Genomic DNA, 256,717 nt, shown 5'->3' with positions numbered 1-256,717 from the left:
CAAGGAAGTGCCAACTCTGTGTAGATTATTCTACTTTTACTGAAATGTCTCCATGATTACTATTTAAACTGGATGGGACAAGGTAATGCTGATTACATGTTCTCATCTCCATCCTCCTCGACTCAACATTTAAACTTTGTCTCGCACAAATACATTCCCAGCAAAAAAAAAAAAAAGATCAGCTTGTGTTGTGACCTTTAGCAAAACAGCAGTTCAGAAAAGGCAATAATTCTGTGAGGCAGAACTATATTTGACACATTCATATTTAAGCATTTTTGAGCATCACCAGTCTGCAGAATAGACAACTCTTTATTTTACACATGCGCCATGGACTTCGTAAGGAAAAGGACAAAAGGTTTGAGGCATTTGAGATGTTGGACCTAAAAACTTCCCAACAACTTTACAAGAATGCAAAAACATTTTAAGACTTTACAAACGGCCTCAGTTAGTCAGATGTAAGCCACGTTCCCTGCGTTGTGATGCATGACTCGGCACTTTACAGTTAAAACAACGAGCAAATGTGAAATGTGAGCCAGACTGAGGGGCAGGTTGAGTATTAACAGTGAGACCTGACCACATTATGTCTGCGACAAGGTCGGGGTTCAATACAATTTCATCTTATCCAAATCTTTTTAAATCTCTTCGTGAATCCATTTAACCTGGAAATAGTATATATACCCTACCGTGGCCGCCGCCACCTTAGCGCGGTCGCTGCCGCCGCCACCTTAGCGCGGTCGCTGCCGCCGCTAACGCGCCACCCCCCAATGTAAGGTGCTTTTTTTCCTCAGCCTGGCTCCCAGGCCAGCTCGAAGGCCAGGAACTGGGAATCTCAGATAACCTGTGACACATCTTTCTTTGACAGGTGGAGGAGCAGACCTGGCTCATGCTGGTCTGGGTCCTTTGGGTGGCGAAATAAGTATGAAATCAAGTATATACTCTGTAAAAATAATTTACATTGTTCGAGTGTTTAAAGAAAATGTTCATTAGACACTTGTGGTGGTTGGAGCCTCATGCCAACCTGAAAATCACGACAGTATATTAACTCTCGGGATGCGCACTGCTGACCTGATATGGACTGCTCAGCTCTGGACTGAACACTTCATGTTTCTGTGCGTCACTTATCTAAAAAAAAAAAAAACTAATTCTGTTCCTTGTAATTAGCCACTGAAGAGTCTATGAAAATGAAGACAAATCAAACATTTTAACTGTAATCTAATACACATTGTTATACTGCTGTATTATATTGTTATGTATGTATTTACTGTGTCTATGAAACGCATGTTATGAAAATCAGTTAAAAAACAATTCATTCTTGAATAAATGATTTCTTTGTTTGATCTACTTTGACTTAGGCATTTTAAATCTTCCATACATTTCCACTCCACACGTTTCCACTCTAAATAAGTACCGTATTTTCCGCACTATAAGGCGCACTTAAAAGCCTTTCATTTTCTCAAAAAACGACAGTGCGCCTTGTAATCCGGAGCGCCTTATATATGGATCAATTGGTTAATTGGTTGATCCATACTGGTTGTACACGGCGCTCTGTCAAAATGTTTCAGTACGACTGGTAAACTACAAAGCCGCACCGCGGTAAACACCGGTACTGTGCTTACTCCTAGTCCAACACCACTTGTGTGTATAAAGACCCCAAAATGGCACCTTTCAAGAGACACGCTTACGACGCTATTCTATTCTATGCGCCTTATAATCCGGTGCGCCCTATATATAAAAACAGTTCTAAAATAGGCCATTCATTGAAGGTGCGCCTTATAATCCGGTGCGCTTTATAGTGCGGAAAATACGGTAAATGTGTATGCATGAGTCAGAACATGCCACATTTTATGAGAATTTACATTTCTGAGGAGGTTATAAAACATTTGTGTGACTAATATTGCACCAACCGTTGCATAACTAATCAAAATAAGGGTGCTAATTCTCTCCGAATGTGGTTAAAATACACGCCAGGTTTGGGTTTTTGCGGTTTGAAGCAGCCAAATTTCCCCCAAATCTACTGAGCTTCTGCTCTATTTGAATCACGACAAATAATTGGAGCGACAAAAACTTAACTCTGCTGATTGAAAGCTTTACTTGACTCTGAAATGTTTGGCTGCTAAAGATGAAAACTCTGGCTGAACTCTTGCGTCCTGGTAGATCAGTGGATTCAAATATATGACGCGTGTGTTCAAATCTGCCTCTCGCTTTGTGCTGCATTTCAATTCAGTGGAGAAAAAAACATAATATCCTTAAATATAAAAAAAAATGAAATATATCGATATGAAATTAAGGGATTTAGTGTTTTCCAATACAATGATATATGTGGCATAGCAGAGATGGATTTGATGCAGCGTTTAGAGACGGTGTTTTTGTTCTCAAAATTTATTTACATTTTTTTTAAAGTTTGTCTAAAAATTATCAGATGGGCAGCACTGGGGTTGATTTACACATTTATAATTCTTGGCTACGCCCCTGTTTAAATGTTTTTTTTTATGGATAGCAAGCAAATTATACATGATATAAAGTCACATGAAGGTACAACATAGACAGAGAAATCCAATTCTCAAGGGACTAGTGGTGAAACATTTATTCCATTAATCAATTAAACAATTCTGATGATCAATTAATCAATCAAAAGGCTTCTCAGTCTAGTTATCTTAGTGTACTATGACCGTCTCTAGGGTTTCAGATTGTTGGTTGGACAAAACAAGCTGTTGGTCTTGAAGAATATTTTACCATCTTTTTACATGAAGACAAATCAACACTAAAAAGAATTGTTTGTTGCAGCTTTAGAAGAGACAGACAACAGTTTCCTCAAAGACAAGCAGGTGTTTTGAGTATTTAGTTGTCAATAACTGAATTAACGTTAAAGCCTGTAGTCTTAAAACACGTCCAAAACATTTTGACACTGGTCTGCACCTCGCAGTGTGAGTGTTGTCAACTCTGGAAAGTGTTCCTGTCAAACGTCATTCTTGGAAACGTAGGAAGACATTAACTGAAGTAGCCCAGTGAGCACTAACCCGGATTTCAACGTTGATTTCTGGTTGAAAAAGCGTTGATATGGGGTCTGAACGTCTTAGACGTATTTTAACCGTCTTTTGAACCGGCTAAATTACGGTTACAATATCAACGTGTCACAAACACCAATTTGTTTTAAAATATTGATGATTTGTTAAGTTGTAGGTTGAAAGAGACGCGATTTTGGTTACTTTAAACGTATTTCTCCAAAATCATATTATGCTGGCTGTTATATGTGGTCTACACGAAGACGTTATTTTAACGCATTCAATGTCTCATATAAAACGTCGTAAATATGGAACTATAGACTGTGTGCTGTCAACAAGAAGCTCCCAGGACATCATAATGAGAGCAGAGCACATTCTGTCTGTATGTTGATGTAAAATACAACTCTTGTGTTTACTGCTGGAACACACATGCGCACGCACTCTGTGCATTTTTCTAAGTTACCCAGTGAGCACTAACCCGGATTTCAACGTTGATTTCTGGTTGAAAACACGTTGAAATGGAGCCTGAACGTCTTAGACTTATTTTCAACGTGTTTTCAACGGTCTAAATTACGGTTACAATATCAACGTGTCACAAAACACCAATTTGTTTTAAAATATTGATGGTTTGTTCAGTTGTAGGTTGAAAGAGACGTGATTTTGGTTACTTTAAACGTATTTCTCCAAAATCATATTACGCTGGCCGTTATATGTGGTCTACACGAAGACGTGATTTCAACGCATTTAATGTTTCATATAAAACGTCATCAATATGGAACTATATTGACTGTTTGCTGCCAACAAGACACTCCCAGGACATCGCAATGAGAGCAGAGCACATTCTGTCTGTATGTTCACGTAAAATACAACTCTGTATTTACTGCTGGAACACGCAAGCGCACGGACTCTGTACATTTTTAACAGACGGCTGGAAACACGGCACGGTTTGAGCTAGCACTTACTGAGTTGATGAGCGAAGTGAACGAGCTGACAGAATAAACGAGGCTTCACGCTAACGACATACTCTGTAAGTAATTTAACTACTTTATTCCAATATTGCAAACCGAAATATCATTACCATACCATTAATATCATGTTATGCGGGCGATGCTGCCAGCATGTTAGCTTGTAGCTTTAGCATGTTTCGAAGAGTAAACACTAGACATGTGTGTTAGTTAATGTTGGAGACACTTTCTTTGTGGACTGTCCCTGTAGCCCAACGTTATAAAATAGAGTATTTAGGACATTTCACATGTAAAATACATGGCGGACAGCGAGTGGGGCTGTACACAATTTAAATGAGGACGTGAGTAAATGTACTGCTAAACAAATGCCTGTAAATACCGTTAGCATATTTCTACAGTACTAATAAGGTCAAATACGGTCAAAACATTGTTGTTTGGGTTATAGCAACAGACAATATAAACAATATACTGTGTAATATCCAGGTCAGCATCGTTCCGTTGAAAACACGTTTAAAAGACGTCTATGGTCTCCGGTGAAGAGAGGTTCAAAACTGGTCTAAAAGTGAATATGTTTTTCTAATACTTGTTTTATATACAGATCTCCACGTTGAAAATATGGCAGATCTCCTGAAACCGGCTCATGTGTGGCTTTGAAAACGACATTTAAAGAAGGAAAAGGAGATTATGGTTTTATATAAAGAACATTGTTTATATTTATATTGTGATCATTAAATACAAATTAACTGTTGCCTGTGTCACTTGGTCTTTTGTCCAGTAAGTGGAAACTGTTGATGTGTTACTCACATTAAGTATTTAGTTGCTGCATTTTGACGGAAAACACTGACGTTGAAAATACGTGAGAACACGTTGAAAAGTGAAAGTTTTTTAACCGACTATTTGAAGACGTTGATTCAATGTTCACGTTTAGACCAGATTTCAACGTGATTTCTAATACTGGCTTTCAACTGATAAATGTGGATGTGGTTTCTTAGTAAGCCTCTAAATCAGGGGTATTCAATTAAAATTCCAAAAGGTCCAGATTGAGAAAATCTCCTCCAAGAAGCTCCCAGGACATTATAATGAGAGCAGATCACATTCTGTCTGTATGGTCACGTAAAATACAACCTCTGTGTTTACTGCTGGAATACGCATGCACACGGACTCATTTTTCTAAGGTAGAGGCGATGGCTGGAAACACGGCACTATTTGAGCTAACGTTAGCTAGCTAGCGCTTACTGAATTGATGAGCGAAGTGAACGAGCTGACGGAATAAATGAGGCTTCATGCTAACGACACACTCTGTAAGTACTTGAACTACTTTATTCCAGTATTGCAAACCGAAATATCATTACCATACCACTAATATCATGTTATGCTCACCATGCGGGCGAGGCTGCTAGCTTGTAGTGTTAGCATGTTACGAACAGTAAACATAGACATGTGTGTTAGTTAATGTTGGAGACACTTTCTTTGTGGACTGTCCCAGTTGCCCAACGTAATAAAATAGAGTATTTAGGACATTTCACATGTAAAATACACAGCGGACAGCGAGTGGGGCTGTACCAGTGGCGGCTGGTCAATAGAGGGCCATGGGGCCTGGCCCCACCTTGAGCCACACAAAAAATAAAAAATAAAATAAAATAAAATAATAATAATAATAAATTATACAATTGTCAATATTTGTGTGTTGGAACTATGGAATGTACCCAGTAATATGTGTAAAATATGATATCTGCGCAAAATATATGCTTTTCCTGCTCGTCCTCTCTGCCTGTGTGCTCGTCTGCTCGTGCTCTCTGCCTGTGTGCACGACACGTCTGAGAATGCGCAGCTAGGGGGGGCAAATCATTTTGGCCCAAAAGAGGCGGGTCTGTGAAGCAGTTTAGCCAATTGCTGATTAAAGATATAAATGAGTGACATGCAATTTAGTCAATCAGCGCCCTCAATACTTGTTTACAGATGTCCAGCTTGAAAATATGGCAGATCTCCTGAAACCGGCTCCTGTGTGGCTTTGAAAACGACATTTAAAGGAGAAGGAGATTATGGTTTTATATAAAGAACATTGTTTATATTTATATTGTGCTTTAATAAATACAAATAAACTGTTGCCTGTGTCACTTGGTCTTTTGTCACTTGGTCTTTTGTCCCTTGGTCTTTTGTCAGGGAGTCCGCGGAGGTACTGCAGGGGGTCCGCGAAATTTTTGGTTGATTAGACAATTACATTTTTTTATTTATTTTTTTCTAAACATGAATGTGTCCATTATTTTAATAGTTCAGTATTGTATGAAAGATAACAGGTATCTTTATGCATGGCAGTGGCACTAATAGGCCATCACTCATTTTTCGTTTCCACGTTTAAAATTAAAACATCAATTTGAATAGCTTGTTTGCATGATTATCATGCAATTGACAGACAATGTTGATATTGGCATTGGTATCAGCTGACAAGGTGTGTTTATAAATGGCAGTGGCACAGCCACCCTACTCATTGTACCTTGCACGTTTAAAATAAAAACATGAATATATGAACCTGTGTATTATTTGAATAGCTTAGTATTGAATGCACAATAAAGAGGTATACACGGTACTAGGCCCATTTAATATAAAACACATTCTAAGCGTGAACGTTGAATCAACGTCTACAAATAGTCGGTGAAAAAACTTTCACTTTTGAACCAATTCTGAACGTCTTTTCAACGTTGGGCGTAGACATCTTTTAAACGTCTATTCAACGGAAAAAATGCTCACTGGGACAGATACGAGAGAGACTTCAAGGCGAACGGGTCCTTATTGCAAAGGCAAGGTGCAGGCTCCCCGTGGCCGACTATCACCTGAAACACATCGAGTGAATATTACAACAAGGAGTACCACCGCTGCTACATGCAAACCATTCCTTCTTAATACTCAGAATACCAACATTTTATTACACATATTGACATGCTAAATATAAATATGTCATTTACAATAACGGAGATGAGCACTTTTATCCTATGGATCTTGTTTCCCAGAATGTTGAACTGAACTATTTCAAAGATGGATCACAATTCAACACTCGTTAATTATTAAATACCATATAAAAAAATCTGGCAGCAGCAGGTACTACCAAACTGTATTGTAAGTAACTAAGGAGACGTAAATTAAGAAAATGCACACAGTATGTACACGTTTAACGATAAAAGAATATTAAAACAAGTTAGAATGAGTCGATCAGTCATAAAAAAAGTGATGTCTCCATTGAATTGCACTAACTTGTATAAAAGGCGCTATACAAGTAAAGTTTGTTTAATTGATGTTTTGTTCAGTCTATCACCAGGACACAGTGGCTCTGACCATGCAAGTTGTTTTGGTGCCGTTGGTGGCTCCGGATAATATATCAGGTAGCCAAACCTGCATCTCATTAAAGATGTGGTGATGACTCATCAGACTTGTAATGTGCCAGCTGTGAACAATTCATCTTTTTATCTATTATTTATTAACTATCTTGAGAAGGTAATCTGCTTGTCATGGTCCCTTTATCATAAACATCTTTAAAAAGTTACAAACAAGATTAATGCGAGATCAATGACAGTTAGATTCTCATTTTATCTCTTTTTATGCGTATCTTTGTTGAGGAACAGCACTGTCCCCCTGTTCAGTTTCTTTGGTGAAATGGTTGAATAGAGAGCTGGGCCGTGGCCTCACTCATTACCAACTGGCTCCGTTAGTATTTACAGCATCATGGCAGGTCGACCTCACAGTATTCATATAGCTTCACACCTCAGACCCATTCACTGTTAGAAACAAACACAGGCTGCATTGGCCCCCAATAAAGAACCGCTTCCTCTGAAAAGATACAGAAGGTTGTGTGGCTTGACTCATCTTTTCTGTTGGTGTGTTGCAACAATGTGGGATGCAGCAGAATCCAAACGCTAATTGGGAAATGAGGAACATCGCCTTTCCCATGTTGAATGCTCTTTCGGGCATCTTTTTATTTCTGATCGGTCAACCATGCACAATCATCCACCTGCTACCTCTAAATGATGGACTTTTTTCTTTTCAAAGATTCTTATTAAAAGAATTCAAAAGGTTTTTTTTGAAAGATGTGCACTTTGTGCCCAACAGCTCGGAAAGCACTGCGAGGCCACTGGGGTGCTGGATTGTTGTGTTTGGCGGCCTATAAAAAATGTAAACACTTTAGGGAATGCTCTTTAATACAGAGTTGCTTTGATATGAAAAAGATCACAATTTAAATAAGTCTAGGCAATTTAGCAAGTGATACAGAACATGGAACAAATGCAACATTATGCTTGACGTCTAACATTTGAAAGTAATCCATGTAGCGCTGTGATTAAAGTATCTTGTTACTAAAGAATCCCAAAAATGTGTAATTCAACGAATTAAAAAAGAATCTGAATTTAAAAATAGTCTCAATATAGCACGCTACATTTAATCATAATGGAAATATTTCAGTTGATTTATGGCTGTACTGAGAACTAAATTAATTCTGATGCTCTCTGAGCCTCAAACCAAACTTCTCTACAAGCTTCAACCTACATTTTCTACAAACTATGAAGCACAACTCTGGAGGAGAGACTAAGTGAGAAGACACCTGTGTGATGAGCAGGTGATGGCGCTTCATTTAAAACAGTTGTTGACGCACTCCACTCCACTCCACTGCTTGAAGCTGAGGTTAAAGCCAAAGAAGAAAGCAAAGATTAGACTACCTTTGTGTCGAGCAGCATTAAACATATTTATCTTTTGCTGTTCATTTGACTGTGAAATCTTTGGAATCACTGTTTCTAAAGACCAATGAGTGAGGCTTGTCATTCAACCCGCCTCACGGAAAGTTTACCGACATTTGGAGTTCCGAATAAGTGGCAAAATCGCAGCCCGGCTTATTATGAGTTATGTTCAGATGAGCGCACTGAAGTTGACCTGTGTACCAAGTGTAAGCCTGCACCGGGCTGTTTAAAAACTCCGCTTTCATTCCACTCCCTTGATGTCATTATATCTCCAGTGGGCCATGTGCCTTTAGTTGACAGCCTCCTGGTTTGTCGACATTATTTCTTTTTCTAAGCCATTCATCGGTGAAAGCGTCCCCAAATTGGCTGCATTTGTGAAATGGCACATTTGTGATCTGGCAACAAATTAGGCCATTCATAAATTTGGAACAATGACAAGAATTCCTGTGTTTGGACTATAACTTTCAATGGCCTGTTTCAGTGAAAGGGCGCAGACATAAATGACTGTGTATGAAACAGTTTAGATTGCTATTACAATCTGTAAAAACAAACCTTGTTACATGTCTTATACTCTTTATAAACGGAGTCTGCATTCGCAGGCAATGCAACAAGGTTTTGGTATTAGAAGCATTCTGGTTTCCAAGTAGTATTGACCAACTCGAGCAGGCTTTGGTTGAATGCAGGTAAACAGTCCGTGTGAAGAGCAACAGAGGCCGAATGCATTGTCCGAAATTTAATCTGGGAAACCACTAGCTATTGTCTGACGATGATTTAGCTCCTTATTGGTTTAAAATGTAAACTGGCACTTTTTAAAACAATCTGGTCGTACACATCGTCTCTCAACTCCAACTCTAGTCTCGCATCTCAAGTTGCTAATTGGACTGTAAACCTCGAGGAGTGCACGGAAACGGTTCAGAGTTTGCACGTCTTATAATGTTTTTCTTATTCTTTTAATGTTCAATTAAGATGCTATTGGTGTTCAATAGTGAGCCACAATAACTGTCTGTCTAACTCCAGTCTATCATATCAATCACCTGATCATATGGACAGCTGTTGCACCTCATCAACACAACGGGGTCCTCTTTCATTAGAGAACAAAAAACTGATCCAGCTCCCAAAAAATAAAGGAAACATGTACGGAACGACAGATACCAAGTATAGTGGAAGCACTGGCTTGCAGACAGAGGTTGCACCTGTGATAATTAAAACTGTTGACATCTCATTATTCTAATGGGCATGTATAGAAATGCCAAACACTCTCAGCTACTGTTATTTATCGCTACCGTGGCCTAAATAAGAGAAGACAGACGCTTGCCTAGAATATTTGGCAGGAGCTTCAGAGACAAAGATGAAACATTTTCTGGTTTTATAAGACATTATGATGGCATGTGTTGAAGTGAAGGATATCATCTCATTGTCAAATTACAAATATACTGTATATTACTTAAAATCAATATTTCAGTTAAAAATGCATAAAAATAACAAATGCAGCTCTGAATCAGCTGCCTGAATGTGTCAACCTGGCCTCAGAGTTTATTCTCAGGCCAAAATAATTCAACATTTTCACATTTTTCACAGATAGTTTGCTTTGCTCATGTTGCAGGAAATAAAACTATTATCACATATAATCACTTTCACTATAGACCAGAGAACCGTATGCTGAATGGCCAAAGATTTGTCCTGTTTTTTTCCCATCTCAAACTTTCACTAATACCAATTTAGCTGTTAAGTGCAGGAGGTATAATGTATTGTGGTTCACACATTGACCGAATCCCTCTTTGCCAGGTGTTTCATGCCTTAACAAATAAGCCACAGAACATATATACATTTATATTCATAACTCCAGTAGCTGAGGTTTACATACACTCACAGATTATCTTAAATACCAACGATTCAAGACAGATCTTTCATTGCATCAAGACATGTACAGTACTCTACTCAAAATTCCGTGGGACTCTTAAATATTGTGTATTCCATATGACTAACATATGTAAACTCTTTTCCTATTATCAGATAAATGTATAAACCCTCCACACTAAATCAAATTATACTACTAGATGAATAGACAAGCACAGTATGTTAGGCCTACTTATACTGAAAAAAACAAAACGGCAACAGTGTAGGCTACTCAAATGTCTTACATTTTTAAATGACGTGTTGTCATCCTGCAGTTCCCTGTGTGTCCACTGGGCTTCACAATTGTGCCAGGGACACTTCTCACAACATGATATTCCTAAATTCATCTCTAATTGTTTTGGATGTGTATGAGCTGTCCATTATTGTTTAATCCATGTTGTCATTAATATCCAGGTGACTGTAGAGAAATAAACATTTGAGCATCTTATGTCTTCATTCTACAAGAACACTTTGAATTGTATTGTTACATTTCGTTGAGTTGGTCCACTGGCACCAAATGACTGACGAGAATTGTGTAATGAGTGAATATTATTTGAGATATTACCCCAAATTACTGCTATTTTGATACAATATGTTTTGCTTACAATTGTTTATCCGTAAATGTACCCATATAGTACATTTCAAATGTGTTGGAGTTTTTGTTATAGTTTCCTTGGAGTTATTCCAATCTTCACTATCAATAAAGCTTAATGATTCGTCTCAAATTAGTGACATCTTCACTACAGGCTGTCCTTCTGCTGCTCATCTCAGTGAGAAACTTATTTACAGTAAAAATTGCTCAAATTAAAACGTGGCTGTACATAACAATAAAAAAACATCTTGTGAAGCTAATTTACGGTGTATTCTCCCTTTAATTCCAAGAGCGAAAGAGGTGCACGCTGCGCGCCCCCGCTTAACGTGCACGCAGCCGATGTCCAATACGCGACCGTTAGCTGGGGCGATACGCGGTTCACACGTCTTTGGTGTGACACACGGCCATTGCGACCCGCCAGTCAAACACCCTTCTTAATCAAGAATAAGAAGTTGTCCGACTATGGTAAACAGGTGAGTGAATTTATCAATTCCTATTGTTACTAAAAGTTAAATGTGATATTTGTTGTTTTGTTTCCTTTGAATTTAATTTTGTATTTAAGTATCTGCCATACCAGTTGGTGGCGGTAATACACTAATTCATTGTTTGCCAACCGCCAATAAATCTTGAACAAGAAGAAGAAGAAAGTTAAATGTCTGTAAGCAGTAGTCTGTAAACTATAAAGAACGAGTGTTTAGCTTTGTTTTAAACATTGGGTTTAACTTGCTAACTAGCTAGCTAGCATGCTAACGTAACTGTGGAACCATTGGTTGGTGTACTGTCGAACTTCGAGAGTACACCAACGGCTGTTTTACTCGCCAGTTGGGTTTAATTAGTCAAAATCCGAGATCGCAAATGAGATCCATGTGCGCGCGAAAATCAAACAGCCACGCACCTTTGACGAGCGCTTTTACGTCACTCCGCGAGCAAAATTCACTCTCGCGCGAGCAAAATTCACTCTCGGGCGAGCAGAATTCACTCTCGCGCGAGCAGAATTCACTCTCGAAGCCCGCGAAACTTCAGCCAAATATCCCAGAATGCATTTTGCACCAGTAACAGGAAACAATGGCGGAGGAGAAATCACACAACTGGAAGTTGAAACTTCTAAATACTACTGTTGTTAAGTCACAGAAAGTAATTTTAGGATGTTTTGAGGCGAGAAGTTAGTTGTTTAAGCATCAAATCTGTGGTCGGTTTGTCAAGATTCAGCCGATGTTAAAATCTGCTCTGACGATTGAGATGTGAGGTGTTGCTAGCGGGACCGGTGTTACGGCCCTACTGGTTTCCCTTCTGTGCGTGTTTTGTGTTCCCTTAACAGCTGCAGCGGTTGTCTGCCTCTGTCGCCTGATTCGTCACACATTCACAAACACATTGCTCGAGATCTAAAAGACACATCTCATATCAATTGCAGGGATTACGATTGTATAAGTGAGCACTGCATCACAGCCACGTATGAAGAAATACATAGAAGAAGATACATTTATGCAAAGATCGCAACAACCTGGATTCAAACTCTGTCCAGCAAAACAGTAAAACTCCCTAAGGCGGTCGCGCTACGCACTCCGCCACTCGTGCGTGGTAATTTAACAGACATTCAGTAATTTATTCACCAAGTCATACCTCATCAGTGTCCAGGAAACGTTTTGGTTTAGGCTGAACTGAAACAACTGGTTCCCTGGGGCGTATCTTCGAACACTTACAAACCTTTTTATCAATGCTTTTTCGCGAGGCTTTGCCCATACACCACCGTCACATTTTGACAAAAACAAATGTACTTTTGTGACGGTTATACAGTGACGATCGTACTTTGAAAATACACTAAATAATTGCGAACCCTTGTTTGGTCATGTCACTACTTCAGCTCTCTTAGTTCTTAGAGACTTCTAGCCACTTTGCAGTGTATTTGAATGACATAACCTGACAGGAAGTAAACATAGACCCAAGTTGTTGCCGAGCAGTTCAGTTCAGTTGAAACAGTGGAAGCTAGCTCACTGGCTGTTTCTTTCTTTCAGTATTGATCAAAGGACGAGGATATCAACATACCTCATGTTGCACTTAAACTTAACAGAATTGAATATTCTTTAATGTTTTATTTTTATTTATTTATGATATTTGTGATCCGTTGCACCCCTAATATATATAGAATTGTGTGTGTGGATCAGATCCGGATTGCTGTATGCTTTGCCGACCAGGAAAACGCTACAGAGACCTCAATACTAGCGGCAAGTTTCAAAAAGACTCGCCGAGATCAGGCTGTATTTGACTCTCTGTCTCTTTCTTCCCTCACTATACTATATCTCCTGTCTCTCACTTATTCTCAGACGGGTCAGAGATCGCCGGCTGTCGGTAAATAAGTGAACTGAACTCTTTTCACAGTCTCATGTAACATGTGTGAAGCTATTATATTATACACAAGTCTTTTCTGTCTCTCCTATAAAACAATTGCTGTTTGTCCTTCAGAGGCCACCAGCCGAGGGGATTAGAGCACGTGGCCCCTCCCTCTCCCCACCCGGCTCCCCCTGCCCCCCACCCGTCCGCCGTCGGCACGCGGCCGCCATGCTGCTGCAGCCCCCGCTGCTGCTGGCCCCCCCCCGCTGCTGCTGTGTTTACTTGTATTGTCAGAAGAAGAAGACGAAGAGACAGAGACAGAGAGAGAGTTAGATGAATCAATGACTATTGTACTGAAGTTAAACAACACATTTAATGGGCTTTTATGTGACGTTAACTGATTTAGCGATAACGATTATCCAATTAAAATAAATTGTTAGCTAGCATGCTAATGTTAACTGCCGTAACGGCAAGTAAAACGTCCGTTGGTGGACTGTCAACTACCGTCTCGTCAGTGGCGGTTGGTGGAAAAAAGGTAAGGCCATCCTATCAATTTCAGCTAAATCTATTTGAGGGCGCTGATTGGCTAAATTGTATATATCTTTAAACAGCAATTGGCTAAACTGCTTCATAGACCCGCCTCTTTTGGGCCAAAACGATTTGGCCCCCTTATGCCGTCTCATGTTGTTAGTGTGGTGGAGTCTCTTTTTAAATTGTGTCATACATGTGTAGCTAGCTAACCTTAGCTAACATAGATGCCTCAGCTGCATGTAACGTTAGCCCACAGTGGGGCTAAATGTGGTGGACAGTTTCTAGGTTAATCGGGAGGAGAGTTTGTGTTCTCTAATCAATAATGAAGTCATAAGAAGATTCAAATATATATATATATATATATATAGGAAAACGCTACAGAGACCTCAATACTACAAATACCAGCAGCAAGTTTCAAAAAGACTCGCCGAGATCAGGCTGTATTTGACTCTGTCTCTTTCTATCTCCTGTCTCTCACTTATTCTCAGGCCAATCAGAGACCGCCGGCTCTCGGTAAATAAGTGAACTGAACTCTTTTCACAGTTTCATGTAACATGTGTGAAGCTATTATATTATACACAAGTCTTTTCTGTCTCTCCTATAAAACAATTGCTGTTTGTCCTTCAGAGGCCACCAGCAGAGGGGACACGAGGGAAGTCCCTCTCCACCTCCCCACCCGGCTCCCCCTGCCCCCCACCCGTCCGCCGCCGCTGCAGCCCCCGCTGCTGCTGCCCCGCCACCCCCAAACGTAAGGTGCTTTTTTTACGCAGCCTGGCTCCCAGGCCAGCTCGAAGGCCAGGAACTGCGAATCTCAGATAACCTGTGACACATCTTTCTTTGACAGGTGGAGGAGCAGAGAGCCACATGGGGTAAATTCGTCATTTATCTACAACTATAGTGTATGTGGAAAAGAGGCATCCGAGTCTCCAGTTAACCCGTTTGTACTGCAAGCCCAACATAACGTTGGTGATTGTCCGGTCGAGAGAGAAAGTGTGTGTGTGTGTGTGTGTGTACAGTTTATTAGTTGGTGAATAAATACTACAACTCCTTAAGACCCAAGCCAAGCTCCTTTGTGTAATACACTAGACTGTGGTGTCATTGTAAAATGAACCTCATCAAATCTTCTTTTCCTTTCTCCAGGAGTGGTCGGCTGAGTCGTCGTCAGCGTCCTCGTCGGCGTTGGCGTCGTCGTCGGCACTTACTCCCTCCTGCTCCTCCTGCTGGCCTGGATGATTCGGGAGAGACTCAGTTTGTGAGTAACTTGTTCACTCACAGCAAAATGCAAAATGAGTTTCCTTGAGTTTCAATGTTCAGCTCGTGAGACATCATGAAGGCATAAGTGAACCAGTTATTTCTGTTGTAAGATATTTCTAAATATAATCTAATTTAATTTGCCAAAGGCTCATATTTATTTTGAACTAAATTAGCCCTGTCTAATTGGCTGTTCCAGAGTGACGTAGAACGGCCTGTATTATCTGTACCTGTATTCTTGCTGAGGCTGTGTATGAATTAATGTTTATTGTGGCTTTGAAGGTTTTGACGATGTAGTACATATGTAGTCTATGCATGTAAAGCAAAGGGGGGAGTTAATACCACATAGCTGCCAGACGCAGGTAAACCATGGTTGAAGGTTTGCGTCCCTTTTTCAGACATTAATACATTATTATATTTTACCTTAGACTTGAGATGTGAATGCTTTTTTTGTCAACTTGCCACGAGGTTTACTTTTTCAGATCTGTTGTTACATTTATGACACCACCTTATAGATAGTTCCTCAATTAATAATTTAAAAAAATACCCCCCCCCAACTCAAACACAGAAATTAAAATGAAGGCCTGTACGTGTAAGCTGTTCCTGCTGCTCATTCACAGCTTTTTGTCTAAATGGTCTTCTCTGAACTGTGCCAGTAGCATTTATTTGCGTAGTTTAGTCTAAGAAATGTGATATATATATATATATATATATATATATATAGTACTAAATCGTCATACCAAGACTCATTCAAACACAAATATATATCAATAAACATTACAATAATTAGTCTATTAATATCTCATACTCATTGCCAGGTGAGAAGGCGGCGGCGGCGGCGCAACATTATTACCAACATTATTAAAAATAAATATATAACAAAACTAACTATAGTATTGTGTGGTCTTTGACTGATACACTAATTTGAACACAGGTCCTGCATGATACCCGACAGGAGGATTTAAAACATTATAGCAACTAAGTTCATGAGATATTGCAAAATTCAATTGAGGCAGATGTGATTGGACAATATGGCCAAAAAGGGCTGCACTGGTGAATTATCTTCATTCATTCACACAGTTTTTCTTTTCAGCTGTCACTTGTCTCTTTCACATCTGGCTCCATGGGCTACATTATTATTAGTATTAGTATTCTATCTGACTCATTGTTAAGTCTTGTTAACATTCATTGACATTATCCCTGTGTTGGAATTAAAAAACTATAATATTGTACTGCTGCTGAGGGAAACTGATACTGGTGTGCATGATGCCATCCTCTGGCTGCTGTGGTGAACTGCAGGAGTTAACTCGTGTCAATGTGCAGAGTGGTATTTGTATGTTTTTAGCAGGTTTGTTGCAAATAACAAGCAGTGCATTATTGTGCTATTCGTTTTCTAATCTGATTTGTTTGCAACATAATTAAAGAAAACCACTGCAAACGTCTGTTGCTGAAACATTGTTATCCAAGCTGTGAGTTACAGAAATCCTGTTCAACATTACAACAGTTTTTAGACAGATTTTATTACACGAGGTGACACATTGACGTTAAACATTATTTTGACGTATTTGAAGCGCTACAAGTTTCCACCATTTTACTTACAGACTTATGATTCACCAAAAACTAATAATATGCTTATTCAATCTGTGTGAATATGTATATCTATCTAAATAATTTCTACATTCAAGGAAAGGGGACATGCAGTCAGATGTTTCCTATGTAGTGCAAAACAGGTCATAAATTCCTCATATATTGATCAATGTAAATACATACCTTATTTATTTATGTGGATGTTTTACACTGCAATAACAGCAATATTAAAACTTTAAAATGTACAAATGTCCTGCTGCTCAACAACACTGCCTCTTACTCCATATTTTATTCTTAAACTGTATCATTGATGCTGGATATTTCCAGGTTTGACCTTTATCACAACACATTTTCTCATTTCTGCTCAGGTTTTACCAGGCTTTCAACGGCACTAAATACCGTGGCAATATTCCATGTTTGTTTTTAAATGGCTGATTATACCCCAAAACCTTTTCGTTCAAGACCTTCAAACACAACCAGACACAACTAATGTAAGTGGTTTACATGACTCCTCCGCCACCAAACGGGCCTGGAACAAGTGTATGATGCTCTTGTGGATTTAAGTTTTTTTACATTTGCACTTTATATGAACAAGAAACTCTACATTTTGCCAGGTTAATGTATTTGTTGATGTTTTTCTTTTTGTTCATTATTCTTTTAATGGTATATTCACCTTTGCTTGTAGTGTTACCACTACTGTCGGCCTTGTTAATCCTTCATAATGTTGAACAATAATTTAATCTATAAGTGCGTGGGGGCATTTCTGCTTGGGCATCTCAAAAAGCCTTGGGCAGGCTCTGAAAACATCTCATATTGCACACACAAAATGGAACTTTAAAACTCGCTGGTCAAACCTCAAATGATGATAATAATGATAATATTTGTAGGGATAGTTGGTTGCTTGACCTTTGTACATAGATCCCAACTACAGGAAGCTTTTCCCTGTTTCATTGCTATGCGAGTGCCTCCCTGTATCCACTGAGCTACACAGGGCATAGAGCCAATAACTGGCCTGTTGAATTCAGTGCTCTCCCCACTGAGCTTGTGTCCACAGCAGTAGACTCAGGCGACCTGCCACACCGACCACAGCGTGCCCAGTGTGATGCTGTAGGCCACCACGGCCACCAAGTAAACTCTGAATAGCAGCACGTCCAGCACGTAGCCAACCTGCAGCCACTCCTTGGCAACTTCCCGGCACCTGTCCCTCTTTTCCAGGAAGTGGCGTATCGCTGTCACTTCGTGCAGGATGTTGTCCATGACAGGCGGGTTGGGGTCCCTGGATGGGGGCAGACCCAGTCCGATCAGTCTGCCTTCTCTGTCATGGTGGCTGAGCCTTCGGCCTATCTCACAGGTGTGGTGGAGGGGGCACTGGGCTGCAGGATGGGACAAGGACAGGCTTCATATTGCTTAATGTTGTAGTTTTTCATTGGTCAAACATTGACCTCTAAGTTTTTTGATTAGATTACAAATCTGAATACACTTTTGCTTAATGGCACAAGAGTGAAAACCACTGTTGTAGGCTACTGCACATGCGTTCACCTGCACCTTACCAGTCCCATAGTTGTTGTCCTTGTAGTGCTCCAGGTCGGTGCCCTGGGAGGACAGTGTGGGGCAGAGGCTGTGCTTCTTGTGGATGCAGAAGAGGACCGGAGCTCTTTCCAGCACCAAGTACTTCACCCAGTGGGGCACAGGGGGCTGCAGGTCCTGCTTGTGGACCAGACGCACAATCAGGACGGTTTCTGTCAGGCTGATCACCAGCAGGGCCATGCAGACCACGAAGTACACACCTAGAGCACAGGTAAAATGAGACAAGGTGTTTGATGATTACAGATCACAGATATTCCATAAAAGCAGATAGCAGTAGAATAATGCTCCATACTTTAATGACTGCGTTTCAGTAGGTTGCAGGTTGGAGCCCAGGCTTTTTGGAGATGTTATCTTGAAGTTTGCGTGTGCGTGTTATACTGTTAAAGACCTACGGTAACTTTTGTGGGGATGTGTCCCTGCCTTCCACCTAATTCATGCTGCGATAGTCTCCAGCCCTCCAAAATCCTGAAATCGGTGCTTGAATTTAGCCTGAGTGCACTCTCAGAACTTGTTTTGCCCTCACCAATCTGTCTCTGCATGACTTGCAGAGTACTTTTTTTTTAATTTTCACATTAATTTAGAGGTCAAATTAGATATTTTAAAATCATACGCTGGCATTCCTTGCAGAAATCATGTTCTGAATTCAAACTGCTGATACGCAGTAATACATCCCGGTCACCTATCAGAGGGGTTCCTATGGCAGTGGCAGGCAGAGTGTCAGATACAATGATGAGGAAGACAGAGTAGCCCAGCAGCAAGGTGATCTTGAAGGAAACCCTCTCTCCACTGTCTGGTGGCAGATAGAATCCCACAATGTCCATCACCATCAAGAAGATACTGGGCAGCAGCAGGTTCACAGTGTAGAACAACGGCCGCCGCCGGATCACCACCTGGGAAATGTAGGTTAATGTCAAGTCAAAATGTCTGTTGTAAAAGAAGGCAGGACATGGTTAGCTTAGCAGCATAGCATAAAAAAAACGGGAAAAAGCTAACATGGCTCTGTCCTACGTATGTCGATAATTAACATGTTGTATCTTGTTGGTTTAATCCATACAAACTACACCGTAAAAATACAAATTTAAATAAAATAGTGGATAATGCCACAGATGAATGAGGTTAAATAAAATAAAAACACAGAATATACCTTTGGTTTGGACTTTTATTGGTGATTATTAGTGGTCGGTCAGTGATCCCTGTTGTGATTGGCAGAAGGTGAGGAAGCGAAACAGAGCAGGCGGACCAGAACACAAACGAGCGAAGCAAAACGAGGGTCCGGGTCAAATAAATGTATATGTAAGTGTAGGAAAAACAGTAGAAGTAGGTTAAGTCTCAAACACGCATTTTGCTCTAAATAATTTCAGTTTGTTAGCTTGAACGTTCGTGTTTGTGTGTTTGTTTGTGCGCGCCTGAATTATGTGATCAACGCTGGCTAATTGAAATCTCACAGCAGTTAGCCGCTGAGCTAGCAGGGTAACGATGCTAACTGCTCAGTTAGTATATTTTAAATTTATATAAGTTTAGTCTAGGTTCATTTTAAGTCAGTGACAGTGGACCTGTCGTTGGAGTCAAAGGTCAGAGAGACCCTTCGTTGACCAGAAAAGCTGCGTGGGTCATCTGATGAGTACACCTGTTGGACCTGTTAAGACCGCATGTGTTCTTCACGTTTCAGTTGTTAAACTCTTGCCATTGCCGGGTCATCTGTCAACGCATTTGACCTTTGAGTGTATAATAGTGTTTCCCTGATTTTTTTCTTTTACAAGAGGGGAGCGACGAGAGGAGAGGGCTCCTATACTTATCTTTTTAGAAACTAAGGTTTTATTATTTTTGGCTTCATACCAAGGTTAATTCACACCCCTGTGAGTAAAGCGTATAAACCAGGTCACCGTGACGCATGAAAGCTGTCGATCTCTAAGACAATTGCCAGATTCCATCGCAGAGATATTTACGTTACATATTATTTGGATAGGATTTCCCTTAAAGAAACGTCATAAATGTTTGTTATTTTGTCATTAAAAATGCCATTACATTTAAATACATTAACACTGTTTTACATTGTGGTGATGCATGTTAATTTAAGTTCAATGAAAGTGTATTTCCTAAATCTTGTGACACCTCGTATGTAAGCTAGACAGACATTTCACCTGCTCATTACTGTGCACGAATTAACTGTAGCTATGTATTTAGGCCTCAAGAGCCCTGGTGCTGGCACACATACAGTAGAAACCTTCCAGCAGGGCGTGCTTTGCAAGCGCACAAAAATCTTTGTGTGCTCCTTCATTTTAGGGGAAACACTTAAATATGTTTATATATATATATATATATAATTTGGAAAATTGTTTGTTAAGAAAGAGAAAGAAGACGATCATAATGAATGTCTAGTAACAGCAGACTGGCATGTCTTGAGGTCAGGCCACCTAAAGACAAAACCTTTGATGCAACACCCCACTTTTTTGCCTTGCATATAACACACACACACACACACACACACACATACATCTTAAAATCATTATTTCAAATACTTACATGGAACTTCATCTCAGCATAATAGTCGTCATTGTCAACACTGAAGATCTTGTAGTTGGACAGTATGTGGAGCAGCTCCCACTCTCCTTGGTTCATGAAGACGCTCTTGTCCTCCCTGAGCTCCTCGGGGCTTCGCATCAGGGTGATGTTGATGTCATCAACTACAGATCGAACACAATGTCGGGAGCAGCGTGAAACGGCCATGGCAACAAGTTACCTTTCGCCCTCCACTCTGTTCTCTCAGCGCATGTCACAGCGGGGGAGAGTTCACAGATGCACAGAACAGAGCGGTTGTTTCACTCAAGTCTTAATGAGAAGAGTTGAAGACAGAGGCAGCTGTTGTTGTCTGATGCCGGTGAATGTTTTTCAATAGGCATGCACCGATCAGTGTTTGTATGCCTTACTGTGTGACTGGGATCTTTCTTTATTGTGTCAGGAAACAGCAGGCTTGATTTAAACACTGCTATCCTAACTTTGTAAAACAAGAAAGAAGTACATCGATGTAAATTTACTGAATTGTTATTTTTCATTAAAATAATTAATCAGCAACTTGATTAAAAGAAAGTTGCTGGTGTAAACCTTTTTAATGTGGCAACAAATTGGTCAAAAGTTACACAGGAATTACATTCCAGAATATAAAGTATGTAGCATATAAACTACAAACTAAACGAAAAGTATCTCAACATAGAATTGAATTGAATAGATCGGCCCCATTATCACCCATATCAATCGAGCTATTGTAGTCAGTATGGTCACGATATTGGTGCATCCCTATTTTTCACCATTTTGCCAGAATTAAATCAAAAGTAGCATAATGGCAGATTATTTGTGTCACTGAGAGGGCTGCAGAGGAATGTGGATAATGTGAAGTACCTGTAAATACTCCAAAAATGTTAGAAATCTGAAATACAAGCTCTAGAATGGGGAATGTACTGAGAGCCTATTCTATCATAGTTTTAGTTTGGTAAAGGGTTTTAGTATAAATATTTGCGAAAAGACTGCTATTATATTGTCTATATTGTCTGAAATATTTTTTTCTTAGTAATTGAAAACATTACCCAAGTTGTAATGAGCTGTGATAGTCCTTTAATGCAGGTTTAAGTCATTGATGTAGATATGTTTCTAAAGGAAGTCGGTTCCATTCTGTGCTCATTTTGAAGTTAAAACAAAATAAATGTTCAATCACATCGTAAATGAGGGTGAGAGAAAGTGATGAATGTCTTACTGGTATGTAGCCAGCTCTGGAAGGTGAGGCTGCATTTCTGGACATCAAATGGAAAGTTGTAGATGTTGAGAGTGCAGGCCGTGACCACCTGGATGGGCTTGTAGTTGCGCACCAGTCCGTCATGTGTCACGTAGACGTAAGGTATGTCTGGAGACTTCCCCACATCTACGCTGCAAGTCAGAGACAAACATGTCAACAACAACTTGTTGAGAAGCAAAGACGGATGCTGATGGAATATTAGAAGGAGCAGAAGCGATGGTGTCAACAGAAGCAGTTCTTACAACTCATTGATGAGGATGTCAGGCACCCACACATTAGTAGTAGGTATAGAAACCTGTTTGACTTCATCAAAGTCTTCTGGGTTCCACACCAGGAATTCATCCGTCCATGACTAAAGTATTGTCGACAGGAAGAAGCTAAATTAGTGATGATTTGATATGGATTTTTGCAGGATAGAGTGTAAACACATATAACAATAGTGTTTCAGCAACAGATGTTATATTTAGACTGTAAAGACAGCTGGTTTTGAAGAGGAATAAGAAACACAAATATCGCACAGTTAAAACCTTACAAATTTACAAATGTAATCAGAAATTACACTGAGTTTGCTATTATAATTATAAGACATTAGTTTAATGGATCAAATATTTGATAGTGTAATAATGCAGTAAATAAAAGTAGCTGTGTTCCTGATGTAGCGTCTATGGGGCAACTTACAGTACATGTTGTGATGTTTGGAAATTCTTTTGTCTTACCTGTCTGTACCACACATACGTTGTTAACACCTGGTTCTTCTCATCCTGTAGTGGAATAGAAGACATCAGAGTTTTAGAAAAATCATTTTAAAATTGTATTTGAATACATCAATTTATTTTATATTGTGCTGATTGCATATTTAAAGAACATTTAAATGTAACACCCACACGCCAATCGGATTATTTTTTAATAAAGCTTCAAATGAATAGTTCAAGAATATGCTCTGATGTATTAGAAACACTTAATAGTTGGGATGCATCAATACTAACGTTGGATATTGTGCCGAAATACAGACTCAAATGCTGGATTCCATATTGGTGACAATGGAGCAGATCTATTCAATTCAAGTGTTTGTTTACATACTATATTCATTTTATACTGGAATTTTAATTCCTGTATACATTTTGACCAATTAGTTGCTACATTTATCGTTACAGATTCAACCCCACCATAAAACGCTGATTAATATACCGTACGCCTTTCAAAGACCAGCCGACAGGCCTGAAAAACAACAACCAATTTTTTCCACAGGGACCGTAGGAGGTTAATCCATTCGTTCTGCTGTTTTAATATAAGTGCTACTAATCAAATATAAACCTCTACAGCCTCAATCAGGTTTGTACGTTTGTATGTGTAATGCAAATAATTATGCAGATGGAATATAGAACAATAATTAAAGGAGTCCCGGTATGCACAGTAGATGATATACATAAAACTGCATAGTAGTTCACTGTTGGCAGGTTAGGGTAACATTCAGGAAGTGTGTAACTCACCACATTGAGGATGGAGTAAACCATGAGGTCTATGGCCACTATAGTGGACGTCCTCCAGTCTTTCACTGGTCTCACTCCCTTCTTATAACCCGCATTCAAAAACTCAGATAGCCGCACTAATGTGGCATTGGCAAATCTTCCTGGGCTGCTGCCCAGTTTCTTCACTGAAAACGTATAAAATATTAAATCATGCTATGTGCACTATTGTCAGCGAGAGATATAAGACAACATCTTGGTTTTAATATAATAATGTCAAATTAACTAAAATGTTTCCGTCTTGTAAACTATGATTCGAACAATTTTTCTAATATGTGAGTAATATTTAAGCAATTACCTCTAATATTGCAGTCAGACCACAGAGTCAAAATAATATATATTAATTTATATATATATATAATATATTAACCTTTTCTCAGACATTTAAAGGGCTTATGACTCAAATTTTGCTGGCAAGTAAGAGTTAAGGGACTTTGTCATGATATGCCAACAGTCAAGTATTTGAAAGCATATATTGTAGTAAAACAGAAGCTGCTGTACCTGTGCAGGCTCTCGATGCTCCTTGAATAAGAAGGAAAATGAGTGCAGTCCAGGCTGATGACAGTCTCATGGTGCCAGTTCACCTGTGTTTTCTTCCCCCGCTGTGGAAGTCTGACTGCCGCTCTGATGAAAGGCCACGGGATGCCTCACACCCATATCCTCCATATCCATCCACTTTATCCATAACTTCGTTCGCATCCACTTTCAAAACCTTGTTAGCGTCACTCAGCTCCTGAGGGTGTAGCCATCTGAGCTGACGCCACTCCTCCGTGTTCAATAAAGCACCCGCTCTCAGAGATAAATGGAGCTGAAAGACTGCAGAAATGAAAGCTAGTGACCGGATCGTATGTCACGTCTGAGTGATCATCTAATTAAGTAGTATGCCAACATCAGGCCAGTATGTTATAGTGATTTAGCACAATTAAGAGACTGTTAGGCAAGAGTGTCAACTAACTTACTGACAGCAAAGTTTCAGCGTTTAATGTCCTCTATCACTTAAAACATAGTTTCCTGCCTTACTTTACTTAATGCTGAGATCCCAAATATTGAAGGTTGCCATTATTGAAAGGAAATTATTTGATCAAATGAGATTTAGTTTGCCAGTTGTGTGCTCACCAACAACATTTGAATAAAAGAACTCCACTGACAAATACACAACCTGGCCAAAAGTATGTGGACGCCTGAACATCCCTGCCATATCTGACAGCTGAACATGTATTCTATGGGCATTCATATGCTGCAATAACAGCCTCCCCTCTTTGAGGAAGGCTTTCCACAAGACTTTGGAACCTGGTTGTAGAGAGTTGCTACCACTCAGTTGCTAGAGCATCAGTGAGGTCGGCCGATAAGACCTGATTTGCAGTCAGCTTCTTGTTTATTTGAGTAATGGCAGCAGTTTCCACTCTTGTTTTACTCACTATCAAAGGATACCAGTATGAGGGAATTTGCACTTGTTTATCTAGAGGGTTGTTTTACACCTGACCATGCTTTCTTTGGATTTGTTTGTGCCTGGCTGAATAGCTAATGTACAGAAACATCCCAGAAGAACTGAGAATCATCCCCCCATATACCGTCCATTCCGTCTGTAAAGCTCCGATGCCAAAATTTTCATACAGATGTATTTGGTGGCCTACTTTTTCAGCTTCCCACAGTGCAATTGACATGAACGTGAACACTGCAGCCTCTGAGGGCTCATAGCTGTCTTCCAAAATGTTTATACAGATCGTTTTATCATGACTTGGTGTAAATCAGAAATATGAATAGGCAGGTTTCTGGTTGGTTTGACTTTGTGAGGCTTTTATTGTCACTTCTGTTCTGTATTATCTTCACCAAACAATACATTTACGGGATTGTCTTTTATTTCTAAAGAACAGATGCAGTCATATTGAGATGAAAGTCACATTCACAACAATGTAAATACACAAAGCTTTGAACTTAATATACAGCCATTTGTTACCTCATACAGACAGCAACAGAGTACTGACTAAACATTTATCTTCAGCTTAGTTGCATAACATCATGTAACCAGATCCACTGGAAGAAGAGGTTCGCAGATACTGTGAAAATTGCATTAATATGGATCTTTCCATCGGCAAGTTTGCTATGACGCACGTTTGATATTCTAGTCATGACTATTAGGAAACCAACAGGGAATGGAGACACAGCAGCTGAGCTCTGAATGGGTTTTATTGATCTATTTCGTGGCAGTGGGATGGAGATTAAAGTGTGAATACAGTATCATAGCATCACACTGGCACACTGGAGGATTTTCTCCAGAGAGCTGCTTTATTATACGGTATCTTTGAGTCAATCTTCACTGTCGGGAATTCATGATAACCGATAAGAAACAATCATGTCTCAAACTATAATGTTGCTCTACAGCGGCAATGCAATATCTGGAGGTTAGGCGAGCAGTATATATAAAGGATAGGTCTATTTTCAGACAACTTGAATTGTATTGTTGTAGTTTTGGCAATCAGTATTGGTTATAGTCCAATGGCTGAGATTTGGGAAACATGATGACATTGCAAAAAAAAGGTGAGAAGGCACGAAACATGATCAGATAAGACATATGCCAAACATTTATTTAAAAGATCAATTAAAGGCAAACAGTAAAGTGATTACCCAAATTATCCATTGTACACATTCATCATAGTTTACAGGTGGATTTCATGCTTCAACTTTGACCTGCTGTAATCATCAGTCTTGAATGTTCAATGACATGAGAAGGAAGTTGGGGTGTTGGAGGGATTTGCACAACAATCAACATTTGCATTAGAGAATCAGAAGAGTAATAGACCTGGTTTATAAAGGCCACCTAAAACTTGTATTAATATGATACAATGGTAGTTACAAAATGCATGTGCAACGTAGGTGCTCTGCCTGAACTTCATTTATATTCTGGTTTGTTTACAACCTGATCAATATTCTGATTGCTTGTGTTTCTCACACCTTCTCTTTTGATTAGCGCAAAGTTACCACTACTACAAAACACACAAAAATAAGAGCTTAATTGTAATGAAACAGTATATTTTAAAGGCATTGGTTAAATATTGGCACACAATATAAAGTGTATCCTGTTCTATGTAATTCTAATTAATAACCTTTGTGGAAGGGAAATTAATTATGACCAAAATACACTTGTCTGCAATAATAATTCTCCATCCCTTTCTTTGCATTGAAACATACTTAGGCTTCTCCAAATCACTGTAAAAAAACATCATAAGCCAGAAGTTCTTTCACAGTATTCAAATAATCATTAAGTCTCTGATAATGCGGTCAGGCAAAGCTCCAACTGGCCCAGAGCATCAGCAGCGTACTGGCATACGAGGCCAGAACCAAGAGGTAGAAGCGGAAGAGGAAGCAGTCGAGCTTCGAGCAAAGGGCCAGCCATTCAGCCTGAACCGAAGACTCACTGTCCTCCTGGGATAAAGCCAGGTGGAGGGAAACCAGCTCCTGGAGAAGCCACTCCAGCCCAGATGGAGCATCCTGGATCTCATTCAGGGACAGCAGATCTTCCTCCAGTGAGGGTTCAAACTCATAATCTGGTTTGAAATGTCAACAATATGAATATAGATGCAGGCAGGTTCTCTAATTACATTTGTAAGCAATTGAAAGCAATCATTATGGGACAGTATTAATATTCCTGACATCAATATTGTGATCCTTTCCAAAAGGCTTTCACCAGACTGGACGAAAAACAGCTCCCCCCCCCCCCCCAATATTAAGCACAGAACTGTGGTTGCACAGCTTCATATGACCAAACAGTTCCAAGACTGCGGTATTATTTATTTTGCCTTCATATTCAAGGTTAGAAATCATTCCAAGTTTGAACTTTCTAAAATGCCTCGGCTGTGTTCTTTCACTCTTCAAACTGTGTTTTTTGCAAACAGACCTTTTGATTTGGTGAAGCATTAAGCAAAAACACACTGTGCTATCACTGTGCTAGCACTGTGTCAGCGGGACTTCTGCAACATCAAACGTCTTTGAGCTCGTAGCTTACCTCCGGAGGGGTTGATGTGATCGAGGGTCCTAATGGAGGTTAAAGCGCTCTCTGTGAAGCCATGAGCAGCTGAGCCGTACTTGTCCAGCAGGCAGGCAGACACTGACATTTGCCTGACCTCCTTCTCACTGTGGTGGAGCAGCTTCACCACCAGAATAGACTTGATCAGGCTGAGCATCAGCATGGCCATGCACACGGCGAAGAACACGCCTGGGTGGAGATGGGAGGGAAAACAGAAAACGCTTGTTGCACAATAGCTAGATTACGGCATTTGGGAATTTGAACAATCGCCTTTCTGGTTGCAATAACTGTCAAATGTACAGAAGCAGTAAAAAATGTACTGTCCATTTAATGTTGTACATGTATACCAAACAATTGAGTCTACAACAAAGCAAAATGAATATAAGGATTAAACTGAAATGATCTAAGCAGCAAACACCACCTATGAGTGGAGTATTGACCGCTGTGGCGGGCAGTTCATCTGTCAGGTTGACTCGGAAGAGGGTGTAGCCCAGGAGTATGCTGATCTTAAAGGCTATGCGGGTACCGCTGCTTAGAGGCAGGTAGAAGCTGATCACATCTACCAGCATGAGGAAGATGCTGGGGATGAGCAGACCCACCACATACAGCAGGGGGCGCCGGCGGATCAACACCTGAATGAAAGATGAGGGCAAAGAGGCAGTAATCTGATAAAGACACTATAGCAGAAATAATATTATTTATTCAATCTAATGTTCCCTCTTGTTGTCTAGCCATGCAGATAGTGTTGCTTTCATTTGTCTTGGTTTTGATCTTTCTTCAAACAGATCTTTCTTGAGTTCAGTTAAAATCAACATTTCTTTATGATCTGGAATGGAACAAAAGCATTTTCCATCAGAAACCCCTTTCATATGACATGTCTATCCTTTAGCACCAAAACTGCCACAACGTAACAATAACCCAGTGAGCCATGAAATGCTCCATTATCAGACAGCCTTTCGCTCTTTCAGCTGAATAAATAGCAGCCATCCCTGCTCTCCACCTGCAATGGGCAATGGGGCCATTTCCCTCACCACTAACAAGAAGTCCATTGATCAGGCAGCCACTGAGACAGTCTCATTATGGTTGCTCACCCTCCCCTGTCTATCAGCCTCCCTCTCTATCTGTCTCTTTACTTGCCACAAACAGCCTCCCTCCCATCATTTGGCAATAGCCCACTAGCCCGATCCATGAAGGTCTCGGCCAATTGCTTTACACTTTACAATTCCGCCGCACAGCGTGGAGGGGGGCAACCCACAGAGCGGCTACAGTTTAGAGCTCGCCATCGATAAGCAATCACAGTGCAGACACACTCTCTGACATTACTTTAACCCCCTTATTCAAATCCATTCCCCCTGCGTTAATGTGCTGAATGCGCACGATTGAGACATTGAGGCACATACGTTGAACTGGATGTGGGCGTAGTCGGTGTCGTCTTGGTGGATTTGCCAGTAGCTTGAAGGAATGGACAACAGTTCCCATTCTCCGTCATTCATAAACTCCCTCTTGTCATTAGCAATGGCCTCTGCACTCCTCCACAGCGCCAGGTCTATTTCCTTCACTGCAAGAGAGAGAGAGATAATGAAGGATGAAAAGGAAAGCAGTAAATATATTTTATCATCAGCACACAGATGGTGTGTTTGTATGGATTTCTTCCTGGTACTTCAGTTTTCCCTACCCTGTCCAATAACATGCAAACAAGGTGAATTGGAAATTGTATCTATTTCATTAAGTTGGAAAGTGCTTTCTGAGGGCGAGGTAAAGTGGCTTTTTTTGCCACCTAAAATAAAATCGGTATCAGTGAAAGTGTATGCTATATTTAGAATATTTTCATCATTTTAACTTTCTGTCAGACAGCCATTTGTGAAGGGCTTGAGAAATTAGCATTTTGATGGGAAAACATATGTACTAGGCCCAGAATTTGAATTTGAATACGGAACGCCACTGGGAAGCTACAGAATGATATAAAAACCTCAATAAAATAAAAAAAACATGTACCTGCCCTTTAAGGTGTTGAAGAACAGCCAGGCATATAGAGGAGTCTTACTGGAAAGCTACTGGTGGGCCCTTGATTATACAACTGATCTAGCTCCATTCTCTGATGAAGACTGTTGAAAGCTCTGGAAAAAGCTATTAACACTGACTAAAATGTGTTTTTCCTATCTCCCCTAAGGTTTGGGAGGTTCTTAGATCAGGTAGTTGCACCATATTCCTCATGGGTAGCGCAGGTGTAAACCTCTACTCTGCAAATACAAATTGTATTGAATTGGCTTACAGACCACCACCTGATCACAGGCAGCAAACACACCTGAGTGAAGCCAGCTGCGGAAGGTGAGGCTGCAGTTTTGCTTGTCGAATGGAAAGGCGTACATCTCCAGGCTGCAGGCCAGCACCACCTGCATGGGTCGGTAGTACTTCACTGAGCCAGAGGAGTTGACGTATACATAGGGGATCGGTAGGGACTTCCCCTCGTCCACACTGGGAACACACATAGAGGAGGGGGGGACAACAGGACATAGACCGGTCAGGCTGTAGTGGCCATTTGGAGGGCCAAGTGCTATGAATGATCACATGTGTATGGCCTCTGTGGAAGTTTACTTTCAATTAGATTTAATGAGAAGTGAATTATAATTATCACAAATACGTAGGACAGAAGCAGGAGAATATCAATAAGAGGGACGATTACACAATTTCATATATAACCATTTTAATCCACGTCCAATAGTTAGCCATGTTATGGGACCAGAATGTGTTTTTTGGCCGTTTTAGACCATTTACTATAAATCATGCGGACAACGTAACATTATTGCTGAATATTTTTCAATGCATTCTGAAGTGTTTTTCTTTTCCGTGGTTGAAGGCATTATGTTTTCAGGCTGTCCCCCCCCCCCCCCCCTGTCCATTTCATCCTCGTGAACTCAGTACGTCAGCAACGCCTGGAGAGAATGTCTTTAAATCTGGCACAGACGTCCACTTGGACTCAACTGATTAGACTGATTAAAATTTGGTGGGAAAATGTCACAGTGACCTAATAAAACACACTTTTGGCCATAACTCAATAATTAATTTGCAATGAATGTAAATTTCATCTTATCTTATAGAAGGACATTGTGAAGTGATGACATTTTGGACAGAGATGGTTATGAATTTAAACTGCAACTTCACTGGTTGGAAGAGGCAAATAGCCGCAAGGCGGCAATTCTAGTTTATATATGTTAGACTGTCTATGTTATTTAACAACTTGTAGATATACTTTTTAAAATCTCTATGGGGAGCAAGTAAGGCATTTTTAAATTCTACTCGTATTTGCTTTAATTTAAGGGTTCAAAGCTTAGGGTTGGGCATTAGACCAGGGTCTCTGCAAGTGGAATTTTTTTAGTTAGCTGGAATCAGTGGAAGTCAATAGCTACTTGAAAGGTTGGAAAACACATTCCTTTAGACCCGGGGTCACCAACCTTTTTTAAACTGAGAGCTACTTCAAGGGTACCGAGTAGGACGAAGGGCTACTTATTTGATACGAACTTCCTGAATAACAAAATTGCACAGATCACCTTAATAATAATAATAATAATATATGTGAAGAGACTGTTTGATCACGTCAGTTAATTATTCCTCACAATAATTATTAATAATGATTTCCACAACAATGATGGTATAGCTACACATACATATTTAAACATGCAACTTTTATTTCTGTTAATCTGTTTCAACATTTGAAAGTCAGAGGTATCACATCTCTGATATTTTTGTATCATCACATGATCAAAGCCGGTTACTTTTGCACATAGCGCCTACTGGTGAATGATCCAGTGGTAATGTAGACATTTTGCGAAGTCTGGGTCACCATTGCGCAATGAAGCCTGCATGCCGGCCCGTCATCGCGGGAGCCCCGTCTGTAGTCACCGACACCAGCTTTTCCAATGGTACATCAGTTACTTTATAAGTGACTTAATTTTTTTAGTTACTTTATAAGTGACTTAATTTTTTTAGTTACTTTATAAGTGACTTAATTTTTTTAGTTACTTTATAAGTGACTTAATTTTTTTAGTTACTTTATAAGTGACTTAATTTTTTTAGTTACTTTATAAGTGACTTAATTTTTTTAGTTACTTTATAAGTTACTTAATTTTTGAAGTTACTTTATAAGTTACTTTATTTTTTAAGTGACTTTATAAGTTACTTTATTTGTAAAGTTACTTTATAAGTTACTTTATATTTTTAGTTACTTTTTAAGTTACTTTATTTTTATAGTAACTTTTTAAGTTACTTTATTATTATAGTTACTTTTTAAGTAACTTTATTTTTGTAGTTACTTTTGAAGTTACTTTATATTTGTAGTTACTTTTTAAGTTACTTTATTTTTTTAGTTACTTTTTAAGTGACTTTATTTTTTTAGTTACTTTTTAAGTGACTATTTTTTGTTACTTTTTAAGTGACTTTATTTTTTTAGTTACTTTTTAAGTGACTTTATTTTTTGAGTTACTTTTTAAGTTACTTTATTTTTTGAGTTACTTTTTAAGTTACTTTATTTTTTGAGTTACTTTTTAAGTTACTTAATTATTGTAGTTACTTTTTAAGTAACTTTATATTTTTAGTTACTTTTTAAGTTACTATATTATTTTAGTTACTTTTTAAGTAACTTTATTTTTTTAGTTACTTTTTAAGTGACTTTATTTTTTTAGTTACTTTTTAAGTAACTTTATTTTTTTAGTTACTTTTTAAGTAACTTTATTTTTGTAGTTACTTTTTAAGTTACTTTATTTTTCTAGTTACTTTTTAAGTTACTTTATATTTTTAGTTACTTTTTAAGTTACTTTATTTTTTTAGTTACTTTTGAAGTTACTTTATTTTTTTAGTAACTTTTTAAGTTACTTAATTTTTTTAGTTACTTTTTAAGTTACTTTATTTTTCTAGTAACTTTTTAAGTTACTTTATATTTTTAGTTACTTTTTAAGTTACTATATTATTTTAGTTACTTTTTAAGTTACTTTATTTATTTAGTTACTTTTTAAGTTACTTTATTTTTTTAGTTACTTTTTAAGTAACTTTATTTTTTTAGTTACTTTTTAAGTTACTTTATATATTTAGTTACTTTTTAAGTTACTTTATTTTTCTAGTTACTTTTTAAGTTACTTTATATTTTTAGTTACTTTTTAAGTTACTTTATTTATTTAGTTACTTTTTAAGTTACTTTATTTTTTTAGTTACTTTTTAAGTTACTTAATTTTTTTTGTTACTTTTTAAGTTACTTTATATTTTTAGTTACTTTTGAAGTTACTTAATTTTTTTAGTTACTTTTTAAGTTACTTTATTTTTGTAGTTACTTTTTAAGTTACTTAATTTTTTTAGTTACTTTTTAAGTTACTTTATTTTTTTAGTTACTTTTTAAGTTACTTTATATTTTTAGTTACTTTTTAAGTTACTTTATTTTAGTTTTCCCTACCCTGTCCAATAACATGCAAACAAGGTGAATTGGAAATTTTATCTATTTCATTAAGTTGGAAAGTGCTTTCTGAGGGCGAGGTAAAGTGGCTTTTTTTGCCACCTAAAATAAAATCGGTATCAGTGAAAGTGTATGCTATATTTAGAATATTTTCATCATTTTAACTTTCTGTCAGACAGCCATTTGTGAAGGGCTTGAGAAATTAGCATTTTGATGGGAAAACATATGTACTAGGCCCAGAATTTGAATTTGAATACGGAACGCCACTGGGAAGCTACAGAATGATATAAAAACCTCAATAAAATAAAAAAAACATGTACCTGCCCTTTAAGGTGTTGAAGAACAGCCAGGCATATAGAGGAGTCTTACTGGAAAGCTACTGGTGGGCCCTTGATTATACAACTGATCAGTAACTTTTTAAGTTACTTTATTTTTTTAGTTACTTTTTAAGTTACTTAATTTTTTTAGTTACTTTTTAAGTTACTTTATATTTTTAGTTACTTTTGAAGTTACTTAATTTTTTTAGTTACTTTTTAAGTTACTTTATTTTTGTAGTTACTTTTTAAGTTACTTAATTTTTTTAGTTACTTTTTAAGTTACTTTATTTTTTTAGTTACTTTTTAAGTTACTTTATATTTTTAGTTGCTTTTGAAGTTACTTTATTTTTTTAGTTACTTTTTAAGTTACTTTATTTTTTTAGTTACTTTTTAAGTTACTTTATATTTTTAGTTACTTTTGAAGTTACTTTATTTTTTTAGTTACTTTTTAAGTTACTTTATATTTTTTGTTACTTTATTTTTAAAGGTAAAATCAGCATGTCGAAAAAAGTCAAAAACGGTCAGTATAGTTTTTGACTTTTCGACATGCTCTACTACAGGGGTCACCAACCTTTTTTAAACTGAGAGCTACTTCAAGGGTACCGAGTAGGACGAAGGGCTACTTATTTGATCCGAACTTCCTGAATAACAAAATTGCACAGATCACCTTAATAATAATAATAATAATATATGTGAAGAGACTGTTTGATCACATGTCAGTTAATTATTCCTCACAATAATTATTAATAATGATTTCCACAACAATGATGGTATAGCTACACATACATATTTAAACATGCAACTTTTATTTCTGTTAATCTGTTTCAACATTTGAAAGTCAGAGGTATCACATCTCTGATATTTTTGTATCATCACATGATCAAAGCCGGTTACTTTTGCACATAGCGCCTGCTGGTGAATGATCCAGTGGTAATGTAGACATTTTGCGAAGTCTGGGTCACCTTTGCATTGCGCAATGAAGCCTGCATGCCGGCCCGTCATCGCGGGAGCCCCGTCTGTAGTCACCGACACCAGCTTTTCCAATGGTACCCTTTTCTCAACGAAGAAACTAGTAACCAGTCTTGTCTATAGCCGAGCGGGGGATCCAACCCTCCGAGGCGCGCGAGCGTCTTCGGGCGCCCGCGTTCAAACCTCTAGTCTGGGCCTTTTCGGTCGGATTGCGTTGCCTCGCCTCTACCCCCGCCACCCCTGAGTTGTTGCCCCGCGGCCTGTTCCGAGGAATTACGGACCTGACGACGGGGTGCGCTCGCGGCGCGCGTCTGGCACCAACGGGATGCGCCCGCCATTCAGAACCTGAAAACCTAGTGCGGTGCAGCAGCCTCGTCCTGGCTGTCCGCCTTGCGCCTCCGGGTACCCAACTCTCTTAACTCTCTGCAAGCGTTTTTGATTAAAAAAGAACAGCAACTACAATTTTAGACGGAGCTCCATAATGACTAGTGCTATTTTTAGAACATGTCTTGCGGGCGACTCACGTGGTCCCTGCGGGCGACAGGGTGCCCGCGGGCACCGTGTTGGCTACCTCTGCTCTACTATGACGTTTATAACTGCAGCAACTCCCTTCATTAACACCACGACCAGTGGCTGGACTCCAGCGGGATTATGCCTTATCTGACCTCAGCATCATCAGCCCTCGATTGCCTTCCTTCAGGATGGAGTCCAATCGTCAAAGACGTTGCATTATTCAAAATAGTACAATGTGTAATAAATGATAGTGAAATTCTAATGAAGTTGCTCCTGATTGAATTGCTTTTTTCGACATGCTATACTGAGACTGTTTTTGACTTTTTTCAATTAGTTACTTTATTTTTAAAGTTGCTTTTTAAGTTACTTTATTTTTTAAGTTGCTTTTTAAGTAACTTTATTTTTTAAGTTACTTTTTAAGTAACTGTATTTTTTAAGTTACTTTTTAAGTTACTTTATTTTTTAAGTTACTTTTTAAGTTACTTTATATATTAAGTTACATTTTAAGTTACTTAATTTTTTAAGTTACTTTTTAAGTGACTTTATTTTTGAAGTAACTTTTTAAGTTACTTTATTTTTGAAGTTACTTTTTAAGTGACTTTATTTTTGAAGTTACTTTTTAAGTTACTTTATTTTTGAAGTTACTTTATTTTTTAAGTTACTTTTTAAGTTACTATATTTTTGAAGTTACTTTTTAAGTTACTTTATTTTTGAAGTTACTTTTGAAGTTACTTTATTTTTGAAGTTACTTTTTAAGTTAATTTATTTTTGAAGTTACTTTTTAAGTTACTTTATTTTTTTAGTTACTTTTTAAGTTACTTTATTTTTTTAGTTACTTTTTAAGTTACTTTATTTTTGTAGTTACTTTTTAAGTTACTTTATTTTTTTAGTTACTTTTTAAGTTACTTTATATTTTTTGTTACTTTTTAAGTTACTTTATATTTTTTGTTACTTTTTAAGTTACTTTATTTTTTTAGTTACTTTTTAAGTTACTTTATTTTTTTAGTTACTTTTTAAGTTACTTTATTTTTTTAGTTACTTCATTTTTAAAGGTAAAATCAGCATGTCGAAAAAAGTCAAAAACGGTCAGTATAGTTTTTGACTTTTCGACATGCTCTACTACAGGGGTCACCAACCTTTTTTAAACTGAGAGCTACTTCAAGGGTACCGAGTATGACGAAGGGCTACTTATTTGATACGAACTTCCTGAATAACAAAATTGCACAGATCACCTTAATAATAATAATAATATATGTGAAGAGACTGTTTGATCACATGTCAGTTAATTATTCCTCACAATAATTATTAACAATGATTTCCACAACAATGATGGTATAGCTACACATACATATTTAAACATGCAACTTTTATTTCTGTTAATCTGTTTCAACATTTGAAAGTCAGAGGTATCACATCTCTGATATTTTTGTATCATCACATGATCAAAGCCGGTTACTTTTGCACATAGCGCCTGCTGGTGAATGATCCAGTGGTAATGTAGACATTTTGCGAAGTCTGGGTCACCTTTGCATTGCGCAATGAAGCCTGCATGCCGGCCCGTCATCGCGGGAGCCCCGTCTGTAGTCACCGACACCAGCTTTTCCAATGGTACCTTTTTCTCAACGAAGAAACTAGTAACCAATCTTGTCTATAGCCGAGACCCTCTCGGCGCGAGCGTCTTCGGGCGCCCGCGTTCAAACCTCTAGTCTGGGCCTTTTCGGTCGAATTGCGTTGCCTCGCCTCTACCCCCGCCACCCCTGAGTTGTTGCCTGTTCCGAGGAATTACGGACCTGACGCTATTGCTATTTTTAGAACATGTCTTGCGGGCGACTCACGTGGTCCCTGCGGGCGACAGGGTGCCCGCGGGCACCGTGTTGGCTACCTCTGCTTTAGACCTTGGATATACTGAAAGACACTGTAGACTGACACTAAAATATTTTTGAAGGGATCGTTTCAGTAATTTCTTACAATTCACTAACGATAACGTCAGGGATCCAGATGGCATCAGATGACAGTGAGATCTCATTGATGCCATCAAACTCCTCTGGGTCCCAAACCAGGAACTCATCTGTCCAGATCTGAAAGCAGAGCAGGATGTGTGTGTTAAAATTATATAGTTTAGGAATTTCAATGGAAAATCAAATATTTACAAAATAATTTAAAGCAAAAATTTAACTTTAGTGCTTGATTTTTTTGTAATCATGAAGCGTAATCCAATCGATACGACATAATTCACACGTGTGTAGAGAGTTATTGTAAATTCACAAGATTTGCAGCATATAGTCAAGAAATGTTTCATTGAAAACCCACTGTGTTGCATAAGTTGTTTAAAGCTTAAGGTAGAAGTCAGTCACTGAGGAGGTAGATAATCACAGCTGTTTTCATTTTAAATATGTGGTTTTTAAGGAGAAGGAAAAGGCTTGTTTCCTGAAGCTTTACAATAAGAAGTCAAAAGGAAACTGAGACGCCACCCACCTGTCTTTGCCAAATACTGGTAGTTATGCTCTGGGTCTTTCCATCCTGCAGAAAGGAGAAAACCGTAATGATACCTAATAGATGATTTTAAATTGAGGCTACTGTGTGGACTTTGATTATATCGGATCTCTAACCGGTGGAGTAAAAAAAGCAGAATTTTATCAGCAGTGTGAGCAGAGTGCTTTCACAGCATGCATACCACATTAAGGATGGACTGCAGGATGAGGTCTATGTAGACAGTGGTAGGAGTGGTCCAGTTGTGAACAGGTCGAACTCCGCAGTCATATTTCCTGAGGAGGGTCCTGGTCAGCTGGTTCAGAGCTGATCTCTTTGGCTTCTCCGGCACACATTCAGCCAGATGAGCTGAAAGACAAAGATAACCACCCAGACCAGCTCCAGTTCACTGTGTGGCAATGTGCTTGTGGTAATTTGATTAATTGCTAATTTGTTTAGTGATGAAGCACGAAACTGTAATGTGGGGGTCTCAGGGTCTCTTACCCAATTAGTCCAGCTTTGCTAAAAGGTTTTGGGATGCATCAGTTGCTCTATTTAATATGTTACAGTGCATACTGGTGGTAAATGTGTTGTTAATGATTGAACGTTTATCACATTTTTACATTGACAGGCCTAATAGAAATTAAGTTTGTTTTTATCAGTCAGAATATTTTTTTAAGGCCAAACACTTTACATGTGGGCTTTGTATAGCTTTACAATTCTGAAACGTTTTATACAATAATATGTATTTGCTTACAAATGGTGGTTGTGGTGCTTCAAATGCAATGTTTTAAAACAGTACGGTTTGGAAATTGAGAAATTACTAAAACTGAATCTGTGAGAGAACGGATCAAATATAAGTAAAATAAGCAATGAGTCATAGAGCTGCCACACTAAAAAGAGAGCAAACTATTTTGTTCTAACTATCTAAAAACTTTATAGCCAGCTTTATTTTAATGGGAAATTTTACAAAGCAGAAATGGTTGCAACACACACATGCAGGCTATTTTAAACTTACAAGTGAATACCTCATACTATTCATGGTAATGTCTTGTATCTTTAGCCAAAAGGAGCAGCTTACCTGAGAGCAACAGAGTCAGCCAAATGAGAGACATCAAGTTAACAGAAATCAGCCTTCCAAAAGACAGATGTTATCCAGATGTCACATCAAAACATCTCCTCTGTCAACACAAAAATATCCACAGTTTCAAGAGTAGCGGTACTCGGTGTAGGGGAAGAACAATGAACAGGGTAGTGCAGACATTTTGGTGGCGCTGGTATTGATTTTCCACTGCCCGGGTAAGGTGATACATATAATAATGACTCCCTGAAGGGTTGTTTAGTGCCAGTGTATTGCTTCATTACAGAGGAGCATAAACACTTAGGTATCTGTTATTTTAAAGCTGTTTTAACCCAGCTGAACACACCAAATGGAGGAAGTCATGATGCAATCTAAACTTCCAATTAACTAGTTGTTCCATCTCCTTTCCTTCTTGTGAAGTTTGTCGTATTTACAGTTCTCCCTTAACTTCCCTAACACCTTTATTCAAAATCAAAGATCACAAAGCTTCTAAAGATAACAAAAGTGAGAGTAATGTGTTTGGAATTATGCACAAGACATATAGACTGCATTCAAAATCTTACTTTAGTAAAAGTAAAAAGTATTAGCAGCAGAATATACTAAAACTACCAAAAGTATTATTATTGGAGTATAAATAGTGATGCATTTATGTGTTCATCACCTTAATCTTGCAGCTGGTAAAGGTGGGGTTCATTTGAGTTATTACTTTAAATACTGCTGCCTAGCATAACCTATAGCCTAATAACACATCATCATTGATTAGTTAATTTACAATGTATATTAATGATAGGTAGGCCTAACTACATTTGTTAAATAAATGTAGTGGAGTAAAATGTTTAATATTTGCTGCTGAATTGGAGTGTAGTAAGTAGGATAAAATGAAAATACTTAAGTAAAGTACAAGTGGGCAGTTATTGAGTTAAAGAGTTATACCCCACCACAAATCATCCGGGTATTAAGGAAGTCTGTCACTGCATTGCATTAAGAACTGTCCTGTCACGTTAATTGTGTAAGAGAGGGCGCGTGCTTTAGCGATCGCTCTCGCCCACGCGCATGTCCTAACAGGTGAGCGCGCGCGCAGCTAGTCGCTCTCTGAGATTGTGACAGATGGAGCTGGTTTGACGCGGAGTCGGGATTTGAAAGCGTTTGGTGAAAACAGGAAGAAATCCACGTCTTTTCTTTTTTCATCTGCAATGAGAGGTGAACAGACTGAAGATGGAGAGAACTCAGCGAACTCGGTGAGCCCAAAGGATGACAGAACCAACATAACAAAGTGACATTTGCATCGGAATGCACGAGGAACTAACGTTAACACTAACCCCAATGATGTGCGAAGGCCAAAGCTGTACTAAAAATCTGGAATTTTAAAGTTACTTTTAACATCGTTTTTATTTAAACACTAGGTAGAAAAAAAAATAAAAAAGATTAACATAATATTTAGAAAAGAAAGAAAATACACCAAGAAGCTCGTATTCTAGTCAAATTTGAATTTTGGAAATTAATTTCTTAAGCTGCGTATTTACATGCTAAATTACTGGCATTTTGGTTTAAAGGCAAATTCAGCCAATATGACAAACAAATGTCTGATAAATAAAATGTTCACATTTTATGTCTGATGTCCTCAGTTGCTAGTCTCATAGGACACATGATTTATCAGTACATATTCCATTAAATAACGACATCATTCTGGAGTGTAACACTTCATTTAATCAGTAGGCTCTGTAGCCATTAAAGCAGCCTTCAGCTCTATCCATCGGCATTTCTAATTAACCATTCCAGCAGACAGTCATTGAGCCAAGCTTCTAATTATGTTATGTACTAAAGGTTAGGGTTTACATACAGTAGAACTTCCGTTATACTCTTTGTTTGCCTCATTTTTCTATTTGGTATTGACATAGGTGTGTGTGTGAGAGAGAGACCCAGTGCCTTAGTCACTCTGGTCTGGTGGCATGGTGAGTGGAATGATAAACAGAAGCCTGTGCTATCCATGTCAGCAACCTAAAATAGAGGCTAACTAAGAGGGTCTCAGATAGCCCCGGGGCTCCATATAAGTCTGGTCAGCCTGCTCTTGGCATCCTGTGTGTGTGTGTGTGTGTGTGTGTGTGTGTGTGCGTGTGTGTGTGTGTGAGTGAGTGATACCCTGACATGTCCACCTGCTGTTGGGTTAGCAGGCTTTATATAGCGCCGCTCACTCAGCAGGCTTATGTTATTACTTTCCAATACTTTATGTCTATGAGGTCTAAACATATGACGGCTTTTGAGAGTTTGTGTTTACAAATGTCGATGACCTGTACAAAGGTGGATGATGGGATGTTGCCATGTTGGGTAGCATTTGGTTTCCCCCCACCACATTTATTATAGTTTAAGTTTAGTTTAAAGGAAATGATTAGGCTGATATAGATTATTTAACATGTCACCCTTACCAAGAATACCCTTGTAAAACACAAAAAGCCTTTTTTTTATAATTTTCAATAAGAAAAATACACTTATTTGTCAGTGCAGTAAATATTAAGCTACCACGAGCAGCCAGTTAGCTAAGCTTGGCTGGAAACTGGGGGAAACAGCTAGTCTGGCTTTGTCCAAAACACGGTCCGCCTACCAGCATCTCTGACGTGTAAAAATTACAATTTGCCATTTTATGAGGGGGTTATGTGCTTGACTATTTGGTGGCTGAAACTAGTGTCTTCCTAGAGGAATCGGTCCATCATCAATCCTCTCTAACGCTCGGTAAGAAAGCGACTATAAGCATATTTCAAAAAATGTGTTCAATGCTGCTTACTGAAGCCGCTGAGTTTGGCTCTGTTTCATTAAGCCATTGTCATGACCCAGCTGACATGTGGACCTCATATAGGCATGACGATGTTGACATTTGGACATTTGTCCTTCAGCTCCATATAGACCCCATGTGTGTCTGCACACTGGGTCACAGGCTATAAGTGAGGCCCACGCATATCCTCAGGTGTTCCCAAGAATAGCATGTGGGACAAGGTGGACTGCAAGTGGGACTTTCTTGGGCAAAAAGTGGGATATCTGCTTGTTACCTCAAGGGGTTAGCCCACTTGTGGCCCAGTTTTGTCCATTTGGTCAGCCCAAATGGGAGTCAAATGCCAGTCCATCACTAACCCAAACTATGTGAGTACCACAAAGGACTTGTTGGCTGGAACGCTCCAAGTATCTCAAGCTTGACAATCGTTTCCCTTTTGTCCAATCCTTTCACTCAGCAGAGCAAAATCCTGATGAACCAGCTGAGGGAGATCACTGGCATCCAGGACCCTCAGATCCTCTACAAAGCTTTGAATGTAAGACCTAAGAACTCATCGTCAGCTTTTAGGAGACAATGGATGGTGGCTCCCTTGTGTGTACTATGTTATTTTGCTACAATGCAAGCAAGTGAATGGCCTTTCTGTGTAACTTAATCGAAGCACATAATAAGACATAGGCAACTGTTTCATTACAGATTCCAGTTGACCAAAAGGCATTTTTGTTAGATCTGTTGAGCTAAACAAATTTGCAATTCCTACAGTATGCTGTAAGACCACTTATGACTAAGATAACTTACTGATTAACATTACTATCCAACTCCTCTTTAGTTTAATTTAGTTGACAGTAATCACACTTATCCTCAACCCCCCCTATGACATGGGGGACATTTCAGAAATGATGTTACAGCCAAAATCCCAAATTCAAGTATTTGAGCCTTAGCAGTTGTGGTGTATTAAATATAAACATTAGCCGGAGGATGGTGTGAGAGAACAGGGTCTTTGGTGACCAGTGGTGTTTATTATGTTGTGAGCGTAAACGTGTTAAGAGATGTGTTAAGACAGACCATCCTGTGGAGAACATGAAAGTCTATTCTAAATGTCATGGGAATCCATCCCTAGAGCCATACTGCTAGTTGGCTAAAAAAACATAGCCCTTGCTGTTATTGTGTAATTAATGTTAAAGGAACACTCTTTGATTACATTAAAAGCACCCCCTGGGCGCCTAGTTTCCACCCAAGCACACCGCTTATGTTTTGAAACACAACTGCAAATGAAAAAATCCCTAGGAGCTTGAGTTAATAGGAGCCTCATAAAAGAGATAATTGACAAGCAGTACAATAAACAGTCTGGCTGACTGTTGTTCAGGCATCATCCAACCTGTTGCACCAGGGGCAGACAGAGAAACAGCAGGAGCTCACAGGTTCGGGAGGGGCACGTGCTCTCAGAGTTCTATACAAAATTAGAAATGGTTGTCTACTGCTGGTTTCCAACACAAAAAGGGTGTTCCCTTAATTAGGCTAGTTAACTGTATCTAAGTACATGCTTGTATTATTTTAATTACTCGGTGGTTGCTATATTTGTATTTGCATGCATTTCTTATTTGCTTATTTTGCTCTTGTGATGTATTGTATTGCTACATCTTCTGCAGATTAATGATATCTAGATATGTCGGGCCTTATCTTTTCCTTGTCCCCTCTCTTTAAGGACAGTCAGGGGGACATTGGAAATGCTGTTGGACTGCTGACAACCCAGTCTGCAGAGGTTCAGGATCCTGGAGAACCACAGGAGTTGGGGACCTCTGCGGAGGCCTGGGAGGGCCAGAAAGGTACATTGGGACAAAACAAGCGTGCACAAAATTCTGACTACATTTACTTGTTAGGATCATTTGTAGGCCTTTTCAGATATTGAATCTGAAACACTCATTTGTTCATTTATGTGTTAAAGTTTATGTAATCTGTTCTGCCCTATTGAAACAGTTTTTACTAGAATTGTGAGATCTTGCTGACACACTGCTGTCTGTTTTGTCAGGACTCCCTAAGGATGAACTGCAGACGGCCATAGAACTCAGCCTGCAGGAGTCCCACAATGCCCAGGAAGAGGAGAGAGAATTTAATAGGTACAAGAGAACCGGCTTTTCATGCAATGCTTCTTTGTTACTGGTGACTGTGATTTTTCAATTTTTTATTTACTGCTGACGTATCAAAATGGAGACAGTAGATTTTCCACTGGAAACAACAGAAGGGAATATGAAAGACTCAGCTGTTTCATATTCTCTGTACGTGTATAAATCAACCTGAAGCCTTGTCGAGCAGAGGTTGAAACAAATGGGCTGAAAGGCTAAAACAGATGCATTTACTTTGTAGCCACACTAGTGGAGTGGTTCTGGGGTTGGCAATGACGGTGAGTGGGTCGGTCGCTCCACCACTTTTGGCAAAGACAGAAATATCTCAATACCGTAATAACATTTTGTACAGACATTCATAAGCTTGTTATTGATGATCAGCTGACTTTTCATCAAGTCACACTTGCAGATCAAAGTTTTTAGTCATCCATTGGCTCAAAATGTGATGCAGTCATTAATAATTTACACACAATGAATAATAATGACTTATGTGAACCCCTGATTCTGTGTCGAGCGCAACCATCATTCTTTGGTTAATGACCAAATACCTGCATAAATCATGACATTCTTATCAGCTGTACTTTGTGTTTTGTGCTAAAATAGAAATGCATTCATGATAATCCTCACCTGCTAAACATCAGCATGGTAATAATTTAGCATGCATTTGTCCCTGTCTCACGACACAGTTTGTGTTTTCCTGAGAGATTTAGTCTTCTTATTCAACCTCTGCACAGGACAGGGAGTCTTGACTAAGTCCACCTGTGTTTAATACAGTTGTCAGTTCAGTGCTTTGAAATGGGTAATTTGATGTACTGCAGGGTTCTGGAGGCCAGTGTAGAGGAGAATGCAGCGAGAATGAAGAGGAAGAGATGCGAAGCCCAGAGTGATATGTGCAACCCTGCAGAGTGGATCCGTCAGGACGACTGGCCCGTGGGCATTCGCAATGTTGGCAACACCTGCTGGTTCAGTGCCGTCATCCAGGTGAGAATAAGTGTGAAAGATTGGTTACATCAAAGTGATGGGGATGTACTCTGCTTTGACACATGTCAGATACAGTCCCATATGTTTCCTTTTTGTTTTCTCTAACCTCTGTACATAACATTAGTAGTGCCTTGTAATATATATATAGTAAATATATTATAACACATAGCATATAGTCTGTTAAGCGCACTAGTGTCCTAGTGTTCTAACAGTGTCTCATATCCTGTTGCTGCTAAAACTTAAAATAGCTCTCAAACATTTATAGACTTGGAGTTTCCCTTCCAAGATATCTAACTTTAGTCTGTCAGAGGCGTCGCACCCACAGACTGTATAAAATGTGGACGAAGTCTCCGTGACGTCACCGATAGGTTTCTGAAGAGCCAAAGTGAAGCTCAAAGTGAGTGTTTTTTCGAACCAGAAGTGACCATATTTGGGCGAGAGGGTGGACCTGCGGAAGATCAGGCTCGATGAGGGCAGGTCTCGTTAGCAAAACAAATGCTAAGTTAGCACCATTTAGCTAGCTTTTGTTAGCCAGGTGCATCGTGAACAACTGTGATATTAATTGGGATGTCTTGTTTATACCTACCGGAAAAACAAACAAACAGCTGACTCCTTAAAGTGTCTAGTAGTACAACCAGTTCAGCTAACAAGCCAGGTATGGTGAGCGTAGACAGTACTGATACCTGCTAATTGAATAATACTAGAATTTCACTCTCTGAACAAACTGGAGCACAGACTCGTTCAACCAATCAATTTATTTGTCATATAAAATCATACAAGGTACAATTCCACTGAACACAACTGTGCATTATTCACCATAAAGCACAGCCTCCTGCAATTTTTCTTGCATAACTAAGCCTCACTTTTCTGTCTCATCTCTTCACTTACTAATGCTAATAGAGTTATTAGAAACATCAGGAAGAAAGGAAGAAGGTGTGGGGATATTTCTGCAAAATGAGAACATTTCTCTGAGCTGCTAATTCTATTACAACTCCATTCCAAACTGAATCGGGTCGTTCGGCAGAAACTGGAGCCCCCCCATTGAGATGCACAGGCTGTGTGGATAATTTAATAGCGAGTGATGTGATGATGGAGCGAGCAGTGGACATCCTGGAATGGACAGAGAGGAGACACTGATTGTTTGTCTTTGTTGAACTCAGATTTGCCACGACATTGATTTAGAAGTCAAACCACCAAAGGACAGGGTTTATTATCTGGGAATAGAAAAGGGGAAATGAGGCAGTGTTTGAATACAAATGGTGTTGAAATGATAGCCTTTTGTTTTTGTTTTTGTTTTCTGGTGTCGACACTGTTTGTTACAATTGAACTGGTTGTTGTAGATTCAACAGAGCCCGACTCTTGATAAAGCAGTCTCCCTTTAAAAAGTAATTATGCTATCAGATTGAGGCTGAGTGACCACATCATTCAGTTGTCAGCTCATATTCCCTCTGTTATCCTTTGTGGTATACATTACAGTAAAATGGAGATAAGCCATAATTGAATTTCCTACTTAAATGGAAATTTATATATCAAGATATTCATAAGTGCTCAGTAGCTTCGCTCACCACCACCACACATACTCTTATGTGTCATGAGAGGATCTGACTGCTATTAATGTATTTAGTTTATCACGAGTAACAGAAGCAGCTCATAACTAATTGACATGGTTGATGTGTCTGAGCATTATGTGTGAAATGAAATAAGAATACCATCAAATTCAGGATTGATTTTTTCAAAATATGTTCTCCAACAGTTACTAGTATAATAGTAAGACACTAGTATCCTTTAAGGTTAAGGAAATATTCTATTCTATAATAATATAAACTATGATTTTATTAAAACTACTAGAAAATAGAAATTTGCACCTCATTCATTTGATTGAAGAATCAATCTGATGAACTAAAAAACCTTATTTTTGATAAGAAGTTGTGCTGTATACAACCAGGGAAATGCTGTTCTTAGCCCAACATCAATGCTGAGTGCTTGCAATCTAACGCCACTACCTACTCTCATGCTTTTTGCCTCAAAGTCAGAGTACATTTCCCGTACGCCTTGTTTCCCAAAACCATCTGAAAACTGAGATGATAGTAAATCCTTGTGAAGCTTATTAAAAGGTTTCTCCCGAAGGCATCGTAACAGTATAGAAGAGATTACAGATTAATGAGTGCGTCCTACCCACTCGTAGAAGGTTTGGAGCATCTTAAGAAGCTCTGTGTCTTGCAGGAAGGACCGCAAACTACATGTTTCATTAAAGTCAGAAAACCACTTTTTACTTATTGGTAATTTCCCATTTTATTGTCATCTAAATCTGTTAAAACTCCCATGTAGTATCTGGTGAAACATATCAATGTAAGGCTAAATATCATTGACTGTGTTGTTCGAGGAACAAGTTTCTTCCTTGATCTTTCTAAGTTATACCACCACTGCAATGCATGACCACTGTTATCATGATTTGCCAACATCTGACCTTAACCGGTCCTTGTTTTGTTGTCTTGTTGCAGTCACTGTTCCACCTGCCCGTGTTCAGGAGGCTGGTTCTCAGCTACCATCTGTCTGAGCGAATACTGGAGAAGTGTAAGAGCCATTCTGTGAGTAAACTCATGCACAACAGTTGGTTACTCTGCCACTGCCGTTTTCACAGGAGATTTGTTTGAATAATTTCATGTTAAAACGTCTAATTCATACACATAAACATAAGAGGTGATCAAGCTGTGGAGATATTCTGTTATTATGAACATGTGTTAGTGTAACAGGGGTGAAGTTTGACTCTGAACTTGTGTTAACAGGACAAGAGGAACATAGCTTTCATGCAGGAGCTGCGCTGTCTATTTGCTCTCATGGTGGGCTCCACCCGCAGGTTTGTGGATCCTTCTGCTGCTGTGGAGTTACTGCGAGACGCCTTCAGGACCACCGAGGCCCAACAGGTACAGCACTTAACTTAAGGAGAGCTTAAAGTGTAGACAGGCTGCATCCTGTGATGGGAGGCCCCGTGTCTTAACTGCCTTCCCAGAGTGCGCACTGATGAGGTGAGAAGTGGGCAATGTTCTTAGCCAGATGTTGAGATGAGGTTGAAGCCCTTAGGAACATTTTTTTTTTTGTTAAGCTACTGTTTCCAAGATCAAGAATCAACTCATGTGACTTTATTAATTCTTTGACCCTGACTTAATCCTTTCCTATTACAACTTCACATCTCATCTTATCTCTTGTCTTCATTTCAGGATGTCAGTGAGTTTTCCCACAAACTGCTTGACTGGCTAGAGGATGCATTTCAGCTGGCTGCCAATGAGTAAGTTATATGTTGATGTCATCCACATTATTCTCTCTTTGTGTGCTGAATTACAATAATATAATGTCATGTTTTGCTTTCAGTAAGGTAGAAGACAAACAGAAAAACCCCATGGTCCAGCTTTTCTATGGTACCTTCGTGACAGAAAGAAGACATGAGGGTATGAGTTTTATATTAGTGTTTGTCACAGTGACATCAATATGACTTCTGTTCTCAGTCACTCACATCTATGTGACTCTGCTTAGGTAAGACGTTGTGTAATATCGAGCAGTTTGGCCAGTACCCCCTGCAAGTCAACGGCTTCAATAACCTGGATGAATGCCTGGAAGGTGCTATGGTCGAGAAAGAGATCGAGTCTCTGCATTCAGATCCCGGCGTCACATCTGGCCGTGAGGTAAACAATTTCAACAACCGACTAACAATAGAAGTTCTACGTATGTGGTATTTTCTGATGCTTATCTGGTGTCATATTTTCTCTTGGTTGTAGAGATGGTTCAAAACGTTACCACCAGTCTTGACATTTGAACTGTCTAGATTTGAATTCAACACCCAGCTGGGTCGTCCTGAAAAGATACACAAGAAACTGGAGTTCCCACAAATCATTTATATGGACAGGTGAGCTTTGTACAGATATCACAATCATACATGTGTACATTCCTACAGTTTCCCTTGTTTCTACGGGGCAAAAGGAGCTTCCACAGTATATAACTTTAAAGGACGCATGCCTGCACCACTTTTCACTAGGATTATCTCACAAACTTATGCCATCATAGGGCTGAGTGTATTACAAATGTATCGGAAAAAAATCAAGGTTGTTGCTTGTCTATTCAGATGTTACAACAAATCTTTCACACATGTACTGATCAGTTTTGGGAATTGCCTGATTTTTCTATGTACAGATATCTTCACAATAACATAGAACAGACCCATGAGAGGAGAGGAGAAGTGAAAAAACTCAAGGATCAACTAGCTGCCCTTCAACAGAAACTCGAGTGGTAAGTTACCTCTTAAAGCTGAGATGTGACTTTTAAACCTCTCTGCGTTTTGGAAACAAATCTTGTACAAATCGTGTCCTGTCTTTATTAACAGCTACAAAAACTATGGCTCTGGACCTACCAAGTATCCTCTGGCTGACATGCTGCAGTTTGTGCTGGAGTTCGCTTCCACCAAGCCCACAAGTGTTTCCCCGGCTGAAGATCTGAGACCAGCTTCTCCGACTCCTGCAAGCCACCCCTTTAGTGAAGTCATCTCCAAAGACAACAGGTTGAATACACAGAGGACCAGAGAACTGTACGAGCCAAGGCAATGGCCCCTGAATAAATGACTGTCGACAGACTTTTACTAGCACAGCATAAACAGACCAAAGTTCCTTCTTTACGAAACTTACATTACACCGAAACGTTCTCATTCTCATTTCCCAGTGAACCAGAAGACACAGATTCATTGGACGGTCCGGTTTCCAGTGTTGCCAGTTGTCAGCGGACCCCCATATACAAGCCCTTCACCCAGTGCAGACTCCCGGTTGACTGCCCACCACACCCAGCCCCCCACAGCGTCACTGAAGAAGAGCTGCTCTTTGTGAAGACCTGCCTGCAGCGTTGGAGGACAGAAGTAGAGAATGACATAAATGGTATGCTTCTATTACAGTGTACATGCTAACATTTCTTTTAAATAAAGGTCTATAGAAGATAGTCTTGATGTTCTTTAGCTATCTTAGCAGCATGGGCTCTGTTTTTGGGCTCTTTAGCTGCGAAATGCTTTTCCCAGGAAATAGATTATATGTCAATTGTCAAGCCCTGCTCTCCCAAACTGTCCTTTTATGAGGAAAATATTGGGTAAAAGAAATAAAAAAACCTAAAAGAAATTGATTTCCCCATCGCTATATGTGTACTTAATTTCTGTGGTTTCTTTCTGTGTTTTGTTTTTGTGTGTACGTGTGTCAGCGCTAAAGGCCAGTATTGACAGGCTCACTCAGACGCTGGAGGGCATGTACATAGACAACTGTCTCTGCCAGGTAAGACTTACACTCGCCTCATTCACTCTGACAAACAGCAATTCAATCACATGTTTTACAACTGGAGCTGCAGAAAGTGCATCGACGGAGATTCGATGAAACTGTATTGATCTCCGTGGAGGAACAGAAAATAATGTAACGTAAACAAGTCAACAGAATACAAATAAGATACAAGCAGATCTGATGAATGTTATACTGCAGTGAATACAGAGCTGCACAGTCACATCTCAGTAGTCTATATTGATCCCAATGCTGTAGGTGTTTTGTACAGTGGCGATTCAACGCTGTCTCCCACTGTCCTAATATTTAGGCACCCTACAGACTCCATGCAGTGCTCGTCCATGAAGGCCAGGCATCAGCAGGCCATTACTGGGCCTACATTTATGACCATGCCAACAAGCGCTGGATGAAGTACAATGATGTAAGCATCACCGAGTCATCATGGGAGGAGCTGGAGCGAGACTCCTTTGGTGGAATGACCAACGCCAGTGCCTACTGCCTGATGTACATTGATGACAGGTTACCCAACCTTGTCACAGGTACATCTCTGTGTGCTTATCAGTTATATGATTTGATTTTATCAGATTAGATTCATTTTTGAATAATCCTAGATTGAATGTCGGATGTGTGTTTTTGTCCATGTTTTTGTCCATGTTTGTCAGAAAGCATTCATAAATAATGTTCTTCCTTGCAAGCAAGAAACAGGATTATGTGTGCAAGGGAGTAAAAACAACACACAATCATGTAAAAAAGAGTGCTTATCAATTATAGAAGTTAAAAGAATACTTACATATTTTTAATGTAGCTCTGACTCAGCTAACCTCATGTTTAAAGGCTATTCCATAATGTTAGAAACTATAACAGTACAAGCTCAGTCCCTGTCTGTAATAAAAATGTAACTAATTATGTATTATGAACAGTGGCATATGGAAAAATGCCATCGTGTGTAATAACAATTAACTAATTCTCCTGTCATTTCTTAAGTACTTACTGTCAGCATGTGGATTTTATTGTGTAAGTCTATTACTGACACTACCCCACATCCACCTAGAAGACACAGATGATGAGACCGGCCAGGTGCTGCATGGCATGGACTCCCTGCCATCCGTCCTCAGACGCTACGTCCATGAAGACAACCGCTGGTTCCAGCAGGAGCTCAGTGAATGGGAGGAGCAGTTCTGCCAGACCGCCACCCCACAGGGAGAGTCTACAGCCTCTGCAGAGCCCCCAAACCCCAGTCCAGTCAATGTACACCAAACACCAGTTGAGCCAGCACCCCAGTCAGGACCAACCACTGAGGAGCCGGAGCAGGGAGCTTCTTCAGAGCCAGAACCAGACACAGAAGCGGCGAAAGACCCAGAGCCGGATCCCAGAGAGAAGCCTGAAGGTCTGTAGTGGTGGCTAGAGAAAAGGGAATGGGGCAAGGTTTTTATAGCCACTGTACAAGTAAAACTGACTACTGAACAGTACATTTTATCAGTCATGTGTGCGCTCTCACAGTCTCTCTCCTGTCTCTTTTTTTGACCCCAAAAGAATCTGAATTAACGCCACCACCATTACCCCAGAGCCCCGGCTGCCAGCCAGACGATACCAGCAGTGCGGCAGTCACTGACACCACGGGGCCCAGCCAGGGCTGCACCTCGGCTGAGAGAGAGCTTCAGTGTCAGGTGGGCAAGTCTGTGACTCCCCTGGGCAAGTTCTGCTATGCCCCCTGTAGAATATGGGTCAGTAATTCTAGGCCACAAAAATAAAGTGTGTACATCTGGGTCAAGGATATCATTTCACCACTTAGCATAGCAATGGAGGTCCAGGCTTAATGTCAGGCAGGGTGTAGAGAGTAATGCACAGATAAACTAAAGGTTAGGAGTGATTACTGCTATCAGCGGCTTTATTTGACAGTCAGTAGCTTGTTCAGAGGCATATCATATAATTTACACTTCATCACTTTTAGTTTCCGTTGTGGGAAAATATTCAGAAACACCAGTGCAGTTCAATACAACCTTGCATAGTCTATCCATAATTATTATTTTTTATTTTTTTTAACCTACAATGGCCCTATTTACACCATTGAATGAATCAGCACTTCTGTCAACAGAACATGATTATAAGCCTCATAAATATAAGATTTATTGTAAGCTGTTTCATTAGATGGCATTAAATAAAGTGGTAAACTACTTCATTACCACTTGTGTCCTGTCGACATATCGGGAGCTCCATTTGACACATTGATTTATCACATGCAAATGAATATTACTCCCTAAGTGTATTTCCAAATGTATTCAGCTGCAGACTGTCTGCTGACCCACCTGACTTTATATAATAAGATCAACCTTTCACTGGATACAAGGAGCTATTTTCAATTTCCTCAGCCAATTTGTTCCTCAGCCAATTTGTTCACCTGTTCACCGTTAAAATAGAAACACGTGCTCCACAACATTTTCCAGACTTTGCTTCACAGGTGTTTAAAATGCATACAGATGTGTAGATGAGGGTGGGTGTATTTCTACATGGAGGCACACTATGCAAAGCCCTGAAGAGGATTAGCGGATATATAGATAATGTATGGATGGAAGCCATAGTAATGTGCGTCTTGTTTCTCTGTCAAGACTTCTGGCCCTGAAGCAGAGCTCAGTAACCCGACACCATCTGACCTCCAAGTGAAGAAGGACGACACACAGGCAGCAGGCCTTGGCCCTCAAGCTGAAAGCGAGCCAGAGGCTTCCAGAGAGGCACCTGAACATGAAGCGAAGCAGCAGGAGGAGGAGAAGGAGGCGCAGGAGGTCCCGGCCAGACAGCGACAGACTGAGGACGAGGTCTCAGAAGTGGAGATCCCCAACGTGGGCAGGATCATGGTCAGAGCTGATGCTGATGGATACAATGAAGAGGTCAGAATGTGTTATCATGAATAAATAAATACAATAGAAGAAAGGATTTGTCTATTCCGAGTCTTCCGGGATGCAGATATTTTTTTTTTTACTCCTTTAATACATTATTATATTTTACCTTAGACTTGAGATGTGAATGCTTTTTTGTCAACTTGCCACGAGGTTTACTTTTTCAGATCTGATGTTACATTTATGACACCACCTTATAGATAGTTCCTCAATTAATAATTTAAAAAAATACCCCCCCAACTCAAACACAGAAATTAAAATGAAGGCCTGTACGTGTAAGCTGTTCCTGCTGCTCATTCACAGCTTTTTGTCTAAATGTTGCTGTTTTACAGTTTTAGCTTCTGACTTTAAGGATGTTTTCCATCTCTGACACGACCACCACCAGAGTCCTATTTGAGCAAAAATATATACAATACGTTTGCAACATCCCAGAATGTGGACATGTGGTGCAGCCCTCAACAGTTCAGGGTCTTTACACAGACATAATGAGCAGCTTTCATTCTCAAACGGTTTGCTGCCCAGCTGGTGTTATAATCTCATCTTCCCAGATGATGCTGACTCCAGCTATGCAGGGCGTCATTCTAGCCATAGCCAAGGCCAGGCAAACCTTCGATAAGGAAGGCCCTGAGGCTGGCCTCATCAAGGTATGTATTGCATCTCACATTCAAATCTACATTTCACAAAATAATTAAATAATCATGTTTTCTGAAATAGTTTTGCCACATTGCTACATTAAACTGCTTCCTTTACATTTAAGAGCAATCTTTCCTCTCTATATAGTTTTGAATAGTTATTTTTGTCCCACATATTTATTAGAATTAAGAACAGAAAAACATTCAGATGTAATGAGGTTAATTCATTCATTCATCAACACAGAACAGAACGTGTACTGTATTGAATAACATTAAGCAGCGCTTATAAGAGGATAAAAGGGCTGCTAAAGAAAAGCAGATATTAAATTAACTGTTCCAGATGTAAGAAGGTCAACGTCAATAACAAGATGAGCGTTTTAACCTCGTCTTTGAGCATTTTAGACTCATGAAATCCAAAATCCCTCACAAATGAATGACGGCACAGAAAATACTCAGAAACACAGAAAACATTGCAAATAGTGTACTAGGGTCTTAGTTATGGGTTAGTTATGGGATACAGGGTCATTGTATCTCATGACGAGATACTTGGGTTGTTACTTGAAGGCCAAAGGGAAATAAATGACTTGTTTATAAGTATTTCTGATGAGATTTCCAACTTTAGTAACCCATTATAAATGAAGAATGTATTAGCACCAAAACTGTTGTTGTATGATTCATTCAGAGGTCGATCAGTCACTGTTAGGTTGCATCAAATTAAATCCATCCATCTACCTTTTTATAGTTTTCCCACCATGAGCATATTGACAAATTGATCCATCTGTTCCCTCAGGCCTTCCACGAGGAGTATTCCCGCTTGTTTGAGCTCTCCCAGGAGGAGACCACACCCCAGGAGGATGCTCGTCTGCAGCACGCTCTGGTCTACTTCTTTCAGAACAAGGCACCCAATCGCATTATTGAGAGGACGCTGTTGGAGCAGTTTACCGACCGCAACCTGAGCTTCGATGAAAGGTACACACAGATACAGACAAATGGCTCATTGACGAGTCTCAGACATTATTATTTACATTGGGTAATGTTTTTAAAACTTCAAAACATGAGAATACAGATAAGCTATTGTCACAATCTAGGTGAGCTGACATTATAAAAGAAAGTGGATGAAAAACCCCAAAATCCAGAGAAACCTCTAAATTCTAAGACGTAATCATTTCCAAAATTCACAACATGTTTTTATGTGACAAAATATTCGACTTCAATCCGTATTTGTTGGTGTTAAGCCTTTCAAAAACAACGTATTCACTGCTGTCAAAAGACTCTTTGCTCTCCCACTCGCCGCACATAAAGGAAGGCACGCACTCCCATTAACTGGGAGGTCTAACAGCGGGTGATGATGACACAAAACACCACTACAGACATCCAAATCTTTATTCAAAAGCCTCAATAGAAGCTTCGAATGTTAAAAAAAAAAGACATTTGGTGCAGACCTTTTTCTGTTACATTATATATAAACAGGTTATGAGGCTAAAAGCATTAGGAGCCGTGATGAATTGATTTGAAAACATTTAATGTTCGAGAGTTTTCTATCTGGTTGTTTACAATGTTTACACATAGCAGGAGTAGGTGAGTAAATAATGTAACATGTGGCTTCACTCAGAGCAGCAGCACATCATAAGACTTAGAAAAACAGTCCTAGAGCATTCAGCATGCTTATACCGCCATCTAGTGTCCAGAGCAGAGAACTGCATCACAGTGTGACTGTTCCTGTACCAATCCTTTTGTAAATTAAAAGCATCCATGATGTCCTTTCTGTACATGCAGGGCCATCAGTATCAAGAGGGAAGCTCGAACCAAGCTGCGCCTCATCAAGCCAGATGACATGGATATGGATGAGTACTTGGTGGGCTGACCTCTGCCATTTTGGATATTGACAGATACACTGTTCTTTGGGGATTTTTCTGTCCCATTTTTTGTACTAATTTCGCTGGAAATGATTCTGTCTCTGCTGCCGTCTTTGATTGCTTTAAGTTCAAGAAAAGTATACAAATCATCGAAATGTAGACATAGACAGTAAATGTAAATTTGAGACAGACATTTGTCAAAAAAATATCGTCAATCAATCTTGCTACATACAGTATATGGCAGTGTACTGAAACAGCAAAGATATACGTTAGAGACATAAAATGAGGGACAGGCATCTGTTCAGTACAACTTCATGCCTATTGGACCAAAGGTTGACACACTTGAATGTAATACAAACTGAACATCAGATATGTCACTTATTAAAAGGATACATCTGTTGCTTTCTTGTTATTAGATTTGTTGACAGTAATACGAATACAGAATATCGCCAGCCTTGTCCTTTAAGAGAGGAGTGAAATGGAATAAATTACTGCCTCGCTGAGTGACAGAAACATGTGATCAGAAAATTGAGAAAACAGCGCAAATAACAAATGGAGTTTTTTGTCCTGTGTGCTCTTTCACAGCAGTGGCATGATGACTACAGGCTGTTCAGAACGGTGTTTGTCTACCAGCTGACTGGACTGGAGCACTACCAGCATGGGAGGTAGGTGTCGAATGTAAACCACCACTACACCGCCCGGCCAGCATGTGTCGGTTCAGATCAATAAATTGCAGATAATGACATGATGACCGTTGCTGTGTGTGTGTGTGTGTGTGTGTGTGTGTGTGTGTGTGTGTGTGTGTGTGTGTGTGTGTGTGTGTGTGTGTGTGTGTGTGTGTGTGCTGCAGGATGCGGGAGGCACTGATCTTCCTGGCTCATGCGTACGAGACCAACGCCACCCTGCTGAAGAATGGAGAGAAACGTGGCGTGGACAAGTCTCTTATTGCCGTTTACAGGAGGAAATGCCTCACTGTGAGTAAGGCGTGTGTGTGTGACTGCAGTACATTATTGTGAAGCATAACATCACTGAGCTCAATCCTTCTTCATAAAGGTTAGAATAACAATAAAGAGGTTGTTTGAATAAAAGTTGCAATATGAAAATGTAACTTTGATGATGGCCTGCTGCATTATGGGACATTTCAGGAGTCATCAGAATCATAGCAGTCGTCCTCTGGAAACTATCGGTGTCCATGTGACATTTCATGAAATTTAGCCAATCGTTACTGACATATCTTGCTCTGGAACAAACAGACTGGAGGACAAACAGACCAACATTGCTATATTTAGACTGTGTCACTAGCAGGACAAAGGTTTTAGATAAGAAGCACTTGGCTTAGTGTCCTACTTACAGTCTCAGTAGTTCATACAATGCAGTCAGCATTGCGGACATTTTTGTTTTGTTATATTTGAAAAAGTGACGATGAAGTTGAAGTTCAAAGTTCATCATTGACCCTGGAACCAGAAGTTGAGATAAAAACCTCACTTCAAATCCTGTTTAGTATCTGTTCTGGAGCTTCCGATCATATGGCATAAACATTTTTTAATTTCTCATTATCTCATGCTTGATTAGGGATGTAACTTTGCTACTCCGAGTCCTCCTTACTGTGCTCATTATCCCAGCCAATCTGCACCGCCCGATATGCTACAATAAGCATTAATGAACCACTAAACCCGACCCAAACTGCAAACTTTATGCATTATAGTAGCCCAATTGTCAGAACTGAAGACTGAGACAAGCTGAGTGAGCGCCACTGCCAAGGAGTGCAGTGTGAGTGTGTTTGAGAGAGAGAAAGAGAGTGACAGAGGGAAAGAGAAGAATGAAGGTGAAGAAAAACAATGCATATTAAGCTCTTTATTCATAGAATAATTAAGGTGATGGAGAATATCAGGTTTTGATCATTAACTTGCAAATGTATATATCAAGAGGCACCAACACGTAACCATAATATCTACTCAATATCAGGCAACTCATCTGATTATGCAATGTTCTTATAAACCGATCACACAACATGGTATGGTAAATACAGAGGAAATCCTCGTGACAATAACTTTTACTCTCTCCTCCATCCTCCTCCTCCCCCTCCTCCTCCTCCTCCACCATGCAGGCATTGAATGAAAGTGCATCCCGGTTGTTTTGCAGCGGTGAGGAGACCAATGTGGAGGAGGGCATCGCCATCATGGACGAGGCCGTCATCCCCTGCCTTCACCTGATGAGCCGAGACTCGGCTTTATCCCAGGAAGACAGCAACGCCATGGAGAGCATCCGCAGCCACTGGTGCTGCTGCCTGGGCCAGGACATGGATGGTAAGATCAGTTGAATTGACACATTGGTAGCTATTATTACAACATTATCAGGACACAGGAATGAAGATGAGGAGGTGTAACTTCTTCTCTGAACTGTGCCAGTAGCATTTATTTGCGTAGTTTAGTCTACGAAATGTGATATATATAGTACTAAATCGTCACACCAAGACTCATTCAAACACAAATATATATCAATAAACATTACAATAATTAGTCTAACAGAAACAGTAAGCTAGGGTTACATATGAATGAGCATATTACTCCTAAGAGAAAGTAAGTAGCTTCACATATGTGTCATAGACCAGGTCACAAGTGCGATGGCGACACCCTGTGGTTAGACAACGGCACTACATTTGAAACATATGAGTGTCACATTACATTACATTTACTTATTACTTCATCCAGTCAATTACAGCCTGAGCATTGTGACAATACTGGAAATACCCCTCATCACACTGGGCACATACAGACGTGTGGTTAAACGTACGAGATTCAAACATGACAACAAGCAATCGGCTCTTACTTTCTAGTATCAGAATCACAATCTGGACCACAGGAAGAAAGACAAGTGACTCCAAACTACAATGGAGTGCCAGTGCACGCTGATCTTGAGAACTCACTCTGTTCACACACAGAATCTGCTTATCAGCACCGGTAAAGCCCACCAATCAACACGTTCTGTATCATTGCTTTGATCTCTACACAAAAAAAGATTAGCGAGGTACATTCGTCATCTGTTATGCCTACAGAGCATCTTATTAAAGTGATATGCACACAGAAGAGTCCATGCCTTTTATACACCGATACTAACACTAACAAACATTAAACCAAAATGAAAAAGAAACAAAGCATTGTTACTGCTCTCCCTTTGTTTTCAGACTCATTGCAGGTGAAGCTGGGTGAGTTTCTGCCCCGGGTTCTGGACGGTTCAGCTGAGACAGTAGTTCTTAAAGACCCACCCAAAGTCCATGTCAACCAGCAGGCCCACGACCTGTGCAGTCGCCTGGCCGCTATCATCGAGTCCATCCACAGCACCTCGATAGTCAGCGTTAAATAAAGTCCCGAATGAATCCCCCAACAACCTCCTTGAGCCGTGCGTCCGACCTGCAAGCAACTTGGCCGATGATCCATCCTGTGCTGACAGACTGTGGGGTTGAGACAGCGTGTCGTTTTCAACGAGCCAAATCATGTATTTCATTTTATCTGCTGGTTTAGCATTGCGCATGCATATCATTGATGGTTTATCATAGTAAACTGTAAGCACTTTTTAGGGGTAGATAGAGGATGAGGCAGTGTTGTTACCACGTGATTGCTGGAAAAACCCTCCACAGGATGCACAGGTCTCGACATGATCATGAATCCTCTGTATTCTTCAGTGTATGCCTTCTGCCTGCTCAGCACCATCAGAAACCCCCAGTGTGCTAAAAATACAGTACGCTGTTTGTGTACTTTTTAAGTATACTTAAAAAATCATAATGGCCTTGAAGTAGCAGCAGGTTATGCAGAAAAGGCCCATATGGTAGCAACTCACTGTAATTGTTTTTTCTCCAACGCCCCGTCAGACATCATTTAACTTCTGAAATCATGTTTTAGACCTTCTGTGTCCAACTCTCTTTGACTATGAATACATCCTCTTAGTACCCACTCCACCCACCTTCTGTCATGGACAGTTTTGATAGTAGGCCTACGTGGTGACTCTTTTTCCGAACAACTGCAGAGAGAACTGTAAAGGTTAATATCACCGTAATCAGCTTCTCCTCGTAAAGGTCTTTGTGAAATCAAGCTGCCGAAGAAATAAGATGTCATCAGTAAACAAACACGGAAGCTTGAGACTGATTGGCACTCTGAATGTTTTAGTGGCTGGCAAACTTGTTAAATTTAAATACTGGCGACAACTGAACAGTTGTCACTGAATATTGTCACTTGATTGGTAGGATTTATTGTGTTGCTAAGCAGTGTGAATGCACAATAAGGCCTTTAATTAAACAGGGCTTTAAAAGAAAAACACTAGATTTGTACTCCACAGCAACAAATTTTTTTAAAATATATGTTTTATATTACTTTGTATTTTTCCAAAACAGGAAATTTTACTTGTAGGTGAAGCTAGTAAAGAAATATATCCACAGTAACTATGACGCATAAATATATGAAGGGCATATATGAAGGGCAGGGCATCCTGTACAACTTTCAAAGAGAGCTGCTCCACGCTCAGATGTGCTGATCGCAGTAGATCTGTGCACTCTAACTATCAGTCTGTGGAAACTCTTCTGTGTTTAGGTCTGACGGTGCCCTGTTGGACATGCACTTTGCTCAACAGATTTTTGTGTAAACTATGTAAACCCTCTGAAAGGAAAGATAACAGACAAGAGAGGAAATCCTTTTTTTTTTTTTTCTGGTGTCCCAGATGCAATGCAGTATCGCAAATGAATCCTCTGATTGAGGGTTTTCAGCCCTGCAACATGGAGCCAATTCTGGCTGCTGATTTCACGCTGCTTTGTTACTTGTACTCTGTGATGATACTCATTAAATGTTTTAAATACTCTGTGTACCCCATTATCATTGACTGCTTTCGCTTGAGTAAGATTTGCTAAAACTGCCCAGCTGTTGTGAGGAATAGAAGTGAAAATAGAAATGTATTTGTGAGCCATTTTTAGAGATTTACACCTTCAGTAGGAACTAATGGAAAGGTCAGGGGAGCTAAGTAGTATTGTGAGAGACCGACTAATGCGCTGTTGGTTTTGGTCTTTTAATGTGATTCAGTGACATTAAGAGAAATATAAAATACTTTCAGGCTTATCAGTTAACATATATAACTGTTTCCTGACCCCCAGCCATTTAATCTTTAATAATTATTAGGTCATGAGTGATTTTATTGCCACTGGCTTATTTTTTTCTCCCTCATGCACAGATGTGGTCCTTGCATGGCCAGCTGCAGTGACATTGCTTGTTCTACCTCTCAATCTGCCCGCCCCATGTCTTATCTTAAGTGCTGGAATTCACTGTTATTTTCATGGCTTTGGATGGCAATTGCACACATAATCTTTCCAAATTCTCATAAGCCCCTTCTATCTGTTGTGTAATACTTTACTACAACAGTGTGCTGTTTTTCAATCAAAGATGCAATTATACTAAGATCAAGATGATAGCAGTGAGTCAGGGTCAGTGCTGGGGTAGATTAAGCTCGGATTGTCACTAGTCTTTGTTCTTTATAACGCCTCTGTTGCAGGATGCGTGTCTATAGCTGCCCTAAAGTGACAGGACATGCATTGTTATTATTCCACCTGAAAGTCCATCATTTGAGGAATGTGGTGACATAAAAGTCCAACATTTCCTTTATTACATTTTGCAAAAATAGTAGTAATATGGTCTTACAGCTCATTTGCACTCAACACATTGGTAGCTCACTATTCTTTTCACACAAAATGAAATAGTCATTGTCGTCATCACGAGTATGGGAGCATGACCAGTATTATCCTGAGGATGTTTCAACATGTTGGCTAAGACATCAGCCAGCTAGAGGAAAAACCGATATGTTGCAGAGTGTCTGGCATCAACATGGACTCTGGACCCTTTATACAAATAGGATATATCCACATTTCAGAAATGGAGATGCCTTAAATAATATTGGACAGCAATGAATGGACTGTACACTGTTGTACAGTTTGTGTGCTGCAGATCAGAGAGGTTTAAATGCATGTGTTTTGCATTAACAGTGAAATGGGCTGTAAGCAGTGTCCACTGTGAGTGGCTGCAACATTGAATAATGCAGCCTAAAAAAAAGCCTGTATTGTACTTAAGTAAAGTACTTGAGTAGTTGCATTCCACCACTGCCTGAATAGTGTCTTTACATTGCACGATTTGACACTTTTCTCAATGTGAATCGTTTATGCTTTTATTTTGAAATGCAACACGCCCAACCGGAAACGTTCTTTTAACGACTGTAGTTATCCTCACCTGCCTCGGGTCTCCACCGCAAACATCCCGTGGAAGAAGAAAAAAAGAAAGAAACCCGATGCCTGGCGAACTTACCTAACAGCGAGAGCAAAGCCAGCTCCCAGGTACGTTAAATATGGCGGCGTTTGAGTAACGTTTAGTGGCTCGACTGCTTGAGGGCTGAACGAAGACGTTGTTGATAAGCGGAAGTTCGTTCAAGCAAAACACACACACACGGTGCGGTCAAGACGGTGTCAATTGTATTGTCTTGTGCAGTGTGGAGAGAAGACCGACTTGGAGTTTAGGAGTTAGAAATAAATCAAAAGGCACGTCGACAAACAGGTAAGATGAAAAAACAACGTAGTCGTAATTGCACAACAGATGAGCGAATTGATGAGCAATCCCGTTGATTAGTTAGCTCACTAAATGTGCTAAGCTACAGGAGTCGCTGTCTGCCGTTTAATAGTGTTACACTTTTTAGTAATGTTACTACTTATAACCATGACAAGTGGAGTTGGTGTCATGCCTCGTTCATGCACCAGAATATTTTTACTTTAATGTTTGCAGTTTTCTCTTCCGGCTTGCTCGAGACTGGGAGTAAAATAACCACAAAGTAGCTTTCTGTATCAGCTGAACTCGGTAAACGGATCCTGCAAAATTAACGTTACCAGTGTTTCTAAATATACATAGAGGGGTGAAGTGGTACCCCTGCAAAAAGGGGATCACAGGAGGACTCGGTGCCCTGCACTCCCAAGTTGGATCAGTGTATGTCTTGTATTTTCTGGGGGCATAATGCATCACTCTAAACTTTGCATTTAGATTCACAGCTCTGCATTTGAAGCTGTGACCAACAGCTACATTTGCACTTCGAGTTTATTATGGAAGCTGCCTTAATAATAACAGTTCCCAGACTGTGTATTAAATCTTTCCTGTTTGGCTCGCTGTCTCTGTTACCTTCATGGCCAAGTTGTTTCTAGAAACTCGGAAAACCAGTGGGTCGTGTTTGCATGACGTTGTTGTGGTTAGTAGAGATGAGCTGACATGTTAGAGCTACACATACAGTAGCTAGTGGTCAAAGGTATATGGACATTATAAGCTTTATTCCCTTCTTGTGCTCATTGCTGAGTATTGCTGAGAAAAGAAATAAGTATATTTATGGACCTTGGTTTGAAACAGGAAATGACCCTCTTCAAAATGTTGCCTCGAAGTTGAAAGCATGCTATTGTCTATTGTAAAGTACGATTTCCCTTCATTGGAGCTCAGGGACCCAAACCATGAAAAACAGACCAGCGGTACATAAAAGTGGGCCGGTGTGTCCATATATCTTTGGTCATGCGGTTTATATTGAAAGGCTGATGAGCTGGAGCCAAATTTGTATTTTTTTCTTCAGTATTTAAAAATAGCTTTGACTCAATTTTCACAACATAGTCACAGAATCACACGTTGCATGGACAATGACAACAACTAAATCAAGTGAGGTTATGCACCGTGTGTCACAACCTTACTGTATGTTCATCCAGGGCTGGGTGATGAGGAGAAAAATCAAATAAATGTGAAATAAAAATTATGCAAAGTAAGACAACTGTCTGCATTTTCTTTGCCATCAGCCTCCCATATGATCCCAGTTTTATTGTTTTTATCACCTGTTCACTGATGAGCTCTGAGATCAAATCATGGGACTGTTAACTAGTGTTTATTAAAGGAGGGCCAAGTAGTTAAACATATACACAGTAATGTTTAAAGAATAATGCAGAGAGAGCAAAGCATAAACTACAGCATAACACAATAGATCAAAATATAAACCTTTTCTTTCTGTCGGTTATTGGGGTTTATGTATGATTTCTAACTTTAAGGCGTTTTACTGAAAATATTTGATGTTAAACGATATTTTCTATTCTGCTAGGTACTAAATTATTGTGAGGAAAAATAAACTGGCAGTACAGTTTGTGCTATTTTTAAAACTCCCTTCATTTGTATTCATACGTTATCGTGTTCCCCATAATAGTTCTTTCCTCCTACTGCTCCCACTCACACACATGCAGTGAGAGTTGCTGCTCTCGACAACTCTTCTGGCTTTGCCAACAGCATGTTTGAGCAAACATTATTGTGACAGACGGACGTCCCTCCCCCCCTCCAAAACAGGTTTACTGTAGGCGGTTGGAATATTTTTGGTTTCCCTGAAAACGGGGGAGTTTGTTGTTGAACGTGAACAGAGAGCGATTGATGGGTCAGAGGAAACACAATGTTTTAATTGCAGTTGTTCCTTCTCCCATTTCTACCCACCAGGTGCTATGAGCAGTGAGCTGAACGTGCCCATGGGGTCCCCGGCCCCGGGGGTCTCGGAGCGATGCCCGGGTGGCGGCGGAATGGACTACAGGGACTGGGTGCGGCGCAGTTACCTGGAGCTGGTGAGCTCCAACCACCACTCGGTGCAGGCCCTGTCCTGGAGGAAGCTCTACCTGAGCCGGGCCAAGCTGAAGGCCTCCAGCAGGACCTCTGCACTGCTTTCCGGCTTCGCAATGGTCAGTCATACTCAGCGCAACACAACCTCTTAAAGGAATGCTTGTTCTGTATGCTTCATCCAATGAAATGTTTTCAGGTTCTTTGCTGCTGTCCTGGCAGCACATGGTTTCACTTCCTTTCAATACCATAAGAGATATTAAAAAAACAAACATAGATAATCCACCACAGTGACGTGTGGAAACACAGCTGTGGGCAGGAACTGGTTCTAAACTTCCTGTTTGTGTATTCAAGATTACAGTGTTGTGCTGCTGAACAGCAACCGTTATGCTTATATATTTTGTTCTGGATTTAATTTTCTGTTAAATCATCATGACATTGAACAGTGCCTGTTTGGGGCGTGGCCATTCATAGCGTGTGCCCGTTCGGAACGACTTCTTGGCTCCTAGTAGTGCCGCTTGCAGCGAAGTCGGGGGGGTGTTGCCGTTAGGAGCACGTACCTAGTCTTTCGGGATGTGTCCCCACTCGTAGCGGGCGGATTTCTTGGCCCCCCTGGAATTCCTGCTCATTGCTTGTTGACTGTAGGGAAGTGAAGAAGAGTTTGTTTGTAACGTTGGTGTATCCAGCATCCGTGAGGCGTGGCCTGTAAAGGGCCTGCTGCGGACGACACGCTGGACTCCGTGAAGCCCCGCCCCCGCTGCTGCACAGACCGCCATTTGCTTGTTTATTAAAAGTTAATTGAACTTTCCAAATTGCACCAACTTTGACTCAAATTTGAGCATTCGCAGCTTGTGACTGTTGTATGTTCTGTGTCCGTGTTAGTGTGGTAGATTGCTCTAAATACTACGATACCCATGAGCCTCAGACACTTTTGCTATGGAGAACAGAGATGGGATAGCTGTTGTAAATTCAGAGCACTTAATCTAGCATCTGACTTTTCCTTTCGGGGCACTCAGTTAGAACAGGTTTCCGTACATGCACAGTGTTTTGATGTGAGCCTTCTCCGGTAGTGACGTACACATGGACAGATAGTAACCTGGTTATCCATGTCTCTTTTTAAACATAGGTGGCCATGGTGGAGGTGCAGCTGGAGATGCATTACAATTACCCTCCTGCGCTCCTCATTGCCTTTAGCGTGTGCACCACCGTGCTGGTGGCGGTGCACCTCTTCGCCCTGCTGATCAGCACCTGCATCCTTCCCAACGTGGAGGCCGTGAGCAACATCCACAACCTCAACTCCGTCAGCGAGTCGCCCCACGAGCGCATGCACTACTACATCGAGCTGGCCTGGGGCTTCTCCACAGCCCTGGGCATCCTGCTGTTTTTAGCAGAGGTGGTTCTCCTTTGCTGGATCAAATTCCTGCCTGTAGACTCCAGCGGGGGCCAAAAGGTGACCAGCTGCTGCGCCACAACGGCCACCGCCGCGACGAAGCCCACACCACCCCCACATGTGCGGCAGGACAGCGGTTGGCAGGCTGCTCTGGCCTCCACCATCATCATGGTCCCAGTGGGGGTGATTTTTGTGGTGTTCACCATTCACTTCTATCGCACTCTGGTGCACCACAAGACGGAGCGCCACCACCAGGAGATCGAGGAACTGCATAAGATTAAGATACAGCTCGACGGCCACGAGAGAGGCCTGCTGACTGTGTGATATCAATGACTGCAGCTTTAAAAGGACTTCCCTTCGTGTCTCATATTTATCTCTTTTCTGACATTTGTTTTGGTCATCGTTACCGCCTCGCTTGGTTGCGTTGTAGGACCTTGTCTGTGTTTTACATCTGTTACATCTGTTGGTCAAGGATGATGTAAATAGTTTACAGAAAACCCTATTTGGAAAGAGCTGCCTTCACTTTCGCCAGAGAAAATGTGGTAAACGCCATAAGTTACTTGCCAAAATGACTTGTTTGATTATTGTGCTCTCTGTCAGCTGGTTTCTGTGCTCAGCCAAAGATTGTTTGTTAGCGAAAGAAGATGAACCACTCTGACAGCAATCCAGGATCAAAAGCTGCTAACAGATACTTTGAGTTTCACTTATTTTCTAAATCTATTTCCAGGTTAAATGGATTCACGAAGAGATTTAAAAAGATTTGGATAAGATGAAATTGTATTGAACCCCGACCTTGTCGCAGACATAATGTGGTCAGGTCTCACTGTTAATACTCAACCTGCCCCTCAGTCTGGCTCACATTTCACATTTGCTCGTTGTTTTAACTGTAAAGTGCCGAGTCATGCATCACAACGCAGGGAACGTGGCTTACGTCTGACTAACTGAGGCCGTTTGTAAAGTCTTAAAATGTTTTTGCATTCTTGTAAAGTTGTTGGGAAGTTTTTAGGTCCAACATCTCAAATGCCTCAAACCTTTTGTCCTTTTCCTTACGAAGTCCATGGCGCATGTGTAAAATAAAGAGTTGTCTATTCTGCAGACTGGTGATGCTCAAAAATGAATGTGTCAAATATAGTTCTGCCTCACAGAATTATTGCCTTTTCTGAACTGCTGTTTTGCTAAAGGTCACAACACAAGCTGATCTTTTTTTTTTTTTTGCTGGGAATGTATTTGTGCGAGACAAAGTTTAAATGTTGAGTCGAAGAGGATGGAGATGAGAACATGTTGTAATCAGCATTACCTTGTCCCATCCAGTTTAAATAGTAATCATGGAGACATTTCAGTAAAAGTAAAATAATCTACACAGAGTTGGCACTTCCTTGGATGAGGTCAGATTATGTTACTGCGTTTAAAAAAACAATAAAAACTAGAAAATGCATTTCCTGCTGAAAATGCGTTGGAATGCTGAAAGCTGAAATTAATCTCAAAAACATTGCTGAAAATAGATATCCAATTAAAAAAAAATTGCAAAAAGTTGAAAGATTACAAATATGAAGTCATATGTAGCTGAAAGTATGAGAAGATGAAGGCTTTGAAAGTTGAAGAAGTTTAACAGGATTTGAAGATTTTCTCCATAGAGATCCCATTCAAAAGAAAATTGCAAATAGCTTAATATTTCAAAGAATTTAAAGATTACAAATATGAAAATTCATTTCACCCCTCTCCTGAAAGAGCTGAACATTTTTGATATTTGAACGGTTTCTGTGGCTTAAAAAATGTCAGCAGTAGTGATATTTGTAGTAGTAGTACTTGTAGTAGAAGTATTATTAGTAGTAGAAGTATTAGTAGCATTAGAATAAGTAGTAGCAGTAGTGATATTTGTAATAGTAGTAATAGAAGTTGTAGTTGTAGTAGAAGTATCATTAGTAGTAGAAGTATTATTAATTAGAAGTAGTAGTATCAGTAGTCGTAGTATTTAATATAACAGTAGTAGTAGTAGTAGTAATAGTAATGGCAGTATTTGAAGTAGCAGTATTAGTAGTACTAGTAGCAGTCGTACTAATAGCTGTAGTAATATTAGTACTGGTAGTAGCATGAATAGCAGTTGTAGTACAAGTAATAGTAGTAGTGGTAGTGGTAGTAATAGCAGTGGTAGTAATAATATTGATGGTAGCAGTAATAGCAGTAGTAGTAGTAATAGTAGCAACAGCAAAAGTTGTAGTAGTAGTAATACTAGAAATATTAGCAGCAGTAGTAGTAATTGTCGCAGTATTAGTAAGAGCATTCATTATTTCAACAAAAAAGCCTAATTCTGAGCTTAATGTTTAAATACAGTTAATCCATGGGGCTTTTATTTTGAAAGGGTGGGGCTGGGTGGGGGAGAGAGAAGGAGGAGACAGAATCAGAAAGTTTGAAACACAAACAGGTTATTAAATGACAGGCTTCATCACAAGCATTTCAGGTAGAGTTCACTCTCTGGGGCTTTTATTTTGAAATGGGGTGGGGGGGGGGGGGGGAAGGGGAGAGGAGATGGACTCATAATGTTAGATAAACACAAACAGGTTATTAAATGTCAGGCTTCATCAAAAGCATTTCAGTTAGAAATCATTCTGTGGGGCTTTTATTTTAAAATGGGGTGTGTGTGTGTGTGGGGGGGGATCCTCTAAAGATCTCTAAGAACCTGAATGACTGTATGAGAGAGAGAGGAGTGTGTGTGTCTGTGAGTCTGTGTGTTTATCAACATCACTAATGAGCTTAATCAGAAACACCTGTGTCCTTGCAGCCTTTTCATGGAGATGAAACAGGGAAACACCTCTCAAACAAATCCTCAAAACTCCCATAACCGTAGCTCCTATTGCTCCGATATTAATAAATGAGAGGAAGGATGAGTTGAAGAACAGATCCTGTAAAAATTGTGTCTGTAGTGTAAAAAATGTGGCTGAACTGGCGATCTAGAAATGGGGTACCGTGTTCTGTGGAAGATGTTTTTGAAGTAAAATTTAACATTGGTCTCTATGGAGCAGAAAGTTGGTTTTCCGCTCAACTACAGGCTTCTGTGCCAAATGTGTAAATCTGTGGGATTCCACAGTAATTTGTCTACGACAAGGACAAGATTAGCTACTTCTACATCCAGAAATTATGCATGAACAGTGAAGATTGTGGACACAGTGGCAAAAGACATGTTTTTTTCACAAGAATCTCAAGCTGCTCTTCACTCTAGCGGTGACATCACGCACTCTAAGCTCCGCAATACACACCCATTATAAAGTCAGAAAAGGGCTGAAAAAATCATAAAAGTTAAATTGCTGCAGTTCAAAAAGTTTAAAAGATATCAGAAAGCTGAATTATGCGGCAATAGTTCAGGGTTTTCTCAACATTTGAAAGTTGAAATGGTGTCTGTAGCTGAAAGTATGAGGAAGTTGAATTATTTGAAAGTTGAAGAAGTTTAAGAGGATTTGAAAATATTCTCCATAGACATCCCATTCAAAATAAAGTTGCAAAAAGCTTAATAATTCAAAAAGTTGAAAATAGAAATATGAAAAGATATAGCAGACATGAGCTGAAAGAGCTGAACATTTTGATAGTTGAATGGTTTCTGTAGCTTAAAAAATTAAGAAGCAGAAGAGTTTCAAAAAACAGGGGACGGAAGAAATATAATAAGAGGAACTAGAAAATGCATTTCCTGCTGAAAATGCGTTGGAATGCTGAAAGCTGAAATGAATCTCAAAAACATTGCTGAAAATAGATATCCAATTTTTAAAAAAATTGCAAAAAGCTTAATAATTCAAAAAGTTGAAAGATTATAAATATGAAGTCATATGTAGCTGAAAGTATGAAGAAGGCTTTGAAAGTTGAAGAAGTTAACAGGATTTTAAGATTTTCTCCATAGAGATCCCATTCAAAAGAAAATTGCAAATAGCTTAATATTTCAAAGAATTTAAAGATTACAAATATGAAAATTCTGTGGCTTAAAAAATGTCAACAGTAGTGATATTTGTAGTAGTACTAGAAGTTGTAGTTGTAGTAGAAGTATTATTAGTAGTAGAAGTATTACTGGCATTAGAATAAGTACTAGTTAACGTTTAAATACAGTTAATCCATAGGGCTTTTATTTTGAAAGGGTGGGGCTGGGTGGGGGAGAGAGGAGGAGGAGACAGAATCAGAAAGTATGAAACACATACAGAGGTTATTAAATGACAGGCTTCATCACAAGCATTTCAGTTAGAATTCACTCTGTGGGGCTTTTATTTTAAAATGGAGTGGGGGGAGGGGAGTCCTGTAAAAAGCTGTCAGACCTGAATGACTGTATGAGAGACACACAGAGAGAGAGAGACATACAGAGATAGAGGGAGAGAGACATACACAGAGAGAGAGAGAGAGGAGTGTGTGTGTCTGTGAGTCTGTGTGTTTATCAACATCACTAATGAGCTTAATCAGAAACACCTGTGTCCTTGCAGCCTTTTCATGGAGATTAAACAGGGAAACACCTCTCAAACAAATCCTCAAAACTCCCATAACCGTAGCTCCTATTGCTCCGATATTAATAAATGAGAGGAAGGATGAGTTGAAGAACAGATCCTGTAAAAATTGTATCTGTAGTGTAAAAAATGTGGCTGAACTGGCGATTTAGAAATGGGGTACCGTGTTCTGTGGAAGATGTTTTTGAAGCAAAATTTAACATTGGTCTCTATGGAGCAGAAAGTTGGTTTTCCTCTCAATTACAGGCTTCTGTGCCAAATGTGTAAATCTGTGGGATTCCACAGTCATTTGTCTACGACAAGGACAAGATTAGCTACTTCTACATCCAGAAATTATGCATGAAGAGTGAAGATTGTGGACACAGTGGCAAAAGACAAATGTTTTTTTCACAAGAATCTCAAGCTGCTCTTCACTCTAGCGGTGACATCACGCACTCTAAGCTGCGCAATACACACCCATTATAAAGTCAGAAAAGGACTGAAAAAATCATAAAAGTTAAACTGCTGCAGTTCAAAAAGTATAAAAGATATCAAAAAGCTGAATAATGCGGCAATAGATCAGGGTTTTCTCAACATTTTAAAGTTGAAATGGTGTCTGTAGCTGAAAGTATGAGGAAGTAGAAGGATTTGAAAGTTGAAGAGGATTTGAACATTTTCTCCATAGAAACCCATTCAAAAAAAAAATTGCAAAAAGCTTAATAATTCATAAAGTTTAAAGGTTAGAAATATGAAAAGTCATAGCACCCCTCTGCTGAAAGAGCTGAACATTTTGATAGTTGAACGGTTTCTGTAGCTTAAAATATGAAGGAGCAGAAGAGTTTCAAAAAGCGTACGGAAGAAATATAATTATTATAAAAATAAGAAGAAGTATAAAGATTTGAAGAACAATAGTTGGAATGCTTAACAGCATTCCAACAATAAAGAATAGGATTAACAGCATTCCAACAAAGATTCGAAGAACAATAGTTGGAATGCTTAACAGCATTCCAACAATAAAGAATAGGATTAACAGCATTCCAACAAAGATTCGAAGAACAATAGTTGGAATGCTTAACAGCATTCCAACAATAAACTGTTATCACATTCCAAATAAGATGACTGACCAAAGTGCTGCTCAGTTTGTTTCTGAGAAGACACAGAAGTGCTCTTGTAGTTTAGTTGTACAGTGAGTGAGAGAATATCTTGCTTTGTCTCGTGTTTTGAGCTTCTTAAAGGAATACTGCAGAGGTCAGGGAGACCTGTGTTGACGAAGATGAAATCCACAGCCAGACGTCAAAAAATAAAAACGATATTAAAGTTTTCATTGTCTCCTGTGTGTGTGTCTATGACCAATCTATGACTTTTTTGACGTACTGTACCAACGTTTTTTGTCTAATTTTACACAATGTGCATCTGTTTTTATTTATTTACATATTATTCCTTAAATAGCGGCAAGACTCTTGTGACAACAGTAACTTCCCCTTCCTGACAAGTCGTTCAAGTGAGAGACCACAGATGTGATACTTTCATATTTTACAAACTATGAAAATTCAACAGATTAAGATCACACTCAAAGTTCCAACCAAGTACAATTTAATGCCTATACAGAGTCACAGAGAAGACAACCGAAAAAATCTTTTGAAACCAATTTCAGTCTTGGAGCCAAAACCCTCCATGACAGCACGTTTAGTCAGTAACATGACTCCAATATTTGATGATGAAATTATCTTTTGCTGTTGAGTCTCACTTCTATTTGCAAAAATTACAAAATCAGAAACCAGGAAAATAGAAATGACCTGATGTGTTGTACACACTCTTCCCCTTCTAAAACTAAAACTATACACTGCACACACCCAACTCTATCCAAACCCAAAGAATAGTTTAGAGTCTGCCTGCACTTTCTTTTCAGTCCAGCAGAGGGCAGACAGGATTTTCATGCTACAGTCTGGCAGCCAAATTGAAAATTTACAAACCACCATCAACATTTTACCAGCAACAATTTTGAATAAAAGAAAATCTCAGAATGATGGTAAAATCTTAATGTCTGAAAAAGGGACGCAAACCTTCAACCATGGTTTACCTGCGTCTGGCAGCTATGTGGTATTAACTCCCCCCTTTGCTTTACATGCATAGACTACATATGTACTACATCGTCAAAACCTTCAAAGCCACAATAAACATTAATTCATACACAGCCTCAGCAAGAATACAGGTACAGATAATACAGGCCGTTCTACGTCACTCTGGAACAGCCAATTAGACAGGGCTAATTTAGTTCAAAATAAATATGAGCCTTTGACAAATTAAATTAGATTATATTTAGAAATATCTTACAACAGAAATAACTGGTTCACTTATGCCTTCATGATGTCTCACGAGCTGAACATTGAAACTCAAGGAAACTCATTTTGCATTTTGTTGTGAGTGCAAATCCAAGTGAACAAGTTACTGAATTTGTAAGATAACATTTATAGGTTTGAAATGGCAAAAAAGTGTCACATTTTCCCATTAGGTAGACTATCCAATTTCTAAAGCTTTCATAGCTTTAAAATAAAATGTTGGTTTACAAAGTTCATAAATTTCCCATCTTATTCATTCACAATTTCCTTTCTGACAAAAATGACAGAATAAGCGAATATTGTGAAAAATACTCCAAACAGATAAATTGTGATAAAAGTGAAAATTCTGGTTGATCTGTTGCATGACAACCGGTGCCCACCGTGGAATGTTCAACAAAATGTGAGGAGTGCTCGAGGTGGTTATCTAAATTGCATGACCTCCTTTTCAGTCATTTTCTGAACGGCATCATTTGACTCGTACAACTCAAACTGGAAACTCAGAACGGCCGGGGGTGTGCTAATCAATTATTTTCAGATCACAACTTAAATATTTTGTCATTTTGTTTGAGAGCAATCTGTACGTCTTCAGGTTGAGAGGAATGACTGAAACAGACTTGGATAGAGCGTGGATAGATGATGACATGGCTCAGGTAACATAATGTGAAATAAAGATATGGTGTCTTAAGCTATTATCATAGTTAAGTTGTGATCTGGAGTAAATGCACTAATGACTAGAAACCGTAGCTTATCTGAACTTCCATTTTTTTTTCCAAGTCGACCTATCTTGAAATGTGTTCTTATACAAAAATATTTTCAAAAAGACAGCAAACTCAAACCACTGACACACTTTCTAAAAAAAAAACACATCTATAGTCAGACAAAATTGAAAAAAAAGGACAATATTTGAGAACACTTATGTGGTATATTGTTACTTTGTTAAAATAAAGTCAAAAGCTGCTGTGATAGGCGCAAGTGTTGAGCGGGAAATCCAAACAATAGACAGTGTGCATCTGTGTGAACCAATAAAGGCAACAAAAGAGAAAACAAGAAAAGTCGGCATGCGGATGAAGGACTAGCATCACACAGTAAGGCAACTGAACACCTCGGTTGGCTTCCCCGTCTAAAAACTCCACAAAATGACTCCTGGACAAAGATGCTCATTGTGAATGCAAGACAGAAATCTGTTAGGGAGATTTTGCTGTTTTATTTTATTCTGTTTTGTCAAGAGTTAAGGATTACAGCACATGCTGAGGACACTTAAGTTGTTCTTGTGCACTGCTGTTTTCCCTTATAGACCTTTGATTTAGATAGAAACAACTGATAATGTACTGGAAGGTCCTGTACCAGTTATTCAAACTATGTTGATCATCACGGAACATGCTCTGTGTACTTTGGGGAGATTTTGACAGGGTTGCTGGAGTGTCTCAGAAGTTTCATTTGAAACATTTAATCATCAAAACGTCTGCACTTATTTTGAGGCTATGCGACAAGTAACTTCAAAGTGAGCTTCTTTAAAACTGAAGCTCTTTTTCCTTTCCTTCCTTCCTTCCACATTGACATCCATGTCCACTACCATGCACAGTTTGTCCCGATAACCTTCAACATTCACTTGCCACAGGGTACAAAACACAAAGGAAAAACAAAATATTATCAACTTGAGAGCTAACATAGCTTATAATCAGTCTAAGGCAAAACAAAAAGAGAACAAGTAGTGAGTTGGTGAATTTAGGAGGTTTCTGACAAAATACTGTGTGTAGACTATCACTTTGTGGACCAAAGTCCTGTAGTTCATGCCAGCTTTCCTGATGGGGGAACCCTCTGTACTCCTGCAAGGCCCGATTCCTTGTTTGGGTTCTACAAGGACGACTAACGGGGCGCTTTACACTCTGAAGCTCTCTCCTTTGCCGTCTATGTGGCGCAGACGCAGGTAGACGTCGGTGCCGATGCCCTGCATAGACTGCACAGACAGAGAGCCGCCCAGGTACTCGGCATAGGCCCTGGACGTGGGCAAGCCGAAACCAAACCTGCATGGCACAAAGACACAGACAGTGGGGTTAACGTGACAGTGAGGCACAGTGGTTGAAAATGATCTGTTGTCTGTAAAACATGAACCCGAGCGTGGATGAAGTGGAGGGCAGGTTCTGTGCAGAACTGTGAAATGCCACCTGCAGGTAAATACCGGTGGCTATAACATACAGGAAGTCCCTGCAAAAGCCTCCTGGAGGCATAATAAGGTGGCTTGGATGTCATGATGACTTCGACCATGTTGACACCAATGTGAGTACACATAATACACGACCGTTCAAAAGTTTAGAATCAGCTGTTATAGTGACATTTTTCTTATTCTTTCATTCAATAATGTTTATTTTAGTAACAAAGGTATTATTCAGACATCCTTTTAAAAACATCCAAATCTGAGTTGCAATCATTAACCCCAGTAACGTTCCACCAATCTTGTTCATTGGCAATAAACTTAAGAAATTCTGCAAAGGAAGAAACGAGTACGAGCCAATCAGGGGCAGAGTAGGGCGGGCCTTCAGTGCACGTCGAAGGGTGAAACCATCAATCAAACTACCGTAAGTAACCAGACACTTATCCAGACACTTACATGCAGCCTGAGGTGTGATCATCAGGTTGTTGACATATTAACAAGCCAACACTAACACAGATGTGTTACAAAGGAAGGATTGGCTTAGATTCTCAGTGATTTGTTGCGTTTCTCCATTCATTTAGTCAGGTTTTTCCATTAGGTTGTCACCTGTCTGTAAATGCCTCGTCAACTGATCATTTGATTCTTTTTCTATTTGTTTTTTTGTGTGCCAGACTCAACTGTGTAAATGGCAGAACTTGTGGTACTGCTTTTGTTAGAGTAGACATGAGCTAAATCTAACAAAACCTCTTCATCTCAATTGTCACACAAGGCAGGTATTAAGTGCTATTTCGTCAACATTTCCTGAACAAGGACATTCGGTACTTTCATATTCTCACCCATGCATAGGGCTGGACTGGTTTCCACTGTTGGTAATGTTGTTGAAGAAGTTGCTCATTCGGGGGTCCTGTGCACTCTCCTCAGCCGTGCTGAAGTGGTAGTCCATCACCTTGTCTATAATAGTGTGAGGTATGCCGCCACCACGGTCTGAAATCCTTCAAAAGGAAAAAAGGGAAAGTTATTTTTGGAAGCTTTTAGCAACAGTAGTTGGCTCCTGTAAAATCCTTGCTGTTGTTCCTGTTTCTGACAAGAGTGGATGAAGCTGGATTTAATACTTGAGGGAAGGCATCAATGGCAGCGTTGGATCTTTTTTTATGCAGTCCTTTCCTTCTTTTAAACCAGTAGCTATTGAACAGATATCTAGCCACTCACCTGATGACAAAATCAATGTCGTTATTGGCAATGGTGACGACCACATCGGGCACATTGTACGGGGTGTCCAGGTGGCTTTCCATGGTTGCCCTGAAGAGACAATAGATGAATGTCATGTGGAGTAGATGCAAAGGACGCTCTTATCTCGGGTTGGCTTGTGGACATTGCTATGCTGAATTTAACCACTAGGTGACTTGACTGAACAACTGCTCTAGAGTGGAACTGACTCTTTCTTTTGGTTTTTCGACTAACCTCTTTTGTCTGCTTCAGTCCGTTTATAAACAAACATAATATTCTGTAAATCACATTATTGTATTACTTATTACAAGTGTGCTACAAGTGGGACTCAGCTCTGTGACACCGTCGGCACAATTTGCTGATGTGGGCTACTTGAGTGAGCAGATGTTTTTGTAGATAACAGAGAAGACATCATTTAAAGAAGACTCAAGCCAAAACATGTTCTACAGTCTTAACAAACCTGCGTTTGAATGAATGCGTCTCTACTTGAGCCACACATGGCTGTGTGGACTCTTACATGCAGTCTCACCAAACAAGACCTCACTTTAAAGTACTTTAACTTTGCAGTTCAACAAAGTGTGAAATGGACTGTCCTGACAGCCTGTGATGTATTTTGTGTTATTGGGCGGCTGTGGACCAGCATCACCACACTCAAGTGCCTCTCATAGAGATTCCACTAAAGGCTATTTTAGTGTCACTCTCTCGTTTGCGACCACTCAGATCATGGCTCGTGTCCATGATATTAACCGTGCAGTCCTGCATGTGCGACAGCAAAATGTGCGTGTATGTATGAAGTAAGGTTACCTCATGGCGTTCTTGAGGAGCTCGGGCAGGATGTAATCCAGAGGCAGAGGGATGAAGGGGAAGCGAGCTGCAACGTGTCCGTTGATCCTCACTCTGGGAGAGTTACCGTACTGGTGCTCACACAGACGCCTGGTGGACGTGAGGAACCGTTAATGTTTACCATGGCCACCGTCCTGGTTTAGTGTGTTAGCGTGCCAACGCTTGCTAATTAGCAGTAAACACAGAGTACAGCTGAGGCTGATGGGAATTAGTTTTGCAGGTCATATTGCCCAAATTATGATGATTATGCTAGATTAAAAAGTAAGGTAAATAACATATTGTCATTTTCAAGCAGATTATTGGCCCACAAACTGAATGAACTTCTTTTGAACTCGGTAAAAATTCTAAAAAGAAGGTCATTAGATTAGATTAGAGAAGGTAAACAAAGACGATTGCTCATATCTCTTTCACAGCTCCAGGCACTAAAAAGCGTACGCTCCGGGGAGTTTATCAGCTGAACTCTGACTTCTCTCAGTCAACAGAGTTCATACAGAAGCAGAAAAGTCATCTAAAGGTGATAAATACACAAAGCCGTGTGACCGAACGCTTACCTGGCAAAGTCCACCCACTTCTCCACTATCTTTTTGGGGGAGAGACGTCTGCATATCATCCCAACGAAATCAGCCTGAAACATGAACAGAAACAACTCACATTTTACTCAAATCAAAGACAGAAACTAAATATAAATAAAACATTTTTTGAATTGTATATCGACTAGTTATCTCAGTCCATGGTTTTAATGTCTGGGATTTTTCTTTCTCCTGCTGTATACTGTAGATCATGCTATTTAATCAATGAACTCAGTTACACATGCTTCCTTATCACTGAAAGCATTCCCCATCATGAACTAATGTTTGATAAAAAAAACACAATGACAAGCTGTTTTGGGAAATTACTGAGCTTTAAAAAAAGGTTTGAAAATAATTTGAATCACAGAAACACTCAGACGTACATTGTCTTCGTGAAGGGCGAGATGATGCGTGGCCAACATTCGGATTCCCAGACGAGAGCACAGTGTCGTATCCAGGAAGCTGCGTATGATCGCCTCGTCCTGCAATGGCAGGCAAAACAATACACACACAAGCTATTAATTATTACAAAATCATTAGAGGGGAAATACATTCCAACATTGGTGTTCATACCTGGATGTGTCTGCGACACTCTCTGAAGCCCTGGGCCATCATGGTGACCACGTCTTTGTGGTCGTCCAGCAGCTGCTGCACCAGCTTACAGAAACGAGCCTCCGCGTCCTGATCCTTGATCTGTAGATAGTGCGGCACACTTCAAATCAGCCCACTAAAAAGCTCTATTTTATTGACTTGCAAGTATACATTGTATATATTTGACTAAGAGGCTTCCTTGTTCTCTGATGTGTACATATTCATTTGATATCAATGCAAACACAACACTTCCTCCATGTTAGCCTGTCTCGATAAATTCAGCATGGTATATTGTGTCTACGCTGCTGTTTAAACAAGAACAGAAATATTTACATTTATACTCAAACCGTCCATGAAACTCTACATTTCCTGCACAAAGGCCTTCCAGCTGATCAAAGGGCATCTCCCATTATGTAACATGAATAAAAACAATATAATTCACCATGTCAGCTATCACAGAACAGGAAACTCCGCCCCCTTTCAATGTGGTTTTCACAAAATGCCTCTTTTCCTGTTCATCACAGACCAGAACTTTTCAGATCACAATGATAAGTCTAAACGTAGGAACCAATGTGAGCCTGTGTGTCTACCATGCAGAACAGAAAACATGTTCAGCCGGTCTGTCACCACCTGCATTCATGTGCTGCCACAGGACCACATGGACACACTTGTCATATTTACTGTCAACCAAGAAATAACTGAAGAGGACCGACCCACATTCCACACTGTGCATGTTTACTGAAACTGACCCCTGAAACTAAGATTGCACAAGCGGTCGTCTTTTGTTTGGAGGCGGTCCTCCATCATGATATAGCAGACCCTTGAATTTAACCAAATCTAAACTGTGTAAGAACTTAAATGGCACAACTATCCTTTTTTCTGAGTGCTACTGGGAATCGTTTGTAGAAGAATAAAATAAACAAATAGCTTGTCAAAGATGTGGGTTTGCATCTTTTCTCTGATAATTCATAACTGTAAATCAAACCTCTATTTAGGGAATTTGTATCAGACCAAATCAGGAATTTGCAGATGTTCCTTTTATTCATTAGATTTAATGAAAAACATGCTGAAAATAAAGAGTTGGGGCGGCTGCATTCGGATTGACTAAGAGCTGAACACATTGACCAATCCTTGAATTGCTACGTGCAGGCAGACGAATAGTCTTGACAACAAAATGTTCACACTTCCTGTTTACAGTCAGAAGTAAAACCGCTTCCAGATAAATGAAGAAATTGAACTTGTGACTCTGTGTGTGTGTGTTTCCTGTGTCTGTGTGTGAGAGACTCACCTGGGGGAAGTCAATGAGCATGTGGTAGGCTCTGATATACAGTTCATGCTGCAAGAGAAGACAGGAGAGGCTGTAGTTAGACTTTGATCATCCATCCAACCATGAAGCATCAGACCCCCAGCACCAGCCCCCTGACATGTCCACATGTGGCTAACATTACAGAACATTTCAACACGTAGATGTTTCTACCTGTTACCAACAGAGTTGAACTCCTTCCCAGAAAAAAGAAAAGAAAAAAAAGAGCTTTGTTCCTCAGTTAAATTAAAGTTCAGATAACAGGACTATATCAAACTTTCAGTCATAGTCTGGATGTGTATCTTTTGAAACTCAACCTCTATTGTTTTCTTTAGACAGATAAGGCGAGTCGAGCCGCCCTGGCCTACATTGCAACTGGTGGCGTACAAAAGGAGCTGCACATTATGTAATCCGCACAGAGGAGCTCCGGAGAGGAGGGAATCTGGGTGAAAGTTCATCATCAACAAGAAATGCAGAGACGGTGAATATCCGACCGCAGGGAAAAACACTGTTCCCGCACGGAGGACCAGGAGACAAACCAGAAACATGACACGTGTTGATCCAAAATCTGATAAAATTTCCCTGTTTGTGGATTGGATTAGATTAGATTAGATTAGATATATACTTGATTCATCCCCAAGGGGAAATGTGTCTAAATGGATCTGGATTGGATCTGAGTTTCATTAGCTGAAGACATCTGTGTGTGAGGCTTGCGCCAGCCACCACCTCTGCACATGGGGGTTTAGAAGGAATTTTGTTTGTCCAAAATGGCATTTGAAAACTTCCAACAGCAATGTGTCTTTCTAAGAAATGTGTCCTGGTGTTCCTATAGATATTCAACACACTTCAGTGTGGACATTTTTCTTTGAGGTGACCTCCTCCTGAAGAACAGCGTTAAGTAGAAACGTTCATAGTCAAAAAAAACATATTTAAAAAAAGGGTTGTATGGAGCACTGGTTCACATTATATTCATTATATGAATCACATTTGTGATTTTGGCTAACTACACACAGCATATTATCTTAAGTCTCTTGTTATCTAAGGTTAGTGTAAAAAAAAAAAAGTTAAAACAACAAGAAGCATTTTTGTGGATTCAGCAAACTGACCCTTAAAATAGGACTAGGCGATATGGCCAAAATCTTCTATCTATAATGATATCACGATACAGCACGTTTTCTAGTAATTCAATGAATAAATAATCTATATGAAATAACCACAAGGTTTTTATATACTCGTCTGAATCAAATACTAGAACTTACTCTGTTCCCTGCTCTTATAAAATAAGAGCCTTCCTTATCGGTGATGGGTCATATTGACCCAAAAAGTGAATACTGAAGGTTACGTCTGCTGCCAGTGCACAAAGGACAACTTCTGAAGAGGTCAAAACGTACCATATCACAGTAACATATCAAATGTGTCTAATCTGTGCTACGTGCTTTTAGACAAAGAGCCCTGTGTCTGCAGCCCAGCTACATTAAAGTCCCTTATGTTTTATGGCCGACAACAGAATTTAAATCTGCCACCAAAGCTGCCGACGATCTACATTTCTAAGAATAAGCAACCGTTAACTCACTGCGCAGCTTTCATAGAGCAAATTGCAGCTTTGCATAAAGAGAATGTATTGACTCAAACTGAACAATCAAACGTTGAAGCCGGCGGTGCTCCCAGGCCATTTTTTGTGTTGATAAATATTTTCACTTGCTCGTGAATCGGGGGACAGGAGGACACTGTGTGAAAGCACTTTGAGACAGCATTACCCTCCTTACGTTCAAAGTTAAGCCATGATACTCCTGTGCAGTGCCACATTTATCACTTTCTTATTATAGAATCTGCAGCATGGCCCGGCGCTCTCGCACGTCATGGTATAGAGCTGCAACGCCGCAGCAAAGGAGCGGAGCTGGCTGTGTCGTGTTCTTACCACTTGCAGAATGGTGGGGTTGCAGCCGATGATGAAGGGCAAGCTGCGGAAGCCCTTGATGCGATGGGCGATTCGTACAGGCAGCTCCTTGTGTAGGTACTTGGCACTGCTCTGAGATCAGACACACACACACAGGTGACAGTGGAAAGAAAGTCAGTGAGGAGTCACACAGATCAAAGAGCTTGTCAATAAAAAAAAAGGTAAACCTGGCGGTTCTCTCTCAATGTGGCGGAAATATTTACCAGGATGTGGTGCCCATCGGGAGACTTCCCAGAATACAGCAGGGTGGCTAAGGTCAGTCGCACCGAGGCCTGTGGAGACATTAACACGTGCGATCACATACACATTTAGAGTCAGGACTGCAGGTCATGTGGCACTGTGGGACCCATAAAGACTCTCCGCCATGAGCAATAACTACAAAAGAAACAGCTGTAAAACATTTTTCCTGACCAACACACATTCATAAATAACCAGGGATGGCTATTAATGGGTTAAATGTATCAGTACTAGTGCTTAAACTATACCAAAGTTTCAGTACCAAGACCAGAAATATAAATTTTTTATACTTTTTCTATTTAACAAAAGAAGCCAACAATATTTAAATATTACCATTTAAACACAAGCAGATGTACAAAAGCTTTGCTTAACTGGAAAATGTTAGTCTGAATTTAAAGGAAAAGTATGTTTAATTCTGTTCCATAAGAGCAAAACATTAATTTAATAGAATAAGCCTACACAAATGTAACCGTAGTCAGATCTACTTGTGCTCTAGATGGGGCAGTGATATTATAAGCCTGGTAATTTACAGATTCACACAGTCTGTGATTTATTGCCTGGATGAATCATGGCCATGTCCCCCAGTAAGAAGTGAACCTGAGGTTACCTCACTAACCCCAAAATCCTGCTTCCTACTACAGGCTTCGGGCGTAAATGGGGCCTAGCTGGAACGCCTCAGTCCAACAGTTATTCATTTTGGACGCTGCATCTGTGTTTACTCTGCTGTGACAGTGGGAAAAGATTTGCTCGTTGCAGAACTGGAAAGTACAAGATCCATGAACAACCACAGCAACGTCCATCTTTTGTTTTTCCACCCTTTTTTAAAATCCCTTTAATCATCTTGTGACCTCCTCCGGAGCCCTTTGCTGTGAACCACTACACCAGCTTTATGTGTGGCTGTAAGTTAGATGATCAAAAACTGCAGCTGACTATTATCGGCTACAATTGTGTTCTTGGAGATCAGTGCCTAAAGGCACTTAAATTAACAACTTTATCTGCACTTGACATGTAATAGTCGTATTACTTTGCACAACTACATTTTACATATTTGCAGCTGATGACCATGTTGGAGTAGGGTGGTGCAAATTCCTTCCTCATTTAACTGTGAAGAAACACTTGCTCTGTGTGTTTTGCTCTAAAAGCTGTTATTCAACAGACAGCTGGAAGTCATATGACTTTGACAAAATAGAAAGAAAGAAAGTGTGTTGTCTGCAGTTATGGCAAAATAGCCATAACATTTCCTTGAATACATAACGCCATATAAGTGCTGACTTTATCATGAACTGAGTCAACTTGACCTCCATCGCAGAAACTTAACACCAGATTAAACCGGATTTCTATTAAACATATTTTCTAGTACTGTCAACACCAGAGACATCATTTATTAAAAATGATGGCGTCACTTTGTCAGCGATTAACGAAGGTCGCGAGCTAAAAACATAATGTTCTCACAAAGACCCGTGCGATGCATTCAGGGCCTCCGGGGGGAAATCGATTAAATAACGGTAGAGCTAACGTAACGGGATTAGCAACTTTTGAGTTACAATAAATATGTATTATAATTGTACACATAATCATAAACAATGCATTGTCCTGGAAATCAAACAGTAGCTACTTATGTTTTAGTTTGATATAACGCTAAGCTGGACTTTCCAATTTGTTTTATTTCAAATAAAGAAATTCTGTAAATTAATCACATATTTTATAGGTGAGAGCTTTCTCCAGATTGGAGGAAGGCATATACTTTAAATCGGGTCCCAAGTATTAACGTAATTTTGCGAGTTAGCTGTAAATTACGAAGTGACTTCGTATTCGTTGCCTTTTCAGTGTCCGTGAACGCATCACAAACCTAGCTAGCAGCTAGCAGTACCATCGAGCTACAGCCGGCTACAGCTAGCTTACTCCCTCGTAGTGGCAGCAACGTTTCGGAAGAGTGCACCGGCCAACATGTCACATTCTTACCTTTTCTGCGGAAACGTCAATGGCAGACTGGTTGTAAAACGACGTGACAGTCTTCGACCGCTCTCTTGACATCTCTGAGAATCCCTGCATCGAGGACGTGGAGCGAAATCTGCGGCTCCCCATGCCTGACATCGGCGGCACTGTTTTGGAGAGGCTGGCCAGCAGGAGGCTGCCGAGCCTCGGCCTGGCACCGCAGGTAGCACCGCTCAGCATCTCCGCCGCTATACTCGCCAGGCCCGGACGCATATTTTGGAGACGAGCCGTGTGAGTGAACAGGGCTGCCCTGTTCCCGTACTAGCACTAAATGGTTAAGAGGGTCGCTACGGGGCCATTTGGGTTTGCGTCGAACTGGTGCACAAAGGCACGTATCTGGATACAGTAGAGAGGGTACAGGAAGGGCTTTGCGCGCATTGGCCAGAGAGGGGAAATCTGGGGGCGACACCATGACAGCTGAACCAATCAGTCAGTCAGAGGCGGAGCGAACTGAACCGAAAGGAACAGCCGGACCCGGCCGATAAACAACAAGTATTCTAGCCTGTGAGTCTGGCTGAGCTCAAGTGGACAGGGTCCACACTTAATCCGTGTTTAAAAATCCTGATTACTTAGCTGGTTTTATCCCCAAACTCTAATCTGTACTGCAAACTAGAACTTTATTTGGTCCTTACTGGTGGTAGAAGAAATATTCTGGTTCATTTTAATTACTTTATATACTGCTGAGTAGCTTAACCTTTAGTAATATATTATGTATACGTTTTTTTTCTCGATTACTTATTTAAATCTAAAAGTACAATAGTTTCCTACAAAAATGAGTGGAGTAGAAGTGTAGAGTAGCATAGAATGGAAATACTCAAGTACAGTACAAGTACCTAGAGTACTTGAGTAAATGTACTTAGTTGCTTTCCACCACTGGGCCATGCTTCATTGTTCACGTTAACAGAAACATTTGCGACACGGCCAGATGAACCTGATACAGAGCCCCACTTTATTAGTTATATGTATGTAGCTGCAGAACAAGCAATGCAGGACAGATGTCACACAACAGAATTCATAGTTGTCTATTTCAGTCACACAAAAGAAAAAAATAATCAGTTTTAGTCTACGCTATACGACACAAACTCCTTTGACAAACAGTAATTTTAGCCCGGAGAACACCGGAGTTGCTACTGCTGCCTCGACCGGTTAGTTTGAGTTTTATTGTTTGACTTTGGTTTTTAAAAGCGGGCGTTTGGACTCACCAAAGTCACACAATAATACAAACAAACTCACCAATCGAGGCAGTGGTTCTGTCAAAGCAGACTTGCAGCTTTGAAGAGCGTATAGATAACGGCTTCACTTCCGCGTTGGAAAGGGATGTCTGATGGCGAGGTAAATATAAATAAAAAGTACACGTAAAACTGATATTGATGCACACACAATAATGAAATAAGTCTTAAAAATGCAATAATTTGATTTATTAAATCAAGATATTTGTACAACTTCACATAAAAACACGGCGAGTTGCACACAGGAACGTACAGTAGAAGTACTGTAGGATTAGAAACACTTTACTGTATTTACTATCTCAGCAGTCAGTAACCAGGCTGCCTCTGTACTCCTCACAGCAGTGTTGACTGTTTGCATTATCAGGACATTACATAAAGTTACTTTGAACAGCAAGGTCCAAAGACTGACCTAAAAAAACAGATGAGGTTCATTCGCGTACAATTATTCACTTTAAATATGTATATTTGAAAGTGACATTTATGACAAATCAGTCTTAACTTACCCAAAACTCTTCTTCGACGTTATTTTCAGTTTCTAGCGACACATACTTCTGCCCATAAATTTCCAGTAAGTCATCACATTGAATAATTGACCTATTATTGGTGAATCTAACGCCATGTTTTATGGTTGGACCGGACATTTTTATATGCCGCTTCTTTTACAGCTACAATCTCAAAGATTCTCATTTTGTTCTCTTTGGCGGCACGTATGGCGATAAGCGGTAAACGCAGGTGAGTTTTTTTAGCATCTCACTTCCCAGAGATCCTAACAGGGTCGGGAATTCCCGGGAACGTCACCACAGCCAATCAGTAATACTGCATATGCATGGGCTTTCATCAGTGGGCCATATGCTTAATCACCATTGTGTTTACTCATTCAGGGATGATGACTTTACATTTATTTAAATCAAAATCTGTCACATAGTGACAATTGACAAATCTCTTCTGTTGGCTACTATTCCCAACAGCAGCAACATTTATGTATATCAGCATAAAATTCTGCAAATTAAAAAGGTTAAAACGGATTTCACTGTTGATGTCACATCAACATAAAAGTCACTTTCCCCAAACAAATGAAGAAAACAAGTGAAAAATGTGACACAGGATCCCTGCAGTCTGTCTCTGTTGCCTGAGACAGAGCAGCATGTTGGTGTTACAGTAAACAAACCATAGCTCACAATTACCAAAAGTCTTCCCCACCTAAGGATTTGTAACACCTGACTTCCGATCGTGAGTTGCAGTCACACAGCCCGTGTTGCTCAGGAGGACACCTCTCTCTTCCACACGATCACCATATTCTTGTCACTGAGGGCCACCAGGAAGTGGAGCTCAGGGTCCATTGCTACGCTATTGATGGAGGGGCCCTCCACCTGGCCGTGGTCCTTGCTTACCGGGGTCGGCCACTCCAACACCTGCCAAAACAAAAGAGATCTCTGGTAAACACAAGATCTACAGTGACATATTTAGAGGGTTCCCCTACAATATTGTGTGAAAGCAGAGTAGTATAGTTAACAGGACATTTAGAGGAGATGGATACCTCAGTGGGAAGGATGGGTTTCCCTGTGTGGAGACTGTTTTTGTGCAAGCTGGAGACGTGGTATGTCCATAGCCTGCCTTTGTCATCACCACACACTACGTAGGCTTGGCCTAAGGGAGAGGGAGTGAACACACACAGTATAATATCAGCATGACTTCAAAATCCGGTTTTTCTCCTCTGATACTGAAACACAAAGCTTAGTATAAACCGTAAACTGCTCCGGCCACAAACTGAGACTGAAGTGGAATAAACAGATAAACTGGAAATGCAGCTAGAGGAGCACCAGTGTTATACACATCAGTACTGACAAAAGCATGTTCAGAATTATTTTCGCAGGTGTGTTGAAGGATTATTAGAAAATGAAAACAAAATGAAAAATGCAGCTTCACTGATCAGATGACTTGGGACTTACCTGGGCAGGTGTTGAGAGCCAGGTAGGGAATCTCCGTGTTGGCCCACTGCAGCTCAGCCAGAACCACAGCACAAACTGTCCTGTCCTTCCTGTCAGGCCGCTGGGCCTTGGTCCGGCTCCAGCTCCACAAATAAATGGAACAATGCATGTAGTTCTTGGAGGCTAGATGATGACAAAAAAGGAGAAAATTTAAGCAAACGTATGGACAGAAACGAGGGATTTCTGGGGGCAGGGTTTTTGCAGATCTTAGAATTTAAATTGAAGACATTCTTAATGTTGATATGGTGCTGAAATTAAGAAAGCACAGCTGGTAAACTTGACCTAATTGTGACTGATTAGACCTAAAGTTAAAAAGCATACCAAGCAAGCAACAACACAGATCTTTTATAGCTGGGTTGTATATACTAAATACATGGTTAGGTGTAAAGACAGACATGAGGTCCATTGGAAGTCATGGTCTTACAAGACAGGGACTAACAAAAACTAAAGTATAGCGCCATCTAGTGGTGACCAAACAAATAATTAGTGAGGATATTTGTTTACAGAGGAAATCAGCATAGTTGACCAACTTCCATATTTAGTGTTAGGTACATAAAACACAATGTAAATAGGAATAAGTCATTAGCTGGTCCTCATATATCTGCCTCTGACTTGTTTGGTTGCCAGAGTGCACGGCTAAAATACCTAATAACATTCAGTATGAGTATTACTTGTTGAGGGTCAGTACTTTGTTTGTAATAGCGGTATACTGTAAGAGCCTCACTTACCCACTATGTCATCCGTGAGAAAACTAAGGCCATCAATGGTGTGGTAGTCGTGGTCTTTGTCTTCCTTCTTATAGACAGGGAAAGTTATCTCCATCTCTTCAGTCCTACAGAGAACAAAAAACACACAAAGTGTTGCAGGCTGGTCCAGTGTATGATTTTATACACATTGTTTGACTAAAACTCCAATCAACAGAGATGGACAAAAATCATATATGACTATTACCAGTATAATGTACTCTCTTTCTGTTGTCAGAATTTAATTGGAGTAAATTAACTCACATTGTCACACTTTCAACCGTAAAAGCAAAAACATTTACTGAAGTTTGCTTCTTTGTGATCTGTGTTTCTCAGAAAAGTCTGCTATCCCAAAATATGTGGTGCCAGAGGCTGACAGGGTGGTATTGTTGTTGACACCTCAAGTTCCCCTTTTTGTAAGAAATGTCTGCACTCTAAAGCTCCTGGGAGCAAACTGACACTTCAATGGATACAAGAAGACAAACGCATGCACACCGTGGATGCCTTTACCTCTTTGTGGTGTTGTTGGTGCCGAGGAGCGTGTTGTAGCAGTGCAGGCCGTCCTCACAGGCAGTCAGCAGGTGTGAGCTGGGGGAAGTGGGGGGGAGGCAGATGTGCAGAGGGGTGGTGCTGATCTCCAACACAAGCAGCTGACTGGAGGGACAGAAATATTCTCAGCATCACAAACACAAACCTGCTGGAGCCATTACAAATGTAAATGTAAAACTGAGGGTTTAACTGTCTATTAAATGTATGGCGTATGTAGATTTGTTTCCAGTCAAACGGTGTGAAAAAAAGAATCTCCACAAGACATTTGATTTCCTAAAAAAGAAACGTATAGACTGGTGCAAAAATGTTGTTGCTAGACATAAAAGTGGCTTTCTTCAGCATAAATACTCACACAACTTTGTAGTTGTACTGGCTGTCCACTCCACCGATGTCCCACAGCACTATCTTTTTATCGTATGAGCCGGCTGCAAGAGAGAAACTGGTGTCAGTGAAGTTGTCACACTAGTACAAAAAGGAAAACAAAATATAACGCATGGATAAATTTACCAGTCACCTAACTTGTCTCTTACAAATATAATACTGCAATGTGCCTCACTGTTTGTCCACCACCAGATATTGCTCAAATATGAAGTATTTATTAGGCAGAATGATTCTCTAATCTGTCTGATGATGCCGGACCTCTAAACCGGGTGACTGTCAGATACAGAGAGGTCATACTGCTAGCTCTTAATCTAGAAACAGTAACCATGGCTCACTGAAGAGGAAGTTTCCCTGGTGGTGGTTGAAGCGGAGAACCGACAGCGCCTTGCGGCTGGCGCGGAACTCCCCGTAGGCCACGTTGTTTCTGGGGTGGATCAGTTTGACCAGTCCCCTCTTCCCACCAGCTGCCAGAATGCTGCAGTGTTGAGCCGAGGCCCCGCCTCCTCTGGACATCAACACCGTGGACCAGGAGAGGGAGAAGAACTCCTGTGGCGGGGAACCGACAGATGCAAAACGTCAGATCGATACTGACAATTGCAATAATACATCTTAAAAACCAATATATGAAGTGCTTTAATGTCTGCAAAATGTCAGCTTCAAATCAAAACAATACGGTGTAACTTCCAAAATGTCTCTAGTTGTACTGTGAATGTAGAAATCTACCATTTAGAACAATGCTATAAGATGATTAATGGAGCGAACCTCTCCAGGAACTTTGTACTTCTTCATCACCATCCCGGTCTCACAGTCAATGACACAGAGAGAGTCTCCACCACAGGTAGCAACCAAACGGCTTCCTCCTCCAGCGCCTGTTAATACAGGAAAAAGATCATTTCTATAGTCCTCTGGTAAACAAAGCCTTTCATTCTGATAATCTCAGCCTTGTTTTAAAAAGGCCCTGATAAATCTGAGGGAACCATCTTTCTTAATCTGTGGAGCCGTACCCGTGGAATCTGGCAGCGGCTGGAAAGCACAGGCCCACAGCTGGGTGGAGAAGTCCTCCGAGCTGTCCTGTTTACTGTGGCACTGGAGGACGTGGAGAGGCTTCAAACACACCGGCTGCCGGAGGAACGGAAACATGACACAAAGGGAGGAGATTATAGCAGAGTGGTGGGCAAAAAATGGGACTTTAATGACCTGACATTCTGACAATACCAAGAGCTGGGCATTTCAATATTGCAGATACAATCTGTCTATCTGTACATTACCTGTGTCTTGCTGCAGCTCTTCAGAGACGACAGCAAGTCAGCGTCTCTCTGCAGCTCCATTCGGCTCCTCTGTTTTATCCGAGCTTCGTCGTCCTCTTTGGCTTGTCGCACTTTAGGTCCTCTCCTGGGCGCCTCTGCCCTCGCCGGACCTCGGGTGGGGGTGGAGGGAGGCTGACTCGTCTTGCGGGGGCTCATCCTGACGGCGCTGGTCTGGGTCGGCGTCTGAAGTTTGCGGCTGAGGCAGGATTTGCGAGGACTTGCTTCTACTGGGGAGACCGGGAGATCCGAGCGCGGTTTCTTGCGAGGCGTCAGGCTTATGCTGGTGTCCACTAATACCGGTTGTTTCCTCTTTGTAGGCGTTGAGACAGCCTGAAAAAAGGGAACACACGACAAGCTTTTAATCAAATCATTCACACAACATTTCCTTTACAATCCCTAGAATATATCACCCAAACTACTCCCATTACTTTCGAAAGTCACTGTACGGTTTCAGAATCACAACGACAGAGAGTTTGGTGGAGATAACGTGTGAAAGCAGGTCCTCCTATGAGATCTTACACAGTTCTCTTTGGTGTCTGGAGACCCCTTGCTCTCCGGTTCTTCCTTTGGTTCCGTCAGAGAGCGCAGATACTCCTTAGCAATAATCTCCACCTAAGAAGCAGAGGACACAAGGAGACAAGACGGTGACTGAAAATTAAAAAAGGGCAACGCAAAAATAGAAAAAGGTGCCAGAATTTCTCCAGCATCATGAACTTACCCTCCATTTGGTGAAGTCACTGACTGAATTGGGTCCATATTTAACCTGCTGACGGGCAGTTTTGACAAAGTTTTTCTCCAAAGCAGACAATTTCTCTGCTGTGATGGGATCCGGGAGAGAGAAGCTCTTCTCCCACACTGCAATTATCTAAAAAAAACAAAAACAAAGACAGTGCTTATGCAATCAAACTGTGCAGGAATATTTCCCTTTCAAACACTACAAATACTTTGTAACCACACCAGCAGTGTGACATCATACCTAGTATAGAGGACAATACTGGACTACTGGCACACAACAGTCTCAATCATATACTGAAAGAAAGCAAAAGATAAGCAACCAGTTCCATACCCTGGTCCTCAGGTTCTCACTGTAGACGAAGCGCAAATGGTTGGCATTAGTGCTGACATCTTTCCCGTTGTGAATCCTCAGGTTGGGCAACAACACCATCAGCTTGTAATTATCACTCACCTGAGGAAGAGAAGCAAGATTATCAGTCAAAGTCAGAGTGCTGGGGGGCAGAATCCCCCTCCCAGTTCACAAAAGTACAAAAGTTGGGGAACAACCTAATCAGTCTCTCACAGAGCACACATATAAGACAACCATTCACACCTACAGGCAACTGGTCCAGTAAACACAATCTGCATGGCTTCCAACTGTGGGAGGAAACCCACTCAGACACAGTCAGAATATGCAAACTAGACGATTGCAATCAAATCCTGAGACTTCTTGCTGTGAGGAGACAACCACAGAGTCCTAGGGTGGCTTAACACAGGGAAACGTTCACGCAAGTAGTTGTGGGTTGCAAATTGCATGCAACATAATCTCCATGCAACTTGGCAGTTACTCAAAGCCATTCAAAAAAGTGTATTTCGCTACAATTAGCTGGCTTGATTGGTCATTGGTCAAGGCTGTGGGTGAAAGACTGGCTACTCAAAAGAGAACAATGGATCATTTCACACTCTATTCAAGGAGCTTGATCCACCTAAACTCCGACTAGACAAAGCTGCGTGAAAGTTTCACAATGTAAAGCCAGTCGTGGAAATGATTTGATTATTGTTTTAAAAAACCCGCACTAAACCGGGGTACTATAAGCAAATAGAAAGCCATTAGCCGCATCCTCACAGTGATGTAAAGATTGTCCTCCATCTTGAGCTCTTCCAGACTGCTGAGAGACTCCAGCGTGGTCACGTCCTCCATCTGGTTGTCGCTGAGGTCCAGGTAGCAAAGCGCAGGCAGCTCCAGGTTCTTGGGCAGCTCATCCAGTCTGTTCCCAGAGAGGTCCCACCGCTCCAGGGACCGGAGACGGGACAGCAGACCGACTGGCAAGTCCTGAGGCTTCAGTCCCAGCCGGGATAAACTGGAAATAACAGAACTTCAAGTCAGTGTTTCCACAAGGCAGGAAATCAAACTAAATGTGTAGGTGCATCTGCAACAACTCTTTTTTCCAGCTTACCATAATAAACTGATGTTAACACTGACGACAAAAAAAACAACATGCTTACTTCAGTGTCTTGATCTGCTCCAGTTTGTTGGTTTTTGGAGAGCCTTTCTCCAGTAAAAGCTTCTCTGTTATTTTCGCCATTGCTCAGCTGTTAGAAAAGACCACAATTCAAAAAATGAAGGTACCAGAGAAACAACTTGGGAGTGAAGATTAGCGACTAAAGAGTTTCTTCAGCACTCTCTTCTTTTGTAAGATTTAGGTTTGTCACACCTCTGACCACACCCAGCATCACTGCTGGGTGCTTCAATGGTGCTCTGCTGCACCTATGACGACACACCGGGGAGCACTAACCACACCCAGAGTGCTCTTCTGCATCGCTGAATCGATTAACTTTAGAGGAGCTGGCTGAGCCCAAATTTCTGTACAGCTCTTTTTACATATTTCATAGTATTTTCCATACTTTTAGTTAACATTTTTCTATTCTACATTTATGTTTAATTACTCTTGCTTTCCTTAGCATGTTCTCTAACTTGTGTATTGTTAGATACCGAAACACCAAAGCAAATTGCTTGTATGGGAAAACATACTTAATCTTACTGATGCTCACCTTTATGTCGTACATACCCCCCATGGACACAAAAGTCATATACTATATATACATACATATACTATAAATATACTTGAGATTGGCCTCACAACAATTTATAATGCTGTTTGTGGGGTTATGGTTCACCTAATTGCGAATATGTGGATAAAATCATAATTTCTCTAAATGCAACTAGTGTTTTCCTTATTTTTTAATGATATAGGGTTACAGTAAAGTGTGTTTTTTATTTTACAATGATCTCGTACATTGCGGATAAGTGGTGATACGTTATATCATAAAGTTACCACAGAGAAGGTCATTTTGCTGAAACAATAACAAAACACTAACATGTTTCAGCCTCAACTGCAGGTTTTGTACCTCAAACAACGATGGATTTTGAGATGCATTGTCTTATCTTTAAAAAAAAACATCTGCTTTTAGTTCCACCATGATACATGTGATGTTATAAAGTGTATTAACAGAGGTAAGCTAGCCACGTTGGAAGCACCATTTCTTATTATCTTGAGGCTACTACGTCAACATTACAGACAATAAATCACTTATTCTTGAGTTTTAGTGCACATCTTAATCGTTTATCTTCCATAAGCAAACATTCGGATAATTGATTGGTTAATATTTGTGGATAAAAAGTACTTACAGACACTTCTTCATCAACTTCAATGAACTCACGACTCCTGCAGCAACTGAGCTTTCCCGGGGAAACTCTACGTACATCCGGTGGGCGTGGTTTACATGACTATTTGCCCTGAGCTATGTCTTCCAAGCTGAATGTAGACGCCTACAGCTCAGGGTGAAAGAAGTATTTAGATCTTCTACTTGAGTAACTGTACTTCAGTTACTGAAGTACAAAGATACTCTACTACGAGTCCATTATGCAGAATGTCCCATTTCTAAATATGATATGCTATTACTGGATTATACTTAGTGATGCATTAAAGTGTAGATTACTTTTAATAATGCATCTGGTAAATGTGGGGCCAATCTTAATGGGGTTTTTTTCTGTGTAGTTTAAACCATTACAATATATCATATTGAATAAGTTGATATTTTGTACTTGTTAACTAAATCTGCAAAGTAACTACTACTAGTGAAGGGCACAATATAGGCTTCTAAAATTAAGTATAGTAGAAGTATACAGTAGCATAATATGTAAGTAAATTCAAATAAAGTACATGAAAATTGTATTTAAGTATAGTACATTCCACTACAGGTTTTAGCTATGTAACATGTATATAATGTGTATGTGTATATTCTAGTGCTGTGTGAAAATCCAATGGGACCTCTTATGAACCCAATAAAAAAAAACTGAAGGGGGAAAACTTTTTAAATAATCCTCGAAATCTAACAATAATCCTAGTGTGTTGTAAATACATCATAAAGTGCATGAAATACACAGACAGCACGTTTCGTTAGGTGGCGGTGTTCCCTTATTACAGGTTCGTCACCTACATATCTACAGAAGAAGAAGAAGAAGACGATGACACATGATGTGATGATGGCTACTGATAGCAGCATTACTTCTTGTGCTTGTAAAGGCATCCGGCGCTGTCTCCAGTGTGACATTTTAAAGGGAAAGGGACAATTAGAGGCGAATGAACTAACGGTAAACATATCTGACTGAAAACTGTATTGTACACATTTTATCAGCAGGAAACGGACACAGCTGGTGCTAGCCACTCAAAAATATAGCAGCTACGGAAGCCCTCACAGGACAGCCTTTACTAATGGGTTCTGTTCTCGTTATAACAAGATACTTTGAACGTGTATTTTGTCGTTATTACGGTATAATAACGTATCGTTAACTGCCATCTTTTCTCATTACAAGACGTTTCTGTGCAGCTATCCAGTGGTGTAGTCTACTTAAGTTCAATTTTGAGGTTCTTGTTCTTATTATAACTTTAGAGACTGGTTACTCTGCAGATTAAAATTATTAGTACAAAATATGAATCAATTAATACATTATGATCTATTATATATTAGTATATATATAATATTTTATTCTAAATCTATGTTTTAGCCTTATTGTTTTTATTGTAAAGCACTTTGTAACTTTGTTTTGAAAAGTGTGGTATGACTTATTGCTATTATTTTATGAAGTAATTGAAATAGCTCCACCTTTACCAGCTGCAACATTAAAGCATTGATAATTATATTGTAATAATATATATACCTTGAAATGGGCTATTCTGCATAATGACCACTACTTTTGGTACTTTAAATATATTTTGATGATAGTACTTACTTAAGCAGGTTTTTGATTGCAGGACTTTTACTTTCTTAAGTAAAGGATCTGAGTACTTCTTCCTCCACCTCACTTATCTCTGCTTGACTTTTTGACTGTCATGCACATTTCATACTGTCAATCTGTACTTCATCATCAGAAATGACAACATCAGGCATGCTATGTCTAATTAATCAAGAGTATATCTGACGTTATTATTTTGTTTCTGTCTCTCAAGCCTGTGCATCATTTCCTGTACGATCCTGAGACGAGGCTTGCCGTTGGAGAAGATGCAGAGGCTGCGTCCTTCCCCTTTCCTGGTGTCTTCCTGCAGGAGAACTTCATATCAGAAGAGGAGGAGAAACAGCTGATAAGCACGATGGACCAGGATGTGTGGAATGAGTCTCAGTCTGGTCGAAGGAAACAGGTTAGGTGGAACACATGTATTTTGTGAATATCAGCACGCATATTAATATATGTATTAATATATTATTGTTATTATTGCTGTTGTTATATTCTGATGAAATAAACAATTCTTTTCACATATTGTTGCAGGACTTTGGTCCAAAAGTTAACTTCAAGAAAAGGAAAGTGCGTGCCGGTGGCTTCAGCGGACTACCAGCTTTGAGCCAAAAACTAGTGCTCCGAATGCAACAAGAGCCAAGTCTAGCTGGCTTTCAACCAGTGGAGCAGTGCAATCTGGATTACCATCCTCAGCGAGGCTCCGCCATCGATCCACACCGAGACGACTCCTGGCTGTGGGGCGAACGGCTCGTCACCCTCAACATGTTATCAAACACCACACTCACCATGTCCCTTGAACAGGGTCTGCCAGAGCTGGGACTAGCAGAGGAAGTCCACGTGGCCCTTCGTCTTCCTCGCAGGTCTTTAGTCGTGTTGTACGGCGAGGCCCGGCACAGATGGAAACATGCCATTCATAGGGACGATGTTCAGGAGCGCAGAGTTTGCAGCACCTACAGAGAGCTGTCTGCAGAGTTCCTACCTGGAGGGCAGCGGGCAGAGCTGGGAGCTCAGCTGTTGAACATTTCTTTGAGCTTCGAGGGGACTCCAGTATAGGCTCATCTGATGGTGCAGAACAGAGGGGGGTCCAGACTCCTTGGGTGACTTGATCAATTTTCAGACATAAATTTCTATCAAATAGAATTGTATAAATGTAATTATTACATGTTTTTTTTTTTTTACCCAGAGTATGAAATGCAGCATCACAAATGCAGTTATCGTCAATTTATGAGGAACTGGACACATGGGCTCAAAACCAGCTGTCTTTAGAAACCATATTTTCTGCAGACCTCATCCTTTTCAACTCTTTCTTTAATAAAAAAGAAGAAAAAAACATTTTCTTCCATACATACTCTGCCTCACCTTGTTTTTTATGTAGCGTGTGTACTTAAATTTCCTGCAGCGGTGACTGGAACTGGGGTGTCACAGATTTCATCCCATCGTACACCAGCTGTGCCTCCGGTGTGGCGTTGAGCTGTAATGTGAGGAGCACTCAGGTGATCTGAGCCGCTGCAGTACAGAAGCATCATGAAGATTGTGAAGTGGCTGTCGATGTGAAGGTCTCCATCTCGCTACTGTGCTGCTGCAGCTCACATGTTGCTAAACACACCTTCTAAAAAAGGATCATACAAGTGTTTTTGTTTTGTGATTTAGCTCATTTACTACTAATATTGTATACTTTACAACTGACTGCTTTTCAAGTCATCAGTTATGGAGTTTTATATCTGTGGATGTGTTTCCACTAACGCCCAGGCTGCCATTGCGTTTCATTCATTTCACTACAAATACTAAAAAGTCACATTTTTACTTAAGTAATAAACAAAAGTATTGCCACCAGAATTAACTAAGTAGAAGTAGTAATATGTTCCTGAGATATGCACAAACACATTGTGCAATGCCTTTTAGTTCAAAATAAATTAAACAAAAATAAAAGTGCCAATAATAAAATCACTCATGATGCAGAATGGCCCATTTTAGAATAAAGTATATTATAATATAGAGTATAATTTGTGATTCATTAGGATGTTCATTGTTGCAGTTGGTAACGGTGGAACGGATTTTAATTTCTTAATATTTAATTACTTATAACTGCCGGGTGGCTTAATCCATTATCATTTATTAGTTGATTATATTTTGTATATATATATATAACATTAATCTGCATGGTAGCTAGCTAGTAACTACAGTTGTCAAAAGTGTAAAATTGCTTGCTCTAATGCAAGTAAAAGTCCTGCATTCAAAATCTTAAGAGTACAAATGTATCATCATTGAATATATACTTTAAATTTCAAAAGTAAAAGTACTCAAGCAGAATGTCCCGTGTCAGATTAGATTATTTTATGAGATTATAATTTGTGTTTCATACCCTACACCACATTAATATTTCAAGTTCTGGTCTACTGCTGGGCAACCTAATATATATATAATGATATATTATAATGTATGTGTTGAATTATTGTGAAGAAGAAGTATTAAGAAACGTAAAAAAGTGCAATTACCTCAAAAATTGTGGTTAAGTACAGTATTTTGAGTACTTTACATGTTATCCGTAGCTCTTGATGCAGTACTTTATTTTAGAATTGCAGTATTCTGACATAGTAGTATTGCAAAAAACAATTTTGCTGCATTTTTCATCGCAGTTTTGCATGTTCAATGGCCACCCTCTTATTTTGAAGGCTGCGGGCCGGACGTCCTTGTTTATCTGCTGCCCTGTCGTTGGCTGGAACTGCTGCACAACCTGTTTGTTGATCGCTTATGTGGCTTATTAACACCCCGACTTTATTATAAGCCGGGTGGATTTCTCAGGGGGATTTAAGTTGCTGTCGCCAAGAAGAGATAGCTAGCAGTCTGACAGCAGACACCTACTACACAACGAGTATGTCCTAAAGCTTTTATTTTGGCGACTGAATTAAAACTGAGAATAGGCTTTTTTTTTTTTTTTTTTATGTAGCATGCTAGCTGTTAGCTGCGTCGCGCACAGAGTACACACAGCCGTTTTTGTTCTGCTCTTGCAACAGCCTCTGCATGACAAACGATCACAAGTGTTGAAGTATAGATAGGTCGCAACAAAAACACACACACAGCGGTTGTTTTGTTGAGGAACGTGTGAGGAATAATCACTTGGCTCGTTGGCTATCCTCAGCCCCCGGGGCTAAACCCCCGGTCTGCCGACCGAATTGATGGCCGGAAATCCGAGGAGGGGCGCCGGGCTCATCGGCTTGATGAAGGACGCCTTTCAGCCGCACCAGCAGCCTCTGCAGCCGCACCAACCTGCAGTGGTCGATAAGAAAATGGTGGAGAAATGCTGGAAACTCATGGATAAGGTACTGACACTGTTTGGGTACCAAGAAAAAAACACAAAACAGGGAACTGAAAGCGAGTCACTTGACTTTTGTCAGTTATCAGTAACGTTAGTTAGCTTAGATCAGAAAAACATCCACTCCTAGCTTCCCTCTTTTTTATTATCATCATGGGCAAACAACTGTATTCTTATGAACTGGTTATAAACAGACACATGCATCCAAAACCTATTGTGCAACAAATTTTCATACTCAATAATCAGAGATTAGAGATCCATATAGGGAAGTATTTTAGCATTTAGTTGTGGGACTGTCTACATGGTCTCTATGACCATATCAAACCCTCAAAAGGGTCCCAGATGCATTATCTAATTGGGGTAATTTATAGGGTCACAGTGATGCTAATCTGTTGATGACTTTGTGGACACACTTCATGGGTCTCTGCATTACGTTTGGCATTAGATTAAAAAGAGGTGTGTGTTAGTTAGTTTCGCATCACCGACTGTCACTCCTGCTCATCTTCTCCACAATCTTAACTGAGCCAGTCAGGAGAGAAGAAAGCAGAGAGGGATGAAGAGACGAGAGATTAGTTCAGAGGGGGCCGGAGACAGAAGAGAGACAGATATCAGATAAGACAAGAGTACAATACACAGTTTGCACTGTGCTGTGCTGCCTCATTTACGCGACAGTATGATGGGTCTTTGGGTCACATAGCACTGATTGATCCGTTCTGCTGTTGGTTTTAAAACTTTGTTGTTGTTTTTTAAAGTTCCAGTCATATGCTTCCACTTAGGACTGGGGGATAATGCAGTAGTGTGTATTGCCTCGCAGTGGGATTGTATTGTGGTAGAAGCTTGTAGTCAAAAACTAAGAAAATGAGTTGGATTTCTTTGTGATTTTTGCATACATTTTCTGAGTACTTGCATATTGATTTGTGAATTATTCTTATCTTGCTATTTCAACCACATCTCCCAACTCTGTTCCCTCAGAAGTAAACAATAGATTTAACGAATTGTCGTGTTGCAAAGCAAACATTAACACACACACACACACACACACACACACACACACACACACACACACACACACACACACACACACACACACACACACACACACACACACACACACACACACACACACACACACACACACACAGCCTTCCTGCCGTTTCTCTCAGTTTATATATTAACACCTACTGTACACTGCGCTGTGTTCCTTCCTCTTTCTTACTGCCCGAGCCAAAAGTAAAATGCCTCCACAAATCTTTTTAAAAGAAACCGCTGGATTGAGAGCCAAGTCGCTGTTCAGTGTGAAAGCCCCCGATGTGATGTTTGCAGAACTTTCACTTTGATAACTTCAGATATTTCGACGTGTAAGGACATGATCTTGTAATAGTATAGACAGCAGGCATGATTCCAACAAGCAAAAACACTTTCAGTCTCCACATGAGCACATAGACGTGACCTATTGTGAGCCCGTCTTCTACTACCGTGTGTGCTATCCAGGTGGTGCGTTTGTGCCAGAACCCCAAGGTGGCGTTGAAGAACAGCCCCCCCTACATCCTGGACCTGCTGCCGGACACCTACCAGCACCTACGCACCATTCTGTCCCGATACGAGGGCAAAATGGAGATTCTCGGGGAGAACGAGTATTTTCGCGTGGTCATGGAGAACTTGACCAACAAGACCAAGCAGACCATGAGCCTTTTTAAAGAGGCCAAGGAGAGGATGTATGAGGAGAACTCCCAGCCCAGGTTGGCTTATATATCCTGATGAAATGTCACGTGATGAAGTGTGTTTGGGTAATTGACGGGTGTTGCTTATCATCGTTTAAATTAGTTCCGTATCCATAAAACGAGCCCTGAAGATCACGATGGTATAAAACTGCCGCAACTAGCAGAACTTCTGCTGACTGATGCTACCTCTATCTAATCTAAAAAGTTAATTCATTACATATTACACGGCTGCACAGTAAAAAATTGCACGTAGTATTTCCTGATTTAGAATAGGAAGGTTCATGCTAATGCTTTCGTCTGCAGTGTTCATACAAGGAAGAAGCAAACTTTTTCCAGTGAGTCCTCTTGTCTGTTACAGTGTTGTTCCCTCACGACTTTGAAAAACATATGAAAGTAATTCATTTTTGATTGCAGTGGCCTCATTTGGTAAGCAGCCATTAATCTTCTCGGATGATAGGATCATGTAAGAACTTTCTCCACAATCCATTTTTAGACTTTCCATCACTGTGATGAAATCCAACTTATGTCATTTTGGCAGAAGCACAACAGCCACGTGATCTGAAGTAAAAAGAAAATAAATCACCCAAATGAAGCACGAAGGCCTGATTAAACTGTCGCAATCAGATCCACTTCCCGTTTCTCAGAAAGTCATCACTAAGCGAAAGTTCATCCTTCCTCTGACGCACTCAGATTTGTTGATTAAGCATTTCCTCATCGATGCTCTGCATCAACAACTATTGTGACAGTTAGCAAAAGTATCGGTACAAGTATCGGTACAAAGTACAGTCCTGTCTCAAAGGACTTACTTCCTGTCCTCCCCCCTCAACAGGTGTGAGCGCTCACGCTACTCCATCCTCTAAAGAGTGGGTGCCCTTTAGCTGAAAAATAGTGGCTCATTACAGAAATAGCCGTTTGTTTATGAACCATAAAGATATATTTTTTTTAAAAGTTGAAAAAAAAGGGCTAGGTTTGAACGTTACACCCATTTTAAAAGTAGAAAAAGTGGAATATTTTGCAGCGTATTAAAGATTTTAAGCTTGCATACCCTAATAAAGCTGAACATTTCAAAGTTTCACCGACATCTTTGTACGCGGAATTATGGGAAAGTTCCTTGTGACTAGAAAGCGTTCAGCGGGAGTGGAAAGAATAATAATAAAGCCTGTAAATACATGTGTGATTTGCCTTGTTTACTAATAGATAAGCACATTCATACATGGTTGTTGAATGGCTGTAATCTTTCCGTCTTGTTATATGAATTTGGACAAATATTAGAACTTAGTCGGATAATATCCCTGACTAACTTGGATCTGCTTTTTTTGTTGGTACTCAGGCGAAACCTCACCAAGCTGTCTCTGATCTTCAGTCACATGCTTGCCGAGCTAAAAGCCATCTTCCCCAATGGCTTATTTCAGGGAGACAACTTCAGGATCACCAAAGCTGATGCTGCCGAATTTTGGAGACGGTCATTTGGGGACAAGTGAGTTTTTACTTTAGGTTGAAAAAAAGCGATGATAAATGTTAGATTCCGACAAACCCTTTAACTTTCTGCCTCCCCTCCCGTGTACTGCAGGACCATAGTGCCGTGGAGGACGTTTCGTCAGGCTCTCCACGAGTTTCACCCAATCAGCTCGGGCTTGGAGGCCATGGCTCTCAAGTCCACCATCGACCTCACGTGCAACGACTACATCTCCGTCTTTGAGTTCGACATCTTCACCAGGCTCTTCCAGGTACGACTCATGACAACAAGAGCGTTCTGGGGGACGTTACGGTATCGGCAGATCCACGTAGTTATTCAGTGAAGCACTGTCTTGAGTTATGAGTCACGTTTTAGTTTAAAGCTTTAACATTTAGAGGCCTTCACTCAATTCAGAGGCTGCTGTGCTGCAGAAATTGATTATCTTATCGATCAAGAAAACATCAGCAGTCATTGATTATTAAAGGTTAATGTCTCCTGTGAGTCTGATCTAAGAGCTCACTCGTGGCCTTAGATGATTATCGATCATTGATCTGGGGGATTGTTCCATTATGGAAATTGCATTAGTGTATTTTTATAGATAAATTATTAAAGGTGGCCGGATAGATCTGACTACATGTGTGTATTCCGTTACGTGAATGATTTGCCTAGATGTTATTCTTATAGCGTGCATGACAACATCTAGCCTTATTCTTTCAGCTGCAACTATGAAATCGATTTAAGAACATGATTCAAAGCGCTAAGTGGGCTCTCTTTCATATGGGGCGGTACCAAATAGTTTGACGATAACATTGTCCAAACAGCTCCAATAACTTCAATGTGTTTTAAAATCCAGAAGTCAGCATTTATTGAGAAAAGATGGACCCAGTTTATCTTCTCTTATCGTGGATTCACTTATGTGCGACAGCTTCTTGAGCAGTGTGTCGCTGTGCTGCGTGTCGTAGTCATGCGCTTACAGTGTAATGCATTGCCTTGCGTACTTTGCTTCGGGTACTTTTATGCTGTGGCGGATTATAGGATATAAAAGTAAGCCTTTTTACCACTTTTTAATTTGCTTCCAAATCTATTTTACACTGCTGGGGGTTGTCATACCAGCACCATTGAAACAGTTGGAATCTGTATGAACTCTTCATGAATTATTTGTGTGTGTGTGTGTGTTGTAGCCGTGGTCGTCTCTTTTAAGGAACTGGAACAGTCTGGCAGTCACACACCCGGGTTACATGGCCTTCCTAACCTACGACGAGGTCAAGGCTCGACTGCACAGGTTCATCCACAAACCCGGCAGGTGAGACACACACACACAAACCTTTAGAATGACGCGGACCATGCTTCCTCGTGTTTTTAAGATAAGTCTAAAGAGGGATGGGTGAAGAATCAAAGTATAGGTAACCGCGTTAAACATGTTGCTGCAACACGCTTGTTTGAGATTTGTGTCTCCTCTCTCAGCTACATCTTCAGGCTGAGCTGCACCCGGCTGGGCCAGTGGGCTATCGGCTACGTGACAGCTGACGGGAACATCCTGCAGACCATCCCCCATAACAAACCGCTCTTTCAGGCCCTCATTGATGGATACAGAGAGGGATTGTGAGTCCCCCTGCAACACAGTGTCAATGCACCAATTTATACATTTTAGGGTACATTGAGTTATACATGCCTCTAGGGATTAGAGAAAAGATTAGAGATTGCCACAATGACTCCAGAGTAGCTCTTTTAGTCAGCGTATTGAAGGCATGTTATAGTCTTCTATTGTGTTAATATCTTGTTTAAAAACTGTTTCTTTGGATTGCTGAATGCAACCCAAATAACAAAGTAGGGTATCAATGCTAGAGATGATTGAATCTCTCTGATAACCGGATACAAACAGGGACAGACGGTCAGACTTTGGGTTGAGTCTGGTGCACTTTTGATGACTTTACACAATAAGGGTTTAAAGTCATCAACTCCCAGTGCAGCTCTACAGTTTCACTTCACTGTACGATCCACTAGGCCAAAGATCACAACAGAGGATGCTGAAGGGTCTGAAGCTAAAGGCAGAAGTAACATTCCAAAAAGTCAGCACATAGAGCTTCAACAATGAGTAAAATAACCTTTTTTTCTTGTAGTAGTTTATTATAGCATGCAAGGAATGCTCCACGGAAAATATATCTTTAAAAACTATCAAACCTTCCTCCACTGTGGCCATGAAACGCGGCTGTAAAGAAAACGTTTGCCACATATCTTCGACATCTTCGATATGTGGCAAACAATCATCACTTTACAAAAAAAGTTACAAAATATTTTGGAGTGCAACACAAAAAATGAGGTACTGTAGGAGTGTTTGGAAGCCAACATCTAGTGTCCGTGAGAGGAACTGCAGTCTAAATGCATTCAAACACCATTCAGCTGAGACAGGGATACTTGATTTTACCGCCCATCAATATTTAAAATGAAAAATAAGGGGAAAGGGATCCTCTCGTAGTGACGAATGCACAGAGAATTATGACTAATCATCATGCGTGTTTGTGTTTGCGGTGGATCTCCAGCTACCTGTTCCCTGATGGTCGCGCACAGAACCCAGACCTAACAGGGCTGTGTGAACCTTCTCCACAGGACCACATCAAAGTTACTCAGGTTCGTTTGTTTCTCATCTGTAAACCAGTCACTCAGGGCACTACAAGTGCAGTAGTCCCACTGCAAAAGATGCACAAGGCACATCAGTGTCTCCATGTTATGCTGCAATATAGAGCCCAGTAACAATGAATGAGTTAAACACTCTAGGTTGAGAACGGTTTGACGAGTAAGTGTCAACTACCATCTTCAATATGAACAAGTATCAATATGTCTCTTCCCCCTTAATCCCTGCAGGAGCAGTATGAGCTGTACTGTGAGATGGGCTCCACCTTCCAGCTCTGCAAGATCTGTGCAGAGAACGACAAGGATGTGAAGATCGAGCCCTGCAGACACCTGATGTGCACCTCCTGTCTCACTGCGTGGCAGGTGAGGCTATGGCATTTTATTACACTGTTTTCTTGCAGCTCTGTAAATCCCGTCAGTCTGAAGGAAAGTCTCTTTCTAACTGCTGTGAACATTTATTTAAGCCAAGCTCCGTATTCGATCCGGTCTTGCTACGATTCTTTTTGGCTCTCAGGCCTTTTTTGATGAGCATAAATTCTCCAAAAGTGGCACTTATTTACCTCAACTGCAGGGAGAACCAGGCTTAAAAGGGATAGTTCTGGTGTTTTGAAGTGTTGTTCTAAGAGGCGCTTATCCATACTCACTGTATTACCTCCAGTAAATGACACGCCCCCTAGTTCTGAGAAGCAGATAAGAGTCAATGCACAACAGCAAAGCAACATAGAAAATAAATCATCGGTGTAAGTGTACGCTATATTTATAATATTTGACGGTTTACTTTGCTATGAGACAGCAGTTTCCAACAGGCAACTGATACCATTGTATCTTCAACAGAAACGCTGTTTTGATGCATATATATCACCATTAGCTTCCTTATTGCCATTTGTTTTGATGGCTGTTAAGCTAGCGTCAATGAGACTCACCACTTCCTGCACACGTTTCACAATAAAAGCCTTCCAGCTGCTCAAAGGGCATAATCTATTTACATTTAAAACATCTAGAAGTTTGAAGTTTTTCATTCACAATTGCTAAGTAAGTCAAATAAGTAATTGATAATTTATAGGAAGTAATTATTGTAAAATTAGTGTATTAGTAGGACATGATTGTTGCTGTGGAAATTCCCCGACAACTAGGGCTTTGTTGCTAGTTGTTTTGTTGAGTTATATAAATGTAATTTAAGGTGCCGTCAGATTTCTGCTAGACTGTCCCAAGTCATCCAAAATGTTCAAAAAGCTAAAATGGAATATATATTAAAAAAAAAAAAAACTTACCAGGCGTAGAATTAGGAATTGGTAATCCGGCTTTAGTTTGATTTCCAGTCCTCTGCTCAGTAGTTTTGGTCCTCAAATCACAGTTACTTGTTCACGTCACATGGACGAGGTGCAACCATTAACGGGAGCTAAATGCTTTTTCCACTCTCGACTGAAGGCTACGGGACTCCTCCGTCTACCTCAGAAAGCATTCTCTTTCTCCTCACCCCAAACAATTCACTTCCCTTTGTTGTCCAGGCCACACCCCCTTACACCTGTGATTCGGGAGGAAACTGATTACCTGATCAGTGTTAGCTATGTGAGACTATGCATGGCGTGGCAAACAGGTAGAAGCACTGGTGACGAAGGTTACTAATTTGTTAATTCAGAGGGATTCGACATTTTTCAATGTTGAGCTGTCTATCTTGCTGAGGCTCATGGGTAGACTTCAACTTCCCTGTCTCTTCCTATGGGTTCTTGCTCAGTTAGAGAGATGCTTAAAGCTGTCATTTGTGTGTGTGTGAGCAAAAGCTAAGGGTCTCATATCTGACAAAGGTCTCACTTTTTAAACTTTAAACTTTGCTTCTTGTGTGTCTCAGGAGTCGGAGGGTCAAGGCTGCCCGTTTTGCCGCTGTGAGATCAAAGGTACAGAGCCCATCGTGGTGGACCCGTTCCACCCGAAGGCCAGCGGGGCTTCCTTTGCTGGTTTTCAGGGTTCCAGCAGAGCAGAAGCTGCCTGCAACGACGAGGAAGACGATGATCGCCTGGAGGACCACCTTGTCATGAGCAGGCTGGCTTGCACCAAGGTAAGAGGATCACACACACACACACACACACACACACACACACACACACACACACACACACGTTATGATCCACAGACATCCAATCAGCAGACGCTCACCGGATTTAGTCTCAGGAATCCATGTGGGCTCATTTTAGTCACTGCTGACTAAGATAAGGTTATAGAACTGTCTTTATTGTATTTGTTTAGATTGTAGCAGTGCAATTTAACTTCTCTAAATGTAGATGTGTGTGCATGTGTGTAGGTAGAGCGCCCGCCCTCTCCAGTGTCTCAGCTGCCTCCAGTGCCCCCCAGGCTGGACCTCCTGCAGCAGAGACCCTCCAGCTCCCACAGTGCACAGACTCAGGGAGCCACAGCCAAGGTAAGTGTGTGTGTGAGTTTAACAGAGAGACCAAACATCTAATCTACTGCCAGTTGACAACACTGCCGTCGACCCACTACCTCCACTGCAGATGCCGGCCACTCACAGAGACAAGCCTCTACCTCTGCCTCCAGCCCTGAGAGAGCTGCCCCCTCCCCCCCCTCCGGAGCGCCCCTCCCTTGTCGGCCAGGACTCCAGACTCCAGAGGAGGCCGCTGCCCTCCACCCCGGACCAGGCCGCCTGGGCCTCCAACTACATGGTCCCGCGTCCGGCAACCAAGGCCCTGCCAGCCTTGTCCTCCACCCCTCAGAACAACGGAACCAGTGGGGAGGGAAGCAAACCCCAGGCAGCTACGAACGCCGTCTACTGCCTGGCTGCAAGGTACCGAGCTCTGCTGCTGTGAGATGGATATGTAGTTCCTGTCTTAAGTATATTTCCATTTTAAGTCCCACCCTAGTGGCATGGCGCTGGAAAGATATGTGAGGAAGTTAAGTGAGTCAGATCCTCTTAAATATAAAGCATGATGTGCACCCTGCTGGCATATTACAAGCAAGTTCACCCTGTTTGGACTTTTAAGTACACGATGCTGGAATACAGAAGACATTTACATGAAATAGGAACGATGCAAGTATCACCCACAAATATGCCACACGGCTCTTTCGTACGTTATTGCAAAAGTTATTACCCGTTCAAAATCTCACCACGCTTTGTGTCTGCTTGTGTCTGTATTTGATCAGATCTGTGCCAGCGTCGGCGGCGTCGGGTGGGGAGAAGCCGTTGTCTGACTGTGAGGAGAATGAGTACATGAGTCCCACCTCTCTCCCTGCTGCTGGGGCCCCCTGGGTCATAACGGGCTCCTTGGTGCCCCCGCCTCCGGTCCAGGCGAACCACCACAACGACATCAGGTAGACAGGAGAACCAGCGGTGATGCAAATGCTCCCTGGGTCCATTCATTGTCCTGATATGATGATATAACAGCACTAACACGCCCATAAGGTTTTGCAGCTTAGTGCAGTTTGGCCTTTTTTTGTCTGATTGCAATTATCCACCTGGCCAAGTATAAATGTTGCCTTAAAGTCTTTTTTGTGCGCAGGTTTAGCCGCAATAAGTAAAACCGGAGTAAATGCTGCAATAATGTATCTGGAGTCTTTTTGTTTTGGTCCACCAGAGGGCTCTGGAGCCTCAGTTTTGTTTGCCCATGGAGGTCCCAGTCCTAAACCCACAAATACCTCCCTCCCACTTATTTGCTGTGTTTCACCTCCTTTGTTTGAATAATTTAAAGGGGATGACGCAATGTGTGACAAGAAGGCAGCGATGTAACGCACGCTTGTTGCGTTGATGAAGTGATGAAAGAGTCCTAAAGTACAGGAGAGGAAGAATGAATAGAGAAGCTTCCGAAAAGATAGAACCAGTGAGCTGTATGTTACGGTGCGAGGCTAAAAGTCAAATACATCCCTAATCATACGTGTTCAGACCTGTGATGAATGTTTTATAGACTTAAATGCTTTATTCTGGTCAAGTTGCTCTTAATATTTTTTTGTTTTACTTTTTTTACTGCACATAAAGAATGACCACTAGTAGGGTTCCAAATTGTTATTTGATTCTCTCTCCCCTCGTCTCAGCAGCGAGGTGGCTGACAGTGACTCCGAGGAGCCCATAGTCTACGAGTCCATGTGTAACATCCAGGCCCAGGCTGGTTCCTGTGACACGGCACAGGCCTCTGAACTGGGTAACACTCACACCCAGTTATAGCCATTATATGACATTACTTTTCTTCTGGCCGCTCCGTATGTGAGCTGTGTGTTGTAATATTGACTTTTGTCGGCGTTTGTTTTTCAGACCAACCTCAACATACAGCTGCGGCTCCCCAGGACAAGAAGGAGGAGATTATTGAGGAGGATATTTACGAGTACGACTGTCCCAGACCGGTCCTCCCTCTCGCCCCCACCAGAAGAACCATGTCGGATATGGGCGGTCCCTCAGCGGCCTTCAGCAGTCTCAGCATCGACAGTGCAGTAGACGCCAGTATGCATTTCTACAAATTGTTTTTCGCTTTTTATCTGCTGTTTTAAGGTAGAATGCCACCAAGTGTCTGGCTGCTGAGGCAAAACATATTTAAATGTTCTTTACGGTTGTTGTTCTGTCTTTTGGATAAGGCTTGTAGCCAGCCATCATTATTACAACCCCCATCATAGTGTGATCCATGCTAACGGGACAAGATGTTGTCGGTATCTGAAGCGTTCTGGTTTCTGTTTGTCGTCCGAGTAGTCTTGACCAATCACATTCAAGCAGGCTTTGGTTGAATGCAAAACAATCTGTGTGGAGAACAAAAGAGGCGGGACGCAGTTGCCGAAATGCAACCCCAGAATCCACTGGTTCTAACGATGATAAAATATTTTTTATTTGTTTAAAATGTGATCAATTCGGTCGTACACTTTGCTAATCAGACTGTGAACAATGTGCAGCGCACAACGGATATTCGCTGACTACACCGGAACCCCAGAAATATGGCGGTAATATAAAACATAAGGCTTATCCGTCTGGGATTGGTATTAGAATAAATCTACAATCGACTGAGGAGTATTATCCATCTGTTTTCACTTCTCTGACCCCCCCAAAACCTGGTATTCCCTCAGGTACTTTTCCCCCACTCTTACTGACCGTTGCCTACTCACCTGTGTATTTCCAGGTATGTTTGCAGCAGGAGCCGAACCTGAACGTCCCCCCAAACCTCTCCCACGGCGAGCTAACTCCGACCGGCGGCCTCGGCCTGTAAACCGGGAATTTCCTGCTCCATTGCCGGACCTCCCCGGTCCCTCCTCTGCTTCCTCCTCCCCTCCTCCTCCTCCTCCTCCTGGAAGCCAGACCTTAAACGGGGAGATTGAATGCTTGGTGTCCCAGGGCTACTCCATTCAGGACATCCAGAAAGCCCTGCTGATCGCCCAGAACAACCTGGAGACGGCCAAGAACATCCTGCGAGAGTTTGTCTCCATCGCCACATAGTCGCTGCAGGCACACCCCCCCTCTCTATTTCTATCTCTGTCTCGTCTCTGTCTCACTCTGTGCCATTATCATGGATAGCATTTACCAAGCACTTTCCTGCAGAGCCACAAGTACTTTACTCTGAAGAGTGAAGTAAAGTAGCTGCGTTCACGTTATATCAGAAGACATTATCTGCAAGTTGTAGTCTTTGAAAAGACCCAAAGTCATTTCTGCGGCAGGTATTACTTGCTTTTCTAAGTGGAGTTTTGTGTTAAAATATATTATTTTAATTATCTTGGACTACTGTTATGCCAATGCCAATTGTTTTGACATTGAAGCCCTTAAAATCTCTTGTTTACTCGTAATCGCCACTTGGCGATTGAGGTTTTTTTGGCTCCCTTGAACAGAAGTATCCGTTGGTCAGTCCAGTTTGGGTTCAAGGAGCAGCTCAGTCGAGTCAGATATGACCTGAACGCAGCATACACGGAGAATGGAAGCCTTTTTAATGTGAGCTCTCTGTAGCCAAGTTCTGACCCCGTTGTACTTCGCTGAGGTCCACTCGTGCTGTGGCATCGTTTCCCCCCCTCAGTCCAGAGTACCTTCTCTCATTACGCTAAGTGATTGAAGCTACAGTGATCAGTAGAAGGACCCCGCGGATAGTCGCTTCTGACTCGGTTCCCGTTCGGTTTTGGTGCTTTTTACGGGCTTCTTGGCAAATTTTGTGGCGTACGAATATGTAGCGACGCTAGTTCTGTCGGAAAATTTGTGATTAACGCTGTGGTGTGTGTGTGTGTGTGTGTGTGCGCGCTCAATGCTGATGAATGTGAATATTCAGTCGCAGTGCAGTATTGCAGGGCTTCGTTTCGTACGCGTCGCTGTGGCCTCGCTCCGTATTTTGTTTCGATGGTATTTGACCACTTGAACTTGACTCCATAGTTCCTCTCAGCTCACGGTTCAATGATGGTTCTATAATGAAATAACAAGATTTAATGTTTAAGTACTCTCATAAATTGTTGTGCTGAGTGTAGTACTAACTGGCTGGATTTTCAGGAGTCTAGTTTGTCATTTAATTCCATGATTGCCTGCCACCGAAGGCTGGTTTATTTACTGTAACGCTTCTGTTTAATCTCATGGTGTCTTACTAACAAGCAAAAGGACTTTAAAGGGATAGTTCAGATAGTTTGAAGTGGGGACGTATGAGGTACTTATCCATAATCGATCATTATGCCCCCAGTTGGGAGAAACAAACGGGAGTAACGGCACAGGAGCAAAGTAATGTACTACTGAGGACGAGCTCAGCAGCTAAACATATTTTAGCCACAATATCAGTTATTTCGAGAGTTTTCACTGCTTTACTTGATGTTATATATGCTCTCTTCAGAGCTACTAGACTCCATTGACAAAAACAGTCATTGTCTGTGTTATCTTGCAAAACACAGGAGTTGCTGGTCTACCGCCGCCTCCTTTGGTTAGTTTGTTTGTGTTATTGTGTGACTTTTGTAAATCCGAAACAACCCTTTAAAACACCAAAGTCACACAATTACACAAACTAACCAACCGAGCGAGGCAGCGGTAGACCACAAACTTGTTTGTTCTGAGAGGTAAGATGAGAGCATAGAGAATGGCTTCAGGTCCCTGTCTGAAAGGGCTGTTGTCTGAAGGTAAAGCGGTGAACATACTCTAAAGATAGCGTACACTTTAACCGGTATAGGTTGTTGTCGGTGGCTAAACGTTTTGCCACAGCGGTGCATTGCTTTGCTCCTGTGCTGGTACTCCTAGTTGCTCCTCCGTACTGTAGGTAATACAATGAAAACAAGTGCCTCATACAAACCCACTTCTAAAAATGTGAACTATCCCTTTATCGTGTCCCGTTAGCTTTCCTCTCACATGTTGATGTGATTAAACTCACATTATGTACAGACAGCTGAGGAATCAGATGATGGAGGGATATACATGGAGCCCTAAAGCAAAAACACAGACGGTGGTCATGAGGACTCAGGCACTCAGTAACACGCCAGGGTAGAATGTAACGAACAGACGCTGAAGCAGACATTATGTAATGTTGGCCGTGTTTGTGGACGAGCATTCACTAATGACACATTATTACAGAAACATTCCAATGATTGGATTTTCCTGCTTATCGTTACCTTACCGACATTAGAGTTTAAAGATCACTGTTGCAATGCCACGGTGCAAAGATATTAGATTACATGATTGACAGAAAAATGTACCTGCAATTATTTTGATATTGTGAAAATATCAAAAGCTCCAGCACCTCAGTTGTAAGGATTTTGTGGTTTTATTTTTGTCTTATGCGATAGTGACTCGATAATTTGGGGGGTTTTGAAGTGTTGATTGGACAAAACTAGCACTCTGAAGACACCAACTTGGGCTTTAGGACATTTAAATGGACATTTTCCACAGATTTAGACCAAAAGATTAATTGATAGTAATTCACATGGTTAACATTATCAAACATCAGTGTTGTCATTGTGTGCATGTCTGCAGGCTCCACCCATTAATAACCAGTCACTGCCAGAAACAAGATAAGAGTCCACTTTCACAATTCAAACACAGACGATATGTCGGAAGCGTCTTGCACAAGGAGTACAGTTTCCTCCTTTTATTTTTCCTCTCCCAAAAATAGATCTTCAGTTGTCGCTTCTGATTTCTGCAGTAACACGTTAATGTGCCTTCTGTCAATCGCAACCTGCACATGCCAGCAGCAGACAAACAGTCCCTCTCACTTAAATCTACACCGCTTCTCTTCTTAGTTGGAGCCTTTTATTCCAGACAGTTTGTCTCATTTATTCACATTCAATCACAGAATATCAAGAGTTTGGAGATATCCACAATGGATAATCTGAGCTCTATCAATACAGAAATGTATATCCGAGAGTTCATGAATACAATAGTTATGGATTTGGAACCAAGATATCTACTAAGTTGAACATCTTACAGCTGAAAAATAAACCTTTAATGTTCCCTGGTGGACAAGCTATGTAATGGCAAAACGGTCGTGCGCTGCATTCATAGTAAAAAACTAAATAAAGCGCATCTCTTGCTTTGTATGACTTAATTTTCTTGCAATTATGAGGTACTATTTACAAGTTCTAATGTATTCTATGCTATAATAACAAACTGCCATTTATTTATTTTTACTTAATGAATGCAATGTGCAACCGTACTTCAGTTTCTGTACTGCAGACTTGAAAGTTGATACTATGGGTGGGCGGATACCGATACAAAGTCTTGTTTTGAGTAACAATACTCGCGTCAAAGGTTCATTCCAAAAGATCCATCATATTTTCACATGAACACTTTTCTTCGTGCTGCGATATTTGCACCTCTGCTGCTGTTGTGTGACTAACTTCAGTTTGTATTAAAAACTCTTTCGTTCAAACATGCATGTGATGAAGTCACCAACAGAGAATAGTAAAATGAAATGCCTTGCGTGTTGCACAATTATTTTGCGGTAGTAGCTCATTAATAATGCACATACCTAATAAATCATGACATTTCTCTCTTACATGTTAGCACATTAGCTGCTTTTAACAATAAGAAGTGTGATTGAAACCAGATATTGTGGGATCTTCCACCTCTAGTTGATACTGGCATATTTGTAAGACTGCAGATTTTCATTTTATACCTAAAATAGGTTTGAAATATGTCGACATGGCTGTAGAAGCCAGTCTTCAGGCTCTTGGAAACAGAAGTATGCTTGATGTGATTAAAGTAGTGAGGAAACATACTGCCCATTGGTGTAAAACAAATGGGCAGTATGTAAAATTAGCAAAAACTGTACATTGATTTGGTTTGGTGAATCCGAGGCTTCGGTCTCGTTGATTCCACGGAAATCGTGCAGGTTTAATATTTTTGCCCCAAACCAAAAGCATCTCAAAAGCAGCATGCTGCCCCCTCGGCTCGCGTTGATCTACAGAGAATGTGTCGTCAGCTTTGTGTTCACTCGATCTAACGAGTCATGTTCACTAACTCCTGACCATGAAAGTGCCGCTGTGAGGATACACTTCTGTTGAATCACTGTCTCACACGCACTTTCCCTCCGAGTCACTGGTCAACTCAACAGTGATGTGTGATGTCATCATGGTAACTAACATTTTCAACAAGAACTTGCCGACTAAAAAGTTGTCTTCATGTTTCCTTTGTAAATATGATTTTATTTATTGTCTTTTTAATATCCTCAGCATTTGTTGTGTTGCCATGTTTTCATGCCTAAGCCATTAAGATTTTTAATTAAACAGTATTTTCTTTAACATCTGATGTGTGTGGTTTGTCCATAATCACTACAGGCTGTTTTAGGTCTCAGAGGAACTCACTGCACAAATTCCTTAAAACTAAACACTTAACTGAGAGGTAAACTTATTTGTCTCATAATAAGAGATCAGTTTGTCTGCCAAATTATCTATATTTAAATATTATTAGATACATGTCTTGGACGCTTAGTTTTCTCAGTTTATTAATTAATCAGGTTAATTTTTAATAGTAAAGCAAGTTGATGGATAACTTTTGTGATCCTCTGGCTTTTCATCCAACGCCAACTTCAGGTCAAAATGTTCATTTGTCCAATACTCTGGTATTCCTGGTAAACTGTCATTTCAGCCTCAGCTGTACTTTGTTAGTGCTAATAATTAGCACACGTTAGCATGCTAACAGGGTAAATTTAAAGTGGTGAACGTGGAAAACAGCATTCCTGCTAAACTCCAGCAAATCAGTTTAGCTTAAAGCACCGCTGTCTGTGCCTCAGTACGGCCTCAGAGAGCTATTTATAAGGCTATGAACTATAGAGGCTGTCAAAACACAGTAGACGTAAAGCAGGTTGGCCACTAATTGCAGGGTTGGCGGTTCGATCCCCATCCAAGGCGTGCATGCGTAAATGTAGAGCGCTTCAAAATAAAAGCAAGTAGTTTCATCACTTTGGCTTATTAGTATTGTTTGAAAGTTATACGCTTTACACTAAGGGCGCTTGAATTGGTTGCAGATGTGAGCTGTGAGCTGTTTTCTGTCCCTCCAGACTCCAGCTGGAAATCTGAGCTACTGTTGGAGTCATTTCCAGCTCGCGCTGACAGCGGTCTGGAGGCGGCGCTCCTTCCCGTCTCGTGCAGCGCTAACACAGAGCACACTGAACTCACTATTGTTGTGGTTCATTTTGAAAAGTACTCTCATTCCTCTGGAAAAACAACGATACAAAACAGTCTCTTTAAAATGAAACCTTTTTATTTGGCATTATTTTCTTGCAAAAAATATTTTAAAAAAACTGCAAGCATCAAAGAATCACATGTACAGTACTTAATTTACACACATTTAGGAAAAGAAAACATAATTGCAACGTTCAGTTTCTAATGATTTCCCTTAGTTGAAAAATCCCCAAAATGTGTTTAAAGTTGTATTAAACTGAAAAGACGAGGTGCAGATTTACAGATCTAATCCCGAATGTTTGACTGCACACGGTTGGTGTTATGGGCTTCGTGCAGCTTCTCTAAACCACAATGACCGCATCGCACTGCACACTTCTTGCCTGAGGACTTCCTGTTCCCAGACATTTCTACAACTTCAACACCTCAACTCAGTGAGGAACCCAAAAGAAACCAGAAAACATCATTACTTTGTTGACGTTGCAAGTCATCTGGGCAAAATGTAGCACGCTGCAACAAAATGTCTCTTTTCACAAAAAAAACCTACACGGTGAGCAATCAGTACATCATATTTACAACAGGGGCCACTGCAGACGCATTCCAGTGTTGTTGCATGTTTCAGATGATTTACTATAAATCAGGCAGAGCGATCATTTTACTGTAGATTACCTCCAGTTTGTGCCTCTCATCCGTTATCATGACATTCAAATATCCATTTGGCTGAGTAATAAATCCCCGATGATCTTTGAAACACTCACTGCTGCTCAGAAAGTATTTCAACAATTTTTAAACTATTTTTTCCCCCCTCTGGCTAAAATATAAAATATTTTTAACCACTGTTTCCAAGATTTTTCACCCAAAAAAGCATCCGGAAATGACATATTGCGTTGCTTAATTTGTACAATGCCAAAAAAAGAAGAAACCTATTGTGTATGAAAATAGCATGAATCTTAATTAGATATAACTTCTGTTTTTAAATCGTTTTTTGATTGTTTTTATTTTCTTTTTAGTTCTATTTTGTTTGCTTTCATTGTTTTATTGTGTACCTTTTTATATGTTGAGTTATTTAAAATTATTTTAATACTTTTGTGTGTGGACCCCAGGAGCAGTAGCGAGTACAGGACAACAACAAAAAAACACATAAGATGAAGAATAAGGTGATAGAATAGAATATTTTGTTGATCTTGATGTTTAGAACACCTTCAAAACAACAATAAGCGATAAACAACTTCTCTTTTTCCAAACGAAAACCTTGAATGTCATGACATTAGAAACTTGGGAGAGCTGCAGATAAGTTTCTAGCTTCCACAGCTTCACATTCAGATCACGAGTTTAAAGAACACCTTGAAACTTGCTGAATATGTTCAGTAACCCATCACAGAGAGGAACATCCATGTCTACTTTTACTGTTAAAGATTCATGAGTCATGCAGAGCAGACCATGGATGGAATAAAACTAACTGTTCCTTGTGATGGAGGATCTAAGCAAAGCAAGTTCTAAGTGTCTGCCAGTTGATTCTCAAACTGGACAAAAACGTTGTGCTGCCTGGAAGGTCCAACAGCTCAAAACGTGCGGCCTGCTTTGCAGAACGGTCAGCAGTACTGTAAGGGTCATCTGTAGTAAACGCATGAAACACGCACCAACGCCACAACACTTCTTCAGGCCCAACGAGCTCTCAGTGGAAACACACAGAAAACACACACAGAGCAAACCAAAGAAACAAAACAAACTCAGTGTATGATGCATTCTCAAAAAACAGGCACAGCAGATGTCTAACCTTTGACCTTTTCACCATCAGTTACAGCCCAAGTCCACCACTAGCAGGTCTGTACACTACCACGTATTTACAAACAGTACAAGTGCTTGACAGCAGTTTGTAAAAGAAGGCTGCCAGTGTGTCTGATTGACAGTTTTCATAGATATTATTATGATTATCCTGCATTTCAAGTGACTCTGGGGAGGGAAACACCTTAATGTTTGTCATGTTTTGGAGAAATACTGGTGCCAATTAAAAAATGGAAGTGAAGCAAACACACTGGCGAACCTTCTCTCAGTGTGACTGTGAACCATCAGTGAAGAGCTGCCTCAGAGGAGCAGCTGTTTGGTCTCTGACATCACGTCCCATCCTAAAAACTCACCTGGACGCCATGAACACGGATCAACATGCACATGACCCAGACGCTTACATGAAACGAAAATCTGAGTGCCAAAATATCTTAAATAACAAAATATATATAATATATACACTTTCATAAAAATAAAAAATAAAAGTTGACGATGCACATGAGACACCATCGTACAAACACGCTGAACAACAGCCAAGAGCTGAACACAGTTTGAGGAAATAGTACAAAACAAATGAATGTCAGCGAACATTCATTCAAAAGAAAATACACATCTGTACATACATACCTGTCTGTGTGTAAATCTACTGAATACTGCTGAGAACAAAAGCATGATGGGGGGGAATGTCCGGACTGTGAGGTGGTGTTAACCCTGCAGGCCTCAGATCAGTGGGAGCGTCACACACACAGACTGCTGGCTTCATTTGTGCTGCCTCCTGCTGCACAACATCACTGCTGAACCGTCAGGGACTTTACTGGAGGGACAGAGGAGGACACCAGTGACACACACACACACACACACACACACACACACACACACACACACACACACACACACACACACACACACACACACACACACACACACACACACACACACACACACACACACACACACACACACACACACACACACACACACACACACGCGACAAATGAGCTGTGATCGACAGTTACAGGGAAATTCCTGTTTATTAAAAGGTAACATAATCCACCCACCAGCACCTCTAAAGCTTGTGTTACGTCGTGTAACACGTTTAATCTGTCGAGGTGCTCGTCGGTGTATTTTGTTTCTTTTTCTGACAGAGTCAGGCTAGCTGTTACCAGTCTTTGTGCTTAGCCAAGTTAGTTGGCTTTAGCTTCATATTTACAAGAACAGACAAGGCCTCTCAGGGCTTTGTAAGCAATCAATATCTTAAAATAAATTCTAACAGCAACAGGAAGCCAGGGATCGGTAAAATGTGGTTATGTTTCTTTTCCGAGCAGCAGAGTTTTTGAGGCGGAGAGGGATTTGTTTTTGCTAATGCCAGAACGCAAGGATTTAAACTAATCTACTCGACAAGTCATGGAGGCACGGAGAATGCTTTCCAGATGTTACCAACACATTATGCCATCAGAAAAAGAGATAAACGCACATAGAATTTCTACACACAATGACTTTTTGTGTTTTTATAGAAGCAACATGACACACTACATGTATTGTTATGATACACAACAACCAAACAATGGCTCCTTTCATGCTTCTGCGAGTCACATATTAAAGCTGCTAACTAGCTGCTAATAACAGCCATATTAGTCACGTTTAACAGACAAGCAAACAGCATTACAGCACTGGAGATGATACTAAAAAAAACATGGGAGTATCCCTTAAAATCCCAAACACTTGTCTCTGTATCACACCCAGACATCCTCCGTATCATCAGAATTTGTTTTCTGCATGCTAGCAGCTGGTGCCGGTTCATTTATATCCATTAAATAAATGATGCAAAAGCCAGTGCTATTACACCACATGCGCCTTACATATCCAAATTTAAAAACAGCTTCTGTGAAGTTACAGAGAGAGAGCAGGATGTCCAACTCTATTTCCTGACTCGCATCCGTGATGACGCTTTTTTCCCCTCTCCATGAGCTTTTCTCTACCGCCTCCCCTCAGGACAACTCTTACATTTTAATTCCACAACTTATAAACTTAAGCAGAGCAAACTTTAGGCTTCGAGTCTTACATTTCGTAACAATGAACATCACATTCATCCCTGCACAACAGTTACCTGGTCATTGGGGCCCTTTTTGTCTCCGTTGACGGCCTTTAGGAGGACAGCTTCCTCGTTCTTTGTGTTGGTCGTCATCTCCACGACAATGTCATCTTTGGTGGTCTTCTCTTTGGTGCTGCTGACAGAAAGGACGGTTGGCTCATGTGGAATTTGACAAAACAGGTAACTGCAGAGGGACTGGGTATCATTACAAACTTAACACAAGTTCAAAATGTGATATTGGTTTACACTGTTACTATACCCAGGTTTAAGCTTTTCTTAGGATAGTTTGTTTTAAATTTATTTCTGCATCAGCATCCCTTTTGAGTACCAGAAATGTAGTGAAATGTGACCTCATTATTTTGGTTGCATGTAAGAGGGATACGCCAAACTTATACAGAGTATCAGACACAGATAATACTTGTAGACATCATCATCAGATTTAGAAGAGACGGTACTCACATCTCTTGTTTCCCCGAGCGTCCACAGGGGATCTTCCCCTTCTTATGCAGGAAGTAGAGAACGCTGCCGAGGATGGCGAGCAGCAGCAGAGACAGAATGATCCCCACTATGATCAGCCCACTGCCCTGAACTACACACACACACACACACACACACACACACACACACACACACACACACACACACACACACACAACTCACATGTTAGTATCTGTCCATCTAGCAAAGCAATACAATGTACCTGCCGGAGTTCATTATGTACCAATAAAGTTTCTGTTTATATCAGCGTTCACACAAAATTTGCTTTTGCCTGAGCATAAATTCTCAGGGGTAACATTGCCCTTAAAGGGGCACTTTGCCAATTTTACACATGAAAGTAAATTCACTAACGTCTTAAGTCTGTGAAAACATCTATGGAGGAGCTTTGTCAAGTCTTGGAAAATGACCAAAGCCAAAAGGAAACATATTTATAACAAATAGGCTTGTGCTACAAACTGGGGGTGTGAATATGGAAAGACAAAAGATGCAGTAGGTTGCATTATGGGAAGTGTATGATCCTGTGTTTTTGGAGCTTACTAGAGACTTAAAGTCAGAATGTCTCAGCGTCTTTTAAAAAAAAATCTGTCTCTTGAGAGTCCCGACTTTATGCAAGAGCTAAACGCTTTTAAAAATGAGAATAATGAAACATCTGTTCTATACCAACAAACTGCGTTATTTAAACGGTTTTGTTTCTCAAGTGGCATATTTAACAAAGTCCGTTTCCTCATGAGAAATAATTAGCTGTGCGTGAAATTACTTATGTCTGTGTTATTAAAGTGGCAGCACTGCAGAAAAGTAATTTGTTTTGCGCAACATCTGTGACCCATTCTTTAATAACCTTTATTTCGATGACTTTATTCATCCAGAATGAAAAGTTGAGATTGCCTTCTTCCTCTTTTTCTTTTAAAAAACAAAGAGGCTACACACTTTAGAGTCTGCAGGTTGGGTTTCATGAACTACTACACTATATCTGAGCCCTGTAGAATAATATAAGGAATGGGGTGTATCTGGTAGGGTTTAGTGATATTTTCAGTGTATTTAATACATTTTCAATCGAACTTTATAATTTAAAATTTCTAACAATGCAAATACCCAAAAAATATTCCCATACTAGCTTGTGATATTTTCTATGTTTCATACCCTTCAATATATCTAACTAATGTGGAAAGAGTCTCTGTATGTCTGTCCTTCTTCACAAGCGTTCATCCGATTGACTTCACAGGAATGTTAGGGGAAGCAACCACTGAATGTATATTAGAAGTGGACATAATCACTATGACGTCACTCATTGGTTTGTGAACTGCCGTTTTGAAGCCTCGAGATCAGCATTCTGGCTCTGAAAAGTAGGGTCATCTTCTCATAGATATCTATACAATCTGACATTTTTTTAACGAGAGGAGTCGCCCCCTGCAGGCTTTTAGGAAGAATGCAGGTTTAAGCCAATTTGGCCTTCGCTTCCCCGCTTAGAACCGGAGATTGCCGCCGGGACGTAACCGTATTACACCAGGTATATTGCTCAGGACCCAACGGAGCGCAGAGTCGAGTGTGAAGTTGTTTGGATGAGCGGTTCTCAATAAAGCCGAAATAGCAATCGGCCCGTTCCGAACAGGCACAGTTTGAACAGGAACTGCACTAATATATATAGATAATATCCAATACAATATATTTCGATGCATTGAATTATCCAGATCAGCCTTTTGAATATGCTGAATCCACAAAAACTGACTCAAATCATTTAAGGTGTATTCTTTTAATAGTTCTCAGTGTCATAAAACAGTGATGTAATTCATTCTTGAATTAGATCTCCCACTCCTTGTTTAGTTGGTGTGTAGGAAGCTTCTATGTCGAGGGCCAGTGCAAGAATACGGCCCCTATTAAACCCAAACAATTAGAGGAGCGAGCGACCAAATATTTATATCCTGGGAGCAACACAGCACTTTACTCTACACATATATATTTTACACTGTTGTTTTTAATGGTTGTGGCTCTCTGAAATGTTCTTTCTTTGCCCATTGTATTCCCCACAGGCAAGTGAAGGTTTTAATGGCATGAAGCGACTGCTGAGATATTCAGAAAATTGCCCCATAATAATGCCACTCTACATATTTACTTTAATTTCACCTGGTATATAAAAAACAAACCATAAAACATAAGACTGTCTGGAAAAAGTTAGTAAAAGTGAGACACGTAACTTATTTATGTTTGTTTAACAAATTCGGGGATGTACAAATAATGTATTTTGCCACTGCAGATCGTTTGGTCTAAATATCATTAGGGGTGTTGGCGTGCTTGAATTTTCTGGTGTTATGATTTTTCTCTCTGTATCAAACAGAATATTTAATATGCCCACAGGCCATCCCAAAGATCTGCCAGCAAACTAGACAGTCCTGGTATAGAGTCCCTGCATGAAAGTCATAAATAATGCATAGAGTCCTCCAACCCATTCATTGTCACGGACAGAACTTAAGTCTGAAGAAGAAAGTGAGCAAAAGCGAAACAAGAAGAGACCACAGAGCAACAATCTTACCAGGATAGACGGGAGCAGCTGACGTGACTCTGGGAACTGTGAACAAGTAGAACAACACTTAGAGTGGGCACACACACACACACACACACACACACACACACACACACACACACACACACACACACACACACACACACACACACACACACACACACACACACACACACACACACACACACACACACACACACACACACACACACACACACGCTTCAGTAATTACAAACAATACCATGAGCAGACTGCATGTGTAACAGAATAGGTTACAACACTGGCTGCTAAAACAGCCATGAGGTCAGGACCTCAGAAGAGTCATAAGATGATTAGAAGGAATGAAAAAATATTTTATTTAAAAAAAATAATTGATTTACCGCCTTGTGGTTGTTTGCCTCCATTAACCAGGGAAGCTGCAGTTTTTCATCATATTATCCTATTAGACGGCTGGCCCATTCAAATCTTAAATTTGGGGTTTATCTCTTATTGGATACTTTCACTACTTCAGGACTCTAACCAATTCTTCAAATGAAACAGGATTATAAACTGTGATGTCTTTCTGTCATTTAGACATACAGTAGGTGTCCTTCATGTATATTCTTCTTATGGCTTCATACAGATATGACAGTTCCATCACAATGCTGGTGCACGACGGGGAGTGGCTGAAAAGTGATTATCTGTTCTCTCAGGCTTTTAATATTTCAGAATATTAAAAAAAAGAATGCTTTGTGAGTGTTTAAAAGCCTGAATGTGGTTCCCCCTCCGCCCCATACATCCACTGCACTAATACAGACTTTCTAATGCGAGCGAGCGAGAGGTTCTTACTGGCTTTGATGCTGAAAGCCTTGACTTCGGTCCCCATGTCATTGGAAGCGTTGCACTGAGCGCTGATGTCCGAGGTGACTTTGACTGACACCACGCTGTGAGTCATGTGCTCGTTTGCTTTGCTCACCACCTCGTGCCAGTTCTGTGGAGACACACACACAAACAAATGCACTTTGTTGATGCACATTTTTATCTCTACATAATCCCAAAATACTGCTGGTCCTCACAACGAGCGAAACTGTGAAGACAATAATCTCAGATGTGGTTGGTGTAGGTAAACAAGCCGCCATTACTGCGGTGGCACCTCACTTGTCAACCTGCAAAACCTTGCTTTTAAATAGTCTCTTTCGTTACTCCTTGTCGGTTTAAATAATCTTGTTTTCTAGTGATTTTCAGTATAACCGTACCACTATTGTTTGTTTGTGTCCGATTGTGTTGTAGCTTCATTTCTACCATTGTTGACTGAATTCTATCTTGTGTTTGGATTTTATCCATTTTTATTATTTGTTTTTATTCTATAGCCCTTTGTAAGGTGCTGTATAAATTATATATACATTATGATTATATTATTATTTGTAATAATAGCAATCAGGAGTTTGGTTAAACTCTCTAGACAATCATTTTTGTCTGTGTTTAGCAGCATGTTCATGGTTTCCCTTTTTTCAGCACAAACTCAGCGTTAAGAAATATCTGCTAGTTCATTGCATGCACATTGCTCGATGAATTAGTGCTGCAAGTCAGACTGGGTACCTGGCTGCCGATGATGTTCCAGGAGATGCTGGGCAGCGGATGGCCCTGAGCCTCACAGCTCAGATTCACCATCCTGCCTGTTGCCTCCTCCAGCTGCACCTCCTGCTCCTCTCCCACCACCTGGGGACCACCTACACACACACACACACACACACACACACACACACACACACACACACACACACACACACACACACACACACACACACACACACACACACACACACACACACACACACACACACACACACACACACACACACACACACACACACACACACACACACTTTATAAGTATAGTCCATATTTAGTTACAAGCTTGTTTTGCTCGCTCTTAATACAATTTCAACATTTCCTGCATGTTTACCTATTTTGATAAATTCAGGATAACGTACATTTCCACAGCACTAATCAGTACAGTAAAATATCAGAGTCATATTCACCACTCCGCTGCTGCTTTTTTTTAGCAGAAGTACTGTTTTTTCTTCACCAATACATTCCAGTCACTTTTCGTTCAATGTTAAGCTACTGTCAAATTGAACTTGACACTTCCTGCACAGATGCTTCATATTAAAAGCCCTCCAGTGGCTTTACAGGGAAACAATCCTCCTCTTTCCTGGTACAGTTTTGAACTGTAAAAAAGCTCATAACTCTGATGCGATTCTTTATTTCAAGCCTCAATGATCGACACAAATTCATCTTAACCTGACTGACCCTTTTAGTAACAGAGGCACGTGTTTTAAATCAGAGCTCTTGGCAGAATTAGAGTCACTACAGAGGCCCTTCATGACCAAAAAAGACCTACGACAATAACCATGACCACATATCGAAAATGAGTGTTACTTGCAAGCTTCCCACAAGTAAAGAGAAGTTGGTAAAGTTGGTGTTTGGGACGACTGACCTTGGACAATGATGTGGACGGAGCCGCTGGTGTGCAGGGCGGGCAGGGAGGGAACGGTCACCTCACATATGTACTCTCCTGTTGTTTCATAGGCGGCATCCTTCAGGTGCAATGTGTTCCCCTTACCCACCTGCTTCCCATCCTACACACACACACACACACACACACACACACACACACACACACACACACACACACACACACACACACACACACACACACACACACACACACACACACACACTGAATGAAGACCGGTGATGCTGGGTATTGATTATGATCAGTGTATCAGTCAGTGGTGTGGCTCCAAGATTGCAATGTCAGCCAGTTTGGTACAGAATACAATATCTCAGCAACCATTAGATGGATTTCCATTACATTTTCATATGATAAATGATGCAACATTCACAAGGTTTCTGCTAGTCTACACATTTTCTTTTCTTAGTGCCTGCAATATTTTAAATCTCATCTAAACAAATCTGTACTATCGTCTCATGTGTACGTACCTTATACCACACAGTGGCTGTTTTAAGGGAAGACAGAGCGTTGCAGGTTGCGGTCAGATCTTCTCCTTTGAGCATGAACTCCGAGTCTTTAGGAACGACCACAGCTGGGTCCAAGTCTGAACACACCGAACACGGACGAAACACACGGTTTTGAGGAAGGAGTTCAATTAAAGGAATCATTCTTATGCGTTTACTCGCTTTCTTTTTGAGATTGAGATGATATCAATCTTAGTGCATTAAGTACAGAGCTGGAGTCAGAATGTGTTTAGCTTAGCATAAAGACTGGAGGCAGGAGGAAACAGCGAGGTCCGTTCAAAGTGTCTTTGTCGTTTCTGTCTCCAAGCCTGTTTCAAATATATGTTCTGATTATGTTTTCTCGTGTGTATGTGTGATGGTTCCTCACAGTGCACAGTGAGCTGCATTTCTCCTTTCACTTCGGAGTAGTCGTCGATGTCCACGGGGAGACACTGGTAGATGCCACTGTCTTTCCGTGACACAGGTGACAGCATCAACACATCACTGTGGTTGCTCTCCAAGTCCACATCCAGCTCCTGCAACAAATACTCTCATTTGTAAACAAGATCCATGCTGTGATGATGTGAAAGTCATGACAGAGTCGAAGGCACGTTCTTTGTTTGGCTTTTTTTGCAACAGGTGTGCTTTTAGGGTGAAGACATACTGTATTTCAAATAGAAATGGAAATTAGCATCTGGTTTGTCACAGAGTTTATTCCTGTGGGGGACAGTTGCAGACTTGAGCATTTTATTAAAAAGATGACTGAGTCGCTTTAGTTTCATTTGGCAGAAAGAGAGTTTGTGGGTGAAGATCAGGTGACTAATCAGACCTGCCAACTGGTGCTGAGTTCTCTTAGTGAGAGATCAAACGCAAGCTTAGAATCCTGCTTCGGTTGCCAGTTTAAAATGACAGGTTTCCCAAACATACATGGATACATCGCTTTCAACTTTGTTAGTAAAAAGCTGACGACATCTGATTGTCAGAGGTTAATGTAGTTTACAGAATATAAAATATTATTTTTCGTCGTTTCAGCCACCATAGTAACATTTTTACTGAGCACTTTCCCTCCTCAGATCTGAGGACACCAGCAACAAAAAGCAGACACGATTTACATTGGAGTCCATTAGGTCGAGAAACACAAGTGGTGAGATACAGACAGAATCTAAACAAATCCTAAATGTTTAACCGTATTATCCAAACCCACTTACTTGAAAGTAAAAATGAAAGTTATATTGTTCATTGCAAAACTGAGTGTGTAAAACTATGGTGAGTATATGAAACACAAATAAATCTATTGACATATACAATTTACACGTTGAGTAATCACTTTAAATTGTTTCATTGATTTTTAATGTCAATTGCTTCAGATTTCAGCAGTAAGTTAGTTAATATTGTGACATTTGATGATGGCAAAAAGTATTAAAATAAAACCTAGATTGTTAAAAAAAACAATTTTCTTTTAATGTCTTAAATAGCTTTTACCTCCCAAGTCATGTTCACAACAACCGCTAACCAAATGCCCACGACTGCCTAGTTAGTAAACATTAAAAAGGCAGTCAGCTGAGTTTTTGTGTCTGTCAACACATACAATGGATGAGTGTCTGACATGGGAATGAGTCCTACCCATGAGCCCCGTCAGTGTGGCCTCCGGTCTCAGACCCCGGCCTGGATCTGCAGGGTCAGAGCTGACAGAGCCTTCACAGACCTTGCACACTCATGTCTACATGGGGGCCCTGTGAGCTCTGCATATCAAAAACATTCCCTACATGTCTCCTGCGTGTCACCCATTCTCTCTTGGGGACTTTAAGGGGTGAGAAAATGCCTCCTATTCTTACTTGTTTTCTGTTGAAAATGAAGGACGGCGGGGGGTTGCCATCACCCTGACAACGCAGCTCCACAGTATCCCCCTCTTTGACCAAGCCCTGGGGCGACTCCTTCCACAGCTCCACCATGGTGGTGGGGTCTGGACACACATACACACAATCAAATTAAGCAGGCGTATTCAGTGGGCTGCTGTAGTCTCTCTACAAGGCCATCTCCATAACGCTGACAGCACTCACTGGGTTTGGCTCTGCCTGCCACAGTATCACTAACAAACTGTTTCAAACAATGGACCAACAGACAAATAATGGACAGATAGATAGAAAATGCGTTGTTGACAATACGATTTAAAGGAGTATTTCAGCAATTAATACATCAGACAGATTAATAAAAGAATCAAAATTGCGTAACTATGAATCCTACTGCATTTCCTGGCAAGAGCTGCCCTGCGTAGCTGGTTGAGAGAGAGATGATTGGTGAAGATTAGGCATTGACCTTAAGTAGTTCAGGATAGCCCATTGGTCACGGCTTAGGACCCGAACAAATTAGGGTACCAGTACCTCGGCGAGCCTGGAGGCCTGGCCAGTCCTAGCGCTTAAATGCTACTCAGGGCCCTTTAAAAAGACCAGCTGTAGTTATCCTGACAAGTGAAGGAGTAAGGGAGTCTCATATAAGCAAATACTGTCGCCACGGACATGAACCTGGCAGTGCCAACTCTTCTCCATAACTACTGCTTCAGGGACCATAGAGAGCCGAGGGAGGTGGGCACTAAATACAATTTAGATTGTTTTTGGGTGAACTATTCCTTTAACCTATAGAGAGCAAATTTAATTTGTAACTAAACATCTGAGGAGGCTGTAACTTTATGTGGTCCACTTAATCTCACAGCAGAGGAAACACTTAACTGACCAAGATGAGGTAGGGTGTCCCAAAGATGGAAGATTTGTGCCGCCATTATCTCATTTTACCTTTACATTCGGGGACAATTGCTGTCGACAACTGATGTGTAACAAACACGACATATGTATAAAAAGGCTCAGCGTTAACTCACAGTGAACAGTGATGTTGATGCTGTTGGACTCGACTGTCCTGATGGCTCCCGGGACAAAGAAGCTGACCTCACAGGAGAAACGGGCATCCTTGTCCTCCTTAAGCACCTTGTACTCCAGGGTGCTCTGGACGGAGAAGAAGTCACTGGACTGCTGGGTTACCAGGATCAAGATGTTCACATCTGGACAAGACAATGTAGATATGTAACAATGGACCACAGCCCTTACAAATAGCAGATTAAATATATGCTTGATCAATATTTAAATGGAAATATATATATATATATTTGACTAGGGGACCAAAGTTATGACCGTTCATCATGTAGGGAACAAGAATGCCTGTTCCAAATTTCATGGCAAACTACGCAATATTTGTTTCACTTTGGTCCAAACCAAAGCCAGTCACTAAAAATAAAAGTATAATTGGCAGAATGCCAGTCTGTTTCAAAGCGGTGGATCGACTGACATCGCGATCCCTGGAGTCAAGCCGCTAGCGTGGCTAAACATATCCCAGTTTTCTGTGGACAGGGAAATTCCTTGCTACCGTTTCTGAGATACTTTGGGATTTTTACCGTTTGCTCATCAAGATGCGTAGAAGATTTTCATGAATACGCTGAGATTTGAAAGAGAAATGGCCTGGACTTAAACCAAAGGAAACACTCTGGGGTTACATGGCAGACCCTCTGAGATAGACACAACGGGCCATCTACTGTTTGCACTTACGACCTGGTGCAGGCACCAGTGGCATGCTGTCCCTGTACCATGTGATGTTGGGTTTAGGGAAGCCGTTGCGAGCCTCACATGATGCAACCTGGAAGGAGAATCACATTGACAAATATTTATTATCTTGAAGATGGTCATTTCAGCAATATACAAATATTGTTTTGGTTGATCTCAGTGTCTACAATTGAAGGGACTCACCTTAGATGGAAGCTCATTGGTCATTGATATTCCAGTAAGGACACCCTCGATCACTGGAGCCTCTGGAGGAGCTGAATCAGGAAAATATATTATTTTTAATAAATACATCATAAAACAATCTTTTGACTTTGTGTCTTCCTTTAAACAATGTTTTGTGTGACACAGAGAAAGCGTGTTGTGAGCCCGTCTTACCAAACACTCTGAGGTGGGTCTTGCCCTCAGCGTTCCCGGCAGCCAGCCCGTTCACCTGGCAGAAGAATTCCCTCTCATCGTAGAGCTGGACATCTTGGATGGTGAGTTGAGTTCCCTGCTGGTCTGAGGTCACCTCGATGCGGCCGCTGTAGTCTGTGTTGTTGTCCACCATCTGCTGACTGCCATCGCCGTAGAAGATGCGCATCCGTGCGCTGTTACCTGCAGCTCTCTGCGGGAGGACGCAGTAGTTTAGGGTTAAATCAGTGGAAACTGTTGCTCATGTGTTTGGCTGATGTTGGCCAGTTTTGCTTACAGTTATGATGGTTAAAACATGTGTCCAGCAGGTATTTATCGATCCAGCATTCATCAATCAGTCACTGTCTTTCTCAAAACCTTTCCGAAGCCAGCCTGAACTGCTTGTTGCCGTCATGTAAACGTTAACCAAAACTGTGGCCTCGGTGTCGGTGTGGTTGGTGACTCAAAACATTGGGAAAAAGCAACCCACGGGGTGATGCTATACTATAGAAGTTGGCTCCTTATTTATATTTCTATCAATGAGCACTACATGAAAATAAAAATGAAATAAATTAAATTGATATACGAGGTCTCGCCCTAAAAGAGGACAGCAGGAGCCCGTTGTCCTCTGTCCCCCCGCCACCACTCTCCTGCCTGCCCTGCAGGTGTCGCTGTTGAAAAGCATTTTAATCAGAATATCCACAAAGGATTTTTTTTTCCAAAGAAGAGAGATAAAATATTTTATAAATGATACTGAGATTTGGTAGTTGTTTATTTCAACGGATAAATCTTTTTATACTTTGATCTCCCTCTTGCCTTTCAAAAGTAGAGGAGGAGCCTCCTGCCTCTATGGACCAGCCTCCTCTGCAGTGAATATAGTTTTTACTCCATCGACTAAGAGTCATGCATGTGGGTCCAGATCTTGTTATGCTATGCCATTACAATAGTTATTAGATGACTGTTTATACAAGCACCTCGCTCATTTAATAATTTATATTAATAAATAGTTTCTTCTGACGTCAGTGGAGGAGCTCGTTATTTCAGGTGATGCAGCACTCACCCACTGTAACATGATGCAGGAAACCCTGGCACTATTCATAGACAGGATAAGGCCTATAACAACAACTACAACTAAAATAATCAGAATAATCAGAATAGTAACAATAACAATGACAATAATAACATAATACTTTTGATAATAAAATACAAATTTTAATAATAATTGTAGTTTTTGAATATTAACTACAAAAACATGGCTATGAGCTTCCTTTCTTTTTGCCCAAAGCACATCATTCAACCCCTATTTTAATATTTACATTCTTCACTTGAATATCATGGTGGTTTGTTGTCACTACACATATATGGATTTTATGGACTGTTTTGTATTGAAGACAATCTAAAATGAATCTGATCTCAATCAGAGGCACGCTGAGTTCACTCATTTGTTTTTCCCTCCTTGCTCCGTCAACATGACCTACGATTAATCGGTCCATACAATGAAAAATTGAAAAAAAAAATCTATTTCTCTTGACTACATGACAAGCATGCATGATCATGTGAAATGTTATGAGATTTGAGTGTCACAAGCAAGGAACGAATGAAAATCATCTCTCAGAAATGAACAGAGGCAACAGCACCTACAATCAGTAAGCCCTTGCAGCCGTATTTTATCCTTATTTCACCTAGTTTGACAATTCTTATTTCGAATTCTCTTTTTCTGTGGACAATAATTCAGGACATAAGAAGTCAGATGCTCCCTGACCATGAAATCAAATTTTTGACTTTAAGGGGGCGGCCCTTACATACATGTGCTCGGTTGGATAGTTAGACAGGCAGTGTCAGTTTTTGCAATGGGTCCAGCAGTACTCACCACAAACCACTGGATCATGACAAAGCTGGGCTCGTTGTCGGCATCAGTGAAGCTGTACTGGCAGGGGATCTGAGCCGAGTCACCCAGGTACACCTCAACGGCCTCATGCATAGTCAGCTCCACCTTGGCCCACGCTGAAAAACACACAGACATGCACATAAATCAACGTCATGCTTTCTGCAGGTGCTGTGCAATGGTCCTCTATTATTCATGAGCCATTAAAGCCAGAAAATAGTATTAAACTCAACATAAAAACGACATTTCACCGTGTCTGTATTCGTATTCTAATTTTGACCCTCAAGTCTAATGTAATTCTAGACTGCATTGTGTTTGGCAGATGGACTGAATGTCTTCCCAGGCCAACCTGGAGCCACTCTGCCATGTTAGCAGAACAAAGAAGAAAAGGCTTCTTGTCCACATGGCATCATTTTCATCTCCCTTCTGCCTGGCTGACTGTAACCACAAAACCACATCTTGGCCAGAAAACCAGTTCCCTAGGCATCATTGGGGGAATGCAGGCATGAGAAGGCCAGCCAGTTTGACACTGGGCTGTTGACTCATAGAGCCAAGTGGTTTTGGACTTGGCTGCTGTTATAGAGGGGGCCAGCTCACAACAGTGAGAAAATAGACTTGTTGTGCCATCTTGTTCTTCTTTGTCAGTTTTCATGCAAGATGGTAAAGGATACATCCCTTCCCCTCCCCTCTCCTCCCTCTTACACCGTCAGGTGTCACAGTGTGACGTTCAGTGGATTTACTCCATCACGTGTTGTCATGGACCAAAAGGGGAACAGCTCTAGGGAAGACTAAAAGTTTGGAAATACAAACATTTGGAGGTGTGATTTTGAAAAGAGGCAATCTCACCAGACCTCTGTAGCCCGCTGCTCATCTCTGCTTGACGCTAGCTACATTAGCCGCTACTAGCATGACACTCACAGATCTCTGACCGGACTGTCGGCAGTTGGGGTTGCATTGTGGGTAATGTAGGTGCCAGGTTTTGACAAGGAAGAACAACATGTGGAATAAAAAGATACTTCACCTAAATTTTCACATTTTCAGTTTTCATTTTCAGGTGGAGCACTCTTTGAAGTACAGAACTTGAACTTACAGTAAATGTACTTTTTAGCCACGGAATTCTCCAGAAGACAGAACAGGAAACCGTGAAACAAGCTTTTTTCTTAAGGCAGAGCTATTCATACACATTTTTTGCAACTGTATTGTGTTGATTAATGTGGGTCAAGTGTTGGGTGCACTGTGCAGCTGTATTACGGAGAAAACATGCTCTAAATTTGGTGTAACCAGATACTTGGGTGCAAAAGAAAAAAAGAACTAGGGACATCCCAGTTTTTTTGTTTTTGACTATTCAATAGTTTTCAAAAATAAATGAAAAACAATCAGTAAGGCTAGACCTTAGTGTCCTCAGCGTTGGTTGAAACAGACCAAGCATGAAAAGAGCTTTAAGAGTCCAGTTGCCACCCTGCTGCCCCCATTCAGCCGGCTGCTCCCCCATCACCACCCCGTCTCCTCCCCCCGCCTCAGCACCAATCATTTTCACAACTCATTTTTTTCTTCTTCTTTTTGTCCCTCCCTCCTCCGCCTATGCTCAGCCAACCATTTCTTTTAAGACAACGGGCATGCCATTGTTCCCCCACCTGGGTGGACCAGATCCCACACACACACACACACACACACACACACACACACCCTACCAGCCAGCTCAAATATATATTTCTATCCCTAAACCAAAGGTTAAAAACAGTTCATCACGTACTGAAGTTGTTGTTTACTCTCACAAAGATGATGTGAGACGGCTTTGAGACATGAAGCAGATTATGGAGGCTGGAGAGCAAAGCATGTCACAGAAGTCAGTGTAAAAAACGTCGTGTCTCTTTGGGGCCGCGCTGCTAACTTTTCAGCTAATCCGATTAGCACTGGGGGGTTGCTGGGGATTTGGCTTCCAAAGCCAACCTGGGACTGGTCTTATCTGTTCCTGTTGTGACTTTATGCGGCACGGACTAAAGCACAAGTACACATGACCCATGATCTATGGACCCTGACAACCAAAACTGCTGCCTCTGTGTGTGTGTGTGTGTGTGTGTGTGTGTGTGTGTGTGTGTGTGTGTGTGTGTGTGTGTGTGTGTGTGCATACATGTGTGGCTGTCTGCAGTCTGCGTCTGGATGATACAGAGCTAATTCGTTCAGAAAAAAACAAAAAACGCACCGCTCCAGAATATTTGGATGTGTTGACAGGATCAGCCCTGTGACTGGACAACAAGACCTCAAATGACTGAGGTCTGTTGGAGGGATGAGCGACAGAAGGGGGCAGGAAGAGAGAGACTCAGTTTAACAACAAACACAATAACATTTCAAATGGTAGATTAAATACTATTAACTACTCCAATCATAATTATGTCACTATTAAAGTTTAACAGTTTGACTGTGATCAAATAAAACCATGCTGGATGTAGCTTCCATGATATGGTTAAGGCTAATAGGGCTAGGGCCCAAAAGGCCAATGCCAATGTTTGAATGCTCTCCTTTCTTTTTAAATTCCTTGCCTACATCCTTCTCTCTTTTGTGATCCAGAAACTTTCAATGCTGCCATCTTGTCGTCGTCACAGCAGGGCTGGGAATCGTTGGAAACTTGTGCCAGCGTAATACGTTTTGGTGCCAATACCAACTGGTTTTGGATAACTTGCGTCGAGGAATACAGATACGTTTTCTGCAAAAAACCTCTTTGTTCATTCAAAGCCAAACTCATCCAATGTTAAGTGCTGATGTCTGCACAAGAACTTGGTCTGGCATAACTGGATAACTGAATCTGGCAAAATCATGATTGAAGACCAAGTAAAGAAATTCAAGGTCAGCTTTCAGTACTTGTTACCTTTAGCCATGCGAGCAGCGGGGCTCTATGGATGGCAAATGTCAGTTTTGGTCCAGACTGATATTTTTCAAAAAACATTTGACGGATTTTCCTTAATGTTCCACAGAGGACCAAGCATGCTGATTTTAGTCATCCCCTGACTTTCTCTCTAGCAACATCATCGGGTCAAAGTTTTCCTTTGTGCTGATATATAACTCCATGTCTACTGGTTGGATTGGCACAAAATTGTGTACAGACATTCGTGGTTCTGGGATGCTGACTCGTCACAAAAAAAAGACCCATTTATGTTCACTTTCCTCTCATTCTCCGAGTTCCGTGTAAAGGAGAAAAGAGAAAGGACACAATATTTCTCAAAATTAAGATCACATTTCCATAAATACCAATGCAACACACAGAGGATGTTGCCAAAACTTGCACAGAAAGAGCAAGAGCAGCAACGTTTTCTATGCAATAAAACAATCTGCCTTCATGTTATAAAGTAATTCAGCTGATTGAATGACAGATCTCAGCTGCTGCCACAAATGTATTATTGGTAATGATCTAATTTGCTTAGAGTGATTACTTCTGAGTATTAATGCTGTTATGTAGCACTTTTAAACACTCTATAAAGTTTAAAGGCACAGAGAAAATTAAGACAAACAACAAATTACTTTTCTGTCCTTCCATTCAAGGCAAATGGAGACAGACTCACACAATGCAAATCAGACAATACCAGACATAATGAGGGGGATACTTCCAGGACCGCCTCTGCATACAGTCACTCATTATCTGCCTTACACAGAGACAATACCCTCAGACGCTAACTACAGTGGTCACCATTATTGGCTTTCCCATTTGATTAAGGCTGTCGGCTTAAGTCTCAGTAGATCTGCAGCTCCACCACTGATAAGGAGTCCAAATCACCTCTGACACAAGAAACCGGCCTCATTTACTCACCCTAATCCCTCACATGCCTGGTGGGCCATGAAATGAGACTGAATGCTTCGGAGGACATTAAACCGTCCAGTAATAAGTTATCTATAAACTCTCATGTCCACGAAACATGTCAGGCTGATTTCTTTGGGGGGGATGAGCAGAAAAAAGTAGAAAAATATCATTTAATCATATAATCAGATACAACACATTCTACATATACTTTCAGGGAAAGAAAATCTTTCTTTTTTTAAGCTACGCATGAGAAAATGTGAGAGCAGACCAGCGCTTCAGACTATTTCACGACTTCTCTGAATAAAAGTAGTGAGTGGACACAGAGTCCCTCAGAGAGGGGAGGGTGTGAAAAGCTAGCATGAAAATGTGGATGACAGGCAGGAGGATTTCTCAATACGCAGCCCCGGTGTAGTGTGGAACACCTGGGGGACACAGCGTACTGCCCGACATCAAAGCGTACAGACACACAGTGAAAGCACACGGCCCTACAGTGGAGACGAGAGCTCCTCGTCCTCGTCTGTGCTTTCAGAGGCAGCATCTGGCACAAATCTCCCAGCAGCCTGTTCCCTGGGTGACAGTCAGTAGCAGTTAAGGGTCCAGGATTTCTTCTTTCACATATAGAGATAAGGAAGTGCTGCAAATCTCCTCAAAGGCACCTCTTTACGCATCAGTGCGTATCATGCAGCAGAGCATATCACAGCTCCAGGTCAGGACCTGACACGCAGCCCTCCATGATCACGGTTGAGGTGGACTCACTCAGGTTTCTCTCTCTCAACACTATTAGAAACACATGAGGCTGACAGCGACCTTTCATTCACAACATTTTGCTTTGTTCAGTTTTCACAGGGCAGAATTTGATTGTTGTGCACTTGCACCTTTTTTTTTGTATTTTCCTGACTCCAAACAATCCCACATGCAGCAAGGTAGACGGAGCGGTGAAAGTGTTTATGGAGTGCAATTTTGGTATTAATTTGGCACGATTGTAATGGAGTTTTATGCCTGCTCAGACCGCCTCTTTCTGCCAAAGCAAGGGCAAAAATGCTGTTTTAGTTTAATAGTCTATAGGAAATATATATATATATTTGTACACTTAAAAACTTGGACTTTTGAAAAGTACTGACTATTTCATCATTATATTACGAACTTTAGCGCATCAAATTATCATATTGACTTATCACCCAGGCGTAGCTACAGGCCAATTTACAGAAATAGTAATTTTTCAATCCGATCAGATCGTAAAGCACTTTTAGGCAATAACTTTCTGCAAAGTGAAAAATACATGCATGTGTTTTGTTGTGCTTAGAACTTAGTTATGGCTATGCAGACATTTTTTTCAATGTTTTGGACTTGGTCTCACACACACACACACCTCTGCTCTCTCTCTATGTCCTCTTCTTTTTATAACGCAAGTCATCTAAAATCTTTAAATTGAATTCTGTTGATACTGTAACTCTCCGACTGCACACACATGACACTCAAAAACATGTTATCATGCTGGGAATGTTCCTCTAATGGTTTTATGAGTTCTTCCAACCTCCGAAAAACAGTCCGCCAACACTGGCTCTTTAAAGAATTGCTAATCATCCCCGCTGGTGAGCAACTTCCTCAGCAGCTGCATTCATTTTTTATCCTCACACCCGATGGGTGAGACTTCATTAAAGGAGCAACATGGATGTTTTATTCATGCTTGTATCTGATGTTCGGCAGTGAGTGTGGCTTGTTCCTCTGCATCCACTCCCCGTCAATAGACCCCCCCCAGAGCTGCTGGGCTCAGGCATGCAGGTTGCTCCGCAGCCACAGGATGGCTAATTAAAGGTCAGTAGGCTAAACACTGTGTCTACATCAAGGGGGGGGGGGGGGGGGGGTTCCTTTAGCTATCAGCAAAAACAAAAACAAACATGGGGAGTGAGCCTATGTTAACACATTTTCCTAAAAACTCATTAAAAGCAGGCGTGCGTGCCTAGTTGCTAGAAACTCAAAGCCCCAGCTAAGAACATGGAAATACAAAATAAATGGCCGTCATTCTGCTTTCCATCTAACTATAATAGCTGTGGACTACTCCTTGTATAGTACCTGGATAGTGCCTGAATACAGCAACAGTCACAGAAACTAATGATTGAGCTAGGAACAGAAATCCAGAAATACCTCCGACCACAACGCTGCAGTTCTGGGGGAAACACTCGAGTATAATTCTGTTTGGTTTCCATTTCAAACATAAATATCAATTCAAGGATACATGATTGGATTTCCTTTTAATTTCCTAGATGGATTGGTATGTTTGGACAAAATGCTAACCGCAAGCATGGAGCATGTCCTGACCCATCAAATGCAGACATCATAACCATACACAGCTTTGGAACCAGTGATTAATATAACATTCAACAAACATGTTGAGTGATCCCACTTCACTGACGGTGGACTAAATGACATTTGGAAGGTAGACAGAATCTGGAAACAGCAGTGATTCCTTCTCGGCCTAATATTAAAGTGTGTGAAAGACGAGACATTACGGCGAGAGGGGCCAGGTATGAGGCCTCTGCTGTTATTTTAACGCTATAAATAGAAGACCTTCTTTCCAATCAAACCTCTGACGACAGCGCGCCGACTTGCTGCTGTACTCCAACAAAAGGCCTTCTTATCCCGGCCCCTGTGGTCATCATCACAGGGCTGAAAAGCCTTGAGCGCTACAAACTGGGTGCCAACAAAATCAGCTTTCCCTCAACCATCCAGCAGAAAGGGCTGGCCTGAGATAATCACTTCCATTTCAATCTCCAGACGCCACAAGCTCTGCCAACTTTAGGTTTAAAAAGAAGTCACAGTTAGAAGAGCATCAGACATATTCAGTTCCATTTTTGGCACTTTTACCATTTACTGAGTAGTTGACAGTGTGGATACCAACCCGTTCTCACTCCAAACTCATCAAATACCGCAGCTTGCTCAGTGCCTCTTGGCGTCTGATACCGAGGCACCCTTTAGCATCTGTACGTGACGCACCAGGGTTTCAGCTAACCTCAATGCAAAGCCACCCACGTCATTATTAGAAGCTCAGAGCAACTGACTCAGTATAACGTCCACAATAGTCCACTCAGGGCGAGTGGGCGGGTCCAACAAACACAGGACGTCAATCCAGGAGACAGCTGTTTGTGTTAAATTAAAAGTTAACATTGACATTTTGTAACTTGAGTCGTTAGTCTTGGACTCATTAGTATTATTAGTAACGCGAGTCGTTATTCAAGTTAACATCAACAACGACCTTTTTCTAACCCTAATGGAGTCATTTTGTTTCTTCTTGTGAAGACCGAAGTGTATTTCTAAACAAACACCACGCAAGTGTCCGAGCGACGGTATTTGACGAGTTGGGAGTGAGAATGTGTTGTAGATGAACAGAGAGTGAAGGTTATGACATGAAATAGGGATTGCTTGCCAGAATCAAACTGTTATACGATGATATGCGTCTTATATCTCTAGCCCCCTCAGTAGAACCCCTTAAATAGCTTCCATTTCTCTTATAACCACCAAACCACAAAAATGAACTGTATTTGCAGGTTTTTTTGATCCATGCAAAAGAATAAAATGGACAGAATAGATCTAAAGCAAGTCAGTGCTCCTGACTGTAAACTATTCACTCACTAGTATAGGAAACTGATGGGCCTGTGACTGACCAATCATGACCCATAGCATGCAGGGAAAAGATTACTGTATTATTCTAATACATCTGGGTTAGCTGCTGTTCCACTAGCTTCTGTAACTTGACAGAATCTCTCATCGAGGGTTTGTTTCATCTTTCCTTGTGAAAAAGTGCAACATGTTTCTGGTGTTTAAGTTATTTCAAGAAAGTAGCACTGATCTAATCTAATTAAATGTAATGATGCTCTGGCGAAAGTTAAATAAGGAATATATTTTCTCTTTCCGATCACTTCCACCAATGTCAAAGTTCTTACGTTCACAACTCTGACATCACTATATCTGACCAATCGTCTTCCTGCCGGCATACCTTGAGCCAATCCTTGGATCATTGCAATTCTGTCATTACCTGTTCACCATCTGCCCATCACCACCATAAGAGTTTGCATCTTCTAGCTGCAGGCTTTAGCCATCTTTATATGGGCCTAAACTTAATGAATGTGCTTCACATCGATGGAGTCTAACTGAGTCTAATTAAGTCTCTTTGTTTCCAAACTCAATAAATTAAAGTGAAAAATGCCAGATTTTTTTTTTTTACAATTGGCTAAAAATGTCATTGGGATGCCACACTGAAACTGCAGCAGAAAGGAAGCAAGAAAGTCTACAAGATTCCTCTGGTCTTCAAACAGAACCACAATCTATTTATGCTGAATCTATTTAGTGAGAATGATACAGCCTCACATTGTGCTTTATGAGTTGGCTGGGTTTTTACATAACAATCATACACAATTAGCTTTAATGGTGATCGTGAGCCTCTATCACAAACACACACACACACAGAAATCAAACACATCCATTGTTGTAAACGTGTGCATTCAGATTTGTTTGAACTCTTTTACATTGTTTCGTGGGTCTGACTGTATTAGCATTCGAGCTGCGCCTGTCCCACAACAAAGGAGTATTTGTGCACTCCCTCTCCTTTTATCCCATCTACCAGACATGAGGCGAACATGCCACACCTAATTCACCGGGATCAAAATGGCGAACCCCAGCCCCCTCCCCAAATCCCCTGCTGGGAACCTTAATGCTCTCAAAGAGAATATCGGAGTGATCACAGGTGCACTGCTGTGTTAATGAGGAGAGGCTACTGCCTGTGCCCAGGCCAGTCCTACTAAAGCCCCCAAACACACAGACTACATGATTCAAAAATAATGTCAATTCTAAACCCATCTGGAACCCACGGTCCAATAACCACACCTGCTTTCCCCGGCGACTAGCCAGGTGTGAAAATGGGCAGAGCTCCAATCAGCTCACAAACTGTTGTCTCCACATTCCTGTTTCTACAACTGACCGTACGATCCCCACCGTGGTGGCAGCGATGAGAGACGGTGTGACAGAAACCTGGATCAGATCCAGTTGGACCTCGAAAATATTCAGGTAGAAGAATCGAGTGCAGAGAATCCATAACATGTTGGCATGTGGTGGAACAACAGCTCACTATGACATGTTTTTGAATTTTAATGTCAATCAACCTGCCGATTGTTTTCATCATTTATCGTTAAGGTGGAATCTTCAAATTGCTTATTCTGTCCAACAAACAGGTCAAAGATATTCAATATAATGTTACATAAGACTGAGAAAGGCCACAAAAGCACAAATTTTGGATAAATAAATCAGTAAATTTGAGGCATTTCTGCTTGAAAACTTACTTAAATGAGTAATCGATCATAAAAATAGTGTCACATCCTTTTACGGTCGATCGACTTTTACGTTTTCGCTCTTTACCCAAACGAACCGTAACCTAATTTAGTTGTTTGAATACAGTTTAATGCATTCAGTTGTATGCTAAGATACATAACACTTGAATAGACAGCAAAATGTGCTCACACTAACAATATAATGCCACTCTGCTTTTATCTCACGACCATCAATGCAAAAGTCTTTTCACTAAAAAGGCGTTTCACTTGCGAGGACCAACTCATGTCTGAAGCTGTTTGAGCGAGCATGCACACAGCTGTTCTGATAGGAGAGCGAGATGAAAGGCACCGATACGTTTGTGTGGGTCAGAGAAGGCAATCCCGTACTGGATTTTTATCCGCACCATCACTCGGCAGCAGATTCACAGGAAACACAGGAGGAGATTCTAGGATCAGATTAGACTTCTGGACGTCAATGTTGTGTCTACGTGAATGATTTGTTTTCTTTGGAGACGTTCTAAGGCTGGTTGGAGGGCAATTACACGCAGGTTAAGGAGAGTGGAAAACATCGCAGGGTGGGGGGGAGGAATACTAGTGGAGGAGGGATAGGGGAGAGAACAAAGCACATGTGGACGTCAGCTTGACAGGAACTCTGGGAAGTTATCATCATTTCATCCTCCGTCTCTATGATCGGCAGGTAAACGGCAAAAACTGACGCGGTGCATCAGCGGATGATTTTGCATTGTGTTGCAGCAAAAGTTGAGACAAAAATCAAATTTCTGCAGACACACAGCTGGACACAATCAACAAAACAAAATCAGATATTTTCATCTCCACTTATATCTATTCTTAAGACAATGTTTTCAGCATTAGATCGTGTTCTCTCCCCACAGCCGGGGTCGTTGTGTGCATGTAAACAGTCCGTGAGAGTCAAAGGTTCAAAACATGTTCACCTTCACAGCAGCCTTATTGACACGTCCCACGCATCTGAAGCACGTGTATTTTCACAACAAACTTGGCCTGTATTTCACGTCAAAACACAGCACTTGCCCCCCAGCAAGTAATAAACACTTTCTCCTTTTACTCCCATGGAGTCCCATGCCCGCCGTCGGTCAGACACAATGTCAAACACAACGACACATCTGTGTTCACAGCTCATAATCAGCTGCATTGTTTGATATGAGAGCAGCGGGCAGCTCAGCTCCTACGTTATCTTGATCTGTAGACTGGGAGACTCCGGTTCTCAGGGCTCAGCAGACAATATCCGCCGCTTGTTTTATTCGCTCGGCCACAACGTGCCAAGACCTTGAGCCGGGGTTGTGGTTATGACTGGATTCCCAGTCGTCGGGTGGCACTGTGTCCTGCTGGTCTGGGGGAGGACGGAGGAGGTGGGGTTCATGTTGCTACAAGCAGCTGTGAACAATAGTACCACCCCCACCCCCCATTCCCATGCTGTGGAGGACAGGGGCAGCTGGGGAGGGGAGTGCTCCATCAGCACCTGTGGGCGACCCATTTGTCAAGTGATTTGTGGGAAGAAGTGTCGAAGCAGAGAGAAACAGAGGGTGACTAGGGGTGTGTGTGTGTGTGTGTGAGTGTAGGAGGTGGAGGGGTAACTTAAAAGAGTATTATCTCGGGACCTCACACACAATGCAATGACTGTTGACTTCCCTCTCAAACACACCTGTGCTTCTATAAAAGAAAACTTGCACTTCCTCTATCCCATCTCCCACTCATGCCATGTTCAGGAGCTGATAGAAAAGTAAGAAATTCCTAAATTTTTTCAGTATACTGGTAAAAAAAAAAGATCATCCCACTCACAACTGGCCTGAATCTTGCCCACAACTCGTGCTGCCAACCAGAGACCACTGCAGAGACGGCTCACAGAGAAATAAACAAAAAAACAACAAGGCGTACTCATCGACTGGCAATGGCAATATTATGCAGTTTTTCTCTCGTTTAAAAAAACCCCTACATATTCACGCAATTTTTGGAGGGACTAAGAGTACAATTTTCATAGTTTTTATCATCATTTTTATCCGTTATGATAATATTGTGAGATCTGAGGACAACAAAGTCAGAAGGGACAAAAAAACAACAACACGAGACCGATTTCAAACAAAGCACGTGTTCAGCCTGATATCTAAACCACTATTTATTGCTAATAATCACCTTTTGCAGAAAAGAACTGTGCACAACAACGGGAAGTATGTTAGATTTTGACATTGGTCTGTAAACTGTGATGTTTACAACAGACAATATGGGTAAGAATATTAATGCTTGCCTTTGTTTTCTCCTTGTAAGAAGTTCGTCTAACCTCAGGATTTTTTGTAAATCTGATCGTTGACTGTGTTGTGTTTTTTACCTAATCTGAGTATTTCTGGGGATGTTGCGGTGTTCCCAGAACTTCCCAGAAGTAACTTGTTGAGTACCGTTTAGAGGGACCACGGTGTCCCCGGTGGAGTGATTTTAACAACATTCTCACTAAACATCTACCACACAGACCAAAAAGGCTCAGTATTAGTCAACACTTGAGGCAGAGATAACAGTTTGATATATAACACACCAGTGCTCATGAGACTAAAGTGGAGATAACCCAGTTTTATGCTGAAACATGTATAAATTAACTTCCACAGACAGGCACACCGGGAAAACCCTCTGCTCAGAACACTCTTTGATTAGACGGTTGATCTTTTAACAGCGTCCAATATCAGGGCTGAGGGAGTGGGGGAGGATTTGATATTTAAGCATCTCTTTATCCTCTCCCTTTTGAAATGTCAAGTTCAAAAGATCCAGACCAGCAGCCTTGATCTGTGAGCTAAGACGACCGAGAGAATTACCCGGCAACTCCTAACCGCCGTCACACGGCAGAGACGACTGCGGCTCTGAGTCTCAGGAACGGTACACACGGAGTGTTATTAACCGTGATTCTATTAAAGTCGGTAAACAGGCTTCTGATGTTTGCTCCTCGTGCTCCGGTCTGACCTGCTTAATGGAATCAAAGCAGTGTTTTCACTAATGAAATGCTCATTGTGCGTTTGAGCTTCTTCTAATTGAACTTATTCCACTTTCCCAAGCAGTCTCTCACACCACCGCAGTGCGTTCAGTCAGTTTGTGTGATTCTTAAAAGACAAATATGAAAAGGTTTTGATGTCTATAATGAAGGGAAGTGATGGATAGCGTGCCAGTGCATGAAGCGCTGCCAGTTCATTTAGAGCCAAACAGAGCCTGATGTCCCACTGAACCAGAGCCAAACATGGCAATGCACCGAAAATAATACGATAGAGCCATTATTATATTGTTCACCTTCATGGTTATGGTAACAATTGTACTTTTATGAAATATTTACCACACACTTTGATGTAGTTATAAGCAGATACGAGTGTTTATTAATTTGTCAAACTGTTAAACATAGGTTGAGGTAGGGCTTCACAATACGTTGATTATATATCGATATCATAAGAGACTGAATATCGTCAGAGATTTTGGATATTGAAATATCACAAATAGTCTTTTACTGGTGTTAAAGGCTAAAGGTGATTGCCTGTATAGGAACACACACGGGGATGGATCAGACAACATGGAGGCAATACGAGCCTGAAATAAAGTTTATTCACTCAAGTTTAAACAGTTATGAAGTAGGTTCAAGTCAAGTTTAGTCAAGTTTCAAAGTATGACCTCGTTTTTTTTTGGTCTTCATCATCACTACGAACACGTCAGCACCTTTGACAGCATGACTGCCTCGTATTAAAGGGGCACCCTTCTGATTCTAACCACGAGGATCAGTTTCCTCACTGTGGAGGAACTACTCAGCCTGTGGAAGCAGTTGTACGATGTCTTTTGTGGCTCTCAGCTTGGGCTTGGAGACAGTTTTTAAAGACCAGTCCGGGGGGCATTGTGGAGAGTGTAGGAGCCAGGGTTTAGAAGTCAGGATATTTCGTCCTCTACTGCTTCGATTTGTACCATGCTTTTTGAAATCTGTCTCTTGCAGGTCCCCTAACTTCACTGCATATTAATATGGCAAAATATGGAAGAAAAAGACAGACAAACATTAAAGGATATGTCTGGTGATAGTTAATACTTCTCTTACCGTCAATCAATGCAATTAAAAGACTAAACCCAACGATGAATTGATCCAACTGATGCTATTTTCTATGTAACCAAAGCCTTTTCAGATTATCCCCCCCATGAAGGAATTTGTTGTGCACATGCTCGTGCCGCAAAGGAATTTTCAAAACATTTTTTAGATGTTTTAGAACATCAAAGTCTGTTTACGGTGATATGCTTCCTACCATAGAAAGCCTAAGGAGCCGAGTACGATATAAAAACTGTTTTGGGGTTAATTACTACTTTAATGTAAGAGGCAATTTAGTGCAATTTCAAACATAATTTTATTTTGTTCTTTTAGCTGACGGCTAATCTCTCTCACTCCGTGTCACTCACTCTTCTCCAGCTCCGGGTTAGAATTATCTATCTAATATAGCACTCAAAAATGTGTCAGAGACGAACTCACACGACATTGATCATGTACAGACTGCTAGCAGAAGAGGGCGGCGAGGTGACGCAACGCGACGTGAGAGATGTATGTTGTCACATTATGTCTTTGCCGCTGGGTAACAAGTGCTGCTTGGATGTGTCCCAGTCATTAAGAATCACTGATCTAAATGACAATCCCAGTAGGGGGGTGAGAGAGAAAACGGGCTTTAAACTCCACTACATAACATGACCGTATTTCTTGCTCCTCCGCCATTAGTTGCTTTGTGTTTTGCCCCTTTAACAAGCACAGGCGTGTGTTTTTCAGGCCTGTCGATATCACTGTTCCTGTTCTCTGCTGGGCAGCAGATGCCATGCTGGCTGGAGGTGGAGGAAGCCCGTGGCGACGTGACTCCTCCGGCCCCACAGGGGGGCTTTGCAGAGTCACAGATTTCTTCACCAGGTTAGCTGCCCGACAACCACACGTGGGTATTTTTGGACGTGGTTTCCAAAAAAACTAAATTTAATTTACTTAGCTTTTTTTTTTTACTTAATGTATGTAGCTAGCTGACACTGTATACAGTAACAGACAGTGAAGCAGGTGATGACTATGCAGCACCTCAGGAGCCATCACTTATTAAATGGGACTCCGGGTGGGGTCTGTTGTGTCAATAGGAGTGCATATTAGATAAGTATGACATATGCTGTGCAACTTAAACAGGCTAATCCCTCCTCTGCCGCGGTCTTACAGGAATACTTCACCTCCAAAATGATCATATGTACATCGGTTACTCACCCAGTGTTACCTTGAATTAATAAAGTCTGGATGGATCGGATTATACTGCACGAGTTGTGTGAACGGATGTTTTGACAGTTTTGCTGCTGTTAACGCGGCACTCGTTATTGGAACTGATATTTTACTGAACTGTACTACAGCATGGTGCAATAACCCTAAAATGTAGACTTACTGCAATGAAGTAATTTGGTTAAAACACACTTCAGAACAAGAAACTATAAATTTCCCATTCAACATATTGACAGTGTAGCAGTGTAGAGTAAATACACAACATTGTTAGTCACTCATCCAGATCCGACTCATTTTCACAACATGCAGAGCAGCACAGACGTCTGTTTCCCCGGCAACTCCATCCAGCTCCTCGTCCAACCTCTCCATGGGTGGTTTCCATGCCAGATGCCCAAACCACCTTGAATGACTCCAATCTGACACCAGGGTCTGCTTCTGTCACCCACCGATGATGTCAGAAGGACAACAGGGAGACTTCGGCTAAGATAAGATTCATGTTCTCGTCTTCGCCCTGAGGGATGCTGGGAGGTTTTGCTGCTGTTCTGCTGTCACAGCTGAGAGGTGCATTTAGGACAACCACTTACCAGGACACAAAGACTATGTTCGTTTACTCCAAATTTCGTTGAGTTAAAAGTCACACTAGCCAACCTGCAGAGTTTGGCGGTTACAAAGTGTGTATTTGCTGCATCATGCAGTAATTCACCAGAACAGCCCCCATGCAAATCCTGCTCACTGCTTTCCGAGACACTTTGACATGAAGGAGACTAGAAAAAGGAAGGTGTCCAAAATGGAAAATGGCTATCCTTAAATATCTACGCCACACAGGGCTATCTGTACTTGGTTCGTAGGGCAACGTGTGTGCACGTGAAGCACACGGGGCCGGATGTTTCCGACCTTCTGGTTGGTTAGACTGTAGCATTAAAAAAAAAAAAAACTCTTCATTTGCAACTTTTACAACTTGAAAACTGTAAACTTTTACATCGCAATGTCGCTTTGATTTTAATTAATCCTTCAGTCATAATCATTAGTAGTAATCATGTCATATTTGCGTATGATTGGACAGAAACAGACGGACACAGTTAAAGGAACAATTAACCGATTATCAAAATAGATGTAAATTATTTGATGTCGATCGACTTAGCGATTATTCATAAGTTGTTGCAGCTCTAAATAAAATCCAAGTGTGCCGCGGTTTTATCTTGGTGGCACGATCCATTCTGCCTGTGATAAAAACACACCAATTATAATTAGTTTGGAGCATAACGCTGGCTGCTACATCGCCAGATAATCCACCATGGTGAGCATGATGTCTTCATCTGGTTGTGATTCAAGTTTTTTTATTAGGTCGAGTGTTTTCCAGCAACAAAATAGGCCAATTCCTAACAAACACGGTTTTGGTCCAGCTTTATCACATTATGGTTTTTAAATTGTCAGCAGAGAACTTTTGTGTTCGTAAAGAATTATAGACAACTAAAAACGAATTACCTGTAGGAAATACACGTAAATAATGAGCGAGGGTTGAGAGTGTTGGGTTAGGGTTAGTTTGGAGCCTTGACACGTCTTGATTCGGACATTTCAGTTGTAGAAGAAGCCCCCCACAGGGCAGATTCCGGAGCTGAGCTGCAGAGGTAGATCACGTTACAGCTTTCATCGGACATGTCTTCAACAGACACAGGCAGTGTCTGGCAGCCACTAAATTGCCCCAAACGTCTACTCTGCACCATGGCTCTTTAATAAATCCTGTCTGTGACTTGGACATCACTCTTCAGTGTCTGATTCGTATCTGTGAACAAAGCCCGTAATCACATCCCACATCAGGATCTGTGACTTTTCTAAACTAAGGCCAAAACAAATCACCATGAAAACTCTATCAGCAAAGAGCTACTTGGAAGAAAATCTCTCTTTATTCCATCTGCATACTGTGGAATCCATATTAAAGACTTTCAGTTAGAAAGGAACTTATTTGTTTGATCTTTACCCAATTAAAAATTCAGCTCATCTCTCTTCAGACTGCCAGGCATTTGTCTAAAATATCTCCCACACTGTGCTAGCTGGATGGAGCGGGACAAAATGCATACAGAGTCCAAAAGTACAAAGTTCTCATTCTTGTTTAAAAGATCAATTTCAAAACTGTGTTTTTCCCAAAATGCCAGCCCATCTGTCACAAGTGTGATACTTGCTGGCAGCTGGATCTGGAGAGAGCAGCGATCTTGTTTACTTATTCTTTTGATTTTATAGATTGACATTTAAGTTATAGAATATTTTATTTAGCAAAAGACAGTTCTGGTATGCTACTTGTGTTTAAGAACATTTGACTTCTGAGAACTTTGGCTTCTTAAATATATCAAAAAAAATCTGTTTTGATAATAAACTAAAATGTCTGGGTTTTGGAGTGTCACCTTGGGCTCTCATTGTGATGTATATTCATCACTATTTTCTAAACATCTTATAGACTGAACTATAGACCAAGCAATGCATTTATTTTCATTCGAACATAATCTGCCAATAAATCAATAATGAAAACTATCAATATTTGCAGTCCTAGTGTTACAGCGAGGCAGAGAACCGTCTGGAGATATCCTAGATAAATTCCACTGTCCGATCAACAGTTGCTGCTGGTTTTTCCTCCACCAGCTTATTTTCTGCCTCTCTTGCTTCTCCTGGGACACTTAAACAAAGAGACGAGCCCTCTGGGGGATCTGCCAAACAAACGCCCCGCAACCACCAACTGAACAACAGTAAAAGACAAAAAATAATTAGGCCCGCACTATGAATCAGCTGAGAAGGGGAGTCCCACACAAAGCATGAAATCGGAGTCAAACCTGGCCCTGTACCATTGCACTGATGGTGGAGCCTTCGGGGGTTGGGATAACATTTACAGACAGCACTGACACAAGACTCTCTAATCCCGCTCTGGGCATGATATCATACACAGACATCCCCTCCACACAAGGGTTATTTAAAAAGCACATTGTGTTGAGCGTTTAAACTAAAGGAACTGGGTATTGATAATTCCTGTTGTGCAAATATCATCAAAATATGAAAAGTTTCAGTTATAACCAGCCTATTTGAGAGTGAGGACAGCTAATTCAAACCTATAGCTGGTTGATTGGTGTATAGTAATGAACAGACTAATCAGAAAAAATGCCAGATGCATGCCATATCCACGCCATGGCAGAGCCCATTAGCACAAGAGGCAAACGCCATGAAAGCCGCTCTGGTTAGACCCGAGGTCGTCATGAATATTCATATGCACATGTACACGCTGAACACCAAGATGTCTTTTCACCATCAAAGTCGGTCTGGATTTAAACAGACTTCGTTTTAATTTGACGACAGATGTGAATGCAAGCTCTTGTGACAGGAAAGTGACTGGCACAGTGCCAGACACCATGAGATGTCGTCTGTGGTAATGTGGTGTGATAGTAAATGCATTCCATGAAATAAAAAGTTAACTTTCAGTTGCCATGCTAGCAGTCTGGCTCCAAGGATGACGACGTCTGTTGGTCCACCACTCGGATATCTCAACTATTGGATGGATTGCCGTGAGATTTGATGCAGATGTTCAAGGTTCCCAGAGGGTTGCTGGTCCACCGCTGCCTCGATCGGTTAGTTTGTTTGCGTAATTGTGAGACTTTGGTGTTCTGACTGCCACCCGAAAAGTTACGTTATTGCCTATTAACTATTAAAATATTCTTGATTCTTCCAGTTGTTCAAAGGGTAAGGCTGGTGTTGTTCTGTACATCTATATTTAATTATTGTCCACAAAGCCAATAAAAAACCCAAAACCAACAATGTTTAGGTTTTTCCTCAAAACTTGACAACAACAAAAGCACAAAACATTGTGAGTTTTTTCCTTTAATGGTGGCTAATGTTTTAGAATACTACATTATTGTATCCCTAATATCTATATTCATGTTTCTTAATCATGTCAGACTAATTAAACAACAAACAAATTGTGTTTAAAGCTTGTGAATTAGACAATTATCCTAACTACTTTCTTTGGAGCTGAACGGAAACACTAGAATCCAGTCTCAAGCTGCGTTTGGTTGAAAAAAAAAAAAAAAGACGGAAAAAGTTATTTTTGGTGGCAGTCATTATAAATCACTTTCACCGTCAGGTGTTAACATGCCTTTGTGCTATTTGCTCCTTAAATGTCAGGATATTGATAGACATTACCTGTTGCATGTACCCGTTTTGTTATATACTGTATAAGAGAACTTAATCCTGGTGACGAGCTGGGTGCCACACTAAAGCTATTTTTGCAGGCTCTTCAGGCATTCTCTCGGTGACACTGACACATTGGTTTGGCAGTTTGACACAAACCTTAAGAGCAAAAGAAACCAGAGGACTTGGAATTCCTCAGGACAATGACTGGGTTTTAGGGGAAGCCTTGAGCAAATACTGACAAGTCGGTGGCATCTGCATTGTTCCAGAAAGAAACGCATCTCGTATCTATTTCAAGTGAACGGACTGAAAGATACACGGGACATCTCTAACCAGTGACATAGTGCTGTGGTCACATTACACACACACGCCTCAGGATTTTAAGATGAATCTGTGCTTTCCACCCACTACGGACCCTTTTACACCAAAATATAACTCAACAGCCTCCCTGATTAATGGGTAACTTTACTCACTTATTTCTGTGTAATCCAGCTCCATTTGGACCATGCTTGTCAAAATTAGAAGTCAAGCGATAAATTGGACGGCTGATATTATTGGTAAATATTATCATAGATATTTGAATATTTACATATATTTCAGCAGACAGGCTCCAAGAAGTTGCAGTAGAAATACCAATTTTATGTATAAAGTAAAGTAAACTGTCATTTCAGTTACAGTAGTTTCAGAAGGCGACTTTTGAATTTCACTTCATTACAACTGTAAAATGTCCACTCACTACATATCTTGGTCACAATTCTTCAAAGGGATATTTTAACATTTTGGGAAATATTCTCATCTAACATGAAAGTAAAAGCTAAGCTAAGCTAACCAGCTGCAGGCAGTGGCTTCATGTTAAGCGTACACAGACCAATCTGCAACCTCTGGTGCTGAAAAACGATGCCAAAGCGGAAGTGCCAAAAACTGCAGTTCCTCAGATGGCCACTTGAGGCTGTCCCCAAAAAGCAAGTCAATCCCTATAGACCACCCATGTTGAAATACACAACTCTAGAGAAGAAAGAAACATAGCTAATTTCACTTTTAATGACAGCATCATATCATATACCAGTATGATCTGGGTTGCATCAGCGTGGAAGAGGAAGACTAATGCAAGTCTTCCACTTTGTAAGAAAGACGGGCTTTTCATGTTTGTATACTTTTATGTGCCAACGCTTGATTAACTGACAGAAAGCCAAAAAGATATCAACTTCAATTTTACACAACGAATCTGCTCGAAAATGTAAACAGACTGAGGACGGTGATCTCTGTCGCTGCAGCACCACACACCACACGTGAATGAAGTTAATCCCACTGTTTATTTGAGTACATCTCTTCCCTGTTTGCGCCTGCTCTTTCAGTCGGAACTGTTGACAACAACAAGAGCAAAGTAAATATTCCCAGGCTCCGTCCACTGCACTCAAATAGAAGAAAAAAAAAATAAGGGGGCATGAGAGAGGTGTGAGTGGACACAGGATGGAGGAGCGGGGCACGGCTCAGAAAAGGCGGGAAGGAGTCAAAGCCCATTGTGGTGTACAATTTCTCTGTAATGTGAGCCGCTGCTTGTTGCCCCCACAGAAGAATGTCCGATGGATTGGGCGTCAGGTGTGTGCAGCTGCTGGTTTCGCTCTGTTTGCAGACCAGAGAGGCAGACAAGTGGGAGAGGGAGGAAGGAAGAAGGAAAGGCTTCTCAAGAGGGCAATACTGGAGGTGTTTTTTTTTTTGTCTCTCCCTCTGGCACTGATGGGCCTGCTGCCAACACTTGGATAGTGGCCCAAGAGAGTGCCATGTGTCCCACAGATGGGCCTTCTGAAAATGAAGGGACGTCGTGTACAGATGGCCGATTTCGCCTGAGACGAGTTTAGAGACAAATGGCCAAAAACTGCTCAAGACTGAAATAGTACCAATGAATGTCTTATTTTAGAACAAAAACAAACAGGACTGTCTTGTTGCATTTACACGATCGCATTCATAAATATATGCATTGTTTATCATACTGCATGTGTGCATTTAAATGGGAGTATATTAAGCCTCATAATGAGCAACAAAAGACCTTCACTTGGTGGTGCTATTGCTACAGCGGAAACAAAGCAAATATAAAAACACTCATCTTATAAATGATCATTCAGCCACCAGATTGCATCTCTGTTTACATTGTTTACTCAATCCTCTTATGTACTTATCTTTTCGAGCTTTTCCTACACACTAAAAGTGATTTATTGTCGTCTAAAAACCTGAAGAGAAGAAGAGCGTAGGTGAAAGATCTTAACATATGACTAAATTGATCACGAGACAGAGTGTTTGATTCAGCTGAGTGGACAATGACAGATTGATCCCATCATACACTTGCCTTATGGCAATTTATCAGTTGCATGCAGTTAGTGTGGATAGTATTAATTCAAACTGCTACATAGGTTTTGCTTTCTGGTAGCACTAGGTGTGAGGCTGTTTATGATCCTGTGATTCAGATTCAACATGGTACAAAACCCCAGATGCACTGCCTGGTGCCAGGGGCGGAAAGTTACATTTACTTCAGGGACAATTTAGGCAACCTAGACAGACTGGTTGTCCACTTTACAAGTTTCTAAATGTTTTTTTAAGTATAGATATTATGGCCCAATGATATTTGGTGGACTTTCCAACCAGGCAAAGAACATGCCTCTACATTCATCATACTGCTTTTACAATACTGAATAAAAAAAGAATCAATCCAGTGCAAGCAGTGCAGCCAAATCCAATATTTGGGATTCAAAGAGGCTTTTAAGAAACAACCCTCTCAGCACTCTCCCAGCGCAACCAGGAAGAACTCGGATGTGAAAGCCTGCAGCACCTTCAATGCTTTTTAAAAATAAATACAAAAGAAAAAAACAAAAAAAACGTAAGTTTGGCACTGGATACATTGTTCAAGCTGCAGATAAAAGTTCAGCGCTCCGTCACTACCGACTGCACATGGATGTTTCTCCCTCTCGTGAGTCATTTCCTACATGCCTCTTGTTGATTGAGTATGCTTAGAACAGCCGTCTCCAGCTCCTGAGACACGTCCCATCTTCTCTCGGGCGGACTGTTCACTCTATAGATTTTTCACTCAGCTGAATGATGTGCTCTGAATAGCACATCAGTCAGGGACGTTTTGGGCAGTTCTTCAGCACCATGAGAGGTACTCGATAAAAGGGAGAAATTCCGTCCCAGAAGGCCAGGGATCAAACTACAGAGGCAGCTGTTGGATATAAAACCCCTCTCAAGCATCAACCATCCACTCACTGCAGAGTTACACTACACATGCAAGACAAGGCCTCTGAAAAGCCTTCAATTTGGGCTTGAGGGAGGATGTCAGCTCTGCTCCTGCCAGCTAAACAGCTACAACTTTGATTTGACAACATGTCTTGGATCTTCAGGGCATGCACGGGTTTTAAATCAAAGGACGACAACAAACAACTCTCTCGTAGAAATCAATGTCTGCTTTGAATCCTTTCGCTGTTTAATGACTAAATCAAACCGGTTGTGTTGGTGCACACCTCAACGTAGCCGTCTCTTGAAAATCACATTCATAAACAACTCATTTGCTTAATTAGTGCATATGTTAGTTTGGCAGGAAATACAATGCCCCTCAATTTACATTTTTATAAACATTCATTGTACAAAATCCAATTTTTGTTGGTGAAAGATTGTTAAGTGTTGAAGAAGTTAGTACTGACTTGTAGCCTTGACTTTTTCAGTATTCAACAAAAAAACATCTTTCCATAACCAAGTGCTTTAACAGCCTAAAGCTAACAACACATGGGACGAAGGATGTGAACCCTTGCCTGGTTTTTTTTAAGTCTGGTTCGAACGTGGAGACAAAAGCTCACTAGCTTGAATAATCAGTGAATCTACTGAACAGTTAACTCAATAGGACGCACGCTATTTGATTGTTCACCGTGCTGACATACATGTTAGTGGAATTAGCTCACATATGCCTAATGCCACAGCGAGGCACCAGTATAATGCCACAGGGATCAAACGGCACACTCTCTTTAATGAAAACAATGAGCCAATACATTAGATTATATGGCTGTCCTGCCTGGCTATCACTCAGCCAAACGCACTAATCCACACATGAACAACTGCAGCCAACAGCTGCACACTTCCTGCTGCATGCAGACGAGCCCCGCAACAGAGTGAAGGTATTCTCCGGCTGAAGGAGAGGTCAGGGAGAGCAGCCATTATTTACACGAGGAGGTCGACTCACTGGGATACCGTTATCACTCATGTTCCGATACGTCACTACTTTACTTAATACGAAAACATTTCTTATCTGGCTAATAATGAATGATTGATGACGATGTCTTAACACTCACAGCCAAGCAGGAAGTCTTCCTTAATATAATGCATGTGTATATAAATAATCTGATCACAGAATGAGGGAAGGAGATAAAAGAATCGGACTAAACTTTCATAGATTGACAGTTTTGGATAGTCTATGTAAACTTGGTTTTCATCACACTTATAGCTCCACAAACGTATTTGCATATTGAAGTGTAGTTTCGTCTTCAGGCAGTTTGACCTTGTGGTCAAAAACAATTTGAATATCTCAATTATTAGATTGGTAGTTTGAGGGTTTCCATTTAATTAAATGTATTGTTCTGAATATCATTCAAAATATCAATAGGTCTATGTAAATCACAAGAATTTAATGAATTGCTCAACTAGAACAGTCATCGCATATTTCGAAAAAGCTAAACATTTGAGTGTTTATTCTCATGGTTTATAGTTGGACCATTATTTCTAATCAAATACTCAAATGTCAAAAAAAATTGTCAAACCACGCAAAGATATTTAACAGATGATATATGAAGCAGCAAATTCTCACATTTGAGCAACTGAAACCAGATGTGGTTTGGCCTTTTTGCTTAATAAATGACGTGAATGATTAATCTATTATCACGATTGTTGAGGATTCATATTCTGTCAATCAGTAATTAACAATGTTACATATTTTTTTTTAACAACAACCGTATCAATTGTGTATTCCATCATCAAAGAAACTATGCACTCTGTGCATAAGTTCGACAGCAAACAACTCCACACACTTGACAAGAACATAAAAACAACTTCAGTTAGAATCAGAGAGCTCTCCATCAAGGAGGAAGTGAGTTGTCTATTAGAGGCTTCACTAAAACAGCTGGGCATTGTAGTTTTCATTTACTCAAACTGGAGTAAAAAGTGCATTTGTTCGGGAATATTTTCAGCAGCTGATTAATCCATATTTGGTGTTATAGTGTATGTGGCCGCAGGATAGTGTAAGTAGGATGGAGTCAAAAGTAACTAGAGTGTGTCACACAACAATATGGATATCGATTGATCCATTTGGTCTATAAGCATAGTGCCCAAACCAAATAAGTATTACATAGACAACGGACAAAGATTGGGATAGCAGTTGGACTAGCTTGTGATGGATTATTAGAGCCATCGATTTTCGATCAATTTTGCCTGCAACTATTAATGTAACAAAACTTGCACCCTAAAGATACCACTTAATGGATAAGCGTTTCATTTATTACACCACACAATGGGTTTGCAAGGCGCATTCCTAACCAACAACCAGAGCAGACACTGCCATATTGATTTCAGCCGCATTGAAAATATGATTTGGTTATTGAAAAATGTTATTTTAAATGGCTGCATGTACAATGTTCAAGAGAGAGTTTTTGAATAGTCCAATAGTAGTAAAAGTAAACTTCTGACCTGTAACACTAGCACCAAATGTTTATCGTTTTTAATCTTAACAGTGGTATCGAATGGGTATTGAGAATTGTGGAATTTCACTGATATTACTATCAACTACTAAATGTCTGGTATCGTGACATCCCAAGTTCCTGTTAATAAAGGAAGATGTCACCCAGTGCAACAGTGTGACTCACTGATGTGTTTGTTAGTTGGGCACAAATTGCTGAGATACATCAGGCTTTACATAGACAACACTTCTTAATATAACCAATTAAATGCTGATTTGGGGCTTTTAATGGGATTCACTGACAATAAGGAGGACACTTTAAAATATCAACCTTTAAAAAGGCAATTAGGCCATAAGCTGTTTTATTTAAATGTCCCCACATGATGATGTTGCAAGTTGGCAGTATTTCGGTGAAACACTACTCTAACAACTATAAGTTACCTAAAGTATCACTGCCCATGTCACAGGTTGTTGCTGTGACAGTAGACAGAATTTCCTGGGGTATTTCTGATTGACTACTTTCTGTACTAAAAAACAACAAATGCAGCAGACTTGAGGTGTTTTTGTGTGTCATTACAAATGTATCTGCATCATTCTTGCATCAGATTGAGAATCATGTATCTAGATATTTATTGAATCGTTTGAGATAGATACATACGTTTCACTTTTATCGTACCATTTTGGGAACGCAGTTTTGAACAGAAAAAGGATCAGAGCTTTGAAATGCACTGAAGGATAAAACCTTGTGTATTCCATAAAGGCATGTGTATCTACTTTCTGTTGTGTAAATGTCCTCGTAAAAGCTCTGCCACTGCTCTGATTTACTGCATAACCACACTGCCCGGATCACTTGGCCATTCCTGTAACACAACATGCCCATCATACTGATGAACACTGGTCTGTGAGATCAATAAGGATGTGAGTGTACAATGCATCAGCTATGGGACATGTTAAGAGTTTTTTTTGTCATACTCAGGATGGGTTCATTTCCATGCAGGAGAGATGCTTTTAGCCACAAATTGTATTCGAGTAAGTGCCCTTCAAGGTCCATTAGGGAGCTGGTCAGTTTTGACAGAGCCTTGTTTGGAAGCTCTTTAGAGGGCTGGGGTCTCTATCACTAACCAACAACCTAATCCAAAAACAGACAGCTTTACTCTGTCTCCAGAGGAGGTCCAGGGGAGATGAGGATTAAATAGCGGTAACCCAATTAAGACAAGGCTGATGAAGGGGAAAAAAACAGGGATTTAAGAGAAAAAGAGGTTTACGGTCGGGACACAGCGAGTGTTGTCCTGTTGTGAGATGCTACATGGAGAAGAAGGTTTACATTTAATTCTGTCTGTAGGTAATCTATCGTCATGTCAGCCTTTAAGAGTAGCAGCGGGGAAGAAACAGATTCACATAATTCTTAGTTTTAATATTCTCAAAATTGATTAAAGATTTAAAAAATCTAATTTTGTACGTCCAATTAATTTTCTGTTAACCCACTAATCTGTTGCTTGACTAATTGTCTCAGTTCCAATTAGCCGACAGTAATACGCAATAGCCTAAACCCTTAACGTTTCCTTATCTTCCGTTTCTTTGCCATTAACTATATTTAGTTGAGTTGGAACAATTAGTCGATTAATCAGTTCAATCAATCAGAAAGGTTCCAGCTCCTCAACTGTGAAGACTTACTGCATTCTGTTTTACATCATTGGATTTATTTGGATTTTGGGAGTTTGGGTCTGAAAAAACAAGACATTTGAGGATGTGACCGTGGGTTCTCGGAGACTAGGACACACGGTTCTCACTGTTAAGGGACAGTGTGTAGGATTTGGTGGCATCTAGTGGGGTGGTTGCAGATTGCAACCACCTGAATACCCCTCTGCTCAGTCCTCGCTTTCTAAAACTGCGATAATGTGAGCCGCCTCGTGCAAAATGTTGGGAAAGCCATTGGCCTCGCTCAGAGGCAACCCTAACCCCAACAACACTACTTTAGGGGCAACAGAAGTCAGGCGACGGCTGATGGTATCACAGTTTTGAACACTGTGGCTCACGTTACCGCAGCTATACAAGCGTATCGGACAATCACGGTGGACTTCAGGCTAGAGCCATTGTTTGGTTTGTCTGTTCTGGGCTGCTGTAGAAACGTGGCTGTGCAACACGGCTGACTCCGTTAAATGGACCAGATCCCCATGTAGATATGAAGGGTTTATTCTAGACAAACATGATTCTTAGTTTCAGGTGATTATACACTGATGGCAAGTTAATGCATCACCCAAAATACTACACACTGGCTCTTTAATCAAGCCAGTATCTTCAAATTATTTAAGAAACTATTCAATATACAAATCCTGACCCTTAAAACTCCTTGAGGGGAAACATATCCACAATCTTAACGTGACCTCAGACTGGTTCTCCTTACCCCACTGCTCTGTCCTGCGTCTAGAAACCCGCCTCTTCTCATCACATTGCTATTACTGGCAGGTTCTGGCTGATGAATAACAAAGACTCGAACCTAAGCGTGTCCTGCAGAGAGAACCAAGTTTGGCCCTGTGGTCTGTGGTTCTTTAGATGTTTTTTTTACAGCAGTCTTGTTAAACCTTTAATAACTTACCCAGACTCTGTCGCACAACAGTTCATGACACAAACCTTTAAAATAATAAAAAAAACACCAGTCACGTGCGTTTGTATGCTCAAACGTACAGCGCAGCTACGCGTTGGTGGGTTAATTGGTCCGTTAATTACGCAGTAATTTATTACACCTTTATTTACTTTACGACTCCCGAGACTTTCGACTGAAAACAACTGAAAATGAGGACAAAAATGTGGGGCAAAGTCTCAAATTAGTGGAAACCCACACAAATTCAACATGCGCTCATTCCACTCACGTTATAGGTAATTAAGCCTTCAAATTCACTCACGACGCCAGGACCCACTAATAGGCGAACTGCTAATTAACCACAACAAAAACACACTTATATATAGAAAACCGTGCTCTAGTTATTTAACTTGAAAATCTTTTGAAAATGTCAGAAAAAAGGCACACGTTGTTATTTCATTCAAACTCAACGGTTGTAACACCTTAACTCAAAACTTGTCCGCTTTTTAAAAATAAAAATGGCGTATTTAATTTCGGTTTGAACTCACCGCTCCAGTTGAGGAGGCAGAGGTGAAGAAACAAGGTTGGAAGTGTTGCGCGCAGGAGAGCCATGTTCTTGTATAAAAGCTGCTCGTCGTATCCAGCACCGAAATAATCTGAAGTGGTGTGTCGACGAGAAGTTGAAACCAGCAGCAGCAGCAGCCCGGGAGAGAGGATAGGAGGAGGAGGAGGAGAGGAGGGAGGGAGCTCAATTAAAGTCTCAGTCTGGCGGGATCCTCCTATTGTGGAGGCGTTATGTGTGGTAGAAGCAGCTTATCAGTGTTTTCTTCTGCTACTTCCAACTCCTAATTCACACAGACAGTTTTTTTTTTCTTCCTTGGGTTAGAAAACCCTCAAGGTCACAATAACAAGCATACCTTATCACTCCTGCACACCTTTTAGCCTAAAATCACATGGTTGAATTCAGCTTAGCTGGGACACTATTTGCATTTCCACAGGGGCTGAAGAAAGTGATAAATCCATTTACACATGGGCCTGAAATTCAATTGCAACATACTGCACTACATTTTGGGGAAATATGCTTATAATGCTCTTTAGATGAGATTGATAAAAAAGGTCACATTTACAGCCAGCAGACAGTTAGTACTGCTTAGCAGTGGTGGGGGCAAGCATTCAGATCAAATCTTCACATTTGTGAAGCTGGAACCATTAAAAAAAATGTTTTAAAAATGACTTATATCATCAAAATAATTGCCAATACATTTTCTGTCAAGCGGCTAATTGATTAATCGACTAGACATTTTAGATGTACTTGTATAAACTGTATTATATAAACCAATTGTTTGAACAAAACATTAAATAAACCTTTTGTGTTTTGCACTCAAAAATCTGAATTTGTAAAGTAACTATCTAAAGCTGTCAGATATATGTAGTGATGTAAAAGTAGAATGTTGCATGAAAAATAAAAGACTCAAAGGTTGCACGCTAATATAGAGCCCAGATTTAACAGACATCGATGCTAGATTCAGGGGGCCTTGACGCTCCTGAAAGAGAAGGCCAAACAACAGCCTTGATAAAGGTTCTGAGAAAACAGAGAACCAGGAGAAGAAATGGGATGGATGGAAAGTACCGAGAAGGCCAAGCGGACGCAGATGGCAGGTAATACGGGAATTACCTAAATTAATTCAGTTGTTTGGATTAATAGATCAGCAACCCATTTAACAGATCGGCAGAACATTGGTTCATGACCGAGGTTGTCCTGAGGGGATGACTTAAGGCATGAAGTTAAGAGAACTGGGGTTGATGTCCAGGTCAAGTGACTCGTTTGTGTTAGCAAAGGTGATCATGTCACCCGATCTTCCTCGTGCCTCTCGGTGAGCTAATGCAGGACGTCCATATAATAGTGAGGGAGGTATACGAACCCTAGATTTTAGAGAAGTCGGAAACACTCCATCAATAGCTGGGACACTATGTTGCTCTTAACTGTGAGTGACGATTGAAGATTGAGTTTTCCATCTGAGGAACAACTTTGATGAATCAAGGTTTCCTCAGCACTCAAACGTTCGCTCCCTGGAAGGAGCTGGAATTGGGGTTCGGCTGTTGGTGCTTTGAGCACCACAAGCCAAATGCCATACAGTCCCATTATATTGCAGAGAAGGCAGACATCTCTACGGCTGATACCTCCTAAACTAGGCAACTTACACAAAAACGATGTAGATTGGTAAATAGAACGGGCAAGATGGAAAAAATGTGTATTTTTGATTTAGTGGCGGACTGTCCCTTTAAGTACAGTACTTGACTTAATTTACTTTGTTATGTTTCACCACTGTAGCTTAGCATAAAGACTGGAAACGGGGGTAAACGGCTAGTTCTGCAGCCGACCAAGATATAGTCAGACAAACATAGTGAAATGGGAAGTATAAGCTTTTAATTAACGGGATTTGGAGGTGCTGCTGGCAAATTTTGTTACTTTCAGACAGAGCCAGACTTGGTGCGTTCCTCTCTTTGTGCCAAGATAACTGGCTGCGGCTTCATAATCCTGCAAAAATGAGTGATATCAATCTCATCTAGTTCAGCTTCAGGCAGAAAAGCAAATAAGCTTTTCCTAAAATGCCAAATTATCGCTTTAAGTACAATTATGACAATTTCTTTTTTAAATGGGTTACTTCCATTTTTGTCTACATTGTTTTACATCTATAGTTAGTATTCTTCAACATCCAAACAGTGCATTGCAGCTACTGCAGACCTGTTTCAGCAGTTGGTCCAGCATTTAAAGGCTTCTACACTTCTGGAGCTCTCTCCCTTTGGACTAAAGATATGTGGACATGCCTTTGCTTAGTTTTTATTCATTTATATCTCCAATATATATATATTATGAAACTCATACGGTAACTTATAAATCAGCAAGCCACCGCATTGGATCCTCTAGCAGTGATAACCACCTTAGTAACCATCTAAATGTGTTTTTTTCCCCTGATACTTCCAGATGTTTCTAGCTCGCCCACACACGTTCTCCTGGAAATATATGGTCTAATTAGTATTCTTCTTCTCACACAGCAACCAGGATAATATTATTATATGCATATCTTTCAACACAGGCATGAATGAGGAATAAAATAAGCTGTCTTGATGCACACAACACAGTGTTCAGAGTGAGGGTTGACCAAAAGGTTACATACACTGGACTTCCTCCAGTAAAGTGAGCAGGCTCCTGGTGTTTTCGTCGCCAACTGTGGAGTCACCTAGGCCAACAGCTGCAGCGAAAACGCTTCCTGGAGTCGGTCACCCAGCTGTCCAGTCCCATCATACATGAGCTTACAGCTGTGGACACGGCACAGGTATTAGACATGGAGATGGACATCTTGTGGTTACACAACACTTATAGCCGACTATAGTTTTGCCAGAAAGAGCTTCTAAACATGCTGCTACAAACTTAAAATATCAGGCAAGCTGTTATGATCACTTTACTAAAAGGTAAAGCACCAACGCCTTGAATCAATATTAAATTAATTTAATGGAATCATAAATGTGATCAGCATTATTATTGGACATTAAATTATATTGAGGACAGCTGTGATGGAAAACCATCTTGAATATGATTTGAATCAAAAATGTGCAGATTTATGAAAGTAGTGGTAGAAAGTATGTTTACTCAAGAGCTGTGCTAAAGAACAACTTTGAAATACTTGTATTTTACTTAAGTATTTCCATTCTAAGCTACTTTATACTTCACCACATTTCAGAGGGAAATGTTGTACTTCGAACTCCACCTCATTTATTTCATAACAAATACAGATAAAGAATATAAATCAATAAATAATGATGCGTTACTCTACATTAAGCTACCCAGTAAAAAAAAATATATATTTTGTGACTGGGCAGTACTAAATATTCCAGTCTGACCCATATTTCTTGATTTTATACGATACACCTGAATGAAAAATTAAACAATCAACTTTAAATGAACCTAAAATGAGCTTCATGCTGAAAGGAGTACAGCAACAGCTGCGCACATGTGTAAAAGTGTATCTTGCACCTCATATCAGGGAATATTTAGTTTGGATTTGAGCCAAATTCTCTCTCCATTCAAGAGGAAACCATCTCTCACGTGTAATCTATCTACCTATTATTCGTTAGACGTGATTCTAACCAGGCTTCTCCTACAACTGTTTTTTTCACCTCAAGAGTTGGCCCACACATTCAACTCCTTTGTTAATACCTTGTAGCTCATTGTCCACTGGCTCTTTCCACCTCAGCCAGAATAAGGTCCTAGTGACCCCGTTACTAAAGAATCCAGATAGATCTAAAAACGCAGTTCCCAGGTGTTATCTTGCAGTAATGTTAAGAAGCCACTGTCACTCCGATTCCTAAATCTCTATACTATTTAAATTGTGCTTTGTTTCTTTGCAGTTTCCCCCTATTTTCTCTTCAATTTAGAGTGCCTGTTTTCTCCCCTCAATACAGTTAGTTCACCGCTAACCCTACTGCTGTCCTGGGGAGGGTGTAGACAGGCATGTGCTACATCCATGACAGATGGTTCGGGCAGCCTCTTCTACTCTTCACCTGCCACATGCAGTAGGAGAGGAGCTTCCCCAGGACGGCACAACATGCCGGAAATTCATGCTGTGCCCTCAAAAATCGCACGACCCCCATCTGTGCAGGCGCCCTGACAATCCATGAGCTCGTATAACTCAATTTTGACTGGACTGTTTCCAGTCAGACCTCCTAAACTTTAGAACCAGAAGATCAAGCCAATGTCCTACACAAACCCCGTCTCTGATCTGTCTTAAATAGTTTTGAAACAATTTAGTACCTCTATTTCTTATTATTTATTGCGCTCATATGGTCCTTTCTACCACTATATTATACTTTGGTACAACCAAAATCATTATTATTAGTCATACAATCAGAGTCAGTGGTATAAGTATTCAGACATTTTACTTCAATAAAAAACAGCAATACAGTGTAAAAATCTTGCATTCACAATCGCACTTAAGTTAAAGCACAAAAGTATTTGCATTTGAAGTACCAAAAGTAAGATTACTCAGGCAGAATGTCCCTCTTCAGTTTCATACACACACACACACACACACACACACACACACACACACACACACACACACACACACACACACACACACACACACACACACACACACACACACACACACACACACACACACACACACACACACACACACACACACACACACACACACACACGGCAAAGGTGGGGTTAATTTGAATGACTTTATATACTGCTGGGTAGCTTCATCCATCACATCATAACTGATTAGTTGATTTATGTCTTTGTATTAATCTACATTCTCAGAGTAACAAGCAACTGAAGCGGTCATACATATCGTGGAGTATAAAGTACAATATTTGCATCTGAAATGTACTGTATGAAAATGCTCAAGTTAACTACAGTACTTGAGCAAACGTAACCTACTTATTTTTGCAACAACGGTCATAGTATTAGTATCCGTATCATTATTATTATTGCAGGTACAGACAATGTCAAATGAAGGCACCCATGTTGAAAGATATATACAGAAAATGAAACATGCAGCAGAATAAAGTAGTGTAATGTCATGTTTTAGGAGCCATTATTTTAGGCTATTTAAAATCACAAGACAAGAAAATAAATATGAATCCTTCTATACTCAATAACTGAATAAAATAATCCTCTCACAGAGTTCTGAAAAATGCTACATATAGCACTAAAGTCAAAAACAGCATTGGAGTCATGATGACTGACAGTGATATCACTGGCTGTGAAATTGTAGTAAAAAAATTAAAAATAAAAAAAAATATCTATATTTGTCTCTTCAATTCTTGGCTCACAGACGTAAAGTTGGCCTTTGGAAATGAAGTCTGTTTTATGTGAGTGGAAAGAAAGTAAGAAGCTTGTGTGAAAAAAGTCTTTGAAGTGGGCAGAAATCCCAGACCCCATCTGAAATCCCTCTTTTCCCTGTAATGGATGAGAGGCTGAAAAAAAAAAAAAAAAAGATGATTCCTTGTGCCAAATCTTTCTTCAACTGTATTTTTAAATCAGCTGTGCCGCTTTGTTAAATCCCGTCCCCTCACCTTTTTCTTGCTTCTTATTTCTCTTCATGTTAGCCATCTCTCGTGCTTTTGTGTTGCTGGAAAGCAAACGAGAGAGAAAGAGAGAGACAGAGATGGGTGAGAGAAATAACTGAAGATTTAATGGTGAGACTCAATCAAAATGCATAGATGTTAAATATGATCAGACCTGGCAGACGACAGGTGTCAGTGGAGATGATATACTCATCCTTTCAATTTAATAAGCTTTCCACAAACAAGATGAAGTTGTTGTATACTCAGTTTTTTTTTTAAATATACATTTACTTGATATGACTTTCTGCCATGCACAGATTAACCTGTTAGGGGACAAAGCTTTGTTGTTTTACCAAGATGCCAAACAGTGCTTATAATCATTCATTTTGTTTTGAGCTTGTACTGAGCTAAGAATATAATGATGCATTTTTTGTGATCTTGACTTTAAAGTTTTAATCCTCAATAATTTCATGAAATCAACACCCATTTTAAATACGATTCCCTGGAAACACAATGTATTTGCCAACAGCTTTAGCTGACAGCGATCTCTCATCAACAATGCATCTATGAAGCAGGACATGCTCACTGCTGGAAATTGTTCACAGCAGATCAGTTTTAAATATTGCAGGGTGAAGAGGAACAAGAAGGACCAGACAGGGTGAGCTGTTTAGATGACGCGCTGCAGGCAATGCACACCTCCACACTTCAAACAGCAAGGAAACAAATTCCTTTTACTGTGCTCTACATGGCATAATTAGAAAACACCCAATTATTGACTTCATTAAAAATAACGTGGGATTGTTTGGCTGCACTGTCAAAAAATAAAAATAAAAATAAATAAAAAATAAAAATAAAGAGAACAAAAGGTTTCTGACAAAGTAGCTGTTCAAGGAATCATTCCCTCCCCAATAATTCTGGGAAATGTAATATTAAACCACAGTTGCTGTTACCATCGATGTCACGAAAACAACCTGGACTGAAATCGTAAGGATTATAACTTTCAATGTTGTTAATTATTATAAGACATGCAGCAAGTGTCCTTAAAGGGGTTACTCCAAGGGTTTACTGTTGCTGGAGACAATTCAAACGGAAAGGAAAGAGTCTGCAAAATTGATGCAGCAGAGACATCCTGACTTTTAGACCTGGATCACACTCCAGAATCACTAGATCTGTCAGGCAGGTGAGTGCAGGGTAACACAGAGTGGACCCACATTCACACAATCCAGAAAGACAGGAACAGCTTCCGCTATTTGTTAAGGAAGATCAGATTCATTAGCTTACAGGCAGGCCGATGGAGGTCCAGGTCCAGCACGTACTGATGGCTAGAGAGGAAGGCAGGAAGCAGCACTGACAAACTGGCAGCTGATGAAGGGAAGTGGAAACAGGTGAGCAGGTGAATGCAAGAGTCAGGTGACTGAGATAGGTGGAAAAAGTCCGAGGGCATCTGGTGGATGGATGGAGAACAACAATGCAGGGGCCCTGAGGGAAGTAAAAAGAGTCTGGAGACACTGGACTCTTTTAATTTCTCAGTCTGTGCATCCTTAATTCCTTTCCGCATCTCCTTTCTTGACGCCTTCCAACCTGAGATGCCAGCGATGGAGTCAAGAAGGAAGAGACTCGCAGAGAGTGGAGTCAACAGACGTGCGTGTGGCACAGCTGCATCATCTGTCCATTGCTTTGTTATACGGCTGTATTTAACTATCTCTGACAGATGAGCATAACCAACAACAACAAGAATGTGTCGCGCATCTTTTATACATCACAGGTGCTAAGAAGACTTCCTTAAAGGAAACACCAGTGCATTCCTCGCCCATAGCTCCTCCGGCAAGCCTCCTCGCTCCGGGTTCGATTTCAGGGTCACAGGAGGAGAACGGCAGGCACAGAATTGAGAAATGAGATGATACATTTCCCATGACAGACCCTCCCTTCCTGCCCAATATGTGTCAAAATCGAGTGTCTCTTTAACCTTACTACTATCATTTCATATCTTGAAATAATGATGGCAGTCCAAATGGCTTTTGTTCTTACTTTTGGCCTCTGCAACTGTGAAAATCAAACATGAGCCTTTTGCAATCTACTCCTCAGGTAAGGATTTCTTGTATGAGAGATCTATCATGTACATAAATACTACACATCTGTAATTATAGCGGGGCTTTTGCGCAGTTCAAAGAAGAAAAAGGAATGAAAACTGTGCTCTCATGTTGGCCAACATTGAGGAGATGATCCATCATGGCATAAAGAAATCTTTGAAGTAGTCACAGGACATTGTACTCGAGCTCGTCATCCTCATCCTCATCATACATGTCTTTGTAGCCTGAAGTGAGCCCACACACCGGCTGCTCTGCTCACACAGATTGGGGGGCAGAGTGTTTCACCACAGGGATGCCAGACAAAGTCAAGGACCAATGGTTTGAACAGACTCTGTCAGAGGAAGGGGTGGGAATGAAAGAAGGGACGCCATTTACAAAAAAAATTTAAAAAAAATGCCAGGGGGCTTCAAGAGGCATTTGAGAAACAGAATTTTAATAACATGTTTATTCTGATCAAGAAAAAAAGATTTACGTCTACAACGTTTAACAAAATTACAGCAATCACACTAACAAGCCTCTAAATGGGAACAGGAGGATTGCTCTGCCAGAAACTAACTATTAGATAGATCATTGTGCGTGTGTTTACTGCTTAAATGGTTATTCAGACTGAAAATAGCATTGGCCAAAAAGAAAAAGCTTTAGTTGTAGCTCAATGAGTTTCAGGTATGGGGGTATTAAGAGAGCTGGAGGAGATGCAGAGTCAGCCTTGCTGCCAGTCTGCCTTCTGTAACGCTGTTGACAGGACAGTGGCAGTATAAGGACATTTTAAGATGCAGCCAGCGTAATATTCATAAACTTTATTGCAGTTCTATGAGTTAAAGAGTGTACTTAATGCATCCATATCCCTTTTACCGCAGTATGAATAGGGCAACTGTAGCCTTTCGATTAAACTCTCCCTTATCAGGTCGACAATGTTTTGCTGAGGCCACATTTCCAAATCGTGCAAGCAAAGCTCATCTTGTTGCAGCACAGAGCGGCCTGACTGGGCCTTTGATTGTACAGTATATTACCATCCCATTTACTGCTGCAGTGATTATAGCAAAGTAAAAAGACCCATCGATGTTGTAGCCTCATCACTGTTATATTATAACACTGTTAAATTATGTTTTTATTGCTGAAAATTGGCCATGACACAAGAGGGAAAATCCAATTCAACTTTAAGACAAACTCAAATGAAGTTGTGCATTATTTAACAGTGGCTGCATGCGATGAGTTATCCCCTTCAGAAAAGCTTCTAATGGGACGAGCATTTCTTTTCTTTTTCACAGTTTATTTTGTGCTTCATTATAAGCTTTATGTGTGTAGCTGCACAGCAATAACAAAACAGGAACAAATCAATGAGGTAATTTAACAATATCAATTTTGTAATGTCTAGAATTCCGCCACAACAACCAATGAAAGCAATTTGAATGCACAAATTAATAAATTCAAGGTAGAAATTGTTAACTTGTAAGAGATCATATAAAGAATCACCCGTAACACCTTTCAGGCTGTATTTGTATTATTCTGTCTCAGTTTTACATTCTGATGTCTCGTTTGTCTCTACAGATATAGGGTCTATTCTCTGTGTTCTGTATTACACTCTAATATCGTCAAACATTGTTTTTCATAAACACATTTCCATATTAAGTAACATAACATGTGAGCACACTCGTCTATCCCAGCATGTAATGGGACATGCTGGGACTGTTGTTGAAGAAATTAATATGTCAGGATTTTACTTCATGAAGTTAAACAAATAAAATAGAATATGCCTTTCGTGAGATAGTACATATAGTAAATAGTGGGACATTGAGAAATTGCAACTGCCTACTTAATGCATTAACTTGAATATGAAATGATTGATTTGTTTGTTTTGGTAAAAACAAACATAATGTTCATTATTAAAAAACAGCAACATATATATTTTAGTTTAAATGCAGGCATTGCTTTTTCTCTTCAGCTAACATACCTTAATAGAGTGAACTCTTATACTGCACCCAGCAGCATAAGCAGCAGATGCTGAATAAATTGAGCATACAGTCAGAATCGATCCCGCGGAATACAGAAAAAAGAAACCATGTGCCTTCACCTCTCGTTAGCAGAGGTGAAGTTGGCTGAGCTGGAGGCTTACTGGAACAAGAATCGTTAGATACACTACCCAGAATTTTCTAAATAGATTATAGTTTATAGGAGCATTGTGGAGGTGTGTGTGTGTGTGTGTGTGTTTGTGTGCACATTTGTGTGTGTTTTTGTAAGGCAGAGAGCGCATAAATGGGTTATGGGACCTCTAGATGTTTTGGGGGAGGGGGTAACTGATGGGACCTCCTACCATTGCTCAGATCCTGTGACAGGGTTTGCCCTGAAGGGGACTGTCATGTTACCATTGACCCCGTGGAAAGATTGTTGTCATGGCCACAAGACGCCTTAATGAACTAATGAATCACTCTGGCACACCTCAGCTCAGACACATCAGTGTCTCGTTGGGGGCACAGAGGGAGGGAGGGACGGGGGCGGGGTCGGGACTCCATATAGACACAAAGCAGGGTTTGGTTTAAAGCAGTCTAAGGGACCCAGGTGGCCAATTGTTCCCAAATGTAGTGAATCCAAATTTGGTCAGGGCAGCTCTTAATCACCCGCAGACAGCACACTTCACATCCATTCTTCTCTGATTACATTAACAAGACGTCTAGGACTGTGCCATATATTTTCTACTCACTTAATGGAGAGGCTGTAAACCACTTTTGTGTTTTCTGCGCTGTGGTATGTGGAAATCTTCCTTGACTCGTAAGAGATTTTTTATCCAACAATTTAAAAAATAGTTTTGGGAAAATAAGTTTGTTTGCTTTTTTTCTGAGAGTAAGAAAAATGAAAGGATTGATACCGCTCTCTTGTCTGTGCTACTTTCAGAGTTGTGGTTAGCCTAGCTTAGCATAAAGTCTGAAAGCAGAGATAAGCAGCTAGATTTGGTTCTGTTAAAAGTGAATATAAAAAGCCTTTCAACACCTTTAAAGCTCACTCATTACCTTGCTGTTTATAAATTACTTTAATCTGGCTTAAGTACAGGAACTATTTCTTGGCGGCCGGGTGCAGTGACTGTGTATCCTGAAGTTTTGTCATCACAGCAAGCTCGACAGGTTTGGTACCATCATGCCCAAGACATCCTGAAAGCTGTGCTTACAAACCGTATCTGGCAACGCACATGATATAGCTAGAGAAGCTACAAAGAAAAACTCAACCCCTTTAGCTGTCTTGCTCTCCGCTACCTCCACCCATTTGCATTCTGAAATACAACAACAAAGCTGGCAGAATTTAGATAACAAGAAAAAGCTTCTTAATACCGAGTGTAAATGCAAAGGCCTTCCAGATAACATAGATACAGATCACATGTTATTATCCCGGTGGAAATGGGGTCCTAAAGTGTAACCTCCAGATAGTGCTACAGACCAGTGGGAAGGGATTTACATTGTTTTACATATGTTGTAAACAGAGTTGGACGTTAATTCCCAGTGGGTTCAGCACTACAGTCGTCATTTGTTTCAATGTTATTATCAAAGATATCACTTTATGAGGGTGCAACACATTTTATTTAAGTTTTTTTCTCAGTGTTTCTCACCCACAGCCGAATCATCCTACAGAATATCGACCGTTATAGTTCAAATCTTTGTGACCATTTCTCTCTATCAATAAACAGAGCGTCTTTGCTGATGTGGCTCTTGAATGTTTACATGTGTTCAGTAATCCTGGTGAAATTTGATTCAGAAAAAAAGCCGGAGCCTTCAGGCAGCTCAGATAAGGCAGCTTTAAACTTCCCCTACTCGGCCACATGATGACGGCAGCCCTTTCAGCTGTTTACAGCTCCGCAGACAAGACACAAGAGCTTCACTGCACTTAAAATTAGAGTTTACAAAATGTAATCAACGTCTTCAACAGGCCAGGTGACAGACCTTTTAACTTCTCACATACTAATGTGAGATACTGTTTCTTGTTTATGCGTTGGAAGGTATGTCACAGAGGGTCGAGATTAGCCCCTTGAAACTGGCCCCCTGTAACTTGACTGACAACTGCAAGTGCAGCGGCTAACACTATTAACCTTAACCCATTCAATCATCCAATAACATAAAAAAGTCAAGTGTGAGGTATTCCCAACGGTGTTAACTATTTGCTGTGTACACACTTGCAGCATTTTAAAATCACGGGGTCAATCTCAGGATGTAGGGTTCCTCTCAAAGTGCACAACAAAACAGTATTAAACACATTCAACCATGTTTTTCTGTATATTCTTCTATTGGTGGTCCTGCGACAAGCAAACATTTTCTTTAGCCTCTTATTGAGTTCGCTAAAAGAAGCTTTACTTTTATTACAAAACCATTGTTTTGTGATGTTTTATTGCTAAACTGTGGTGCTATCGGTTCAGTGTTTTCAGCACTTTTTTGTTACCCCTCCTGTGCACCACAGACAGCCGTGACAGAGCACTGGCCCCATGGTTGCATTGTCCATTGTGGTTTTTATAGTGGGACACATCTTGCAGCTGCCAGCTTTTTTTTTTCACAGTTTTGTTGCGTTTAGTGTTTTAGTTATGGGGAGTGAGCAATGCTTTAGCTGCATAAGGTAAGTTTATGTACTTTTGTTATGTTAGATAGATTTCCTATTTTTTTGCAAGCAGTTGACCTTAAAAAATTGTGACAGACAAATCCCTGGGAATCACATCCCTGCACTTCATGATTTACGAGCAGAACCAACGTTCAGTGCCAATATGAAAAGTCGTGTATCCTTTATGCAGCGAGGCGAAAAGGTGTGGAGGCCGTCTGACTTTCAAACAAGAGAGCAGAGTTTGCGTCGCAAAACCTGCAGTTTGCCTTTTTCCTGAACCTTAAACCAAGTGTTTACCTTACACATTTATTACAACCACAATCTATCCCCCTTATCTCAATAATGTTATGTTTTCAGATGAAAATGTTGAAGAATGTGACAATTTTCAAAACATTGGCACTTGACGTGAACGAAAGTTGTCACATGTAATGTAGGGTTTCGCAGAGTTGTCCAATACTGACGTTCTTGTCCTATAGGCTTGCTCTCTTTTCAATACCTTAATCCAGAGCAAGATAACTAAGCAAATATTGACAACACTGCCTTTAAATTTGCTGCGGTAATCATATTTCCCCCCCAAGAGGATAAATCCTGATGTTTCTGGTGACGTGCTGGCCTTTCCTGACCCGTCCTCAGGACAAAGAACCCACTTGGACAAGAAATATTGGATTCTAATGGGCGGATTGCCTTTAGATTAACTGACACAAATTTATGTTCCTCCCATTGTTTCCAATTTGGACACGCTTTCCAGTGATCCCTTCCTGAAGACAAAATGTCATCTGTGCATGCAAGTTATCTCTTAATGTAATATGTAGGTTGCCATTCAATTTCGTAAATATTTCCAAGGATGTTTCCTAGAAAGAACTTTTTTAATTTGGCGCTAATCAGTAAAAATTTATTTTTCTCCCGATACGAACATTCACATCTAAACCGTTATAAATATGAATTCATGTATTTATAATGTGAAATGTAATTCTTCATATATGTTGAGTTCTTTGCTGGGCTATAAAACTTGTTTTAACATTTTGCAGCTGACCTGCTGTGCACTAACTAAACGACTCTCTACACTGTGTTGGCAGTTAATTGAGATTCAACAAGTCCTGTCTCCACCTTATCTGCAGAGTGAACTCAGGTATAAGCTCTGTAATGGTAGAAAGAACCTGAAGCGTCATCTGTATACTCACTGCAGCTTTGTCTTATTTGCTTGTTTACACCTTAGCTCAGTGGGCGGGGGGGGGCACATGATGATCTAAAAGGGAAATGGTAACCAGGGGAAACTGGAAATAGCAGTGACCAGCGCTCACCTACAATAGCTGCAGTGAAAGTAACAATGACCACTGGGGCAAATGGAGGAGTAAGAAGCCTTTTGTTACTCTGTTTTGTGCTGAAAAGATGGAAACAAAGGCAATAAACTGGACGTTGGGAAGAAAAGCTTTTCCTGAAGGCAACACGAGCAGTCATGTGATATTTTAACCCTGTCACAGTGGGGCGCTTGTGTGTGAACAATATGAGTATTTCATGACTCATGAGTATCCTGTGCAATGCCCTGCAGCCCCTTGTTCTCTTAGAGTCCTCAGTATTGTAAGTACCTGCTCAAATGTTGTTTCTACAGTAAGTATATGACCAACTTCTTAGCTTCTCAGCTTCAGTTCATTGGAAAACTACCAATCCATCCTAATTACAGATGTGTGATGTACAGTACTGGTCACCACTGTAACTCATGTCCTTTGTGTTGTTCCTGGGAAGTTGGGGGTTAAATGACATCAGGATGAGTTAAGATGTTTTTGACTGATTTCTTTTAGATTACAGTACGTACCATCAGATTTTGCTGTCTTTAAGACTGTTAGACTAAAATAAAGTTGGATAAAGTGGCTCTCCACCACAATTATATTCCTGGTAGTGTGGAGGCAACTTTGAACAAGCAATAACATTTACAGAATACCTAATTGAACAGTTAAATGAATAAATGCAAATGGAGAATCGTTGCCAAAGAGCGCTGAAGCTGTTCTGGAGGCTCATGGTGGGGCAAATTGTGTTAGTTCAAAGATTACATTTTTAGTTTTACATCCAATTATTTCATATTGGATGTCTTTCTGGGCCAGACATTGTCTCTCGACCTGCTGCTGTACATGTAAAATGTTGATTGTCACAACAAATTCAGGCAGAAGCTGCCTTTGAAAATGAAATCAAGTTATACATGAGCCATGTTTATGGAAATTTAGTACACACACTCATAAAAACACTTCATACAAAAATAACAGCTGTGTTACATTGACAATGAAAGTGTTTCCTCCTGTGATTCACTACGGACCACCGTGTATACATGTTCAATGAATGTGCTGCACCTGACATGCTGCCTGTGCTCTGCAGGAGGCTGCAGGGTGATTGTATTCAATCAGACGGAGGACAAAATGTGTTGTGATTAATTTTCTCTTGGCTCAGACTAAATTGGCCATCTGGTTTACAAGAGCGCACAGTGTGTGTGGGAGTGGGCCTACTGACCTACTTCATTGTTCATGCTTTGGCCCCTCAGGGCCAAATATTACCTATATGTGGGTCAAGGACTATGCAGGATGCAGTTGAGTTTCATCCCGGTACAAAAAATATTTTGTATAAAAAGAGGAATTGTTCAACATTTGGGAAAATAAATTTCTTTGCTTTCTTTAGAAAGAGCTGGAGAGCTGACATCAGCACTTGTTTAGTGTAGAAGCAGGGGTCACAGACAGCCAATCAACCCCTCCGAAGCTCACTAATTGACACGCTGTATCTTGTATATTTCATCTGTACATAAATGCCAGGTGACACCATTGTGCTCGTACAGAGACCAAAACCAAAACCTGCTCTCATGGACCGTATCTGTAGCCGGAGACGCTGCCCAGAGGTACTGGGTGGATGGACAAACTGTGGACTGTAGACACAGCTGCCACACAGATATCAAAGCTTGCATGTCTCTAAACTCCCTGATGCTCAATGGCAGGTAAAAGTGTTGCTAATGTGCCTTCACTGTTCCTGCATCAGTCAGACACAACTCCTACACGACCAGCTTGTCCAAAACACAACTGATAGATTCCTTCTATTTCATTGTGAACATAAGTGTGGCCTCAGGACAGTCTGATCTTGCTGGTCACCGGTCCAGAGTCTACCTGCAAAACTTTGGGACTCACACACCTCTCAGAGTCTGTTACTCTGGATACTCCACAGTGAATCCTGAGTGTGAGCATTGGAACTATATTTTGGTTAAAAAAATAAAAAAAGGTTCCAATAAAAACTGTTTAGAGTGAGCTCTGTGGATTATGCAGAGTAAGACACTGTTTCTGGAAAGATATGTTGCTGCTGAATATTTAAATGCAACTCTTCAATGCTTAGAGCAAATTAAGCACGAATGCAAAACCACAAACGAAATGCTTGCGGAGGCACAAATCTCAAAATCTTGGACGAATAAAACTAAATGGATGGATGCCACTACGGGGAAGTGAGAAAATTAGTCTGGTTGTTGGTAATTTGGGTGAGCCAACCTTTAAAAGTCAGTTTCACTGTCCAAACACATACTGTGTTGTTGTTTAATTAATGCTTTAAAGCATTCTTACATTTTCGCAATTTGTAACCTTTTTTTCTAGAAAGCGCTATAACATTAAGTTATTCGTTTTATAAATAGTAGCATTACATAAAATGCATGCATGTATTTTTAGCCATGCCAGCGGTGTCGCTATATAGATGTCAACCAGTCCACCACTTTGGTCCAGATTAAAATGTCTCAACAATCGGATGGATTGATATGAAATTTGGTTCAGATATTCATGTTACCCAGATGATGAATCCTACAGACTTTGAGTCGAGCGCCACCATCAGGAAAAAACATTTAACGTGTCGAATGCTTAATGTTTATCACCAAATATCAGCCTGAGTTGTAATTTGTGTTTAATGCTAATTAGCAAACGTTACCATGCTAGCACACTGAACTAAGATGGTGAACATGGTAAGCATTATACCTGCAAAACATCAGCATGTTAGCATTGTCATCGCGAGCATGCTGACGTCGGTGTTTAGCTCAAATCACTGCTGTGCCTATAATTACAGCCTCGCCAAGCTGCTAGCATGGCTTTAGACTGTTCAGTCTATTAAAAGTTGGACATGCTTTGAATGGAATGAGTGACACATACACAATATAAGGGTTGTCCCCCTGATTCATCATCTTCGTGTAAAGAGTTGCATTGCCGGTTTTCAACCAGCTTTGTATCACCATCATCAAATACTTCCTTAAATGAAGTTATAATATCAAAATAAAGATCAGAGAGTTACTTATTACACAGAATAAAAGATCATGGCATCATAAAAGGAGAAGTATATCTCCACGTTATCTTCTTTTCATCAGCACTGCACTGGTTGGATTTTATGGTTTGACTTGAATCTGACAAAGAAATACTTTGAGGAGCACAAGAAGACACATGGCAGCGCAGAGCCTGTTCCAAAATGCTGTTTGATGGTTGAAGAAGAAGGTAAAACTGTTGAGGCGCATGGCAAGCAAGTCTACTCCGTACAGTCTGCTTTTTGTGGTTGCTATAGGAACCCGCAGTCCAAACCCCCAGAAAGCCAGAATGTGTGTAATCAGCTCTACAGAGTGGGGGGAAGTCCTGCTAGGGTTACTCCCAAAGAGCTGTGTTAAAATAAAGATGAATTCCCTTTTTTCTTTCAAACTCTGCAGGCCATGAAGATCTCTCTCTCTCTCTCTCTCTCTCTCTCTCTCTCCCTCTCTCTCTTTCTCAGATTTCCTCATTGCTCATGCTCATTTAACAAGTGGATGTAATCACGTTCCCCTCTTATTAAATATGCATTTTTAATTTGCCACTCAGTTCATATTTCCAAGAGGTGAAGGAGTGGCTGTCGTGGGACTCAATTTGCTAATGAGGAGGGGAAAGATCTGAACATCAGAGCTGCGAGAGCACAGAGCTGTGTTTTATTTATGACTCTTATTTTGTTGAATCATTTACTTCAGTTGCATGCATTTATTTCACTTCCTCTCCGCCGATTGGCGAGATACACTGTTGGCTGCTGTTGGTCTGGATTGCGGATCTCACTCTCCGCTAAAGAGAGACTGCAGGATATGTTAAAGTTGATGGGCCAGATTTCAGTTACACGGTGAGGGCCTTAGGACCTTTCCAGACGAACTTGGATTTATCCAAACCTCTCAGGATGTACTCCTCAGGTTTTCATCATTTGTGCAAATGAGGACTCAAGTACACACCAAAATAGCATCAGTATGGTCTAATGTTAAAAGATTGAACTGTGCCCTGGTGAAGAATAAACTCATTTGAACTCAGCATGATTTGTAAACATCTGTCACTAGAATACACTTTGATGTCCTGTGCAAACAGGATCTCCGTGTTTCAGGATGATTGACTGACTTCTCTGTCAGTACATGACTTATTTTACAGCTTGTAATTGGGCACACTAATATACCTGGAGCAGGCAGCCGGCAGCAAAAATCACGGAATAACGTAAGCTAAAACAACCTACCCAAACAACTTACATTTTCCATATGTTAGCTGACAATAAACAACCAAATATGGTATATTCTCACCAGCTTCCACTGAGATCTACTGAATTTAACCCTTTAACATCTAGTTTTCCCTTTTATCTCACGTTACACCTGCATCAACAGTTTTTTGCCACTTGGGGGCCGCAGAAACAAAATGTAAACACATCATTGACACACTATCAGCTTTAAAGTGGGTTAAGAACCAGTGACCCAGCCACATAACCCCAAGTAAAAACCAAATCATGTTTAATACTTTTTTTTCTTGCTGCATTTTCCTGTCTTTAAGCTAAACTAATCTTACCGACTGCTAGCTGTAGCTTCATATTTATTGTTCAAACATTAGAGTGGTATCGCTCTTCTTTTGTAATTCTCTGTAAGACAATTAATAAGAGTATTTCCCAAAATGTCAAACAATTAATTTGCACTTTGTTCATGTATAAAGCTACATGTGGTATCCAACTTCTAATACTTTGTTGTCAGCATGTTGGCACAAGCCAAATTCAACCCTAAACTATTTTAGATTTCCTGAGAAAAAATGATTAAAACCTAAACAATGTGCCTTGAAGCAAGCTTTGACTATCTTGAACAATAAATCTCAATGTTGGAAAAAACACCACAAAATACAGACTATCACCAACATAAATCCAAAGATGTCAGCATAGCTTTCCACTCCTGGATCAGCCTCTTCCGTCAGAATCCCATCTCTTCTATCATCAGCTTCCTCTCCTCGCCTCCCTTTTAATCACTCTGTCCCAGATGGAAGCTGCCTTTCTTTTTCATATATGCTCTCTGAGACAAAGCTTGTGTATTTCGGCCCTACTCAAGCAGAGAAACCCCCCCCTCTCTCTCGCCCTCCCTACTGCCGCTCAGAGTCTTTCCCAGGCAGGGAGGGAAGGTGAGTACAGATAAGAGGTCTTTATCTGGGTCCCAGAGGGAAGGTGGGTTAAGTTTAAGGTGAAGGTTTGACAATGGCGGCCCGGGCTGCTTGCTGTGGCTGTTCCCTCCTTCCCTTCTCCAGCTCCTGATGCGAGGCTCAGACTCAGTCCCCGATCCCCATGTCCTTGGGCTCATTCTTGACAGCCCCCACTGCTCCATGCTTTAATGAGAAAGATGAAAGAGGTGCAGGGTGGGAGAATCCCCAGCCCTCCTCCTCCTCCTCCCCTTCCACCACCCCATTCACTTTGCTCTTCGTCCCGTTTGTTCAGCCCTGCCTCGCTCTCACTGGCCCTGCAGCACTAACTCATCCAAGACTTTTTGCTGTGGTGGGGGAGGTTCTACTGTGATAAATTAAGAGTGAGGGTGGTTTCCTTTTTACATTTTTCAGGTATTATTCCCTCTGATCTATGCGCACATTTCTTTCCATTTCTTTGTGTTCTACTGTAGATATTAAAATCATAAAGAACAAGCTTTATTGAAATCTTTCAATCTTTTCTTATAAGTTACAATGATAACAGTGTTCATTGTGTCTTGCATATGAATACGACCACATGTACTTAAAAGACACCAAAGATTAATTAAATAGATCTATCTTCTATTCCAGGCTTTTGACACAAATCAAGATATTTAAAAAAACTTAGAAGCCATTTCAGTTTGTATATCAGATTTCTCTATCGGATGTATTATTAGTTAGAACTATGTTTCTTGTATTCTAAATGTAATGCCATGAAGCTCTATCACAGCATACAAAGGTGGTTAACTACCAGCACAAAGATATGTTAAAAAATTCACTCCGCCTCCTCTCTTGTTACCAATTCTTCTTTTATTCTGCATGCAGAATAAAAAGTAAAGGTGAGGGTGTGAGCACATCTGTACACAATACAGTAAATGAACTGTGATGTCATATTGTTGTTATTGGATTTGTGTGCTAATGTGATGATTTATCAGATATTTCATTTGCTGTATTAGACAAAAACAGTAATTGAATTTTCACTAAACTAATACACACCAGGGCGACTGTTGGCAGAACGGTTACTATAAAATATAACTTCAAAATGCTCATGTTATGTTACAGCTGAGAACCTTTGTTGCATGTCCTCCCCTTCTCTCCCTACGTTACCTCTCTCTCTCTCGCTCTCTCTCTCTCTCTCTCTCTCTCTCTCACTCAAATGCAAATTTACACAACAGAAACTTTCATACATTATTAGACATGTGTTTTATATTCATAGATTCATGTGCTTTTGAGTTAACAAATATTTCAAGAGCAAACATACAAAAAAAAAACCACAAAGATACCCTATCACAAAAAGCAAAGAAGAAGAAAACTAATAAATAACAAGCAAAGAGTGTCCACAATGATTCTAGATATGGAACAATAGAGACCATCTTGCTATGGGATCAAACCAGCCGTTAAGGGGTGAAAAGTGCGGGGGCCAATGGCCCCTTCCCCACTTCTACACCACCCTACTTCCGACGCCCTCGCTCGGACACAACCATCTTCAAACTCGACCTTCATTTTGATATCAGCTACACACCTGCGACGCCCTCATGGTGACAAAAGCTGTCTTATAAACAGTAGGTGTCTACAGGACCACATTTTGTCATGATGACACACACACGGACTCAAAAGGTAAAAACATTACCAATGCTGGTAAGCAGGCCACTAAACGTTACAATTAGTCACTTAGATGTTCCATAATCCCTTTTAACCACAGAAACCCCAAAGGGTGCTGCCCCCCACAGTGGGACCACAGCACTTCCTAAAACTGTACATTACATGCTCAAAACCCTGCAGAGACCAGCAACAGTGCCTCCACCAGGGTCACAAGCTCCAAAAGCGTCATTTTTTGTGCAGATAGTTGTTTAGTTCTTTAAATGTTGCAGTACGTTGGGAGTGCAAAACTAGCAAGTAATCTGCTACGGTTGACTAGTAGTCATTTATTTCAGAAAAGAGGCCAGATTGACATTAAAAAAGGGGGTCTACCAGTACCGACTCTAGATGTGGCCCTTGAGCCGTGGGTCCAGCCTTCCCACTGATGCCTTCTAATTGTCTCGTTCAGACTACAGCAGAACCACTCACTGATTAGTAACATTCACTCAGTGAAATTGATGATTGATCTTGTTGGCGTGTGAACAATAAACGCTACCATTCAACAGCTCCTCATCCTCCTTAGAGTCCTGCAGCACCAGATGGCGGACTGGGATCACCCTCAAGAGATGTGATCCATCCGGGAGATTCTGTTACTAAATCCTTGCTAAAAAAAACACGAGACCTTAGATAAAGAAAAGTGTGTGATGTTTGTCCAAAAAGAAAGACAGTCTAGTCAGTGTGTGTTTACATAAACAGCAGAACCAGGTTCATATTCACGGGCAGCTATTGTAGTTTAATGTCTCCACCTTGTGGTCATTTTGATGTAATGCAACAATGAACAAAATACTTTCGATAAAGTTTTCAAACATTCTTAGATGGAACAAGGATTGTAGATTTTGTCCACCATCACTTAATGCTTGAAGCATGTTAGGACGGGATCTGTTTACTGCCAGTGTGAACAGAATGATTACAGCAGGTAAACCTGTTTAAATGTTCGTAAAAACACCAGACTTTTGTTTTAGGCCAGGCTTTGAAGGAATACTTCACCCCCAAAATGATCACTTCTATATCAACTACTCCCCTTGATGTTTCCTTGAATCCGTGAAGAAAACATTGTTTTTCTCAAATGCCTCCAGGGTGAAACAAGAATCAAAAGAAAGAATTTCCCCAAGAATTCAAGGTAACACATGGTAAGTAAATGATCATTTTGGGGGTGAAGTATTCTTTTAAATCGTGTAACTATTCTTTAAATGTACAGTGAGACAATGTAGGCCAGAAATACACCTCAACAGTGAGTTAGGATGAGGCTATACTAAAGACACATTATAGGTACAGATGAAGATTAGGAGATCTCGCAACCTTAAATAGTGGCAATAAAAACAAAAACACATGGGGGCTTGGAGTGTTTTATTGGCACTTTTTGTAAGAATAAAATACAGTGCAGTTGCTGAGAAACAAACTATAGATTTCCCCAAACGACCATGATGCAAATAGCTTAGCTATTTCCATATTCAGTAACATTTCCTAATCGGAGTTGTACAATTCTAAGACAGAAAATCCTGCTGAAACATCCTGACGGTGTATTTTATTGACAGGTCAATGGGATAATGTCTATGACCTACCCGTAAAACATATTGCACTTTAAAAATCAATTAAAAAGGATATTGCTAAAAGTAGCAGTACATGTGAATGGTCCACAAGGACAACAATCATGCCATCGATAAAGAGCTCTGAGGAGAATATTAGAGCTAATGGTAACACAAACAGGAGGGTTGTTGGGTTATTCTCTTCCTTATAAGATCTTGGACTTGTCCTGGTTGTTCATGTACTTCTGGTAAACCACTCCCAGTGTGGTGAAGAAGTTTCCCATGAAGAGCACCACGTAAGAGCAGCAGCACATCACAACCTGCACCACAGCAAGACAAAAAAGAAGCTCAGAAGAAGAATGTTTCATAGAACTTTTAGAAAAATATTTACTTCTTCAATATTTACTTCACTTTAATGTTTACTTCACCAAAATATTGAATTACTATCTGTATTCAGGATTTATACCAGAAGTTGTTCAGTCTCCATAAAGTCTAAATAAAACCTATGTGATTGTTACTGGTGGAAGGTGGAAAATACAAGCCGGAATTTTTCTTTTAAAAAAAATGCATGTTGCACAATGACGGTTGTGCATGCAATTGGAGAAGTTTGCACAACGGCGTATTAGGGCCTATGTCAGTAAAAAAAGAAAATTTAAATGACGGAGCCGGGGATAGGAGGAAATATTCCAAGAAAAAACTCAAGAATATACGAGAAAAAAACTTGGATATTGTCTGAGGAAAAACTCATACTGCTTTGACTCTGAGCTGTTCCTGTGTTTGCACTGTACAGATAATACTTGGGAGTATTCTTACAAAAGAAAATATCTGAATCTGATCATTATGACAAAGTTATAGGGCCCATTTCTGATTTCTAAAACAGATTTCTGGATGTTTATCCTCAATAGATATGAGCCATTCTTCCATTACTGACAAGAATGGGATCTATGACTCTAAGAAGAACTGGTATGATATTTCTGCGAGTAAATAAACGAGAGAACGTCGAAGCTCTCCGGTGTACAAACCTGCCACTCTTTACACTCCGGGAGCTGAAACATCCTGAACAGTGTTATGCTGTTGTAGAGCTGCCAGAACTGTAAGAGGAAACAGTCAACAGTCAACAGTCATGAAAGTAAAAAAAAAAGTTCCACGTTTTTCATTTGCATTTCTAAACTGAGATGTTCACACAGACTTTTTTCAGCAGTTTTTAATCTTCAGAACAGGCAATGATTAATATCTACATGTGTTTGGTTTATAAAACGCTAATTAATGAGCCCTAGATGTAATTAGGCAGTGAGCACTACGAGGAGAGAAGCTACTCACATGACCAAAGAACAAGAAAGGAAGCAGGAAGGTCAGTCCTCTCCACATCCAGGACTGGAAACCCTCTGAACACCAGGAGAGGAGAGGAATATATCATTATCATTAGAGGATGATCATGACCCATATGTAAAGTAGACATTTGAGAAATTAAATCATTATTATGATTATGATTATTGGAATCCAAGAAATATTATTCCTTTTTTTGACAAGGATCCCTTTGAAATAAATAAAAAATAATGGTGACCAACATCTGTACTGAGCCAAAACATTGTGCAGTTGAACAAGACTCCACAGCCTGTGAGGCTGTACTTGGCACAGAGTTTCTAAATGTATGATATAAAGTCAGAGAAACTCCAAGATCATCCGGAGTCATCATCTGAGAAAAATGAATGTCTGCATCAAATTTCCAAGCAGGATCATGTGTGCCCCTTCTTCTCGAATTATTTCAGTCATTTATAACAAACATAAACTCACAAGCTGGTGACTGACAGCGGTTCAGAGTGCACTCACCGACTGTAACATCCATGTTGTGTTTTTCTCCCAGAGCTCGGAGTCTGTACAAACAGCCACTCTGGTAGTAGTACTGGAGAAACTGGACAAAGCCTACATCGCAAACAGAACAGAGAACAAAAAAGGAAGTTGATAATTGTTGGCTAATATATCACTTATAAATACAGACTGTTTTCTGTCTCAGAGAAACAGACACATTCACGTGTCCACACTTGATACTACACACAACATCTGCTTTCCTTTTAAAACTGGTGGCATCTTTCTTATCTTTTGGTGCAAACCGTGTACATTTCAACCGTTCAAAAGTTTGTATTCTCCTGCTGCAAAAGCTTGATTGTGCCTAGTCAGATGTCTGAGAGGACTACTCTACATGTCTGAGGACTCTTCTTTATACATAGATGTTATTTTGCATCAACGGTTTGTAAAAAAAATAAAAAAGTCATGACACAGTTTGCATCTCTTACTTTGGTATAGACAGTTTGTTAGGAACTGATTCCTAAACATCTGGTAGAGAGCACCTTCAGGCCTGCCAACAAACACATCTGGTTAGAATAGAGCACAAACCAAAACATTTATCACATTTAAGCTGAAAGTCATAAAAGTCAATGTATCATTATATTTTGTACAGGTATGGTGATAGCGTAAAAAACCCAAAGTGGATAACATCACTCACCAAGTGAGCATGACTCCTGACTGGAAGGTTGACACATAGTGATGGAAAACCCACCAACCTTTGATCCTGAAACAACACGGAGGACTGAAACTGAACAGGACTGCACGTAGAACTGCTAGACCAACAGGATGCTATGCTTGAAGTAGTGTCTGTCCACGGCTAATACTGCTGGACCCATCGGCCGTATATCATTTGTGCTCATTTACGCCTGTATGGATCGCATCTTCTTGTTGTCGGAGGAGAGCTAGCTGTTAGCAGTTTGTATGGCTAATAGAGCTAATGATGGCTGACGGTTTGTGTTCAGAGGGAGCATTAAACATGAAGTGTTACACAGTGAACATCTGTTACATGGGTGAAACACATGTCTGATGCCATTGTGGTCTGGACAGCGGGGCAATTGTGGTTTGTATTTATTCAATCAAACATTACAGCAGTGGTCGTAGCAGACACGCCTGGTGAAAATCTGCACTTTTCTAGTTATTAGAATAAAAACAGGAAATAAAGTAAATTCGGCGCTGACCGTGAGCCGTTGCTGATGAGGACACTCTCCCGGATGGTGAGTGTGCAGTAGTACCACACCAACAGGAAGTTGAACAGGGCATCTAGGGCTCTGAAACAAAAACAAAAAAAAGCTAACATGAAAATATATTAGATATTGTATGTTTTAAGATTTTTTTCAGAAAGCAACTCCTTGAAAAAACCTTCAACGGATTAATCTTCCTGGCGATGGGTTAGAAATTGTGGGATGGAAATCTTGTTGACTTAATTAAGAAATAGTCCATTAATCAATCATTTTGTTTGGACATTCCCTTAGTTACAATAAATTAACTACTTTGTTGCACTATGACAGGGGTTCTTAACCTTTTTGACCTCGGGGCCCAACTTTTCAAGTACAAAGTGTCCCGGGGCCCATTCAAATATTAACACTATTAGTTTAACTAATTGATCTCACTCTTGGTTTGATTTGTATTCAATAACTATATTGTTACCTGTTCAACTCCACCCCTATTTTGGAGCAAAACCCCCTAAAATGACATACCCAAATTAAAATGGCTGTAGCTTCTGAACCACTGTGACTATATGCATCAAAAGTGTCAGAAAACCTGTAGGTCATATAGAAACAGAGCAGTGGGCCTTTGGAGTCAGTAAAAAGTGAAGATTTCTGTCTGCATAAAATAAAAAAGTATCTTTCAGTATAAATAACTGTCTGTGGCTGTATCTGTACAGGTACATGACAGTATATAGCTGTAACTACACTATCAGTGAACAACTGCCTCAAATTTGAAGAAGATTGGACAAAGTATGACTATTCTACAGTGTTTCTTCCATGAAGAGATCCAGGCGGAGCTCTAAAAGGATATTCGGAGACCCAAATGGACACATGGTAACCAAATGATATTCTGACACACTAAAGGTGTTTCTCCCTTTATATTTTGATATTATATTATTTTCCTTTTATTTTTAGCCTTTGCAAATTGCAAAAACTATATATATATGGTCGAAGACGTGGTATGTAAGTAGCAGACTTACTGTGCGTAATGGCTGCGACTGAGCGCACGATCGAGTATGAGGGTAGCTCAGTTACGCAAGGTTATACGTTGTTTGACGGCTTATAGAAGAGGAAGATAAGGTTTGTACTTTAAGTACTAGCGTTTTCTGAAGCTACTAGCTCCATGGTAACATCCGCTAGCACATTGTTGTGTCTGTAATGTGTCTTTTTCCGTCGACATGCTGCAAGATCCGACTTGCAGCGGTTATGGCGACTTTGGACAGTGTGTGTTTGGGCTCCTTTTGTGAAAAATCCATAAGAAATAAAAGAAAATCGATGATTTCTTTGCAAAGATGAGGGTTTTGGGCATGCTGGGATACCAAACACGGCCATGTTTTGTGACGTAGTTTGCGCAAGCAAGCCATAGGAACGGAACGGAAGGGGAGGGGATCGAGGACTCCGGCGTCCTCGCGGAGTTGAACAGGCATGTAATGTTTATGATTCATTAAATGATGTAACACTGCTGCCCTCTAGTGGTTAAATCGTGTAATGTCTATGATTCATTAAATGATTTAACACTGCTGCCCTCTAGTGGTTAAATCGTGTAATGTTTATGATTCATTAAATGATTTAACACTGCTGCCCTCTAGTGGTTAAATCGTGTAATGTCTATGATTCATTAAATGATTTAACACTGCTGCCCTCTAGTGGTTAAATCGTGTAATGTTTATGATTCATTAAATGATTTAACACTGCTGCCCTCTAGTGGTTAAATCGTGTAATGTTTATGATTCATTCAATGATTTAACACTGCTGCCCTCTAGTGGTTAAATCGTGTAATGTTTATTACTCATTAAATGATTTAACACTGCTGCCCTCTAGTGGTTAAATCGTGTAATGTTTATGATTCATTAAATGATTTAACACTGCTGCCCTCTAGTGGTTAAATCGTGTAATGTCTATGATTCATTAAATGATTTAACACTGCTGCCCTCTAGTGGTTAAATCGTGTAATGTTTATGATTCATTAAATTATTTAACACTGCTGCCCTCTAGTGGTTAAATCGTGTAATGTTTATGATTCATTCAATGATTTAACACTGCTGCCCTCTAGTGGTTAAATCGTGTAATGTTTATTACTCATTAAATGATTTAACACTGCTGCCCTCTAGTGGTTAAATCGTGTAATGTTTATGATTCATTAAATGATTTAACACTGCTGCCCTCTAGTGGTTAAATCGTGCAATGTCTATGATTCATTAAATGATTTAACACTGCTGCCCTCTAGTGGTTAAATCGTGTAATGTTTATGATTCATTAAATTATTTAACACTGCTGCCCTCTAGTGGTTAAATCGTGTAATGTTTATGATTCATTCAATGATTTAACACTGCTGCCCTCTAGTGGTTAAATCGTGTAATGTTTATTACTCATTAAATGATTTAACACTGCTGCCCTCTAGTGGTTAAATCGTGTAATGTTTATGATTCATTAAATGATTTAACACTGCTGCCCTCTAGTGGTTAAATCGTGTAATGTTTATGATTCATTAAATGATTTAACACTGCTGCCCTCTAGTGGTTAAATCGTGTAATGTTTATGATTCATTAAATGATTTAACACTGCTGCCCTCTAGTGGTTAAATCGTGTAATGTCTATGATTCATTAAATGATTTAACACTGCTGCCCTCTAGTGGTTAAATCGTGTAATGTTTATGATTCATTCAATGATTTAACACTGCTGCCCTCTAGTGGTTAAATCGTGTAATGTTTATGATTCATTCAATGATTTAACACTGCTGCCCTCTAGTGGTTAAATCGTGTAATATTTATGATTCATTCAATGATTTAACACTGATGTAACACTGCTCCGGTCTGTCTTTGTTCATCTTGCATCGCTCTGTTCTGTTCTTTAATGTAACGTTACTGGAGCTGTTATTAGACTGTTGTGCTAGCAAGCAGGCTCGCGAGTGAGCTGTACCCAGCATGCAGTTCGGCAGTGAAATTTTATAAATGTACAATTATTAGTGTTACAAATTGTTTGTGTCACAGACTGTTGTGTGCTGTTGTGTTTTTCTCTGTTAAAGAGCATTAGTTGTGGGTTGTTAATTGTTGTGTTATAAAGTTATGACCATGACTAGGGTTCCCTCTCAATACATATAAGACAACTAGCGCTAACCGCTGTGCATTAGCAGCAAAGAATACATTTAGCTGCCTGTTGAAAGCAGACAGCAGTTGTTTTGGCTATGCACCGGTATAATGGTGTGTGGAGAATTCATATCATACGGGAAATTAAAACCGGTATACTGCCCACCTCTAGTCTTTATTATAATTTGGACAATTTTGTACCAATATTTGACGGGCCGGATTAAAAAGCCCAACGGCCGTAGTTTGCCCATGCCTGGGCTAGCGGCTAGCTGAGTGTCTTCTTCTGCTTATTGTAGCTTGTTAAACTGACTGACACATTGCCGCCAGCAGGTGGTGGGAAGCTATATTGTAACTGAGTGTCTCATGGAGAACAGTAATATCTCTGGTGTCTTCAATTGATAACCTATGCGGTCCCGCGGCCCTCACGGCCCACAGGTGCAAAACTGAAATTTTTTTGAGGCCCTCTAGGTGGCGTTCGCGGCCCCATCGTGGGCTGGCCCCATGGTTAAGAATCACTGCACTATGAGACATGTTCCTTCATCACGATAGACGTTGAGCACTGTCGTTCCTTTTCTGTCTATCACATAAACTGTCTTGCTGAAAGGTTCTGCAAACATAAACAAGGTGCTGGGAACTCTTACCTGTAGCTGAACAAAAAGCGGCATGTGAAGGAGAACACAAAGAGGATGACCGTGAGGGCCAGTTTGAATTTCTCGTATTCGTCTTTGTAGGCAAATCTGAAACGATGTTAATGTGATGTTGACATGACTTTACTTTTTAAAGATATTGTTTTGGGTTGTAAGAAGTGGAACGTCTGACTTACTTTGACTGTTTGTCGAGGAGTGTTACGTTGACGTTTCCTAAAACAAGAGTGAGGTATAACCTAAACGGGAACAGATGTCAGTCATTCACAATGCAGACATCGTAAATATTGTGATTGTTTTGTGGTTTTATGTCATGAATATATTCAAATAAAATGTGGCGCTTCATTAGCTGGTAGAACACATGTACTATGCTAGTACTACAATGCTACTAATACTTCAACTACTTTGAACAATTTGGAGAAAAAAATACTGACAATTAATATGAAACTCCTCTTTGTCATCCAAGTAAATCATATGACAAAATCACACCCGTTCTTCTTTGGCAGAAAAGCTTCCATCTCAGAGAAAGCATCCGTTCTCTCTTTGATGGAGTCCTCTATTTCAGCGATGGCATCCACGTCCTCTGGATTTAATTTGGGGGTTGGATGATTTTCTTTGCATCTAAAAATGGAAGAAAAACAATATGACATGGTTATAACACAGCACAGACTTGCATACATTCATAAAGTATATCAGGGTATTCAGAAATAAATAAAATTGCCAAAAATGAACGTGCAAAGACACTGAATGCTCTATTGCCAGATTTTGAATGAGCTCAAAGAAGCATATCAGATACATTATCTGAGCCCTTTAGGTCCTGGCCGAGAAGAATACACAAATACTCCCCACAACAAATTCTTCTCAATGTATCTCTGATCAATACTTACTCTTCTAGTGACGCAGTGAGCTCTTTCAGTTTCTTCCTCTGACGAGCTATGGCACCGGAGCAGCTGTCTTGCAGTTTCGCCACTTCCTCAAGTTTCTGTTTGTATGAACGATGGGTGTCCTGAAGGTGAAAAAAAAAAAGGAATACACAAAGTTGTGTTGTGCAGCGCCAATGTTTACATTTTTTATTTATTAAAAAAAATCTGCAAGATAGAGATGGCTTTGATGACAACACATTTAAATGTAAAATACTGTTTGGAAACGGGTTGTCGCGTAAAGAAGCCAGCATAGATATTGATATTGGGGTAACACATGCAAAATACCAGAATGTTTTTCATTATTGAATGATGCATAAATAATATGCCCAAACAGGCTTACAAGAATCATTATTTTTTTTAAAGTGCACTGCATGAAACTCTGTAGCGCATGAAGAATCCACGCTTTACTCTTCTTACTGACCCCGTGTTCTGACATATTAAGCAAACAATTCCACAGTCTCATCATTCCACTTTTTACAGTCTTAGTTACAGTCCCCAAAAAAACTATCTTTCCAAATTCTTGGAATAACTTTTCTTCCTGAAATGAACAATTTGTGTCATACTATGATTTATTGATGACGATGCTGTAAATCATTATCAGATTTAACCGGCAGGGCAATATCATCTATGTACAACAAACACCTAAATCAAGTTCCTCAATTTCAAGAACAAAGTCAATTCCATATATTGCAAACAGGAGAGGAGAAGGAACATGACCTTGTTTAACACCAAAGGGAGAAGTAAACCAATCAACTTGTATATTATTTACTTCTATACAAGCACCAAAACAATGCTTTTAGACACTTTAAGAAAACCTGACATCTGCCCTTGCTTTTAAAAGTTTAAAAGTAGGTTAATCTCTATAAATCTAATCAAAAGCCTTTTGAAAATTGACAAAACATGATTTACTTTTCGCTATTCCTGCTCTTATACTACTTCAAAATGAGTGTGATCAATGCACAATGATTAATAAGGATGCAGCTCGATCATATTTTTTGTTATTGTTTTGTCTTTTGTCACCTGACTTTATTGTAGGCCTATTGATACTTACAGTCATAAACTACCTCTTACTCCCCACTGATTTAATCCCGTCAGTGCGTGTTATTTATGAATGGTGGGACTGTTGTTAGGTATATGCATAGAAAAAGGATCATTGTTGTCCACTAACCATGTGACCTACTAAGTTGCAGCACAATTAGCTGTGTGGTCACAGTGATCACGTGGAGGGCTGCACCCGAATATTGGACACATAAATGTAGCTAGTGGAGTAAAAAGTACTTTGTTTACCTCTGAAATGTAACATTTGTGGAGTTGTAGAAGTCTACAAGTAGCATGATCCCACTGTCACCACCTCCCACCTTACTGCCACTGTTACCCTGAGCAGGGCTCACTCCCCTGGGTGCAGCTGAGGAAAGTGTCGCTGCCGTTTGACTCACCTGCATTTGTTGGTGGTTCTTCTCTAAATCCTCCCATTCGCGCAAGCATTCAGTGAAACCCGTTGGATTGAACATTTTCAACACTGACATTAGAAAAAAAGACTCTCCTGGTGCTGGGTTAACATTCAACCTCTGCTGTGCAACAGTTGTGCTGCTGTCAGTGTCAAAAGATAAACCTACTTCCTGTAGTGCCCTTCATGATAAAAGCCTGAGGTGTGGCAAGAGTGGGAGTTAGAGATCAGGGGCCATTTCCCGATACATTTTATGATTACTCCCTGTATTTATTATTTATGTTTCCTGGAAAATATTTCTGTGTCTATTTTAGCAAGATCTAGGACCAGAAAATGTGACTGTTCTTTTAGTTTACTTGTGTTTTAAAAGTGTGAAAGTTGTTCATCAAGAACATCAAGTACTGTAGGTTATACTTAAGTCAAATTTAGAGGTACTTGTACTTTACTTCAAGTAATTTCATTTTCTGCTAATTCTCTACTCCACTACTTGTACTTTTTTACCACACTAAATTTATTTATTTTTTTAAATAGATATTAGTTCCTTTACAAATTCAGATTAATAATACAAAATATGATCAACAAGTAATTGATGAAACAGTTTTTCTGGGGGACCGTTTAATAAACAAAAGACATACCATTGCAACCCAATTCACAATAGGCCCAATCTATAAATCAGGAGACTGCGCACTGTATTAAACTTTATAAATTAGACCAAATAAAACTATTGAGGAGTTAACAGGCTAAAACGTTATAGCCTCTCTTCTTAGAGTCAATGTCATAAGTAGGCTGCAATTATCGGAACAATACAAACATTCAGGCTCTCTCGTGTGGCTCAAAAGTGTACTGCAGATGTAAATGTTGAATAAAAGACGTTTGCGCTTTTATTTTTTAAGACCACGTAAAAACGTCCGGTTTTATCATAGCTAACGATAACACCCTTTACAAAACTCCACAACCATTCCTATGCGCGTCATGCATTTTTGCAACTGGTTACTCCAATCAGATGGCACGTTGGTGAGCTCTAAGATTTTGGTTCCTCGTTTCAGCCAATCACCACCAAGACCTTTAAATACCCGCTTGTGTGATTTCAAAACATTTTGCCCTGAGTGTAGAAATATTATCTCTTCTAGTTTTATTTGCAGGGTTTAGTCATATAACTCCAAACTATGACCCTGACTGCAGCACTCCATTATAGAAACAAAGACATTTCAGTGGCATGGGTGTGTAGTCGTTTCTCTGTCCCTTGCAAGGAAAGTTTCAGCGCAATATATTTCTCTCTAATTGGCATGTGGGCTGTATTTTTAGAGCTGATGCTGCGTAACTCTAGAGGGGGGAACCTATACCCAAGATTGTAAGCACCTCTAGCAGAGCCATGTAAGCAATGAACTGCAGCTAGTGACATTTAAATGGCACTAAATAACATTTATCCATAAATATAACTTTGTTTATGAATACAAAACAAGAGAAGACGTTCACAAAAGTTTGAAGTACATAAAAAGCCCACTAGGTGTCACTGTCCAATCTTCTGTCTTTTATTTTGAGCTGATTATTACCTTCCATCATAAGGGTTTATTTATGGATTATCTGGACCAAATACACAAGATCTTTCCCCTTAATTTCACCTTCAAAATAACATGACATCATCCTTTGTTAAAAATGAGGTCCAGAGATGTCAGTCACTTTCGTTCCCACGGTGTGAAGCTCCCAGTCAGACAGCTGCTGTAGAAACCCTGTGTTTGGTCTCATGTTGGGTTTACATTTGAGCACGTACTTCCAGGCCTCCTGAAAAAAAAGTCACACCAATAAAATTCTATATACTGCAAATATTATGTTATATTTCATATGCGTATGCTCTATTTCCATGATCAATATATCATGCCTGTGTGTGCAAAGACTTTGTCCTTTTGAAAAGATTGATACCGCTCTCACATCTGTGTGCTAAACTGGAGCCAGCAGTAAAACCACTTTCACTTTGTGTTTTGCAAGTATTAAACACAAATTGTCTTTTTTACGTATCTGTTCATGCTGTAAACAAACAAGATGCTGACTGGTTGCATGTCCGGGGCTTTCAAAATTGCCTCTTATTCTGATTTGGAACAAAAGCAATTAAAATGCATTTGAAGACACTCTTAGCAGAGGACTACAGGACGACAATTTGCACAGCACCTACTGCAGTCTGCACACACTAATACCAAACTGAATGAACCCCACTTGCCTCCAGTGTGTATTTGAGGTGGTGCATGAGAAAGGCAATGGCGACAGCACTGCAGCGGCTTCTGCCGTTCCTGGAAACTATCAGGACACAAGAGCCCATGTTGATGTGTGAACCTGAAAACAAGAGGATAGATGGCTATTTATGTAACCATAAAACATCTGCAGTATCAAGGCAATCCATGTACACTAATAGCAACTACATTTATGGCAAATCTAGCAAATGGATAGTTTTAAGTTATTTCCCTGCTCTGATGAAGTTTTGTTCATAAAACTCCACAAAATGTATGTAATGTAATTTTGAACCTACTGAGAACCTGTGCATTTTAAAGCACCCATACATTTTAGTTGTTGTTTTATATTCCCTGGGTCTGTGAGAAACAGAATGTCATTCTATTCAGCTGTATTTTTTACGGTTGAAATGACAAACTTAAGCTTGAACAATTTCATTTAATGTGGAATTTAAACGGCTAAAATATTTTCCTAATTCCCTGAATCTGGTATTGCATTTTATTCCCCGAATTGATTAAAAACAAATTCAGATTTCCATTTGATGCATTTAGATTTTCCATCAACATCAAATCAATCACTTGCTGGTACAAATATCTGCGTATGTTCACCGATTGTAGAATAAAGGATGTGATTAAGTAAATCACAACTTACCAATAAGACTGCAAATCCTTTTAAGACTTGAATATAAATCAGACACCACTGAGTCAGCCACAGGGACGTTAGTGACGGTCTGGTTCCCATTTATGGATCTGGACCGAAAAGAAATCCAGAACAAATTGAACAGCCATGACACTCAGAGTTTTCTCAAATGATATTTCAAACATCCGATCCTGTCTTACTCCAGAGTGTTACTCTCCGAGATGTCGATGACAGCTCTGACTTTCAGGTCTTTGAGGATGCTGGAGTCCATGCCTTGTTTCTCATCACCCATGTACAGCAACGCTATGATCTCCACTGGATAGGGCTTCAGGTTTTCCAGCTCCTGAGAAAGTCCAGAAATATACTAAATTGTATCAAAATTAAACTCAATAAAAAAAAAAAACATTATTTCATATTGTTTGGTATATATGTAAGCGAGGCTGGATTACTAACAGTGTGAGGCTGTGTCAGAAATGTTTACTATTCTCTATATAGTTCACCATATAGTGAGTCATTTTGTTATAATCTCTGAGTGTCTTTCTAGATGTATTATGGTATGAATAATGGACACAAAACCAACAACACAATATAAAAAAGGTCCTGTGCACAGATTAAGGATTGTATTTTTGATTGTGAACATCCGGAAACCCAAATCACTGGACTAAAGATCAAACACTGATTCAACTTTGTCCTGACTCGATTGAGATGAACCCCCACGGACTTCAACATGTGTGTACAAAGCCCCCAGGTGTATCAGGTGCGTTTTGTCTTACCATGATGGTGTAGATGATTTTCTCAGTGCATAAAAAAGGATACAGAGCCGAGAACCTCTGATAGCCTCCTTTCACTATGTGGACTGGAGAGAGGCTAGCTTTGGCCAGTTCCTGGGCACATTTAACCGCTCTGTCTGCAATCACAGTCAGAAGCAAACTGATGAACATCAATGTACACATTAGAGGCTGAAATGCACACTGGAAGCACTGCCTGAAGAGAACTACTAGCTCAGTACTACTAGTTTAGGGGGGTCGTGGAAAATACAGATGCCCGAGTGCTCCTTTAAAGAAACATGTCCAGTTACCTTGTTGATGTAAAAAGCGTGTGTTGCTGTCATATACCACCACGTGCTGCATACTGTCAACCTCCACAGCCTCTGGGAGGAGAAACTTACTCTTTGAATCCTGGAAAGAGGCACACAGAAAGTTTTGATATATTTGACGCAACAAAATGAGAAGAAATTAAGCTGCATTGCAAGGCTTGTATTTTAGTTTGTTTGTTTAGATCCCGTTACATATCGTAACAACGATCTCTACTTCTCTTGGATCCTTTTATAAAATATATATTTTATTCATACATACTGTTTTTTGTTGTCTACTGTACTGTTGTGTTAAACAACTTTACAATATTTAGTAACACATCCTATTCTTTACAAAACAAACTATATTCATTCCCCTTGATCCTTTTTGTAAATTGTTTTTTGAAAACAAAAATGGTTGCAAATAACTCTCCGCGCACTATTTAGTCTGGGCAGTTAAGGGCCATGAGAGGTGCTTTAAATTTAAACAATCTATGAGCAATAATACTAATGCTTGCTTTAACCATTTGCTAAGCACAGATTTCTTACGACATTTTACAGCAACCAACCTTCTGCCCAATTACACTTATTTGTACCAATCAGACCCAGACTGTTTGGACAGACAGGCATGAATCACTGTGCATACAATGACTTCCATACCATTTTGGCATTCTTAGCTGTCATGATGTGACTCATTCTGTAGTCATGGGTTTCTCCAGCATCTAGAATGGAGACATACAACACACAAATACATAACAACTAAAAGGTAAATTGAATTAAAGCAGAGCAATCAAGCAAAATCCAACATTACAAATTGAGCTAGCGGAGTCCATTTCCCACCAATCAAACAGAGGTAGTTGATCTCTGCCAGCCTCGACACTGAGCTGCACTGGTTGAGGAGATTAAAGAGCTGAAATGGCTCACACATCCTGATTTCAGCCATCGCGGGGAAGGAACAATGAGCCAGAAACCAATATCAATACGTAGCTAACGCTAGCTGGTTGCTATGTTTGGGCTCTGTTGTTAACAGCAACCGAGTGACTGCCCTCATTGGTGGCTGGCAATGATGTAAATTCTTAAAGTCACATGTACCCATTTTCTCCATGTATATAACTAATTCATTTTTCATCAACACATGTAGATAAAAGTGTTAGTTACATTTATTTCATTTGGCTGATTCAGTATATTGAGCAGCTGATAGAGAGCTGTCTGACTGGCTGTAAACAAGTCATCTCACACACGTACATTTGCTTTTACTTATTTATACCACTTTCAGCAGGCTGTTGGTTCCACAAACAAATACACAAATTGTCTTCGGGTCATTTTTGATTTAAACAAATTGTAACTTTGGAAGATACACACTTGATTTGTCGAACTCAGACTGCTGAAAACTATTATCAACTTCGGAAACAATTAGACTTTTTTTTTTTACAGAATAATGATTGTGGATTTAACTAAGTACATTTACTCAAGTACTGTACTTCAATTTCAGGTACTTATACTTTACTTGAGTATTTATGATCACGTCAATTTCTACTTCTACTCCCCGACAGCTCAGAGGGATTTATTGTACTTTTTTACTTCACTACATTTATCCGACAGCTTTAGTTGTACAGTTGAAACGATTACTTGATTAATCAATTAATTGGAAACAATTTTGATAATCTTTTTACATGTTGAAACATTTTGTTGTTCAAGCTTCACAAACGTGAACATTTGCTGCCTTTCCTTTTAATAATACTTGTAATGTATTAGTAATAATGTTGAGGTTTGGACTGTTGGTTGAGAAAAACAAACTAATTGTAAAGGTGTCACTTTGCGCACTGGGTAATTGTGATGCCATTTCTCACTATTTTCACTATTTTTACAAACCAAACAATCAGTCGATTAATGGAGAAAAAATCTGCAGATTAATCCATAGTGAAAATAATCATTAGTTAATAGTTCAACAAGAGCTCCACCTCATCCAACTACAACAGTAAAATCCTACTTTTACTTTAGAAATAATCTAATGATGTATTATTTAATAATATAAAGTCACAGGGGACAATTTCATACTTTATTTATGTCATTATACTGACATACTCTTACTTAAATAACATATTCAATGCAGGACTTTTACTAATAACAGAGTATTTTACAGTGTAGTAATAGTACTTTTACTGAAGTAAAGGATCCGAATACTTCCTCCAACGCTGGTTTTCAGACTCAAAACAAGTTGCTCGGCTTTTCAAAAAATTCTAATTTCTATCATGCCTCTTTTGCTGAATTACCTGTTTTAGAGTTGACAAATATTGAGATTATAGTGATAATGTTAAAAACACCTAATGGGAATTGCTGCTCCTCTACATACTAACACACTGTTGCCTCAGAGGCAGGACTCTCTGGGTGCTCCTCAATCCTGAATCAAGACCACAGTCGACGAGGGTCTCAGCTGTCAGGGGCTCTCAGCTCTGGAGCTCGGACCTTTGCTTTGAATGAGTTTTTTTTTTTTCAACGATTTGTTTTGGGGCATTTTTGCATTTATTTGACCGTACAGCTAAAACACTATTAATCCAACCAGCAACCTAAGGATAACTGCATATTTTCAATTATTAGTAGCAAATTCAATTATTGCCGATGAACTGTAATTGATTACTGATAATAAGGCCCATCTATCCAGTCTGAACAGACAACAACAATAAGTACATCCTTCGAGCCAGAATTGAACCAGCAACCTAAGGATACCTGCATATTTTCTACTGGGAATCATCAGCCTACAGTCCTCTGCTCTACCAACTGAGCTATCGAAGGGAGCCAGAGACTCACACTTTTTCAGCGTATGTATCGAGGCTGAAACTGATGCCAAAACAAAGTTTGTTTTCCAAACACTCAACAATGCAAAGAGTCAAACATGAAATACAGCCACCTCTCTTTGTCTCCGTACATGCTTGTTTAAAACTCTTGCAAAGTTACATATTCAATTATTGCCGATGAACTGCACTTGATTACTGATAATAAGGCCCATCTATCCAGTCTGAACAGACAACAACAATAAGTACATCCTTCGAGCCGGAATTGAACCAGCGACCTAAGGATACTTGCATATTTTCTACTGGGAATCATCAGCCTACAGTCCTCTGCTCTACCAACTGAGCTATCGAAGGGAGCCAGAGACTCACACTTTTTCAGCGTATGTATCGAGGCTGAAACTGATGCCAAAACAAAGTTTGTTTTCCAAACACTCAACAATGCAAAGAGTCAAACATGAAAAACAGCCACCTCTCTTTGTCTCCGTACATGCTTGTTTAAAACTCTTGCAAAGTTGCAAAGTTACATATTCAATTATTGCCGATGAACTGCACTTGATTACTGATAATAAGGCCCATCTATCCAGTCTGAACAGACAACAACAATAAGTACATCCTTCGAGCCGGAATTGAACCAGCGACCTAAAGATATCTGCATATTTTCTACTGGGAATCATCAGCCTACAGTCCTCCGCTCTACCAACTGAGCTATCGAAGGGAGCCAGAGACCCACACTTTTTCAGCGTATGTATCGAGGCTGAAACTGATGCCAAAACAAAGTTTATTTTCCAAACACTCAACAATGCAAAGAGTCAAACATGAAAAACAGCCACCTCTCTTTGTCTTCGTACATGCTTGTTTAAAACTCTTGCAAAGTTGCAAAGTTACATATTCAATTATTGCCGATGAACTGCACTTGATTACTGATAATAAGGCCCATCTATCCAGTCTGAACAGACAACAACAATAAGTACATCCTTCGAGCCGGAATTGAACCAGCGACCTAAGGATACTTGCATATTTTCTACTGGGAATCATCAGCCTACAGTCCTCCGCTCTACCAACTGAGCTATCGAAGGGAGCCAGAGCCTCACACTTTTTCAGCGTATGTATCGAGGCTGAAACTGATGCCAAAACAAAGTTTGTTTTCCAAACACTCAACAATGCAAAGAGTCAAACATGAAACACAGCCACCTCTCTTTGTCTCCGTACATGCTTGTTTAAAACTCTTGCAAAGTTACATATTCAATTATTGCCGATGAACTGCACTTGATTATTGATAATAAGGCCCATCTATCCAGTCTGAACAGACAACAATAAGTACATCCTTCGAGCCAGAATTGAACCAGCGACCTAAGGATACCTGCATATTTTCTACTGGGAATCATCAGCCTACAGTCCTCCGCTCTTCCAACTGAGCTATCGAAGGGAGCCAGAGCCTCACACTTTTTCAGCGTATGTATCGAGGCTGAAACTGATGCCAAAACAAAGTTTGTTTTCCAAACACTCAACAATGCAAAGAGTCAAACATGAAATACAGCCACCTCTCTTTGTCTCCGTACATGCTTGTTTAAAACTCTTGCAAAGTTACATATTCAATTATTGCCGATGAACTGCACTTGATTACTGATAATAAGGCCCATCTATCCAGTCTGAACAGACAACAACAATAAGTACATCCTTCGAGCCGGAATTGAACCAGCGACCTAAGGATACCTGCATATTTTCTACTGGGAATCATCAGCCTACAGTCCTCCGCTCTTCCAACTGAGCTATCGAAGGGAGCCAGAGCCTCACACTTTTTCAGCGTATGTATCGAGGCTGAAACTGATGCCAAAACAAAGTTTGTTTTCCAAACACTCAACAATGCAAAGAGTCAAACATGAAATACAGCCACCTCTCTTTGTCTCCGTACATGCTTGTTTAAAACTCTTGCAAAGTTACATATTCAATTATTGCCGATGAACTGCACTTGATTACTGATAATAAGGCCCATCTATCCAGTCTGAACAGACAACAACAATAAGTACATCCTTCGAGCCGGAATTGAACCAGCGACCTAAGGATACCTGCATATTTTCTACTGGGAATCATCAGCCTACAGTCCTCCGCTCTACCAACTGAGCTATCGAAGGGAGCCAGAGACTCACACTTTTTCAGCGTATGTATCGAGGCTGAAACTGATGCCAAAACAAAGTTTGTTTTCCAAACACTCAACAATGCAAAGAGTCAAACATGAAAAACAGCCACCTCTCTTTGTCTCCGTACATGCTTGTTTAAAACTCTTGCAAAGTTGCAAAGTTACATATTCAATTATTGCCGATGAACTGCACTTGATTACTGATAATAAGGCCCATCTATCCAGTCTGAACAGACAACAACAATAAGTACATCCTTCGAGCCGGAATTGAACCAGCGACCTAAGGATATCTGCATATTTTCTACTGGGAATCATCAGCCTACAGTCCTCCGCTCTACCAACTGAGCTATCGAAGGGAGCCAGAGACCCACACTTTTTCAGCGTATGTATCGAGGCTGAAACTGATGCCAAAACAAAGTTTATTTTCCAAACACTCAACAATGCAAAGAGTCAAACATGAAAAACAGCCACCTCTCTTTGTCTTCGTACATGCTTGTTTAAAACTCTTGCAAAGTTGCAAAGTTACATATTCAATTATTGCCGATGAACTGCACTTGATTACTGATAATAAGGCCCATCTATCCAGTCTGAACAGACAACAACAATAAGTACATCCTTCGAGCCGGAATTGAACCAGCGCCCTAAGGATACCTGCATATTTTCTACTGGGAATCATCAGCCTACAGTCCTCCGCTCTACCAACTGAGCTATCGAAGGGAGCCAGAGCCTCACACTTTTTCAGCGTATGTATCGAGGCTGAAACTGATGCCAAAACAAAGTTTGTTTTCCAAACACTCAACAATGCAAAGAGTCAAACATGAAACACAGCCACCTCTCTTTGTCTCCGTACATGCTTGTTTAAAACTCTTGCAAAGTTACATATTCAATTATTGCCGATGAACTGCACTTGATTATTGATAATAAGGCCCATCTATCCAGTCTGAACAGACAACAATAAGTACATCCTTCGAGCCAGAATTGAACCAGCGACCTAAGGATACCTGCATATTTTCTACTGGGAATCATCAGCCTACAGTCCTCCGCTCTTCCAACTGAGCTATCGAAGGGAGCCAGAGACTCACACTTTTTCAGCGTATGTATCGAGGCTGAAACTGATGCCAAAACAAAGTTTGTTTTCCAAACACTCAACAATGCAAAGAGTCAAACATGAAAAACAGCCACCTCTCTTTGTCTTCGTACATGCTTGTTTAAAACTCTTGCAAAGTTGCAAAGTTACATATTCAATTATTGCCGATGAACTGCACTTGATTACTGATAATAAGGCCCATCTATCCAGTCTGAACAGACAACAACAATAAGTACATCTTTCGAGCCGGAATTGAACCAGCGACCTAAGGATACCTGCATATTTTCTACTGGGAATCATCAGCCTACAGTCCTCCGCTCTACCAACTGAGCTATCGAAGGGAGCCGGAGACTCACACTTTTTCAGCGTATGTATCGAGGCTGAAACTGATGCCAAAACAAAGTTTGTTTTCCAAACACTCAACAATGCAAAGAGTCAAACATGAAACACAGCCACCTCTCTTTGTCTCCGTACATGCTTGTTTAAAACTCTTGCAAAGTTACATATTCAATTATTGCCGATGAACTGCACTTGATTATTGATAATAAGGCCCATCTATCCAGTCTGAACAGACAACAATAAGTACATCCTTCGAGCCAGAATTGAACCAGCGACCTAAGGATACCTGCATATTTTCTACTGGGAATCATCAGCCTACAGTCCTCCGCTCTTCCAACTGAGCTATCGAAGGGAGCCAGAGACTCACACTTTTTCAGCGTATGTATCGAGGCTGAAACTGATGCCAAAACAAAGTTTGTTTTCCAAACACTCAACAATGCAAAGAGTCAAACATGAAACACAGCCACCTCTCTTTGTCTCCGTACATGCTTGTTTAAAACTCTTGCAAAGTTACATATTCAATTATTGCTGATGAACTGCACTTGATTACTGATAATAAGGCCCATCTATCCAGTCTGAACAGACAACAACAATTAGTACATCCTTCGAGCCGGAATTGAACCAGCGACCTAAGGATACCTGCATATTTTCTACTGGGAATCATCAGCCTATAGTCCTCCGCTCTACCAACTGAGCTATCGAAGGGAGCCAGAGACTCACACTTTTTCAGCGTATGTATCGAGGCTGAAACTGATGCCAAAACAAAGTTTATTTTCCAAACACTCAACAATGCAAAGAGTCAAACATGAAAAACAGCCACCTCTCTTTGTCTCCGTACATGCTTGTTTAAAACTCTTGCAAAGTTGCAAAGTTACATATTCAATTATTGCCGATGAACTGCACTTGATTACTGATAATAAGGCCCATCTATCCAGTCTGAACAGACAACAACAATAAGTACATCCTTCGAGCCGGAATTGAACCAGCGACCTAAGGATACCTGCATAATTTCTACTGGGAATCATCAGCCTACAGTCCTCCGCTCTACCAACTGAGCTATCGAAGGGAGCCAGAGACTCACACTTTTTCAGCGTATGTATCGAGGCTGAAACTGATGCCAAAACAAAGTTTGTTTTCCAAACACTCAACAATGCAAAGAGTCAAACATGAAAAACAGCCACCTCTCTTTGTCTCCGTACATGCTTGTTTAAAACTCTTGCAAAGTTGCAAAGTTACATATTCAATTATTGCCGATGAACTGCACTTGATTACTGATAATAAGGCCCATCTATCCAGTCTGAACAGACAACAACAATAAGTACATCCTTCGAGCCGGAATTCAACCAGCGACCTAAGGATACCTGCATATTTTCTACTGGGAATCATCAGCCTACAGTCCTCCGCTCTACCAACTGAGCTATCGAAGGGAGCCAGAGACTCACACTTTTTCAGCGTATGTATCGAGGCTGAAACTGATGCCAAAACAAAGTTTATTTTCCAAACACTCAACAATGCAAAGAGTCAAACATGAAAAACAGCCACCTCTCTTTGTCTCCGTACATGCTTGTTTAAAACTCTTGCAAAGTTGCAAAGTTACATATTCAATTATTGCCGATGAACTGCACTTGATTACTGATAATAAGGCCCATCTATCCAGTCTGAACAGACAACAACAATAAGTAGATCCTTCGAGCCGGAATTGAACCAGCGACCTAAGGATACCTGCATATTTTCTACTGGGAATCATCAGCCTACAGTCCTCCGCTCTACCAACTGAGCTATCGAAGGGAGCCAGAGACTCACACTTTTTCAGCGTATGTATCGAGGCTGAAACTGATGCCAAAACAAAGTTTGTTTTCCAAACACTCAACAATGCAAAGAGTCAAACATGAAAAACAGCCACCTCTCTTTGTCTCCGTACATGCTTGTTTAAAACTCTTGCAAAGTTGCAAAGTTACATATTCAATTATTGCCGATGAACTGCACTTGATTACTGATAATAAGGCCCATCTATCCAGTCTGAACAGACAACAACAATAAGTAGATCCTTCGAGCCGGAATTGAACCAGCGACCTAAGGATACCTGCATATTTTCTACTGGGAATCATCAGCCTACAGTCCTCCGCTCTACCAACTGAGCTATCGAAGGGAGCCAGAGACTCACACTTTTTCAGCGTATGTATCGAGGCTGAAACTGATGCCAAAACAAAGTTTGTTTTCCAAACACTCAACAATGCAAAGAGTCAAACATGAAAAACAGCCACCTCTCTTTGTCTCCGTACATGCTTGTTTAAAACTCTTGCAAAGTTACATATTCAATTATTGCCGATGAACTGCACTTGATTATTGATAATAAGGCCCATCTATCCAGTCTGAACAGACAACAATAAGTACATCCTTCGAGCCAGAATTGAACCAGCGACCTAAGGATACCTGCATATTTTCTACTGGGAATCATCAGCCTACAGTCCTCCGCTCTACCAACTGAGCTATCGAAGGGAGCCAGAGACTCACACTTTTTCAGCGTATGTATCGAGGCTGAAACTGATACCAAAACAAAGTTTGTTTTCCAAACACTCAACAATGCAAAGAGTCAAACATGAAACACAGCCACCTCTCTTTGTCTCCGTACATGCTTGTTTAAAACTCTTGCAAAGTTACATATTCAATTATTGCCGATGAACTGCACTTGATAATAAGGCCCATCTATCCAGTCTGAACAGACAACAACAATAAGTACATCCTTCGAGCCGGAATTGAACCAGCACCCTAAGGATACCTGCATATTTTCTACTGGGAATCATCAGCCTACAGTCCTCCGCTCTACCAACTGAGCTATCGAAGGGAGCCAGAGACTCACACTTTTTCAGCGTATGTATCGAGGCTGAAACTGATGCCAAAACAAAGTTTGTTTTCCAAACACTCAACAATGCAAAGAGTCAAACATGAAATACAGCCACCTCTCTTTGTCTCCGTACATGCTTGTTTAAAACTCTTGCAAAGTTACATATTCAATTATTGCCGATGAACTGCACTTGATTACTGATAATAAGTCCCATCTATCCAGTCTGAACAGACAACAACAATAAGTAGATCCTTCGAGCCGGAATTGAACCAACGACCTAAGGATACCTGCATATTTTCTACTGGGAATCATCAGCCTACAGTCCTCCGCTCTACCAACTGAGCTATCGAAGGGATCCAGAGACTCACACTTTTTCAGCGTATGTATCGAGGCTGAAACTGATGCCAAAACAAAGTTTGTTTTCCAAACACTCAACAATGCAAAGAGTCAAACATGAAATACAGCCACCTCTCTTTGTCTCCGTACATGCTTGTTTAAAACTCTTGCAAAGTTGCAAAGTTACATATTCAATTATTGCCGATGAACTGCACTTGATTACTGATAATAAGGCCCATCTATCCAGTCTGAACAGACAACAACAATAAGTACATCCTTCGAGCCGGAATTGAACCAGCGACCTAAGGATACCTGCATAATTTCTACTGGGAATCATCAGCCTACAGTCCTCCGCTCTACCAACTGAGCTATCGAAGGGAGCCAGAGACTCACACTTTTTCAGCGTATGTATCGAGGCTGAAACTGATGCCAAAACAAAGTTTGTTTTCCAAACACTCAACAATGCAAAGAGTCAAACATGAAAAACAGCCACCTCTCTTTGTCTCCGTACATGCTTGTTTAAAACTCTTGCAAAGTTGCAAAGTTACATATTCAATTATTGCCGATGAACTGCACTTGATTACTGATAATAAGGCCCATCTATCCAGTCTGAACAGACAACAACAATAAGTACATCCTTCGAGCCGGAATTCAACCAGCGACCTAAGGATACCTGCATATTTTCTACTGGGAATCATCAGCCTACAGTCCTCCGCTCTACCAACTGAGCTATCGAAGGGAGCCAGAGACTCACACTTTTTCAGCGTATGTATCGAGGCTGAAACTGATGCCAAAACAAAGTTTATTTTCCAAACACTCAACAATGCAAAGAGTCAAACATGAAAAACAGCCACCTCTCTTTGTCTCCGTACATGCTTGTTTAAAACTCTTGCAAAGTTGCAAAGTTACATATTCAATTATTGCCGATGAACTGCACTTGATTACTGATAATAAGGCCCATCTATCCAGTCTGAACAGACAACAACAATAAGTAGATCCTTCGAGCCGGAATTGAACCAGCGACCTAAGGATACCTGCATATTTTCTACTGGGAATCATCAGCCTACAGTCCTCCGCTCTACCAACTGAGCTATCGAAGGGAGCCAGAGACTCACACTTTTTCAGCGTATGTATCGAGGCTGAAACTGATGCCAAAACAAAGTTTGTTTTCCAAACACTCAACAATGCAAAGAGTCAAACATGAAAAACAGCCACCTCTCTTTGTCTCCGTACATGCTTGTTTAAAACTCTTGCAAAGTTGCAAAGTTACATATTCAATTATTGCCGATGAACTGCACTTGATTACTGATAATAAGGCCCATCTATCCAGTCTGAACAGACAACAACAATAAGTAGATCCTTCGAGCCGGAATTGAACCAGCGACCTAAGGATACCTGCATATTTTCTACTGGGAATCATCAGCCTACAGTCCTCCGCTCTACCAACTGAGCTATCGAAGGGAGCCAGAGACTCACACTTTTTCAGCGTATGTATCGAGGCTGAAACTGATGCCAAAACAAAGTTTGTTTTCCAAACACTCAACAATGCAAAGAGTCAAACATGAAAAACAGCCACCTCTCTTTGTCTCCGTACATGCTTGTTTAAAACTCTTGCAAAGTTACATATTCAATTATTGCCGATGAACTGCACTTGATTATTGATAATAAGGCCCATCTATCCAGTCTGAACAGACAACAATAAGTACATCCTTCGAGCCAGAATTGAACCAGCGACCTAAGGATACCTGCATATTTTCTACTGGGAATCATCAGCCTACAGTCCTCCGCTCTACCAACTGAGCTATCGAAGGGAGCCAGAGACTCACACTTTTTCAGCGTATGTATCGAGGCTGAAACTGATACCAAAACAAAGTTTGTTTTCCAAACACTCAACAATGCAAAGAGTCAAACATGAAACACAGCCACCTCTCTTTGTCTCCGTACATGCTTGTTTAAAACTCTTGCAAAGTTACATATTCAATTATTGCCGATGAACTGCACTTGATAATAAGGCCCATCTATCCAGTCTGAACAGACAACAACAATAAGTACATCCTTCGAGCCGGAATTGAACCAGCACCCTAAGGATACCTGCATATTTTCTACTGGGAATCATCAGCCTACAGTCCTCCGCTCTACCAACTGAGCTATCGAAGGGAGCCAGAGACTCACACTTTTTCAGCGTATGTATCGAGGCTGAAACTGATGCCAAAACAAAGTTTGTTTTCCAAACACTCAACAATGCAAAGAGTCAAACATGAAATACAGCCACCTCTCTTTGTCTCCGTACATGCTTGTTTAAAACTCTTGCAAAGTTACATATTCAATTATTGCCGATGAACTGCACTTGATTACTGATAATAAGTCCCATCTATCCAGTCTGAACAGACAACAACAATAAGTAGATCCTTCGAGCCGGAATTGAACCAACGACCTAAGGATACCTGCATATTTTCTACTGGGAATCATCAGCCTACAGTCCTCCGCTCTACCAACTGAGCTATCGAAGGGATCCAGAGACTCACACTTTTTCAGCGTATGTATCGAGGCTGAAACTGATGCCAAAACAAAGTTTGTTTTCCAAACACTCAACAATGCAAAGAGTCAAACATGAAATACAGCCACCTCTCTTTGTCTCCGTACATGCTTGTTTAAAACTCTTGCAAAGTTACATATTCAATTATTGCCGATGAACTGCACTTGATTACTGATAATAAGGCCCATCTATCCAGTCTGAACAGACAACAACAATAAGTAGATCCTTCGAGCCGGAATTGAACCAGCGACCTAAGGATACCTGCATATTTTCTACTGGGAATCATCAGCCTACAGTCCTCCGCTCTACCAACTGAGCTATCGAAGGGAGCCAGAGACTCACACTTTTTCAGCGTATGTATCGAGGCTGAAACTGATGCCAAAACAAAGTTTGTTTTCCAAACACTCAACAATGCAAAGAGTCAAACATGAAATACAGCCACCTCTCTTTGTCTCCGTACATGCTTGTTTAAAACTCTTGCAAAGTTACATATTCAATTATTGCCGATGAACTGCACTTGATAATAAGGCCCATCTATCCAGTCTGAACAGACAACAACAATAAGTACATCCTTCGAGCCGGAATTGAACCATCACCCTAAGGATACCTGCATATTTTCTACTGGGAATCATCAGCCTACAGTCCTCCGCTCTACCAACTGAGCTATCGAAGGGAGCCAGAGACTCACACTTTTTCAGCGTATGTATCGAGGCTGAAACTGATGCCAAAACAAAGTTTGTTTTCCAAACACTCAACAATGCAAAGAGTCAAACATGAAATACAGCCACCTCTCTTTGTCTCCGTACATGCTTGTTTAAAACTCTTGCAAAGTTACATATTCAATTATTGCCGATGAACTGCACTTGATAATAAGGCCCATCTATCCAGTCTGAACAGACAACAACAATAAGTACATCCTTCGAGCCGGAATTGAACCAGCACCCTAAGGATACCTGCATATTTTCTACTGGGAATCATCAGCCTACAGTCCTCCGCTCTACCAACTGAGCTATCGAAGGGAGCCAGAGACTCACACTTTTTCAGCGTATGTATCGAGGCTGAAACTGATGCCAAAACAAAGTTTGTTTTCCAAACACTCAACAATGCAAAGAGTCAAACATGAAATACAGCCACCTCTCTTTGTCTCCGTACATGCTTGTTTAAAACTATTGCAAAGTTACATATTCAATTATTGCCGATGAACTGCACTTGATTACTGATAATAAGGCCCATCTATCCAGTCTGAACAGACAACAACAATAAGTAGATCCTTCGAGCCGGAATTGAACCAGCGACCTAAGAATACCTGCATATTTTCTACTGGGAATCATCAGCCTACAGTCCTCCGCTCTACCAACTGAGCTATCGAAGGGAGCCAGAGACTCACACTTTTTCAGCGTATGTATCGAGGCTGAAACTGATGCCAAAACAAAGTTTGTTTTCCAAACACTCAACAATGCAAAGAGTCAAACATGAAATACAGCCACCTCTCTTTGTCTCCGTACATGCTTGTTTAAAACTCTTGCAAAGTTACATATTCAATTATTGCCGATGAACTGCACTTGATTACTGATAATAAGGCCCATCTATCCAGTCTGAACAGACAACAACAATAAGTACATCCTTCGAGCCGCAATTGAACCAGCGACCTAAGGATACCTGCATATTTTCTACTGGGAATCATCAGCCTACAGTCCTCCGCTCTACCAACTGAGCTATCGAAGGGAGCCAGAGACTCACACTTTTTCAGCGTATGTATCGAGGCTGAAACTGATGCCAAAACAAAGTTTGTTTTCCAAACACTCAACAATGCAAAGAGTCAAACATGAAAAACAGCCACCTCTCTTTGTCTCCGTACATGCTTGTTTAAAACTCTTGCAAAGTTACATATTCAATTATTGCCGATGAACTGCACTTGATTATTGATAATAAGGCCCATCTATCCAGTCTGAACAGACAACAATAAGTACATCCTTCGAGCCAGAATTGAACCAGCGACCTAAGGATACCTGCATATTTTCTACTGGGAATCATCAGCCTACAGTCCTCCGCTCTACCAACTGAGCTATCGAAGGGAGCCAGAGACTCACACTTTTTCAGCGTATGTATCGAGGCTGAAACTGATACCAAAACAAAGTTTGTTTTCCAAACACTCAACAATGCAAAGAGTCAAACATGAAACACAGCCACCTCTCTTTGTCTCCGTACATGCTTGTTTAAAACTCTTGCAAAGTTACATATTCAATTATTGCCGATGAACTGCACTTGATAATAAGGCCCATCTATCCAGTCTGAACAGACAACAACAATAAGTACATCCTTCGAGTCAGAATTGAACCAGCGACCTAAGGATACCTGCATATTTTCTACTGGGAATCATCAGCCTACAGTCCTCCGCTCTACCAACTGAGCTATCGAAGGGAGCCAGAGACTCACACTTTTTCAGCGTATGTATCGAGGCTTAAACTGATGCCAAAACAAAGTTTGTTTTCCAAACACTCAACAATGCAAAGAGTCAAACATGAAATACAGCCACCTCTCTTTGTCTCCGTACATGCTTGTTTAAAACTCTTGCAAAGTTACATATTCAATTATTGCCGATGAACTGCACTTGATAATAAGGCCCATCTATCCAGTCTGAACAGACAACAACAATAAGTACATCCTTCGAGCCGGAATTGAACCAGCACCCTAAGGATACCTGCATATTTTCTACTGGGAATCATCAACCTACAGTCCTCCGCTCTACCAACTGAGCTATCGAAGGGAGCCAGAGACTCACACTTTTTCAGCGTATGTATCGAGGCTGAAACTGATACCAAAACAAAGTTTGTTTTCCAAACACTCAACAATGCAAAGAGTCAAACATGAAACACAGCCACCTCTCTTTGTCTCCGTACATGCTTGTTTAAAACTCTTGCAAAGTTACATATTCAATTATTGCCGATGAACTGCACTTGATAATAAGGCCCATCTATCCAGTCTGAACAGACAACAACAATAAGTACATCCTTCGAGCCGGAATTGAACCAGCGACCTAAGGATACCTGCATATTTTCTACTGGGAATCATCAGCCTACAGTCCTCCGCTCTACCAACTGAGCTATCGAAGGGAGCCAGAGACTCACACTTTTTCAGCGTATGTATCGAGGCTGAAACTGATACCAAAACAAAGTTTGTTTTCCAAACACTCAACAATGCAAAGAGTCAAACATGAAACACAGCCACCTCTCTTTGTCTCCGTACATGCTTGTTTAAAACTCTTGCAAAGTTCCATATTCAATTATTGCCGATTAACTGCACTTGATTACTGATAATAAGGCCCATCTATCCAGTCTGAACAGACAACAACAATAAGTACATCCTTCGAGCCGGAATTGAACCAGCGACCTAAGGATACCTGCATATTTTCTACTGGGAATCATCAACCTACAGTCCTCCGCTCTACCAACTGAGCTATCGAAGGGAGCCAGAGACTCACACTTTTTCAGCGTATGTATCGAGGCTGAAACTGATGCCAAAACAAAGTTTGTTTTCCAAACACTCAACAATGCAAAGAGTCAAACATGAAATACAGCCACCTCTCTTTGTCTCCGTACATGCTTGTTTAAAACTCTTGCAAAGTTACATATTCAATTATTGCCGATGAACTGCACTTGATAATAAGGCCCATCTATCCAGTCTGAACAGACAACAACAATAAGTACATCCTTCGAGCCGGAATTGAACCAGCGACCTAAGGATACCTGCATATTTTCTACTGGGAATCATCAGCCTACAGTCCTCCGCTCTACCAACTGAGCTATCGAAGGGAGCCAGAGACTCACACTTTTTCAGCGTATGTATCGAGGCTGAAACTGATACCAAAACAAAGTTTGTTTTCCAAACACTCAACAATGCAAAGAGTCAAACATGAAACACAGCCACCTCTCTTTGTCTCCGTACATGCTTGTTTAAAACTCTTGCAAAGTTACATATTCAATTATTGCCGATTAACTGCACTTGATTACTGATAATAAGGCCCATCTATCCAGTCTGAACAGACAACAACAATAAGTACATCCTTCGAGCCGGAATTGAACCAGCGACCTAAGGATACCTGCATATTTTCTACTGGGAATCATCAACCTACAGTCCTCCGCTCTACCAACTGAGCTATCGAAGGGAGCCAGAGACTCACACTTTTTCAGCGTATGTATCGAGGCTGAAACTGATGCCAAAACAAAGTTTGTTTTCCAAACACTCAACAATGCAAAGAGTCAAACATGAAATACAGCCACCTCTCTTTGTCTCCGTACATGCTTGTTTAAAACTCTTGCAAAGTTACATATTCAATTATTGCCGATGAACTGCACTTGATTACTGATAATAAGGCCCATCTATCTAGTCTGAACAGACAACAACAATAAGTACATCCTTCGAGCCGGAATTGAACCAGCGACCTAAGGATACCTGCATATTTTCTACTGGGAATCATCAGCCTACAGTCCTCCGCTCTACCAACTGAGCTATCGAAGGGAGCCAGAGACTCACACTTTTTCAGCGTATGTATCGAGGCTGAAACTGATACCAAAACAAAGTTTGTTTTCCAAACACTCAACAATGCAAAGAGTCAAACATGAAACACAGCCACCTCTCTTTGTCTCCGTACATGCTTGTTTAAAACTCTTGCAAAGTTACATATTCAATTATTGCCAATGAACTGCACTTGATTACTGATAATAAGGCCCATCTATCAAGTCTGAACAGACAACAACAATAAGTACATCCTTCGAGCCGGAATTGAACCAGCGACCTAAGGATACCTGCATATTTTCTACTGGGAATCATCAGCCTACAGTCCTCCGCTCTACCAACTGAGCTATCGAAGGGAGCCAGAGACTCACACTTTTTCAGCGTATGTATCGAGGCTGAAACTGATGCCAAAACAAAGTTTGTTTTCCAAACACTCAACAATGCAAAGAGTCAAACATGAAACACAGCCACCTCTCTTTGTCTCCGTACATGCTTGTTTAAAACTCTTGCAAAGTTACATATTCAATTATTGCCGATGAACTGCACTTGATTACTGATAATAAGGCCCATCTATCCAGTCTGAACAGACAACAACAATAAGTACATCCTTCGAGCCGGAATTGAACCAGCGACCTAAGGATACCTGCATATTTTCTACTGGGAATCATCAGCCTACAGTCCTCCGCTCTTCCAACTGAGCTATCGAAGGGAGCCAGAGCCTCACACTTTTTCAGCGTATGTATCGAGGCTGAAACTGATGCCAAAACAAAGTTTGTTTTCCAAACACTCAACAATGCAAAGAGTCAAACATGAAACACAGCCACCTCTCTTTGTCTCCGTACATGCTTGTTTAAAACTCTTGCAAAGTTACATATTCAATTATTGCCAATGAACTGCACTTGATTACTGATAATAAGGCCCATCTATCAAGTCTGAACAGACAACAACAATAAGTACATCCTTCGAGCCGGAATTGAACCAGCGACCTAAGGATACCTGCATATTTTCTACTGGGAATCATCAACCTACAGTCCTCCGCTCTACCAACTGAGCTATCGAAGGGAGCCAGAGACTCACACTTTTTCAGCGTATGTATCGAGGCTGAAACTGATGCCAAAACAAAGTTTGTTTTCCAAACACTCAACAATGCAAAGAGTCAAACATGAAATACAGCCACCTCTCTTTGTCTCCGTACATGCTTGTTTAAAACTCTTGCAAAGTTACATATTCAATTATTGCCGATGAACTGCACTTGATTACTGATAATAAGGCCCATCTATCTAGTCTGAACAGACAACAACAATAAGTACATCCTTCGAGCCGGAATTGAACCAGCGACCTAAGGATACCTGCATATTTTCTACTGGGAATCATCAGCCTACAGTCCTCCGCTCTACCAACTGAGCTATCGAAGGGAGCCAGAGACTCACACTTTTTCAGCGTATGTATCGAGGCTGAAACTGATACCAAAACAAAGTTTGTTTTCCAAACACTCAACAATGCAAAGAGTCAAACATGAAACACAGCCACCTCTCTTTGTCTCCGTACATGCTTGTTTAAAACTCTTGCAAAGTTACATATTCAATTATTGCCGATTAACTGCACTTGATTACTGATAATAAGGCCCATCTATCCAGTCTGAACAGACAACAACAACAAGTACATCCTTCGAGCCGGAATTGAACCAGCGACCTAAGGATACCTGCATATTTTCTACTGGGAATCATCAGCCTACAGTCCTCCGCTCTACCAACTGAGCTATCGAAGGGAGCCAGAGACTGACACTTTTTCAGCGTATGTATCGAGGCTGAAACTGATGCCAAAACAAAGTTTGTTTTCCAAACACTCAACAATGCAAAGAGTCAAACATGAAAAACAGCCACCTCTCTTTGTCTCCGTACATGCTTGTTTAAAACTCTTGCAAAGTTACATATTCAATTATTGCCGATGAACTGCACTTGATTATTGATAATAAGGCCCATCTATCCAGTCTGAACAGACAACAATAAGTACATCCTTCGAGCCAGAATTGAACCAGCGACCTAAGGATACCTGCATATTTTCTACTGGGAATCATCAGCCTACAGTCCTCCGCTCTACCAACTGAGCTATCGAAGGGAGCCAGAGACTCACACTTTTTCAGCGTATGTATCGAGGCTGAAACTGATGCCAAAACAAAGTTTGTTTTCCAAACACTCAACAATGCAAAGAGTCAAACATGAAAAACAGCCACCTCTCTTTGTCTCCGTACATGCTTGTTTAAAACTCTTGCAAAGTTACATATTCAATTATTGCCGATGAACTGCACTTGATTACTGATAATAAGGCCCATCTATCCAGTCTGAACAGACAACAACAATAAGTACATCCTTCGAGCCGGAATTGAACCAGCGACCTAAGGATACCTGCATATTTTCTACTGGGAATCATCAGCCTACAGTCCTCCGCTCTACCAACTGAGCTATCGAAGGGAGCCAGAGACTCACACTTTTTCAGCGTATGTATCGAGGCTGAAACTGATGCCAAAACAAAGTTTGTTTTCCAAACACTCAACAATGCAAAGAGTCAAACATGAAATACAGCCACCTCTCTTTGTCTCCGTACATGCTTGTTTAAAACTCTTGCAAAGTTACATATTCAATTATTGCCGATTAACTGCACTTGATTACTGATAATAAGGCCCATCTATCCAGTCTGAACAGACAACAACAATAAGTACATCCTTCGAGCCGGAATTGAACCAGCGACCTAAGGATACCTGCATATTTTCTACTGGGAATCATCAACCTACAGTCCTCCGCTCTACCAACTGAGCTATCGAAGGGAGCCAGAGACTCACACTTTTTCAGCGTATGTATCGAGGCTGAAACTGATGCCAAAACAAAGTTTGTTTTCCAAACACTCAACAATGCAAAGAGTCAAACATGAAATACAGCCACCTCTCTTTGTCTCCGTACATGCTTGTTTAAAACTCTTGCAAAGTTACATATTCAATTATTGCCGATGAACTGCACTTGATTACTGATAATAAGGCCCATCTATCTAGTCTGAACAGACAACAACAATAAGTACATCCTTCGAGCCGGAATTGAACCAGCAACCTAAGGATACCTGCATATTTTCTACTGGGAATCATCAGCCTACAGTCCTCCGCTCTACCAACTGAGCTATCGAAGGGAGCCAGAGACTCACACTTTTTCAGCGTATGTATCGAGGCTGAAACTGATGCCAAAACAAAGTTTGTTTTCCAAGCACTCAACAATGCAAAGAGTCAAACATGAAAAACAGCCACCTCTCTTTGTCTCCGTACATGCTTGTTTAAAACTCTTGCAAAGTTACATATTCAATTATTGCCGATGAACTGCACTTGATAATAAGGCCCATCTATCCAGTCTGAACAGACAACAACAATAAGTACATCCTTCGAGCCGGAATTGAACCAGCGACCTAAGGATACCTGCATATTTTCTACTGGGAATCATCAGCCTACAGTCCTCCGCTCTACCAACTGAGCTATCGAAGGGAGCCAGAGACTCACACTTTTTCAGCGTATGTATCGAGGCTGAAACTGATGCCAAAACAAAGTTTGTTTTCCAAACACTCAACAATGCAAAGAGTCAAACATGAAATACAGCCACCTCTCTTTGTCTCCGTACATGCTTGTTTAAAACTCTTGCAAAGTTACATATTCAATTATTGCCGATTAACTGCACTTGATTACTGATAATAAGGCCCATCTATCCAGTCTGAACAGACAACAACAATAAGTACATCCTTCGAGCCGGAATTGAACCAGCGACCTAAGGATACCTGCATATTTTCTACTGGGAATCATCAACCTACAGTCCTCCGCTCTACCAACTGAGCTATCGAAGGGAGCCAGAGACTCACACTTTTTCAGCGTATGTATCGAGGCTGAAACTGATGCCAAAACAAAGTTTGTTTTCCAAACACTCAACAATGCAAAGAGTCAAACATGAAATACAGCCACCTCTCTTTGTCTCCGTACATGCTTGTTTAAAACTCTTGCAAAGTTACATATTCAATTATTGCCGATGAACTGCACTTGATTACTGATAATAAGGCCCATCTATCTAGTCTGAACAGACAACAACAATAAGTACATCCTTCGAGCCGGAATTGAACCAGCAACCTAAGGATACCTGCATATTTTCTACTGGGAATCATCAGCCTACAGTCCTCCGCTCTACCAACTGAGCTATCGAAGGGAGCCAGAGACTCACACTTTTTCAGCGTATGTATCGAGGCTGAAACTGATGCCAAAACAAAGTTTGTTTTCCAAGCACTCAACAATGCAAAGAGTCAAACATGAAAAACAGCCACCTCTCTTTGTCTCCGTACATGCTTGTTTAAAACTCTTGCAAAGTTACATATTCAATTATTGCCGATGAACTGCACTTGATAATAAGGCCCATCTATCCAGTCTGAACAGACAACAACAATAAGTACATCCTTCGAGCCGGAATTGAACCAGCGACCTAAGGATACCTGCATATTTTCTACTGGGAATCATCAGCCTACAGTCCTCCGCTCTACCAACTGAGCTATCGAAGGGAGCCAGAGACTCACACTTTTTCAGCGTATGTATCGAGGCTGAAACTGATACCAAAACAAAGTTTGTTTTCCAAACACTCAACAATGCAAAGAGTCAAACATGAAACACAGCCACCTCTCTTTGTCTCCGTACATGCTTGTTTAAAACTCTTGCAAAGTTACATATTCAATTATTGCCAATGAACTGCACTTGATTACTGATAATAAGGCCCATCTATCAAGTCTGAACAGACAACAACAATAAGTACATCCTTCGAGCTGGAATTGAACCAGCGACCTAAGGATACCTGCATATTTTCTACTGGGAATCATCAGCCTACAGTCCTCCGCTCTACCAACTGAGCTATCGAAGGGAGCCAGAGACTCACACTTTTTCAGCGTATGTATCGAGGCTGAAACTGATGCCAAAACAAAGTTTGTTTTCCAAGCACTCAACAATGCAAAGAGTCAAACATGAAACACAGCCACCTCTCTTTGTCTCCGTACATGCTTGTTTAAAACTCTTGCAAAGTTACATATTCAATTATTGCCGATTAACTGCACTTGATTACTGATAATAAGGCCCATCTATCCAGTCTGAACAGACAACAACAACAAGTACATCCTTCGAGCCGGAATTGAACCAGCGACCTAAGGATACCTGCATATTTTCTACTGGGAATCATCAGCCTACAGTCCTCCGCTCTACCAACTGAGCTATCGAAGGGAGCCAGAGACTGACACTTTTTCAGCGTATGTATCGAGGCTGAAACTGATGCCAAAACAAAGTTTGTTTTCCAAACACTCAACAATGCAAAGAGTCAAACATGAAAAACAGCCACCTCTCTTTGTCTCCGTACATGCTTGTTTAAAACTCTTGCAAAGTTACATATTCAATTATTGCCGATGAACTGCACTTGATTATTGATAATAAGGCCCATCTATCCAGTCTGAACAGACAACAATAAGTACATCCTTCGAGCCAGAATTGAACCAGCGACCTAAGGATACCTGCATATTTTCTACTGGGAATCATCAGCCTACAGTCCTCCGCTCTACCAACTGAGCTATCGAAGGGAGCCAGAGACTCACACTTTTTCAGCGTATGTATCGAGGCTGAAACTGATGCCAAAACAAAGTTTGTTTTCCAAACACTCAACAATGCAAAGAGTCAAACATGAAAAACAGCCACCTCTCTTTGTCTCCGTACATGCTTGTTTAAAACTCTTGCAAAGTTACATATTCAATTATTGCCGATGAACTGCACTTGATTACTGATAATAAGGCCCATCTATCCAGTCTGAACAGACAACAACAATAAGTACATCCTTCGAGCCGGAATTGAACCAGCGACCTAAGGATACCTGCATATTTTCTACTGGGAATCATCAGCCTACAGTCCTCCGCTCTACCAACTGAGCTATCGAAGGGAGCCAGAGACTCACACTTTTTCAGCGTATGTATCGAGGCTGAAACTGATGCCAAAACAAAGTTTGTTTTCCAAACACTCAACAATGCAAAGAGTCAAACATGAAATACAGCCACCTCTCTTTGTCTCCGTACATGCTTGTTTAAAACTCTTGCAAAGTTACATATTCAATTATTGCCGATTAACTGCACTTGATTACTGATAATAAGGCCCATCTATCCAGTCTGAACAGACAACAACAATAAGTACATCCTTCGAGCCGGAATTGAACCAGCGACCTAAGGATACCTGCATATTTTCTACTGGGAATCATCAGCCTACAGTCCTCCGCTCTACCAACTGAGCTATCGAAGGGAGCCAGAGACTCACACTTTTTCAGCGTATGTATCGAGGCTGAAACTGATGCCAAAACAAAGTTTGTTTTCCAAGCACTCAACAATGCAAAGAGTCAAACATGAAAAACAGCCACCTCTCTTTGTCTCCGTACATGCTTGTTTAAAACTCTTGCAAAGTTACATATTCAATTATTGCCGATGAACTGCACTTGATAATAAGGCCCATCTATCCAGTCTGAACAGACAACAACAATAAGTACATCCTTCGAGCCGGAATTGAACCAGCGACCTAAGGATACCTGCATATTTTCTACTGGGAATCATCAGCCTACAGTCCTCCGCTCTACCAACTGAGCTATCGAAGGGAGCCAGAGACTCACACTTTTTCAGCGTATGTATCGAGGCTGAAACTGATGCCAAAACAAAGTTTGTTTTCCAAGCACTCAACAATGCAAAGAGTCAAACATGAAACACAGCCACCTCTCTTTGTCTCCGTACATGCTTGTTTAAAACTCTTGCAAAGTTACATATTCAATTATTGCCGATTAACTGCACTTGATTACTGATAATAAGGCCCATCTATCAAGTCTGAACAGACAACAACAATAAGTACATCCTTCGAGCTGGAATTGAACCAGCGACCTAAGGATACCTGCATATTTTCTACTGGGAATCATCAGCCTACAGTCCTCCGCTCTACCAACTGAGCTATCGAAGGGAGCCAGAGACTCACACTTTTTCAGCGTATGTATCGAGGCTGAAACTGATGCCAAAACAAAGTTTGTTTTCCAAGCACTCAACAATGCAAAGAGTCAAACATGAAACACAGCCACCTCTCTTTGTCTCCGTACATGCTTGTTTAAAACTCTTGCAAAGTTACATATTCAATTATTGCCGATTAACTGCACTTGATTACTGATAATAAGGCCCATCTATCCAGTCTGAACAGACAACAACAACAAGTACATCCTTCGAGCCGGAATTGAACCAGCGACCTAAGGATACCTGCATATTTTCTACTGGGAATCATCAGCCTACAGTCCTCCGCTCTACCAACTGAGCTATCGAAGGGAGCCAGAGACTGACACTTTTTCAGCGTATGTATCGAGGCTGAAACTGATGCCAAAACAAAGTTTGTTTTCCAAACACTCAACAATGCAAAGAGTCAAACATGAAAAACAGCCACCTCTCTTTGTCTCCGTACATGCTTGTTTAAAACTCTTGCAAAGTTACATATTCAATTATTGCCGATGAACTGCACTTGATTATTGATAATAAGGCCCATCTATCCAGTCTGAACAGACAACAATAAGTACATACTTCGAGCCAGAATTGAACCAGCGACCTAAGGATACCTGCATATTTTCTACTGGGAATCATCAGCCTACAGTCCTCCGCTCTACCAACTGAGCTATCGAAGGGAGCCAGAGACTCACACTTTTTCAGCGTATGTATCGAGGCTGAAACTGATGCCAAAACAAAGTTTGTTTTCCAAACACTCAACAATGCAAAGAGTCAAACATGAAAAACAGCCACCTCTCTTTGTCTCCGTACATGCTTGTTTAAAACTCTTGCAAAGTTACATATTCAATTATTGCCGATGAACTGCACTTGATTACTGATAATAAGGCCCATCTATCCAGTCTGAACAGACAACAACAATAAGTACATCCTTCGAGCCGGAATTGAACCAGCGACCTAAGGATACCTGCATATTTTCTACTGGGAATCATCAGCCTACAGTCCTCCGCTCTACCAACTGAGCTATCGAAGGGAGCCAGAGACTCACACTTTTTCAGCGTATGTATCGAGGCTGAAACTGATGCCAAAACAAAGTTTGTTTTCCAAACACTCAACAATGCAAAGAGTCAAACATGAAACACAGCCACCTCTCTTTGTCTCCGTACATGCTTGTTTAAAACTCTTGCAAAGTTACATATTCAATTATTGCCGATTAACTGCACTTGATTACTGATAATAAGGCCCATCTATCCAGTCTGAACAGACAACAACAATAAGTACATCCTTCGAGCCGGAATTGAACCAGCGACCTAAGGATACCTGCATATTTTCTACTGGGAATCATCAACCTACAGTCCTCCGCTCTACCAACTGAGCTATCGAAGGGAGCCAGAGACTCACACTTTTTCAGCGTATGTATCGAGGCTGAAACTGATGCCAAAACAAAGTTTGTTTTCCAAACACTCAACAATGCAAAGAGTCAAACATGAAATACAGCCACCTCTCTTTGTCTCCGTACATGCTTGTTTAAAACTCTTGCAAAGTTACATATTCAATTATTGCCGATGAACTGCACTTGATTACTGATAATAAGGCCCATCTATCTAGTCTGAACAGACAACAACAATAAGTACATCCTTCGAGCCGGAATTGAACCAGCAACCTAAGGATACCTGCATATTTTCTACTGGGAATCATCAGCCTACAGTCCTCCGCTCTACCAACTGAGCTATCGAAGGGAGCCAGAGACTCACACTTTTTCAGCGTATGTATCGAGGCTGAAACTGATGCCAAAACAAAGTTTGTTTTCCAAGCACTCAACAATGCAAAGAGTCAAACATGAAAAACAGCCACCTCTCTTTGTCTCCGTACATGCTTGTTTAAAACTCTTGCAAAGTTACATATTCAATTATTGCCGATGAACTGCACTTGATAATAAGGCCCATCTATCCAGTCTGAACAGACAACAACAATAAGTACATCCTTCGAGCCGGAATTGAACCAGCGACCTAAGGATACCTGCATATTTTCTACTGGGAATCATCAGCCTACAGTCCTCCGCTCTACCAACTGAGCTATCGAAGGGAGCCAGAGACTCACACTTTTTCAGCGTATGTATCGAGGCTGAAACTGATGCCAAAACAAAGTTTGTTTTCCAAGCACTCAACAATGCAAAGAGTCAAACATGAAACACAGCCACCTCTCTTTGTCTCCGTACATGCTTGTTTAAAACTCTTGCAAAGTTACATATTCAATTATTGCCGATTAACTGCACTTGATTACTGATAATAAGGCCCATCTATCAAGTCTGAACAGACAACAACAATAAGTACATCCTTCGAGCTGGAATTGAACCAGCGACCTAAGGATACCTGCATATTTTCTACTGGGAATCATCAGCCTACAGTCCTCCGCTCTACCAACTGAGCTATCGAAGGGAGCCAGAGACTCACACTTTTTCAGCGTATGTATCGAGGCTGAAACTGATGCCAAAACAAAGTTTGTTTTCCAAGCACTCAACAATGCAAAGAGTCAAACATGAAACACAGCCACCTCTCTTTGTCTCCGTACATGCTTGTTTAAAACTCTTGCAAAGTTACATATTCAATTATTGCCGATTAACTGCACTTGATTACTGATAATAAGGCCCATCTATCCAGTCTGAACAGACAACAACAACAAGTACATCCTTCGAGCCGGAATTGAACCAGCGACCTAAGGATACCTGCATATTTTCTACTGGGAATCATCAGCCTACAGTCCTCCGCTCTACCAACTGAGCTATCGAAGGGAGCCAGAGACTGACACTTTTTCAGCGTATGTATCGAGGCTGAAACTGATGCCAAAACAAAGTTTGTTTTCCAAACACTCAACAATGCAAAGAGTCAAACATGAAAAACAGCCACCTCTCTTTGTCTCCGTACATGCTTGTTTAAAACTCTTGCAAAGTTACATATTCAATTATTGCCGATGAACTGCACTTGATTATTGATAATAAGGCCCATCTATCCAGTCTGAACAGACAACAATAAGTACATCCTTCGAGCCAGAATTGAACCAGCGACCTAAGGATACCTGCATATTTTCTACTGGGAATCATCAGCCTACAGTCCTCCGCTCTACCAACTGAGCTATCGAAGGGAGCCAGAGACTCACACTTTTTCAGCGTATGTATCGAGGCTGAAACTGATGCCAAAACAAAGTTTGTTTTCCAAACACTCAACAATGCAAAGAGTCAAACATGAAAAACAGCCACCTCTCTTTGTCTCCGTACATGCTTGTTTAAAACTCTTGCAAAGTTACATATTCAATTATTGCCGATGAACTGCACTTGATTACTGATAATAAGGCCCATCTATCCAGTCTGAACAGACAACAACAATAAGTACATCCTTCGAGCCGGAATTGAACCAGCGACCTAAGGATACCTGCATATTTTCTACTGGGAATCATCAGCCTACAGTCCTCCGCTCTACCAACTGAGCTATCGAAGGGAGCCAGAGACTCACACTTTTTCAGCGTATGTATCGAGGCTGAAACTGATGCCAAAACAAAGTTTGTTTTCCAAACACTCAACAATGCAAAGAGTCAAACATGAAACACAGCCACCTCTCTTTGTCTCCGTACATGCTTGTTTAAAACTCTTGCAAAGTTACATATTCAATTATTGCCGATTAACTGCACTTGATTACTGATAATAAGGCCCATCTATCCAGTCTGAACAGACAACAACAATAAGTACATCCTTCGAGCCGGAATTGAACCAGCGACCTAAGGATACCTGCATATTTTCTACTGGGAATCATCAGCCTACAGTCCTCCGCTCTACCAACTGAGCTATCGAAGGGAGCCAGAGACTCACACTTTTTCAGCGTATGTATCGAGGCTGAAACTGATGCCAAAACAAAGTTTGTTTTCCAAACACTCAACAATGCAAAGAGTCAAACATGAAAAACAGCCACCTCTCTTTGTCTCCGTACATGCTTGTTTAAAACTCTTGCAAAGTTACATATTCAATTATTGCCGATGAACTGCACTTGATTATTGATAATAAGGCCCATCTATCCAGTCTGAACAGACAACAACAATAAGTACATCCTTCGAGCCGGAATAGAACCAGCGACCTAAGGATACCTGCATATTTTCTACTGGGAATCATCAGCCTACAGTCCTCCGCTCTACCAACTGAGCTATCGAAGGGAGCCAGAGACTCACACTTTTTCAGCGTATGTATCGAGGCTGAAACTGATGCCAAAACAAAGTTTGTTTTCCAAACACTCAACAATGCAAAGAGTCAAACATGAAACACAGACACCTCTCTTTGTCTCCGTACATGCTTGTTTAAAACTCTTGCAAAGTTACATTTTCAATTATTGCCGATTAACTGCACTTGATTACTGATAATAAGGCCCATCTATCCAGTCTGAACAGACAACAACAATAAGTACATCCTTCGAGCCGGAATTGAACCAGCGACCTAAGGATACCTGCATATTTTCTACTGGGAATCATCAACCTACAGTCCTCCGCTCTACCAACTGAGCTATCGAAGGGAGCCAGAGACTCACACTTTTTCAGCGTATGTATCGAGGCTGAAACTGATGCCAAAACAAAGTTTGTTTTCCAAACACTCAACAATGCAAAGAGTCAAACATGAAATACAGCCACCTCTCTTTGTCTCCGTACATGCTTGTTTAAAACTCTTGCAAAGTTACATATTCAATTATTGCCGATGAACTGCACTTGATTACTGATAATAAGGCCCATCTATCTAGTCTGAACAGACAACAACAATAAGTACATCCTTCGAGCCGGAATTGAACCAGCAACCTAAGGATACCTGCATATTTTCTACTGGGAATCATCAGCCTACAGTCCTCCGCTCTACCAACTGAGCTATCGAAGGGAGCCAGAGACTCACACTTTTTCAGCGTATGTATCGAGGCTGAAACTGATGCCAAAACAAAGTTTGTTTTCCAAACACTCAACAATGCAAAGAGTCAAACATGAAAAACAGCCACCTCTCTTTGTCTCCGTACATGCTTGTTTAAAACTCTTGCAAAGTTACATATTCAATTATTGCCGATGAACTGCACTTGATTATTGATAATAAGGCCCATCTATCCAGTCTGAACAGACAACAATAAGTACATCCTTCGAGCCGGAATTGAACCAGCGACCTAAGGATACCTGCATATTTTCTACTGGGAATCATCAGCCTACAGTCCTCCGCTCTACCAACTGAGCTATCGAAGGGAGCCAGAGACTCATACTTTTTCAGCGTATGTATCGAGGCTGAAACTGATGCCAAAACAAAGTTTGTTTTCCAAACACTCAACAATGCAAAGAGTCAAACATGAAATACAGCCACCTCTCTTTGTCTCCGTACATGCTTGTTTAAAACTCTTGCAAAGTTACATATTCAATTATTGCCGATGAACTGCACTTGATAATAAGGCCCATCTATCCAGTCTGAACAGACAACAACAATAAGTACATCCTTCGAGCCGGAATTGAACCAGCGACCTAAGGATACCTGCATATTTTCTACTGGGAATCATCAGCCTACAGTCCTCCGCTCTACCAACTGAGCTATCGAAGGGAGCCAGAGACTCACACTTTTTCAGCGTATGTATCGAGGCTGAAACTGATGCCAAAACAAAGTTTGTTTTCCAAACACTCAACAATGCAAAGAGTCAAACATGAAATACAGCCACCTCTCTTTGTCTCCGTACATGCTTGTTTAAAACTCTTGCAAAGTTACATATTCAATTATTGCCGATGAACTGCACTTGATTATTGATAATAAGGCCCATCTATCCAGTCTGAACAGACAACAATAAGTACATCCTTCGAGCCAGAATTGAACCAGCGACCTAAGGATACCTGCATATTTTCTACTGGGAATCATCAGCCTACAGTCCTCCGCTCTACCAACTGAGCTATCGAAGGGAGCCAGAGACTCACACTTTTTCAGCGTATGTATCGAGGCTGAAACTGATGCCAAAACAAAGTTTGTTTTCCAAACACTCAACAATGCAAAGAGTCAAACATGAAAAACAGCCACCTCTCTTTGTCTCCGTACATGCTTGTTTAAAACTCTTGCAAAGTTACATATTCAATTATTGCCGATGAACTGCACTTGATTACTGATAATAAGGCCCATCTATCCAGTCTGAACAGACAACAACAATAAGTACATCCTTCGAGCCGGAATTGAACCAGCGACCTAAGGATACCTGCATATTTTCTACTGGGAATCATCAGCCTACAGTCCTCCGCTCTACCAACTGAGCTATCGAAGGGAGCCAGAGACTCACACTTTTTCAGCGTATGTATCGAGGCTGAAACTGATGCCAAAACAAAGTTTGTTTTCCAAACACTCAACAATGCAAAGAGTCAAACATGAAACACAGCCACCTCTCTTTGTCTCCGTACATGCTTGTTTAAAACTCTTGCAAAGTTACATATTCAATTATTGCCGATTAACTGCACTTGATTACTGATAATAAGGCCCATCTATCCAGTCTGAACAGACAACAACAATAAGTACATCCTTCGAGCCGGAATTGAACCAGCGACCTAAGGATACCTGCATATTTTCTACTGGGAATCATCAGCCTACAGTCCTCCGCTCTACCAACTGAGCTATCGAAGGGAGCCAGAGACTCACACTTTTTCAGCGTATGTATCGAGGCTGAAACTGATGCCAAAACAAAGTTTGTTTTCCAAACACTCAACAATGCAAAGAGTCAAACATGAAAAACAGCCACCTCTCTTTGTCTCCGTACATGCTTGTTTAAAACTCTTGCAAAGTTACATATTCAATTATTGCCGATGAACTGCACTTGATTATTGATAATAAGGCCCATCTATCCAGTCTGAACAGACAACAACAATAAGTACATCCTTCGAGCCGGAATAGAACCAGCGACCTAAGGATACCTGCATATTTTCTACTGGGAATCATCAGCCTACAGTCCTCCGCTCTACCAACTGAGCTATCGAAGGGAGCCAGAGACTCACACTTTTTCAGCGTATGTATCGAGGCTGAAACTGATGCCAAAACAAAGTTTGTTTTCCAAACACTCAACAATGCAAAGAGTCAAACATGAAACACAGCCACCTCTCTTTGTCTCCGTACATGCTTGTTTAAAACTCTTGCAAAGTTACATATTCAATTATTGCCGATTAACTGCACTTGATTACTGATAATAAGGCCCATCTATCCAGTCTGAACAGACAACAACAATAAGTACATCCTTCGAGCCGGAATTGAACCAGCGACCTAAGGATACCTGCATATTTTCTACTGGGAATCATCAGCCTACAGTCCTCCGCTCTACCAACTGAGCTATCGAAGGGAGCCAGAGACTCACACTTTTTCAGCGTATGTATCGAGGCTGAAACTGATGCCAAAACAAAGTTACATATGCAATTATTGCCGATGAACTGCACTTGATTACTGATAATAAGGCCCATCTATCCAGTCTGAACAGACAACAACAATAAGTACATCCTTCGAGCCGGAATTGAACCAGCGACCTAAGGATACCTGCATATTTTCTACTGGGAATCATCAGCCTACAGTCCTCCGCTCTACCAACTGAGCTATCGAAGGGAGCCAGAAATCCACACTTTTTCAGCGTATGTATCGAGGCTGAAACTGATGCCAAAACAAAGTTTGTTTTCCAAACACTCAACAATGCAAAGAGTCAAACATGAAAAACAGCCACCTCTCTTTGTCTCCGTACATGCTTGTTTAAAACTCTTGCAAAGTTACATATTCAATTATTGCCGATTAACTGCACTTGATTACTGATAATAAGGCCCATCTATCCAGTCTGAACAGACAACAACAATAAGTACATCCTTCGAGCCGGAATTGAACCAGCGACCTAAGGATACCTGCATATTTTCTACTGGGAATCATCAGCCTACAGTCCTCCGCTCTACCAACTGAGCTATCGAAGGGAGCCAGAGACTCACACTTTTTCAGCGTATGTATCGAGGCTGAAACTGATGCCAAAACAAAGTTTGTTTTCCAAACACTCAACAATGCAAAGAGTCAAACATGAAAAACAGCCACCTCTCTTTGTCTCCGTACATGCTTGTTTAAAACTCTTGCAAAGTTACATATTCAATTATTGCCGATGAACTGCACTTGATTATTGATAATAAGGCCCATCTATCCAGTCTGAACAGACAACAATAAGTACATCCTTCGAGCCAGAATTGAACCAGCGACCTAAGGATACCTGCATATTTTCTACTGGGAATCATCAGCCTACAGTCCTCCGCTCTACCAACTGAGCTATCGAAGGGAGCCAGAGACTCACACTTTTTCAGCGTATGTATCGAGGCTGAAACTGATACCAAAACAAAGTTTGTTTTCCAAACACTCAACAATGCAAAGAGTCAAACATGAAACACAGCCACCTCTCTTTGTCTCCGTACATGCTTGTTTAAAACTCTTGCAAAGTTACATATTCAATTATTGCCGATGAACTGCACTTGATTACTGATAATAAGGCCCATCTATCCAGTCTGAACAGACAACAACAATAAGTACATCCTTCGAGCCGGAATTGAACCAGCGACCTAAGGATACCTGCATATTTTCTACTGGGAATCATCAGCCTACAGTCCTCCGCTCTACCAACTGAGCTATCGAAGGGAGCCAGAGACTCACACTTTTTCAGCGTATGTATCGAGGCTGAAACTGATGCCAAAACAAAGTTTGTTTTCCAAACACTCAACAATGCAAAGAGTCAAACATGAAACACAGCCACCTCTCTTTGTCTCCGTACATGCTTGTTTAAAACTCTTGCAAAGTTACATATTCAATTATTGCCGATGAACTGCACTTGATTATTGATAATAAGGCCCATCTATCCAGTCTGAACAGACAACAATAAGTACATCCTTCGAGCCAGAATTGAACCAGCGACCTAAGGATACCTGCATATTTTCTACTGGGAATCATCAGCCTACAGTCCTCCGCTCTACCAGCTGAGCTATCGAAGGGAGCCAGAGACTCACACTTTTTCAGCGTATGTATCGAGGCTGAAACTGATACCAAAACAAAGTTTGTTTTCCAAACACTCAACAATGCAAAGAGTCAAACATGAAACACAGCCACCTCTCTTTGTCTCCGTACATGCTTGTTTAAAACTCTTGCAAAGTTACATATTCAATTATTGCCGATGAACTGCACTTGATTACTGATAATAAGGCCCATCTATCCAGTCTGAACAGACAACAACAATAAGTACATCCTTCGAGCCGGAATTGAACCAGCGACCTAAGGATACCTGCATATTTTCTACTGGGAATCATCAGCCTACAGTCCTCCGCTCTACCAACTGAGCTATCGAAGGGAGCCAGAGACTCACACTTTTTCAGCGTATGTATCGAGGCTGAAACTGATGCCAAAAAAAAAGTTTGTTTTCCAAACACTCAACAATGCAAAGAGTCAAACATGAAACACAGCCACCTCTCTTTGTCTCCGTACATGCTTGTTTAAAACTCTTGCAAAGTTACATATTCAATTATTGCCGATTAACTGCACTTGATTACTGATAATAAGGCCCATCTATCCAGTCTGAACAGACAACAACAATAAGTACATCCTTCGAGCCGGAATTGAACCAGCGACCTAAGGATACCTGCATATTTTCTACTGGGAATCATCAGCCTACAGTCCTCCGCTCTACCAACTGAGCTATCGAAGGGAGCCAGAGACTCACACTTTTTCAGCGTATGTATCGAGGCTGAAACTGATGCCAAAACAAAGTTTGTTTTCCAAACACTCAACAATGCAAAGAGTCAAACATGAAACACAGCCACCTCTCTTTGTCTCCGTACATGCTTGTTTAAAACTCTTGCAAAGTTACATATTCAATTATTGCCGATGAACTGCACTTGATTACTGATAATAAGGCCCATCTATCCAGTCTGAACAGACAACAACAACAAGTACATCCTTCGAGCCGGAATTGAACCAGCGACCTAAGGATACCTGCATATTTTCTACTGGGAATCATCAGCCTACAGTCCTCCGCTCTACCAACTGAGCTATCGAAGGGAGCCAGAGACTGACACTTTTTCAGCGTATGTATCGAGGCTGAAACTGATGCCAAAACAAAGTTTGTTTTCCAAACACTCAACAATGCAAAGAGTCAAACATGAAAAACAGCCACCTCTCTTTGTCTCCGTACATGCTTGTTTAAAACTCTTGCAAAGTTACATATTCAATTATTGCCGATGAACTGCACTTGATTATTGATAATAAGGCCCATCTATCCAGTCTGAACAGACAACAATAAGTACATCCTTCGAGCCAGAATTGAACCAGCGACCTAAGGATACCTGCATATTTTCTACTGGGAATCATCAGCCTACAGTCCTCCGCTCTACCAACTGAGCTATCGAAGGGAGCCAGAGACTCACACTTTTTCAGCGTATGTATCGAGGCTGAAACTGATGCCAAAACAAAGTTTGTTTTCCAAACACTCAACAATGCAAAGAGTCAAACATGAAAAACAGCCACCTCTCTTTGTCTCCGTACATGCTTGTTTAAAACTCTTGCAAAGTTACATATTCAATTATTGCCGATGAACTGCACTTGATTACTGATAATAAGGCCCATCTATCCAGTCTGAACAGACAACAACAATAAGTACATCCTTCGAGCCGGAATTGAACCAGCGACCTAAGGATACCTGCATATTTTCTACTGGGAATCATCAGCCTACAGTCCTCCGCTCTACCAACTGAGCTATCGAAGGGAGCCAGAGACTCACACTTTTTCAGCGTATGTATCGAGGCTGAAACTGATGCCAAAACAAAGTTTGTTTTCCAAACACTCAACAATGCAAAGAGTCAAACATGAAACACAGCCACCTCTCTTTGTCTCCGTACATGCTTGTTTAAAACTCTTGCAAAGTTACATATTCAATTATTGCCGATTAACTGCACTTGATTACTGATAATAAGGCCCATCTATCCAGTCTGAACAGACAACAACAATAAGTACATCCTTCGAGCCGGAATTGAACCAGCGACCTAAGGATACCTGCATATTTTCTACTGGGAATCATCAGCCTACAGTCCTCCGCTCTACCAACTGAGCTATCGAAGGGAGCCAGAGACTCACACTTTTTCAGCGTATGTATCGAGGCTGAAACTGATGCCAAAACAAAGTTTGTTTTCCAAACACTCAACAATGCAAAGAGTCAAACATGAAAAACAGCCACCTCTCTTTGTCTCCGTACATGCTTGTTTAAAACTCTTGCAAAGTTACATATTCAATTATTGCCGATGAACTGCACTTGATTATTGATAATAAGGCCCATCTATCCAGTCTGAACAGACAACAACAATAAGTACATCCTTCGAGCCGGAATTGAACCAGCGACCTAAGGATACCTGCATATTTTCTACTGGGAATCATCAGCCTACAGTCCTCCGCTCTACCAACTGAGCTATCGAAGGGAGCCAGAGACTCACACTTTTTCAGTGTATGTATCGAGGCTGAAACTGATGCCGAAACAAAGTTTGTTTTCCAAACACTCAACAATGCAAAGAGTCAAACATGAAACACAGCCACCTCTCTTTGTCTCCGTACATGCTTGTTTAAAACTCTTGCAAAGTTACATATTCAATTATTGCCGATTAACTGCACTTGATTACTGATAATAAGGCCCATCTATCCAGTCTGAACAGACAACAACAATAAGTACATCCTTCGAGCCGGAATTGAACCAGCGACCTAAGGATACCTGCATATTTTCTACTGGGAATCATCAACCTACAGTCCTCCGCTCTACCAACTGAGCTATCGAAGGGAGCCAGAGACTCACACTTTTTCAGCGTATGTATCGAGGCTGAAACTGATGCCAAAACAAAGTTTGTTTTCCAAACACTCAACAATGCAAAGAGTCAAACATGAAACACAGCCACCTCTCTTTGTCTCCGTACATGCTTGTTTAAAACTCTTGCAAAGTTACATATTCAATTATTGCCGATGAACTGCACTTGATTACTGATAATAAGGCCCATCTATCCAGTCTGAACAGACAACAACAACAAGTACATCCTTCGAGCCGGAATTGAACCAGCGACCTAAGGATACCTGCATATTTTCTACTGGGAATCATCAGCCTACAGTCCTCCGCTCTACCAACTGAGCTATCGAAGGGAGCCAGAGACTGACACTTTTTCAGCGTATGTATCGAGGCTGAAACTGATGCCAAAACAAAGTTTGTTTTCCAAACACTCAACAATGCAAAGAGTCAAACATGAAAAACAGCCACCTCTCTTTGTCTCCGTACATGCTTGTTTAAAACTCTTGCAAAGTTACATATTCAATTATTGCCGATGAACTGCACTTGATTATTGATAATAAGGCCCATCTATCCAGTCTGAACAGACAACAATAAGTACATCCTTCGAGCCAGAATTGAACCAGCGACCTAAGGATACCTGCATATTTTCTACTGGGAATCATCAGCCTACAGTCCTCCGCTCTACCAACTGAGCTATCGAAGGGAGCCAGAGACTCACACTTTTTCAGCGTATGTATCGAGGCTGAAACTGATGCCAAAACAAAGTTTGTTTTCCAAACACTCAACAATGCAAAGAGTCAAACATGAAAAACAGCCACCTCTCTTTGTCTCCGTACATGCTTGTTTAAAACTCTTGCAAAGTTACATATTCAATTATTGCCGATGAACTGCACTTGATTATTGATAATAAGGCCCATCTATCCAGTCTGAACAGACAACAATAAGTACATCCTTCGAGCCAGAATTGAACCAGCGACCTAAGGATACCTGCATATTTTCTACTGGGAATCATCAGCCTACAGTCCTCCGCTCTACCAACTGAGCTATCGAAGGGAGCCAGAGACTCACACTTTTTCAGCGTATGTATCGAGGCTGAAACTGATGCCAAAACAAAGTTTGTTTTCCAAACACTCAACAATGCAAAGAGTCAAACATGAAAAACAGCCACCTCTCTTTGTCTCCGTACATGCTTGTTTAAAACTCTTGCAAAGTTACATATTCAATTATTGCCGATGAACTGCACTTGATTACTGATAATAAGGCCCATCTATCCAGTCTGAACAGACAACAACAATAAGTACATCCTTCGAGCCGGAATTGAACCAGCGACCTAAGGATACCTGCATATTTTCTACTGGGAATCATCAGCCTACAGTCCTCCGCTCTACCAACTGAGCTATCGAAGGGAGCCAGAGACTCACACTTTTTCAGCGTATGTATCGAGGCTGAAACTGATGCCAAAACAAAGTTTGTTTTCCAAACACTCAACAATGCAAAGAGTCAAACATGAAACACAGCCACCTCTCTTTGTCTCCGTACATGCTTGTTTAAAACTCTTGCAAAGTTACATATTCAATTATTGCCGATTAACTGCACTTGATTACTGATAATAAGGCCCATCTATCCAGTCTGAACAGACAACAACAATAAGTACATCCTTCGAGCCGGAATTGAACCAGCGACCTAAGGATACCTGCATATTTTCTACTGGGAATCATCAGCCTACAGTCCTCCGCTCTACCAACTGAGCTATCGAAGGGAGCCAGAGACTCACACTTTTTCAGCGTATGTATCGAGGCTGAAACTGATGCCAAAACAAAGTTTGTTTTCCAAACACTCAACAATGCAAAGAGTCAAACATGAAAAACAGCCACCTCTCTTTGTCTCCGTACATGCTTGTTTAAAACTCTTGCAAAGTTACATATTCAATTATTGCCGATGAACTGCACTTGATTATTGATAATAAGGCCCATCTATCCAGTCTGAACAGACAACAACAATAAGTACATCCTTCGAGCCGGAATTGAACCAGCGACCTAAGGATACCTGCATATTTTCTACTGGGAATCATCAGCCTACAGTCCTCCGCTCTACCAACTGAGCTATCGAAGGGAGCCAGAGACTCACACTTTTTCAGTGTATGTATCGAGGCTGAAACTGATGCCGAAACAAAGTTTGTTTTCCAAACACTCAACAATGCAAAGAGTCAAACATGAAACACAGCCACCTCTCTTTGTCTCCGTACATGCTTGTTTAAAACTCTTGCAAAGTTACATATTCAATTATTGCCGATTAACTGCACTTGATTACTGATAATAAGGCCCATCTATCCAGTCTGAACAGACAACAACAATAAGTACATCCTTCGAGCCGGAATTGAACCAGCGACCTAAGGATACCTGCATATTTTCTACTGGGAATCATCAACCTACAGTCCTCCGCTCTACCAACTGAGCTATCGAAGGGAGCCAGAGACTCACACTTTTTCAGCGTATGTATCGAGGCTGAAACTGATGCCAAAACAAAGTTTGTTTTCCAAACACTCAACAATGCAAAGAGTCAAACATGAAACACAGCCACCTCTCTTTGTCTCCGTACATGCTTGTTTAAAACTCTTGCAAAGTTACATATTCAATTATTGCCGATTAACTGCACTTGATTACTGATAATAAGGCCCATCTATCCAGTCTGAACAGACAACAACAATAAGTACATCCTTCGAGCCGGAATTGAACCAGCGACCTAAGGATACCTGCATATTTTCTACTGGGAATCATCAACCTACAGTCCTCCGCTCTACCAACTGAGCTATCGAAGGGAGCCAGAGACTCACACTTTTTCAGCGTATGTATCGAGGCTGAAACTGATGCCAAAACAAAGTTTGTTTTCCAAACACTCAACAATGCAAAGAGTCAAACATGAAACACAGCCACCTCTCTTTGTCTCCGTACATGCTTGTTTAAAACTCTTGCAAAGTTACATATTCAATTATTGCCGATGAACTGCACTTGATTACTGATAATAAGGCCCATCTATCCAGTCTGAACAGACAACAACAACAAGTACATCCTTCGAGCCGGAATTGAACCAGCGACCTAAGGATACCTGCATATTTTCTACTGGGAATCATCAGCCTACAGTCCTCCGCTCTACCAACTGAGCTATCGAAGGGAGCCAGAGACTGACACTTTTTCAGCGTATGTATCGAGGCTGAAACTGATGCCAAAACAAAGTTTGTTTTCCAAACACTCAACAATGCAAAGAGTCAAACATGAAAAACAGCCACCTCTCTTTGTCTCCGTACATGCTTGTTTAAAACTCTTGCAAAGTTACATATTCAATTATTGCCGATGAACTGCACTTGATTATTGATAATAAGGCCCATCTATCCAGTCTGAACAGACAACAATAAGTACATCCTTCGAGCCAGAATTGAACCAGCGACCTAAGGATACCTGCATATTTTCTACTGGGAATCATCAGCCTACAGTCCTCCGCTCTACCAACTGAGCTATCGAAGGGAGCCAGAGACTCACACTTTTTCAGCGTATGTATCGAGGCTGAAACTGATGCCAAAACAAAGTTTGTTTTCCAAACACTCAACAATGCAAAGAGTCAAACATGAAAAACAGCCACCTCTCTTTGTCTCCGTACATGCTTGTTTAAAACTCTTGCAAAGTTACATATTCAATTATTGCCGATGAACTGCACTTGATTATTGATAATAAGGCCCATCTATCCAGTCTGAACAGACAACAATAAGTACATCCTTCGAGCCAGAATTGAACCAGCGACCTAAGGATACCTGCATATTTTCTACTGGGAATCATCAGCCTACAGTCCTCCGCTCTACCAACTGAGCTATCGAAGGGAGCCAGAGACTCACACTTTTTCAGCGTATGTATCGAGGCTGAAACTGATGCCAAAACAAAGTTTGTTTTCCAAACACTCAACAATGCAAAGAGTCAAACATGAAACACAGCCACCTCTCTTTGTCTCCGTACATGCTTGTTTAAAACTCTTGCAAAGTTACATATTCAATTATTGCCGATTAACTGCACTTGATTACTGATAATAAGGCCCATCTATCCAGTCTGAACAGACAACAACAATAAGTACATCCTTCGAGCCGGAATTGAACCAGCGACCTAAGGATACCTGCATATTTTCTACTGGGAATCATCAGCCTACAGTCCTCCGCTCTACCAACTGAGCTATCGAAGGGAGCCAGAGACTCACACTTTTTCAGTGTATGTATCGAGGCTGAAACTGATGCCAAAACAAAGTTTGTTTTCCAAACACTCAACAATGCAAAGAGTCAAACATGAAACACAGCCACCTCTCTTTGTCTCCGTACATGCTTGTTTAAAACTCTTGCAAAGTTACATATTCAATTATTGCCGATTAACTGCACTTGATTACTGATAATAAGGCCCATCTATCCAGTCTGAACAGACAACAACAATAAGTACATCCTTCGAGCCGGAATTGAACCAGCGACCTAAGGATACCTGCATATTTTCTACTGGGAATCATCAACCTACAGTCCTCCGCTCTACCAACTGAGCTATCGAAGGGAGCCAGAGACTCACACTTTTTCAGCGTATGTATCGAGGCTGAAACTGATGCCAAAACAAAGTTTGTTTTCCAAACACTCAACAATGCAAAGAGTCAAACATGAAATACAGCCACCTCTCTTTGTCTCCGTACATGCTTGTTTAAAACTCTTGCAAAGTTACATATTCAATTATTGCCGATGAACTGCACTTGATTACTGATAATAAGGCCCATCTATCTAGTCTGAACAGACAACAACAATAAGTACATCCTTCGAGCCGGAATTGAACCAGCAACCTAAGGATACCTGCATATTTTCTACTGGGAATCATCAGCCTACAGTCCTCCGCTCTACCAACTGAGCTATCGAAGGGAGCCAGAGACTCACACTTTTTCAGCGTATGTATCGAGGCTGAAACTGATGCCAAAACAAAGTTTGTTTTCCAAACACTCAACAATGCAAAGAGTCAAACATGAAAAACAGCCACCTCTCTTTGTCTCCGTACATGCTTGTTTAAAACTCTTGCAAAGTTACATATTCAATTATTGCCGATGAACTGCACTTGATTATTGATAATAAGGCCCATCTATCCAGTCTGAACAGACAACAATAAGTACATCCTTCGAGCCGGAATTGAACCAGCGACCTAAGGATACCTGCATATTTTCTACTGGGAATCATCAGCCTACAGTCCTCCGCTCTACCAACTGAGCTATCGAAGGGAGCCAGAGACTCATACTTTTTCAGCGTATGTATCGAGGCTGAAACTGATGCCAAAACAAAGTTTGTTTTCCAAACACTCAACAATGCAAAGAGTCAAACATGAAATACAGCCACCTCTCTTTGTCTCCGTACATGCTTGTTTAAAACTCTTGCAAAGTTACATATTCAATTATTGCCGATGAACTGCTCTTGATAATAAGGCCCATCTATCCAGTCTGAACAGACAACAACAATAAGTACATCCTTCGAGCCGGAATTGAACCAGCGACCTAAGGATACCTGCATATTTTCTACTGGGAATCATCAGCCTACAGTCCTCCGCTCTACCAACTGAGCTATCGAAGGGAGCCAGAGACTCACACTTTTTCAGCGTATGTATCGAGGCTGAAACTGATACCAAAACAAAGTTTGTTTTCCAAACACTCAACAATGCAAAGAGTCAAACATGAAACACAGCCACCTCTCTTTGTCTCCGTACATGCTTGTTTAAAACTCTTGCAAAGTTACATATTCAATTATTGCCGATGAACTGCACTTGATTACTGATAATAAGGCCCATCTATCCAGTCTGAACAGACAACAACAATAAGTACATCCTTCGAGCCGGAATTGAACCAGCGACCTAAGGATACCTGCATATTTTCTACTGGGAATCATCAGCCTACAGTCCTCCGCTCTACCAACTGAGCTATCGAAGGGAGCCAGAGACTCACACTTTTTCAGCGTATGTATCGAGGCTGAAACTGATACCAAAACAAAGTTTGTTTTCCAAACACTCAACAATGCAAAGAGTCAAACATGAAACACAGCCACCTCTCTTTGTCTCCGTACATGCTTGTTTAAAACTCTTGCAAAGTTACATATTCAATTATTGCCGATGAACTGCACTTGATTACTGATAATAAGGCCCATCTATCCAGTCTGAACAGACAACAACAATAAGTACATCCTTCGAGCCGGAATTGAACCAGCGACCTAAGGATACCTGCATATTTTCTACTGGGAATCATCAGCCTACAGTCCTCCGCTCTACCAACTGAGCTATCGAAGGGAGCCAGAGACTCACACTTTTTCAGCGTATGTATCGAGGCTGAAACTGATGCCAAAACAAAGTTTGTTTTCCAAACACTCAACAATGCAAAGAGTCAAACATGAAACACAGCCACCTCTCTTTGTCTCCGTACATGCTTGTTTAAAACTCTTGCAAAGTTACATATTCAATTATTGCCGATTAACTGCACTTGATTACTGATAATAAGGCCCATCTATCCAGTCTGAACAGACAACAACAATAAGTACATCCTTCGAGCCGGAATTGAACCAGCGACCTAAGGATACCTGCATATTTTCTACTGGGAATCATCAGCCTACAGTCCTCCGCTCTACCAACTGAGCTATCGAAGGGAGCCAGAGACTCACACTTTTTCAGCGTATGTATCGAGGCTGAAACTGATTCCAAAACAAAGTTTGTTTTCCAAACACTCAACAATGCAAAGAGTCAAACTTGAAAAACAGCCACCTCTCTTTGTCTCCGTACATGCTTGTTTAAAACTCTTGCAAAGTTACATATTCAATTATTGCCGATTAACTGCACTTGATTACTGATAATAAGGCCCATCTATCCAGTCTGAACAGACAACAACAATAAGTACATCCTTCGAGCCGGAATTGAACCAGCGACCTAAGGATACCTGCATATTTTCTACTGGGAATCATCAGCCTACAGTCCTCCGCTCTACCAACTGAGCTATCGAAGGGAGCCAGAGACTCACACTTTTTCAGCGTATGTATCGAGGCTGAAACTGATACCAAAACAAAGTTTGTTTTCCAAACACTCAACAATGCAAAGAGTCAAACATGAAACACAGCCACCTCTCTTTGTCTCCGTACATGCTTGTTTAAAACTCTTGCAAAGTTACATATTCAATTATTGCCGATGAACTGCACTTGATTACTGATAATAAGGCCCATCTATCCAGTCTGAACAGACAACAACAATAAGTACATCCTTCGAGCCGGAATTGAACCAGCGACCTAAGGATACCTGCATATTTTCTACTGGGAATCATCAGCCTACAGTCCTCCGCTCTACCAACTGAGCTATCGAAGGGAGCCAGAGACTCACACTTTTTCAGCGTATGTATCGAGGCTGAAACTGATACCAAAACAAAGTTTGTTTTCCAAACACTCAACAATGCAAAGAGTCAAACATGAAACACAGCCACCTCTCTTTGTCTCCGTACATGCTTGTTTAAAACTCTTGCAAAGTTACATATTCAATTATTGCCGATGAACTGCACTTGATTACTGATAATAAGGCCCATCTATCCAGTCTGAACAGACAACAACAATAAGTACATCCTTCGAGCCGGAATTGAACCAGCGACCTAAGGATACCTGCATATTTTCTACTGGGAATCATCAGCCTACAGTCCTCCGCTCTACCAACTGAGCTATCGAAGGGAGCCAGAGACTCACACTTTTTCAGCGTATGTATCGAGGCTGAAACTGATGCCAAAACAAAGTTTGTTTTCCAAACACTCAACAATGCAAAGAGTCAAACATGAAACACAGCCACCTCTCTTTGTCTCCGTACATGCTTGTTTAAAACTCTTGCAAAGTTACATATTCAATTATTGCCGATTAACTGCACTTGATTACTGATAATAAGGCCCATCTATCCAGTCTGAACAGACAACAACAATAAGTACATCCTTCGAGCCGGAATTGAACCAGCGACCTAAGGATACCTGCATATTTTCTACTGGGAATCATCAGCCTACAGTCCTCCGCTCTACCAACTGAGCTATCGAAGGGAGCCAGAGACTCACACTTTTTCAGCGTATGTATCGAGGCTGAAACTGATGCCAAAACAAAGTTTGTTTTCCAAACACTCAACAATGCAAAGAGTCAAACTTGAAAAACAGCCACCTCTCTTTGTCTCCGTACATGCTTGTTTAAAACTCTTGCAAAGTTACATATTCAATTATTGCCGATTAACTGCACTTGATTACTGATAATAAGGCCCATCTATCCAGTCTGAACAGACAACAACAATAAGTACATCCTTCGAGCCGGAATTGAACCAGCGACCTAAGGATACCTGCATATTTTCTACTGGGAATCATCAGCCTACAGTCCTCCGCTCTACCAACTGAGCTATCGAAGGGAGCCAGAGACTCACACTTTTTCAGCGTATGTATCGAGGCTGAAACTGATGCCAAAACAAAGTTTGTTTTCCAAACACTCAACAATGCAAAGAGTCAAACATGAAACACAGCCACCTCTCTTTGTCTCCGTACATGCTTGTTTAAAACTCTTGCAAAGTTACATATTCAATTATTGCCGATGAACTGCACTTGATTACTGATAATAAGGCCCATCTATCCAGTCTGAACAGACAACAACAATAAGTACATCCTTCGAGCCGGAATTGAACCAGCGACCTAAGGATACCTGCATATTTTCTACTGGGAATCATCAGCCTACAGTCCTCCGCTCTACCAACTGAGCTATCGAAGGGAGCCAGAGACTCACACTTTTTCAGCGTATGTATCGAGGCTGAAACTGATGCCAAAACAAAGTTTGTTTTCCAAACACTCAACAATGCAAAGAGTCAAACATGAAATACAGCCACCTCTCTTTGTCTCCGTACATGCTTGTTTAAAACTCTTGCAAAGTTACATATGCAATTATTGCCGATGAACTGCACTTGATTACTGATAATAAGGCCCATCTATCCAGTCTGAACAGACAACAACAATAAGTACATCCTTCGAGCCGGAATTGAACCAGCGACCTAAGGATACCTGCATATTTTCTACTGGGAATCATCAGCCTACAGTCCTCCGCTCTACCAACTGAGCTATCGAAGGGAGCCAGAGACTCACACTTTTTCAGCGTATGTATCGAGGCTGAAACTGATACCAAAACAAAGTTTGTTTTCCAAACACTCAACAATGCAAAGAGTCAAACATGAAACACAGCCACCTCTCTTTGTCTCCGTACATGCTTGTTTAAAACTCTTGCAAAGTTACATATTCAATTATTGCCGATGAACTGCACTTGATTACTGATAATAAGGCCCATCTATCCAGTCTGAACAGACAACAACAATAAGTACATCCTTCGAGCCGGAATTGAACCAGCGACCTAAGGATACCTGCATATTTTCTACTGGGAATCATCAGCCTACAGTCCTCCGCTCTACCAACTGAGCTATCGAAGGGAGCCAGAGACTCACACTTTTTCAGCGTATGTATCGAGGCTGAAACTGATACCAAAACAAAGTTTGTTTTCCAAACACTCAACAATGCAAAGAGTCAAACATGAAACACAGCCACCTCTCTTTGTCTCCGTACATGCTTGTTTAAAACTCTTGCAAAGTTACATATTCAATTATTGCCGATGAACTGCACTTGATTACTGATAATAAGGCCCATCTATCCAGTCTGAACAGACAACAACAATAAGTACATCCTTCGAGCCGGAATTGAACCAGCGACCTAAGGATACCTGCATATTTTCTACTGGGAATCATCAGCCTACAGTCCTCCGCTCTACCAACTGAGCTATCGAAGGGAGCCAGAGACTCACACTTTTTCAGCGTATGTATCGAGGCTGAAACTGATGCCAAAACAAAGTTTGTTTTCCAAACACTCAACAATGCAAAGAGTCAAACATGAAACACAGCCACCTCTCTTTGTCTCCGTACATGCTTGTTTAAAACTCTTGCAAAGTTACATATTCAATTATTGCCGATTAACTGCACTTGATTACTGATAATAAGGCCCATCTATCCAGTCTGAACAGACAACAACAATAAGTACATCCTTCGAGCCGGAATTGAACCAGCGACCTAAGGATACCTGCATATTTTCTACTGGGAATCATCAGCCTACAGTCCTCCGCTCTACCAACTGAGCTATCGAAGGGAGCCAGAGACTCACACTTTTTCAGCGTATGTATCGAGGCTGAAACTGATGCCAAAACAAAGTTTGTTTTCCAAACACTCAACAATGCAAAGAGTCAAACTTGAAAAACAGCCACCTCTCTTTGTCTCCGTACATGCTTGTTTAAAACTCTTGCAAAGTTACATATTCAATTATTGCCGATTAACTGCACTTGATTACTGATAATAAGGCCCATCTATCCAGTCTGAACAGACAACAACAATAAGTACATCCTTCGAGCCGGAATTGAACCAGCGACCTAAGGATACCTGCATATTTTCTACTGGGAATCATCAGCCTACAGTCCTCCGCTCTACCAACTGAGCTATCGAAGGGAGCCAGAGACTCACACTTTTTCAGCGTATGTATCGAGGCTGAAACTGATGCCAAAACAAAGTTTGTTTTCCAAACACTCAACAATGCAAAGAGTCAAACATGAAACACAGCCACCTCTCTTTGTCTCCGTACATGCTTGTTTAAAACTCTTGCAAAGTTACATATTCAATTATTGCCGATGAACTGCACTTGATTACTGATAATAAGGCCCATCTATCCAGTCTGAACAGACAACAACAATAAGTACATCCTTCGAGCCGGAATTGAACCAGCGACCTAAGGATACCTGCATATTTTCTACTGGGAATCATCAGCCTACAGTCCTCCGCTCTACCAACTGAGCTATCGAAGGGAGCCAGAGACTCACACTTTTTCAGCGTATGTATCGAGGCTGAAACTGATGCCAAAACAAAGTTTGTTTTCCAAACACTCAACAATGCAAAGAGTCAAACATGAAATACAGCCACCTCTCTTTGTCTCCGTACATGCTTGTTTAAAACTCTTGCAAAGTTACATATGCAATTATTGCCGATGAACTGCACTTGATTACTGATAATAAGGCCCATCTATCCAGTCTGAACAGACAACAACAATAAGTACATCCTTCGAGCCGGAATTGAACCAGCGACCTAAGGATACCTGCATATTTTCTACTGGGAATCATCAGCCTACAGTCCTCCGCTCTACCAACTGAGCTATCGAAGGGAGCCGGAGACTCACACTTTTTCAGCGTATGTATCGAGGCTGAAACTGATGCCAAAACAAAGTTTGTTTTCCAAACACTCAACAATGCAAAGAGTCAAACATGAAACACAGCCACCTCTCTTTGTCTCCGTACATGCTTCTTTAAAACTCTTGCAAAGTTACATATTCAATTATTGCCGATGAACTGCACTTGATTACTGATAATAAGGCCCATCTATCCAGTCTGAACAGACAACAACAATAAGTACATCCTTCGAGCCGGAATTGAACCAGCGACCTAAGGATACCTGCATATTTTCTACTGGGAATCATCAGCCTACAGTCCTCCGCTCTACCAACTGAGCTATCGAAGGGAGCCAGAGACTCACACTTTTTCAGCGTATGTATCGAGGCTGAAACTGATGCCAAAACAAAGTTTGTTTTCCAAACACTCAACAATGCAAAGAGTCAAACATGAAACACAGCCACCTCTCTTTGTCTCCGTTCATGCTTGTTTAAAACTCTTGCAAAGTTACATATTCAATTATTGCCGATTAACTGCACTTGATTACTGATAATAAGGCCCATCTATCCAGTCTGAACAGACAACAATAACTACATCCTTCGAGCCAGAATTGAACCAGCGACCTAAGGATACCTGCATATTTTCTACTGGGAATCATCAGCCTACAGTCCTCCGCTCTACCAACTGAGCTAGAGACTCACACTTTTTCAGCGTATGTATCGAGGCTGAAACTGATACCAAAACAAAGTTTGTTTTCCAAACACTCAACAATGCAAAGAGTCAAACATGAAACACAGCCACCTCTCTTTGTCTCCGTACATGCTTGTTTAAAACTCTTGCAAAGTTACATATTCAATTATTGCCGATGAACTGCTCTTGATAATAAGGCCCATCTATCCAGTCTGAACAGACAACAACAATAAGTACATCCTTCGAGCCGGAATTGAACCAGCGACCTAAGGATACCTGCATATTTTCTACTGGGAATCATCAGCCTACAGTCCTCCGCTCTACCAACTGAGCTATCGAAGGGAGCCAGAGACTCACACTTTTTCAGCGTATGTATCGAGGCTGAAACTGATACCAAAACAAAGTTTGTTTTCCAAACACTCAACAATGCAAAGAGTCAAACATGAAACACAGCCACCTCTCTTTGTCTCCGTACATGCTTGTTTAAAACTCTTGCAAAGTTACATATTCAATTATTGCCGATGAACTGCACTTGATTACTGATAATAAGGCCCATCTATCCAGTCTGAACAGACAACAACAATAAGTACATCCTTCGAGCCGGAATTGAACCAGCGACCTAAGGATACCTGCATATTTTCTACTGGGAATCATCAGCCTACAGTCCTCCGCTCTACCAACTGAGCTATCGAAGGGAGCCAGAGACTCACACTTTTTCAGCGTATGTATCGAGGCTGAAACTGATACCAAAACAAAGTTTGTTTTCCAAACACTCAACAATGCAAAGAGTCAAACATGAAACACAGCCACCTCTCTTTGTCTCCGTACATGCTTGTTTAAAACTCTTGCAAAGTTACATATTCAATTATTGCCGATGAACTGCACTTGATTACTGATAATAAGGCCCATCTATCCAGTCTGAACAGACAACAACAATAAGTACATCCTTCGAGCCGGAATTGAACCAGCGACCTAAGGATACCTGCATATTTTCTACTGGGAATCATCAGCCTACAGTCCTCCGCTCTACCAACTGAGCTATCGAAGGGAGCCAGAGACTCACACTTTTTCAGCGTATGTATCGAGGCTGAAACTGATACCAAAACAAAGTTTGTTTTCCAAACACTCAACAATGCAAAGAGTCAAACATGAAACACAGCCACCTCTCTTTGTCTCCGTACATGCTTGTTTAAAACTCTTGCAAAGTTACATATTCAATTATTGCCGATGAACTGCACTTGATTACTGATAATAAGGCCCATCTATCCAGTCTGAACAGACAACAACAATAAGTACATCCTTCGAGCCGGAATTGAACCAGCGACCTAAGGATACCTGCATATTTTCTACTGGGAATCATCAGCCTACAGTCCTCCGCTCTACCAACTGAGCTATCGAAGGGAGCCAGAGACTCACACTTTTTCAGCGTATGTATCGAGGCTGAAACTGATGCCAAAACAAAGTTTGTTTTCCAAACACTCAACAATGCAAAGAGTCAAACATGAAACACAGCCACCTCTCTTTGTCTCCGTACATGCTTGTTTAAAACTCTTGCAAAGTTACATATTCAATTATTGCCGATTAACTGCACTTGATTACTGATAATAAGGCCCATCTATCCAGTCTGAACAGACAACAACAATAAGTACATCCTTCGAGCCGGAATTGAACCAGCGACCTAAGGATACCTGCATATTTTCTACTGGGAATCATCAGCCTACAGTCCTCCGCTCTACCAACTGAGCTATCGAAGGGAGCCAGAGACTCACACTTTTTCAGCGTATGTATCGAGGCTGAAACTGATGCCAAAACAAAGTTTGTTTTCCAAACACTCAACAATGCAAAGAGTCAAACTTGAAAAACAGCCACCTCTCTTTGTCTCCGTACATGCTTGTTTAAAACTCTTGCAAAGTTACATATTCAATTATTGCCGATTAACTGCACTTGATTACTGATAATAAGGCCCATCTATCCAGTCTGAACAGACAACAACAATAAGTACATCCTTCGAGCCGGAATTGAACCAGCGACCTAAGGATACCTGCATATTTTCTACTGGGAATCATCAGCCTACAGTCCTCCGCTCTACCAACTGAGCTATCGAAGGGAGCCAGAGACTCACACTTTTTCAGCGTATGTATCGAGGCTGAAACTGATGCCAAAACAAAGTTTGTTTTCCAAACACTCAACAATGCAAAGAGTCAAACATGAAACACAGCCACCTCTCTTTGTCTCCGTACATGCTTGTTTAAAACTCTTGCAAAGTTACATATTCAATTATTGCCGATGAACTGCACTTGATTACTGATAATAAGGCCCATCTATCCAGTCTGAACAGACAACAACAATAAGTACATCCTTCGAGCCGGAATTGAACCAGCGACCTAAGGATACCTGCATATTTTCTACTGGGAATCATCAGCCTACAGTCCTCCGCTCTACCAACTGAGCTATCGAAGGGAGCCAGAGACTCACACTTTTTCAGCGTATGTATCGAGGCTGAAACTGATGCCAAAACAAAGTTTGTTTTCCAAACACTCAACAATGCAAAGAGTCAAACATGAAATACAGCCACCTCTCTTTGTCTCCGTACATGCTTGTTTAAAACTCTTGCAAAGTTACATATGCAATTATTGCCGATGAACTGCACTTGATTACTGATAATAAGGCCCATCTATCCAGTCTGAACAGACAACAACAATAAGTACATCCTTCGAGCCGGAATTGAACCAGCGACCTAAGGATACCTGCATATTTTCTACTGGGAATCATCAGCCTACAGTCCTCCGCTCTACCAACTGAGCTATCGAAGGGAGCCGGAGACTCACACTTTTTCAGCGTATGTATCGAGGCTGAAACTGATGCCAAAACAAAGTTTGTTTTCCAAACACTCAACAATGCAAAGAGTCAAACATGAAAAACAGCCACCTCTCTTTGTCTCCGTACATGCTTGTTTAAAACTCTTGCAAAGTTACATATTCAATTATTGCCGATGAACTGCACTTGATTATTGATAATAAGGCCCATCTATCCAGTCTGAAAAGACAACAATAAGTACATCCTTCGAGCCAGAATTGAACCAGCGACCTAAGGATACCTGCATATTTTCTACTGGGAATCATCAGCCTACAGTCCTCCGCTCTACCAACTGAGCTATCGAAGGGAGCCAGAGACTCACACTTTTTCAGCGTATGTATCGAGGCTGAAACTGATGCCAAAACAAAGTTTGTTTTCCAAACACTCAACAATGCAAAGAGTCAAACATGAAAAACAGCCACCTCTCTTTGTCTCCGTACATGCTTGTTTAAAACTCTTGCAAAGTTACATATTCAATTATTGCCGATGAACTGCACTTGATTATTGATAATAAGGCCCATCTATCCAGTCTGAACAGACAACAATAAGTACATCCTTCGAGCCAGAATTGAACCAGCGACCTAAGGATACCTGCATATTTTCTACTGGGAATCATGAGCCTACAGTCCTCCGCTCTACCAACTGAGCTATCGAAGGGAGCCAGAGACTCACACTTTTTCAGCGTATGTATCGAGGCTGAAACTGATACCAAAACAAAGTTTGTTTTCCAAACACTCAACAATGCAAAGAGTCAAACATGAAACACAGCCACCTCTCTTTGTCTCCGTACATGCTTGTTTAAAACTCTTGCAAAGTTACATATTCAATTATTGCCGATGAACTGCACTTGATTACTGATAATAAGGCCCATCTATCCAGTCTGAACAGACAACAACAATAAGTACATCCTTCGAGCCGGAATTGAACCAGCGACCTAAGGATACCTGCATATTTTCTACTGGGAATCATCAGCCTACAGTCCTCCGCTCTACCAACTGAGCTATCGAAGGGAGCCAGAGACTCACACTTTTTCAGCGTATGTATCGAGGCTGAAACTGATGCCAAAACAAAGTTTGTTTTCCAAACACTCAACAATGCAAAGAGTCAAACATGAAACACAGCCACCTCTCTTTGTCTCCGTACATGCTTGTTTAAAACTCTTGCAAAGTTACATATTCAATTATTGCCGATTAACTGCACTTGATTACTGATAATAAGGCCCATCTATCCAGTCTGAACAGACAACAACAATAAGTACATCCTTCGAGCCGGAATTGAACCAGCGACCTAAGGATACCTGCATATTTTCTACTGGGAATCATCAGCCTACAGTCCTCCGCTCTACCAACTGAGCTATCGAAGGGAGCCAGAGACTCACACTTTTTCAGCGTATGTATCGAGGCTGAAACTGATACCAAAACAAAGTTTGTTTTCCAAACACTCAACAATGCAAAGAGTCAAACATGAAACACAGCCACCTCTCTTTGTCTCCGTACATGCTTGTTTAAAACTCTTGCAAAGTTACATATTCAATTATTGCCGATGAACTGCACTTGATTACTGATAATAAGGCCCATCTATCCAGTCTGAACAGACAACAATAAGTACATCCTTCGAGCCAGAATTGAACCAGCGACCTAAGGATACCTGCATATTTTCTACTGGGAATCATCAGCCTACAGTCCTCCGCTCTACCAACTGAGCTATCGAAGGGAGCCAGAGACTTACACTTTTTCAGCGTATGTATCGAGGCTGAAACTGATGCCAAAACAAAGTTTGTTTTCCAAACACTCAACAATGCAAAGAGTCAAACATGAAAAACAGCCACCTCTCTTTGTCTCCGTACATGCTTGTTTAAAACTCTTGCAAAGTTACATATTCAATTATTGCCGATGAACTGCACTTGATTATTGATAATAAGGCCCATCTATCCAGTCTGAACAGACAACAACAATAAGTACATCCTTCGAGCCGGAATTGAACCAGCGACCTAAGGATACCTGCATATTTTCTACTGGGAATCATCAGCCTACAGTCCTCCGCTCTACCAACTGAGCTATCGAAGGGAGCCAGAGACTCACACTTTTTCAGCGTATGTATCGAGGCTGAAACTGATACCAAAACAAAGTTTGTTTTCCAAACACTCAACAATGCAAAGAGTCAAACATGAAACACAGCCACCTCTCTTTGTCTCCGTACATGCTTGTTTAAAACTCTTGCAAAGTTACATATTCAATTATTGCCGATGAACTGTACTTGATTACTGATAATAAGGCCCATCTATCCAGTCTGAACAGACAACAACAATAAGTACATCCTTCGAGCCGGAATTGAACCAGCGACCTAAGGATACCTGCATATTTTCTACTGGGAATCATCAGCCTACAGTCCTCCGCTCTACCAACTGAGCTATCGAAGGGAGCCAGAGACTCACACTTTTTCAGCGTATGTATCGAGGCTGAAACTGATGCCAAAACAAAGTTTGTTTTCCAAACACTCAACAATGCAAAGAGTCAAACATGAAATACAGCCACCTCTCTTTGTCTCCGTACATGCTTGTTTAAAACTCTTGCAAAGTTACATATTCAATTATTGCCGATGAACTGCACTTGATTACTGATAATAAGGCCCATCTATCCAGTCTGAACAGACAACAACAATAAGTACATCCTTCGAGCCGGAATTGAACCAGCGACCTAAGGATACCTGCATATTTTCTACTGGGAATCATCAGCCTACAGTCCTCCGCTCTACCAACTGAGCTATCGAAGGGAGCCAGAGACTCACACTTTTTCAGCGTATGTATCGAGGCTGAAACTGATGCCAAAACAAAGTTTGTTTTCCAAACACTCAACAATGCAAAGAGTCAAACATGAAACACAGCCACCTCTCTTTGTCTCCGTACATGCTTGTTTAAAACTCTTGCAAAGTTACATATTCAATTATTGCCGATTAACTGCACTTGATTACTGATAATAAGGCCCATCTATCCAGTCTGAACAGACAACAACAATAAGTACATCCTTCGAGCCGGAATTGAACCAGCGACCTAAGGATACCTGCATATTTTCTACTGGGAATCATCAGCCTACAGTCCTCCGCTCTACCAACCGAGCTATCGAAGGGAGCCAGAGACTCACACTTTTTCAGCGTATGTATCGAGGCTGAAACTGATGCCAAAACAAAGTTTGTTTTCCAAACACTCAACAATGCAAAGAGTCAAACATGAAATACAGCCACCTCTCTTTGTCTCCGTACATGCTTGTTTAAAACTCTTGCAAAGTTACATATTCAATTATTGCCGATGAACTGCACTTGATTACTGATAATAAGGCCCATCTATCCAGTCTGAACAGACAACAATAAGTACATCCTTCGAGCCAGAATTGAACCAGCGACCTAAGGATACCTGCATATTTTCTACTGGGAATCATCAGCCTACAGTCCTCCGCTCTACCAACTGAGCTATCGAAGGGAGCCAGAGACTCACACTTTTTCAGCGTATGTATCGAGGCTGAAACTGATGCCAAAACAAAGTTTGTTTTCCAAACACTCAACAATGCAAAGAGTCAAACATGAAACACAGCCACCTCTCTTTGTCTCCGTACATGCTTGTTTAAAACTCTTGCAAAGTTACATATTCAATTATTGCCGATGAACTGCACTTGATTACTGATAATAAGGCCCATCTATCCAGTCTGAACAGACAACAACAATAAGTACATCCTTCGAGCCGGAATTGAACCAGCGACCTAAGGATACCTGCATATTTTCTACTGGGAATCATCAGTCTACAGTCCTCCGCTCTACCAACTGAGCTATCGAAGGGAGCCAGAGACTCACACTTTTTCAGCGTATGTATCGAGGCTGAAACTGATGCCAAAACAAAGTTTGTTTTCCAAACACTCAACAATGCAAAGAGTCAAACATGAAACACAGCCACCTCTCTTTGTCTCCGTACATGCTTGTTTAAAACTCTTGCAAAGTTACATATTCAATTATTGCCGATTAACTGCACTTGATTACTGATAATAAGGCCCATCTATCCAGTCTGAACAGACAACAACAATAAGTACATCCTTCGAGCCGGAATTGAACCAGCGACCTAAGGATACCTGCATATTTTCTACTGGGAATCATCAGCCTACAGTCCTCCGCTCTACCAACTGAGCTATCGAAGGGAGCCAGAGACTCACACTTTTTCAGCGTATGTATCGAGGCTGAAACTGATGCCAAAACAAAGTTTGTTTTCCAAACACTCAACAATGCAAAGAGTCAAACATGAAACACAGCCACCTCTCTTTGTCTCCGTACATGCTTGTTTAAAACTCTTGCAAAGTTACATATTCAATTATTGCCGATGAACTGCACTTGATTACTGATAATAAGGCCCATCTATCCAGTCTGAACAGACAACAACAATAAGTACATCCTTCGAGCCAGAATTGAACCAGCGACCTAAGGATACCTGCATATTTTCTACTGGGAATCATCAGCCTACAGTCCTCCGCTCTACCAACTGAGCTATCGAAGGGAGCCGGAGACTAACACTTTTTCAGCGTATGTATCGAGGCTGAAACTGATGCCAAAACAAAGTTTGTTTTCCAAACACTCAACAATGCAAAGAGTCAAACATGAAAAACAGCCACCTCTCTTTGTCTCCGTACTTGCTTGTTTAAAACTCTTGCAAAGTTACATATTCAATTATTGCCGATGAACTGCACTTGATTACTGATAATAAGGCCCATCTATCCAGTCTGAACAGACAACAACAATAAGTACATCCTTCGAGCCGCAATTGAACCAGCGACCTAAGGATACCTGCATATTTTCTACTGGGAATCATTAGCCTACAGTCCTCCGCTCTACCAACTGAGCTATCGAAGGGAGCCAGAGACTCAAACTTTTTCAGCGTATGTATCGAGGCTGAAACTGATGCCAAAACAAAGTTTGTTTTCCAAACACTCAACAATGCAAAGAGTCAAACATGAAATACAGCCACCTCTCTTTGTCTCCGTACATGCTTGTTTAAAACTCTTGCAAAGTAGCATATTCAATTATTGCCGATGAACTGCACTTGATTGCTGATAATAAGGTCCATCTATCCAGTCTGAACAGACAACAATAAGTACATCCTTCGAGCCGGAATTGAACCAGCGACCTAAGGATACCTGCATATTTTCTACTGGGAATCATCAGCCTACAGTGCTCCGCTCTACCAACTGAGCTATCAAAGGGTGTTTTAACTCTTGCAAAGTTACTAAGTGTTGTGGAAATTTATCATATGTTTCTTTTAGTTATAACTAGTATCGCTTAAACCTGCAGATACCACCCTAACCCTCTTCCCACGAAAAGGCTGGGAACCTGGCCTTGGTGGGTGCAGCGGCCAACAACATCTGCAAGGGGGAGGGTGAAGGGAGAGGAGACGAGATAACGCACATATATACTCTGTTTTGTCTTTTTATTGTTGTTAGACCTCCGAACCATCCGTGGGGAAAGAGCTCTATCCATTCAGCTGAATTTTGATTGAAGTGTCTGTTCATTAAATATGTTTTTAATACTTTAAGAAGTTTCCATCGTGATTATTTCTCACTGGGAGGTTAAAAAGATTTTTTTCCACCACACTAAGTAGCTAATTAAAATGATTGCAGATCAACTGCACTTGATGACAGGTTCGACAAGCGAACTTTCCACGAAATCAAACAATGACTCGGTTTAGAAAACCAAGTTGTTTTTATTTGTCGACAGAAATCTTTGGACAAGTACATTACATTACATTACAGTCATTTAGCAGACGCTTTTATCCAAAGCGACTTACAATAAGTGTATTCAACATCGGTTTTTGAGAGAACAACTAGTCACCAGAAGTCATAAGTACATCTCCTTTCTTCAAACAAGCATCTAAGAGCATAAACCAGAGCCAACGTACAGTGCAGAAACAAACTAATGCAATAAGTGCCACAAACTAATATGAATACAATAAGTGCAATAAGCTAGTATGAATACAATAGATGCTAAGTAAGTGCAAAGTGGAAGGCTAAGGGTAGGCCTTCTTGAAGAGGTGAGTTTTCAGACTGCGCCGAAAGATGGGCAGCAACTCCGCTGTCCTGACGTCAGTGGAGAGTTCATTCCACCACTGTGGGGCCAGGACAGAAAACAGCCGCGACCGGTCGATCGGCCGCAGGGACCTCTGAGCGACGGGGCAACCAATCGCCCCGAGGCAGCAGAGCGAAGAGGTCGGGCGGGGGTGTAAGGCTTGACCATGGCCTGGAGATAGGAAGGAGCTGTTCCTTTCACTGCCCTGTCGGCTAGTACCAGAGTCTTAAACTGGATGCGAGCTCTTACAGGTAGCCAGTGTAGAGAACGGAGAAGGGAAGTTGTGTGGGAGAACTTGGAGCGATTGAACACCAGGCGAGCTGCAGCTTTCTGGACAAGCTCCAAAGGTCTGATGGCCGACGCCGGGGCTCCGGCAAGTAGTGAGTTGCAGTAGTCCAGGCGGGAGATGACTAAGAGCCTGGATTAGCACCTGCGCCGTCTCCTCAGTGAGGAAGGGGCGAATCCTCCTGATGTTGTAGAGCAGGAATCTGCAGGAGCGTGTAACCGATGCAATGTTTGCTGACAAGTATTGGTTGGCGTGGTTTTTAGGACAATTGCTATTTGATACAAAATGAGCTATTGAGGGGACTTGATGATGAAATAAATCTATTCTTGATATCCTTACAACACTGCAATTTATTTCTATTGGGAGGTATTTCTCTGCAAAGTGTCAGCATTCTGTTTGCCCCTTTGTTATTGAGACTGCCAGATTCCCCCACTTTCTTCATATTATTTAACCCCTTGATTGAGAATAAAGTTGTCTAAGGAGGACAGTGAGGACGTGACTGAAGATAGAGACAGGAATTGCTGCAGGAGTAATGGTACCGGCCTCTCTTCCCATCTTGTATATTGGCTTTGGAGACTTTCTCAGTGGTCAGACCTTCAGGATTTTATGTCTTAAGCCCAACGCAAAGAAAAGAATATTGTTTTTTAGCTCTGTGTCTAAGACGCAGAGCCCTTTTTTTATTGCTGTTAGAGTTGTTCGAGTGACTTAGCAACCCTGCACTGGGGCTGAGCTGAGACAGCCCTTTAGGTTTTAATTAATTTACTTATCTTACACTGTACAACTTGGGTTGGGCTTTCAGTGGGAACAATTGAGATGGTCCTGCAGGTGGAAATGCATGCGAAAGTATTTGGTTTAATAAACAGCATGCTTATTTGTGACTAAGTCTATTTAAAATGTTTAACTGTTGGAGTAAATTGAGTGGATGTTGAGAAGATGGAGTTGGCACTTAGATTTTAAGATTGTGAAAAATAAAAAAGCATGAACATATTTGAGTAAATACAGTATGAGCAGAGGCACACCTTACATTACGTAAAGACTCAAGGAGCACAGAGGAAATATTACAAGAAACCTGAGAAATGTTTCACATTTTATTTAAGTATAAAATTGAAATATCCTCCATCAACTGGGCTTTTCTCTGTCTGGCCCCTTAAAAATGCTATTAAATTATCTAGTAACTAAAATAGTCATTTACATTATTTCACAAAATGTTACAAAGTAACAGCTTCATTTCCTTTCATCAACACTAGAGACAATATCACACATAACACTGTAAAATAGTAATAAAGTGACATTTCTGAGGGTGATTTATTTTCTTTAAAACCACTTAATCTGTAACAAACCCAATGTTGTTGATCATTTTGAATTGAGCATAACAACAGTATTATTATCAATGTATAGTTGCATCTTTCTTACCCCACCTCAACTTCATGCAGACTCCGTGCCCGTTGCAAATGTTTTGATTTTGTAGATCCAGTAACCAACAACAACAATGGTGGTTAGTGATAAAACCAAATAGAGGCTTTACATTTCTCTACAGTCTGTGCTTCTAACTTTAACAGCAATCTATATTTAAGTTACAGTTTACTTTAATAAAAACATATCAACAGGCAGCAATTACATTATTGTAAAACCCCAGATCTTGAAAGCGATCTTTCCCAAACTCCGGGCCGATGTGCAGGAAGTTGCCACCCAGTGTCAGGAGCAGCACACAGTAGGACCGTCCTCCCACTAGCTGCGTGTGGAGCGTTTAAACTGATGGGCTTTCAGGTATACCTGTGGGAAGAGCGGGCAGGGGACCCATTAGACTGGGTCAGAGATTCGGTGTAGTTGGGGGAACTGTAGTAGCACGGAGGGTTGTCCAGTTCAGAAGGAGATCCAATACTGTTGCTGGATGAGTCATCCATTGAGGGATCCTGCAAAAGAGGACAACGTCAGCCCAACTTTGTTTAAGAAAAAAAAACATCTATTCCGCCTCCATCTGCTCATCCGTTCCCCTCACCCAATAAATGCTCATATGGCTCTTAGATCCTTGTGTTGGAATGTGTCCATGGTCCAGTCAACCTTATACTCCATAATCAGGCAATTGTAATCTAATTCACGTCAAAAGTTAAGTTAAGTCTTTTTTTCACTAGTGTTGCTTCAGATTTGTGTCTTGCTTCCATTTCTGAGTCACAGAATGTACTAAGAGCATAGTGAGGATAAGAGAGATACCTTTTGCTGCAGGATGTAAAGTGAAGTTACAACATTTTTTCCATTATGCTCTGTCCTTTTCGGAAGCACATCAGCTGTGGCAAAGCATAAAACATTGGACTGTCATTTACACACATCGCCTAGTTTCGGAATCGTTACCATTCCAGTCTCATTTATATTAACTGATTACGTTTTGTATTAACTGTCATCACAGTGAAATATTTATTCAGTGTAACTATATTATACCTGTTTGACTGAGTGGTGAGTGATCCAAGTGGTCATACAAGCTGGAGAGAGGCTTTGTAGCTGGATGTCTTCGCCTAACAAAGACAAAAGGGTTTCAATGCATTAATGTTATGTGATAATGTTTGTTTATTTGCATTCCAGACATGCCTTTCTTAAAATTAGTCTTATGGAATTTAGGGTTGATTTTAAAAGCTTGCTGGCAGTTCCTACTTTTTGGAAGGCGTCCAGCAGGCACACACTGTCACCAAAGTGATGAGGAGGAAAATGCCCCCAGTGGAAAGGATGATATAGAGGGAACTTCTTCCTGGTAGGATAGGCAAAATTACAGTTCAAGAAAACTAACAGAATACGGGAACATACATAAAAGTATTTTACAGAAAATGATTGTTGAATTTATGTTTCCAAAATCTGGGAGAGTAAAGCTACTTTTAGACATGCTAGTGGCATGGCTCAAGGGATGGGCGGTCCACCACTTTGGTCCAGGCTAAAATATCTCAACTTTTGGATAGATTGCCATGAAGTTTTGCACAGCTATCCAGGGTACCCATAGACTGAATCCTGATGACTTTGGTGATCTCCTGAATTTTCCTCTAGAGTCCACCTGCTGGTGTAATTCTTCACTTATCCTGTTAAATATGTCAACATCTATTTTATTCATGGTCCCCAGACGATGATCTATCGGGACTTTGGTGATACCATGACTTTTCCTCTTGCCCCACTACGAGGTTAAAGGTATAATATGCAGGAATAAAAAAAAAAAATCAATGTATAGACTAATACAAAAATAATCCCTCTCAATCATCCCCAACTGGAAGTGTGTAGCAGTGTCTGCAGAGATTCTGCCGCTGCCTGTGTTTTCTCTGTTCTTCCTATTTTGCTGAATTCAGGACATTTCTGGGCATCAGCAATGAGTCTTTGGGCCTCACGTGGGGGTGTAACCCCCAGCCAGTAGCCTGTCCAGGTCGTCAAATACCGCTGCTTTGTCCCGCCCCTCGATGATTTATACCGTGGCACAAGTCCCAGCACAAGTCATTCAAAATCTGGCAACTTCAGCACCAGAGAGATGGGCTTTAGACCGTCAACGCCATGAAATATTCCAAAGCGTAGCTTTCATTTCTCTTATTCACTGCTTTGTTCTCACTAATGCTGTAATTTAAATTACATATACATCTGCTGTTCCCTCTTACAGGCCATGTGTATCTACTGAGCGTCCTCTCTGACCTAATTCTCTGAGTCATAGCCACGTCTGTTGTCCCAAACCTGGAACCTTTTCAGAGGCCGCTAGCCTTTATTTTATGTGGACATTTAATGTAGTCAAATAATGTATATGTAAGGATAATTATCATTTTGACTTTCAAATGGCATAGAATTGTTGATAAAATATGCAAACATGAAATATCTTGAAATGTTGGGATACATTGGCTTCCTGTAACACTTCAAAATGTTTGCTTCACGTGTTTCAAGGCTTCTACGTGGACAGCTCTTCTGTGTTGTCCTGATAAATATGTGAAGAGAACAGATCTACCTCCTATTGTACTGCCCATGTCACTTTGTCAAGCATGATGCGTTTAACACTTGTTGGCTCGTGTCACTTACTGTAGACAGTCAGTCTGATTGGCAGGCTTGTCATGTTACCCACAAGATTCTCCACTGTGCAGCTGTAGATGTCATCATCTGCCATCAACACCCGTGTGATGGTCAAGAGCTTCTGGTCAGGTGACAACATGAACCTCGACACATTGGTCAGTGGCTTTCCACCTTTGAACCACCTGTAGGCATTCCTGGTTCCATTGTCATGGGAGCAGTTGAGGATGACGTTTTCGCTGAGCTCCAGTACTGATGAAGCTTCCATGTGGATATAGGGCCTGGATATCAACTCTGGAGGAAGGCGGCAGTAGATTCAATAGTTTTCAACATGTAAATAGACACAAAAGAACAGGAAACATGCTGTAGAATGCAAGGGATGCTGATAGACTCAAAACAGGAGACGTTTTGGATCAGTAACTTCAGGCCAACTTTTATTCAGGGACTTACAAGGAAATTGACTTCTCCCCTTTTCAATAACTTCTCTGCTTGTTTCTACATTTAGTTTATATGTTGTTGTTGTTGTATACTATTTATACCAACATTATTATACCTTTCTTATAGTATCTGACATTATAGTTGTTATGTTTTTAGATAAGTATTTTTGAGGGTGATCCATCATGAGTGTTTTCATATTGTAGGGGTCTTTAAACTAGATATTTATTCACAGCATTGTATATTATCAGCCATTATATGTGTGCGTTTTTACAGTATATGTTAGCACATTTTGATATTTTCACTGTCATTGACCTTTATTTATTATTTGATGATTTAATATCTTTTTATTTTTTGACAGTGTATGTGTGAGTTTGTTACAGTATAAGTTTGCACTTATTTTCTTGTAAGTAGTCTCTTGGTTAACATGCCATGTGACACATGACCTCTTGATGAGGTGTAACTAGAATATCTGTCCTCATTGCCCTTTATACCCTGATGAAGACTGTTTGAGTCAAAACGCATTGGTAATCCATGTACTAATAAAGGATGCTTTTCAGACTGCCAGCCTACACCAAATGTTTTGGACCTCCGTCTTCATGTGGCGATAAGAAATTTGGCTACATTTTCTAGATAAATTCTGTCATTAGTAGTAGTTTTCTCCATTATCCATTAGTTTAATTGAATCTTTAGAGACCTGGAGACTGTCTTAAATGCTTTTAATAGGCCCCCTTCACTACTGTAAGTCTTTCAAAGTGGGAGTCAACCATGCCTGCAGCTACAGTAGTTCAAAATTATATAATGTCACAATTTCACATGTTGAAAAATAAAATACAGAATGTGTTTCTAAACTACCACATACAGCATATTTGACGCCATTTCTGACCTGTAGTCTCTTGCTACTCATCCTCAAGTATATACGCCAATACAAATGTATCTGTGAACTAGTATCAGCTGATAATATTGGTCTGACAGTTTTAATCAGTTGAGCTTTAAACTGGGGTGCTGTGAATCTACCTATAGACTATGGCATCTATTGGAGAGGAGGACCAAGATATTGATTTGCATGTCAAAAATGAGTTTCAAGTTCAAAATCTGAAAGAACACCAAAGATTGTAGTACAGTATTGTAGAAATTAAGCAAGATTATTATGTTTATTAAAGGTGCAGTGTGTAGCATTTGGCGGCATCTAGCTGTGAGGCTGCAGATTGTAACCAACTGAAACGTCTCCCGTGTGCAAAGCACGTAGGAAAATGGTGGCCAATGCGAAATGTGAAAATGTGAATGGCCCTTTGGCTTATGGAAACATTATTGTATTGTAGATGGCTCTTAACAGCCATGAAATCTTCTGAGCATCAGATGACAGAGGATTGCATTCTCAGCAGTAGAGTGGGAGGAAATAGTTGACACAGATTGCCTCTTGTGGAACATTGTTGCTTCCCTCCTACTCTTCTTCAGTATACAGGTGACCTTCACACAGACCTCTATGTGGGCAGAGCTGATGCCATTCTTCCATCATGAAATGCGGTTGGAGAGGTTAGAGGTGAGCATGAGCTAATACATGGGGGGATTAAGATGTAAGGTGTCTTCAGGGAGGTTGATGGACCAGCACTGCAGCTTCTACCATAACTGCTGACAATACACACACAGTAAATAAGCCTGTAATCAGTTTACCCAAAGTCCCAGATCCCCTGGCCCTCTAGTGTTCTTTGGTTAGGACAGGCCTGCACTCTTCCACCAAATCACTGTGGTTACCTCAGTCTTACTGTACTGTCAGCTAGTGCTGCTGCTCACACAACAGCTATTGTTGCCTCGAACCTTTTATTGTTCTTAATGGATGCGCTCCAAAACAAACACGAGATTGTCCTGTGTGAAACACAGTCAGTGTTGACTTCTGTTACTGCAGTTTTGTTACATAACTTCCATAGTTTACTAACGCCAGTTAAGAAAAAAATGCAGTTGTTTTACTGAACAAACACACTGGTTTTAACCCAAACCATGATCTTTTCCTAAGCCTAGCCAAATACCTTTCGTCTGTATTTCACGAGTTGGGAGTGAGAATGTGTTGTTAGAAACGGTAATGTTGTGTCCACCATCACTTAAAAGTTTAGAAAAGATTAACCTAAACTTTGCTGCAGCATCTCTACCACCTGCTGCTTGTTGTCAGCAGAGACATTCATTGTCAGACCTACCACCTCATATGCTGCCTGCACTCCATTAAACCAGGTTTCCTTGCCCTCGATGCTATAACAAGCATCACCTGTGTGGGTGTGTAGGGCCTTTAAATCTGTCAAGTAAGTTGGCTGACTTTTCAAAGTTTGGAAAATGTTTTAATAGAACATTACAGCATGTTGTTAAATTGTGTTTTTTGTGCCACTCTGAGTCAGAGGAGAGTAAATCATGAATTCACTCTTGATGGATCCAGGTTAGCAGCTTTCTCCTGCATCCTGTCTTGGCTAAACATGTCCTTGTCCTCTTTACTCACTTTTAGAAAAAGTGAAATGGTGAGTCAGCAGCAGAAATAGTATTTAGTATCCACCCAGGTAATCTGGGGTCTCACTCTCAGGAGCAAGGCATCAAACTATTTGTGAAAGCTGCCATTATCCATACACAACTCAACTGGCACTTAAATTGAACTTGAGAAGTATGTTTTCTGGTTCAGACTGAAGAGAAACTGGTGTGATTTTTACCGTTACGTTCATTTTACAAATCACACAATAGAGCTTGTTTTCTTACCATCCACAGTGAGCATGATAGTGCCCTCTCCTGTAAAGGTGTCATCTGTGATGGAGATCTCCACGTCATAAGTTCCGTCATCAGAGAGCCTGAGGTTGTGGAGAAGCAGAGTCCCATTTTCAAATACCAGGATCCGGTCACGATACTCGGGCCTCAGGGTCCCAATGATGTCAGTTCCAATTGACTGGACAACAGTGACAGACTTTTCCCTCTTAAGCTGCCACTTGATGACCGGCAGGTCGAGGCTGAAGCTACTATAGCGGACAGACAGCAGGGCCTCCCCCCCTACTGTACCTCTAATGAGAGTGTTGGGGATGGTCATATTCACTGCCACCACCCCACCTGCAGAGAAACAAACAAGAGAGGTCAACAATTGATTATTTACAATCCATAGCTTAAAGGAAATAAATATATTTCTGTTATGCTAGGCGTTTATGTGTCCAAGTGCTATTAATATGTCTATACATCATTATTTATAATCATTTTATTGTTATTTCACAAATTTGGAAGTAAATATTTATAGATGAAGAGACACCAAGAGGAATGTACCTACCATAGTTGTCTGAGATGTGTACAGCTCTAATAGCAACAAGCATTTATAGTTTTACATAGTCAACTCTTTAACGGACGTGTTGCTGAGAATCATAAATCTGCAGAAACGATGTGGCTCAGTTATACAGCCCCCTTTATTCAAACCTCAAGTAATTTGATTGCCAAAGTTTAGTTTCAGTGGTTAGCTGAAGGCTCGTGTGGGCATCACACCCCATCTCTGCTGTATACTGAATCCAGTTTGCATGGCAGATCTACATGACCATGGGAACAGCTGACAGTTCTTGGGATGGGCCAGCATGAGCCAACAAAAGTGGGGATTGTTTGTTCAAATTTCCTTCTTGGCAGTTCATGAAAAGAACACTGGGAGCAGTCCAGATGCCATGCTAGCTTTGCAGAAACAGAGCAACTCAGTGACTCGGCTGCTAGTCACAACAATAGCAGGGCAGTGATGAGACACAGCCACAGCT

The 256,717-nt window shown here is 40.7% G+C and overlaps 12 protein-coding genes and 150 non-coding genes across 166 annotated transcripts in view; 4 read left to right on the top strand and 158 right to left on the bottom strand.

Moving 5' to 3' along the window:
• Positions 1-17,935: 17,935 nt before the first annotated feature.
• Positions 17,936-24,344, bottom strand: LOC142960597 (5-hydroxytryptamine receptor 3A-like). Its single transcript, XM_076102506.1, has 9 exons — positions 24,275-24,344; positions 23,738-23,901; positions 22,964-23,008; positions 22,490-22,599; positions 22,209-22,378; positions 20,984-21,144; positions 19,140-19,350; positions 18,424-18,660; positions 17,936-18,246 (listed from the first exon to the last, which is right to left on the bottom strand). Exons 1-9 carry the CDS (start codon positions 24,342-24,344, stop codon positions 17,936-17,938), a joined length of 1,479 nt encoding a protein of 492 aa, XP_075958621.1.
• A 2,708-nt stretch (positions 24,345-27,052) lies between these two features.
• htr3b (5-hydroxytryptamine (serotonin) receptor 3B) lies at positions 27,053-38,620 on the bottom strand. The gene is made up of 9 exons (XM_076102194.1): positions 38,587-38,620; positions 37,711-37,874; positions 37,512-37,556; positions 37,005-37,114; positions 30,103-30,272; positions 29,198-29,355; positions 28,219-28,429; positions 27,777-27,986; positions 27,053-27,318 (listed from the first exon to the last, which is right to left on the bottom strand). The coding sequence occupies exons 1-9, from the start codon at positions 38,618-38,620 to the stop codon at positions 27,053-27,055; spliced, it is 1,368 nt and encodes a 455-aa protein (XP_075958309.1).
• Positions 38,621-39,779: 1,159 nt separating this feature from the next.
• On the top strand, positions 39,780-59,981 carry usp28 (ubiquitin specific peptidase 28). Its single transcript, XM_076101408.1, has 26 exons — positions 39,780-39,824; positions 41,808-41,885; positions 43,053-43,173; positions 43,377-43,464; positions 44,289-44,451; positions 46,953-47,039; positions 47,238-47,375; positions 47,670-47,737; positions 47,821-47,897; positions 47,983-48,131; positions 48,225-48,352; positions 48,637-48,732; positions 48,827-49,000; positions 49,159-49,367; positions 49,681-49,751; positions 50,062-50,290; positions 50,803-51,138; positions 51,285-51,418; positions 52,358-52,636; positions 53,194-53,289; positions 54,068-54,246; positions 55,054-55,132; positions 55,719-55,798; positions 55,984-56,107; positions 57,241-57,439; positions 58,318-59,981. The coding sequence occupies exons 1-26, from the start codon at positions 39,780-39,782 to the stop codon at positions 58,494-58,496; spliced, it is 3,606 nt and encodes a 1,201-aa protein (XP_075957523.1). The 3' UTR covers positions 58,497-59,981.
• Positions 59,982-61,353: 1,372 nt separating this feature from the next.
• Positions 61,354-66,257, top strand: orai2 (ORAI calcium release-activated calcium modulator 2). Of its 2 annotated transcripts, none has more exons than XM_076101417.1 (3): positions 61,354-61,497; positions 63,659-63,894; positions 64,899-66,257. In XM_076101417.1, exons 2-3 carry the CDS (start codon positions 63,664-63,666, stop codon positions 65,484-65,486), a joined length of 819 nt encoding a protein of 272 aa, XP_075957532.1. In that variant the 5' UTR covers positions 61,354-61,497; positions 63,659-63,663; the 3' UTR covers positions 65,487-66,257. The 2 variants fall into 2 exon arrangements, with proteins under 2 accessions (XP_075957532.1, XP_075957533.1); XM_076101418.1 differs by lacking the exon at positions 61,354-61,497 and adding an exon at positions 61,504-61,714.
• A 4,935-nt stretch (positions 66,258-71,192) lies between these two features.
• bckdk (branched chain ketoacid dehydrogenase kinase) lies at positions 71,193-83,181 on the bottom strand. Its single transcript, XM_076101413.1, has 11 exons — positions 82,797-83,181; positions 80,801-80,869; positions 80,559-80,669; positions 78,626-78,673; positions 77,320-77,439; positions 77,130-77,228; positions 76,729-76,802; positions 76,139-76,267; positions 75,317-75,406; positions 74,944-75,099; positions 71,193-73,979 (listed from the first exon to the last, which is right to left on the bottom strand). The coding sequence occupies exons 1-11, from the start codon at positions 83,040-83,042 to the stop codon at positions 73,835-73,837; spliced, it is 1,287 nt and encodes a 428-aa protein (XP_075957528.1). The 5' UTR covers positions 83,043-83,181; the 3' UTR covers positions 71,193-73,834.
• A 1,044-nt stretch (positions 83,182-84,225) lies between these two features.
• Positions 84,226-94,399, bottom strand: lrwd1 (leucine-rich repeats and WD repeat domain containing 1). 2 transcript variants are annotated; one of them, XM_076101411.1, is made up of 17 exons: positions 94,035-94,399; positions 92,430-92,576; positions 91,247-91,333; positions 90,867-91,101; positions 90,093-90,212; positions 89,745-89,891; positions 89,546-89,638; positions 88,988-89,356; positions 88,724-88,838; positions 88,482-88,588; positions 88,055-88,265; positions 87,691-87,763; positions 87,300-87,443; positions 86,775-86,878; positions 86,008-86,169; positions 85,596-85,705; positions 84,226-85,470 (listed from the first exon to the last, which is right to left on the bottom strand). In XM_076101411.1, the coding sequence occupies exons 3-17, from the start codon at positions 91,324-91,326 to the stop codon at positions 85,318-85,320; spliced, it is 2,223 nt and encodes a 740-aa protein (XP_075957526.1). In that variant the 5' UTR covers positions 91,327-91,333; positions 92,430-92,576; positions 94,035-94,399; the 3' UTR covers positions 84,226-85,317. The 2 variants fall into 2 exon arrangements, with proteins under 2 accessions (XP_075957526.1, XP_075957527.1); XM_076101412.1 differs by having other exon boundaries at positions 92,430-92,570.
• Positions 84,917-95,385, top strand: alkbh4 (alkB homolog 4, lysine demthylase). Of its 2 annotated transcripts, none has more exons than XM_076101416.1 (3): positions 84,917-91,160; positions 94,252-94,440; positions 94,569-95,385. In XM_076101416.1, the coding sequence occupies exons 2-3, from the start codon at positions 94,393-94,395 to the stop codon at positions 95,088-95,090; spliced, it is 570 nt and encodes a 189-aa protein (XP_075957531.1). In that variant the 5' UTR covers positions 84,917-91,160; positions 94,252-94,392; the 3' UTR covers positions 95,091-95,385. The 2 variants fall into 2 exon arrangements, with proteins under 2 accessions (XP_075957531.1, XP_075957529.1); XM_076101414.1 differs by lacking the exon at positions 84,917-91,160 and adding an exon at positions 93,238-93,395.
• A 1,357-nt stretch (positions 95,386-96,742) lies between these two features.
• LOC142959901 (E3 ubiquitin-protein ligase CBL-like) lies at positions 96,743-112,830 on the top strand. Of its 2 annotated transcripts, none has more exons than XM_076101410.1 (15): positions 96,743-97,357; positions 98,842-99,089; positions 100,402-100,548; positions 100,642-100,798; positions 101,709-101,830; positions 101,992-102,129; positions 103,068-103,155; positions 103,390-103,521; positions 105,008-105,214; positions 105,458-105,574; positions 105,666-105,955; positions 106,312-106,479; positions 107,200-107,303; positions 107,414-107,599; positions 108,264-112,830. In XM_076101410.1, exons 1-15 carry the CDS (start codon positions 97,214-97,216, stop codon positions 108,575-108,577), a joined length of 2,562 nt encoding a protein of 853 aa, XP_075957525.1. In that variant the 5' UTR covers positions 96,743-97,213; the 3' UTR covers positions 108,578-112,830. The 2 variants fall into 2 exon arrangements, with proteins under 2 accessions (XP_075957525.1, XP_075957524.1); XM_076101409.1 differs by having other exon boundaries at positions 96,744-97,357; positions 107,197-107,303.
• A 4,750-nt stretch (positions 112,831-117,580) lies between these two features.
• Positions 117,581-131,016, bottom strand: mcama (melanoma cell adhesion molecule a). The gene is made up of 15 exons (XM_076101483.1): positions 130,908-131,016; positions 129,471-129,604; positions 127,586-127,814; positions 127,394-127,464; positions 127,196-127,283; positions 126,475-126,654; positions 125,438-125,565; positions 123,991-124,138; positions 123,588-123,703; positions 123,082-123,223; positions 122,181-122,311; positions 121,431-121,572; positions 120,612-120,647; positions 118,046-118,175; positions 117,581-117,722 (listed from the first exon to the last, which is right to left on the bottom strand). The coding sequence occupies exons 1-15, from the start codon at positions 131,014-131,016 to the stop codon at positions 117,581-117,583; spliced, it is 1,926 nt and encodes a 641-aa protein (XP_075957598.1).
• A 47,506-nt stretch (positions 131,017-178,522) lies between these two features.
• tmem120aa (transmembrane protein 120Aa) lies at positions 178,523-187,999 on the bottom strand. Its single transcript, XM_076101953.1, has 12 exons — positions 187,862-187,999; positions 186,390-186,508; positions 185,992-186,123; positions 185,682-185,741; positions 185,500-185,595; positions 181,742-181,831; positions 181,222-181,287; positions 181,013-181,074; positions 180,549-180,641; positions 180,039-180,103; positions 179,741-179,809; positions 178,523-179,038 (listed from the first exon to the last, which is right to left on the bottom strand). Exons 1-12 carry the CDS (start codon positions 187,949-187,951, stop codon positions 178,925-178,927), a joined length of 1,056 nt encoding a protein of 351 aa, XP_075958068.1. The 5' UTR covers positions 187,952-187,999; the 3' UTR covers positions 178,523-178,924.
• A 1,523-nt stretch (positions 188,000-189,522) lies between these two features.
• Positions 189,523-192,749, bottom strand: styxl1 (serine/threonine/tyrosine interacting-like 1). The gene is made up of 8 exons (XM_076101116.1): positions 192,647-192,749; positions 192,467-192,528; positions 191,813-191,912; positions 191,508-191,641; positions 190,935-191,077; positions 190,747-190,844; positions 190,088-190,200; positions 189,523-189,654 (listed from the first exon to the last, which is right to left on the bottom strand). Exons 1-8 carry the CDS (start codon positions 192,747-192,749, stop codon positions 189,523-189,525), a joined length of 885 nt encoding a protein of 294 aa, XP_075957231.1.
• A 1,746-nt stretch (positions 192,750-194,495) lies between these two features.
• trnay-gua (transfer RNA tyrosine (anticodon GUA)) lies at positions 194,496-194,599 on the bottom strand. The gene is made up of 2 exons: positions 194,563-194,599; positions 194,496-194,531 (listed from the first exon to the last, which is right to left on the bottom strand). It is a non-coding gene; the product is annotated as a tRNA-Tyr (tRNA).
• Positions 194,600-194,848: 249 nt separating this feature from the next.
• trnay-gua (transfer RNA tyrosine (anticodon GUA)) lies at positions 194,849-194,952 on the bottom strand. The gene is made up of 2 exons: positions 194,916-194,952; positions 194,849-194,884 (listed from the first exon to the last, which is right to left on the bottom strand). It is a non-coding gene; the product is annotated as a tRNA-Tyr (tRNA).
• A 257-nt stretch (positions 194,953-195,209) lies between these two features.
• Positions 195,210-195,313, bottom strand: trnay-gua (transfer RNA tyrosine (anticodon GUA)). Its single transcript has 2 exons — positions 195,277-195,313; positions 195,210-195,245 (listed from the first exon to the last, which is right to left on the bottom strand). It is a non-coding gene; the product is annotated as a tRNA-Tyr (tRNA).
• A 257-nt stretch (positions 195,314-195,570) lies between these two features.
• Positions 195,571-195,674, bottom strand: trnay-gua (transfer RNA tyrosine (anticodon GUA)). Its single transcript has 2 exons — positions 195,638-195,674; positions 195,571-195,606 (listed from the first exon to the last, which is right to left on the bottom strand). It is a non-coding gene; the product is annotated as a tRNA-Tyr (tRNA).
• A 246-nt stretch (positions 195,675-195,920) lies between these two features.
• Positions 195,921-196,024, bottom strand: trnay-gua (transfer RNA tyrosine (anticodon GUA)). The gene is made up of 2 exons: positions 195,988-196,024; positions 195,921-195,956 (listed from the first exon to the last, which is right to left on the bottom strand). It is a non-coding gene; the product is annotated as a tRNA-Tyr (tRNA).
• A 249-nt stretch (positions 196,025-196,273) lies between these two features.
• On the bottom strand, positions 196,274-196,377 carry trnay-gua (transfer RNA tyrosine (anticodon GUA)). Its single transcript has 2 exons — positions 196,341-196,377; positions 196,274-196,309 (listed from the first exon to the last, which is right to left on the bottom strand). It is a non-coding gene; the product is annotated as a tRNA-Tyr (tRNA).
• A 249-nt stretch (positions 196,378-196,626) lies between these two features.
• Positions 196,627-196,730, bottom strand: trnay-gua (transfer RNA tyrosine (anticodon GUA)). Its single transcript has 2 exons — positions 196,694-196,730; positions 196,627-196,662 (listed from the first exon to the last, which is right to left on the bottom strand). It is a non-coding gene; the product is annotated as a tRNA-Tyr (tRNA).
• A 257-nt stretch (positions 196,731-196,987) lies between these two features.
• On the bottom strand, positions 196,988-197,091 carry trnay-gua (transfer RNA tyrosine (anticodon GUA)). Its single transcript has 2 exons — positions 197,055-197,091; positions 196,988-197,023 (listed from the first exon to the last, which is right to left on the bottom strand). It is a non-coding gene; the product is annotated as a tRNA-Tyr (tRNA).
• A 257-nt stretch (positions 197,092-197,348) lies between these two features.
• trnay-gua (transfer RNA tyrosine (anticodon GUA)) lies at positions 197,349-197,452 on the bottom strand. Its single transcript has 2 exons — positions 197,416-197,452; positions 197,349-197,384 (listed from the first exon to the last, which is right to left on the bottom strand). It is a non-coding gene; the product is annotated as a tRNA-Tyr (tRNA).
• Positions 197,453-197,698: 246 nt separating this feature from the next.
• trnay-gua (transfer RNA tyrosine (anticodon GUA)) lies at positions 197,699-197,802 on the bottom strand. The gene is made up of 2 exons: positions 197,766-197,802; positions 197,699-197,734 (listed from the first exon to the last, which is right to left on the bottom strand). It is a non-coding gene; the product is annotated as a tRNA-Tyr (tRNA).
• A 257-nt stretch (positions 197,803-198,059) lies between these two features.
• Positions 198,060-198,163, bottom strand: trnay-gua (transfer RNA tyrosine (anticodon GUA)). Its single transcript has 2 exons — positions 198,127-198,163; positions 198,060-198,095 (listed from the first exon to the last, which is right to left on the bottom strand). It is a non-coding gene; the product is annotated as a tRNA-Tyr (tRNA).
• A 246-nt stretch (positions 198,164-198,409) lies between these two features.
• On the bottom strand, positions 198,410-198,513 carry trnay-gua (transfer RNA tyrosine (anticodon GUA)). The gene is made up of 2 exons: positions 198,477-198,513; positions 198,410-198,445 (listed from the first exon to the last, which is right to left on the bottom strand). It is a non-coding gene; the product is annotated as a tRNA-Tyr (tRNA).
• A 249-nt stretch (positions 198,514-198,762) lies between these two features.
• On the bottom strand, positions 198,763-198,866 carry trnay-aua (transfer RNA tyrosine (anticodon AUA)). Its single transcript has 2 exons — positions 198,830-198,866; positions 198,763-198,798 (listed from the first exon to the last, which is right to left on the bottom strand). It is a non-coding gene; the product is annotated as a tRNA-Tyr (tRNA).
• Positions 198,867-199,123: 257 nt separating this feature from the next.
• On the bottom strand, positions 199,124-199,227 carry trnay-gua (transfer RNA tyrosine (anticodon GUA)). Its single transcript has 2 exons — positions 199,191-199,227; positions 199,124-199,159 (listed from the first exon to the last, which is right to left on the bottom strand). It is a non-coding gene; the product is annotated as a tRNA-Tyr (tRNA).
• A 257-nt stretch (positions 199,228-199,484) lies between these two features.
• On the bottom strand, positions 199,485-199,588 carry trnay-gua (transfer RNA tyrosine (anticodon GUA)). The gene is made up of 2 exons: positions 199,552-199,588; positions 199,485-199,520 (listed from the first exon to the last, which is right to left on the bottom strand). It is a non-coding gene; the product is annotated as a tRNA-Tyr (tRNA).
• A 257-nt stretch (positions 199,589-199,845) lies between these two features.
• trnay-gua (transfer RNA tyrosine (anticodon GUA)) lies at positions 199,846-199,949 on the bottom strand. The gene is made up of 2 exons: positions 199,913-199,949; positions 199,846-199,881 (listed from the first exon to the last, which is right to left on the bottom strand). It is a non-coding gene; the product is annotated as a tRNA-Tyr (tRNA).
• Positions 199,950-200,206: 257 nt separating this feature from the next.
• On the bottom strand, positions 200,207-200,310 carry trnay-gua (transfer RNA tyrosine (anticodon GUA)). Its single transcript has 2 exons — positions 200,274-200,310; positions 200,207-200,242 (listed from the first exon to the last, which is right to left on the bottom strand). It is a non-coding gene; the product is annotated as a tRNA-Tyr (tRNA).
• A 246-nt stretch (positions 200,311-200,556) lies between these two features.
• trnay-gua (transfer RNA tyrosine (anticodon GUA)) lies at positions 200,557-200,660 on the bottom strand. The gene is made up of 2 exons: positions 200,624-200,660; positions 200,557-200,592 (listed from the first exon to the last, which is right to left on the bottom strand). It is a non-coding gene; the product is annotated as a tRNA-Tyr (tRNA).
• Positions 200,661-200,902: 242 nt separating this feature from the next.
• trnay-gua (transfer RNA tyrosine (anticodon GUA)) lies at positions 200,903-201,006 on the bottom strand. The gene is made up of 2 exons: positions 200,970-201,006; positions 200,903-200,938 (listed from the first exon to the last, which is right to left on the bottom strand). It is a non-coding gene; the product is annotated as a tRNA-Tyr (tRNA).
• Positions 201,007-201,255: 249 nt separating this feature from the next.
• trnay-gua (transfer RNA tyrosine (anticodon GUA)) lies at positions 201,256-201,359 on the bottom strand. Its single transcript has 2 exons — positions 201,323-201,359; positions 201,256-201,291 (listed from the first exon to the last, which is right to left on the bottom strand). It is a non-coding gene; the product is annotated as a tRNA-Tyr (tRNA).
• Positions 201,360-201,616: 257 nt separating this feature from the next.
• Positions 201,617-201,720, bottom strand: trnay-gua (transfer RNA tyrosine (anticodon GUA)). Its single transcript has 2 exons — positions 201,684-201,720; positions 201,617-201,652 (listed from the first exon to the last, which is right to left on the bottom strand). It is a non-coding gene; the product is annotated as a tRNA-Tyr (tRNA).
• A 257-nt stretch (positions 201,721-201,977) lies between these two features.
• On the bottom strand, positions 201,978-202,081 carry trnay-gua (transfer RNA tyrosine (anticodon GUA)). Its single transcript has 2 exons — positions 202,045-202,081; positions 201,978-202,013 (listed from the first exon to the last, which is right to left on the bottom strand). It is a non-coding gene; the product is annotated as a tRNA-Tyr (tRNA).
• Positions 202,082-202,338: 257 nt separating this feature from the next.
• Positions 202,339-202,442, bottom strand: trnay-gua (transfer RNA tyrosine (anticodon GUA)). Its single transcript has 2 exons — positions 202,406-202,442; positions 202,339-202,374 (listed from the first exon to the last, which is right to left on the bottom strand). It is a non-coding gene; the product is annotated as a tRNA-Tyr (tRNA).
• A 257-nt stretch (positions 202,443-202,699) lies between these two features.
• trnay-gua (transfer RNA tyrosine (anticodon GUA)) lies at positions 202,700-202,803 on the bottom strand. The gene is made up of 2 exons: positions 202,767-202,803; positions 202,700-202,735 (listed from the first exon to the last, which is right to left on the bottom strand). It is a non-coding gene; the product is annotated as a tRNA-Tyr (tRNA).
• A 246-nt stretch (positions 202,804-203,049) lies between these two features.
• Positions 203,050-203,153, bottom strand: trnay-gua (transfer RNA tyrosine (anticodon GUA)). The gene is made up of 2 exons: positions 203,117-203,153; positions 203,050-203,085 (listed from the first exon to the last, which is right to left on the bottom strand). It is a non-coding gene; the product is annotated as a tRNA-Tyr (tRNA).
• Positions 203,154-203,395: 242 nt separating this feature from the next.
• On the bottom strand, positions 203,396-203,499 carry trnay-gua (transfer RNA tyrosine (anticodon GUA)). The gene is made up of 2 exons: positions 203,463-203,499; positions 203,396-203,431 (listed from the first exon to the last, which is right to left on the bottom strand). It is a non-coding gene; the product is annotated as a tRNA-Tyr (tRNA).
• Positions 203,500-203,748: 249 nt separating this feature from the next.
• On the bottom strand, positions 203,749-203,852 carry trnay-gua (transfer RNA tyrosine (anticodon GUA)). The gene is made up of 2 exons: positions 203,816-203,852; positions 203,749-203,784 (listed from the first exon to the last, which is right to left on the bottom strand). It is a non-coding gene; the product is annotated as a tRNA-Tyr (tRNA).
• A 249-nt stretch (positions 203,853-204,101) lies between these two features.
• trnay-gua (transfer RNA tyrosine (anticodon GUA)) lies at positions 204,102-204,205 on the bottom strand. The gene is made up of 2 exons: positions 204,169-204,205; positions 204,102-204,137 (listed from the first exon to the last, which is right to left on the bottom strand). It is a non-coding gene; the product is annotated as a tRNA-Tyr (tRNA).
• Positions 204,206-204,447: 242 nt separating this feature from the next.
• trnay-gua (transfer RNA tyrosine (anticodon GUA)) lies at positions 204,448-204,551 on the bottom strand. Its single transcript has 2 exons — positions 204,515-204,551; positions 204,448-204,483 (listed from the first exon to the last, which is right to left on the bottom strand). It is a non-coding gene; the product is annotated as a tRNA-Tyr (tRNA).
• Positions 204,552-204,793: 242 nt separating this feature from the next.
• Positions 204,794-204,897, bottom strand: trnay-gua (transfer RNA tyrosine (anticodon GUA)). The gene is made up of 2 exons: positions 204,861-204,897; positions 204,794-204,829 (listed from the first exon to the last, which is right to left on the bottom strand). It is a non-coding gene; the product is annotated as a tRNA-Tyr (tRNA).
• Positions 204,898-205,146: 249 nt separating this feature from the next.
• On the bottom strand, positions 205,147-205,250 carry trnay-gua (transfer RNA tyrosine (anticodon GUA)). Its single transcript has 2 exons — positions 205,214-205,250; positions 205,147-205,182 (listed from the first exon to the last, which is right to left on the bottom strand). It is a non-coding gene; the product is annotated as a tRNA-Tyr (tRNA).
• A 249-nt stretch (positions 205,251-205,499) lies between these two features.
• On the bottom strand, positions 205,500-205,603 carry trnay-gua (transfer RNA tyrosine (anticodon GUA)). The gene is made up of 2 exons: positions 205,567-205,603; positions 205,500-205,535 (listed from the first exon to the last, which is right to left on the bottom strand). It is a non-coding gene; the product is annotated as a tRNA-Tyr (tRNA).
• Positions 205,604-205,849: 246 nt separating this feature from the next.
• On the bottom strand, positions 205,850-205,953 carry trnay-gua (transfer RNA tyrosine (anticodon GUA)). The gene is made up of 2 exons: positions 205,917-205,953; positions 205,850-205,885 (listed from the first exon to the last, which is right to left on the bottom strand). It is a non-coding gene; the product is annotated as a tRNA-Tyr (tRNA).
• Positions 205,954-206,195: 242 nt separating this feature from the next.
• On the bottom strand, positions 206,196-206,299 carry trnay-gua (transfer RNA tyrosine (anticodon GUA)). Its single transcript has 2 exons — positions 206,263-206,299; positions 206,196-206,231 (listed from the first exon to the last, which is right to left on the bottom strand). It is a non-coding gene; the product is annotated as a tRNA-Tyr (tRNA).
• Positions 206,300-206,541: 242 nt separating this feature from the next.
• On the bottom strand, positions 206,542-206,645 carry trnay-gua (transfer RNA tyrosine (anticodon GUA)). The gene is made up of 2 exons: positions 206,609-206,645; positions 206,542-206,577 (listed from the first exon to the last, which is right to left on the bottom strand). It is a non-coding gene; the product is annotated as a tRNA-Tyr (tRNA).
• Positions 206,646-206,887: 242 nt separating this feature from the next.
• On the bottom strand, positions 206,888-206,991 carry trnay-gua (transfer RNA tyrosine (anticodon GUA)). The gene is made up of 2 exons: positions 206,955-206,991; positions 206,888-206,923 (listed from the first exon to the last, which is right to left on the bottom strand). It is a non-coding gene; the product is annotated as a tRNA-Tyr (tRNA).
• Positions 206,992-207,240: 249 nt separating this feature from the next.
• Positions 207,241-207,344, bottom strand: trnay-gua (transfer RNA tyrosine (anticodon GUA)). Its single transcript has 2 exons — positions 207,308-207,344; positions 207,241-207,276 (listed from the first exon to the last, which is right to left on the bottom strand). It is a non-coding gene; the product is annotated as a tRNA-Tyr (tRNA).
• A 242-nt stretch (positions 207,345-207,586) lies between these two features.
• trnay-gua (transfer RNA tyrosine (anticodon GUA)) lies at positions 207,587-207,690 on the bottom strand. Its single transcript has 2 exons — positions 207,654-207,690; positions 207,587-207,622 (listed from the first exon to the last, which is right to left on the bottom strand). It is a non-coding gene; the product is annotated as a tRNA-Tyr (tRNA).
• A 249-nt stretch (positions 207,691-207,939) lies between these two features.
• On the bottom strand, positions 207,940-208,043 carry trnay-gua (transfer RNA tyrosine (anticodon GUA)). Its single transcript has 2 exons — positions 208,007-208,043; positions 207,940-207,975 (listed from the first exon to the last, which is right to left on the bottom strand). It is a non-coding gene; the product is annotated as a tRNA-Tyr (tRNA).
• A 249-nt stretch (positions 208,044-208,292) lies between these two features.
• Positions 208,293-208,396, bottom strand: trnay-gua (transfer RNA tyrosine (anticodon GUA)). Its single transcript has 2 exons — positions 208,360-208,396; positions 208,293-208,328 (listed from the first exon to the last, which is right to left on the bottom strand). It is a non-coding gene; the product is annotated as a tRNA-Tyr (tRNA).
• Positions 208,397-208,645: 249 nt separating this feature from the next.
• On the bottom strand, positions 208,646-208,749 carry trnay-gua (transfer RNA tyrosine (anticodon GUA)). Its single transcript has 2 exons — positions 208,713-208,749; positions 208,646-208,681 (listed from the first exon to the last, which is right to left on the bottom strand). It is a non-coding gene; the product is annotated as a tRNA-Tyr (tRNA).
• Positions 208,750-208,998: 249 nt separating this feature from the next.
• trnay-gua (transfer RNA tyrosine (anticodon GUA)) lies at positions 208,999-209,102 on the bottom strand. The gene is made up of 2 exons: positions 209,066-209,102; positions 208,999-209,034 (listed from the first exon to the last, which is right to left on the bottom strand). It is a non-coding gene; the product is annotated as a tRNA-Tyr (tRNA).
• Positions 209,103-209,351: 249 nt separating this feature from the next.
• trnay-gua (transfer RNA tyrosine (anticodon GUA)) lies at positions 209,352-209,455 on the bottom strand. The gene is made up of 2 exons: positions 209,419-209,455; positions 209,352-209,387 (listed from the first exon to the last, which is right to left on the bottom strand). It is a non-coding gene; the product is annotated as a tRNA-Tyr (tRNA).
• A 249-nt stretch (positions 209,456-209,704) lies between these two features.
• Positions 209,705-209,808, bottom strand: trnay-gua (transfer RNA tyrosine (anticodon GUA)). Its single transcript has 2 exons — positions 209,772-209,808; positions 209,705-209,740 (listed from the first exon to the last, which is right to left on the bottom strand). It is a non-coding gene; the product is annotated as a tRNA-Tyr (tRNA).
• Positions 209,809-210,057: 249 nt separating this feature from the next.
• On the bottom strand, positions 210,058-210,161 carry trnay-gua (transfer RNA tyrosine (anticodon GUA)). The gene is made up of 2 exons: positions 210,125-210,161; positions 210,058-210,093 (listed from the first exon to the last, which is right to left on the bottom strand). It is a non-coding gene; the product is annotated as a tRNA-Tyr (tRNA).
• Positions 210,162-210,407: 246 nt separating this feature from the next.
• On the bottom strand, positions 210,408-210,511 carry trnay-gua (transfer RNA tyrosine (anticodon GUA)). The gene is made up of 2 exons: positions 210,475-210,511; positions 210,408-210,443 (listed from the first exon to the last, which is right to left on the bottom strand). It is a non-coding gene; the product is annotated as a tRNA-Tyr (tRNA).
• A 249-nt stretch (positions 210,512-210,760) lies between these two features.
• On the bottom strand, positions 210,761-210,864 carry trnay-gua (transfer RNA tyrosine (anticodon GUA)). The gene is made up of 2 exons: positions 210,828-210,864; positions 210,761-210,796 (listed from the first exon to the last, which is right to left on the bottom strand). It is a non-coding gene; the product is annotated as a tRNA-Tyr (tRNA).
• A 249-nt stretch (positions 210,865-211,113) lies between these two features.
• On the bottom strand, positions 211,114-211,217 carry trnay-gua (transfer RNA tyrosine (anticodon GUA)). The gene is made up of 2 exons: positions 211,181-211,217; positions 211,114-211,149 (listed from the first exon to the last, which is right to left on the bottom strand). It is a non-coding gene; the product is annotated as a tRNA-Tyr (tRNA).
• A 249-nt stretch (positions 211,218-211,466) lies between these two features.
• On the bottom strand, positions 211,467-211,570 carry trnay-gua (transfer RNA tyrosine (anticodon GUA)). The gene is made up of 2 exons: positions 211,534-211,570; positions 211,467-211,502 (listed from the first exon to the last, which is right to left on the bottom strand). It is a non-coding gene; the product is annotated as a tRNA-Tyr (tRNA).
• A 242-nt stretch (positions 211,571-211,812) lies between these two features.
• trnay-gua (transfer RNA tyrosine (anticodon GUA)) lies at positions 211,813-211,916 on the bottom strand. Its single transcript has 2 exons — positions 211,880-211,916; positions 211,813-211,848 (listed from the first exon to the last, which is right to left on the bottom strand). It is a non-coding gene; the product is annotated as a tRNA-Tyr (tRNA).
• Positions 211,917-212,165: 249 nt separating this feature from the next.
• On the bottom strand, positions 212,166-212,269 carry trnay-gua (transfer RNA tyrosine (anticodon GUA)). The gene is made up of 2 exons: positions 212,233-212,269; positions 212,166-212,201 (listed from the first exon to the last, which is right to left on the bottom strand). It is a non-coding gene; the product is annotated as a tRNA-Tyr (tRNA).
• Positions 212,270-212,518: 249 nt separating this feature from the next.
• Positions 212,519-212,622, bottom strand: trnay-gua (transfer RNA tyrosine (anticodon GUA)). The gene is made up of 2 exons: positions 212,586-212,622; positions 212,519-212,554 (listed from the first exon to the last, which is right to left on the bottom strand). It is a non-coding gene; the product is annotated as a tRNA-Tyr (tRNA).
• A 242-nt stretch (positions 212,623-212,864) lies between these two features.
• trnay-gua (transfer RNA tyrosine (anticodon GUA)) lies at positions 212,865-212,968 on the bottom strand. The gene is made up of 2 exons: positions 212,932-212,968; positions 212,865-212,900 (listed from the first exon to the last, which is right to left on the bottom strand). It is a non-coding gene; the product is annotated as a tRNA-Tyr (tRNA).
• A 249-nt stretch (positions 212,969-213,217) lies between these two features.
• Positions 213,218-213,321, bottom strand: trnay-gua (transfer RNA tyrosine (anticodon GUA)). Its single transcript has 2 exons — positions 213,285-213,321; positions 213,218-213,253 (listed from the first exon to the last, which is right to left on the bottom strand). It is a non-coding gene; the product is annotated as a tRNA-Tyr (tRNA).
• Positions 213,322-213,570: 249 nt separating this feature from the next.
• Positions 213,571-213,674, bottom strand: trnay-gua (transfer RNA tyrosine (anticodon GUA)). Its single transcript has 2 exons — positions 213,638-213,674; positions 213,571-213,606 (listed from the first exon to the last, which is right to left on the bottom strand). It is a non-coding gene; the product is annotated as a tRNA-Tyr (tRNA).
• A 246-nt stretch (positions 213,675-213,920) lies between these two features.
• Positions 213,921-214,024, bottom strand: trnay-gua (transfer RNA tyrosine (anticodon GUA)). Its single transcript has 2 exons — positions 213,988-214,024; positions 213,921-213,956 (listed from the first exon to the last, which is right to left on the bottom strand). It is a non-coding gene; the product is annotated as a tRNA-Tyr (tRNA).
• Positions 214,025-214,273: 249 nt separating this feature from the next.
• Positions 214,274-214,377, bottom strand: trnay-gua (transfer RNA tyrosine (anticodon GUA)). The gene is made up of 2 exons: positions 214,341-214,377; positions 214,274-214,309 (listed from the first exon to the last, which is right to left on the bottom strand). It is a non-coding gene; the product is annotated as a tRNA-Tyr (tRNA).
• A 249-nt stretch (positions 214,378-214,626) lies between these two features.
• Positions 214,627-214,730, bottom strand: trnay-gua (transfer RNA tyrosine (anticodon GUA)). The gene is made up of 2 exons: positions 214,694-214,730; positions 214,627-214,662 (listed from the first exon to the last, which is right to left on the bottom strand). It is a non-coding gene; the product is annotated as a tRNA-Tyr (tRNA).
• Positions 214,731-214,972: 242 nt separating this feature from the next.
• trnay-gua (transfer RNA tyrosine (anticodon GUA)) lies at positions 214,973-215,076 on the bottom strand. Its single transcript has 2 exons — positions 215,040-215,076; positions 214,973-215,008 (listed from the first exon to the last, which is right to left on the bottom strand). It is a non-coding gene; the product is annotated as a tRNA-Tyr (tRNA).
• Positions 215,077-215,325: 249 nt separating this feature from the next.
• trnay-gua (transfer RNA tyrosine (anticodon GUA)) lies at positions 215,326-215,429 on the bottom strand. Its single transcript has 2 exons — positions 215,393-215,429; positions 215,326-215,361 (listed from the first exon to the last, which is right to left on the bottom strand). It is a non-coding gene; the product is annotated as a tRNA-Tyr (tRNA).
• A 249-nt stretch (positions 215,430-215,678) lies between these two features.
• Positions 215,679-215,782, bottom strand: trnay-gua (transfer RNA tyrosine (anticodon GUA)). The gene is made up of 2 exons: positions 215,746-215,782; positions 215,679-215,714 (listed from the first exon to the last, which is right to left on the bottom strand). It is a non-coding gene; the product is annotated as a tRNA-Tyr (tRNA).
• Positions 215,783-216,028: 246 nt separating this feature from the next.
• trnay-gua (transfer RNA tyrosine (anticodon GUA)) lies at positions 216,029-216,132 on the bottom strand. Its single transcript has 2 exons — positions 216,096-216,132; positions 216,029-216,064 (listed from the first exon to the last, which is right to left on the bottom strand). It is a non-coding gene; the product is annotated as a tRNA-Tyr (tRNA).
• Positions 216,133-216,381: 249 nt separating this feature from the next.
• Positions 216,382-216,485, bottom strand: trnay-gua (transfer RNA tyrosine (anticodon GUA)). Its single transcript has 2 exons — positions 216,449-216,485; positions 216,382-216,417 (listed from the first exon to the last, which is right to left on the bottom strand). It is a non-coding gene; the product is annotated as a tRNA-Tyr (tRNA).
• A 249-nt stretch (positions 216,486-216,734) lies between these two features.
• trnay-gua (transfer RNA tyrosine (anticodon GUA)) lies at positions 216,735-216,838 on the bottom strand. The gene is made up of 2 exons: positions 216,802-216,838; positions 216,735-216,770 (listed from the first exon to the last, which is right to left on the bottom strand). It is a non-coding gene; the product is annotated as a tRNA-Tyr (tRNA).
• A 249-nt stretch (positions 216,839-217,087) lies between these two features.
• Positions 217,088-217,191, bottom strand: trnay-gua (transfer RNA tyrosine (anticodon GUA)). Its single transcript has 2 exons — positions 217,155-217,191; positions 217,088-217,123 (listed from the first exon to the last, which is right to left on the bottom strand). It is a non-coding gene; the product is annotated as a tRNA-Tyr (tRNA).
• A 242-nt stretch (positions 217,192-217,433) lies between these two features.
• On the bottom strand, positions 217,434-217,537 carry trnay-gua (transfer RNA tyrosine (anticodon GUA)). The gene is made up of 2 exons: positions 217,501-217,537; positions 217,434-217,469 (listed from the first exon to the last, which is right to left on the bottom strand). It is a non-coding gene; the product is annotated as a tRNA-Tyr (tRNA).
• Positions 217,538-217,786: 249 nt separating this feature from the next.
• Positions 217,787-217,890, bottom strand: trnay-gua (transfer RNA tyrosine (anticodon GUA)). The gene is made up of 2 exons: positions 217,854-217,890; positions 217,787-217,822 (listed from the first exon to the last, which is right to left on the bottom strand). It is a non-coding gene; the product is annotated as a tRNA-Tyr (tRNA).
• Positions 217,891-218,139: 249 nt separating this feature from the next.
• trnay-gua (transfer RNA tyrosine (anticodon GUA)) lies at positions 218,140-218,243 on the bottom strand. Its single transcript has 2 exons — positions 218,207-218,243; positions 218,140-218,175 (listed from the first exon to the last, which is right to left on the bottom strand). It is a non-coding gene; the product is annotated as a tRNA-Tyr (tRNA).
• Positions 218,244-218,489: 246 nt separating this feature from the next.
• Positions 218,490-218,593, bottom strand: trnay-gua (transfer RNA tyrosine (anticodon GUA)). The gene is made up of 2 exons: positions 218,557-218,593; positions 218,490-218,525 (listed from the first exon to the last, which is right to left on the bottom strand). It is a non-coding gene; the product is annotated as a tRNA-Tyr (tRNA).
• Positions 218,594-218,842: 249 nt separating this feature from the next.
• On the bottom strand, positions 218,843-218,946 carry trnay-gua (transfer RNA tyrosine (anticodon GUA)). The gene is made up of 2 exons: positions 218,910-218,946; positions 218,843-218,878 (listed from the first exon to the last, which is right to left on the bottom strand). It is a non-coding gene; the product is annotated as a tRNA-Tyr (tRNA).
• Positions 218,947-219,195: 249 nt separating this feature from the next.
• trnay-gua (transfer RNA tyrosine (anticodon GUA)) lies at positions 219,196-219,299 on the bottom strand. The gene is made up of 2 exons: positions 219,263-219,299; positions 219,196-219,231 (listed from the first exon to the last, which is right to left on the bottom strand). It is a non-coding gene; the product is annotated as a tRNA-Tyr (tRNA).
• A 249-nt stretch (positions 219,300-219,548) lies between these two features.
• On the bottom strand, positions 219,549-219,652 carry trnay-gua (transfer RNA tyrosine (anticodon GUA)). Its single transcript has 2 exons — positions 219,616-219,652; positions 219,549-219,584 (listed from the first exon to the last, which is right to left on the bottom strand). It is a non-coding gene; the product is annotated as a tRNA-Tyr (tRNA).
• A 249-nt stretch (positions 219,653-219,901) lies between these two features.
• Positions 219,902-220,005, bottom strand: trnay-gua (transfer RNA tyrosine (anticodon GUA)). Its single transcript has 2 exons — positions 219,969-220,005; positions 219,902-219,937 (listed from the first exon to the last, which is right to left on the bottom strand). It is a non-coding gene; the product is annotated as a tRNA-Tyr (tRNA).
• Positions 220,006-220,254: 249 nt separating this feature from the next.
• trnay-gua (transfer RNA tyrosine (anticodon GUA)) lies at positions 220,255-220,358 on the bottom strand. The gene is made up of 2 exons: positions 220,322-220,358; positions 220,255-220,290 (listed from the first exon to the last, which is right to left on the bottom strand). It is a non-coding gene; the product is annotated as a tRNA-Tyr (tRNA).
• Positions 220,359-220,604: 246 nt separating this feature from the next.
• On the bottom strand, positions 220,605-220,708 carry trnay-gua (transfer RNA tyrosine (anticodon GUA)). Its single transcript has 2 exons — positions 220,672-220,708; positions 220,605-220,640 (listed from the first exon to the last, which is right to left on the bottom strand). It is a non-coding gene; the product is annotated as a tRNA-Tyr (tRNA).
• Positions 220,709-220,950: 242 nt separating this feature from the next.
• On the bottom strand, positions 220,951-221,054 carry trnay-gua (transfer RNA tyrosine (anticodon GUA)). Its single transcript has 2 exons — positions 221,018-221,054; positions 220,951-220,986 (listed from the first exon to the last, which is right to left on the bottom strand). It is a non-coding gene; the product is annotated as a tRNA-Tyr (tRNA).
• A 246-nt stretch (positions 221,055-221,300) lies between these two features.
• trnay-gua (transfer RNA tyrosine (anticodon GUA)) lies at positions 221,301-221,404 on the bottom strand. Its single transcript has 2 exons — positions 221,368-221,404; positions 221,301-221,336 (listed from the first exon to the last, which is right to left on the bottom strand). It is a non-coding gene; the product is annotated as a tRNA-Tyr (tRNA).
• Positions 221,405-221,653: 249 nt separating this feature from the next.
• Positions 221,654-221,757, bottom strand: trnay-gua (transfer RNA tyrosine (anticodon GUA)). Its single transcript has 2 exons — positions 221,721-221,757; positions 221,654-221,689 (listed from the first exon to the last, which is right to left on the bottom strand). It is a non-coding gene; the product is annotated as a tRNA-Tyr (tRNA).
• A 249-nt stretch (positions 221,758-222,006) lies between these two features.
• On the bottom strand, positions 222,007-222,110 carry trnay-gua (transfer RNA tyrosine (anticodon GUA)). The gene is made up of 2 exons: positions 222,074-222,110; positions 222,007-222,042 (listed from the first exon to the last, which is right to left on the bottom strand). It is a non-coding gene; the product is annotated as a tRNA-Tyr (tRNA).
• Positions 222,111-222,359: 249 nt separating this feature from the next.
• trnay-gua (transfer RNA tyrosine (anticodon GUA)) lies at positions 222,360-222,463 on the bottom strand. The gene is made up of 2 exons: positions 222,427-222,463; positions 222,360-222,395 (listed from the first exon to the last, which is right to left on the bottom strand). It is a non-coding gene; the product is annotated as a tRNA-Tyr (tRNA).
• Positions 222,464-222,712: 249 nt separating this feature from the next.
• On the bottom strand, positions 222,713-222,816 carry trnay-gua (transfer RNA tyrosine (anticodon GUA)). Its single transcript has 2 exons — positions 222,780-222,816; positions 222,713-222,748 (listed from the first exon to the last, which is right to left on the bottom strand). It is a non-coding gene; the product is annotated as a tRNA-Tyr (tRNA).
• Positions 222,817-222,969: 153 nt separating this feature from the next.
• Positions 222,970-223,073, bottom strand: trnay-gua (transfer RNA tyrosine (anticodon GUA)). Its single transcript has 2 exons — positions 223,037-223,073; positions 222,970-223,005 (listed from the first exon to the last, which is right to left on the bottom strand). It is a non-coding gene; the product is annotated as a tRNA-Tyr (tRNA).
• Positions 223,074-223,322: 249 nt separating this feature from the next.
• trnay-gua (transfer RNA tyrosine (anticodon GUA)) lies at positions 223,323-223,426 on the bottom strand. The gene is made up of 2 exons: positions 223,390-223,426; positions 223,323-223,358 (listed from the first exon to the last, which is right to left on the bottom strand). It is a non-coding gene; the product is annotated as a tRNA-Tyr (tRNA).
• Positions 223,427-223,672: 246 nt separating this feature from the next.
• On the bottom strand, positions 223,673-223,776 carry trnay-gua (transfer RNA tyrosine (anticodon GUA)). The gene is made up of 2 exons: positions 223,740-223,776; positions 223,673-223,708 (listed from the first exon to the last, which is right to left on the bottom strand). It is a non-coding gene; the product is annotated as a tRNA-Tyr (tRNA).
• A 249-nt stretch (positions 223,777-224,025) lies between these two features.
• trnay-gua (transfer RNA tyrosine (anticodon GUA)) lies at positions 224,026-224,129 on the bottom strand. The gene is made up of 2 exons: positions 224,093-224,129; positions 224,026-224,061 (listed from the first exon to the last, which is right to left on the bottom strand). It is a non-coding gene; the product is annotated as a tRNA-Tyr (tRNA).
• A 246-nt stretch (positions 224,130-224,375) lies between these two features.
• On the bottom strand, positions 224,376-224,479 carry trnay-gua (transfer RNA tyrosine (anticodon GUA)). Its single transcript has 2 exons — positions 224,443-224,479; positions 224,376-224,411 (listed from the first exon to the last, which is right to left on the bottom strand). It is a non-coding gene; the product is annotated as a tRNA-Tyr (tRNA).
• A 249-nt stretch (positions 224,480-224,728) lies between these two features.
• On the bottom strand, positions 224,729-224,832 carry trnay-gua (transfer RNA tyrosine (anticodon GUA)). The gene is made up of 2 exons: positions 224,796-224,832; positions 224,729-224,764 (listed from the first exon to the last, which is right to left on the bottom strand). It is a non-coding gene; the product is annotated as a tRNA-Tyr (tRNA).
• Positions 224,833-225,082: 250 nt separating this feature from the next.
• On the bottom strand, positions 225,083-225,186 carry trnay-gua (transfer RNA tyrosine (anticodon GUA)). Its single transcript has 2 exons — positions 225,150-225,186; positions 225,083-225,118 (listed from the first exon to the last, which is right to left on the bottom strand). It is a non-coding gene; the product is annotated as a tRNA-Tyr (tRNA).
• Positions 225,187-225,435: 249 nt separating this feature from the next.
• On the bottom strand, positions 225,436-225,539 carry trnay-gua (transfer RNA tyrosine (anticodon GUA)). Its single transcript has 2 exons — positions 225,503-225,539; positions 225,436-225,471 (listed from the first exon to the last, which is right to left on the bottom strand). It is a non-coding gene; the product is annotated as a tRNA-Tyr (tRNA).
• Positions 225,540-225,785: 246 nt separating this feature from the next.
• On the bottom strand, positions 225,786-225,889 carry trnay-gua (transfer RNA tyrosine (anticodon GUA)). Its single transcript has 2 exons — positions 225,853-225,889; positions 225,786-225,821 (listed from the first exon to the last, which is right to left on the bottom strand). It is a non-coding gene; the product is annotated as a tRNA-Tyr (tRNA).
• Positions 225,890-226,138: 249 nt separating this feature from the next.
• Positions 226,139-226,242, bottom strand: trnay-gua (transfer RNA tyrosine (anticodon GUA)). The gene is made up of 2 exons: positions 226,206-226,242; positions 226,139-226,174 (listed from the first exon to the last, which is right to left on the bottom strand). It is a non-coding gene; the product is annotated as a tRNA-Tyr (tRNA).
• Positions 226,243-226,491: 249 nt separating this feature from the next.
• trnay-gua (transfer RNA tyrosine (anticodon GUA)) lies at positions 226,492-226,595 on the bottom strand. The gene is made up of 2 exons: positions 226,559-226,595; positions 226,492-226,527 (listed from the first exon to the last, which is right to left on the bottom strand). It is a non-coding gene; the product is annotated as a tRNA-Tyr (tRNA).
• A 249-nt stretch (positions 226,596-226,844) lies between these two features.
• trnay-gua (transfer RNA tyrosine (anticodon GUA)) lies at positions 226,845-226,948 on the bottom strand. The gene is made up of 2 exons: positions 226,912-226,948; positions 226,845-226,880 (listed from the first exon to the last, which is right to left on the bottom strand). It is a non-coding gene; the product is annotated as a tRNA-Tyr (tRNA).
• Positions 226,949-227,197: 249 nt separating this feature from the next.
• On the bottom strand, positions 227,198-227,301 carry trnay-gua (transfer RNA tyrosine (anticodon GUA)). The gene is made up of 2 exons: positions 227,265-227,301; positions 227,198-227,233 (listed from the first exon to the last, which is right to left on the bottom strand). It is a non-coding gene; the product is annotated as a tRNA-Tyr (tRNA).
• A 249-nt stretch (positions 227,302-227,550) lies between these two features.
• On the bottom strand, positions 227,551-227,654 carry trnay-gua (transfer RNA tyrosine (anticodon GUA)). The gene is made up of 2 exons: positions 227,618-227,654; positions 227,551-227,586 (listed from the first exon to the last, which is right to left on the bottom strand). It is a non-coding gene; the product is annotated as a tRNA-Tyr (tRNA).
• Positions 227,655-227,900: 246 nt separating this feature from the next.
• On the bottom strand, positions 227,901-228,004 carry trnay-gua (transfer RNA tyrosine (anticodon GUA)). Its single transcript has 2 exons — positions 227,968-228,004; positions 227,901-227,936 (listed from the first exon to the last, which is right to left on the bottom strand). It is a non-coding gene; the product is annotated as a tRNA-Tyr (tRNA).
• Positions 228,005-228,250: 246 nt separating this feature from the next.
• On the bottom strand, positions 228,251-228,354 carry trnay-gua (transfer RNA tyrosine (anticodon GUA)). The gene is made up of 2 exons: positions 228,318-228,354; positions 228,251-228,286 (listed from the first exon to the last, which is right to left on the bottom strand). It is a non-coding gene; the product is annotated as a tRNA-Tyr (tRNA).
• Positions 228,355-228,603: 249 nt separating this feature from the next.
• Positions 228,604-228,707, bottom strand: trnay-gua (transfer RNA tyrosine (anticodon GUA)). Its single transcript has 2 exons — positions 228,671-228,707; positions 228,604-228,639 (listed from the first exon to the last, which is right to left on the bottom strand). It is a non-coding gene; the product is annotated as a tRNA-Tyr (tRNA).
• A 249-nt stretch (positions 228,708-228,956) lies between these two features.
• Positions 228,957-229,060, bottom strand: trnay-gua (transfer RNA tyrosine (anticodon GUA)). Its single transcript has 2 exons — positions 229,024-229,060; positions 228,957-228,992 (listed from the first exon to the last, which is right to left on the bottom strand). It is a non-coding gene; the product is annotated as a tRNA-Tyr (tRNA).
• Positions 229,061-229,309: 249 nt separating this feature from the next.
• On the bottom strand, positions 229,310-229,413 carry trnay-gua (transfer RNA tyrosine (anticodon GUA)). The gene is made up of 2 exons: positions 229,377-229,413; positions 229,310-229,345 (listed from the first exon to the last, which is right to left on the bottom strand). It is a non-coding gene; the product is annotated as a tRNA-Tyr (tRNA).
• A 249-nt stretch (positions 229,414-229,662) lies between these two features.
• On the bottom strand, positions 229,663-229,766 carry trnay-gua (transfer RNA tyrosine (anticodon GUA)). Its single transcript has 2 exons — positions 229,730-229,766; positions 229,663-229,698 (listed from the first exon to the last, which is right to left on the bottom strand). It is a non-coding gene; the product is annotated as a tRNA-Tyr (tRNA).
• A 249-nt stretch (positions 229,767-230,015) lies between these two features.
• On the bottom strand, positions 230,016-230,119 carry trnay-gua (transfer RNA tyrosine (anticodon GUA)). Its single transcript has 2 exons — positions 230,083-230,119; positions 230,016-230,051 (listed from the first exon to the last, which is right to left on the bottom strand). It is a non-coding gene; the product is annotated as a tRNA-Tyr (tRNA).
• Positions 230,120-230,368: 249 nt separating this feature from the next.
• trnay-gua (transfer RNA tyrosine (anticodon GUA)) lies at positions 230,369-230,472 on the bottom strand. The gene is made up of 2 exons: positions 230,436-230,472; positions 230,369-230,404 (listed from the first exon to the last, which is right to left on the bottom strand). It is a non-coding gene; the product is annotated as a tRNA-Tyr (tRNA).
• Positions 230,473-230,718: 246 nt separating this feature from the next.
• trnay-gua (transfer RNA tyrosine (anticodon GUA)) lies at positions 230,719-230,822 on the bottom strand. Its single transcript has 2 exons — positions 230,786-230,822; positions 230,719-230,754 (listed from the first exon to the last, which is right to left on the bottom strand). It is a non-coding gene; the product is annotated as a tRNA-Tyr (tRNA).
• A 246-nt stretch (positions 230,823-231,068) lies between these two features.
• On the bottom strand, positions 231,069-231,172 carry trnay-gua (transfer RNA tyrosine (anticodon GUA)). The gene is made up of 2 exons: positions 231,136-231,172; positions 231,069-231,104 (listed from the first exon to the last, which is right to left on the bottom strand). It is a non-coding gene; the product is annotated as a tRNA-Tyr (tRNA).
• Positions 231,173-231,421: 249 nt separating this feature from the next.
• trnay-gua (transfer RNA tyrosine (anticodon GUA)) lies at positions 231,422-231,525 on the bottom strand. The gene is made up of 2 exons: positions 231,489-231,525; positions 231,422-231,457 (listed from the first exon to the last, which is right to left on the bottom strand). It is a non-coding gene; the product is annotated as a tRNA-Tyr (tRNA).
• A 249-nt stretch (positions 231,526-231,774) lies between these two features.
• Positions 231,775-231,878, bottom strand: trnay-gua (transfer RNA tyrosine (anticodon GUA)). Its single transcript has 2 exons — positions 231,842-231,878; positions 231,775-231,810 (listed from the first exon to the last, which is right to left on the bottom strand). It is a non-coding gene; the product is annotated as a tRNA-Tyr (tRNA).
• A 249-nt stretch (positions 231,879-232,127) lies between these two features.
• Positions 232,128-232,231, bottom strand: trnay-gua (transfer RNA tyrosine (anticodon GUA)). Its single transcript has 2 exons — positions 232,195-232,231; positions 232,128-232,163 (listed from the first exon to the last, which is right to left on the bottom strand). It is a non-coding gene; the product is annotated as a tRNA-Tyr (tRNA).
• A 246-nt stretch (positions 232,232-232,477) lies between these two features.
• trnay-gua (transfer RNA tyrosine (anticodon GUA)) lies at positions 232,478-232,581 on the bottom strand. The gene is made up of 2 exons: positions 232,545-232,581; positions 232,478-232,513 (listed from the first exon to the last, which is right to left on the bottom strand). It is a non-coding gene; the product is annotated as a tRNA-Tyr (tRNA).
• A 242-nt stretch (positions 232,582-232,823) lies between these two features.
• Positions 232,824-232,927, bottom strand: trnay-gua (transfer RNA tyrosine (anticodon GUA)). The gene is made up of 2 exons: positions 232,891-232,927; positions 232,824-232,859 (listed from the first exon to the last, which is right to left on the bottom strand). It is a non-coding gene; the product is annotated as a tRNA-Tyr (tRNA).
• Positions 232,928-233,176: 249 nt separating this feature from the next.
• trnay-gua (transfer RNA tyrosine (anticodon GUA)) lies at positions 233,177-233,280 on the bottom strand. The gene is made up of 2 exons: positions 233,244-233,280; positions 233,177-233,212 (listed from the first exon to the last, which is right to left on the bottom strand). It is a non-coding gene; the product is annotated as a tRNA-Tyr (tRNA).
• Positions 233,281-233,529: 249 nt separating this feature from the next.
• On the bottom strand, positions 233,530-233,633 carry trnay-gua (transfer RNA tyrosine (anticodon GUA)). Its single transcript has 2 exons — positions 233,597-233,633; positions 233,530-233,565 (listed from the first exon to the last, which is right to left on the bottom strand). It is a non-coding gene; the product is annotated as a tRNA-Tyr (tRNA).
• Positions 233,634-233,882: 249 nt separating this feature from the next.
• Positions 233,883-233,986, bottom strand: trnay-gua (transfer RNA tyrosine (anticodon GUA)). The gene is made up of 2 exons: positions 233,950-233,986; positions 233,883-233,918 (listed from the first exon to the last, which is right to left on the bottom strand). It is a non-coding gene; the product is annotated as a tRNA-Tyr (tRNA).
• Positions 233,987-234,235: 249 nt separating this feature from the next.
• trnay-gua (transfer RNA tyrosine (anticodon GUA)) lies at positions 234,236-234,339 on the bottom strand. Its single transcript has 2 exons — positions 234,303-234,339; positions 234,236-234,271 (listed from the first exon to the last, which is right to left on the bottom strand). It is a non-coding gene; the product is annotated as a tRNA-Tyr (tRNA).
• A 249-nt stretch (positions 234,340-234,588) lies between these two features.
• Positions 234,589-234,692, bottom strand: trnay-gua (transfer RNA tyrosine (anticodon GUA)). The gene is made up of 2 exons: positions 234,656-234,692; positions 234,589-234,624 (listed from the first exon to the last, which is right to left on the bottom strand). It is a non-coding gene; the product is annotated as a tRNA-Tyr (tRNA).
• A 249-nt stretch (positions 234,693-234,941) lies between these two features.
• Positions 234,942-235,045, bottom strand: trnay-gua (transfer RNA tyrosine (anticodon GUA)). Its single transcript has 2 exons — positions 235,009-235,045; positions 234,942-234,977 (listed from the first exon to the last, which is right to left on the bottom strand). It is a non-coding gene; the product is annotated as a tRNA-Tyr (tRNA).
• Positions 235,046-235,294: 249 nt separating this feature from the next.
• Positions 235,295-235,398, bottom strand: trnay-gua (transfer RNA tyrosine (anticodon GUA)). Its single transcript has 2 exons — positions 235,362-235,398; positions 235,295-235,330 (listed from the first exon to the last, which is right to left on the bottom strand). It is a non-coding gene; the product is annotated as a tRNA-Tyr (tRNA).
• Positions 235,399-235,647: 249 nt separating this feature from the next.
• trnay-gua (transfer RNA tyrosine (anticodon GUA)) lies at positions 235,648-235,751 on the bottom strand. The gene is made up of 2 exons: positions 235,715-235,751; positions 235,648-235,683 (listed from the first exon to the last, which is right to left on the bottom strand). It is a non-coding gene; the product is annotated as a tRNA-Tyr (tRNA).
• A 249-nt stretch (positions 235,752-236,000) lies between these two features.
• On the bottom strand, positions 236,001-236,104 carry trnay-gua (transfer RNA tyrosine (anticodon GUA)). Its single transcript has 2 exons — positions 236,068-236,104; positions 236,001-236,036 (listed from the first exon to the last, which is right to left on the bottom strand). It is a non-coding gene; the product is annotated as a tRNA-Tyr (tRNA).
• A 249-nt stretch (positions 236,105-236,353) lies between these two features.
• On the bottom strand, positions 236,354-236,457 carry trnay-gua (transfer RNA tyrosine (anticodon GUA)). The gene is made up of 2 exons: positions 236,421-236,457; positions 236,354-236,389 (listed from the first exon to the last, which is right to left on the bottom strand). It is a non-coding gene; the product is annotated as a tRNA-Tyr (tRNA).
• Positions 236,458-236,706: 249 nt separating this feature from the next.
• trnay-gua (transfer RNA tyrosine (anticodon GUA)) lies at positions 236,707-236,810 on the bottom strand. The gene is made up of 2 exons: positions 236,774-236,810; positions 236,707-236,742 (listed from the first exon to the last, which is right to left on the bottom strand). It is a non-coding gene; the product is annotated as a tRNA-Tyr (tRNA).
• Positions 236,811-237,059: 249 nt separating this feature from the next.
• Positions 237,060-237,163, bottom strand: trnay-gua (transfer RNA tyrosine (anticodon GUA)). Its single transcript has 2 exons — positions 237,127-237,163; positions 237,060-237,095 (listed from the first exon to the last, which is right to left on the bottom strand). It is a non-coding gene; the product is annotated as a tRNA-Tyr (tRNA).
• Positions 237,164-237,412: 249 nt separating this feature from the next.
• On the bottom strand, positions 237,413-237,516 carry trnay-gua (transfer RNA tyrosine (anticodon GUA)). The gene is made up of 2 exons: positions 237,480-237,516; positions 237,413-237,448 (listed from the first exon to the last, which is right to left on the bottom strand). It is a non-coding gene; the product is annotated as a tRNA-Tyr (tRNA).
• Positions 237,517-237,765: 249 nt separating this feature from the next.
• trnay-gua (transfer RNA tyrosine (anticodon GUA)) lies at positions 237,766-237,869 on the bottom strand. Its single transcript has 2 exons — positions 237,833-237,869; positions 237,766-237,801 (listed from the first exon to the last, which is right to left on the bottom strand). It is a non-coding gene; the product is annotated as a tRNA-Tyr (tRNA).
• Positions 237,870-238,118: 249 nt separating this feature from the next.
• trnay-gua (transfer RNA tyrosine (anticodon GUA)) lies at positions 238,119-238,222 on the bottom strand. Its single transcript has 2 exons — positions 238,186-238,222; positions 238,119-238,154 (listed from the first exon to the last, which is right to left on the bottom strand). It is a non-coding gene; the product is annotated as a tRNA-Tyr (tRNA).
• Positions 238,223-238,471: 249 nt separating this feature from the next.
• Positions 238,472-238,575, bottom strand: trnay-gua (transfer RNA tyrosine (anticodon GUA)). The gene is made up of 2 exons: positions 238,539-238,575; positions 238,472-238,507 (listed from the first exon to the last, which is right to left on the bottom strand). It is a non-coding gene; the product is annotated as a tRNA-Tyr (tRNA).
• A 249-nt stretch (positions 238,576-238,824) lies between these two features.
• trnay-gua (transfer RNA tyrosine (anticodon GUA)) lies at positions 238,825-238,928 on the bottom strand. Its single transcript has 2 exons — positions 238,892-238,928; positions 238,825-238,860 (listed from the first exon to the last, which is right to left on the bottom strand). It is a non-coding gene; the product is annotated as a tRNA-Tyr (tRNA).
• A 579-nt stretch (positions 238,929-239,507) lies between these two features.
• On the bottom strand, positions 239,508-239,611 carry trnay-gua (transfer RNA tyrosine (anticodon GUA)). Its single transcript has 2 exons — positions 239,575-239,611; positions 239,508-239,543 (listed from the first exon to the last, which is right to left on the bottom strand). It is a non-coding gene; the product is annotated as a tRNA-Tyr (tRNA).
• Positions 239,612-239,860: 249 nt separating this feature from the next.
• trnay-gua (transfer RNA tyrosine (anticodon GUA)) lies at positions 239,861-239,964 on the bottom strand. Its single transcript has 2 exons — positions 239,928-239,964; positions 239,861-239,896 (listed from the first exon to the last, which is right to left on the bottom strand). It is a non-coding gene; the product is annotated as a tRNA-Tyr (tRNA).
• Positions 239,965-240,213: 249 nt separating this feature from the next.
• Positions 240,214-240,317, bottom strand: trnay-gua (transfer RNA tyrosine (anticodon GUA)). Its single transcript has 2 exons — positions 240,281-240,317; positions 240,214-240,249 (listed from the first exon to the last, which is right to left on the bottom strand). It is a non-coding gene; the product is annotated as a tRNA-Tyr (tRNA).
• Positions 240,318-240,566: 249 nt separating this feature from the next.
• Positions 240,567-240,670, bottom strand: trnay-gua (transfer RNA tyrosine (anticodon GUA)). Its single transcript has 2 exons — positions 240,634-240,670; positions 240,567-240,602 (listed from the first exon to the last, which is right to left on the bottom strand). It is a non-coding gene; the product is annotated as a tRNA-Tyr (tRNA).
• Positions 240,671-240,919: 249 nt separating this feature from the next.
• On the bottom strand, positions 240,920-241,023 carry trnay-gua (transfer RNA tyrosine (anticodon GUA)). Its single transcript has 2 exons — positions 240,987-241,023; positions 240,920-240,955 (listed from the first exon to the last, which is right to left on the bottom strand). It is a non-coding gene; the product is annotated as a tRNA-Tyr (tRNA).
• Positions 241,024-241,272: 249 nt separating this feature from the next.
• Positions 241,273-241,376, bottom strand: trnay-gua (transfer RNA tyrosine (anticodon GUA)). The gene is made up of 2 exons: positions 241,340-241,376; positions 241,273-241,308 (listed from the first exon to the last, which is right to left on the bottom strand). It is a non-coding gene; the product is annotated as a tRNA-Tyr (tRNA).
• A 249-nt stretch (positions 241,377-241,625) lies between these two features.
• Positions 241,626-241,729, bottom strand: trnay-gua (transfer RNA tyrosine (anticodon GUA)). The gene is made up of 2 exons: positions 241,693-241,729; positions 241,626-241,661 (listed from the first exon to the last, which is right to left on the bottom strand). It is a non-coding gene; the product is annotated as a tRNA-Tyr (tRNA).
• Positions 241,730-241,978: 249 nt separating this feature from the next.
• Positions 241,979-242,082, bottom strand: trnay-gua (transfer RNA tyrosine (anticodon GUA)). The gene is made up of 2 exons: positions 242,046-242,082; positions 241,979-242,014 (listed from the first exon to the last, which is right to left on the bottom strand). It is a non-coding gene; the product is annotated as a tRNA-Tyr (tRNA).
• Positions 242,083-242,328: 246 nt separating this feature from the next.
• Positions 242,329-242,432, bottom strand: trnay-gua (transfer RNA tyrosine (anticodon GUA)). Its single transcript has 2 exons — positions 242,396-242,432; positions 242,329-242,364 (listed from the first exon to the last, which is right to left on the bottom strand). It is a non-coding gene; the product is annotated as a tRNA-Tyr (tRNA).
• A 246-nt stretch (positions 242,433-242,678) lies between these two features.
• trnay-gua (transfer RNA tyrosine (anticodon GUA)) lies at positions 242,679-242,782 on the bottom strand. The gene is made up of 2 exons: positions 242,746-242,782; positions 242,679-242,714 (listed from the first exon to the last, which is right to left on the bottom strand). It is a non-coding gene; the product is annotated as a tRNA-Tyr (tRNA).
• Positions 242,783-243,031: 249 nt separating this feature from the next.
• trnay-gua (transfer RNA tyrosine (anticodon GUA)) lies at positions 243,032-243,135 on the bottom strand. The gene is made up of 2 exons: positions 243,099-243,135; positions 243,032-243,067 (listed from the first exon to the last, which is right to left on the bottom strand). It is a non-coding gene; the product is annotated as a tRNA-Tyr (tRNA).
• A 249-nt stretch (positions 243,136-243,384) lies between these two features.
• trnay-gua (transfer RNA tyrosine (anticodon GUA)) lies at positions 243,385-243,488 on the bottom strand. Its single transcript has 2 exons — positions 243,452-243,488; positions 243,385-243,420 (listed from the first exon to the last, which is right to left on the bottom strand). It is a non-coding gene; the product is annotated as a tRNA-Tyr (tRNA).
• Positions 243,489-243,734: 246 nt separating this feature from the next.
• Positions 243,735-243,838, bottom strand: trnay-gua (transfer RNA tyrosine (anticodon GUA)). Its single transcript has 2 exons — positions 243,802-243,838; positions 243,735-243,770 (listed from the first exon to the last, which is right to left on the bottom strand). It is a non-coding gene; the product is annotated as a tRNA-Tyr (tRNA).
• A 249-nt stretch (positions 243,839-244,087) lies between these two features.
• trnay-gua (transfer RNA tyrosine (anticodon GUA)) lies at positions 244,088-244,191 on the bottom strand. Its single transcript has 2 exons — positions 244,155-244,191; positions 244,088-244,123 (listed from the first exon to the last, which is right to left on the bottom strand). It is a non-coding gene; the product is annotated as a tRNA-Tyr (tRNA).
• A 249-nt stretch (positions 244,192-244,440) lies between these two features.
• Positions 244,441-244,544, bottom strand: trnay-gua (transfer RNA tyrosine (anticodon GUA)). The gene is made up of 2 exons: positions 244,508-244,544; positions 244,441-244,476 (listed from the first exon to the last, which is right to left on the bottom strand). It is a non-coding gene; the product is annotated as a tRNA-Tyr (tRNA).
• Positions 244,545-244,793: 249 nt separating this feature from the next.
• Positions 244,794-244,897, bottom strand: trnay-gua (transfer RNA tyrosine (anticodon GUA)). The gene is made up of 2 exons: positions 244,861-244,897; positions 244,794-244,829 (listed from the first exon to the last, which is right to left on the bottom strand). It is a non-coding gene; the product is annotated as a tRNA-Tyr (tRNA).
• Positions 244,898-245,146: 249 nt separating this feature from the next.
• Positions 245,147-245,250, bottom strand: trnay-gua (transfer RNA tyrosine (anticodon GUA)). Its single transcript has 2 exons — positions 245,214-245,250; positions 245,147-245,182 (listed from the first exon to the last, which is right to left on the bottom strand). It is a non-coding gene; the product is annotated as a tRNA-Tyr (tRNA).
• A 246-nt stretch (positions 245,251-245,496) lies between these two features.
• Positions 245,497-245,600, bottom strand: trnay-gua (transfer RNA tyrosine (anticodon GUA)). Its single transcript has 2 exons — positions 245,564-245,600; positions 245,497-245,532 (listed from the first exon to the last, which is right to left on the bottom strand). It is a non-coding gene; the product is annotated as a tRNA-Tyr (tRNA).
• Positions 245,601-245,849: 249 nt separating this feature from the next.
• On the bottom strand, positions 245,850-245,953 carry trnay-gua (transfer RNA tyrosine (anticodon GUA)). The gene is made up of 2 exons: positions 245,917-245,953; positions 245,850-245,885 (listed from the first exon to the last, which is right to left on the bottom strand). It is a non-coding gene; the product is annotated as a tRNA-Tyr (tRNA).
• Positions 245,954-246,202: 249 nt separating this feature from the next.
• Positions 246,203-246,306, bottom strand: trnay-gua (transfer RNA tyrosine (anticodon GUA)). The gene is made up of 2 exons: positions 246,270-246,306; positions 246,203-246,238 (listed from the first exon to the last, which is right to left on the bottom strand). It is a non-coding gene; the product is annotated as a tRNA-Tyr (tRNA).
• Positions 246,307-246,555: 249 nt separating this feature from the next.
• Positions 246,556-246,659, bottom strand: trnay-gua (transfer RNA tyrosine (anticodon GUA)). The gene is made up of 2 exons: positions 246,623-246,659; positions 246,556-246,591 (listed from the first exon to the last, which is right to left on the bottom strand). It is a non-coding gene; the product is annotated as a tRNA-Tyr (tRNA).
• Positions 246,660-246,908: 249 nt separating this feature from the next.
• trnay-gua (transfer RNA tyrosine (anticodon GUA)) lies at positions 246,909-247,012 on the bottom strand. Its single transcript has 2 exons — positions 246,976-247,012; positions 246,909-246,944 (listed from the first exon to the last, which is right to left on the bottom strand). It is a non-coding gene; the product is annotated as a tRNA-Tyr (tRNA).
• A 246-nt stretch (positions 247,013-247,258) lies between these two features.
• Positions 247,259-247,362, bottom strand: trnay-gua (transfer RNA tyrosine (anticodon GUA)). The gene is made up of 2 exons: positions 247,326-247,362; positions 247,259-247,294 (listed from the first exon to the last, which is right to left on the bottom strand). It is a non-coding gene; the product is annotated as a tRNA-Tyr (tRNA).
• A 2,908-nt stretch (positions 247,363-250,270) lies between these two features.
• Positions 250,271-256,717, bottom strand: part of LOC142959956 (hepatic and glial cell adhesion molecule-like) — a 7,240-nt gene continuing 793 nt past the window's right edge. Inside the window, exons 2-7 of the mRNA XM_076101480.1 lie at positions 255,699-256,040; positions 252,540-252,821; positions 251,154-251,247; positions 250,944-251,017; positions 250,719-250,792; positions 250,271-250,420 (exon numbers count right to left, since the gene is read on the bottom strand). Of these exons, the coding sequence (XP_075957595.1) occupies positions 250,271-250,420; positions 250,719-250,792; positions 250,944-251,017; positions 251,154-251,247; positions 252,540-252,821; positions 255,699-256,040 (1,016 nt within the window). The remainder of the gene's footprint in view (positions 250,421-250,718; positions 250,793-250,943; positions 251,018-251,153; positions 251,248-252,539; positions 252,822-255,698; positions 256,041-256,717) is intronic.

This window comes from Anarhichas minor, unplaced genomic scaffold, assembly GCF_050575085.1.
Source record: "Anarhichas minor isolate MPS153535 unplaced genomic scaffold, ASM5057508v1 ptg000027l, whole genome shotgun sequence".
Classification (NCBI taxonomy): domain Eukaryota; kingdom Metazoa; phylum Chordata; class Actinopteri; order Perciformes; family Anarhichadidae; genus Anarhichas; species Anarhichas minor.
The sequence above is the reverse complement of the archived record's forward strand: the minus strand, read 5'-3'. Positions and strand labels throughout refer to the sequence as shown.

What these genes read in the sequence shown, in the direction of transcription:
- htr3b (XM_076102194.1), bottom strand. Translation starts at nt 38,620, where the DNA reads ATGTCTCTCATTTGGCTGACTCTGTTGCTCTCAG. An exon ending in CCAGTATTTGGCAAAGACAG is followed by an intron (nt 37,115 to 37,511) that starts GTGGGTGGCGTC and finishes CTCTGCTTTCAG; the next exon opens with ATCTGGACAGATGAGTTCCT. An exon ending in TCACATCAACCCCTCCGGAG is followed by an intron (nt 27,319 to 27,776) that starts GTAAGCTACGAG and finishes ATTTCAAACCAG; the next exon opens with ATTATGAGTTTGAACCCTCA.
- lrwd1 (XM_076101411.1), bottom strand. Translation starts at nt 91,326, where the DNA reads ATGGCGAAAATAACAGAGAAGCTTTTACTGGAGAAAGGCTCTCCAAAA. An exon ending in CAGTACAACTACAAAGTTGT is followed by an intron (nt 87,444 to 87,690) that starts GTGAGTATTTAT and finishes CTGTCCCTCCAG; the next exon opens with TCAGCTGCTTGTGTTGGAGA. An exon ending in TCTCACGGATGACATAGTGG is followed by an intron (nt 86,170 to 86,774) that starts GTAAGTGAGGCT and finishes GTCATCATCTAG; the next exon opens with CCTCCAAGAACTACATGCAT.
- bckdk (XM_076101413.1), bottom strand. Translation starts at nt 83,042, where the DNA reads ATGCGTCCGGGCCTGGCGAGTATAGCGGCGGAGATGCTGAGCGGTGCT. An exon ending in CCGATGGGCACCACATCCTG is followed by an intron (nt 80,670 to 80,800) that starts GTAAATATTTCC and finishes GTCTGATCTCAG; the next exon opens with AGCAGTGCCAAGTACCTACA. An exon ending in TGCTCATTGACTTCCCCCAG is followed by an intron (nt 77,440 to 78,625) that starts GTGAGTCTCTCA and finishes CACTATCTACAG; the next exon opens with ATCAAGGATCAGGACGCGGA.
- LOC142960597 (XM_076102506.1), bottom strand. Translation starts at nt 24,344, where the DNA reads ATGAGACTGTCATCAGCCTGGACTGCACTCATTTTCCTTCTTATTCAA. An exon ending in TTTACTCCATCCTCAATGTG is followed by an intron (nt 23,009 to 23,737) that starts GTGAGTTACACA and finishes ATTCCACTACAG; the next exon opens with GATGAGAAGAACCAGGTGTT. An exon ending in GACATCCTCATCAATGAGTT is followed by an intron (nt 22,379 to 22,489) that starts GTAAGAACTGCT and finishes TCTGACTTGCAG; the next exon opens with CGTAGATGTGGGGAAGTCTC.
- mcama (XM_076101483.1), bottom strand. Translation starts at nt 131,016, where the DNA reads ATGATTGGTGCTGAGGCGGGGGGAGGAGACGGGGTGGTGATGGGGGAG. An exon ending in TCATTTTCAACAGAAAACAA is followed by an intron (nt 124,139 to 125,437) that starts GTAAGAATAGGA and finishes TATTTGTTGCAG; the next exon opens with GAGCTGGATGTGGACTTGGA. An exon ending in CGCTCGGGGAAACAAGAGAT is followed by an intron (nt 117,723 to 118,045) that starts GTGAGTACCGTC and finishes CCTTTCTGTCAG; the next exon opens with CAGCACCAAAGAGAAGACCA.
- orai2 (XM_076101417.1), top strand. Translation starts at nt 63,664, where the DNA reads ATGAGCAGTGAGCTGAACGTGCCCATGGGGTCCCCGGCCCCGGGGGTC. An exon ending in TGCTTTCCGGCTTCGCAATG is followed by an intron (nt 63,895 to 64,898) that starts GTCAGTCATACT and finishes TTTTAAACATAG; the next exon opens with GTGGCCATGGTGGAGGTGCA.
- LOC142959901 (XM_076101409.1), top strand. Translation starts at nt 97,214, where the DNA reads ATGGCCGGAAATCCGAGGAGGGGCGCCGGGCTCATCGGCTTGATGAAG. An exon ending in TCTTCACCAGGCTCTTCCAG is followed by an intron (nt 100,799 to 101,708) that starts GTACGACTCATG and finishes TGTGTGTTGTAG; the next exon opens with CCGTGGTCGTCTCTTTTAAG. An exon ending in AACCACCACAACGACATCAG is followed by an intron (nt 106,480 to 107,196) that starts GTAGACAGGAGA and finishes CCCTCGTCTCAG; the next exon opens with CAGCGAGGTGGCTGACAGTG.
- tmem120aa (XM_076101953.1), bottom strand. Translation starts at nt 187,951, where the DNA reads ATGTCAGTGTTGAAAATGTTCAATCCAACGGGTTTCACTGAATGCTTG. An exon ending in TTTCTGCCAAAGAAGAACGG is followed by an intron (nt 185,742 to 185,991) that starts GTGTGATTTTGT and finishes GTTCCCGTTTAG; the next exon opens with GTTATACCTCACTCTTGTTT. An exon ending in CTCCTCGACAAACAGTCAAA is followed by an intron (nt 185,596 to 185,681) that starts GTAAGTCAGACG and finishes ACATCGTTTCAG; the next exon opens with ATTTGCCTACAAAGACGAAT.
- alkbh4 (XM_076101414.1), top strand. Translation starts at nt 93,270, where the DNA reads ATGACACATGATGTGATGATGGCTACTGATAGCAGCATTACTTCTTGT. An exon ending in TAGAGGCGAATGAACTAACG is followed by an intron (nt 93,396 to 94,251) that starts GTAAACATATCT and finishes CTGTCTCTCAAG; the next exon opens with CCTGTGCATCATTTCCTGTA. An exon ending in AGTCTGGTCGAAGGAAACAG is followed by an intron (nt 94,441 to 94,568) that starts GTTAGGTGGAAC and finishes ATATTGTTGCAG; the next exon opens with GACTTTGGTCCAAAAGTTAA.
- styxl1 (XM_076101116.1), bottom strand. Translation starts at nt 192,749, where the DNA reads ATGGCTGAAATCAGGATGTGTGAGCCATTTCAGCTCTTTAATCTCCTC. An exon ending in CAACTACCTCTGTTTGATTG is followed by an intron (nt 192,529 to 192,646) that starts GTGGGAAATGGA and finishes TCTCCATTCTAG; the next exon opens with ATGCTGGAGAAACCCATGAC. An exon ending in AAGGATTTGCAGTCTTATTG is followed by an intron (nt 190,201 to 190,746) that starts GTAAGTTGTGAT and finishes TCTTGTTTTCAG; the next exon opens with GTTCACACATCAACATGGGC.
- usp28 (XM_076101408.1), top strand. Translation starts at nt 39,780, where the DNA reads ATGAGAGGTGAACAGACTGAAGATGGAGAGAACTCAGCGAACTCG. An exon ending in GACAGAAAGAAGACATGAGG is followed by an intron (nt 47,898 to 47,982) that starts GTATGAGTTTTA and finishes GACTCTGCTTAG; the next exon opens with GTAAGACGTTGTGTAATATC. An exon ending in TGGATATGGATGAGTACTTG is followed by an intron (nt 55,133 to 55,718) that starts GTGGGCTGACCT and finishes GCTCTTTCACAG; the next exon opens with CAGTGGCATGATGACTACAG.